The sequence below is a fragment of the Pan troglodytes genome, chromosome 10, assembly GCF_028858775.2.
Source record: "Pan troglodytes isolate AG18354 chromosome 10, NHGRI_mPanTro3-v2.0_pri, whole genome shotgun sequence".
Lineage (NCBI taxonomy): Eukaryota > Metazoa > Chordata > Mammalia > Primates > Hominidae > Pan > Pan troglodytes.
Window position 1 is genome coordinate 30,034,671 of NC_072408.2, and position 288,358 is coordinate 30,323,028.

A 288,358-nucleotide genomic window follows, 5' to 3' on the forward strand; every position below is an offset into this window, starting at 1 on the left:
CGTGAAAGTGCTGCTTGTTCTGATTTGGAGGCTACACACAAATCTTAGCAAGTAGGCAAATTTGCAAATGTGGAATCTCCAAATAATAAATATTGACTGTTAAGTAGTTATTAAATATATATTAAATATATGTTAAATATAACAACTTGCCATTATTAAAGAAAAAATACAGACTAAGAGAATAAAGAGTGTGGAGGAAAAGTTTTGCTACCCAACAGGAAGCCCAATCCAGCAATGAGTCTAAGCTTTGGGGGATGAGTTTCGGAGGAAGAGAAATGGGGTAGATCTTTTAATACCAAAAAAATTGATGTATTAATGAGAGTTCTCCAGAGAAGCAGCACCAACAGGGTATATATATCAAAAGAGATTTAGTATAAGAAATTGGCTCATGTGATTATGAAGGCTGGCAAGTCCCCAAATCTGCAGAACCAGTTAGCAAGCTGGAGACCCAGCAGAGCCAATGATGTCATTTCAGTTCAAAGGGCATCAGGGTGAAACTCAGAAAGAATTGGTGTTTCAGTTCAAGTGCAAAGGCAGGAAAAAGGTGATGGCCCTGTTCAAAGGCTGTTAAAAAGACTTTTACTTGGAGGAGGGTCAGCCTTTTTGTTCTATCCAAGCATTTGATTGATAAGATGAGGCCCACACACTTTATAAAGGGTAACCTGCTTTTCTCAAAGTCCACTGCTTTAAATGTGAATCTCATCCAAAAACACCTCACAGAGACACCCAAAATAATGTTTGATCAAATATCTGAGCATCTTGCAACCCAGTCAGTTTGACACATAAAATTAACCATCATAGCTGGGGACTGTTTCTGTCCCATATTAGGAAAGGCATGTCTCTGAGTGTGGCTGACAGGCTGGAGACAGGAGAATCTGGCTTGGCTGGAGGTGGCAAGCTGAGCCTGTAGGATACCTACCTAGGGCTCAGGTGCCAGCTGCTATGCATGGGGTGTGTCAAGATTTTGTTTTCAGTCATGCCTCCACTGTTCAGAGTCTAGGTAGCCAGGTCAGTGTCACCATATTTGCCTCAGATTTATTGCTTTAGGAATAAAATGTTATAGATTTGGAGGTACTCTCTTCCAATTTTCTTTCCTCCCTCATCCAAAAGTGCTCTAACCATGTTTCTATATTTTTACTACACATGTATATACCCACAAATAACGTTATTTTATATAATAAAAATTTTCACTGTTAAATCTATTATACATATCTTTTTCAGTTTCTTTAAAAACTCAATATTGTGTTTATGGGATTTATCTATATTTTATATGGTGATCTGGTTCATTTTATAAATTACATTATATATACATATGTATATATATTTTTTGAGATAGAGTCTTGCTCTGTTGCCCAGGCTGGAGTTCAGTGGCGGGATCTTGGCTCGCTGCAGGCTCTGCCTCCCAGGTTCCAGTGATTCTCCTGCCTCAGCCTCCTGGGTAGCTGGGATTACAGGCGCATGCCACTACGCCTGGCCAATTTTTATATTTTTAGTAGACACCGGGTTTTGCCATGTTGGCCAGGCTGGCTTCAAACTCATGACCTCAGGTGATCCACCGTCCTTGGCTTCCCAAAGTGTTGGGATTATAGGCGTGAGCCACTGCATCTGGCCTACTTTATATTTTTACTAATCGACATAAAATTTTTTTCTCCCAATTGTTCTACTACTATTACAAAATGCTACAGTGAATATTCTTATGCATGTATGCAAACACCTCTAGCATTCAGCAAGAGAAGTGCTGAGTACAAGCATTTTCACTTTTAGCAGAAATTATTTCCCAAATGGTTGTACAAATGTACACTGCCACTATCAGTGAACACTGCTTTCTGTTGTTTCACTTCCTCATTAACACAAATGTCGTGAGACTTCTTAGATTTGCCAAATTGCTTGGTATAAAGTGTTATCTCATTTTTGTCTAATTTGTATTTTCCTAATCACTAGGGAAGTTGAAAACTTTTCCATGTGGTTATTGGCCATTCACCTTCCTTTTGTTGTAAATTGCCTGTTCATGTCATTTACCAATTTTTCTATCTGATTTTTTTATATTTATTTATAGATTTTTAAAATGTATACCTTGTATAGTAATATTTTCTTGGGGATTTCGTCTACATCTTCTTCCAATAGTGTGCCTTTAAATTTTGTTCAGACAGTCTTTGCCATCTAAAAATGTTTAATTGCTTTAATAAGGTAAATTTTATGTTTTATTTAGGAAATTCTTCCCTACTTCAAGATCATAAAGATTTTCCTCTGTTTATATCCTCAATATTGTTATCTCATAATAAGAAACATTTGCATTTCATACTTAGGGCCTTAATTAACCAGGAATTCTTTTTCATATAAAGGTTTCGTAGGATTTTTTTTTTAAACCATAAGTATAGCCAGTGTTCTCAGCCTCATTTATTAGATAGCTCATTCTTTTCCCACTATTTATTTTGCCTCTTTCAAGGGCCCCCGACACCAGAACTACATGTACCACATTCTCTAAATGTGAATGTTTGTTTCTGTTGCATGAGTCCATCTGTTTATCCTCAAGATAGTATCACATTGTTTTAAACACTAAAACTCTATAACAAATCCTGATATTTGAGAGGGCAAGGTGTCTCCCTTCTTTTTTTTATTTTTCAAAGTTTTCTTGATGACTCTTGATCTTTTATTCTTCTATGTGAATTTTAGGATTAGCTTGTCAAGTTCAGCAAAAATCCTGTTGAACTTTAATTAGATTTATAGGTTAATTTGGGAAAAATTATCATGTTTACGGCATTGAGTCTTTCTAACTATTAGCATTCTATAATTTTTCATTTATTTGTTGTTTAAGTATTTTAATACATATTTATATTTTTATTACAATGTTGTACATCTTTTTAAAAATTTATATGTTCCTTTTTTTGCCGTCATTGTGAATGGGAGCTTTTCTTTAGTTTCATTTTCTAAATGAATGTTTATTAGGTATAGCAAAGCTATTGTTTTTGTATATTGCTTTTCTATCCAGAAACTTTGAGGAGCCATCATTACTTTGATTAATCCAATTGTGGAATATCTTCAATTTTTTATGTAGACAACAATATCACCAGCTAATATTGAACATATTGTTTCACTTTTTCAGTTCTTATCACTCTCTTATTTTTTTCTGTTTCTGTATTTTTGTCCTGAATAGAAGCAGTAATAGTTTCTTTACTATGTTCCTAACTTTAAAGGTAACGCTTTTGATTTTCACGTTTAGTATGACATCTGCTTTAGGTTGTTGACAGGTACTTATATCAGATTAAGAAAATGTCTTTTTATTGCAAATTTATTAAATATTTTTTCTTGCTTGCTTTTTTCCTTCTTTCTCTTTTTATCTTTCTCTCTCTCTCTTTTTCTCTCTTCTTCTCCCTCTCTTTTGCTTCCTTACTTTCTTTGGTTAAAAAGTAACAGATATTAGGTGTTATGAAAAGTTTGTGTACCTATGTTCATAGCTATGTCTATTATACGTTTTTTCTCATACTATACTGCCCTTATGCACTTTTAATATCAAAGTTTTTCTAGCTTCATAAAAAGGATATGGAGAGCATCTCCCTTTTATAGTTTCTATAACTGTTGTGTAAAATAAGTTATCTGTTCTTTGAGGGCTTGGTATACTCTATGAATCTGTTCCTTGTTTTGCAGATAGATTATTGACAATGATCTATCTACGAAATTTTTAAATGTGTATTAGTATTTTTTAGCTTAATATTTCTCTTGGAGTCAAGTTTAGTAATTTATATTTGACTCAGGATATTTAACATGCAAATAATATTGCACCCCATCAGAAACTGATTTGAGCAATACTGGTAGTTAGTATGTCAGATATTAAGAAGTCTAGAGTGAGGAATTCTGCAAAGTTGGATGATTGAGAGACTCAACAGTGTCATCAAGGACATAAGTTCTTTCAACACCTCCTCTTCAAGGAGTCTTCAAGGGGTTGACTCTCATATCCAGACATAGCAATGGTCAGAAGATGGACAGGGGTCTCTTTTCCTGTTCTGTCTTTTTAGGAAACTGTAGCAGACACCTCATCATACTTGGTTGGCCTGAAATAGCTCATGTTGTCACTTCTAAATCTGTCTCTGAGCAAAAAGACTTAGACCAGGATTCACAAGCACTTTCTATAAAAAGCTAAACAATAAATATTTTATGTTTTGTGGACCATATCATATGTTGCAACTACTCAACTCTGCTGATGTAGTGCAAAAACTGCCATAGGTAATGTGTACATGAAAGAGCATGACTGTGTTCCAATAAAACTTTATTTTCAAAAACAAGTGGCAGACTGGATTTGGCCCAAGGGCCATAGTTTGCCAACATCTGGCTTAGACACTTACCTTGATATAGGGATGGAGTCAGCCATCACTCAGATACATGGCTATGTAGATAAGGTTAGACACGTAGAAAAAAACTGGAATGGTGGAATTCTTGGGAAGCTGGGAACAGGAGAAAGAGGCCTGATTCTCAGAGATGCTATGCATTGGACTTTGTATTCTGGGGAGTGGGGAAGCACCTTTAAGCAAGAGAAGACTTCGTAGGCAGCATGAAGACTTCTCTGCAGGGGGTGAAATATTTGATCCAATATCTTTAATATCTCCCTTTTACCACAGAGTTGAGGCAGCAGCTGCATTACAGCTACTCAGGTAATGGCTCTAGTTTTCCACCTGAAGACCTCTTGAGCTTGTCTGCCGTCTCTGGGAATTAAACACACACACACACACACACACACACACACACACACACACACAAAACAAAAACCAAAAAAACAAAAAAAAAAAACCAAAAAAACAAAAAAAAACCTCCCTGGAGATCTTACTATACAATCAAGGTTGAGAGACACAGGCCTAGACTTCTGACTGATTCTCAGAGAAACTCTCTCCCTGGCTTCTCTTGTCTCTCCAGTGGTCACTGGGGTGACCTGAAAATTACCTAACTTTGGGATTAGGACCTTATTTCCAACATTGGGAGCAAGGGGCCTCTATCTGAAAACAGGTTTTACACTTTTGTAGTTGATTCCTACCCGTTCGCAATGGTCTCTGAATAAACCTCACTCATAACTAAAATTAAAGGGAAGTTAGTTCTGGTTTTAATAAACCAATGTGATGCAATATCATAAGCCATTAATCTATGCCAAAATAAGAAAATAGAGGAGATATCAAGCATCCAGTTGTCTACCATTTGGAGGCTTCATGCAGATGTTTTTAGGCCACTATGAAGGCTTCAAACATAAGAGACCTGACCTGTGTGGGGTTGGTCAATCCTTTGGTTCCCTTTGTGAGATCTGGGACTAACCATGACATCTCTGATGTGCTTGGGTGCTCTTTCTTCTAGCCAGTGATCTGAGCACTCCTTTTATTAAAAATACCTTCTAGATATGAAGCCACCATGGACAGCACAAGCTTAAAATCCTCATGTTGGATCCTCTTTTCATCAACGAAAGAGTACTAAGCTTAATCAGGCCAGAGAAAAGAAAGGCTACTTTATCTTTCATTTTCATTTGTGAGCTTAATTTTCCCTTCACTTTCACCTTTATTCCCTGAAAGCAGTATTGCCTAGAAATTCTTCCTACCACTATCATACTGCTTTCCCAGGAACTCTGGAGCTGGCAGCAAGAAGTGTTCCAGCCCTGGGCCCCTGCATGCCACCATCCTTACTCACAGCTCCTGTGGGTTTTTCCAGGACAAAAAGATTCAAAACATACTCTTTGAGGCAAAATGGCCCTAGGAGGAGATTCATGCTGACATAACAGAGTCTGACAAGGATCTCATTCTGTCTCCTCACCCATATCAGAATGCATATTTGGGAAGAATTGCCAAGTATTTTTTTAAAAAACCACAACTTCATTCTTGTGGTTTCCATACCCCTATTTCAGACAGGCTTGGACAAATTCTACAAACTCTATTCCTATGTGGGGGCTCTGAAGGCATTTCCAGCAACTCAAGGTAGAAAGGCACCAGGGTGGGTGGAGATAAAGAAAGGTAAGTAAGGTAAGTTTGATGGGCCCTGGTGGGACCACCCAAACTGCTATAGGAAGCTGCTGCCACTCACCTTTCAAACCTTTTGAAACTTTGCTTTATGTTGAGTCAGCTTGGGGGAGAATTGGAGAAAGCTCTGCTATTTTCTTAAGCCAGTGCACAGTGAAGAAGACAGAAGGTGAAGCAACATGAGGGCAGTTCAGTTCTGCAGTCCTGTGTGAAGCAGCTGTTGTATACAGCAGTGTGCAATGCCCAACTACTGGACTGCAAATAGGACCTCGGCTCTGGAAGTGGTCCAGGTACCAGGATTGATCCAAGCAGGCCCCAGGTGGTATGTTTTGGGTGTCCAGTGCAAAGCCTGAGGGTGGAAATGTGGAAGGGTTGAAAATATTAAGTCCAAAGCATTTAACAGAGAATAAAACCAAAAGTTAGAAGCAAAGCATGGGCAACAGGTTTGGGAGACAACAGGTTTGGAGGCAAGGTCTGGAAACTCAGAGGGTGCTTTTGAAGGAGACATCACAATCACCCCATGGTGGAGGAAGAACTGTACAGGCCCTGCCCCTGATAACAGAAGTGAATCACACGTTTCCATTCTCAAAGAACATACACACTGGAAGAGGAGCAGCCACGTAAACAGGTAATGTATACTAGGTCATACGTGCAGCCATGGATGTAGTCTTTAAAATGCTAAGGTAAAGGAGAGGGGAACCTCATTGGATCAGTGTCACAGGAAGTTTTGCAAAGGAGGCCATCATGAAACAGGGTTTTGAGTGATGCTGGCAGATAAGGATCTGGAGAGGCCAAGGGAATGAGTGCAAAGACACGAAGGTATGAAACAAAGTGATGTGTAGGAAGCTGAAGGAGTGAGAGAATTCTGGAGATGAGGAAGAAAGAGTGATGGTGAGGTCAAGACTGGAGAGGGGGACTTGTAGGTTTTCATAGGAAGAGTCTCGCATTCCGGGCTAAATAGTTGGGTTTGTTTTGTTTTTCATTAGGGAGTGTGGAGCCATGGATGTGTTATAACCGGGGCTGTGTAACTTGATCAGTTTTGAGTTATTAAAGGATTCATTCCTGAAGGCAGTGGCTGTAATAGATTAGATTCATTTGAGGGCTCTAAGAATGAAAGGACTTGGTCAGTTAGAGAGCTACTGCAATGGTTCAGGTAAAGGCTAATAAGCCTGGAACCAAAGTGGTGGCTGTGGGGCTGACAAGGGCAGGGCAGAGGGAAGAGATCAAAGAGATCATTAGGATTTGATGATGAGTTAGACATAAACGATGAGGTAGTGATAAGCATCAAAGATGACCAGCTCAAATGCTGTTCATCTACTGTCATCTCACACGCCTCTGACTTCGCGTCACACTTGATCTTAACATATACCACATGCAGACCATAAAGCCCTCCTCTGTTATGCCCACCAACCTTTCCAAATTCATTTCCTACCACTCTCCTCCATTCACATTGTGCTTTGGCCACACTGGTCTCATCACACATTGCAAGCACGCTCCTGTCTCAGGACATTTGTGCTTGCCTATTTATCTGCCTGAGATGTTCTTCAGCCAGAAATCCTCGTGGCTGGCACTCTGATTTCTTTCAGATCTCTGCCCAAATATTAATTTATCAGAGAGGACCTCCCTAACCACCCTATTTGATATAGGAACCACTTCCTCTCACCCCATTCCTTTATATCCTTAACCCTGCTTGGTTTTTCTGCAGAGTACTTAGCCAACCCATCTTCTCAGAAAAGATCTATGTTGTGGGTAACTGATAATCCTCAAATGTGAGTGGCTAAAAAAGCAAACATTTGTCTTGCTCACACTACATGTCTACTGCAGGTCAGCAGGAGCCTCTGATCATGGTAATGGCCCAGGGTTGAAGAGTGACGAGGCATCATTTAACACGTGTTTCTGCAATTACCGCAGCAGTGGTGATGGGATATGTGGTGGGTTGTGCACTGACTCTTAAAGCCTCTGCCTGCAAGTGATATATGTGATTTCTGCTCCTGTGTCATCGGTCATAACAAGTCACACCTAACTTCAAAAAGGGAAGGGAAGTGATGTCACCATGTGCCCAGCAAGGGGGAGAGCCAGAATTATTTGGTGAACAGCACTAAGTTGGTACTATAATATCAGGCACATTATAGTTATTTCTTTACTGTTTGTCTCCTTCTTCCAGAGTATGAGCCACATGATAGCAATGTCTTTGCTTTGTTCCCGATACTGAGAACATGCTTGGCATGTAGTAAGCCAAGTAAGCATTTAATAAATGTTTGTGGGTGATTAAATATACATCTAAGCTCTTCCTCTAGACTGAAATGCCGTGAAGGCACATGCAACATTCATTTATCTTTGCATCTCCTTTCATTTCGTGTCTTGAGCCTACCAAACATTCATTCAACATTTTCCCAATGAAAATCAACCTATGGCTTGGAGACCATGCCTCTCTGTTTTCAGAACTCAAAAATAAAATTTCCCAGCTGGTGAAATACTGGAAACAGAATGGAATCGTGAAGGGGCAAAGAGAAACAGGAACAGGGCAGAAACCTTTTGACTAAATATTTTTATGGTGCAAAACTGACAATGATCATGATGGTCAGTTGAGTCCAGATTTCTTAAATAAATGATATTCATCACTTGCCTTTTATTCTAACTTCCTGTCCCCACAATCTTCAGCACAAAGCTTAACAGTTTGTGCTGATTTGGGTTGGAAAATTTTAAAACTCAGAAAAGTGCATGGCTCTCTGGGTGCAGATCCAATCAGCAGACAGTGACACCCTCCTCTTGTTTTCATTACTATTTCTTTTCCTTATTTTTATTTTTTCTTTTCATCGTCTTCAAGCATAGGATATTGCTGCTTTCTTTATCAGTAAGTTTTGAGTGTATCAGTTAGTTAGAAGCCTTGTTTATGTGGGGAACTCTGCAGCTGTGGCATTCCAGGGACAAGCCTTAGCGGGAAAGTGAACGAACAAATGACTGAGCCACCTAAGGTTGGGGTTGAGAGAAAAATGACAGTTGTGATCGAAGGAATTGACTCAGGTTGCAACTTGTGCGCCCCTGGAAATCTGGTGTGAACCCCTCTGAAATGTAGAATGAGTAGATGAACGAATATTCAGTCTTGTTCAGAAGTTGAGCATTCAGATTAACACATCTGTCCTCGCTTCCTCATTTATGAATCGAAACGTTGTCAATGTGCCCACAAAGAAACATGTCTGGACCAAGGATTTATACAGATCTTTGAGGCTTTTGCAAAAATGAAAACTATGAACATTCCCTCCTATCTTTACCTGTCCAAGAACAAGCTGGATACACACGTAGCGGTGAGTATCGTGGTTGCAGAGCAGCTTGTTGGGTTTTGTTTGTTTGTTTTCTTTTCAGTCTCCTACGAGGGGAAAAGGGCAGTATGTTTACAAACAAAAAACAGTGCTCCTGAAAACACATCACCTAGAACTGAGCCCCAGTGTAGAGCCTAGTGAAGAAAACAGAGCTACATCACTGCCCTGAGCACCTTACCATGTAGGGCCCCATGGGGCAGAGTGGCATAGATAGCTGGCTCCAGATGACTCCAGCAAGAATGCTTCCTTAGAGTCCTTAGAGAGCAGGCTTCTAGGGAACAAAGGCAGGATTTCTGAAAAGAGAAAAACAGGCCTATAATCCCAGCACTTTGGGAGGCCGAGGCAGGTGGATCACTTCAGGTCAGGAGTTCAAGACCAGCCTGGCCAACATGGTGAAACCCCTTCTCTACTAAAAATACAAAAAATTAGCTGGACGTGATGGCACGTGCCTAGTGTCTCAGCTACTTGGGAGGCTGAGGCAGGAGAATCACTTGAACCCAGGAGGCAGAGGTTGCAGTGAGCTGAGATGGTGCCACTGCACTCCAGCCTGTGTAACAGAGCGAGACTCCATCTCAAAGAAAACAAAACAAAACAACAACAAAAAACAGTGCTCAAAGGTAAGGCCCTTTGCAAGATCTCCTTCCTTGTATAAAGGCTATGGCTTGATTCTGGCCCTCAATTTGTACCTGTGCATTGGAATGCTGGGAGTATCCACTTGTGTCTCCTGTCCCTCTCTTTGGGGGAACTGTGACCGGAACACTTTAATAATAATGTTTACGTGCTAGTGCAGTGTCAGGATGCATGCATTACCTCATTTAATCTTTAGAACAACTCTGTAAGTTTATGAAGTCATGTTTACAGAAAATAAACACTTAAGAAACTTGCCTGAAGGCCGAGCACGGTGGTTCATGCCTGTAATCCCAGCACTTTGGGAGGACAAGGAGGGTGGATCACTAGAGGTCAGGAGTTTGAAACCAGCCTGGCCCACATGGCGAAACCCCATCTCTACTGAAAATACAAAAATTAGCCAGGTGTGTTGGTGTGCACATGTAGTCCCAGCTACTTGAGAGGCTGAGGCAGGAGAATCGCTTCAACCCGGGAGGCAGAGGTTGCAGTGAACTGAGATCACGCCACTGCACTCCAGTCTGCACTCCAGACAGAGTGAGACTCTGTCTTGAGAAACCAACCAACAAACAAACAAACAAAGAAACTTGCCTGAAGAAGCAGTGCTGATAAGTGGATGGGTGGGGGTTTAAACCACCTCTGCCTGACTCTAGTGCGATGTTGTCCAAGTGAAATGCAGTTGACCCTCAAACAACGTGGGGGTTAGGGGCACCAAGGTACCCCCACCCTGCAGAGTTGAAAACCATATGTAACTTCTGACCCCCCAAAACCTAATTACTAATAGCCTACTGTTGACCAGAAGCCTTATAATAATAAAAACAGTTGATTGACACATATTTTGTATGTTATATGTATTATGTACTGTATTCTTAGGGTAAAGTAAGCTAGAGAAAAGAAAATGTCATTAAAAAAATCATAAGGAAAAGAAAATATATTTACTATTCATTAAGTGGAAGTGGATCACCATAAAGGTCTTCATCTTCATTGTCTTCACACTGAGTAACCTGAGGAGGAGGAGGAGGGGGAGGAGGAGGAGGGATTGGTCTTGCTGTCTGAGGGGCGGCAGAGGTGGAAGAAAATCTATGCATGAGTGAGCTGGAGTAACTCAAACTTGTGTTGTTTAAAGGTCAACTGTATAATGTAAGCCAAATAGAGAATTTCAAAATTTCTAATAGCTGCATTTAAAAAGTAAAAAGATGTGAAATTAATTTTAATAATGTTTAATCTAATATATAAAAATATTTCATTTTAACATGTAATCAAATTATTAATGAATACTTTTTATTCTTTTTTCATATAAAGTCTTTAAAATCTGGTGTGTATTTTACATTTTACATACGTGGTGTGTATTTTATATGTCAATTTGCAACAGCCACATTCCAACTGTTCAAAAGCCACACGTGACTAGTGGCTACTGAACTTGGTAGTGCACTGCTAGAGGCTACTACTCTATATAGTCTCTCAAATGCTCCAAGTCGTGGTGGAGATTTGGAAGACTGAGGAGGAATGCATAATGTCACCACTGGCACCCTTAAAGAGGAGGCACTGTAGGGCTGGGCTGCCACTAGTACATTTGGTGAATATATACATATTCAAGCAAAGTTTCCCTTCTCCTGGGCAGATGAAACCCTGCACCAGTGTGGATGAGTTGGCAAGCAGAGTGCTTGCTGGGTTTTGGTCTCACTTGCTATTCCAGCCAGGTACCCTTGTGCAGTGAACAACCTGCAAAACCATAGCTGGTGGCCCAGCTCCCTCATCTTTCTTCAGCAAACTCTCCTATCATCTGGCTCCAAGTAACTGAGATTCACCTGTAAGGAAATCTCTTCATCAAATTTTTGTATACCATGAAGTAATTATTTCCCTTCTCTTAATAGTTACCTTCTTCTAAACATTTCTAATAGATTCCAGTACTTCCAGTTTGGGGGAAAAGGTGTCTCTCAACTGATCCCTTGATAGGGCAAATAGATTCTTACTGACAGCACTTAGGAATCCTGCAAAAGGAAACCCTTGTCCCCTAGCTCTGTCAGTTGAATATCTGTGTTCTCTTATTGGCTGGCGAGTCCCTTCACCTCCCACAGAAACCCCAGCACCAATCCATTGTGTGTTTCACCGATGGAAACAGTGCATGCTCCATCTGTTTATCATATAGATGTGGCCATTGTGCAAACCTTGTAAAGTTGCCAGGAGAAAAAAAAAAACCCACAAAGTGGTGCATTTTGAGGGCAATTACAATCCTTTGAACTATTTTAAAAGCACTGCCTGTTCCTTGTGGGGAGGGAGTGGGAGGAGGGGGGACACCTTCCAAATCTTTCTAGATCCAAGCCAACCTGAGTTTAGACTTCTGGTCTGTCACTTATTAGCTGTATCAGGGCAGGTGAATTCATCTCACTGTCCCTTGATAGCCCATCTATATCAGCATTCATGTGAGAATTAAGAGATATTTCATGTATTTGTGATTATTTTATTAGCTGGGAAAAAAAAGAAAGATAATTCATCTAGAGCATGTAATATACTGATCATCATGTGCTAGTTTATTGACAAGGCTGTTATTAATATTATTGGTGATAATCATAATTTATTATGTTAATTTTAATTAATATTTTATTGTTTGCAAGGCTTCAACTATCTCATAGCATTTCTAACAAGTAGCCTTAAGAATAAATTCGGCTGGGCGTGGTGGCTCACGCCTATAATCCCAGCACTTTGGGAGGCCAAGGTGGGCAGATCACCTGAGGTTGGGAGTTCAAGACCAGCCTGACCAACATGGAGAAACTCCGTCTCTACTAAAAATACAAAATTAGCCGGGCGTGGTGGCGCATGCCTGTAATCCCAGCTACCTGGGAGGCTGAAGCAGAAGAATTGCTTGAACCCAGGAGGCGGAGGTTGCAGTGAGCCAAGGTCATGCCATTGCACTCCAACCTGGGCAACAAGAATGAAACTCCGTCTCAAAAAAAAAAAAGAATAAATTCAAATATCTAATTTGTTTCACTTCAATTCAGCAAATATTCCAAGAATTTACTTGGTTTAAGATCCTGGGCTATGGAAAACGGAGGTTGCAGTGAGCAGAAATCATGCCACTGCACTCCAGCCTGGGCAACAGAGCAAGACCCTGTCTCAAAAAATACACAAAACGAAAGATCCTAGGCTGGGTAGAATAGCAAAGATCTGTATCAGGATCTGTCACTCAAAGTATTTCCTAAGATATGCACCATGACTGCCACCAGACTCCTTTCAAACTCCTGGAGAGCAAAAGATGTCTTTCTCTGAGTCATATTTCTAGCTCCATGCCCAACCATTCCCCTAGCCCCACATAACTTTATATCCAACTAGGTCAAACGTACTGCATTTCACAGAACATGGCCACCCAGCTTTGCATGTGCTGTTCTTGTGCTCTGAATGCCCTTCTTCCATTGTCTGATGGAGAGCTCACCCACTGATGAGCTCCTAACTGCCCTTCATGACCCTATCCTCGGTGAAGCTTTCTCTGAACCTCCAGACTGACAGCACCTCCTGAGTGAAGCTTTCTCTGACCCTCCAGACAGAGTTAATCACAGTCTTCTCTGTGAACAACGAAGCTGTCTGGAATATTTATAGGGTCTAGGCAAGAGCACCAATACCCAAATACCAAATGTTTAAGAAGTTATAAATCAAGCTAACCCTGGTCAAATAAAAGATGTTCTCTCCTACTTCCTTGTCAAAAATACTATTATAATATCAGACAGAATAAAAATATGAGTAAATGCATTGCTTTCATTGGCAAAATAACAAAGATTATTAAATGGAATTGAACAAGTATTATTAAACATTATTTAACTTACAGGTTGAAAATAATATATATATATATAATTCATACATTGTTATATGTTAGTATGTACATTTTTATATAGTCATTCTATAAAATAGATTTTTCTTGACTTTGCAAAATCATTTGTTATGTTATAATGAGTTTTTCATCGAATGTGTGTTACATTGCCATTAATGATCTAAAGAATTAATAAAATATATTTAGTGGATATAAAATTGAATGTATCTTATAAAAATATATTAAAGTAAATGTCAAAATTATAAAATTAAAATTATTTTGGTGTGTTTTCAAAAAAGTTATTTCTTCTATTTAAAATAACCTACAAAATTGAAAGGCAAAATATAAATACATGTGATTATAATAACAAAATATATAACAAAATTTTAAAATTATTTAAATAAAACTTGTCCCTCTCCAAAAACATTCACACCAGTGGATTGATGCCCAGGTGTCTGAGGTAGGCTGATTCCCTACCAGTAAGAAAATGCAACTGATCCCTTAACAGAGCTCGTGTTCAAAACTTCATTCTGCATGACTCTGCCTTCATCTCCTAATTTTCATGTATTTAAATTTAGTTTTTTGAAAAGTTAATCACATTTATCAAATATTTTATAGAAGTAAAGCTTTTTGCAAATCTAATGTTCAGTGTTCATCTTATTATCAGTGTTAAGAATCAATATTACATTTCACACATTAGTTAGACTGAGACCTACATATATAAATTTAAAAGTAATGTGATTTTTTTAAGTTACAAATTGTTTTCTTCAGAAGCCATATGCTTTTTGAATTGTTATCTCATTGAATTATTCAGTCGAATAGTTATATCATTATCTCGAATAGCTCATTGGTAAGCATCTCCAAGGTCACAAATTGGAACATCATGAGAAGCAAGAAACTTGATGCTCAGTACTACTGGGAAATGATGTCATTTATGTAGAAAAAAGGTGTGACATGCTCATTTGGTTTTCTGTCTCACCCAAGTGTTTCTACTGCTCAAATCGTCTTCTTACTCAAAGCAGTGTTAATCTCCAGTGTTGGCAATGGTGCAACCTGTACCAGGGTGTCCAATCTTTTGGCTTCCCTGGGCCACATTAGAAGAAGAATTATCTTGGGTCACATATAAAATACATGAAACACTAACAATAGCTGATAAGGTAAAAAAAATCACAAAAAATTTCATAATATTTCAGGAAAGTTTATGAATTTGTGTTGGGCTGCATTCAAAACCATCCTGGGCTACTTGTGGCCCATGGGCTGCAGGTTGGACATGACAGTCAGAAACTTACAAGGATATGGGGCAAGTGATATAGAGAAGTGTTCCCTGGGAGCTGGAAGGATGATGTTAGCCTTTAGAGCAGAAGGATCCTAAGTTAACAGAATTCATGAACTCCTTAATAAAATATGTGTGGGTTGCAACATGCTGCTATTACATATTGTTACCTAAATGGAAACTTCTCCTTCTTCCTGTGACATAAAACCTTGACATTATCCTGGACTCCTTTCTTTCTACCACAGCCTGTATCAAACCCATCTCCTAATCCTATTGGCATTAACTTCAAAACTAATTATTGAATCTGACCATGTATTCACCTTCTCCCACTACCATTGTAGTCCAAGCCACTGTTACCTTTCATCTCTTGTTGCTGCACTGTGCCTCCTGATTCATCTGTTTCTTCTCTTCCCCCAACTCCCTGCTTCCTCCTAAAGTCATAACAGTGACAGTCATCCTCTTAAAATATAAGTAGTATCATGTTGATCCTGTGCTCAAATCTTTTCAATACCTTTATGTCACATTTAGAATAAAATCCATGGTCTTTGCAGTGGTCACAAGGCTGTCTCTGACTAGTCTCCTGGCTACCTCTCTTTCTTCATCTCTGACAGTTTACTCCTGGCTTACTGTATTCTAGCCACCTGACAGTTCCCTCTCAAAAATCTAAGGCTCTGTTCTCTTTTGCATGGCATTATCTGACGTTTTTGACTTTGGGGGGTATCAGAAATTACTTTGCATTGTAAGAGAGGTTTGGTATATAGTAACTAGGTTGGAAATATACTTTTGGGAATAGCTAATGGCGATTATGGGGAGATACTTAGCTCTGCATGTTTGGATAAGAGAAGCATGCTCTTGGCCACCTAGAAATTATGGAAATGTCCCACCCCCAACTGAGAGATAAGAATCCCATGGGAGATGAGCTGATCCCCTCTTTTTGGGATCCAGGATCTGTTATAAAAATGGGAATGGGACCCTTACTTTCTGGAGATCTGATTTGCCTTCCAGCTGTGTCTGTTTATTATATTGGGCTGTAGAAACTGCATGCTTTCCTGGCCCTGTCTCTCCAAGGACTCCACCCTAAAGCCAGTAATCCAGTTAAAAAACTTAAAAACTGGCAAAGGAAAAATCTTACAACTACTGGATCTTCTTCTACCTGTCTATCTGTATAGTTATATATATGTTGTATGTGTGATGTTTATATAAAAGAGCTCTAACGAATTGGCTTAAAGAACAATAAGCATTTAAAGAAAATTTTTTGAAAGAAAAATAAAAATTTTAAGGCTTTTTAGTTCATGTAACCTTAGTAATCTTTCGGAAATAAAAAGTTTAAAAGATTATTGGTAAAATAAAGACATTTGTTCTAAATTAGGCAGGTCAGATATTAGGTTTGCTAAATGCTTTAAGGTCATAAACTGCTTTGACTTTTGAAAATTGTTCAATTTACCTACCTTGGAGACATTAGATTCTAGATAAGTCCTGGGAACATGTGGAATTAGCCATGTCCCTTAGCTATGCAAAGAAGATTATAAAGAAAAGAAATTTTATGAAAGAAAGGATCTTGTATGGTAAATTCTTGTCCTAAAGTAAAATAACTAGTTTAAAAAAGGGATGTTTAGGACAAGTGAGAAAGTCCAAGGATGTTGTAGATGATCTGTGCAAGTCATGAAAAGACTTGTGAAAGGAAATTTATGCACCAAAAATAAAAGTTGCTAAGAGTTACCATTATCACATGTAATTGAGATACTGAAAAAACAATTTTATATTCAAGGTGTGTAAGGAAAGTGAAATATGCTTTTGGTAAAAAAAAATTATAAGAAGGCATAGGAATGTAAATTTTTACCCAGTTTAGAGGGTTAAAAGATTGTTTTAAATTAAATAAGACAAAGCTAAAGGTTTGGACCAGGTGCGGTGGCTCATGCCTATAATCCTAGCACTTTAAGAAGCCAAGGCATGCAGATCACTTGAGGTCAGGAATTCAAGACCAGTCTGGCCAACATGGTGAAACCCCATCTCTACTAAAAATACAAAAAATTAGCTGGGTATGGTGGCATACACCTGCTATTGTGGAGGCTGAGGTGGGAGAATTGCTGGAACCTGGGAGGCAGAGGTTGCAGTGAGCCAAAATTGTGCCATTGCACTTCAGCCTGGGTAACAGAGTGAAACTCTGCCTCAAAAAAAAAAAAAAAAAAAAAAGCTAAAGCTTTGAGCAAGTTGTGGAAGGTGTGTAAAATTAATTGTAAAACATTCTGTTTGTAACCATATTGGCTAAAGTTAAAGGGGGTATTATCCAGTTTTTCTGTAAATTGAACATTAAAATAAAAGCATAACAGGTTTTTCTTAGAGTACTGATCTGGTCTTTAACAAAAATTGTAAAGGGTTATAAAGGTTTATGAGAATCTCACCTTTTGGCCAAACTGATTAAATTGATAAATTTGTCTATAAGTATTATTAAAAATTGGGGTTGACATTAATAGTAGATTAATGGAAGTGTGAAGTTTGGTTCCCTCTCAAACAAAATTTTCAGGTAATATCAAAGGATAATGAAAGACTTTTGTTTGCCCTTTGAATAAGGCAAACAAATAAACTACTGAATAACTACTGAATAAACTACTGAAAAAAGAAGGGAAAGACAAGGGACAGATTATTTGGAAAGCTAAATCTTCCCTCTATCAATATGTAAAGGTTTTTGCCTTAAAAATTTTTTTAAACTCATTATTTTGGCTAAATGAATGTCTTGTGGTGACCTGCAATTCTATCTCATAATATCAAGTGTTTTAAAGTTTTAACATATTGAAAGCCTTCCCAAAATCAAATTTCAGCTGCAAAATTGTCTTTTCTGACCTCTAACTTTGGGATGCTACATAGGGCCCCTGAAGCAACTGAAAAAGAGGTAAACAGGATTATTTGGTATGTTAAGTTACATGGGAAGTATTGTCAAAATAAGAAATAATGTTTATAGGTTTTAGGTTATACATCTTTAGGTTACATTCTAGTGTATATCATCAATATGTTCCAAAATTGCATGGGATTTCTAAAATTCTAATATGTCTATATGCTATCAATTATAATTATGGTTATTATGTTGTTATTGTAGACCACAGAAAGAACCAAATTTCCTTGTCAATTGTATTTTTAACTATGACTATTTAAAGTTATTTCCAGTTAATTGGTTAATGCTGGTGCAGTTTCTGAAAACTTCATAAGCATACAAAATCCTAGAATATGCTGATGTTTTTTAGGAGGTTCACGAAAGGATAGAAAGAACCCTGAAAAGCACTCCTGAATACAGGTTTCTGATAACTTTAGAATCATATCATTTGGACTGGGTAAAAATTCCTGGAATGTTACAGAAAAGACTGACTGGGTTATAAAACTACTAACCCACGTAGAACAAAAATTAATTAAATACCAAGAAAATACTTTGCCAGATTTTCATCCTAAATCAGCCAATACTGAAATTGTTTATATATGCAATTTGAATGAGCTCTGTGGTCTAAGTCAAATTACCTGTGGTAACCTATCAGTTATCAGTGCTATGCACCTAAATTGGAAAAACAACTGGTGTTCAAGAGAACATTAGTCCAATGTTAAGGATGGATTCTTGGAGGACCAGGACAGCTGCCTTTTCCTTCCTGAGCCCTTAAAGCTTTTGTTATTAAAAGTCCTGCATTCCATAACTCATCATGGAAAAGATAAAATAATCAAAATTAAATATATTGGTGTGGTAACTTATAAATTGATAAATAGTGTATAACCAGTGTTTGGTTTGTCAAACTCATATTCCTGGGAAAACAATCAAAGCTTTAGGTACATTTGGTTACCTGATGGTCCATTTAAACATTTTATAAAGTGATTTCATTCAATTGTCATTTTCAATGCATGTTTTCTGGTTATAGAAAAGTTCTCTCATGCAAGAGGGCTGATGTTGTAACAGTACGTTATTATGCTACATTGTAATTTCACCAGCTAAAGAAAGCTGTTTATGTTTTACTGAGGACAGTCAACTCCTTCACAAACTAGAACCTGAAAACGCGACCTTCTGAAAATATCAGGGAAAGACTGCCCTTGCCATTTACACTACAACAAGACTTTGGACACTTGAACTTTGGGTTCATAATGTCACAACTGAGAAGGGTCCCTCCACACTCTTGGAACTGTACACCCGCTGGAATCCTTAAGGTAAAGCTAACCAGGAAAGTTTCTCTCCAGAAGATGGCATCCTTGATGTGAGCAGCTTTTCCCGAGATAATGGATCAAGACTTCTCTACTCTCATGAGACTCTTATCTTTGAATATTTTTTCCTTGTTTATGTGTCTATGAACAATAGAAATGAAAAGGGGGTCTGTTGTGTGCACTTATGGGTTATACTTTTATTTGTGAAGGGTTTTGCAACCAGCCGTATACATGGATAAACTTTTACTTTGATAGATAAAAAAAATGAAGGCCTGGCTGGGGGCAATGGCTCACGCCTGTAATCCCAGCAGTTTGGGGGCCAAGGTGGGTAAATCACAAGGTCAGGGGATCGAGACCATCCTGGCCAACATGGTGAAACTCCATCTCTACTAAAAATACAAAAATTAGCTGGGTGTGGTGGTGCAACTGTAGTCCCAGCTACTTGGGAGGCTGAGGCAGGAGAATCACTTGAACCCGGGAGGCAGAGGCCGCAGTGAGCCGAGATTGCACCAGTGCACTCCAGCCTGGGCAACAGAGTAAGACTGTATCTCAAAAAAAAAAGAAAAAAAAAAGTCCTAATGTAGATAAGAAACTTTAGTTGTACATATGTTGCCTCATAATCACTCAAAAACAGAACATTGGTTCACTCTTCTTAACCCACATCATGGGTTAAAGAGAACATTGCCAGGAGGCCTTCACTCTTCAAGAGAGGCATCATTTGTTAGGTTCTTTTTTCATGGCTTGGAGTAAAACAGACAATGATTAGAAATGTATCCCTCATGATAGGCTCTGTAGCAGATTCTACTATAAAGGCTAAGGTTACACAACAGACTTAAATTCTCTTCTGAAAGTTACGCTAAATAATAGAATTGCTCTAGATTATTTAGTGGCTGAACAGAAAAGTATCTGTGCAGCTGCTGGCCCTCGTGGCCTATGGAGAAATACATCAAATGTAGATTATAGAGATTCACTTGTAGGGGATTAACGAAGAGACTGCTTAGTTAAGTGAGTAGACTCTTTGTCTAGCTCATTCTCTAATCTATTTGATTTTAGGTGGTTTGGTTTGTGGGGACCCTAGTAAGGAGCATACTCCAAATTCTTGGTATTATCCTCCCCAAAGTCATAATAACAGTCTCCCTGGCATACTGTATTCTCTCAAAGGTTTTAAATGTTTGCATGCAGCCATCTCTAGAATGTCAAATGGTCTGTCTTCACTGCAATGACAAGGGCTGAAAGAAGTGTTCAACCGTAAGGACACTGTAACCTATGAATGACATGCTGAGACTGGAAACCCAAAATGATGGTAACTGAGTGTGGCACTAAGACCCTAAGTTTTGGTCACACTCTCACCTAAGTGAGAACCTGACCCGAAAAGGGAGATTTTTTAAAGCAAAATTACGGGAGGCCATTGTTTTGGACTGAGTTCATGCACTAGGCCCCAGCAGACCAAAGCAAACAAAAATGGAGTCGCTCATGCTACATGTGATATAATCAAACTAAGATTTTAAGCAAACACATACATCTTAGAATAGACCAGGTTTCATTTTTCTCCTGTAAACAGAATGTTCCAGCATAAGGAGGTAACTTGTACTCAAGCCCTTGTTCCTACCTTTGCAAAACTCACTGTTCTACTGTTTCCTAGTGGGTTTCAAGACCAAATAAGCACATTTACAATGGTGATAGTGACATCAATGACTAATGTTTTGGTTAATGCCTCAAAATTGAGAAAAATGACCAAAAGTGGGGATTTGTTAAAGCAAACTAAATATTGCCTGAGAAGGACTCTGTACTTCTTTATTTAAGTCCTTGTGGGTGAACTGCAACCTAACTTAATAGGCCGACAAGATTGAAAACCTAACTTAGGAATATGCCCTGAAACTATAGCTGAGACTTGGCCAATCCCAGCAGCCATACTTCAACCACTTGTACACTGCCGAGTGTTCAAACTGTGTTCAAATAAGGCAAACAGCAATCTGTAACCAATCCAGCAGTTTCTGTACCTCACCTCTGATTTCTGTACATCACTTCCTTTTTTTTTGTCTATATATTTGTTCTGACCATAGGCATTCCTGGACTATCTGTGAATCTGCTGTGATCTTGGGGGCTGCCCGATTCATGAATTGTTCATTGCTCAATTAGACTCCTTTAAATTTAATTCAGCGGAAGTTTTTCTTTTAACATAGGTAGTCAATAAATAGGTCTTAAATTCATGAAAGAAGACTGCCATGGTTGTATACATGGATTCATCCCTCATGAATTTGGTAATTGGCTTGGTTTATATACATATTACTAAACAGAAATGGATTGAAGTCTTTACTTTGGGGCTAGTTCTTGTTTTTCCAGAAATTGCCAATTAAGATAGAAATACAGACAAAGAAGGAAAATAGGTTAGCCCTTAATCATCCATTAAAATAGCATCAGGAAAAAAAAAGATCAGTTCCCATATTGACCAGAAGAGGGCAGAGTCCCAGTGGTAATGTGACATAGGACAGGTGTTTTGATGCTGCAGGAAGGTTTCAGAACATATGACACTGCCTAGGGAAGGTAAGCATAAGTGTCAAAGATAGCCACGTGGAAGAAAGAGAAAGAAATAATCTCCAGGAGGGGATGGGATAGGAGATCTTAATAAATCTTAATAAATTCTATTTCCTTTACTGAAATTCATCTTCCTTCCTCAAACATTATTGAGCACCTACTATGTGTCGGGCAATGTGCCTGGGACTCACAATACAGAGACAGATATACTTCATGTGGTGTCTGCCCCAGGAGCTTACATACTAGTAAGGGTTACAGAAAATTTTTTTTTCCTTACGTGTTAGACTTCTTTTATCTTTTCTTTTTTTTTTTTTTTTTGCCACATTTTCTTTTTATATACATATATATATATATTTTAAATTATACTTTAAGTTTTAGGGTACACGTGCACAACGTGCAAGTTTGTTACATATGTATACATGTGCCATGTTGGTGTGCTGCACCCATTAACTTGTCATTTAACATTAGGTATATCTCCTAATGCTATCCCTCCCCACTCCCCCCACCCCACAACAGGCCCCGGTAGGTGATGTTCCCCTTCCTGTGTCCATGTGTTCTCATTGTTCAATTCCCACCTATGAGTGAGAACATGCAGTGTTTGGTTTTTTTGTCCTTGCAATAGTTTGCTCAGAATGATGGTTTCCAGCTTCATCCATGTCCCTGCAAAGGACATGAACTCATCCTTTTTCATGGCTGCATAGTATTCCATGGTGTATATGTGCCACATTTTCTTAATCCAATCTATCATTGATGGACAGTTGGGTTGGTTCCAAGTCTTTGCTATTGTGAATAGTGCTGCAAGAAACATATGTGTGCATGTGTCTTTATAGCAGCATGATTTATAATCCTTTGGGTATATACCCAGTAATGGGATGGCTGGGTCAAATGGTATTTCTAGTTCTAGATCCTTGAGGAATCGCCACACTGTCTTCCACAATGGTTGAACTAGTTTACAGTCCCACCAACAGTGTAAAAGTGTTCCTATTTCTCCACATCCTTTCCAGCACCTGTTGTTTCCTGACTTTTTAATGATCGCCATTCTAACTGGTGTGAGGTGATATCTCATTGTGGTTTTGATTTGCATGTCTCTGATGGCCAGTGATGATGAGCATTTTTTCATGTGTCTGTTGGCTGCATAAATGTCTTCTTTTGAGAAGTTTCTGTTCATATCCTTTGCCCACTTTTTGATGGGGTTGTTTGTTTCTTTCTTGTGAATTTGTGTGTGTTCTTTGTAGATTCTGGATATTAGCCCTTTGTCAGATGAGTAGATTGCAAAAATTTTCTCCCATTCTGTAGGTTGGCTGTTCACTCTGATGGTAGTTTCTTTTGCTGTGCAGAAGCTCTTTAGTTTAATTAGATCCAATTTGTTAATTTTGGCTTTGGTTGTCTTTGCTTTTGGTGTTTTAGACACGAAGTCCTTGCCCATGCCTATGTCCTGAATGGTATTGCCTAGGTTTTCTTCTAGGGTTTTTATTGTTTTAGGTCTAACATTTACGTCTTTAATCCATCTTGAATTAATTTTTGTATAAGGTGTAAGGAAGGGATCCAGTTTCAGCTTTCTATATATGGCTAGCTAGTTTTCCCAGCACCATTTGTTAAAAAGGGAATCCTTTCCCCATTGCTTGTTTTTGTCAGGTTTGTCAAAGATCAGATGGTTGTAGATATGTGGTATTATTTCTGAGGGCCCTGTTCTGTTCCATTGGTCCATATCTCTGTTTTGGTACCAGTACCATGCTGTTTTGGTTACTGTAGCCTTGTAGTATAGTTTGAAGTCAGGTAGCGTGATGCCTCCAGCTTTGTTCTTTTGGCTTACGATTCTCTTGGCAATGCAGGCTCTTTTTTGGTTCCATGTGAACTTTAAAGTAGTTTTTTCCAATTCTGTGAAGAAAGTCATTGGTAGCTTGATGAGGATGGCATTGAATCTATAAATTACCTTGGGCAGTATGGCCATTTCCACGATATTGATTCTTCCTATCCATGACCATGGAATGTTCTTCCATTTGTTTGTGTCCTCTTTTATGTCGTTGAGCAGTAGTTTGTAGTTCTCCTTGAAGAGGTCCTTCACATCCCTTGTAAGTTGGATTCCTAGGTATTTTATTCTCTTTGAAGCAATTGTGAATGGGAGTTCACTCATGATTTGGCACTCTGTTTGTCTGTTATTGGTGTATAAGAATGCTTGTGATTTTTGCACATTGATTTTGTATCCTGAGACTTTGCTAAAGTTGCTTATCAGCTTAGGAGATTTTGGGCTGAGACGACGGGGTTTTCTAGATATACAATCCTGTCATCTGCAAACAGGGACAATTTGACTTCCTCTTTTCCTAATTGAATACCCTTTATTTCTTTCCCCTGCCTGATTGCCCTGGCCAGAACTTCCAACACTGTTTTGAATAGGAGTGGTGAGAGAGGGCATCCCTGTCTTGTGCCAGTTTTTAAAGAGAATGCTTCCAGTTTTTGCCCATTCAGTATGATATTGGCTGTGGGTTTGTCATAAATAGCTCTTGTTATTTTGAGATACGTCCCATCAATATCTAATTTATTGAGAGTTTTTAGCATGAAGGGCTGTTGAATTTTGTCAAAGGCCTTTTCTGCGTCTATTGAGATAACCATGTGGTTTTTGTCTTTGGTTCTGTTTATATGCTGGATTACGTTTATTGATTTGCATATGTTGAACCAGCCTTGCATCCCAGGGATAAAGCCCACTTGATCATGGTGGATAAGGTTTTTGATGTGCTACTGGATTCAGTTTGCCAGTATTTTATTGAGGATTTTTGCATTGATGTTCATCAGGGATATTGGTCTAAAATTTTTTTGTTGTTGTGTCTCTGTCAGGCTTTGGTATCAGGATGATGCTGGCCTCCTAAAATGAGTTAGGGAAGATTCCCTTTTATTCTGTTGATTGGAATAGTTTCAGAAGGAATGGAACCAGCTCTTCCTTGTACCTCTGGCAGAATTCGGCTGTGAATCCATCTGGTCCTGGACTTTTTTTGGTTGCTAAGCTATTAATTATTGCCTCAATTTCAGAGCCTGTTATTGGTCTATTTGGAGATTCAACTTTTTCCTGGTTTAGTCTTGGGAGGGTATATGTGTCAAGGAATTTATCCATTTCTTCTAGATTTTGTAGTTTATTTGCATAGAGGTGTTTATAGTATTCTCTGATGGTAGTTTGTATTTCTGTGGGATCGGTGGTGATATCCCCTTTATCATTTTTTATTGCATCTATTTGATTCTTCTCTCTTTTCTTCTTTATTAATCTTGCTAGCGGTCTATCAATTTTTTTGATCTTTTCAAAGAACCAGCTCCTGGATTCATTGATTTTTTGAACAGTTTTTTGTGTGTCTATCTCCTTCAGTTCTGCTCTGATCTTAGTTATTTTTTGCCTTCTGCTAGCTTTTGAATGTGTTTGTTCTTCCTTCTCTAGTTCTTTTAATTGTGATGTTAGGGTGTCAATTTTAGATCTGTCCTGCTTTCTCTTGTGGGCATTTAGTGCTATAAATTTCCCTCTACACGCTGCTTTAAATGTGTCCCAGAGATTCTGGTATGTTGTGTCTTTGTTCTCATTGGTTTCAAAGACACCTTTATTTCTGCCTTCATTTCGTTATGTACCCAGTAGTCATTCAGGAGCAGGTTGTTCAGTTTCCATGTAGTTGAGTGGTTTTGAGTGAATTTCTTAATCCTGAGTTCTAGTTTGATTCTACTGTGGTCTGAGAGACAGTTTGTTATAATTTCTGTTCTTTTACATTTGCTGAGGAGTGCTTTGCTTCCAACTATGTGGTCAGTTTTGGAATAGGTGCAATGTGGTGCTGAGAAGAAGGTATATTCTGTTGATTTGGGGTGGAGAGTTCTGTAGATGTCTATTAGGTCCACTTGGTGCAGAGCTGAATTCAATTCCTGGATATCCTTGTTAACTTTCTGTCTCGTTGATCTGTCTAATGTTGACAGTGGGGTGTTAAAGTCTCCCATTATTATTGTGTGGGAGTCTAAGTCTCTTTGTAGGTCTCTAAGGACTTGCTTTATGAATCTGGGTGCTCCTGTATTGGGTGCATATATATTTAGGATAGTTAGCTCTTCTTGTTGAATTGATCCCTTTACCATTATGTAATGACCTTCTTTGTCTCTTTTGATCTTTGTTGATTTAACGTGGTTTTTTTTTTATCAGAGACTAGGATTGCGACCCCTGCCTTTTTTTGTTTTCCATTTGCTTGGTAGATCTTCCTCCATCCCTTTATTTTGAGCCTATGTGTGTCTCTGCACATGAGATGGTCTCCTGAATACAGCACACTGATGGGTCTTGACTCTTTATCCAATTTGCCAGTCTGTGTCTTTTAATTGGAGCATTTAGCCCATTTACATTTAGGGTTAATATTGTTATGTGTGAATTTGATCCTGTCATTATGATGTTAGCTGGTTATTTTGCTTGTTAGTTGATGCAATTTCTTCGTAGCATCGATGGTCTTCTCAATTTGGCATATTTTTGCAGTGGCTGGTACTGGTTGTTCCTTTCCATATTTAGTGCTTCCTTCTGGAGCTCTTTTAGGGCAGGCCTGGTGGTGACAAAATCTCTCAGCATTTGCTTGTCTGTAAAGGATTTTATTTCTCCTTCACTTATGAAGTTTAGTTTGGCTGGATATGAAATTCTGGGTTGAAAATTCTTGTCTTTAAGAATGTTGATTATTGGCCCTCACTCTCTTCTGGCTTGTATAGTTTCTGCCAAGAGATCAGCTGTTAGTCTGATGGGCTTCCCTTTGTGGTAACCCGACCTTTCTCTCTGGCTGCCCTTAACATTTTTTCCTTCATTTCAACTTTGGTGAATCTGACAATTATGTTTCTTGGAGTTGCTCTTCTCGAGGAGTATCTTTGTGGCGTTCTCTGTATTTACTGAATTTGAATGTTGGCCTGCCTTGCTAGGTTGGGGAAGTTCTCCTGGATAATATCCTGCAGAGTGTTTTCCAACTTGGTTCCATTCTCCCCATCACTTTCAGGTACACCAATCAGACGTAGATTTGGTCTTTTCACATAGTCCCATATTTCTTGGAGGCTTTGTTCATTTCTTTTTATTCTATTTTCTCTAAACTTCATTTCTCACTTCATTTCATTTATTCGATCTTCCATCACTGATACCCTTTCTTCCAGTTGATTGAATTGGCTACTGAAGCTTGTGTATTCATCACGTAGTTCTCGTGCCTTGGTTTTCAGCTCCATCAGGTCCTTTAAGGACTTCTCTGCCTTGGTTATTCTAGTTAGCCATTTGTCTAATCTTTTTTCAAGGTTTTTAACTTCTTTGCAGTGGGTTCAAACTTCCTCCTTTAGCTCGGAGAAGTTTGATCGTCTGAAGCCTTCTTCTCTCAACTCATCAAAGTCATTCTCCGTCCAGCTTTGTTACGTTGCTGGTGAGGAGCTGCGTTCCTTTGGAGGAGGAGAGGCGCTCTGATTTTTAGAATTTTCAGCTTTTCTGCTCTGTTTTTTTTCCCATCTTTGTGGTTTTATCTACCTTTAGTCTTTGATGATGGTGACATACATATGGGGTTTTGGTGTGGATGTCCTTTCTGTTTGTTAGTTTTCCTTCTAACAGTCAGGACCCTCAGCTGCAGGTATGTTGGAGTTTGCTGGAGGTCCACTCCAGACCCTGTTTGCCTGGGTATCAGCAGTGGAGGCTGCAGAGCAGCAAATATTGCTGAACAGCAAATATTGCTGAACAGCAAATGTTGCTGTCTGATCTTTCCTCTGGAAGTTTCGTCTCAGAAGGGCACCCTGCTGTGTGAGGTGTCAGTCTGCCCCTACTGGGGGGTGCCTTACAGATAGGCTACTCGGGGGTCAGGGACCCACTTGAGGAGGCAGTCTGTCTGTTCTCAGATCTCAAACTCCATGCTAGGAGAACCACTACTCTCTTCCAAGCTGTCAGACAGGGACATTGAAGTCTGCAGAGGTTTCTGCTGCCTTTTGTTTGGCTATGTCCTGCCCCCAGAGGTGGAGTCTACAGAGGCAGGCAGGCCTCCTTGAGCTGCAGTGGGCTCCACCCTGTTCGAGCTTCCTAGCTGCTTTGTTTACCTACTCAAGCCTCAGCAATGACAGGTGCCCCTCCCCCAGCCTCGCTGCACATTGCAATTTGATCACAGACTGCTGTGCTAGCAATGAGCGAGGTTCTGTGGGCGTGGGACCCTCCAAGCCATGCATGGGATATAATCTCCTGGTGTGCCGTTTGCTAAGACCATTGGAAAAGCTCAGTATTAGGGTGGGAGTGACCCGATTTTCCAGGTGCCATCTGTCACAGCTTTGCTTGGCTATGAAAGGGAATTCCCTGACCCTTTGTGCTTCCCGGGTGAGGCGATGTCTTGCCCTTCTTCAGCTCAAGCTTGGTGTCCTGCACCCACTGTCCTGCACCCACTGTCCAACAAGCCCCAGTGAGATGAACCCAGTACCTCAGTTGGAAATGCAGAAGTCACCCGTCTTCTGCGTCACTCACACTAGGAGCTGTAGACTGGAGCTCTTCCTATTCGCTATCTTGGAACCACCCAGGTTACAGAAATTAAGTGTAAATATTGTTATAGATTTTGATAAGAACTATGAAAAAAAAATAACAGGTTATAAGAATTACTTGCCAGGGGAGATCTGTCTAACAAATGAAGTCTGAAGGATGAAAAGTCACTTGGAAAGTTGGGAGAAATATGTTCCAAGCAGAGGGAATAGTTTGTATGAAGGCCTGGAGGTCAGAAGGAAGTTGGAATGCTCAGGTCACTCTGGCTGCAGTGTGGAGAATGAATTGGAAAGGAGCACTGGGGGTAACAAGGATATTAGGAGGCTGTCGCAGTCACTCAGGGAGGAGATGAGGATAGCTCAGACTAAAGTGATGATGACAAACAGAGAGAGATAGAGAGTAGATTAGAGATGTATCTGAAGGCAGGCTTGACAAGACTTGGTAATTGCATGTAGAGGAAAGGTGTCAACTGTTTTTGACTAATTTCTTTCATAAGAAATTGGGGACATCTAGGGAAAGGCAGCCTAGGGATGTGAGGCCGGAGGTTGGGTATAGAAAATCAAGAGTTCCATTTTGGACACATTATGCTTGAGATCCCAGTGAATATCCACATGGAGATATTCTGGAATGGAGCTCTGAAAGGAGGGCTAAGTGAGAGATACAGACGTGTGAATCATCCATACACATACAGTATCTAAACATACACAGACAGTATCTAAAGCCATGAGTGTGGGTGAAGCTCCAGGGACAGAAAGAAGGGGAAAGGGGTAAGAAGATGTCCCAGGACTGTATTCTGAGGAACCGTAACAAAGGCAGGGATCACAAACATTTAATATTGTTTGTGTTAATAATAGAAGCAGTTAATATTGCTTCTGTGGGCTTGTGGGAAGGAAGACCTTTCAGAAATTAGTCCAGTTGGTGCCCACCTAGCCTTTCTCCTTGTAAAGTAAATTAAGTATGAACAGTATCAGTGTCCAATTGCTGCTGTAACAAATTACCATAAACTCAGTGGCTTCAAACAACACAAATTCATTCTCTTGAGTTTCTGGAGTCAGAAATCAAAAATGTTAACAAGTCTCACTGAGCTAAAATCATGGCATCAGTGGAACTGCGTTCCTTCTGAAGGCGTTAGGGGAGAATCTGTTTCCTTGCATCCTGTGGCTTCTAGAGGCTGCCCACACTGCTTGGCTCATGACCTACTTCCCTCTTCAAAGCCAGCAATAATGGGTTGAGTCTTTCTCTTGCTGCATCACTCTGATACTGAGTCTCCTCCCTCCCTCTTTCATTTTCATAAGACCTCTTGTGATTACATTGCCCCACCTGGATAATCCATGACACTCTCCCCATCCCAAGGTCTGCTGAGTAGCAAACGTAGTTCCATCTGAAGTATTAATTCCCTCTTGCTATGTACTGTCACATATTCACAGGCTCTGTACATTAGGACATGGACATCTTTGACAGCCATTATTCTGCTTACCATGCCGTACAAGTATTTGTATATTCCTTGTTGGAAAAGCGTAGATGAACACATACTATTCCTCAATCCCTAGTAAAAAAAAAGTCCTTTCTGATGGTGCAAAAGAATAACAATTGCCAAAATAGTGAGATTTAGGTTTTTGTGTGTTTGTGCACTCATATGTATATTTAAGTTATATGCCCAACTGGATAAGAAAGAAAAACAACTAGCAAAATTATTGATTAGGGACTGTTTACACTTCCCCTGTCAATTAGAATGGCTGTTTGTTTGAACAGGGATCCTTAGGTTATTATCATTACAAATATCTCTAGTGAAACACAATGTTACTTAACATCAATTAGAATGGCTAAAAAAAAAAAAAAACAACAAAAAAAAAAATCATGATAATACCGAGTGCTTGTAAGAATTAGAGGAACCAGAACTCTCACACATCGCTGGTGGGAATGCAAATGTGACAGTCTGATGGTTCTTTGAAAGTTGTATCATAGAGCAATTCTACTTCTAGGTATTTACCCAAGAGACATGAAAATTTATGTTCATGGGAAAACTTTTGTGCACATGTTTACAGTGGCTTTATTTGTAATCACCAAAATCTGGAAACAATCCAAGTATCTCTTAATGGGAGAATGTATGTGGAGAAATAGGAACACTTTTACACCGTTGGTGGGACTGTAAACTAGTTCAACCATTGTGGAAGACAGTGTGGCGATTCCTCAAGGATCTAGAACTAGAAATACCATTTGACCCAGCCATCCCATTACTGGCTATATACCCAGAGGATTATAAATCATGCTGCTATAAAGACACATGCACACATATGTTTCTTGCGGCACTATTCACAATAGCAAAGACTTGGAACCAACCCAACTGTCCATCAATGATAGACTGGATTAAGAAAACGTGGCACATATACACCATGGCATACTATGCAGCCATAAAAAAGGATGAGTTCATGTCCTTTGCAGGGACATGGATGAAGCTGGGAACCATCATTCTGAGCAAACTATCGCGAGGACAGAAAACCAAACACCTCATTTTCTCACTCATAGGTGGGAATTGAACAATGAGAACACTTGGACACAGGAAGGGGAACATCACACACCGGGGCCTGTTGTGGGATGGGGGGAGGGAGGAGGCATAGCATTAGGAGATATACCTAATGTAAATGATTAGTTAATGGGTGCAGCACACCAACATGGCACATATATACATATGTAACAAACCTGCACGTTGAAGTATAATTTAAAAAAATAAAAAATAAAATAAAATAAACAAATGGTGGTACATTCATCTGATGGAATACTACTCAGGAATCAAAATGGACAGACCATAAGTGAATTCAACAACATGGATGAATTTCTAGTGCACAATGCTAAGCCAGACTCAAAATCAAAAGCCAACATACTGTATGCCATTTTGTGACTTTCTGGAGAAGAACAAACTATAGGGACAGAAAACAGATCAGTGATTGCCAGTAACTGGGGTTAAGGGAAGAAGCTAACTACAGAGTGATACAGAGGCATTTGTGGGGTGATGGAGCTGCTCTGTTTGGGTTGTCATGATGCTCACACGACTGCAGTTGTCTGTCAACACTTACAAAATTGTATACTAGAAAGGGTTAGTTTTCATGTAAATTATAAATTAATTTTTTAGAAAAAGAATGTGCCAAATTTTACAGGTCTTTTTGTTCTAAGGGAGCTCTTCGTCCACATTTTTATAGAGTATTGCTTTTTCTACTGTCTTAAAAGATAAGTAAGTGAATCTGGGTCCTACTTAAGCTGCTTAGAACCAAAGTTCCCTTACAGGAGATCTCTAAGTAGCACTCCTACTGAGACATATCATAGGAAGAACGATGCTTGGGGGAGTTGGGAAACCAGGTTCCAAAACCAGACAGTCACTAACTAGCTTTGCAATTTTAGACAAAGCACTTAAGCTCTCTGGGACTTAGCTGCCCTATTGTAAAATGAGAATAAGGCCTGATCAAACCTACCAGCTATGAATATCAAAAACCAAGTGAAAAATGTACACTGAAATGCTTGTCAAAATTAAAAGTTCCCTTCTACCATAAAGTATTATTCCTTTTCTAGTTCCAGTACCTACTGTGTAGTGATTGTTGCCACTTCTAGGCAGCAGGGTGAGTGCTCCATATACAGTGACTGGTATTCATCACAATGCTCATCTATGGCTGGTATCCAGGCTCCAGCATCTACAATTTACAGAGAAAGAAAGTGGAGTGTTCAGAGGTTACAGATGTGCCCAAGTTGCCCAGCTAATACAAGGTAAAGTGGAGATAGAATTCAGTGCTGTCTGAACGTGGGGCCCCTGTTCTTATTCATCCTTCAACTCTTGCTTCTCTCAGAGCTGTTTTCTATTTAGAGATAACTTGAACAAGTAGAACTTTATTATACACAGACACACGCACAGAGAATCCTATTGCATTACATACAGATATTATATATACATAATATATATGAGAAAGCCAAATATCTACCAATCCACCATAGTTTTATTCAATACAAATATAAAAAAGACAAAAAAGTCTGGGTGTCATGGCTCACACCTATAATCCCAACACTTTGGGAGGCTAAAGTGGGAAAATTGCTTGAGCCAAGAAGTTCAAGACCAGCCTGGGCAACTTGGCGAGACCCTATCTGTACAAAAAATTTAAAAATTAGCCAAGGATGGTGGTGCATGTCTGTAGTCCCTGCTACTTGGGAGGCTGAGGCAGGAGGATTGCTTGAACCAGGAGGTCAAGGCTAAATTGAGCCATGATCGCACCACTACACTCCAGCATGGATGAGAGAGTGAGACCCTATTTCAAAAATAAATAAATAAATAAATGGAAAGAAAAAGACAAAAAGGACAGAGTAAATGAAATTAGCATTTTTATTACTTGGCTGAAATAAATTTTACTTGGGGCAAAAAAGAGTTTATTTGTTTACCCAGTAATGTTTTGTATATATGAAAAATGTCAAGGTCTTACATTGGGATCTAGTCTCCTTCAATGACTTAATGTATTTTCTTAAAGTAAATTCTTGCTTGTTTTCAGTATCCCTTTAAAGAAACATTTGAAGTTATAAATTAATGTCTAAGGACCACTTTAGCCATACCCCATACATTTCAATATGTAGGGCTTTTATGGTTGTTTAGGTCTAAATATGTTGTAATTTCCATTGTCATTTCCTCTTTAACCCATGAATTATTTGGAGGTGCATTTAATCAAAATATATCTTCCTTTCTATATTGTTATTGCTGGTGTCTAATTTAGGGATAATGTGCTTTACTAATGTAATCTCTATGAGATTACATTTTTGAAAAATTTTGAGCTGTCCTTTGTGACCTGGTTATGTGGTCAATTTTGATAAATGTTTTATGTGTACTTGGAAAGAATGTGTATTTTCAATTGGAAAAGTACAGAATTTTATATAGCTGTAATTAGTATCTTCAATCTATGATGCATGGGTTGTAACAAAAATACAATTTTGAATTTATTCAATGGGAGTAAACTTTTTCTGTCCCTGGATGCAAATTCTGGAAAATGTGGTGTTTTTTCTGTGGACTCTTAAGTAATAGACAGTCCCATTCTCACTTTGTCCCCAAATCACTCTCTCTAGTCAGTGTCCTGCAGGAGATATGAATCAGTGCTTCAATCTACATTCAGAGGAGATTGCTCTTCCCTTCACAGGGAGGTCTGTAGTTGGCTGTGGCCTTAGCATGTGTAGTTGGCTTCTGATCTCTTCCCTCTCCCCACATCAGCTTCTTCTTAATCCAGTTTTTCTATCCTTCCTGTCTTGGTGAATGGCACCAGAACCTGTCTGCCTAAGTCAGAACCAGGAATCATCCTGGGGTCCTCTTTCCACTCCCACCCCCACTTCTAACAAACACCAAGACTCATCAACTCTATTTCCCAAATATCTCTCAGATTGACCCCGCGCTCTCCATCTCTACTGTCATTGCAATCACCTTCTAACTGATCCTCATCTCTGTTTTGCCCCCTACTAAATTCTTTCTGCTGTAGTCAGTGAATTTTCTAAAATATAAATCTGATTATAGTATTCTCTGTTCAACTCATTCAGTGGTTCTCAACAGATCATAGAATAAATTTCAAACGGCTTAACTTTGCTTATATGGTCTTTCAGGGTCAGTCTCCATTAAAAAAATTTCTCTCCAGCATCTTCTGTAATCAGTTTCTTCTCCCTAAATCAAATCTATACTCCAGCCATTTTGCGGGTCCTAACATGTACCATGACCTTTCACTTTGAAACATAGTTACAGAACTTTATGTATTTGAGATTAATGATATTTCTTGAGTTTACATATCTTACCTGCAAAAGAGTGGAATGATGGAAAAAAGATTATACACACACACTTGCACACACACATACACATAATACACACACACACACATATATATATATAACATATATAATATGTATATTGGATAAATATGTGGGGAAATGTACATATACATGTGTATATGATGGAAATTATAGCAATCAACAATTGCTTTTTAAAATTGTACATGGACATCCAATAATAGAGAGCAGATGAACCAATACATTAATTTTCCCTTTTTTCCCTAAACCTCATTACAATTATAGCAAAGGCATATAAAAAATACAGATTCATGAGGACAAAAATATTCCCATTAAAATGTGGGCAAAGGGCAGGCATAGTGGCTCACTCCTATAATCCCCACACTTTGGGAGGCCAAGGCAGGTGGATAACTTGAGGTCAGGAGTTCGAGACCTGGACAAAGTGGCAAAACTCCCCTTCTCTACTAAAAATATAAAAATTAAAAAAAAGAAAAAAGTGGGCAAAGGACATAAATAGCCTTTTTATTTTTTCAAGAGAAGACATACAAATGGCCAACAGGCATGCGAAAAAATACTTAACATCACTAATCATCACAGAAATGCAAATTAAAACCACAATTAAATATCATCCTACACCAGTCGGAATGGCTATTATTAAAATGACAAAAAATAACATGTTGGTGTGGATGCAGAGAGATGGAAACTCACATACACTGTAGGTAAGAATGTAAATTAATACAACCTCTGTGAAAAACAGTTTGGAGATTTCTCAAATCACTAGAGAAAACAATTTGATCCAGCAATCCCACTACTGGGTATCTACTCATTATATTTCACATATTGATAACAAGAAACCGTTATATCAAAAAGATACCTGCACCCATATGTTTATCACAGCACTATTCACAATAGCAAAGATATGGAATCAACCTAATTTCCCATCAACAGATGATTGGATAAAGAAAATGTGGTGTACATACACAATGGAATACTATTCAGCCATCAAAAGAATGAAATCATGTCTTCTGCAGCAACATGAATGGAACTTGAGGCCATTATTGCAAGTGAAACAACATAGACACAGAAAGACAAATACTGCGTATTCTCACTTATAAATGGAAGCTAAATAATGTGTACACATGGACATAGGATGTGGAATGATAGACACTGGAGACTCAGAAAGATGAAGGCCTGGGAGGGAGGTGGATGATAAGAAATTACCTGATGGTGGCTGGGCACAGTGACTCACCCCTGCAATCCCAGCACTTCAGGAGGCTGATGTGGGCAGATCATTTGAGGCCAGGATTTTGAGACCAGCGTGGCCAACATGGTGAAACCCTGTCTCTACTGAAAATACAAAAATTAGCCAGGAATGGTGGCATGTGCCTGTAATCCCAGCTACTCGGGAGGCTGAGGTGGGAGAATTGCTTGAACCCGGGAGGCGGAGGTTGCAGTGAGTTGAGATTTTGCCACTGCACTCCAGCCTGGGCAACAGAGCAAGACTCCGTCCAAAACAAAAACAAAAACAAAAAACAAACAAACAAACAAAAATTACCTAATGGGTAAATGTACGTTATTCAGATGGGAGATACCCTAAAAGCCTTGAGTTCACTAGTACTCAATCTATGCATGTAACACAATTACACTTTGTATTAGTCTGTTCTCACGCTGCTAATAAAGACATACAAGAGACTGGCAGTTTATAAAGAAAACAGGTTTAATTGACTCACAGTTCCACATGGCTGGGGAAGCCTCAAAATCATGGCAGAAGGCAAAGGAGGAGCAAAGTCACATCTTGCATGGAGGCAGACAAGAAAGCTTGTGCAGGGGAACTTTAATTTATAAAACCATGAGATCTCATGCGACTTATTCACTACCACAAGAACAGGATGGGGGAAACTGCCCCAATGATTCCATTATTTCCACCTGGCCCTGTCCTTGACATGTAGGGATGATTACAATTCAAGGTGAGATTTGGGTGGGGACACAGCCAAACCATATCACACTTGTACTCCATATATTTATAGAAAAAGAAGAGAATAGTATAGGAGTCCATAGCAGATAAGAATTTTCCACACATTTCTGAAGCACAGAGTTAGCAGACCAAAGGAGGCAGCCTCTTTGCCCACAGATGAAGATAAAGAAAAAGTAAATCAATCAGATTCATCCAGAGGAATACCAGGAAGATTTAGGATTCTGGAATTCCAGGTACAGTAGTGGATGGGATTTGGGTTTAGGTCTGAAAACAGAGGGATTACATGGATCACTTGACTTCCGTCTATTTCTTTGGGCATAAAAAGTCAACATCCTGGTTTCTGTCCCAAGCCTGGAATTCAGAGGTGACTTTCCAGGACAACTGAAGAGTCTCAAGTAAAAAGACCTCCACATAACTTGTTGTATGAAGAGTTAAAAACAGAAAATCAAGAAAATCTCCCAGAGAATAGAACAAAAACTCAAAGACAGAGAAAGATAGAAAAGAAAATCCAAGCATTGTAGATGATGAAACCAGCAAGTTCAACATTTGATTAATAGGGTATCCAAAAAAGTAGAAGAGAGAAAATGAAGGTAAAGAAATTATCAAAGAAACAACATCAGAAAATTCCCAAAGTTAGAGTCTTGTCAAATATCAGCTTCTCAGAGAGGCATTTCATGACCAAAGTATTTAAACTGTAGTCCTCTCTAGCCAGTGCTCCATATCCTCCTCACCAACTAAATTTTTCTCCATTGAACATGTAACCCTCTGACATGTTTAATGTCTCTCTTCCCCACTAGAATGTAAACTTCTTGCAGGCAATGAGTTTTTGTCAGTTTTGTTCACTGCTGTATCCTCAGTGCCTAGATAAGTGCTTGGCACTCTAGGTGTTCAATAATTATTTGTTGACTTGGCCAGGCATAGTGGATCATGCCTGTAATTCTAGCACTTTGGGAGGCCAAGGTGGGCAGATCTTTTGAGCTCAGGTGTTTGAGACTAGCCTGGGCAACATAGTGAGACCCCATCTCTACAAAAAATACAAAAAATTAGCCTGGTGTAGTTGCGTGTTCCTGTATAGTCCCAGCTACTTGGGAGGCTGAGGTGGGAGATTGGCTTGAGCCCAGGAGGTGGAGGTTGCAGTGAGCCAAGATTGATCATGCCATTGCACCACAGCCACAGAGAGAGACCGTGTCTCAAAATAATAATATTAGCTATTATTATTTCTTGAGTGAATGACTAAAGGAAATGATGTAAGAGACCTAAATCCTCATCTTCCATGGAAAGCTGTCAATTGATAATGCCTGGAATGAGTTAATCAATAAAAAGATATATGTCTATAATTTAAAAATAGGAAAGCAAACACCTGATGGAACAGCTGAAAAAGTGAAAGGCAATTATTTGTGTCTGAGGAATAAGAAGAGAGGCTGTGGGCAGGAGGAAGCAAGTCACCATTGTTTTTCATTATAAGATTTTGTGAACTACTTGCTTTTTTCATCATGTGCTTGTATTGTTGATTTTAAAAGAGTGTACATGTCTCAGAAAACATTTTCTGTTTATTTTCTGTAAAGAGGTCATATCGACAATAATAATAGCTAACATTTATTGAGCATTGAACACTTCTTACATGCCAGGCATTGTGCTAAGCTTTATGTGGATTATTGAAGGATGTATTACATCTCTGTTGTCATCTTGCATGGATTGAAAACATCTGGATTTAGCCTAAAAATAGAGAAAAACTCAATCCAAAAATATAAATATTTAGTAACATAAACTCATTTGGATAAATTCTGCTTATCAGTCTTCATAACAGGTATGAATTTGATATGCCTATTCATGTCCTTAAAATGCAAGGAAAAAGCATCATACAATACTTTTAAGAATATCATTTGTATTTACTAGGGCATTCTTGTAGAACTGCAGCAGTGCTTTTCAACAGGATTTGTTGCAACAGGAACTATAGAAAGTGAAGGAAAAGTTGTGTATACACTCTTTTGGAAACATCTGTTGGTGTCCTCTGCTTGCTTTCCCACCACCCTTCTTCGTACATTTATCTTCCTGTCTGTTCATCTGGAGTATAAATGACCTGTTTCAGGAAATTCATGAGATTTTCACAACATGAAATGGCTTCTGACAGTCATTTCTGAGCCTCAGCTCTGATCCGCGTCGCTCTGTCTGTGCCCGGAGTTGTGCTGGCACATTGTCATCCGCCAGTTAGTTGTTCAAGAGCACACGGAACCAGATACCATGCCAACTCATTCTTCAGTCATTTCAGTGATGTAATTTAAACATGGATAGTTGTTTTAAAAAATCTTTTTAGCACAATTCTTTTGTTTGCATGGTGCTGGTGTGTAGACTATATTATGGATCTATTGGGAACATCCTCCACTTCCCTTTTCCTTTTTGCTTGGCTAACTCCTTCTCATCTTTCAGGTTCAGTTTAGCTGTGCCTTCCTTAGAGATGCCATTCTCAACAATGACGCCACCTAAATGGGGGATGCTGTACCTCCCACAGTTCTGGGTGCATCCCTCTGGCATTTTCCTTCGTATACTCTATTATCACTGCTGTTTGTTTTCTTTAAATTTTTTTATTTTGAATTTTTGTGGGTACATAGTAGGTGTATACATTTACAGCGTACATGAGATACTTTGTTACAGGCATGCAATGTGAAAGAATCACTTTATGGAGATGGAGTATCTATTCCCTCAACCATGACATTTGTTTTCAGCTTCTCCTGCTGGACTTTATTCTTCATGGGTGCAGAGATCGGACTATTTCTCTTGGTAGTTCCAATACATGGCATAGTGCCTGGAACATAGTAGGTGCTCAGTAAACATGTTGAATGAATGAAAGAAAGCCACTGTCACTGTGTACAGTTCCACTTTAGTTTGCACACACTGATTATGTGAAAAATGACAACCTAAACAACCCTCAGATGTGTTAAACAACTGCTCAGTTAAAGGCTAATGAGTTAAAAAATATTGGCCTAAACCCAAAAGTTAAGGGAAAGAGATAGAGAGAAGGTTATGCAGATTTCCTGTGTTCCATAGGAAATGAATATTTCCTAAGCTTTTTTCCTCCAGCCATTTCCTAAGTAAATTGAGAATGCACCATATAATTTTACAGCCCCATGAAAGAAGAAAGTAAGATGCTTTCAGAATGGTTGGTGCCACATGCTATAACCTAGCCTCTTATTTATGGCTTGACAAATAGGTGAGGGAAAGTTGTTATATTTTCCTATTTCTTCAGAGCCTTTGAATAATAGTTAACAAAGACCACATTGAAAAGTTAACTTGCCTTGTCACTCATGAGATCAGGTTCTGGATTATGTGAAGCAAAAATGTTTTCAATACAGTTCCTTCTCCCTGCCGTCCACTACCCTCTCCACTGGGGCAGGAGAGGCCATAGGAAGCACCATAGCTTCTCCACGCCTTTTATTTGTTTGTTTTTTTGAGACAGAGTCTCGTTCTGTCACCCAGGCTGGAGTGCAATGGCATGACCTCGGCTCACTGCAACCTCCGCCTCCCAAGTTCAAGCGATTCTCCTGCCTCAGCCTCCCGAGTAGCTGGGATTACAGGCATGCACCACCAGGCCTGGCTAATTTTTATATTTTTAGTAGAGATAGGGTTTCGCCATGTTGGCCAGCCTGGTCTCAAACTCCTGACCTCAGGTGATCCGCCTGCCTCGACCTCCCAAATTGCTAGGATTACAGGCATGAGCCACCGTGCCCAGCCTCCTCCATGCTTAGTTCCTATCTCTCTTCATTGGACCAGAGCTAATATGCACTGAATGCCCTCACAAATGATATTAAAAACTTTAAAGGAAATTTTATTATTATTATTATTATACTTCAAGTTCTGGGATACATTTGCAGAACATGCAGGTCCGTTACATAAGTATACATGTAATTCTAATGCTATCCCTCCCCTAGCCTCCACCCACTGACAGGCCCCAGTGTGTGATGTTCCCCTCCCTGCGTCCATGTGTTCTCATTGTTCAACTCCCACTTAGGAGTGAGAATATGCAGTGTTTGGTTTTCTGTTCCTGTGTTAGTTTGCTGAGAATGATGGTTTCCAGCTTCATCCATGTCCCTGCAAAGGACATGAACTCATCCTCTTTTATGGCTGCATAGTATTCCATGGTGTATATGTGCCACATTTTCTTTATCCAGTCTATCATTGATTGGCATTTTGGTTGGTTCCAAGTCTTTGCTATTGTGAACAGTGCTACAACAAACATACGTGTGCATGTGTCTTTATAGTAGAATGATTTATAATCCTTTGGGTATGTACCCAGTAATGGTATTGCTGAGTCAAATGGTATTTCTGGCTCTAGATCCTTGAGGAATCGCCACACTGTCTTCCATAATGGTTGAACTAATTTACATTTCCACCAACAGTGTAAAAGCGTTCCTATTTCTCCACATCCTCTCCAGCATCTGTTGTTTCCTGACTTTTTAATGATAGCCATCCTAACTGTCATGAGATGATATCTCATTGTGGTTTTCATTTGCATTTCTCTAATGACCAGTGATGATGAGCTTTTTTTCATATGTTTGTTGGCTGCGTAAGTATCTTCTTTTGAGAAGTGTCTGTTCCTATCCTTTGCTCACTTGTTGATGGGGTTGTTTGTTTCTTGTAAATTTGTTTTAGTTCCTTGTAGATTCTGGATATTAGCCCTTTGTCAGATGGATAGATTGCAAAAATTTTCTCCCATTCTGTAGGTTGCCTGTTCACTCTGATGATAGTTTCTTTTGCTGTACATAAGCTCTTTAGTTTAATTAGATCCCATTTGTCAGTTTTGGCTTTTGTTGCCATTGCTTCTGGTGTTTTATGACATGATGACATGATTGTATATTTAGAAAACCCCATCATCTCAGCCCAAAATCTCCTTAAGCTGATAAGCAAATTCAGTAAAGTCTCAGGATACAAAATCAATGCGCAAAGATCACAAGCATTCCTATACACCAATAACAGACAAACAGAGAGCCAAATCATGAGTGAACACCCATTCACAATTGCTACAAAGAGAATAAAATACCTAGGAATACAACTTATAAGGGATGTGAAGGACCTCTTCAAGGAGAACTGCAAACTACTGCTCAAGGAAATAAGACACAAACAAATGGAAAAACATTCCATGCTCATAGATAGGAAGAACCAATATCGTGAAAATGGCCATACTGCCCAAAGTAATTTGTAGATTCAATGCTATCCCTATCAAGCTACCATTGACTTTCTTCACAGAATTAGAAAAAACTACTTTAAATTTCATATGGAACCAAAAAAGAGCCCATATAGACAAGACAATCCTAACCAAAAAGAACAAAGCTGGAGGCATCATGCTACCTGACTTCAAACTATACTACAAGGCTACAGTAACCAAAACAGCATGGTACTGGTACCAAAACAGATATACAGAACAATGGAACAGAACAGAGGACTCAGATATAATGCCATACAACTACAATCATCTGATCTTTGGCAAACATAAGAAAAACAAGCAATGGGGAAAGGATTCCCTATTTAACAAATGGTTTTGGGAAAACTGGCTAGCCATATGCAGAAAACTGAAACTGGACCCTTTCCTTACACCTTATACAAAAATTAACACAAGATGAATTAAATACCTAAAACAATAAAAACCCTGGAAGAAAACCTAGGCAATACCATTCAGGACATTGGCATGAAAAGAAATTTTAAAGGTGGTTCTAAAATTTTAATCTGAGGCTAGTTGAAAGACAATTGTTTAAGGAGGTGTGATTGTCTGTGATCATTGAGAAATTGGGCAAGATTTCATTTTTTAATTTCAAGTTATGTGACAGGCTCAGAAACAACAAATCAAATAGAAAAGAATTCCTTGGAATGGCCTCAAGGATATACAAATGAATAGTAAGAAGAAATAGAGAATGATTCTAGTTTGATGGTTTTATGTGTGAAGCTAGATTTTCAGTTAACATAGCTCTAATGGAAAATGCATAAATCAGGATGCTATTAATCATGATTGTAGGAGGATTTTCATTGAATGATGTAAGATTAGACTCTGGCTCGATGCCCATTTCCATATGGCAGTTGTTCCTTCTGTAGGAAGAATACTTCTATGCAGAATGTCCTTTTGATTCAAATGGAGCTCCAGAGAAATATTTAGTTAAAAGCTGAAACCATGTCAGTTACAAATCTGTATCTTGTTTTCCATTATGACCAGAATAATAGCACATTTTCTTACACTGATCCATGTGCCATGATACCTGATGTTTCATTTACTTTCTTCACTAGCTCTACTTTCTTTACTAGCCTCTGGCTAGGATTTTTAATTGTTATCACTGTTATTATTATTATTACTATATATGGTTAATTATGAATGACTTTATATTATCTTAAATTTAAGAAAAGACATATCCTGCATATATGTAACTTAAAGTAATATTATACATATATATGGATATATGCATATATACACATATACATGTGTATATGTGTGTGTATGTATATGTGTGTATATATACACACACACACACACACACACATACTGAAATAAACAAGCTGTCTCATGAAACTCCACTGCTGCCTATGGGGTTGCTATTTTGTTATTTGTGGGTTTCAAACTTCAGTAGGTTCTGTTATCAGCCCAGGAGTTTCCTCATTTCTCTAACTTGGAAATATACTAGGAAGCTGTGCACATGTGAGATATGGCAGACCCTGAAAGGTCCCTCGATTCAGTACTCTTTCCTCTACAGGCTCTTAATCTAAATTCTCACCTCTGTGAACTAGTTCTGTTGTGTTTGAGCTTTGTGGACATCTTAGTATTACAGAATTATAGAATTTTAAATCTAGAAACAATATTAAAGGTCAGTCTATAGATAAGGAGATAAAGGTCAACCACCAAGCTCAGTCTATAGGTAAGGAGATGGGAACTCAGAGTTTGTCCAAGATCTCAGCCTCTGAGAGTTGTAGAACCATGGCTAGAATAGGGTCTTCTGAAGGTCATTTTTATCGACTTTCACTGCGTTCTTGTATTTATTGATGCTTTAGTTTACGGCGTCATCAGGATTCTTCTGGGTGAAAGTGAGAGAAACCCAAATCTGACAAACTTCAAGAAAAGAAGGAACTTTATTAGCTCGTGTAACTGAAAACCTCCAGGCACAAAGAAATCTGGTGGCTTAAATAATGTCTTCAACACTTGGTCTGTCTCCAAATTTTGTCTCTGCTTTCCTCTGTGCTGGATTCATTGTCTGACAAGCTCATCCAATGCTGTGGCCACAGGCCTTCCTCCTCACCACCCTTCCTTCAGAAGCTACAGGCATGCAGTCTACCAGCTTCAAGTCTACCAGTGTGAGAAGGGCTGAATTTCCTACCAGTCCCAGAAAAGTGTGACATTAAACATCATGGGCTTGCCTTGGGTTGTGTGCCTCTGCTTGAACCAATCAGAGGGTCAAAATATATCCACTGGTCTGAACTAAGTCACATACCCTCCCCTGCCACCAGGGATTGGATGTCAGCTCCAGCTGAATCTTACAGGCTGGGAGTGAAGAGAGAAATCTCCTGAAGAAAAAAAAGTTCTGTTAGCAGAGGTAAAATAGATGCCGAGTAGTTCAGAGAAACAACTCTCTGTTCCCAGGGCACACTATATCTGAGACACTGTGTTAGGTGTTTGTCTATGGAGCATCTGTTGTCAATTCATTTGTTTAGCAGATACTTTTTCAGGGTGAACATGCTGGTAGAAAGTTGAACTCATACAAATGGGGCAGAGGAGGGATTACATTGGCTGTGTTGAAGAAGTGATGGGGCGGCAACAGAGAGAGGCTTGGAGTGCAGAGCTTTGCACAGGGGAGGGAAAGTAAGTTCTGAGTGAAGGTTAGTAGGGTGTTGAAGGACAGGAGGGCTCTAGGAAAAGGCCAGGTGAGAGGATGCTAGAAAGAATCTGTCTGCTAAGTGCAGAGGAAACTGGGTATGGTTCATTTCATTCAAGCAGTTTTGGAAGAGCAACTGTGTTCCACCACTGTGCCAGGTGCTAGAAAGACAAAGGTGGCAAGACAGACCAGCTCTCATGCTCCACAGGGGCACATCACACAATTGGTTAATGAAAACTGCAGTAATTGCTACCAGGGAGAAGTCTAGGGTGTTACAAGAGAATATATTCAATATATTTTTGAATATATTCAGTATTCAACAATAGCAAAAATGGGATCAACTGAAGCATCTATCAACAGATGATTAAAGAAAATGCAGTGTATATATACAACCATAAAAAAGAATGAAATCATGTCTTTTGCACTAACATGAATGGAGCTTGAGGCCATTATTTTAAGTGAAACAACTCAGAAATAGGAAGTCAAATACCACATATTCTCACTTATAAGTGGGAGCTAAATAATGTGTACACGTGAACATAGAGTGTGGAATGATAGGCATAGGAGACTATAAACGGTGGGGGGTGGATGATGAGAAACTACCTAATGGGTAAAATGTACATTATTCAGGTGAGGGCTACACTAAAAGCTCAGACTTCACCACTATGCAATAGATCCATGTAACAAAATTGCACTTGTACCTCTTAAATTATACAAATGAAAAAAGAGAGAATATACGCTAGGGCAGGGTCTCCAAACTTTTTGGCACTAGGAACTGGTTTCATGGAAGACAACTTTTCCACGGACCGGGATGAGTGAGGGATGGTTTCTGGATGAAACTCTTCCATCTTAGATTCTCATAAGGAACGCACAACCTAGATCCCTTGCATGCATAGTTCATGATAGGGTTTGTGCTCCTGTGAGAATCTAATGCCACCGCTGATCTGACAGGAGGCGAAGCATGGGTGGAAGTGCTCCCTTGCCTGCCGCTCGCCTCCTGCTGTGCAGACCAGTTCTTAACAGGCCACAAACTACAAACTGGCAAAGGTTTGTTAATGGGGTCCGGCGACCCTTGCACTAGAGGACCCCACTGTATGTCAGAGTTGGGAGTAAGAAGGCAGAGAGGCTACCCTAGAGGGAGCAACATTTCAACTGAGATCTGAAGACTGAGGAGGAGGTTGGCCAGAGTGGAAGAGAGGCTGAGTAGGAAAAGAATTCCAAACAGGGGATACTAGAGCCTGGGAAAAAGTGCTCAAGTTTATTGGAAAGAGAAAGGTATATTCCAAGCCACTGTAAGGCAAGTGAGCACAAAGGAAGACTGAGAGAGCTCGGGCTCAAAAAGGAAGAAGGAGCCAGACTGTGTCAGGCCATTTGGGCCATAGGAAAGATTTTGAATTTTACTGAGACCATTAATTTTGTGATTGGATTTCTGTTGTTCAAAAGATGACACTGGCTGTGGATAGAGAAAAAATTGAAGTGGGTAAGAGCACACGGAGCATAAAAATGCAGTGGTGCTTGAACTGTAGTAGTGGCAATGGTGACGAAGAGAAAGCGGACACATTCACGAGATATTTGAAGACCTTTTCTTGTAAAGATGACTTCTGTAATAGTTGGACGGGCAGTACAATATATCTTATGGATTTAGATAAGTTTCACATTTTCATTAGCTGGTTGAAATATAGGTTTTATTTTTCATGATGTGATTAAGTTGGCTGGGATTAGGCTAAACATAATTGTTTTATGGCTAAATGTATCCCGTTGTAATAAATAATTACCATGTATCAGCCCACCTAATGCCTGATTTCAGAGACGAGGCCACAGGAAACTTCAACAAGCCTACAGATCTGGGGACTAGACTAAAGATAGAGGAATGGGACCTTAAACGTTACTGGTTTTGCAGAATGTTCTGAGTCTTACAGCCAGCTTATTTGCTGCAATTTCGAGAATCCCCTAAACACGATAGAGCTCATAGTCTCTTGATGTGTATTCTTAGATTGCTAAATGGGATGAATAGCTAGGTTAAGGTGTTCCACAGTGCAACAGAATCATTCCAACTGAAGAGTACTGAAGACTTGGAGACTGAGTGTGCTGCTATTTCAGTGTTCCCTTTGAAAATATAACTTTGGAAAATCTGACTGAAGCTTGGGAAGCTAGGATTAACTATGTTCGGGATATGTACCCAAGAGAAGGTTCATCCTGAGCAGCAATTGCATGCAATACTCTGTGGATGTACACCAGTATAGAGGAGAGTGTGGGATCTGAGATTACATCATGGCTTTGCCATTTACTAGCTGTCTTCCCAAGTCAGTCACTTATGCTCTCTGAGCCTCAGTTAACCCATCTGTAAAATAAATAATAATAATACTGCTATATTACTCACCATGGTGCTGAAGATGAAAAGAAAGAAAATTTGTGAAAGTGGTTTGTAAGCAAAAAACTGATGATGCAAAAAGAGTTGTCATTACTTGTCCCAGTCAAGATAGGCTAAATTGTTTCATGGTAAGAAACAGCAAACTCTCAGTGGCTCTAAATGAGGTATCTTTATCTTCCTGCAAAGTCCACTGCCAGACCAACAATTCTCAGGGTATTTTATTTCCATTCACATTCATGGTAAAGTCTGTGACATTCTTCAGCCTTGCTCACATTTGTCTCACCTCAGTTTCCGGGTGTTCAGTGAGAGTTGTTGGCTGTGCCATTGTAACAGGCAGCTGCTATCCTTCCTGTCTCCTGTATCTGTTTTCTCTTCTCCTGGATGTGGGCTTGGGCTTGTCTTTGGGGAGTCTCTCATTTCATATTTCACTTGGGGCTGGGCCTCCTCTCTTCCCTCCCTCTCACTTACTGAGGTCCGCCTTTATGGACTGGCTCTGGGGACAGACATGTGACCCACATCTGATCTAACCAATCACTGTTTTCTCCCCACTCCCACCCACTTCTGGCCAGAATTATTTTATAGTGATTGGCCTGAGATCCAAATTGGCCCAACAGTATTCAACTCCAAGATTTTGTTAGAAATATTGGAAAAAAATAAGGATCTTTCTTCAGAGTTTGCTAGACCAAGACGATGTGGGTCTGGGGCTTCCAGCAGCTACCCTGTCATCACTAGAAGATAACCTATCCAAGAATGAAGGCAAGATAGAGAAAAGCTGAACTATAGGTTATACACAGACTATAGTTCTGGCCACATCCTTGGGTCCCTGGATCAAGCCATACCTAAAGATCCACATCCTGGACTTCCTAGTTTATCAGCTACTACATATTTTGTTTTGTTTTGTTTTGTTTTGTTTGGCTTAAGCCATTCTGCATTGGGTTTATGTCTTGTGCAACTGAAGGGATCCTGGCTAACACAGCCATTCATTTCTAGGGCAGGAGCTGCTAGCCTGCACTAGACTAAACTATCTGCATTTTAATATCAACTTTGTCTTTGTTTCATTGCATCCCTTGGAGCATTGCCACTTAAATGGCAGCTCCTGTTCCTTAGGTTCCTCTAAAACCTGGCCAATGTGCCCAGCGGAACAGCAGACATCAGTCAGAGATCTGAGTTAGGAGGACATTGACGCTTTTGAGATCTCCAGGATTTGGGGAGAACATGGCAGTGTGTTAAAGCGCTCCTCTTTTCTCCAACCTCTCTAGATTCTCAGCAGCAGCACACTACTAGAGCTAGATCTGTGTCTACCATTTTCCTCACATAGCAAGTTTCTTTCAAGGTAGATACCCCACAGTCTGGGTTCTGGCAGTGCAGCATTCTCAAATGTTGCTATTTCACATCCTCAAGAATGTATGCTTAAACTAGGACTAAGGAAGCCACAGGACAAGCAATTTCCAAGAGTGAGAAAATAGGTAATTGAATAGAAGAAAGGGAGATGGAACTAACAGGTCACAAGGGGTCAACCTTAGGGTTGGTGGCAGTACAGGGGAAGAATTTAGGGCCCTGGGAAGGCTGAGATGGGCTTACTCATGGAGTGGAGGCAGATCATCAAGGTGTTGAGTTAGGCTCAAAGGCAAAAACAAGAACCTAACTATCACAAACTAGGTACAAAGTGGAGTATTGCTCACTGACGTGAGGCATTTTCCCATGGGCCGCAACTGGGTCTTGGTATGAGAGTGGAACCAAGGCATGACTGGCTTAGCTTGGGTGGAGTCCCAAATACAGAGGCTGAGGATGGAGGAGAGAGGGTCATATCTGCAGCCATTTCCCTCCTACTTCAGAAGAAAAATTGCCAAGTTTTACAGATGGCTGAACTCAGACCAGGGGTGTAGACCCCTGTTGTTGCCTTTTGACGCCCCTCCCCGGTTGTTGTCTATCTGAATTATGTATTTCAAAAAAATTTTCATTCTTTTCAACTTTTCATCCACTTTTAGGCCAGAATTCCTAGATCTGAAGAGTAATTGCTCAAGAATGACCTTACCTAACTCTAGAAATTAGTCTTGCTCAATAAAAAGTCATTTCACAGAAATAAAACTAACTTGAAAAGAAGAGCATCAAATCTGCCGTCTTCTCTCTGCTCTTGGGCATTTTTTTTTTTTAATTTGAGAAACAGAGTTTTGCTGTGTTGCTCAGACTGAAGTGCAGTGGCTATTCAGAGGTGTGATCACAGTGTACTGCAGCCTCCAACTCCTGGACTCAAGTGACCCTCCTGCTTTAGCCTCCTGAGTAGCTGAAACTATAGGAGTGCGCCACTGTGCTGGTCTTGGGCTTCTTATGTTTCACTTCTCTGAAGTTTTGTTACAGTTGGAGTTTGCATCATATGCCTCCTAGCTGGATGGTATTCATTCCTAAATTCTATTTTTATTTCTGCCTAGACTCGTAAACCACTTACTATTCCTGAATTCACCAGAGAGTTGAGCATCCTCAGCCCATTAAAAGATACATACCCTCCCCACACTCCCATGTGAAATGCTACATTGGTTGAAACTCATTCTCCCTCTCTGATGGTGACCATAAAGGCTTTTTGTGAGAGGGCCTGTGATTTGTCCTTCGTATTGGCAGGGGCTTCAGGATGCAACCACTTTTCAGGACAACTCAGTAAGGTACTCACAGAATATTGGCTATGAGAATAAGTGAATGAATTCAGGAATGAAATAATACGTTTAACAAATTTCCTGACAGTAGATGTCTTAAAATTGGCAAGCTTTTCCTAGAAACAAATTTCTCCTTCTACGAAGCTAAATGAAAAATTTGAGTAACAACGGTGATAGTAAAAACCAAAAGTTTTAGCTTTTTAAAAATCCTGGATTTATTCATAATTAGCAACTTAAGTGTCAAGTTGACCTTGAACTTGGTAGAATCATTCTGACTCTGCTAGTAGTTTTTAGAGTTAAAAGGCTCCTATCTAGGAGACTCTTCGTGGCTTTCATTTCTTATTCATCAATCTTCCGGATCTCTTTCCAATGTTACTTCAAAGACGACTAGTGCATTAGTTACTTCCCTTACAAACTTTGTAGATGCTAGCCTGAAGTAAAAATTCTGTAGTTTGGAGCTACAGTTTGTTCTTCATGTTTCTTCTAAGATTGTCTCTGTAGAAGTAAATGTCAAAATCTGAAAGGCGAGCTCAGGGCAGTTGATTGAAGGAGTATGATATGTAAAACACACTTTATGTACATGTGTGCCAAGATGTGTGCAAGGGGTGCAACAAAATGACTTGTGAGTGTCTCCCTCCTTGATCTGTTTTGACCAAACTTTATTACTCATTTAATGGAACTGTAACAAAAAGCAGGAATCAAAACACATGGGGATCACAGAGGCTGTTATGTTTATTGTGCAGAACAGACAGTGATAATCCACTAGAGAAATATTTTCAACAAGCAAGCGATTCAAAGTACAATCATAGACAGCAATTCTACAAAAAGAACAAAGAATAAAGTTAGAAGACACTCAAAGGAACAGGGAGAAAGTCAACTGCAGTTAAACGTCTTGATACTTTTCTCCTGCAAACATACCTAACTTGCAGAAATGGTAGAAAAGTTAAATGTCCAGTCTTATTTAGCTGCGACCAACAACAGCAAAGAACAGTCCTATAAAATTTATCTCCCACAAAAATAAACTATATATATAAAAATTTTATGATGTTCTTACTGTTCCATTGGCCACAAGCTTTTTTTTTCAGTATGAAAAATGAGGTATACTGGGACTTAAGAGGTAGTAGTGTGTTTTGATTGTACAACATACAGGAAATAAAAGTGTAACTTTACCAGAGATGGAAATCAGTCGGTGCACCATGTTTGGCCAACATGAGCAATTGCTTCAGTTTTATGAGCTGGCCAATGAGGTTTCTAAAAGGCCCATCCAAAGATATGGAATGCGACTTTTATTTTTATGAGCCACTGTTTATTTGCTTATTTAATGCACAGTTAACAGTAATGTTGAGTTTTAATTCTCTCCATAGCTCCTTTGGTGATTCACAACAGTGAGCGATCTGCCAGTCTCAGAGAGGTATGTGGCCTTTGAAACTACCTCCCTGAAGCAGCTGGAAGAGAGATGGTTTTGAGTTTCATTTGGCTTCAGTACTAAAAGCCATACTGACAAAAGTCGTCATGAGAAACTACCTCCTGGCCCAGTTGATAATACCATGTTAAAAAGTCAGCACACTCACTAGGAGAGAAAGGCATAAAAACTCTACATAAGAAGCGTTTAAAATAAATCTGGTTGAGACATATTACAAAAATCACATTTGTGTAAAATACATGAAAATATTTGTCAAGCATTTTCTTATATTCAACTAATCTTAAAAACACATATTTTTGATTGCATTATGCAAAAGCAGGGCTTGTTGCATCTCACCTACAAAGCTTCAAGTTTCTTTGAAGGTTGGCTTTTATTTTATTTATTATTTACTTATTTTGCAAAAGTATGTAAAAACATGTTCCTTTCTATCAAATGTCTTTTACAAAAATAGTTTTGACTAGGGATAGCTGCAGTTTGAACTATTTCAAACATTGAAAAAACAAATGAATGCTGCAAGTAACAAGTTCATTCCTTTTGAAGTCTGGAGGTAGGTCTTTGCAAGTCAATTAGTCCATTTCCTTAAACAATTCATTTGAGGTACAGACTTGGAGGGTAATATTTAAATATTACAGTCAAATCTTGTGTGATGTGTAGTGTGATTGAGGACAATTATCCTTAAGAACCTAGGAGCGACTTGGTTAAAAAATTTTCAAGTTAATGTAGAAATCTAGCAGAGAAGCTGAAACAAGTATTTTAAAAATTTTTAATTAAAAAAACATAGAAAAATTCATAGTCATGCTGAAACACAGTAAGGAGATTGCTTCTTTAACTGTAATTAAGTGTACAAAAAGAACTGCAGATGATTAGAATCACCTACCCAGTAAGTTTTTTTCTTGCATTGCTTGTGTATAGCAGCATGTAATAAGTACTAGACTGTAAATTCGTTGTAACATTCAGAGGTAGTATTGAGTAGTGGGGATATATTGCATCTCTGGCTAAAAGTGCAGTTTGAATGAAGAGATGGTGAACTCAAGCCGAAGAAAAGCACCTCGGTCAACCATCTTATGTCAAAACGTATTACTTGAAGTAACACATATGCTTAATTTGAGGTAAGTGGTATTCAGGTCTTTCATGGAAACTGATACACAATGAAAAGAGAGAGGGAGAGGAAGAGAGAGAGAGAAAGACACAGAGAGAGATTGCCCCCTTTTTTTTTTTTTTTTTTTTTTTTGCTTTTTAAATTGATGTATAACTATAGCAAAAGAAATTTAGATTTCGCTCCTCCCACCTCATAATTAGGTGAGTTCATCATGCATTATTCTGTTGTACCTTTTCATTAAATTACAAAGAGGATAATTTTACTTGTCTAGTTTCCTTAAATGCTCTGAGGCTGACAAGTGTTATTTATTGCTAAATGGCATTTTGGCTCTGTAGGAAGTAGATTTCCTGAAAATGAAGTGTTGTCCTGAAAACAAGTGCTGTGAGTAAATTTATTACTCCTGCTGATATGTGTGATATCCATAAATAGAAGTTGGCAATATTTGTTTGCTTACTTCCCTTTTTGAAAAATGAACATAACCTTTTCTAGTTTGTTAGCTGAATGAAAGGATACATCAGCATTTCGTCTCATTTAGAAATAAAAAGTTAAAAATCATCAAGTAAGTGTCTACAAGATTATACGAAAAAGAGAAAGTAGTATCTAGTCCTTATCTTTGGTGTTCTAAACAGAGGATTCACTACAGGGAGTGGGTTGGGGTGGTATTTGAGGTGTACACAGTGTTACACACCGCGTTCTTCCTATATGAATGCCCGACGTCACAAGTGTGACACGTTTCTTGTTTGCATGCAGTGCAGTGATTGACTAAACCCAATTCGGTTTTTCTCACCCGCCCACTCTTGCTTATCAGATCAACAAACTATTAGTAGGTTAAGAAAAAAGAAAACAGTAATTAAAAGTTGCATTGTTAAGCTGTGTCCCCTGTGTTTACAGCAGTTTTTCACTAAACCTGGGACTGTGAAGGGATTACAAAGAAGGTGATTAATATAGTCCTTTTTAAGGTTATGTGATTTCTCCCCACCCCACCCCCACCCTCCCCCACCCCACCCCACCCCACCCCAGATGAAAGTGGAAAGACCATGGCAATACAGAATAAGTGGTCACTGCAGTGTCTTCTCCCTTCAAAAGATCCAACTGCTGCTGAGGTAGAAATCGAACGTTGGCGCCCCCTAGTCCTCTTCGGCAGACTCTTGTGAGGATGTCTCTTCAGTTTCCTCCTGGAACACACAAAGGGCACAGCCATGACGCTCAATCGTTATACTGTGTGGGCTGCTCTTGCCAACAGTGCAGAGGTAACCTGTTTCCACAGCACATTATGCTTGCCTCAAAAGAGGATGACGATGACTGGCGAGCCCTCATTCCCAGGGCTTCTTAAACCGTAATTGAGGAATCAAGGTGTTGTTTTTTCCCAGAGCGGTCATTAGCCACTGTTGACTTAAGGCTTGACATCATGGCGGCTGGTCAGCAAATTCAATTGTTTGCTGTCCAGAGAATGTCAGGGCAATGCACGCTTACTCACCAATTAGAAAAAAAATAGGAATGGATAAATTTTTCCCGACAGCATGCCATTCATCAGTTTTAAAAACCGGCACACAAGAAAAATAGAGTTAGGGGGATCCTTTCTTAAGGTATAAATGAACCCACCCTCCAGATACTGGTAATAATAGCTGGTATTTTTAGAGTGCTTACCAGATGCTTAGGCACCTTCTGTTAATATTCCTGTTTTACATCTGAGAAAACCAAGGCACAGACAAGTAATGTGCCCAAAATTACAGGGTGTGTGGGACCAGGATTTGGGTCGGGTTGGTACTGGTGCCAACACCTGTGTGTGACCCCTACACCACTATGCAGAGGCAGTGTGAGAGCAGGGGCAGAGCTGACAACGAGCCTTCCCAAATCCATTTCCTCCCCCCTTGTATTTATTAAAGCACATTTTGAGACAGTGACCCAAGTTCGGCGTAACTGCTCAATCTCAATACTAATCTGCATCGACCAAACATTTGATGGTGGGCTAGCCAAGCAGAGAAAATCTAATATATATGTTTTTGCAAGGCCCCCTCTTCATATAAATCTAACTTCTCCTTCCCTTTTCCTTTTTCTGATTCCTTATGGCTCTGGAATTTGTTGGGGTTTCTGCGAGCCGGCTTGAGCCGCAAAGTTCTCTTTCCTTTTGCTTATTTAACAAATGTGCAGTACCTTTCAGGACATGGGTGGTAAAGCGGAGACAATAAACATTTCCGATAAAAGCGTCGTTAGTGAGAGGATGATTTTTATCAAATGCTGCACATTGTCTCATAAGACGGCATGTGAAAAAGATCTGGGGGAAGAGGTAAACATTTACTCCTGCAGCAGACCGAGCCCCTTTAAGAATGGCCAGCTTAAAACAGCTTATAACAGTCTTCATACTTTAATAGATTTGATTTTCCACATGGCTTCATTTTGTCTGGGTGGCTAACCGACACAATTTATACCTCTCTTCCTTTCCCAGGTCACTACAGTACACCATTCAGTAAAGCATGCCTTAAAGCTTGTCTGCATTATATGACCAAACTTCCATTCATTAGTGTTTGAAACACTTCAGCTGTGAAGGGGCTCCTAAATGCTACCATGTGTGACGCTTTTGCGTAAAAGCAGCAAATGGGAGAAAAAAACCCCACATGAACGGGCACTCACACATTCACATGAATGCACACACACACACACATACACACACACACACACACACACACTCTATCCTGGGCTTTAATCACAGGCCACTGCATACTTCAAACCCTTTGCAAAAGGTTTCAAATATTCTCTTTCCCCGCGAAGACTGAGCGAGCTGTAAATCCTGGGAATAAACACACATACAAATGAATGGATTACAGCTTGAAAAATATAACCACGGCAGCATCAAGTCATGAGATTTCACACCGGTTTTGTTTAGTCTGCTTTGGGTTTTGTGGGAAAAGTGGAACGTATGAGGCTACCTCCCCTTTAACTCCCAACCCCCAAACTGTGGGCTTCACATATTTAAGCAGCAGGTTTATACCTCTTGACTAGGCAACAGGCCATGACCCTGAGATTCTCTGTGGAGCCCTGGCCACAAAGGAGGATGTAGCATGATCAAAGCCATGGGCAGACGAAAGAGAGACGAGCCAAAGATCAGCTGCCCTGTGACCCTGTCCTTTCACTTAATATTTAAATTCCAGAAAGTCACTAAGCTGTTAGGCAGATACACACCTCGTTTGTCCCCAGATGATTCACTTCTCATTCTGACATGAGGTGTGGACTTAGGTGACTACTCTGAAACAGACCACGGCATAAAAGCCAGCAAGTATATTTTATTCCTTCTTACGGTTAAAAAATTAATAGAACTCAGTCAAGCTGGCAAACCTCCTGGATTGAGCTGTAATTATTCAATTTCTAACTGTTTGATTTTTCTATACTATCCGGAAACCAAGGTACTTTCAAATCCGGAAGGAAACAGAATTTTCAGGCCATGAACTTAACAAAGACCTTGTACTAGATGGAATGTGATCAGCTTTTCAAAACATTCCCAGAAACTTTGCTTGATGTGAGCTGCTGAAACTCCTGAATTCCAACCCTTTAGACAATTCAGATGAAAATGGTGGTAGGTCATATTGTTTCCTTAACTGTCCTTAAGACAATGTGGATAAGACAATGTGGATAGTTGTTTTATTAATGTATCTTTCTGCTGACCTTGGAATTCTACTAGTAACTATCAGTTAGTACTGGGAACATGACTAGGATGTCAGAGGGTGGAAGTCTCACTTCATTAAAGGTTTGGAGGCAATGTGGCTCTCACATGCTCAGAATGATGGTTTTCTCAAATGTTTAGTTAGTGGAGAGCTCTCTCTTCTTGGCATAGCCCTGGCTGGCCACCCTTCAAAGGAAGGAATGGTTCCCAAAGGGTTGATATGGTGGGGCAGGTGGCTCTTCCTACCTCTGCAAACCTCAGCTCTCACCTTCCCAGTGACTTGGTCTTTGGTTACATGTGCGGATTCTGTACGACAAGTGTGCATTCAATGAAGAGAAGAAAAATCCTCCCTGTCAGGAATGAGGTTGGAAAACCCATTCTCAGCTCCCCTAAGTGTCATGGTTCGGCCAGACTTAACACAGGGTGCTTCTGTGGTGAAAAGAGGGAACAGAAACAGGTGACATGGAGAATAAGCAGCTGGCTCCGACATCCCCAAAGAGTCCTGTTTCTGTAACTGAGGAGTTGGTAGGGACCCCTGAACTTCGATCATCTTTAATAACTTAAAAGACATGGATGGGGCCAGGTATGGTGGCTTACGCCTGTAATCCCAGCACTCTGGGAGGCCTAGGCAGGTGGATCACGAGGTCAGGAGATCGAGACCATCCTGGCTAACACGGTGAAACCCCATCTCTACTAAAAATACAAAAAATTAGCCAGGCGTGGTGGCGGGCACCTGCAGTCCCAGCTACTTGGGAGGCTGCGGCAGGAGAATGCTGTGAACCCGGGAAGCAGAGCTTGCAGTGAGCTGAGATGGTGCCACTGCACTCCAGCCTGGGCGACAGAGCAAGACTCCGTCTCAAATAAAAAGAAAAAAAAAGAAAAAAAGACATGGCCGTGTGTTATAGACAATAGCTTTTACCTTGACATGTTTTTAAAAAATTGCTTCTCATTTGTCACCTAATGGTCAAAGGACCTTTGAGCTTGTGTAGCTCCCAAGAGGAGCCTTGAAGTAATAAGGAGATGAAAACTGTAGCCAAGAATTGCACACATCTCATTAGGGTCTAGTGGCAGGGTGGGAAGGCTAAACAGCCACTCTTTGGTCAAGAAGGCTTACCCGTTGGAATGGGGCTTCGGGAATGTTCAGATGAAAGGACTTTTCAAAGTGCAAGTGCACGGTGACATTTTTATGAGCACCAGCCACTAAGGCCTCTAAACACCGAAAAGCTCCCAGCCATCATGCAGCTACTTTACAAAGACAAGTGAGGTACCGGGCCGAAACGTGAGCTTTCTTGGCAGAAAACTGATGAGTGGGGAACAGGGATGGGCAGAGTTGGAAAACTATATTTTTATTATAACTACTGGAAAAGTGCACTTACTTTGCCTTAGTTTTTCTTTTGTTCATGAAAAAAGGAATTTGATAAATGTAACTCATTGTTTTAGCTAAGTTTGGAAAAAAACTCCACTAAAACCCAGAAATATAGTTTGCACATATCACTGTTCTTTTAATTTGGTTCAACATGATGCATGTGGTATATATACCTTTGGGTACACTTCTTCTAATAGATTAAAAAGGAGGAGGAAGATAGCCCAATATCCAAACTTAACTCCTAAGGCTGATGGAATTTTAAAATGTCTTGAGTTTAATCAGACTTACTATACAGGCATGGATGAGGGTGTGTGCTGGAAGAAAGTTCAATATTTAATGCTAAGAGCTGAAGCTCTGGGTTTAATTTCCAGATGCAGACTAAACAGCAGGTCTGCAGTAGAAGAGGCCAGTGAATTCTAAATGGAACCAAGAAATACAAACACAGGGGTGGTGTCACCACGATGCCCTCCTTTGTGTGTGGTACAGAGTGCAAAAATCACAGTCCATGTCAGCTTTAATAAGTCCTTATCTTTTTTTTTTCTTAACTGCAAAGAATTCTGCAACTCTTCTATTATATGATGTTACAGGCCAGAAATACATACGTAATTTAAGCTATCTTGCCAATAAACCTACAAATACTTGGTAATCTAGAAAGGGTAGTTATGACTAAATGGCATTCTTTTTTGTCATCTGTGTATGTTCAACTTCTCAGGAACTCAGAACGACACACTTAGGAGTTTTCCACGTTCATGAGTATCTTGAGTCAGTCCTGTCACAACAGAAATAAAGGGCTCTCTTCAGCAGCAATGACCAGGAACCAGTTTTTCAAGTTCCATCTGTAGCTAAGTGACCGGCAAGACCACAAGGCTGAGTTTTTCTCTTTCTCTGTCAGATATTTTCATTTAAAATTTATCGGGACTGTTTAACTTAATGGAAAGTGATTATTTCCTCCAACTAGGAAAACTCTACAGCAGATTTTTTAAAAACATGTTAAATGGAACATATATAAACCATATAACCTGGCAAGAGCAAGGGATTCTGGTGGAAATGCTAGGCGGGAATTATGTTTTTCAAAAGGAGACAATAAGTTGAGATATTGACAGCAATTGTACCTGATCTTGTCTTTATTTTTGCATTATGTATATAAAAACATAGAATTGTTAGGACTTCTTTGTGTGCGTTAGCATCAGCTTAATAAAGTTGGGTTGAAGGTCTTGCTAGGGCATGTTTAATGTAAAGAAGGTTGATCTTGGACCTCACTAATCATAGATGCCAACCACAGCACTAGCAGGTCTCAGTCCCACCGTGTCAGCCCCAGTAATGACTATACATGTCTATCTACACTGCAGGGTTGTGTGAGAAATGTGACCACCACTTGGGGAAACCCTGAAAAACAGTAAAAATCCAGTAAGACTATAGTGTGAAGCTGTGATTATTAATGTCAGTTACTCATTCTGTGATTATTTCTTTACCTAAGATTCAAGGATAGGTTCTTAAGAAAGAAAAAAACTATTAAAGAAGGTCCCCAGAGTAAAGTAAAATAAAAAATCTTAGATTCCTAAAATGCTCTCCTGCTTTTCTTGTCTGTAGCCTCAGCAGAGTTCCATCACTGAAAATACTGCAACAGAAGTAACGCTGGTCTCTGGGATACAATGAATTTCTCCTTTCTGGGATAAAGGGCCATTTTTTAAAAATCCGGAAATGGTAGGCACATTTTTCAAATAGGGAAATCATTTTAGGTATAAACTAATTGCAAGTTTCAGGAGTGATGATTTCTGAGGACTACCGGTTTGATCAGTTTTCCATGCCAGGTTCAATTCTTACTGCAGGAACACTGCATTTAAAATAGCTAAAGAAAGCAAAAGGATTTTTGCATAAACAAAGTATTCAAAAGAAGGTAATTTTTTTTTTTTTTTTAAATAGAGATGGGGTCTCACTATGTTGCTCAGGCTGGTCTCAAACTCCTGGGCTCAAGGAATACTTCTGCCTGGGCCTCCCAAAGTGCTGGGATAACAGGCACGAGCCACCGTGCCCGGCCCAGAAGAAGAAAATTTATTTCAATGTTTCCACAGCTGTTGTGGAATGTTCTTATTTTTATGCAAAGTAGCTTTAAATTATGATTAAAGACTGCTTAAGGGTTATATTCCAGATGTGCTTATTAATGGCATAGACTAGGAAAAACCTTTTCCCTTTGTTTTGTAGATGTGTAAAATTTTGCATAGGTGTTGTATTTGCGGCCAGGGAACAGAACATTTGTGGATTTTAATCATTATTGCACCATTTTTCATTATCCTGAGTTATGACTTTTGAGTAAGATTATAAAAATATCAATAACAGTAAGTTAACAATTTCTCTGTAGACATCTGAGTGTCCAGCAAACATTTCCTGAATGTAAGTGTCTGAGGCAATGCAACATATTTCTATGCAACCATTAAGGATTTTCTTAGAAAGACCAGGTTTTAAAGCCAATTGCTATTTGTTCCACATTAATTTGGGTCAGCAAGTTTGGAGAGTAAGAAGAAAGATTATATATTGAGTAAATAATTGGTTTTTATCCAGTACACATCAAAATGTAGAGGAAAATTCTGCAATATGAAGAGGAAATGCAGGCAGCCACTGCCATTTTGTTTTGAGCCTAATCCACAGACTTCCCCACACAGAAACAGTCATACTTAAAAAAAAAACTCTCACAGCAAATTTGTCAAGTCCAGAAACACTAAATTTTGCTTTTTGGAGTTTTATAAGTTGCCCTAAATTGAGTGATGTTCTTTCACTTCTGTTAGAAGTTGTCATCTCTATAAAACATTTCCTGCCAAGAACCGCTGACTTCATCTTGCCAATATTCCTGTATTACAACTGTTAGCTAAGCTAATTACTTCATCTGTTTACAGTTAATAATCATTTTGATACGCTTCCTCTGCCCTCCAATTTCCCTGTGCTTCTATGTCCTTGAGCTACTTTATTAAGGGTTAAACCTTGGTTTCTACTTTGCTCTCTCCTTTTCCCTTGACCTTGGTGATGTCAGAGGTCAGAGGTTAAGTCAAAAAGTATTTCCTATACAACAAAACAGTGCAACTTAGGGCAACCTTTGATATGATTCTTCATGTTTTGCCAGTTGGTACTAAACATTTACTGGCCCACAAGATGTTTTACTAGCTTGAAAGTGCATAAGCAAGAAAATAAATACATCGGTAATCTTTGTGACTTAGGCAGTATAAATCATTATGCTCCTTGAGTGAGTAGACGAGTGAGTATTTGTAAGTCTGATTTATTATGAACTATTTACTGCACTGGCCAAGGTACCATGTAAAAGACGAGTGTTAAGAGTGAGAATGCTTTCCCCTTTCCTCCTTCCCTCTTTGTATGTCTAGACTAAAAGCCCCCAGTAAAAATGCCTTCTTTGAGAACGAGATGCTGACTGCAATTCATCAACTTGCTTGTCCCAAAATGAAATCTCTCATTTTGCTCCAAACAATGTTTAGGTTGTCTGAAATATAAACATCCTTAAAACTGCCCTTGAAGTCTCTGTAAAAACATTCAACATTTTATTTTGAGGGGGAAGAAATCCCGTGATAATCAAGGCTTACTGAGATTTCTTTGCCCGGGTGCACACCACCCACAGAAGATGTTACTCGCAAGTAAAAACTCTTTTTTTGAAACAGAAAGCTTTGTTTCCAGTCTTTTAGAAACTGAAAACTTTGCAATCCTCTCATTGGGAAATTGAAAAGGAGCAGGTTTATACCTGTCCTAATTGCCAGAGGCATCGTTTGCCAGGGCTGTACAACAATGGGGAAAGTAGATTGAAAGGGTGGAGAGCTGTTAGGATTTTAAAAACCTGTTTTCCCTTTGGGTAGAAGAAAGGTCAGAGAAAAATGTATGAATTACATTTAGGGAGTCCCTTCAAGTCTCAGATTAAAGCCTTAAAAGGGAAATAGCAATAAACGATCAAATACCTGATAAACTAGCGAAACTTTTTTAGACATCTCAGTTGGAGAGAGACTTATTTTTATCAAAGTAAAAACTTGAGTAACAAAGCACCCTCTAATAATAATAATAATCTGGTACTTTTATGGTGTTTCTTCTTTTAAAAAAAGAAAAAGAAAAACCTACCACCATTTCCTACTGAAGAATGTAATTCATATGACTGAGAATTCAACTGCTCAAATTGCTAAAAAACGAGCTGCTTTCTATTTCTTTCTTTCTTTCTTTTGAGATGGAGTCTCGCTGTCACCCAGGCTGGGGTGCAGTGGCACAATCTCTGCTCACGGCAACCCTCCCCCGCCAACCAGGTTCAAGTGATTCTCCTGCCTCAGCCCCCCGAGTAGCTGGGATTATAGATGGCCGCCGCCACGCCCGGCTAATTTTTGTGTATTTAGTAGAGACGGGGCTTCACCATGTTGGCCAGGCTGGTCTCGAACTCCTGACCTCCCAAAGTGTTGGGATTACAGGCGTGAGCCACTGCACCCAGCCTCATTTCTATTTATTTGTAATTAGCTGATTTCAATTTATTGTTTATCACTTGAAGTGGAAACATAGTAAAGTTATTTTGTAAGCTGTTTTCATTGGTTTTGGAATTTTAGAAAAAAGTTAACGTACATATTACAGATTTTCCCCTTTAGATTTTTAAGAGACTATTAACTCTCCCATTAGGATTATGGGACACACTTGATGTTTGCAGCTGATGACACCTGGTGGATTTCGCAAACACAAACCTCTGCAACAGGTTGGTCCTTCACTTTTCATTTCTCTCTAGATGCATGTACTTGTATACACAAACACAAGTGCGTATGCAGGTGCTGAGATTTATCATAATTCTGAATTTGTCTCCTCAGAATAAACTCTGCTGCTTTGTACCCCAGGTTCAACAAGGGCCATTCTTGAAGTTCTGAGGAGACTTCAGCATTGGGCAGTATGAGGATACTTCACCACAGAGCCTTTGTAATTCTGTATACGTGTGACATAAATGCTAGGAAGATGATTTTGAATGCTTTAGCCCTAACGGTAGGATGGAGCAATTACTAGAAAATTTCCTCCAGCTAAAAAATTCCTGCCTTAAAAAACATTCAGTGAAAACACTTGACGTCAAAGAGGAAGTACTTTGGAATAAATCAGGATTCTAGAATTTTTGAGACTATAAATCTCTGGAAATGAAAAACTTAACAGTCAAAAATAAGTCAGAATGTAATAATGCTACCTGGAATTTATATAATTATGAATCTCTTGTAATGTTCTTGGGAGTAAGGGAAAAGGCATTATTATTATCCCATTTCCTAGATGGATAAATAGAGCAAAGAGAAATTAATTAGCCCAGTGATGGGGCCAGAAAGAAAAACGTAGGTCTGTTTACACACTGCCGAGCCCTTTTCTTTAGATGTAAAATATTTAGTTGTGCTAAAATTTTTACCACCTCAAAAGCGATTCTGAATGTAACCCCTCAAAGTGCTGTTGAAGGAAGGATATGAGGCTGAGTTAATCCAGATTGCCTCATGGGAAAGCCATCTGGGAGGGTATTTTGAAAGAAACAGATGGAAAAGGAAGAGATTCTTTTGAATGTAGTGTAAAATTTACATTATCCTCCACGAACTTTCACGTAGTTTTCATGTTTATATAATTCATCACTGTGTCATTACACAATATAAATTAGGTAGCCCAATGAGCTCATGTTCTTTTTTATAATTCTGAGTCTGAACTCTCCTATAAAGGGCAAATCTGGAACAGGGTCTGTAAGATAGCCAGATTGATCCTTGAAGATCAACTCAATCCACTTGTGGCTTCTTTGAGATTCTGAATTCTCTTGGGAAAAAAAACTGTGATTTCACTTATATTATTTCTTGATGTATTAATAATGTCCAACTTGCAATCAGTTCTAGCCATATTAATAATCTCCACCTATGATGTATTTGTTCTTGCCTCTCTACCTTTCTATATGCCATTCATCTCATCTGTAATTTCTTTCCCTTAATTTATGTTTCAATTTTCCCTTCTGCAACTCAACCACAACAAAATCAAACAAAACAAGAAAATTCCAGTCTTATCATCCCCTTGATAACCTGAGGCATTCCACTCATTCATCTGTATCCCCCGTGTGTCCCATACACATTGACATTCTGTGGTCATTTGCTCAACAAATGTTCAGACATCTTCTCATGTGTTTTCATGGAGTGTCTTCATCTCTAGTTGCATATTAAACTCACTTAGGGAGTTCATAAAAAATATGATGGATCTCCAGACCAAATAAACAGAATCGTTGAAGGGTGGGGCCATGCTGGGGAGGTAAATGTTTAACTACTTGCTCCTCAGGAAAAAAAAAAGTCCTGATTTGTAGTATTTGTCACTTTCCATGGTGTAAATACTCCCACCATAGTGGATTTCAAGCTACCTACTTGACATCACTGAACACAGAATTCAGAAGAGATGTTCACTATTTGCTCACAAGGGCTGGTTCCAGCATACCACTGGATAGGACACAGGCATATACATATAAATACATTTCTCAGATGCAGTGACTGTTTTTCTTTGTTTGACTCATCTTCCCTATGACACTAAGCACAGGGGCTGAATCAATATTAACAAACCACATAAAGTGATTAATCTATAGTTCACAGCCTGTGATGCAAATGTGAACTCTGCCTCATCCTTTGACTCAAATGCACAGAATTATCAATTTACTTTCTCTTGATTTTTGTACAGTTAAAGGATGAGAGGCTAAATATATTTGGGTTCTCCTAATTAAAATGTCAAGTTTTTGTTTATATGTATATATTTTTAAATATTGCTTAAAGACGCACAAACACTGGGTCTTTTTAGCACCCCTCTCCCACTCTTAGCTTTTAGGTATGGGAGCAGCAATGAAAATGATTTTTTTCATGCTAACTCTGTTTTTATTCCACTTAAAGCTCATATGTAATTGTTTGAAGACACTTTCCTTGGATCCTTTCATGTGTTTGGAAGTTTCAATTCTCTTCTAAGTGGCATTTTTAGAGAACAGTAGATATATAAGCTTGCCCGGGTGGTCCTTCCCAGGCAAGGCAACATTGACCTAAGAAAACAGGATGCAAGGTAGATTTGTAAAGACTTCTAGGGAAAAAAATTTCATGGATACTTAAAATTACATGAAAGAGTTCTACTTAATTTGATAGCTCATGACACTGCTTACTACTTATTTTAGCAGGTTCAGCATGATACCACCTGGATCTCCAATGACTATTTACATACAGAAGGGAAGAGAACAGCAGGACGTTCTTATACTTTAATACTGGCTCACATTATTAGCAATCCTGGTTAATTTATACTTCAGTTTTGTTTTCTTCAAGATATGCTTCCTCAATAAATATGTTTTTTTAATGTTTCTATGTACAGTTTATAGTGAGGACAAGGTGCCCCAGGAATATGGGGCAAGAGACGTAGAGCTATTTTCCAATTTGATGTTGCCAAAAACTTCAGAGACTGTGATTCAGTTATTTAAATAAGATCTAAGAATGCATCAGTCTGCACGTTAGTATAACTTAATTTCCAAGTATTCTAGCATTCTTTGGAGTGTTTTGGGATCATCAAATATTATGAAATTGTTCAATGAAGAAATATGTTTCCAGTCATGAATCATTAAATATAAGTCTGGTGTCAACAGAATATAGACAGTCAGTTGGAAGGACAAAATTTGATGTTTAAGAATTGGTAAAATATAGGATAAGATTAAATATTTGTTTTACATATGAGGCAATGTAATAAAATAGTTTTATTTCTAAAAGAATTTATATTTGCTTTGTACACTTAAGACCTTACATTTTGGGAGGTTTTCATGGTACAATTGCAGACTATATATTCCTGACTTTGAAGGCTACAACACATTTTCAGGAATACTGCAGGAAGATAACCAAAAGTAAGAAAATGCGAAATAAGGTTTAGTTTGGGGACATTTTTCAGTACATATTTCACTTTTTATATTAATTGGGAGAAAAAAATTAATGACTATGTCTTACCTGAGCAGGCTTCTTCTGAACAACTTGTTGTGGCTAAGGAGAAAAAGAAAAAGATATATTTTAAAAGAAAATATACATTATAGAAAAAATTAGGTGTACATATTTTAAATACAGATACTTGTCTGCAAAGGAAAGAGGAAAGTATAAAGTTCAACTGGTATATCCAATGTTAAAAGTGTTTATACTTGGCCAGGCATGGTGGCTCACGCTTATAATCCCAGCACTTTGGGAGGCAGAGGCGGACGGATGGCTTGAGCCCAGGAGTTCTAGACCAGGCTGGGCAACATGGTGAAACCCTCTCTCTACAAACATACAAAAATTAACAGGGTGTGGTGGCGTTGCAACTGTAGTCCCAGCTACTCAGAGGCCTAAATGGAAGGATCACCTGGGCCAAGAAAGGTCAAGGCTGCAGTGAGCCGTGATCATGCCACTGCACTCCAGCCTGGGTGACAGAGCAACACCCTATCTCAAAAAAAACAAAAATGTTTATTCATGATCTCTCTATATTAAGGAAATACAACATAGGTTATCTCAGTGAAAACAATTCCAATTCCCAATTAAATTCTGGCATACAAGCCAACTAGCTTGAAAGAAACTTAACTGTTTGATTCACTTTGTTTTTAGCCTATATATCACAAAACTGAGGAGTGAAGGTACCTAATTTGTTAATATTTTATTTTTTTAAAACACCTTCACTGAGACATAATTTACATACCACACAATTCACTCATTTAAAGTATATTTTAGTATATTCAGAGGGTTGTGCAACCATCACCACAGTCTAATTTAGAACACTTTCATCTCCTCTAAAAGAAATCTTGTACCCATTAGTGGTTACTCCCCACTACCCTCCACGTCCCTAGCCACCTCCCATGCCTAAGTGACCATGAATCTACTTTCTGTCTCTATGAATTTACCTATCTTGACATTTCATGTAAGTGGAATCATACTATATATGTAGAGTCTTTTGTGTGTGGCTTCTTTCACTGGCCTAGGGTTTTCTAGGGTCATCCATGTGGTAGCATCAGCAGTTCATTCCTTTTTATGCTAAATAATATTCCCTTGTATGGATATACCACATTTTACCTATCCATTCATTAGTTGGTGGACATCTGGGGTGTTTCCACCCTTTGGCTATTATGAATAATGCTACTATGAACATTTATATACACGTTTTCGTGCGAACATGTTTTCATTCTTGGGTATATACCTGGGAGTGGAATCGCTGGTTCATATTGTAATTCTTTGTTTCACTTTTTGAGGAGCTGCCAGACAGCTTTCTAAAGCAGCTGTACCATTTTACAGTCCGTCCCACCAGCAATGAATCTGGAGTTCCAATTGCTCCGTATACATGCCAATGCTTGTTATTGCCTGTCTTTTTGCTTATAGACATCCAAGTGGGTGTGAAGTTAAACATCATTGCTGTTTCAATTTGAACTTCTCTCACAACTAATGATGTTGAGCATCTTTTCATGTGCTTATTGGCCATTTATATGTCTCCTGGGAAGAAATGTTTATTTAAATCCTTTGCCCATTTAAAAAAAATTTGCTATCTCTTCATAACAAAGTTGTAAGAGTTCTTTTAATGTTTTGCATTCAAGTCCCTTATGATTTGCAAATAATTCTGTGAGTTTGTTCAGTTTCTTCATGGTATCATGGGAAGAATATTGTGTTATATTGTGTTATATCTATATCTATTGTATGTGTAGAGCAAAACTCTCCTCTTTTGAGTGAAACATCCGAGGGAATGTTTTTCTGCCTGCCTAACTTTCCAATCGAGTATTAGAGAATACTTGTTATTTCTTTGGCATTATAAAAGATGGATTTGAAGCCTGAGCTTTTCGATGGATTATTTGCTTCCAGTCCTCACTCTCATGTCTGAATATAGGCATGTATTATTCTATCTACACATCACTGAGATTTGTGAGTACACCTGAGGTACTCTGATGTGTACAGCGACATGCTTTCTTGCAACAGTTCTCCCAAATAACAGCACTTAGGATACGTTCACTATTCACTAGCCCCTGTTCATTCATTCTGAGAGCCCCTTCCTCTCAGAGTTCCTCTCAGTGGTACAGTGGTTTATTGCTGGTACATTAAAAATTCCATATAAAAATCATTAGAGCTTTTTTTTTTTTAGATGGACAGAATAAAAATAAAATAAATGGCAAGGTACTTTTGCTCAAAGGAAAAGACGTTCTTCCATTTGACTTTAAATCACAGTAAAGATGACGTCATCACAAAAGCCCAAGTTTTGAGATGATGTTTTCTCCAGGGAAAATCGAACCAAGAACGATAAGGACTTCTTGCCTCTTAGGACACAAAAGCGTGGGCTAATAGAGGATTCATTTCCAAAGGGTCATTTGGAAGAAGAGAGCACTCATCTTCCTCCCCTTTTTCCCTGTCGATTACACCTGTACACATGTTTACTCCCAAACCGTTTCAAATCCACATACATTCTTGCAGGCTGACTGGTTCCTACTGCTCAGAAATCCCCCTCCTTTTTTGGCAGAGGCTCCCGCATTCATGTGACTCCTGCACACTGCAGCTCAATGAAATCCTCTGAAAGAGCTGCCAGCTCACCCAATTTTCCATGAATTAGGTCCTGACACTTCAATGAGGGGAAAGACAATGTCTGAATCTCTGCCAGCCCTGGCTCCCGGCCTAGTCCGTGTCACGGAACTTCTACCAGCTACCCTCAGACACAGCACTTCATACTTTTCAGACCACCAAACAAACAGACCCTTGAATACTTTCAATGTTGGTTGGGGTTATGGCTGCCAGGATGTTTTCCCAGCCTCTGGCACCCAATGGCTCCAGACTGTGCCGAGAAAGTTTTTGTTGTTGTTATTTTGTTTTGTTTTTATTTTTATGAATGGCTTTGGTAGAAAACGCAGACTGAAGCATAATACTACCACCATTCATAAAAAGGGAAAGGAAACAAACTGCTGTCTGGAAAGCTTTTTGGACGCCAAACAAACTGTAAGTCTCTTATCTTCCTTGGGGCATCTCTCGGCTCAGAACTAAGTGTTGATTCTTAGAAACCAGTTGCTCCTCGGGGTTCTTGGCATTAAAAACACGACTGGCCACTAGAGTTTTATAAGACCTGAATAACATCAATGAAACATATTAGTCTTCTGTGTTGTTAACAGTAAATTTTCATGCACCTTAATAAATGAGTAATATTTTGCACATGCATTTCCTATATGAAAGCTAGAATCCTTTATATTTTTAACATCTGCCCCTTTGTTACTGGGAGGGTCCAGGCCTTACTGTTTTCATTTTCTCACAGGGAAACCAAGACATAGGGAATTTAAATAATCGTCTGAGATCTTTTTCTAAAACCAAAACAACCCGAGTCTACTGATTCTCTTAATCCCTGATATAATGCTCTGAAGAAACCCAGTCTGTTCCTTGAAAAAAAGAAAAAAGAAAAAAGTCAAATCGAGATCCAATCCAGGAGAAGCTGTACTTCCCGGCTTTGATTTTCATCTCCAGATTGTTCAGCAGGGCCTAGTTCTGATTCCTCCAGGTTGCTGATGAAAAGTGAATCCCAGGGGACAAGAGTCAGACCTGCAAAGTCCAGCTGCCTCACCTCACTTGGAGATTCTTCCTTCATTATCAGTTGTGGAGGGGCTGAGTCCCTCTTAAAGGTGTGTACATCATAATGACTGTTCAGTGAACAGATAGCAAAGCCTTTCAAGTTGTTTAGACAAATCTGATGATCCAATTCTAATTGTGCACATAGGGAGTTTATACAATTTAGGCACTTGGTCAACTTGGCATGCAAACCCTTCAATGCACTGAGATTTTGAGTTCATTATGTTGAGACTATTGCACCTTTCAAAAAGCTTGTAATGAAAATCCTCATTCCATGGTTGCATTGAAACTTCTAAAATACAATGGGGTGAAAGAGAGCTTCCTCCCAGAACAAAACATCAATAGCAGCATTGACAAAATCACCAAAGGACTTTGAAGAAATGTTTTGGATTAACAGATGTTAAAACGAAACTGTGGCCGGGTGTGGTGGCTCATGCCGGTAATCTCAGCACTTTGAGAGGATTGTTTGAGCTCACGAGTTCGAGACCAGCTTGGGCAACCTAGCAAGACTTCATCTCTATTAAAAATAATTAGCCAGGTATAGTGGCGCATGCCTGTACTCCCAGCTACTTGGGAGACTGAGGTGGGAGGATTGCTTGAGCCTAGGAGGTTATGGCTGCAGTAAGCTATGATCACACCATTGCACTCCCGCCTGGGTGATGGAGCAAGACTCTGCCTCAAAAAAAAAAAAAAAAAGGTGGTGAGAATTCAAAGACCCCATGAGTTGAACATACCATGTGAAGCTTAAAAGGGCTCTTTCTAACCACATGGATTTCAGTGAGTAGTTCTCTGCAGTCTAGCCCTTAGAATGGACTAGCTCAGCCACAATTGAAAGTATAATGCTTAAGCAAATAAATATCATTGTTAAAGTATATACAAATAGCTTAGGGTACAACATGCTAAGAAACTGTGGAAGATAAGCAAAAGGAAAGGACATATTTTTGGATTTCTGAGGTCATACAGCAAACGAACATTTCTCCAAATGGAAGAAAAAAAGTTACTGAATTTTTAAAATCCACAGAGTATTTGGATTTTTAAGATTTTGTAGAAAGACACTTGTGTAGGAAATGGTCTGCCATTCCACCTATTTCAGAATAATTAAGAAGTTCCTCAGCCCTCCTAAGAATACAATCTATGGTTCCAGGAAGTCTAGGTGTTTTAAAGCTGATACTCAGACAGCTAAGCCACTCCTTCTGGTAGGTATTGAAAGAAAATCCTTGCTAACAAAGGACCCAGACATTAGTAGTTCATTTTAGTACTAATCTAAACATTAAATAAAAAGAGGCTTGAATTGAGCTTACAAACTTAATTTTTTAAAAAAAATTAGGCACAATGTATGGTAAAGCAAGCATGATTATTATGTAAAGGGTCTTAAGTTGACCTTAGAAAGAAAGAAGCCCTTCACATGGCTGTCTGTGCAGATGAGTCTCTGGGTTTAATGTAAGCAGCAGAATTTTAATATAATTAGATCCTTTGCTTCTTGCCAGGCAGTAGTAGGTGATTTTGCCCACTTTGTTTTAAAATCATATGATTTTGTTTTAAAATCATATGACCATTGTTCAACCAATAGGTACTTCTGTGCCATAGCATAATCTTTTCTCATGTAGATTGTTTTCCATTCTCATAGCAATATAGTATAAGACAGATCTTCTGGCTATTTACTAATAAAGAATGTAAAAACCCTAATTTCTATAAAAATTCCTCAATGAGAGTTACATTTTGGGGGCCTTTCACACCTCACAAAATAGCATCTCACAGGATCATCTGTTATTTAAAATTTTAAGTTAAATATGGTGTCATATTAAAAATGTTTACGCAAAAGATATTTGCTTTTCAACTTCCAAAAGAGTCCTTTAGATGTAAGCCAGCTCATTGAACTAGTGAGGTTTATGATCATGTTTGTATCCACACAAGTGTAGCCAGTTTTATCTGCCTGAACTGACAGATGAATATATCCCTACCATATAGACAACATTTCAATAAATACATAGACCTATTACTTAATCACTTCACTGATTTCTAGACAAAATTGACCGGTTATTTATAGAAAAAATGTTCCAAAATATTGAATAAGTAGACACAGCTCAAATTCTAGACAAGTAATCATCAAATCTCTCTGCAAACACTCCAAATGGCCATGAACCATCAAGGCCAGCAGCAGCCTCGACTTGTGTGGTTGGGCACATTGATGGGAGTAGCTTTTGACTTGTGGTGTGAACAATATCCTTCTTCACCCTTTGTCCAAAGTTATTTAAAGGTTCAAAACACAACCTTTCTCTCCGTATAGAACATTCACCGAGATCCACTTTCATTTATGTGCTGCGAAATATGCTCTTATCCTCAGAAATTTCACAGTGCTGTCCTGAATATATTTTCTTTGAATTTGACATTTACCTGGCTGAAGGAGGATGACCATTATCAAGAATTTGCCTTTCACGAAATTATGTGATCGACATACTTGTTCATGTCCCTCCGGATTTAGTTTTAAAACTTCAATATTCCAGAATGTCAAGATTTGTGTTTGGGTCACTTTTCAAAAAATGAACTTCAGGCTTTGGATGCTTTGAATTACTTTTTTTTTTTTTAAAGCATAAGAACCTCCCCCACACCTTTTATGTTAGATCTTATGTGGAACCCTACAACAGAAAGCAGACAAAATGGTATTTCTGAGACTCATTCACGTGGCCTCCACTCCAATCCATCTCTGCCCTCCCAGGATGCCCCTGAGGCCCCTCAACCAAAAACTGGAGCTCCAGGGGAGGTTAAGTAAAAAAAAAAAAAAAATCTTAGGGCTAAGCATGTTGGCACATGCTTTTAGTCCCAGCTACTTGGGAGACTGAGGCAAGAGGACTCGAGTCCAGAAGTTCGAGGCTGCAGTGTGCTATGATCGCACCTGTGAGTAGTCACTGCATTCCAATATGGGCAACATAGCAAGACTCTGACTCTTAAAAAACAAAAATCTCTGATTTCTAGATGCAAACCCTCCTGCAGACCTGTATCACCAGGATAGGTGGAGGCAGAGCGTCTTCATAGCATTCACCCCGTGTGACTCATACTATCAGTTTGAGCTAGCTGAACTGGCATTTTTGTAGGTCAAAACCAATCAATTATCAGCAATTTTATATGGTTTAATCCCATACAATCAAGATAAGGTCTTTCTAATTCAGTAAGGGTAATTTTTGTGACTTGTCATTAGGCTGTATTAGCCAACAGATTTTTGTACCTTCTGCGTAGCTTTTTGTACCTTCTGAGATCCTGTACTCAATTTTTCTGCTCACTCCTCTCCAGCCTGGATCCTTCCCCTTACACTTATTTTACCAAAGACTGCCAGATTGTGGTGAAAAGAGGGATTGGCCTATACCAGGTGTGGTGTTCCAGTTTCTTGCTTATGCTGTGGTTGTTCTTCCAGAGCACCAGGACTGTCTTTGTGGCCATCTGGCTAGATTCTCATACCCACTCCAAATCCACCTGAACTCTACCTCTTCATTGAAACTGGATGACTGAAATAATTTGTACATAACACTTCTCTGTGGCTATCCAAGGAAGGTCTAGAATGAAAACTGTCACTTTGAATTAAATTTAAAATTAATGGTCAACTCAGGTATTGATCAGATATAGGGGAGTTCAGTTCGAGGTATTCTACAATAGTAAGTGATCAAAAAGTTTTAATGTACCTAAGGAATGTATTTTGATAATTAGATAGGAATATGATATATCTGAAGTTTGAAGGATTTATTTCAGATCAAATGTTGATGCAACATTGTGAGGATGAGACTCAGCTATAGCTAGCTATACAAATCACACCTCTAGGTACCACTTTTCTGGGGTTGAAAGCTTTTCTGTTTTAGTGCTTCCTAAGTTGGGAATGAACCTGCCCCCTAGTGATGGGAGGCTTTGGTAAAGAGGAGAAACCATCTACCAGGAGTAGCTAGTCAGGGTTTTCTCTGAACCTAGAAAAAGCCTAGGTTAGGTTTTAACTTCCATTCATTGTGCCTCCTGTGTGCATTTAGAGATGACTGTGAAATGTGTGTACACATGTAGCTATGGGTGGTTACAATTCAACAGTAACATCTGGCCCTTATGGTGCAAAGGAGATTTTGTAGTTCTCTGTACAAAGTCTCCTAAGAAGTGATAAATCTATGGGGGAGTTTTGGCAAAATCTCTGGAATTTCTGCTTGGTATTGTGGAAGAGGGGAAGTGTTCTTTATTTTCTATTCTACTTGGCTTTGCGCTTAGACTTTAATGCAAAAGACAAAAGTAAGCATCATTTCAAAAGTATTTATTGGATTATTATAGCAAAGTGCCCTCACTGCTGCTGGCCTTGTTTCATCTGCTCAAGGATGAGAATAGCCACAAGCTGCTCTAGTTAGTGTTGATTAACATCAGACTGTGTATGTGTGGCAATGAGCCATAGCAGCTCTCATAAGAACAGACTGGGGGGCTGATACTTTGGAGTTTTTGCCTTCCCTCTGGTGCCTTTCAGACACCTTTGGAATGGAGTGAAAAGATCAATGGGAAGCCCTTTAAAAATCACAGTGTCATGATTAGTTTCAAAATGTATCCTTCTGGATTCTGACCTGATGAAGTGGTTCATTGGCTCATCAAATACTAATTGATATTTGAACTATATGACAGGCAGGAACTGGGTGTAGAAAACAAAGAAGAAATCTTTCAAGAAGCCTAGAGTCTAATGGGGGAGACAAATGAAAAACAGATATTAGAGTACAATGTACAATTTTAGATTAATATTTTTTTCCTACAATGTTTTCTTAAGTATGGGGAGGCGTGCTCATCAAATATGGAAAAGATAAACGTATGAAAGAAGAGATGACTATTTTCTTTATAATAGGGAAAATGAAAAAGTAGAGATAAGGTCACTGAAAAAAAATTCCAGAAGAAATTTGAAGACGAAGTAGAAGAAAAGTATCACTTTTTCCCTATCACAAAGAAATACATTAAGAAAATTTCTTTGCCTTCACTTTGGAAAGTCAAAGATTACAATTAAGCTTAACAAATTAGAAAGCAAAAGATGTGGTTTGGGGATAGTGTTGTCAAACCATGGTTAGTGTTAAGGGGATGCTCTGGTGTGCTCCCGAGTTATAGCAGTTTAATAGGCATTTTTGTTTTACAGGAGATGGTTGTGCTCTGAGGAACATAAAGCAGTCTGAAGCAAACAGTCGCACACAGGTGGGGTAAAGGAATACACAGTCTCAGAAGTTGACTTTTCATCTCATTTTTTATGATTCTCTAAGATTTTAGGGGAAAAATCCACCCTTAGTCAAAAAGTGGAGTGAAAATCGTGAGATTAATGTTACTTCATAGAAAATAATGAATGTTTCAGTCCTATTTCCTTATGCTACAAGTTTTCAAAAAAGGAACTCTATACATATATATGTATACACACACACACATATATACATATTTTTTAAGGCTCAAATTATTTATTCTATATGTATTTCTTTTTCTCTGTGTATGACCATTCACAAAGCTAGGTCACTTTGCATATGCACATGTGCTTAAGAGCCAGCACAGGAAAATGAATAAATATTTGAACTGCCATGCTGCTGGGTTTTCACAAATCAAACATGTATGCACAGATGCTATAGCCTAAGTTCAAACTTTAGCTAATGTTAACTCCAGCCAAATAAAGACTAATTAATGCTCAATATTAGATGAAAAGGAGGCATCTATGATATAATGGAAATGAAATTAGATGCTATTGGAGATTACCAAGAATTAATATCCAAATTTGTTGTTAATACTCCAATCACGTTGGCAATATACTTGAAAGTCCCTTTAAGATATGCATCTTCTTGACATTTGGCCAATTATTCAGATAGAGATTATATGAAATCGGATCAGGACTTGAACTAGATACACACAATTTGACATGTAACATGTATATCTTTTCTTGTATGCTTGCCCATAAGCTTATAGAAAAATATGATTTTTAAAACAGTTCTTAGTACTTTCATTCTGACTAAAGAGATTTAGAATCAATACTCAGAAAATTTATTTGGTTCCAAGAACATTTGCCCAATCTTAGACTAAACATTTGAAAATGGTTTTACAAAATGATTTGACTATCAAGTATTTCCCAGCAGCTATAACAGTTACACATGGAAACTGAATTTAAAAAGCTGAATCATGATTTTAGGCATTTCTTTTCCTTAAGGAAAGAGTCAGTACATTTATTTGTAATCTCTTATGTTCTCAAGGACTACAAATGGATAGTTTATGGGTTGAGCGCTCTATGATACTTAACTGAGTCATATCTCTCCTAGAAGCCTAATTTAGCACTATTTTCTTGGCACTAGTTTAGGGCTGACTTTAGGAGTTGAGTTGTTTTCCTTGGAGGAAGCTTAATATTCACTCTGAGAAACATTAACTATTCCCGAACATTAGCTTATATCCTTAACGTTTTTAAACAGTTGTGAAGTGAGTTCTTTCTGCTACATGCCCACACTTCCACAGTGGCCCTGACACCCTGGCCTTTCCAGAGGATACCTTCTTCCTGGACCTTCCTTCACGGTCTTCTCTGGGTTGATGACCTTTCTTCAGAAGCTGTAAATTAAAATGTCTCCATTCCCTTTTTTAGAAAATCAAATACTTCATTCGTCTTGTCTTCCGAATCTACTCCATCTCAAACCTAAGTGGAGCTTCAGGCAACTGTCTTGAACTACCTTACTCAGCTCAACTTCCCTAAAATGGATGATTCTGGGTTCAGCATTCTGTTAACTTAAAAACTGCTTATCTTTGTTTAGCATTGTATAGAATATTCCAGAAATGTCTCTCTGAACTCGGCTTCACGATCACATTCATGGAATCAAACATTCTTTCATTTCAAGATGAGATGACATGAGTTTTCATTTTGTTGATATCGATCATATGATGATAATGACATAATTTGTATGTGTCACATAACAGTGACACATAGTTTGTAACGTGATTTAAAAGTGCACTGACTGATTTTAACCCTTACAACAACCATGTACAGAAGTATAGCCATTCAGATTCATGCATGCAGAAGCTAAATCCAAAAGACAGTAATTGACTTGCAAAACATTGCAAGGCCAGCATATAATGAAACTATAACACCCACCCAGGTTGTATAGCTCCACATCTTTTTCCCTTCTCACTATTCTACACTGCCCCAGAAAAGAATTTTGGGCAATTATTCAGCATATTCTGTGCTTCTTATTTTTTTTTTACGAAGAAAATCAGTGTTATAGGCAACCATCCTCTTTTATCTATAAAAATAGCATCTGTTTTTAAAAACATAATAAAAATCTAGCTTCCTTGGACTATGATTTCACTAAGAAGAAAAATGACCAAATAAGGAGAAAAACTGCATTTTAATATAACAATTTAAAAGATCTTAGTTCAAAAGAATGTTTCTAATATATTTAAAGGACAAATCAGCACTAGAATCCTATTTTTATAATAACAGCTTTGCTCTGAAAAAAGTTTTCTCATCAAAAAGTTCAAGATGTTTTAGAAATATAAAGAGCATCTTGTTTCTCACTAGATTTCTATAAAAGTAGAAATCCTATCCTGCTATTCTTATTTATAGCTATATCTATCTATCTATACTTTCTTTAATCTTTTATTTATATTATTCCTCTTGAAAACTCTATAGAAAAGAAATCCAGTTAAGGCTATGAAGGCTAAAATATCCGTGATAAATGTTAATGACTTATTTTTGGTTTTTTTTCTCTCTTGTTTATCACCTGCTATAATATTTGATTATGTTACAAATGTTAGCTATAAATTCTGTGGTATCTATGATATAGAAAATATACAGGCACAGTTCCTGTACCTCTGGACTTTACAATCTCATGTATTATGTGTTATTGTCTGTGACCAAAATATGGAGAAGAATAAAAATGCTTGTTCCCCATACAGATGCCATACGAGTCTTTCCCATAATGATGTAGGCCCATCTACATAATCACATCTCTCCCCTTCCCATCCACATGGCTTTCTACTGAAGAAATCTCCACATCTCTTGCCTTTAATCCCTTGTCCAGTATGGTCTCTGTGTTCCCTGGCTGGTGCTCCCGTGCATGTGTTCATTTCTGTAGAATGTTACCATCCATGACATTATTTTTTACTTATGATACATAAATACAGAGGAAGTCATTTAAAAGACTTCATTTAAAGCTTGTATGTGGCCGGGCGTGGTGGCTCACACCTATAATCCCAGCACTTTGGGAGGCCAAGGCAGGTGGATCACCTGAGGTCAGGAGTTCAAGACCAGCCTGGCCAACATGGTGAAACCCCGTCTCTACTAAAAGTACAAAAATTAGCCAGATGTGGTGGCGGGTGCCTGTATTCACAGCTGCTCAGGAGGCTGAGGCAAAAGAATAGCTTGACTCTGGGAAGTGGAGGTTGCAGTGAGCCGAGATCACGCCACTGTGCTCTAGCCTGGGTGACAGAGCGAGACTCGGTCTCAAAAAGAAAAAAAAAAAAAGCTTGTATGTGTGCATGTGTGTGTGTACATATAATATTTATACATATTTACATTAAGACACATTACTAGTCGAAGCTACCAACACACTGCTTCATGCTCCAGTATCAGAGAAGCTGTGTTTACAAACATTGAGCAGAGCATAACACCAATGGAAAATTTCAGGGAGAATCTTCCCAAAGCAGGGAAATTGGCCATCTACCTGACTCACTCAGTCCCTACTATGTTTCTAGTCTTCTGGGAGAAGTAAATATTCAAAAAAGGTTTCCAACTAATTTCTAAGCCTCTCATTGCCTGGAAGAAGTCCTCTTCCTCTTGTAGCTCTTCTTCCTCAAGGGCTAAGTCATACCTTCCATATATCTCATAAAAGAGTGCTTGTTAGAAATGCTGATTCCTGGACATGACTCTTAGATTTGGGGGGCCCAGTGACTTGCTTGGGAGGATGAGGTGAGAGGATGGCTTGAACCTAGGAGTTCGAGGCCGGCATGGGCAACGTGGCAAAACTCTATCTCTAAAAAAAAGTACAAAAATCAGCCGGGTGTGATGGTACATGCTACCCATTTGATAGTAGTAGTCTCAACTACTCAGGAGCCTGAGGTAGTAGGATCACCTGAGCCTGGGGAGGTCGAGGCTGCCATGAGCTGTAATCGTGCCACTGCACTCCAGCCTGGGTGACAAAGTGAGACCCTGTCTCTAAATAAATAAATAATTTAAAAAAACGTTGTCATGGGAAAACAATGCTTACACACCTACAATTCTTTTCTCTAATAAGGGAGTTGTTAGCATGAGAGAGTTACTTTTTTGGAGTTCCAAAAGTGGATAGAAGAAAATGAGTGTATTTTAAAAGACATATTAAATATAATTTGATCTCCCTATATTTCCTGCTGATCAGTGTATGTAAGGAGGTAATGGAAATCCAACCAATTTGTAAGACTGTAGATAAAGAATTCTGATGAGTCTCAAATAGCCCACCAAAGATAATTCCTACTGTATGCTTTTGGGTATAACAGTGAACCCCAACTCAAACTGATTTAATAATAAGGATATTATTTACTTAACATAACAAAAAGCCTGGAGATGATGCACATTTAAAGTTGGTAAATTCAGTAGGTCAAGAAATGTCGGAGCTTCAGATTCTTTCTTTCTGCTCTTCCAGTTGACATTTATTCTCAGTCTATTTCCTTCAGAGTCAAAAAATGGGTACAGCCATTTGCAGTGTCCATTCATAGTGGCACTTCCAGAAATGTCAAGGTCCAGCAGAAGGAGAGTCTCTTCCGAAAGTCCCTGCAGATTTCATGGCCCTTTATAACAGGCCAGACCTGCTTTGCAAGGGGAATGGGACCAGCATCACCACCATGGACAAATCAGATTTACCCCAGGGCCATGGAGAGGGTCACTTTCTGTGAACAAAGGAAGTTGGGGAATGGATAGAGAGTAGCAACCGGTTTGGCTTTGCATATTTTACTATTCTCTGTGCTGGTTTGTCTTTGAGGGTTGGTAAGAGGCGCCCTCTTGACCCTGAAATCAGCTGCACAAGATTTTTCTTTGCATTGTTTGTCCAGGGCTAGTGCATAAAGTGTTTGCCTTTGTCAAATTGTTGCTGAGGAGGTAGAAGAACAGCCCTCTTGTAGAACGTATATGTTTCAGTTTTACAGTTATTATGGAGATGGTGTCAGTGGTTTTTGCTTTCCTGGTCTGTTTGGAATTTTCCTCTGGCAAATCCAGATTTGTGGACCAAAGGGTGTAGCTGTTCCTGACAGCTAGTTAATGAGTGTGCCATACTGCCTAAAGACCAGCTGTAACTCATTGGTCATGTCCAAAAGGAATTCCAGAGATGGGTAGTAAATAACTAACATGAGCTTCTGCCCACATTCTGGAAGCCGACTAAATGTCTACTGACTTTTAATGGGAGTCAACTGCAGTTCTGCTTGGTTAAGTTGAAGAAGAGCAGAACCTGGGGTTGTGCTTGGGGCCGTCTGCTGCCCAGTCATAACTATTCTCTTTGTTCAATGCCGCTCTTCCGGCTCCCTGTCAGTTCAGCAGGGGAGTATCCCACTCTAGGAACAAGTTGTCTATTGAAATGAGATGCTTGTCTCTCTGCAGATGCAGTGGTATTCAAGTCCCTGGCTCTAGATAATACACAGTTTGGTATGTCTGGGCTTATTGCCAGATGTGCAGGTATCTCTGATCTTGGGAAGAACTGTTGGTGGTGGTAGCTTTTAAAAAAAAATTAATTTTTTTAAATAAAAGAAGGATGTTTGTAAGGTGCTATCTTTGATTGTAGTTGCTCTTTCCAGGATATGGAAGTTACTTTGGAGTATTACACGGGCAGCTTTTTGGCCTTGGGAAAAATTCTCCTCCAAATAACTCACTGGGCTTTGTAAGGGTTAGGAGGTGACATCTTGGTACCTGGTGAGTTCCATTCCCTTCACATACAGGTAAAGGAAGTTCAAGATAGTGGGGGAAGAACAGGGCTTTGGGGCCAGAAAGACCTCTGAGATCAAGTATGAGACCAGGTATGCGTAAGCTGTGTGACCTGGTAGCAATTTAAACTTCAATTTCCTTAATTCTATAAAGTGGATTCCTCATTGGGTTGCTGGGATGATTAAATATGATGAATGACACTAAAGTACATAGCACAGTTGCTGGCTGAAAGAACTTAATAAGCATTATTCAATAGCACTAGGGAGGGTGGCGGTGATGGCAGTAGTAGTCACCGTAGCAGCAGTGGTCATGTAATCCTTATTGTTTATGATTTGCAGTGCTCAGTATCAATAAATGTAGTACCACTGTGATGAATGATTACAGGTCTCTCTGTATTATCAATGTAAAACCTGCACTCTCTGATTTGCAAGTTAGTCACTTAAGCCTGGCCGTTTCTGTGGCCTTTGGAATTCTAGTTTCAGCTGCACAGGAATATGTATGGCAACCAGAACAGGATTTTTTATGTGCTTTGTTCACCTAACTTGTGCAGGACAATGGCAATTTCCTTTGTATTGTGTGACGCAGAGTTCATAGGCATACATTTCACAAAGATGTTATCTAGACTGATTTCCTTCATTCAGCTCTAGCCTGGCTATTTAAAGTACTTGATTTGTGGATAGGGATATCCTCCCCCCACATTCTTGTAAGGCCAAAAAAAAAAAAAAAAAAAATGAATGGAACAAAAGATTTACAGAGAGAGCAAAGAACACACGCATTCATAATATTAACAAGGAACCATTACTTAATAGTAAAAGGAAAACAGCTTAATAATAGTGGCTTGCAAACTACATCTGACCCACAGATTCCATTTGTGAATGGGTCCAGCCATGTGAACATTAAAGCTATATGTATTAGACATGTATGAGAATTCCCTGTAGCTTTTTTTCATAATATTACTGTAACAGGACGCTGCATCAAGAATGCAGTGCCTTAAGCACTTAACTGCTACCCTGCAAGACTTTACAGCTTAAAGTACTTCCCTTGTTCTCCTATCTTCAAAACACCCTGGGCTGCTGGGAAAGAGATCCAGACTTTAAAATGTACTATTGTTTGAGATTGCTTTTGAAAGGAACATCTATTTTATAAAATTTAATTAATGACTACCAATTACATTTCAGGATTTAAAAGAAAAAAAAAGCTTCTTTTTCTTCAAAAGTTACCACTCTCTAAAAATAACTCTCAGCAAGTTACAAAATTAGAATTTCATTAAAAGCAAACTTAATTTTTCCATGTTCAAAGTTATGTGTTGCTTACAAACTACCTTTAGTATGCTTAGGCTGTTAAAGAGTTGACAGATACACTTTTCTCCAAGATCATAACAGTAAGTATTCACACTATGATGTCTGCATGTGTGTTATGCAGACAGAAAAAAAAAAGAAAAATCCAAATTCAAACAGACGTGTAGTTAGGCTATAACGAGCATGTATAACACACTGCAATTATGCAGATATTTCTGTCAAAGAGATGTCATTTACTCAACAAATTTTCAAATAGCTGCTTTGTGCTTAGATGACTAATGGATTATTCTCGAGCAAATGTTAAGCAGCCATCTAATAGATCACATTCAACTATAAGTTCACTGTTTAACAAGTTATAATGGTGCTAATAATTGATAAAATTCCCTACATACATATAAGCTTAGAATTAAGCTAATTTTTCAACCTATTGTTTGACATCAAATGGAACACAAAGCTAATATGGAAGAGCTTGAATGTTGGAACAATCTAATTTTCTTGATGCTTCCCCAACAGACGCAACAACTACAGTATCTTCAGGATGCAAAGCCATACAGGCGCTGTCAGTTCCCTTCTACTGGGGGGCAAGAAAACCTCCCTTTGAGCTGTGGTGACAGGGTTACATAGGAGGGTTTGGTTGCTCTTCAGTTCAGAAGCCATCACTGCCAGCACCTGCAACTTGCTGCTCTGCACCTTCTGCTCTGACCACTGGTGACAGAAGTCACTCCTTCCTTCTCTTGCTCTTAAGATCCCTCTTAAGTGCTGCAGGGTAACACCTGCTTGGCTGCCACAGAGGTGTCTGGGTCTCCTGGTGCCTTTATGGATACTCACCACTCATGCAGGGTCTTCAGGGAGAAGATGAAGAAATCAACAGCCAGCAGCATGAAGAATGCCAGCCTCTAGGTTGAGTGATTTCATTCACAGTTCCTCAACCTATGTGCAAATCACTTTCAAGTAAGGAACTTCTATTCATGTGAACAAATGTAAGCATCAGAACAAAAGTGCCTCAGTTCTGCTCATCACAAACAGATGACATTTGAGGGTGTACCAACAGCCTTTATAGAGAAAATGGAGGTATGATTTGGTAGAAAACATAGAGGCCAAGGCTCTCAGGAAGACAGATTTTGCATTCTCTGGTTATAGCCACAACATATTAGATAGTAAAATCACAGGAATGTCGTTGAACAAGTGGGCTGGGGTATAAAAGGAACCATTCTACAGCATGAATTCCAGTATTCTCCTAAGGAAAAGGAAAAAGACCGAAGCATAAAAGTATGCTGATGTTATTAGAGAATATGGTCATTGCTACACAACTGGAAAAAGTGAGCATGGGGAAATGTCATTGGATCCACGCAATACTAGTTTTATCCCGCCACCCCCCTGTATTTTATCAATGGTTACACAGTGCCACTGTTGAAAATCTGTATAAATTCACAATTACTCCAATTATATGGAATAATATCTCGCAATGTAGCCATTTAAATCTGAATTAAAACACTTAGAATGTATTTTCTTTAAGTGGCTCTTTTTGAAAAGATGTGAGAATTCCCTATTCTTTGAGGGCTACTGTTCAGTGAATATACAAACACATGTAAACTTTTTCTGCTACTGCAAGCTGAGGCAGAAGAGGAGGTAGGATATAATTGATATAGGAGTTTACAGAAGAGTTCTGTGGCTTTTTCTGAGAACTCATATCTGGGCATACTCTGTCCCAGGACAGTTCTATATTAGTGATAAAGTTGGTCTACGTTGGCATTGTTTTCTTCACTCTATTATGGTGTTTGTTCATGGCCCCATGGGTTCAAACAAATTAAGGACAGGTTAACTCTTCTTACAAATGGTTAATAATCATTTAGTGATTAGGGAAAAATTGTCACTTTTGCTTACTCCTTATAGAGTGCATACCAGTGTTTAAAAAGATAAAGACATTTTTGATGGATACCTCCCACTATCTTTTATATTTATTCTTTCAGTCAACCATAATTTCAGAATAACAGACTTACCTAGGCATAGCTACTGAGGAAGCAAGGTATAGTTTGGTAAATTTTTAAAATAATCTTTTTATCCTTTAGCATTAATTACCTCATTCATTGAATGCATCATTCTGTATACAAAATGTTACTACAAAATGGATTTCATAAGAAATGCCATCTATTTTGCAGACTATAGTGATTGTTTACACAGGATAAATTAAAGGGGTGCTTTGCAACATCGCTTACGCTTAAAGGACAAAATATTAAGGAGGTTTAAAGAAAACTTACAGCTTAGTTTTGTGTCTGGTCAGGTATATGTAATTTTTGGTACAATAATAAAAAACAAACTTTCATGGAGTTCTGCAAAGGTCTTTCCTGTATATCAGCATGTATATGAAGAGACCATGTTTACGAAGCATGGAATCGTCCCCAGGTTACTCTTGGCAGCTGATAATGAATGAAGGAAACATTTCAAACCTATGCTAGTCTACCTCCAAAGGCCCTACTTTACCTTCACATTATACTAGATAGGAGTGTAATCATGATAAAGAATTCATAAGAATGCAATTCATCCCCTAAATATCCTAGCTGAACTTCTCAAAGTGATAAGGAATGCTCCTCTGTCACAGCCCAAGAATAAACTTAGCATATATGGGACAGAGGTGTGGGAAAGAAAAAACAAGTTGGTGTCTGTGGTATGTGCCCAAGATGCCAAAATCACTGATGTTTTGAATGGCAGTGGCAAGAACAACCTCATTGGCTATAGTCATTGCAACAATTGTTTTTTATAAAGTGAGGACATCCTTTTGTAAGATGGCTGCTTTAGATTTTGCCTTGAACACAAATTTTGTAGACAGTAGACCTGTCACAATGCCCAGAGAGTCCTGTTGCTGCACAGTTTCCCTCCGATTTCTAGAGCAAGTGGCCAATGATTAAAAATTTTAAAAAGCACTCTCATATCTGTAGTACTATTCAAGGAGGGACAGGGCATTACTGCCTGGTGGTAAATACATTCCACGCTATTTATCACCAAATAGCTCTATATGTCATGGTACTGTGACTGGTCCTACACCCAAATTAAGGTTTATAGAATTGAAACTATCCTTTTAACTATCCATTGAACTTGTTTATTCATTTATTTTTTTCATTTATTCAACATACATTCATTGAGTGCCTTCTATACACCAAGCACCAGGGTGAGTACATAGTTCCTGGCATATAGCTAGCATTCAAGAAATGAGAAAGGAAGAAAGAATGAAAGAATATGATCTTTGCCACTTGACAAGTCTAGTGATGCTTATGTTAACAATCAAACGTTATCAAGAGAAACATAAAATTACAGTGAATTCATAAATGTAGTTTGAGACACACATACCATGCACATTGGCTGAATTTGCATATACAACCACATTAACAAAATTTGAAGTTAAAATTTGAAGGCAATAACTCAACTATCTGGAAAATTAATATCCTCTGAGATTCCAAGATTAGATGAGCATTTACAGTACCCAGTTTTGACTCCAGCTCTCACTTCCCTCTTCCTTCTGGGAAGAAGAGGTGCAATGACAATTAATGTTAACCTTACATGAAGTATAACTATCTTGTTTTATACTTCTTAGAATGAAAATGCAAATTTCTTGTGCTCGAAAACCTGGACATAGAAGCCAAATATATGCTATGGAAAAATTAAAGAATGAAGCTAACCGGATTATCCAAGTTTACATAGCTTACACTACTCAAATTTATTTTATTTTTTTGAGAGACAGGGTCTTGCTCTATCGCCCAGGCTGGAGTGCAGGGGCATGATCATAGAGCTCCCTGTAGCCTCGAACTTCTAGGCTCAAGTGATCCTCTTGTCTCAGCCTCCTGTCAAGTTTAAACTATTCAAACAAACCTTCATTTCTTGGGTTTGGTAAATATTTCAGTCCTCCATTGAGTGTGTCGTTCTGGCGCCCATCCACTAATAGATCCATGCACTTAGAGGTTTTAGAGGAGAAAGGGACATAGATGCCTAATCAGCAATTTGTATGCTAAGAATACCGTGTACATTTGGACACATCTGGACATATTGATACACACACACACACACACACACACACACAAACATCTATAAACTTAGTTAGCTCCTGGGTTCCATTCTTGTTGCCCTTGATAAGTAGAGCAGTTATAAGCATATAAAGGATATTTATGGGTGTGAAAATCTCTTAAGTCTTTCAACATTTGATTGCTTTACATAGTTGTGAGACGATGGTTTCGGGAGGGGGTAAAGAAGGAAGTTCCAAAATGTGAATGGTATTTAAATCTCTTAAATTTTTTTCTTCAAAGGAAGAGAAAAAGAATGAAATTATGTTTTCCCTCTTCAACAAGATGGCTTGCAGAAGGGCTGTGAGCAGAAAAATAACTTAAAAGAATATAAAGACCCAGTGACTTGAGTCCCTTTCATGAAATATGTGGGTTAAAAAAATCCAATAACCATAAAACAACCTTTTCTTTGATGCTGAACAAAAAACAAGCTTGAAATTTAGTGCTGCTGAGCAAATGAATGAAAAATACAGATGTCTTTTACCTTCAGCTCAACGCAGATTTGCCATCTGAACAGCTCCATGCTTAATTTAACTCTTTGTATGACTGATCATATCAAAGCATTTAGTTAACAGCAAAGGTTTAAATTGAAACTTAAAAATATACATTTTTTCCTGTCTTAGTGAATTAGAAAGTTCAGCTGCACCATATCCCTTTTCTTGTCCTCCGTGAATTACAAAACTTTAACACATAAAAGCAAAATATGTATGTCTTTTCCTGGTATCGTAATCTAGTCTGATTTTAAAAATTAAGATATTGATTGTTTTATTTAAAATGTAGGACCTTGATGCTATTTTAATTTTCCAAAGTCAGCTTGTAATACCAATTTCCCCAAAGGTCAAAAACAATATATTAAGGAAATACCACCTGCTACTTAGAGCTTGCACAGGAAATTTGCATTTCCACTTTGTAATGCATTATTTAGGGGGAGGAAATGACAGCCTGCTTCATTATCCCAAGGCGCAGAATCCCAATAGCTGCAAAGCAGCAGACAAAAAGGAAAAGAGGCCGGTGTCCATTTTCCCACCAAATATCATGGAAATTACAAATTCAGTAGGAGAAGCCAAAAAGCATGTGTTGAAAAATGCCAAGCTCACCGCAAACTCTCTCTTCTGTCCCTATGAAAGCCAGGCTTGCCTGCCAGCCCACTTGAGTTGGGCTAGTTCCACAGAGGGGCAGGTACGGGCCCTGGGCACATTTTTCAATCTTTTGTAAATAGTCCCTGAAGGATTAAGGTGGTGGTCATGGCCGTACCCTTTAACCTGCCTCAAAGAGTGAGGGAGAGCTCATGGAGCTTGCCTGTCCAAAGTTCAACAGACCCTTTCTAAAGTTTTATTTACACACCAAACAAGGTTGAAGATAGATTACTTCCTACTGTCTAGCTCACAGGAAAGAAGCATTCTGTTCAGATATAATATATACATTAAGAAACAAAGGAGTTGCTAAAAGCTTCTCCTCTTGTAAGCATTCAACTATACTGGGGCTTACAATATATTCTACTCCGAAATAGGCAGCTTTTCTTGAGTGTATCATCTCTGTCCTCTTTCTTCTCATCTTTTTCCATCTTTCATGGTTTCCCCCTCTACAGTTCTTACTTCTGTATATAAAAACCTCTATTCCTCGCCACATATCCCATACTTAATGTGTGTGACTATTAAAGCCACCTGTCTTGACACATTACAAAAATGCATTCAACTTATCAGTGATTTTATCTCGCTAAGGGCAAACAACCAGTTTATCCAATTGTTTTTCCCCAGTGAGTCAACTGAATATCCTCTTTAAAATGAGGTATTTTCAGTTGAATTTAGTTTAAAATTGAGTAGAAATGAGCATTCACCAAAGTGCTTCGTGTAAGGTGCTTCATGTGCTTGAAGAGTTGGTGTAAGGTTTTGTCATCTACCTGTGTAAATTAGCTCCTTAAATATACATCTCTTTATAGATGAGATCACCTCTCAAGAGCCCTTCTAGCTTAAGAATTCTGGGATTCGGGGTTTAGGGATAGGTCTTCTGCAATCTAAACACTCCCTTTTTAAATTTGCAGATTTCTAAAATATATATATGATATATATTACATACATACATGTGTATGTATATAAATATCTAATACATATATACATAGGTCTCTTTAGACATATCAAGTCGATACTTTTTTTTCAATTTTTTAAAACGAGTAAGTGTTTAAAATTAGGATTACTTCCTTTTATCTTCAAAGAGGAAAGGTATTTACATTTTATAGTCATAATGCAGTAAGAACAAACAAAACAAAACTCCGCTTTAAAAATCAAGTATGGGAAGGCTGCAACACTGAACTATAGAGTGTGGAAAATACGAGGAAGTCTTGTTACTCAGAGAAATGGTTTGACAAACTTTGGCCAGAGAACAGTCCTCAGTATTTATGTAGGAAGGAGTTTTGAGAACAGAGAAATGTAGAACTTGTCTGCACAGTATCCAAACACCTATACAAAAACTTGGCCACTTCTCTGAATATTTTAATTGCAATTCTAAAAGTTTGCTGTGCATAGACCAATTCTTAAAATGGTAAGAAGGTTAGAAAAAAGGAAATCCCAAAGTAAGATACATACCTACATACATACATGCATATATACAGTACACTACATATATAAATATATATGTACTCTTTGTCTTTGCATCCTTTATATATGTGTAATCTTTATACAGATATAAATACAGCCATGCACCACATAATGACGTTTCACTCAACAATGAACCGCATATATGGTGGTGGTCCCAGAAGATTATAATGGAGTTGAAAAATTCCTATTGCCTACTGACATTTTGATCATCCACACCCTATGTGTGCCTAGGCAAATGTGTGTGCTATGTCTTAGTTGTTAGCCAAAAAGTTTGAAAATTAAAAAAAATTAAAATTTTCAAAATAGAAAAAAGCTTATAAAGATATAAAGAAAAATATTTCTGTACAGCTACATAATGTGTTTGTGTTTTAAGTGAAGTTTTATTACAAAGAGTAAAAAAGTTAAAAAAATTTAAAGTTTATAAAGTAAAAAAGTTACAGTAAGCTAAGGTTAATTTATTATTGAAGAAAGAAAAATATTTTTTATAAATTTAGTGTAGCCCAAGTGTACTGTGTTTACAAAGTCTGCATAGTGTACAGTAATGTTCTAGGCTGTCACATTCACTCACCACTCACTCACTGACTCACCCAGAGCAACCACAACTTCCAGTCTGGCAATTTCCATCCATGGTAAGTGCCCTATACAGGTGTACCATTTTAAAATCTTTTATGCTGTATTTTTACTGTACCTTTTCTATGTTTAGATATGTTTCGATACACAAATACTTACTATTGTGTTACAATTGCCTACAGTTTCAGTACAGTAACATGCTGTACAGGTTTGTAGCTTAGGAGCAATGGGATGCACCATTTAGCCTAGATGTGCAGTAGGCTGTACTATCTAGGTTTGTGTAAATACACTCTTTGATGTTAACACAACAATGAAATTGCCTAAAGATGCATTTCTCAGAATGTACCCCTATTGTTAAGCAATGTATGATTGAATATATATCTTTATAAAATATATAATATATACACACATATATACATACATACATACATATATATATACTCACATACATATTTTGGGTGACAGAAATATGTATGTATATATACATATATACATACATATTGTATATATACATACATATATAAAAAATATATATATACACACACACACACACACATATACAAAGAGAGAGAGAGACAGAGAGAAAGAGACAGACCAATAAGCCTTTATTTTCTATGAGGACAGGTATTTGTATTACCTGAGGACAAGAGAAGTTTGTATTAATCCAGTAAAGATGTTTGGATAGCCGAAAATACAATTAGCTGTAAGTCAGGGTTCTGGTTTCTAACCCATTTCCTGCTTCTAATAATTAGCTACAAGATCTTGGGCAAGTCTCTGGAACTTGCTAGGTTTCCATTTCTCCATCTCAAATGGAGATCACTGTCATAATTTGTGATTTTATAAAACGTAAAGAAGAGTTTGTCCCTGTCTTCCTCAAAACTGAACTAATTACCAATTTTCTATCACACAGCCACTTAAAAGTGAAGAACTGTCTTTTCCAGTGTGGTTTTTATATTTGGCAGCAAAACCAAACATCTAGTGGAGGCAGAATATGGAATCAAAAGGCACACGTAGCCTTTGTTAAAGCAGCAGTTCATCTCTTCAGAAAGTTGTGATCCCTTCCTGGAGCCTGGTATGGCCGTGGATGGTAGCTCACAGGATTAAGTTTCAGAAAATAGGCTTGGTTTTTCTACCATGAAGGGAATAAATTCAGTTCCTATAAGTGTAGCAATTAATGGGCACCCATGGCCATCCCACTGTGAGGGGAAAGGGGCCATTTTGTAAAAAAAACAATCCAGGGCTGGAACTCAGTTTGAAAATGGTGTTAAGCTGTGCATTTAAAATGAGTGATAAAACTCCCGTGTGTTGAAAGAAGGCCATGAAACACTGCAACTCCTCCTTGCTTTGCAAAAGAGTAACATCCATGCCATTCACCTAGGAGTCTCCAATGATATACCCTCCTCCCATTACACTTAAATGGCAAAAAGACCCCTGATTACTGCATGGTAACAGTGATCAACATGGTCATGCAGAAAAGCACTTTTTTTTCCCTTTCCTGGAATGAACAGGGTGCTGCTTCTGGAACTGGAGGCTGCATTTCTGTCACCCAAACCTCTCTCAAAGCTGTGTGTGTTGTGAGACAGCTGAATGTCTCACTGAATGTTTCCTGTGACAATGAGGGTGCTTCAGAGCTTCCCACTGCTGCCACAACCTTTCCTTTGTGATCTTCATGGTTAATGAGACTGTAAACCTGCATCCAAATCAGCATTTGCTGATTGAAAGCAGGTTTAAAGGGCGAAAGAAAATGGTAGTGGTTTAATGATTAAACAACTTTTTACTGCTAAACATTTAAGTTGTTTTAATGTCTAAATCAATACACTTGCAGGATGCAAACTGCAATTAGGTGGAAACAGAACTTCACACTCTTGCAGTTAGAGAAAAAATTGCTACTATCACTTTAAATGTCAAACCTGTGAACTGGCCTTGAAAGCCTCTGCTCTGCCTCCCTCTCCCCACCTCCCAGGCATTAATTCTATAGAGACGAAGTTAAACACTTAATTTGTAAAACTACTGAGAAGTAAATTTCTTGTTCCAAGGTAACTGGAGTAATTGCCAAATGCAGATAAATCTTCCCCCTGAGTAGGAAGCCCCACACTGTTTTGAAAACAATTCCTAGACTTTGCCCCTGTTGAAGCTGATTGAACGCTCAACCACAAGACTCCACTGTTGTTAGCTCTCGCTTACTGCTTTTAGGGGCGGAGTTAACACTTTTCAAAAATCCGAGCTTCCCTAATAAATACAGTGATTTAGTGAAGATTTTGATTGTCTGGGGTTGGCATTCCTGAGGACAGAATAATTTATTTTGCTCTAAGCAGGTGTGTTATGAGAACAGAGGCTATGTTGATAAGAGATCCCTGGGAGCTGGTAATATATTATCTTCTGTAATTTCTTCCAAAAATAGACTTAATGGAAAGAGGATGCATAATATACCCCCTCTCAAAGGAAGCGTTCCCCAATACAACAGAAGCAGTCATTCTAAAAACAGCTTTATGGCTCTGCAGTCAATAGCTCTATTTTCTCCCCTTTCACAACTTCCTTCCTTCTGCTATGTAAGAACTTATGTGAGGGCACACACACATTCACGTGTCAGTGCACACTACTGAAAATGCCCCGAGATCCGCATTCTCTCAAAGATCTGCAAGATCATCGAAAACTTAATGATCGCTTGACATGACTTAACCTGAGTAATTGATAGTGCTTTTCATTTTATTTCATTTTTTACTCCAACTCTGATCATGTACAACCATGAATTAACCTTGCATTTAATTCAGTTCAGGTAGCAATTTCCAAATGCCTACTATGTTTGAAGTGCCGTATTAGACACAAAGATATACAGGAAACGATGTTCACAAAATATAGGCTGTAAGCAGAACACTTCCCCAAAGAAAAAGATGGCACCAAGAGCAGAATCGGAACTCTGGTGTCCAAATTGCTCCTAATTAAATGCCTAAGCTGCAAGTCAGGTTACTTGGTCAGGCTAAGTTCTTGGAACTAAAAATTGCCTAAGATGTTTTCCTTAGCTACTTCACAAACTAGAAGTTCCTCCTGCTCAGGACCACCCAAATGCTTATTAGAAATTGTCCAAAAGTCAATTTTTTTCAAATTTGGGACACGTTTGAGCGAACAAAAGATATGAAGAATAGTTAGAGTCACACCTGGTGGCAAAAACTTATAACCTAAAATGTAGCATCTTTACTTTAGAAATTGTAGAAAAGATACTTTTGAGCTACTCAAAATTAATTGAGTTTTTTATTTATAAAAATATTTTAACAATTCAGAAAGGAATTTCACATTTGAGGAATACCAGGGTTTAATAAAAGACAGTAGATGGAAACTTTTAAGGAGGGTCTGCTTGGAAGCTTCTGGGCATTTTCAAGGGCTGGAAATTAATGGCATTCTTTCTTTATTCTGTTAAATTTTACCTCAGAACATATGGTTTCTCTCTTCTCTGATAGTTTTATTGCCAGCCCCACTCTAGAAATATGACAGAACGGCAGAAGAGGGATGGAAGAAAATAGGAAGGCCTGTTCTGAAAGGCTGGGAGAGAGTTGGAAGGCCTCAGGAAGTTGCCAAAGACTTCACAATTACTTTTTTTGTTTTTTGGAGACAGAGTCTTGCTCTACTGCCAGGCTGGAGTGCAGTGGCAGGATCTCGGCTCACTGCAACCGGTGCCTCCCGGGTTCAAGTGATTCTCCTGTCTCAGCCTCCTGAGTAGATGGGACTACAGGCACGCCCCACAACGCCCAGCTAGTTTTTGTGTTTTTAGTAGAGATGGGTTTTCACCATGTTGGCCAGGATAGTCTCGATCTCTTGACCTCAAGCCATCCACCTGCCTCAGTCTCCCAAAGTGCTGGGATTACAGGCGTGAGCCACCGTGCCTGGCCAACTTCATAATTACTGATATTTAGAGTGACTTCAGGGATGTGTGTGTCTGTGTGTGTGTGTGTGTGTGTGTGTGTAGGGAGGTCTTGCGGTAGGCTGAGGCAACACAGAGGCAGAGGACAATTGGTGATTTGTAACCCCACAGCATTTACAAAATTTGAGTCCCTCTTCCATATTCATTTTACAGCCCAGAAATTAATAACATATTTGAGAAGTTGGGACTATCTTCAGATACAGCAAAAAGAACAATGGGATTAGAAGTCAGATGAAGAAATATTAAAATAATTTTATATTCTAAGTTGGTTCATTTTAACTGGGCTTCAATAACATGAAGAAGAGTAGGAAGTGGGTAAAGCTTCCACTGCCCTGAATAAGCCAAGACAAGATGGACCTTCCCTACCCTAAGAGGAATTTAAGTTACTATTAAATAGTATCCTTCCCAAGGTGGGCTGGGGGTGGGTCAGAGAATGACTTTCCTGGTTTTTTTGTTTGTTCTTTTGTTTTGTTTTGTTTTTTTGAGATGGGGTTTTGCTCTTGTTGCCCAGGCTGGAGTGCAATGGCGTGCTCTTGGCTCACTGCAACCTCCGCCCCGTCAGGTGCAAGCGATTCTCCTACCTCAGCCTCCCGAGTAGCTGGGATTACAGGCATGTGCCACCACACCCAGCTAATTTTGTATTTTTTAGTAGAGACGGGGTTTCTCCATGTCGGTCAGGCTGGTCTCGAGCTCCCGACCTCAGGTGATCCACTCGCCTCTGCCTCCCAAAGTGCTGGGATTACAGGCATGAGCTGCCGCACCCGGCGAGAATGACTTTCTTACGGGTGGTAAAGTCTGGCATCTCCAATCAGAGCCCTAGAGCTCCCATTTGAAGCCAGAAAATGGCCCTTATGTTGCTGTCCTACCATACTCTTCTAGGTTCCCACAGGGTACAGGAGCCTACAGGAGCTTCCGTTATTCACTAAGTTGTTTGATCTTCAGCCTCAAAATATATTTTGTTGGACTGGTCCAGTGCTGTAGCTGGCAAGGGGAGCTCACTACTGTACCAGCTTAGTCCCTGAAAGCCCAGGAACTGACAATAGTCTGAATGTAACACAGGGAAGCCCCTAGTGGGTGGTGAGTGTTCCTTCATCAAAGAAACATTCCACTTCCTCATTCTCTCCCCTAACCCCCAGTCTTCAGAACATCATTTTATATAAATCATAAAAATGGAGCTGCTCTCCTTTGGGAGTGGAAAAGGACCCAGAACCATGTTCTTTTATTTCTTGAGGGGTCTTCTTTAAGAATAGCCATAGGGATTTTTTTTTTCTTCTTTTTGTACTTGATTGGGCCCAAGTTTACCAACTAAATTAGCAGGAGGACCACGCTGCCCTTCTTTGGGGCACAACAATTGGTGGGGATGAGCAGCTTCCTCTCGTTTCCAATTGAAGAAACTAGGGAAATGGTCAGGCAATGAAGTTTCCCAAGGTTGGTGTATTAGTCCATTTTCATGCTGCTGATAAAGACATACCCAAGACTGGGAAGAAAAATGTTTAGTTGGACTTACAGTTCCACATGGCTGGGGAGGCCTCAGAATAATGGTGGTAGGCGAAAGACACTTCTTACATGGTGGCGGCAAGAGAAAATGAGGAAGAGGCAAAAGCGGAAACTCCTGAAAAACCTATCAGATCTCATAAGACTTATTCACTATCATGAGAATAGCACAGGAAAGACCGGCCCCCATGATTCAATTATCTCCCCTGGGTCCTTCTCACAACACATGGAAATTCTAGGAGCTACGATTTGAGTTGACATTGGGTGGGGACACAGCCAAACCATATCATACTGCCCCTGGCCCCTCCAAATCTCATATCTACACATTTCAAAACCAATCATGCCTTCCCAACAGTCCCCCAAAGTCTTAACTCATTTCAGCATTAACCCAAAAATTCACAGTCCAAAGTCTAATCTGAGACAAGGCAAGTCCCTTCTGTGTATGAGCCTGTAAAATTAAAAGCAAGCTAGTTACTTCCTAGATACAATGGGGGTACAGGTATTGTGTAAATACAGCCATTCCAAATGGGAGAAATTGGCCAAAATAAAGGGGTTACAGGGCCCATGGAAGTCCGAAATCCTGTGGGGCAGTCACATTTTAAAGCTCCAAAGCGATCTCCTTTGACTCCAGGTCTCACATCCAGGTCATACTGATGTAAGAGGTTGGTTCCTACGGTCTTAGGCAGCTCCGCCCCTGTGGCTTTGCTGGGTACAGCCTCCCTCCCGGCTGCTTTCATGGGCTGGTGTTGAGTGTCTGTGGCTTTTCCAGACACATAGTGAAAGCTGTCAGTAGATCTACCATTCTGGGGCCTGGGGGATGGTGACCCTCTTCTCACAGCTCCACTAGGCAGTGTCCCAGTTGGGACTCTGTGTGGGGGCTCCGACCCCACATTTCCCTTCCCCATGGCCCTACCAGAGGTTCTTCACGAGAGCCCTTCCCCTGCAGCAAACTTCTGCCTGGGCATCCAGGTGTTTTCATACATCTTCTGAAATCTAGGTGGAGGTTGGCAAACCTCAATTCTTAACTTCCGTGCACCCACAGATTCAACACCACGTGGAAGCTGCCAAGGCTTGGGTTTTCCACTCTCCAAAGCCACAGCCCAAGCTGTACGTTGGTTCCTTGCAGCCACAGCTGGAGCTGCTGGGACACAGGGCACCAAGTCCGTAGGCTGCACACAGCATGGGGACCCTGGGCCTGGCCCACAAAACCACTTTTTCTCCTGGATCTCCAGGCCTGTGATGGGAGGGGCTGCCGTGAAGGTCTCTGACATGGTCTGGAGACATTTCCCCCATGGTCTTGGGGATTAACATTAGGCTCCTTGCTACTTATGCAAATTTCTGCAGCTGGCTTGAATTTCTCCTCAGAAAATGAGATTTTTTTCTTTTCTATCACATAGTCAGGCTGCAAATCTTCCAAACTTTTATGCTCTGCTTCCCTTATAAAACTTAATGCCTGCCGGGCGCAGTGGCTCACGCCTGTAATCCCAGCACTTTGGGAGGCCAAGGCGGGCGGGTCATGAGGTCAGGAGATCGAGACCATCCTGGCTAACACGGTGAAACCCCGTCTCTACTAAAAATAAAAAAATTAGCCAGGCGTGGTGACGGGCACCTGTAGTCCCAGGCTGAGGCAGGAGAATGGCGTGAACCCGGGAGGCGGAGCTTGCAGTGAGCCGAGATCCTGCCACTGCACTCCAGCCTGGGTGACAGAGCAAGACTCCGTCTCAAAAAACAAAAACAAAAACAAAAACTGAATGCCTTTAACAGTACCCAAGTCACCTCTTGAATGCTTTGCTGCTTAGAAATTTCTTCTGCAAGATACTCTAAATCATCTCTCTCAAGTTCAAAGTTCCACAAATCTCTAGGGCAGTGGCAAAATGCCACCAGTCTCTTTGCTAAAAATATAACAAAAGTCACCTTTGCACCAGTTCCCAACAAGGTCCTCATCTCCATCTGAGACCACCTCAACCTGGATTTTATTGTCCATATCACTATCAGCACTTTGGGCAAAGCTATTCAACAAGTCTCTAGGAAGTTCCAAACATTCCCACATTTTCCTGTCTTCTTGTGAGCCCTTCAAACTGTTCCAATCTCTGCTTGTTGCCCAGTTCCAAAGTCGCTTCCACATTTTCAGGTATCTTTTCAGCAATGCCCCACTCTCCTGGTACCAATTTACTGTATTAGTTAGTCTGTTTTCACGCTGCTGATAAAGACATACCTGAGACTGGGAAGAAAAAGAGGTTTAATTGGACTTACAGTTCCACATGGCTTGGGAGGCCCCAGAATCATAGCGGGAGGCGAACGGCACTTCTTACATGGCAGTGGCAAGAGAAAATGAGGAAGAAGCAAAAGTGGAAACCCCTGATAAACCCATCAGATCTTGTGAGACTTATTCACTATCATGAGAATAGCATGGGAAAGACTGGCCCCCATGATTCAGTTACCTCCCGCTGAGTCCCTCCCATAACACATGGGAATTCTGGGAGATACAAATCGAGTTGACATTTGGGTGGGGACACAGGCAAACCATATCAGTTGGTAATAGGAGAATTGCACCTAAAATACGCATTCTAAACAAATCTACATGTTCCTTGTCTTTTTCTCTTTTTTTTTCTAGATTTTCTATTATATTTTAGTAGGCCCTTGATGTTTTTGAGGACTTGGCAAGCCCCCAGATTCACAGTCTCTAAACTTAAGAATCCAGGAAATAGTTCACTCAGGTTTGGAGATCTCTCCTGAAACTGTATTACTATCTAGAGGCAAGCGTTTCCTGTGCACATCCTCAGACTGCAAGTTAACTCCTTTTCCAGCTTCTACCCCGGACTCATCTCTCACTTCACGGCTATTTTCACAAAGAACTCCCCCACCACTAAAAAATGGTTTTGTTTCTTTAAAAGAGTTACTATGTAAACTCAAATTAGGAAACAAACAAGTCATATTGGGACTACCAGCTATGTATTGGCTCACTTCATCCACAACTAAATGATTTTCTCCCAAACATCAGCTTCCCAGAGCCAGAATTCAACTTTGTGCACAAGAAAAGTGACAAATTACTAAATGTCATGGACTTCAGAGTCCATCTTTCGTCATTAAAAACTGGTTGCCTGAGGCCCAAGGTGTTCTTTGTAAGAAGCTTTGAATCCTTTGTGGATTGAGGAAAAGCAGGATAATATTAAATAAGCCACAAATAAACAGCAAATCTGAACACCATCTGGTGAAAAGATTTGTTATATTATGTGATTCATATAGCTATTCTGCCACCTATTTGATTCCACTGCATGTCCTTCAGTGGTATTGATGGATTCACAGACATTGTAATTCTTATCAATTTAATGGCAAGTAATAGAACATGCTATATCTTCTCACGTGGTTCTCTTTATCTGTCTTCCAGAGTGAGAAAATGGCAGATTTACATAAATGTTTGAGAATTATTGGATTAGCCTTTGAAATAACATTACATGAATTTAACATTTTTCTTAAATTCTTATTTCATTGGCAAAAATCTGCCCTGGCATCACCTGCACTTACTACTAAAGCATCTCTGCATTCACCCACTGTTATGAAAATCAGGCAAGAGCAGAATAGGAAAGTGGGTCCAATGGGACTACTACCATTTTTTTTTAAAGTAGATATTTTGCTTAATTTACTTTTGCTTTCTTTTGAGCCAAGGGCTCATGGACTACTGCTGTATTTTCATTAGTGATACGGTTTTATGTATCATTTAACAAGTACACCAAAATGCCAAACGTATATGTTAGGGTGAGTAATAAAGACTGGTTTCTCAGGGCGCCAGTCCATATTTTTTATAGTGCTTTCTGTCTTCCATTTTCAGGACTTAGCAAGTCTATGCTGTGCAATGTTCCCAAAGGGATATGGCTGTAAAATGTGTGAGGTCTGATAAACGTTCTTATCTGATGTTTGCCCATCTTCTGTGGGAAAATTCTATTAGATGAAACAAGACCGTCTAGACCTCCCTTTTCTTTTTCATCCTGCTGAGAGATTTATCAGAACCGTACCCCTTCCCTCCTACAGAAACATTTTTTTACATCTCAAGGTGCTTTGAAAATCGTAGTCAGCCCACTGGTATCTCCAGCTCTACAACATCATTCACCTCACTCCTAATAATAGGAAATACTGCCAGGAAATGGATGCAAACAATTCTTACGTATTTAATAAAATAAGTAACATTGTTACCTTTTCCAGCTATTTCTCTGTTGCCCTTATGGGAGCATCTGTGGTAGAGCATTAAAAAGTTACATACAGATGTCATCCATAAGACTATTTTCAGACTCTCCAGCCTCCTGAAATTTGTCAACACCATTCATCTTGATCTTTACCAAAATCTGAGTTTTGTTTCTTTTCTTAAAAGTTTGAGAAAAGTGCATTCAGGTGTTTTTAAAGCATAAGAAGGTGAAAATTACATTTTTGATGTTTTCAAGGCCATTTTTCTTATTTATGTCATCACTGCATACAAAGTGTCTGAAAATAAAAAAGTTGAAATTTTCCAAGCATTCAGCATAAAAAAACTTACAGATTAACTATAGAACTATTTCCCAGTTTCAAAATTAATTAAACGCCACCACCAAGTTTTCTCACCAGCCCTGCTTACATTTCCCATGTGCACATCTCCCCTTTCTAACCAAGCTCCACTTCTCTTTATAAGTCCTTCCATCACAAAATTAAAGGAACATGTGATTTCCCTCCAGAACGACACTGCCTTTAATTCATCTGCAAATGCTGACAGGTACTCTTACGAAAATGAAACCAAAAAGAGGTGAAGGAAGAGACAGAGAAGCATATTTCAAATCATTTTGACCCATTTCTTCATTTTGCTAAGATTAGGAAGGACATTTTGTGGAGCTAACTCAAAAGGCCATTTCACAAGCACTTCACAAGGGCATTTCACAAGAGGGTCTTTGAGAGAGAGGGCTTTGAGTAAATTACTTAGAAAATCCAAGTTTAAAAGCCTCCTCTGAGTGAAGAATGGATGTTTTAGTTTGACTTATCAAAACTGGATGTTTTCACTGACTACATTTCTAGATAATTCTTCACTTTTATAAATTACTGAAAACCTGCTTTCTTTCCCTCCACCTGTTATCAAGAATAAAGTAAATGCTTGTAGAATTGTATTAGGTACTAAAGAGATACACAATAGTAGTTCTTGTCTTTACTAAGAAACTTAAAGTTTCATCACAGACACAAGATGAATGTCAAAGAAACAACTAGAGATACGAGCAAAGTAAGAGCCAAACCCACAGATCTAGGGCTCCACAACTGCACACTCCAGGAAACCCCAGCCTTTTTCAGTTCTTACTGCTCTTTCCTTCCCCCTTCTGTCTCTTCCTTGTCCTTCTTTTTCTCAATTCCTTTTCTCCCTTCTGCCTGTTTTATGTGTTTGGCCTGTCAGTGATGCTCACAGGCACTGTTGAGTACTCTGCTTTATGAAAACGCCCATGTTTCTATATCTGCTTACTTGCTTGATTCAGTCATTCCCTCATTCCCTCCCTCATTCGTTAAACTAACACTATCTTATAAAGCTGTGTGCTAGAGAGCATGGAGGAAACAATCCAGACCAGATCCAGATTCGGCCCTGGTTTCACCTCTCTGCAGTCCTAGCTTTTGTCATTTGCTTTTATGGAAGCTGTCAAACACCATGGCTTCTTACTTAACTTCTTAGCGGCTCCCCCGTTCCAGGGATCTGTGCTGCCTTCTCAACATTCTCACGGCCTCAGTGGCAGGGACCTTAGGCCCTGGGACTCCTCAGATATTTCTGTCTGCTTTTTCTTCCTTCTTTTAACTTCTCCCCCTCCCTCCATGCATTACCACTTAGTGCCCCTGGGGTTCAGCCAGGGGCTCCTAGCCCATCTTTTCCTTCTCTACTTATTCCCTTAGTGCAGCCATAAGGATTCAATTACCACCTATACTCAGATGAGCCCCAGATTTCCATCTTCAGCCCTGACACCTCTTCCTCTTTTCAGTCCCTTATTTCTCAGTGTCTACAAAATATATAGGCTAGACATTTCATTGCCATCTAAAACAAACATGTCAAAACCAGATTTTATTCTCTCTCCACCCAAAGGTGCCTCTGCGGGCTACCTCACATAAGCGGCCCAAGTGCCGCTGCCCCAGCTGCCAAAGTCTACCTTCACCAGCTTCCTCTTTCTATTTATTGTCCGCTTTTCCCTGCATCCTTCCCTCAATTCCTCTACTAAGCCCTAGTAACTCTTTCTCTCTATTATTTTCCCAGACCCAAGCCTTCAAGGCTATTTCCATAGCCAAAGAACTCTTCTGGATATTAACTATCTCAAAGTCAAAAAACATATATTCATACACTCAAAAAAGTAGTAAACAGGAAAAGCTTCTTGGGGCATCCTGCACATCCTAAGACTGATCAGGAATAGTTCCTGTCACGTGTTTTCTAGTGATTTATAAAGCATTAAAAAATGCTTCAAGCTGGAGTTATATGCGTATTGTTTAAGCTTTTCTATTTACTTAATAGTTGTTTTTATATTATGGTCCCAGAGAGGTACTGGCCTAGCAGACACATTAGAAATAAATGCGGAAAAATGCAGACAAGATAAATGTAACAATGGAATTGCAAGCATATCCATCAAAAGACCTATCTGCAGTCCAGTACATCATGCTGTCAGGAAATTTTGCCTCTGGCTTATCTTCAAGTTTCCCACTTCTTAATCTTCATCCCTTTTTACACACTTTTTTATATTAAAGTATTCTTCTACCTCCTTGAGATGAATATAAGAATACCTATCAGTTACTGAACATGGAACCAGCTGCCTCAGACTTGCAGCTTCATTGATCACCAGAACCAATTTGGTTGAGCCCTGGAAAATGTAATGGTCAACTGCACTCCCTTACTGTTCTGTGGGGGACTTGTCCAAAGTTGTGGGCCTAGTATAAAAGGATCTTCTTTTCTGGCAAGGATGACAGCACGGTACTCCTCTTAGAACGACTGGACTCTCACCTCCTAGGAAGGTTATTAGTGTGTAGATTATTTAAGACTGATGGTCACCCATTCCCCCTTTCCCTCCAGTACCCTGGGTTAGGTCATTTGGATGCTCAGTTAAGTCATCTCTAGAGGCGTGGTAGAGAAGAGGGGGAAGCAACGTTAATATGAATTAACTATCTCGATTTTGCCAATTTGCTATTACTAAGAATCTGTTAATAGAATGTGGAAATTTTAAGCAAAATCTATTTGGGTTAATACCCAAATGTCCAAAATTTAAACCCAAAGAGTAACTCCACAAAACAAAAAAATGTAAGTCAAGGTAGGTATTCAAAGGTGCATCCAAAGAAATAGCTGGAACTGGCAGAAGTCATGGCAGCCCATCTGAAGCTGGGAATGAAATGTTACTGACAAACTGCACAGAGGATAAAAGACACAGGAAAATACCAATGGAATGAGAAAGGAAAGTCATGTGATATTACATGGCACTGAAGAGACAGAGACAGTGAATACTTTTTAAGCATCTGTTTTATGAAATCAAACCACACCATAGCCACACTGTGATTCCTGCAAAAAGGTGGATCCCTGTACGAGAGTAACTGGAGTTCAGCCCACCCTCTACTCTAAGCTGTCCCCGCAGGCATGGCTCTGCATGTGCCTAGAGTGAGTACTTTTTTCAAATTCGTACAAGGGTGCCATATGGGGTAGCAGTGAAACTACATCTTGGGATGCAGACTTCAGTTGGAAACATAAGAAAGAATAAGCCAGTGTTTTGAAGTGATCTGAAAGACACCTGATAGGTTTCTATATCGGAGAAAGCCACACATAAGGCTCATAGATGTAATGGACAATTCCTCAAGGTGAAAATAACATGAAGAGCTATCCTGGACTCCTCCAATGACAATTCAGTGACTCCTTTTGGTACTGTTTCCCAGAGATGTTTTCTTCTTGGAGCTGGTTCTTGGTAGTAGATTGTCCTGTGGATATGACATCAGGATGGAGCATATGGCATGAATACCTCAGAAGAGATCTAGTGATAGAACACTAATAGACATTTTTTAGACTAGGCACGATGGCTCACGCCTGTATTCCCAGCACTTTGAGAGGCCAAGGTGGGTGGCTCACCTGAGGTCAGGAGTTCGAGACCAGCCTGGCCAAAATGGTGAAACCCCGTCTCTACTAAAAATACAAAAATTAGCTGGGTGTGGTGGTGGGTGCCTGTAATCCCAGCTACTCAGGAGCCTGAGGCAGGAGAATTGCTTGAACCTGGGAGGTGGTGGTTGCAATGAGCCAAGATTGCACCACTGCACTCCAGCCTGAGCAACAAAAACAAGACTCCGTCTCAAAAACAACAACAATAACAACAACAAACAACCAAAACATTTTTTAAAAAGCATGTTGCAGGGGGATGAATAAAGACAATTATTTCAAATTCTCAACATTGTGTTCAACCCTAGGCTCCATAAGTGCCAGGAAATAGTGACCTGATGTAGAGGAGAGTATAACGAAAGGGAAGAGCAAGGGTAACCAACACTTCTTAGAGCACTGATGTCACATCAGGAACACTACACACATCAGCTGTGATGGGGACTCTGAGAGACAGGTCCCATGAACCCCACCTGACAGATGAGGGAACTTACGTTCAGAGAAGTCATGAGCTCTGAGTGGGGTCAAACAGCTAGTGAGTAACACGGCCCAGATTCAAACCTAGGTCTAACTACACAGTCCATATTCTTTCAATTACACCCTGCTGCTTATTAAAAGGCTGAATAATACGCCTTATGAGAAAAGGTTAAAGGAAGTTCTATAACTCATGCTTGATAAAAACGACTGAAAAGTGATATAATGTTTTTGAAGTACTGTCTAGGAAGGACTAACCTAAAGGATGGTAACCAGCTGTTTTGAAATGGGCTCTGAAGAAATAAGAATAGAAAATGGGCTTCAACTGCAACAAGAAGGCAAGTTTCCTTACCAGAAGGATTGCACTTGTTGGACTCAGTGGCTGAGGAAGACTGGGGGATCTTCTTCCTGTGCAGAAGTCAAGATGACTGACCCCGGAGAAAAGCGGAGAAGTGAAGTTTGTTTAAAATGGGGAAGACCACTGAAGGAGCTGACCAGAGAAAAGGAAGGAGAGGCAAACTGCCGCTGAATGGTACAAAATGGCAGAAGGAAAAAATAGCACAAAATGGTGGAAGGAATGGAGGAACAGAAGAACTGTTGTATGGAGAACTACACAGAAAACAAGAGACTCATGATTATAAGTAATTAATTAAAACCTTTTTGTTTTAATAACGTCTAGTGTAACTGTGCTTGTGAAGCAAATTCCTACCACATCTCCTCTGAAGGTATTTTCAAACAATAGAGATTTTTTATCTGAATGGAAGAATTTAAGAGTGGTCCTGCCTCAGAGCAGGGGCACAGAAGTGCTAAAGGACTGCTTTGAGAGTTTTTATCATCCCTAAAACAGCTTCTATTTTAACTTTATATTTATATAGATGAATAACGTTCTCATTTTAGAAACTAAAATGCCCCATTTGGCATGATCATCCTATGACAATCCACATTTTAGACTTGTGAAAACTGTGGGCCAGAGAGGAAGAGGGACTCATCCAGTAAATAGCTGATGGAGCTATGGCTTGACCTTAAATCCAGGAATAGATTCCAAATCCAGGATTCTTTCCGGAATCAAAACCTATGCTTTCAATCATATTCTGAGGGTTGGCTGTCTGTGAACAATACCTCCTCAGGTTGTTCCTTTAACTTCAATGTGAATCACTTATAACTGCTAAATAAAACTGATAATTCAGCATGAACAGGACAATGTAAAGGACCCAAGTATCTAAGACTCCCCTGCCACTCTACAGATTGGAGGAAATGATTTTCAGAAGGGTTCTAGACAGAGCAGGAAGCAAGGTCTAGAAGCTTTTGTTCTTTGCTTTGCTGAGGCCCACCATGAAGAGTGCTCCCAGGGGACATTCTTTCTTTCATTTGCATATTCATTCATTTATTTAAATTTAAAATAGATGAGGTCACACTTTTTGGCCTACTTTTGCAGCACTGAAAATTTTTAAAGCTGTGCACTTAATGGAGAAATAAATGACAGAATATAAAAATATATCAAGTTCACTTTAACACAAAAAATTTGATTAGCTTACCAAAATAATATGCATAAATTTAAAAATTTAATATTTATCATTTACCTGAAGAATCATTCTGTGAAGTATGGTAAGGGTTGCAAACTATTGGGTGTTTGGGGATTGTAAAGAGAACATAAACAGAAAGACTAGTGGAAAGATATAGTTAATACAGTATCTAAATCAGGGATCACCAGCCTGAAGCTCTGACACTAGAACTTCCATACAACGTATTATCTATAAGTGTAGATATGGCCAGATCCATGGAGAGTAGACTTTTAGTATAGAGATGCCACTATCATAGTTTCATTTCTGTTTGGCCATGCTTGTAACATAACTTTTAGAATGGAATTGTTAATAAACATACAGTTAAATGTGGTGAACCCCACATCTTGGAGATTCAACAATACTGACCATTTACCATGGTAAGTTCTTATCTCTACACGGATGCTCTGGTTCTGTGTGTGCATAAGGGGCACTTAGAGAATAAAGGATCTCATCATCTCAGGTATGACAAGAAAGACCAAAAGGGGCCCCAAATGTAATTCCGTTTGGTATTGATGAAAATTCTAATGACCGAATGCTCATTAGGAGGATTGGCTTTCGGAATAAGCCGTGTTTGTGGAATCCAACATGCTAAGAGAATAGAAGGAATGGACAACTTAGAGCATATGACCCGGCTTTGCTTCCTGGATCTTAATCTTGCTGTCATCACACAGCTTTCCCTGGAGTCCTGCCAAGCAATGTGCCAGCAGAGAAGCTGCTCTGTTGAGCAGAGGATGTGGATGCTAATTACCCTATCACCTGTTTCCAGGGAAGACTGAAAGCATATTAAGGTTTTTAGAAGGCTGATCCTCTCAACAACCAGCCCATTATTAAGCTACCTTCTTATCTAAAAACTAACTTTAAAGTCAAGTGGTAGAGATGGTTCATCTGTTATCCCAACCTTTGAATATCTGTTTTTCTAACAACAAAGACCAGCTGCTCCCTACCTCCAACACTTGAGTCTAGAGGCATCTTCTAAAATTTGCTTGTACCTTAAATGCTAATGTAAGTCATCAAAGTATACCAATTGAGTTGGATACACGGAGTGTCGTTTTGAAATAAATAGTTCTATTGTTCGATATCAGCTTTTAAGCTTAGAAAATGTCCTCTGCATATCTGAAGGCTTATTTCTTAATATTGTTCCTCTCAAAGATCTTGCCCATTGCTGCAGAATCTGTGGGGGCTCTAGTGCTGAAAGGATAAAGGTGAATAGAGAATGGGGTGGAAGGAAGCTAAACACCACCTCTCTTAACCACTGGCATTCAGCGACTACTAATTGCTACTAACTGGTCTATACAGTTCAAAAACTTGAGTTGAATTTGCGCCTTTGAATTCAGTCAACGCTTGGAACAAAGGGTATTTAGCCCCCTTTTTTTAATAAGTCAAAAGGACACATATAAGAAACCAAAAGAAAACTATGGATATGTGCATTTCAGTTTCAGTTGGACAGTACTCCAAGAACTAATAAGATGTTTTAAAAAGAAAAAAAGGAGAAAACTGTAAAAAGTGTCTGAGGACCTAGTACCCCAAGTTCCTACCAGAAGATGTCATGAAAACTCAGGGACCACAGACACTGAACAGAGAGAAATGCATGCAGGAGCAAAGGAAAAACAGCAAAATCTTATGTAGAATTATCAACTACATGCGTTCATATTCATGGCTAAAGATACAGAACATCTTACTCAATAATCTATAACATTGGGACAACAGAACCTATGTGGTAGGTGTGAGGAGTGAGTACGGTGTAAAGATTTTTAAGTGAGATATAAAAGATTTAATGCAGTACCTCGGTCAGCAGTGACTATTGTTCATGACTGCAATATTAGTCTTTGAGAGAATACTTGGATTATTGAACAAAAAAGAAAAAGACCTGGAGAAGGTATCTGCTCTTGGTGATGGGGACCTGTTTCATGAGAATGGTTAGGCAATGACTGAATTAAGAGACTGAGCAGAGGCCCCTTCCCCTGACTAAGGGCAGAGAAAGGAGCATGTTTTCAGCTGTGGCTGAGTAAAAATGAGTGTAAGAACCACCTGGAACACAAAGAGGGGAGGTGGACAGGAGCCTCGTCTTCATTGCTTTGGTCTTTAGCTCCTCTAGTTTTCTTCTCTAGTGTATGCTCTCTCTCCTTCCTTCCTCTCTACCTCTTTTCAATATATCCTCTTTTGTGCTGTTAGCTTTATTTGCCCTTTTTACTGGTCCTAGTGAAAGTATTCTGTACATTCAACATCCAAGACGATGTGCATGCAGCAATCTCCTAAGAGAGGACTACGTGAGCCAAATAGGTCACCGAGGGTGTGAATGTGGAAGCCAGAGGTCTCCACCTGAACAGCTGGGTTTGCATGTGTTTACCCCTACAGGCTTAAAATGTAACATCTTGGTCCTCTAAGCAGGGTATAAAACTATGTTCAATGGATTTACGGAGATGAGGTTATATCTCCATATTCATGCCCATGGATGTGCTACTCCTACATTCACGTCTATATAGGCAAAAAAGAGGCAAAGACATCAGGTTTGAGGCTTGATGGTTTTTGGTTAAATTAGGTCAAAGTTCCCTATTTTTCTTCATCATCCCTTTTTTTTCTTTGTTGGTTGGTTGGTTTCTAAATAGACTCCTTCAGATAATGACATCTCTTTCCCACTTCACCCTTAGCTTTAGATATTTTTCATTCTCAAGTTAGCCTGAGAGAATAATAGCATTTCTAACTTTGTCTTCCCTATGACTGAAAAATTCAAAATATGCCTGTAAAAAGATTAAATGGAAATTAGGGATGCTAAATATTCCACATTACAGGAATAAATCAGAGATTAAAAAAAAAAGAAGGCAATCCATAGTTTAAATTTCCTGCCTGCAGGGCACACTACACCTTATATCCTTTTAAATTCCACAGGTAATATAATTTATATTAAATAGGGCAGGTCCCAGCAGAAATTTATGCTGGCGCCAGACAAAACAATTACTTTGATGTGCACTTTTGAAAGTATTGTGGCTCCCAGGTATGGGACTTACATACAAACAGTAGAGATTTAGATGTACTTTCTGTTATTAAAATTATTACATTGCTAATGTGTGATTATTGAGCATAATAAGCAAATTAAAGGTAATCTATTTACTTTAAAAAATTAGATCAACAGTTAGAAAGTAAGAAAAATTAAAGTCAGACAGTCTCATAGTTTGCTAAGCTACAATTTCCTAGAAAAGAAAGCAAAACAAATCTTCTGCCAGCGGATGTGTTCAGAAGTAAGCCTTTTTAAGATGATGGTAGGATATATGTTGTAAAGGTAATTATAGTGGAATTCAGGTCGGGCCAAAGTAGATCAAGATTAGAGTTTTGTAACAAAAAAAGCCTTTTGCTGTAGTTGACCACATTGCAGAAACTCCTCAGTCTATATGGGAGTTGGGTTGCAAAAGTCTGTTTGTGAATTGACTATCAGGAGAGCAGAATAAACGTTCTTACTAGAATTACAATGGTTAAAAACATAGGTATCTATTAAGTCCCCATTAGATGCCAAGGAAGACGTTAAAGATGAAAGTTCCTTCAAGGAAGAAATAGATGCATAAACAAATAATTTTAACACTGTGCACTAAAATAGCTGTGGATGAACGAAGAGAGGACCATCTAACTCTACTTCCCAGCAACAACTGGAGACATATGAAACTCATTTTGAAAATGTAGAAAGGGTAATAACAAAGAGAAAGGCAAAGGAAAAAAAAGAAAGGATGTGAAGGGAAATATCTGGAAGACAACTGAATGAGACTTTGAAGAGATTAGGAAAAATCTAGAGATGTTGGAATGTATGAGTAAGAAATCACACTGAGTAGAACAGACAGACTGGAGAATAGAACTACAATATGTGTGTGAGATATGCCGAGCTAAGGAGAACAACTCATGCCAACAGTTCCCCGTACCTGTTCCCAAGCAGGAAGGGGAAACCCAGCCTGTATACAGGCTGCCCTTCGCATGTAATGGCTGTTTGACAGTCAGGTACGAGTAAAGTAAAGTGTGCTTTTCATGCAATACCATAACTCACCATGAAAATAAGTTAATCTTCAACAAAATTATACCAAACTTAGGCAAATTCTTGGTACCCTTGATTGTCTAATTTGGCCTTCTTTTCTCCACAAAGAGTGTGTGGTTTCCTCTAAATGCTTAATTGGCAGACTCTATGGATATCTCAATTTTATTTAAAGGACAAAGATTTGAGTAATTAAGTGTAAAGAGAGAGTCAAGCTACCTTTGTAATGGTTGAAAAGCAATGGTACAGCTGAAATGGACTGCCAAAATGAAACTTAGGTCACACAGTCGTTGAAACCACCCAGAAGCAGTAGAAGGACTGGAAATTATGTTGGAAACCCAATTACATCATTACTATCCAGTGCAGCTGCTTAATCCCATGTCTACCACTTCCCAGAACCATGCGGCCACAACAGGATTGTTACCTAGAAACATCCTTACTTGAAAAATTAAGCACTTGTCCAATAATTTCCTGTTAATCACCAATTTCCCTAAACGTTGGCTTGTGTGCCTTGTAAGTGGCCACCCTATCTTTCGGTTCCCTATTCTCAAATCGCTGCCATTGATGAAGAACTCCCCAAAGAATAGGCCTCCTAGGTCCCTCCAAAGAGGGGCATAGACTCCTCTCTGAATTGCTCTTTTATGCTAGTTAATTGATTGTTGAGTGATCCCCTAACTTTGCACAAACGCTGAGAGGCCCAGAACTCTCAGCATATGACTATCAGAGCACTTTACCCCCCACCTTTTTTTTTTTTTTTTTTTTTGAGACGGAATCTCTCACTCTGTTGTCCAGGCTGGAGTGTAGTGGCATGATCTCGGTTCGCTGCAACCTCTGCCTCCCTGGTTCAAGCTATTCTCCTGCCTCAGCCTCCTGAGTAGCTGGGATTACAGGCGTGCGTCACCACACCTGGCTCATTTTTGTATTTTTTGTTTGTTTGTTTTTAGTAGAGATGGGTTTTCACCATGTTGGCCAGGCTGGTCTTGAACTCCTGACCTCGTGATCTGCCTGCCTCGGCCTCCCAAAGTGCTGGGATTACAGGTGTGAGCCACCGCGCCCGGCAACCCCTTTTTATTGAAGTTAACAGTTCACATGCTTGGCTCCAACTCGTTTTCAGGTACAGGGAATGCCCATACACCTTTGGAGTCAAATGCTAGCCTTGCACAGGTCCTGGCACACTGGAGGTGATCAGTAATTGGAAAAGAAACCCATTTCCACAGGGTCTTGATCTTTAATGTTTGTAGCAATTAGAACACTATATTTGACGTTGAACCTCCAGAATAACTATTAGACAATAACATCAGCTCCTAGACTTGTAATATCTTATAAGCATGGTTTCTGCCCTCAAAGAATGTACAATCTAAACAAAGAATAATAAAAAAACTTAAAATCCTTACTCTACAGAACTTAATGTTTAGCATAATTTGTTATTTTTAACCTTTTTCTTTATGATCTTCCTCTCTAATGCCCTGTTTCTTTCCCCCTCTACCCTTCTAGTGGGTACCACCAGCCCTAATCAGCATCAAACAAAAATATCCCCAAGAATATTCTATGAGTTGAACTAACTCACCACCCGGATTCTAAATGCTGATGATAGGGGAGACTAGAGAGTCACCTTCTTGCTGAAGTATGGGAAGTGAAACAACATACTAACAAGACACTTGTGCTTAGCTTTTTCCTTCTAAAGCTACAGAGCCCATGAATAAACACAAAGATGTACCTACACACTTATTAATGAATGTTGCCGGGCTACTGTGGACCCATTTCTGTAGAAATCAACCTTCAAGAGCTCACATAAAATGGCAACAAATCTGTATGCCCATAAGATGCTATCATCGGAGGCACTGACCCCCCAAGTGACCCGACCGTCCCCTCACCTCTCCCACAAGACTTCCAAAGGAACGCCCCTCCAAGCCATTGTTATGTGTGACCTCATGGCAACTTCCCGACATGAGTTTAGCTGCAGGCTGATGTCTAAAAGTTCACGCACTATAAAAACTGGTTTATTGGATGCAAAAGAGAATTAGGACTTCAAAGACTCTTACTCTGTCAAATTAAATTAACATATGGAACAGCAACTAAGCTATGATTGGTATTCATAGCATCAGCTCTTTGGTAAGGCTCTGGCTGGTTTTTAATGCAGCTTGTTCGCTGTTTTAAGTGAACTATTGCTGATCTAATCTGGTTACTCAGAAGAATATTTAATGACTTGGGAAACAATATCATGTGAAGTGTAAAGAATACAAAATTACACAAGGTATAATCCATATTTTCTAAATGAGACTCTATATTTAGCTTTTAAAATTGTTTACTTCATAGATAAAAAATTTACACTAAAATATTAACTCTGATTTCTTCTGAGTAGTAAGACTCAACAATTTTATTTTATTCCTTCAGCTTTTATGAGTCATCTAAAATTTCTAAAGAGAATGTATTAGTTTAAGAATATATGTGTTTTTAAGGAAAGTATTTTTTAAAGAAAAATATTCCTTATGTAAGTAGAAGCGTGCAAAGAGTACTGTGTATATACAGGGCAGGCATTGTCATGCACACTGTGTGGCTATTCTCAGAAGAAGTGGAGTTGAGTGATGACATGTCTGTGCCGTGGAGTTAGTGTCCACACACAGGTTTGGACATGAGGTATTTTATTTGTCTTCTGCTTTTTCTTTCTATTCCTCAACCTATAAAACTGTAATAATGAACAATCAAAATATTTGAATATTGGTAATTTTTTTTTCCATTTTCTTTTTCTTCTGGAAGAGAGCTTGGTTTCAAAATACAATGGAATCCCATACAAGAAGCCTGATAAACACGTAAACAAAATTAAGCAGAATAAAGCATGAGAAATAGACGATATTCAATTTTTTTACCTACAAAAACGGCAATTTCATTTGGTTTAACTGACTATATCAATATTGTTAATTATACAGAAAAATGCCCATTTTAGTATTTATCCTTATTTTCTATTATGTGTGTGTGTGTGTGTGTGTGTGTGTGTGTGACAAAGTCAATTCATTATAACCTACTCCCAAAATAATCAGAAAGCCATGCCTCTAAGAAATAAAAATTAGGACATGCATTTCAAAGACTGATAAAAATGACTTTCTATTTATCTGCAATTAAAATAAACTTTTTTTTTTTGAGATGGAGTCTTGCTCTGTTGCCCTGGCTGGAGTGCAGTGGTGCGATCTCAACTCACTGCAACCTCTGCCTCTCAGGTTCAAGCAATTCTCGTGCCTCAGCCTCCCAAGTAGCTGGGATTACAGGCACCCGCCACCATGCCCAGCTAAATTTTGTATTTTTAGTAGAGATGGGGTTTCACCATGTTGGCCAGGCTGCTTTTGAACGCCTGACCTCAGGTGATCTTCCCATCTCGGCCTCCCAAAGTGAAAAAAATTTTCACTCTATACAGTTTCACTCTATAATTTACCTAACCAAAAGCTGACTTGGCTGTAGAGTTATATATATGTAAGATGTTTAAGAGTTTTAAAATAAGTAATTAGTATCATCAAACTAGCCAGAAATTTAATCTTCAAAATGTCAAAAACAATTATTTGAATCAATTAATAAACACATCATTCAGAATCATCAAATCAACCAGTTGTGCATATCAGAACCATTCTCTTGCACCTTGTTTTATTCATTTATAAAACAGTAATTCTTTAGTTGTAAAGTTGCAGCAAAAAATTAGTTAAAGAACAATTGCTAAGGAACTGGAGAAGGTGGCTTGCACTGTCTTGATTCTGAATGCTTTCTACTGTGGAAAAACAAGATAGGTCCCAATTCTATGTGGAAAGGGCATACTGATAATTGTGTAGTGCTTCATATTAGAAGTCATTTAAAAATGAATTGCTCTGCAGCTTCAATTGTTAGATGAGTCTATAATCTAGAGGTAGACTGGGTGACTGCAGTGCTTTGGTCACTCAACGAGCCAAGGAACACACTGGGTGGAAGCAGTATGCCCAGATTCTAGGCCCAGCCTCTCAACCCATGAGTTAATTCTATGACGTTGAACAGATCTGTCAGACGTCCCTGGCCCAGGGCCTCTGGAAAATGAAGCTAATGATCTAAAGTTCTCTCTGATTAACTAGTGCTTTACAAATTACTGTACAAATTCAAGATATTATCATTACTGCTCATGGATCACTACGCGATGTGTTTGGTTTTGTTATTTACTACTATATACTGACAAATATAACCCCACTTCCCCCAAATAAAACATTACCTCTTTATCTCCACTAGGAAATCAAGTGGCTCTAGGCCATTATCATGAATGTAAATTTGCCAGTGTTGGGTCTTATTTCATTCCAGCAACAAAAATGGATGTTATCTGTTATCTGCTAGTTATTCACAGAAGCCTACTTCTCACCAATCAAAAAGCCAAAAGACGTGACATAACTCTGAGTTCAGAAATTCTGTGATCAAATCCCTATTCTTCCTCAGAATGAAGAAGCACTCCTCTTGGAACACAAACAGCCTCTGTAGGTCCACGGATACAGTGTTTGACAGGCCTGTCAGAAGCATTTTGCTAACATTTAACCTAAAAAAAAATACTCACTGTGATTTCTCGAACCTTTTACCTTGGATCCTTCTCACAGTGGCTCCTGTTTACCAGAGACCCTTGCTCTGCCCCCACCTCCCCGGCGATGTCTCAGTATGTTCATTCTGCTCTTGTGACTACAGTCTTTTTGGCTTTCCCTAGAAGGTAATTTTTTCCCCACTCAGATCCTTTTACTGTGAGCCTATGCATTTCTCCAAAGTTTCCTAATAGTCTGCAATTTATGTTACTCAAACTGATGGCTGAAAAATCAATTGATTTAAAATCCTACATGTCCCTTTATTTTCTAGCATACATTGGCCATATATACATTTAACTTTATGGCATTTGTTTTTAGGAAATGCTTTAGTGAAGTGACACAAGTTTCAGTCTTTTCAATCAGCAAAGCCATTAGTTCCAAATTGTATATTTGGTGGAGAATATATTTATGTGTATATAAACACATTCTAGACCAAGAGACAATGAAATATAAAGCAGCTGAAGGGAAATGGTATTCCCAGTGACATCTCATATCCTGGTGCTTGTTCCTTTAAAAAAACAAACCAAAACAAACAAACAAACAAACTAGGGCAACATTTAGACCAATATATACGAATAATGTATTCTCTTTCTTCTTTTAGATCCTACTTCAGCTTGCTCTATTTTCTTTCTAATACTACTACTTGGTTTATATAACTATCTCACTCTACAAAATTTAGATATAAAATTTTGAATTAGTACTGGTAAGTACTAATTAGTACGTTGATATTTTGTATGGGACAAGAGGAGAGTGAGGAAGTTGGAATTATCTTAGGCCACACCGTGAGTTTCACAATTAAATCCTGTAGTATCAGCAGGTCAAAAATTTGGTTGTATCAGAGATGACTAATGACATCAGAATATAGTTCTCTACTTTCTTCTGAATGTAAAAAGATACCAAAACATACTGTCTGTTCCATTTCCTCATTTCTGGGCAGCTGTTTTCTCAGACTCTGCTATCTACTGCAGAAAATGGATCTGGCCATCCAGCTGTCACTTAGTTTTATTCTCACACTTGATGAAAGCATTTCCCCAGGCTCAGTGTGTGTTCAGTAATTTAAAGGAATATAATTTTTGGTTGTTTTCTTTTTCAAGGGCTCTTGGGGTAAAACATTTTTTCAGAAAAGACAGAGAATTTTTGAGTCAGAAAAACCTGAACTCAAATCTCATCTTCATCATTTATTACCAGTATAATGTCTCATTTTTGTGTAAAATGAAGATATTATAACTGAGCTCACAGAGATTTTCAAAAGATTAGTTTTGAGGAATGTGCCTGGTATAGAATGTAGCACATAACAGGTGTTCGATATTGTTTGTTTATTACTATCTATGGAAGACAAATTAAGATGATCAACGGTCTTCACAAATTCACGTCAGTTCTCTCAAGAAACTGAAAATGGCTCTTTAGCTATTTATTTGGAAAGAAAAAAAAAACTCTTAAAAGTAGGATGATCCATATTAGAGCAAACATTTAAGCTCAACCTGGGAAACAGGCACCAAGTCCTCCTTATATTGGTGCAGAGCCCAGGACAAAGTTTGCTACATAGTTGTTTCTCAGAGAATAAACTAAGGAAAGTCTTTACAAAGTAAGTTAATCAACACCATCCATTTTTATTATATTTGAAAAACATTTCTATGGTTCTCACATAAAACACTTCGTTTTCACATACTTCAGAATATTAAGTTGGTGGAGATCATGTTTCTTAGGTTTGTGTGTGTGTGTTTTATTTTGTTTGAAAAGTTCTGCTTGTGTCCTTCGAATAACAAGGATCTAAAAATAGGACTCAACAGAAAATTGTGGGGGATTTATGGATTCATGTCACAGGGCATCCATTGTCTTCCATTATCTAGTAAAGGTTTAACGTCAGGATCTCTGGGAGAAAAAACAATGTGTGCATATATACATATTCATAAGTGTATTATAAAATTAGTGATTTAAGGAATGTTTAGTAAATAATTGACAAGTGATAATAAAATATGTAATACTCTGTTTTCAAATTCCATACACCTGTAATTTGTTTCACTTGCTATTTCTTGCAAAATTCAGTATCAGTTTTTGTAATTCTATCACCAACAACAGTGTCACAAAACCAGACAACAAATAAACGCTTGGTGACTATTCATTTCAGCAAAGAAACAGCTCATGTCATTAACAAATAAGTGCAGTTTCAACATGAACATTGGTTGATATTTTTCTTTATATCAATAAGTAAAACCAAAGTGAAACAGTGAAGTCAGAGGTTTACTCATTCATCAATAATGTGAGTGACTTCTTTGCTAAACCGGATGATAGTTTTTGAATATCCAAAGAATATTTCCTTAAAGGTTTTATGCTATTTATAATGTAAAGGCTGCAGAAATTATTGTTTAACCCGCATTATTAAAATGTTCTCAATAATTTTTTAAAGTCTAGTTAATAATCAAAACAACCTGTCAAGTCCTGCTTGTAGCATTTGCCAATTTCTGTGGTGTAAATGCTCCTACCATGGTCAATTTCAGCTGCCAACGTGTCATCACTAAACACAGAGCTGGAAAGAAATGGGAGGTGGCATACCACACATAATATGTGGAGTATTTCTCCACATAGATACAACAAACATAAATAACATCAAGAGCATAAATAATAGTAAAGTCCAGAAGAATAACTTGGAAATGATGAGCTTTACACATTGCCTGTTTTTAAACATAATTTATTTAATTATACATTTATATATGTTAATTTTTAGTAAGGGCTATGTTTAACAACCAGCTCTCAAACTTCCTAAAAATGTAACAGTTGGCTCCAACGTGCCTCCAGCACACCACAAAATCTCCCTTCAAAACAATGGCCAGTTTGGATATATTTAGCTTTATTAACCGAATTGAGTGAGTGTTCAGTAATTACCAGCGCTTGTACTACAAAAATTGGGCTCATTTTGTTCCTAGTGGTCTTTTAGAAAACAAGAAAAAATAAAATTCTCCCTGTGGTCTCCATACCCCGCTCTATGCATTCACTGCAGTCCACAGTGCTGGTCAGTCTCCTTTGATATACTTGGTCCTTGGCTAGAGGCTGCTGTGAGCTTGCTGTGGCTACTAAGAGGAAAACTTAATGACACTTGTCTGGTTTCTACCTGAACCAGGTTCAAGATTTGGGTCTGGTTAAGTTCTGCTCTCTGGCATTCAGCTATGCTGTGACCTAGGAACAGATTCTACTTTGCTTGAAAACACCCTGGAAAGGAGTCCAGGGGAGAAGTAAAACTAAAAACAAGCTCCTTGGAATAGTAGCGTGCCATTTAGTCATGTAAGATCTAGTATTTTCTTAACAAAATCTTCATGTACAAATTTAGAGTGCATTAAGGCCCTCCTAGAGAATGCAGAGAGGCTGATAATTAGTGGCCTTTCTCTCTAATAGAGAGGTAGTTATGACTGAAATAATCCAAGGAGACCTCAATTCGAACAAATCGTTTTCACTGACTACAGAGTAAACATGACCTAATTTGCTTACAGCAGTTAGAAGAGTAATGTAAATTACATATACAAGATAATCTAAAATAATGAAGTCGTTATAAGTATTAAAATATTACCCTATCTGTAAAGATTTTAAAACTACAAAGTATTCAGATGATTGAGATGAAAGGTTTCCCTCCTCTTTTGATTTTATTATTTGCTTAAATTCCCTGCATAGTTGCCTTAGTGTCTAACTTGAGTAGTAGAAAAACCCCAAGTGTCAGGAAACTACTCAGGTAGCAAAAGTGCCAGCAGGTAAAATGTGATCCAGTAGTTTGGAACTAAAAATATCAGCTTTCCTAAGATGCAGTGGGATATCTATAAATTAAAATGAAAACTATCCAGAGATAAAAGACCTTCAATTATCTTCATAAAAATAACACTACCTGGGAAATAATCACTTTCTTCCTCAGAATATAAGATCCTAAAGGGTGCAGACCATGATAAAATGTCTAGAATGCAGAGCACAGTCTAGAGTGAGTTAGGCTTTTCCTTAACCAGCATTCGGAAAGCTGGTCAGAACGTTTCCAGTTCCTTTCCCAGGCCCAAATTCCTCTCATCCAGAGATAAACTTGATTCAAACCCTCATCCCCCTCTACTCCAACCTTCTGCAATTCAGAAAACATCCTGCAATTATCATATCACAAGGCAGATTTTTCCAAAGTGCGTGTGTCCTGTGACAGATAATAAGGAAGAGAGCCAGTGAAGTAATGGAGTGAATACTGAATCAGGGAGAAGTAGGATCGGAAGTCATTATGGGAGAAAAAAGTTAAATGTAGGTACTATAGAGAATAAATAAACATTGGAAAGGACTTGCTCCCAAATGTGTCATAAACTACAAGCTATGAAATATAAGGATATTTGGAAACATTTGGATATTCAACTAAACTTTTAAGTTTTCATCTGTTCGGAAGCACAAGTTATAAACTGACCAGAAGGCAAAATAGGATGAACACAGTCAGTGCCACTTGCTAGGCATCGTTGGAAATTGACTCCATTGTCTTTTAACACTAGAACCTCCCTAAGCCCCAGTTTCCTCATCTTTTTTTTTTTTTTGAGACGGAGTCTCGCTCTGTTGCCCAGGCTGGAGTGCCGTGGCATGATCTCCGCTTACTGCAAGCTCAGCCTCCCGGGTTCACGCCATTCTTCTGCCTCAGCCTCTCGAGTAGCTGGGACTACAGGCGCCCGCCACCACGCCCGGCTAATTTTTTGTATTTTTAGTAGAGATGGAGTTTCACCGTGTTAGCCAGGATGGTCTTGATCTCCTGACCTTGTGATCTGCCTGCCTCGGCCTCCCAAAGTGCTGGGATTAAAGGCGTGAGCCACTGCGCCCAGCCTCCTCATCTTTAAAATGGTAATAATCGTAACATGATTTGGCAGGGAGGCTAGGAGGATTAAGGATAATGTGAATCAAGCGCTGGACATAGTAGGTGCTCATTGTATAGTGGCTACCACCAGGATTATAGTACATACAAAGGATATTTAAGCCCTTAAGGGCTGTTGAATATGTACTATAACCATATGTATGAAACATGTGAATATCAGATAACACCGATATTTTAAAATGCATGATGTTTTCTTTGTTGGGAAAAAAAAAGATGCCTCGTTAGCACCTTTCCAGGACTGGGTAATGGGGCCCTGTGGGAAACACTAGCCACTGCAGATTTCTGTTGAGGCTGGGAAGCTCCACCTTTCAAGTTGCAAAAGCCTCTGAAAGATCTGAACCCTGAGTTTATGATTTACAATATGTTATACTGAACAGATGATAACAAAAAGCGTTAATCAAAAAGCAAAACCTGAAAAAAAAATGAATAAAGTGCTGCTCTACCGAAGGTAATGACTTTCTCTCAAACTTTTTCCCATCCGACTTACAGCACCTGGATATTTTAAAATGTATTGAGGTAGGGATTTGGGGGCTGTTAAAGAGCATCACGACACCTTGGCTAGACAGAAGCCTGGTGTCCTGTCTGTTATTTAGTTGGAGGCTGAAACTCATATTAAAATACCTACACTTAGCCAGGAAGTCAAGGCAAAATTAAAATGAAGAATTAGCATCAGTGGCTGGTGGAAATACGAGGGCACTGTGCTATCCCTTCTGATGGATGAATCATTTAACTTTTTTTTTTTTTTTTTTTTTGAGATGGAGTTTTGCTGTTGTCACCCAGGCTGGAGTGCAACGGCGCGATCTCAGCTCACCGCGATCTCAGCTCACCGCAACCTCCACATCCCGGGTTCAAGTGATTTCTCCTGCCTCAGCCTCTCAAGTAGCTGGGATTAAAACAGGGGCGTGCCACCATGCCCAGCTAATTTTTGTAATTTTAGTAGAGCCAGGGTTTTACCACGTTGGCCGGGGTGGTCTCAAACTCCTGACCTCAGGTGATCTGCCTGCCTTGGCCTCCCACAGTGCTGGGATTACAGGCGTGAGCCACCACGCCCGGCCTTTCTTATTGCTTTAGGACAAATAATAAGCATTGTTTTTCACCCATCCTCCCTTAACCTAACATTCCTTTTGACTTTTAAATCGCTGCTCTGCATGCTTGCTCTCTCTGTGCTCTCCCTGACCACTCCTTTTTGTCCTTTTGCCTGAGCCCCAGTATTCAGATGGAACATAAGAAAATGCATGGCAAGTAAGTAGAATTACCTCTATCAGGATGCCTAATGTACTATTTATTTCCAAATTACATCAGAGATTTCCATTTAAAATAAGAAACTTTTTCCTTAATTTTCTCAGAAACTTAAAAATAATGCCGTTAATATGATCACAAGTTCTCTAGTTTGTACTGTCAGTTTCTTTTCATCAAAAAAACAGTGTTATGCAACAGGGTGACTATGGTCAATAATAATTTAAGTGTACATTAAAAAATAACTAAGAGTGTAACTGAATTGTTTGCAACACAAAGGATAAATGCTTGAGGTGATGAATACCTCATTTACCCCGATGTGATTATTAAGCATTGTATGCCCGCATCAAAATCTCTCACATACACCACAAATATGCACACCTACATACCCACAAAAATAAAACTTTTTAAAAAATAGTGTTCATCACCTAAAATAATTCTAATTTCACTTCTTCACTATTGCAGGAATCAGGTTTCAACTAACCATTTTTGCATTCTTTTGAGAAGCAAATAGGATACAACAACAGTGACAAGTTACCCCATTCAGTCTGGCATTGATAACACAGCCAGGGATATACCACCACAGCAGCCACATGAAGTTGAATTCTTGTGTTAAGTATTTATTCCCCCAGACTCATTCATCTCAACTACCAGATACTTTCAGTAATTAAATGCCAGCATGTAAGAAAGATCTCAAAATCAGATTCTTCATGCAGTATTCTTCCAATGTTTAATCAATTAAGAAAACACAGACCTCCCCGCAGGCTGTGAAGCTACTGTAGATCAGATCAGTTTATAGAATCATCTTATGTTCAACAAAGGCCTTGCCATTGGCCATTGACTTACGAGTAGCCGCAAAGGTCAGAAGATCTGCTTCTAGAAATGGCCATGCTGCACACGCACACAAATGTGCGTTCATAAAAAGAACAGGGAGAAGAGGAGGAAGAAGGAAAAAGCAGAGAGAGAAAGAGAAAGAGAGAGAAAGCACCACACTCCCCCTACAACAGCAGCTTTGTGATCCCTCTGGTAATGTTACCCAGTTTTGTTTATCATGAAAAGATCCCATTAATGCCTCAGCCCCATCAAACAGCAGACCAAGTCCATGAATGGCACCTATCAGAGCCCAGGGCAAATCCAATGATTAGAGGGAATTCGCCAAAGGGCCTTTGTAGCTGAGAAAAATGCCTACTCCAGAGAGGAATGCAGAAAATTCCTGGGAGCACAGGCCCTTCTTTGTTGGCAGTTGGGCGGTATTCTGGAGCAAATAAAGGGACAAAAATGGGATCTCAGATGCAATGAACATTTGAAGAAAATGGTTTTCAAAGACCTCCTTGAAACATTCCTTTTCAAAAACCCCAAAACCATTAGTCTGATAAGGATGAACTACAGAACTTCTACTCAAACCACCATTTTATAGTATTGCGTAACCTTGGAGATTCTCAACAGGAATATAGTTTTATTTAGATCTCCTTTGTCCTGCTGAGTTTCCTGGTTAAACAGTAAGCCAAAGTTCAAACTTTACAGATAAGAAAACACACACATGCACACGCACTCCTCACTCACTCTCCTCAACTTTACTGACAGAATAAACTGAGATTTAGCATAACACAGAAGCATCAGGCAAGGAAATAGGAAAGCATATAACACTGAATCGAGTGTACTAGCTGTCCTCAGAGCGGAACAAAGCATAAAGAATATGCTGAGCTATCACCATTATCCAAATATGCATACAACCAACCAGAAAGAAGTCTGCTAGGCAGACTATGTAGGACAAAGAAGGTAAGTTAAGGCATAGGGACCCTAGACATCAGTAAGCTTTGCTTTCATCTACTTCTGTGCACAAGGAGGTATTTGTTTGCTGAAACCCCCTAACTAACATATGGCAAATATAACATGCCTATATTGTTTTTATTATACAAGAGCTGGGGTCTACCAGAGCATGCAAAAGGAATGCCAGGTCTACTATACTTCTTTAAGTATGTTTCCTAGAGAAACAAAATCTTTCAGTTTTGTCTGGTAGGAAAAAGTTGCCACAATAGAGAATGAATCAGAACCTTTAGGTACAAAGGCTTTTAAAAACCTAAAGCCTTAGGTAATCATAAGGAAGGCATTTTGATACATCTGAGTTTCTCATTTTTCTCAAAAGGTTTTTTTTTCCCCCTTCTTAAGGCCCAAACAATTTTAATGACTTTTCTGCACAATGTGCCCCTAAGTGTAATACCTTTCCTCATAAATCTTGTTATAGACTTGCTTTATGTTCCATTTTAATGTTTGCTGGGTTGAGGGAGGAGCAAAGCAATAATCATGTAATTCTAGTTGAAGGTTTTCCTCCCCTTTCTCCTAGGCTGAAATCTAATAAAATATTATTTATTTGCATCTTTGGAGAGCTATTCACTAACATTTTTCAAAACTGTAGTAAAGTGATTGCAAAGGTGGTGTCTTTATTGCTTTGCAAATGTTGTTCATTTTACAATTTGTTTTAAATGCCGTTTTACTGGTACCGGTGGATTTACATTATAAAGCTGTATTAGGATGCTATTTGGGATATACACAACAAATGCAAACCTTTGGACCGTGCTTCTCCACACTCACTTTTTATTTGCCCATGTAATCATATAAAACACTTCTCCCAGACTTCCCTTCCAAATAATTGAGCATACATAATTGTGGGGTTATTGCATCACTGTTTATGGCCAACTTTGCCCTTTCTAAGAGTTACTCCAATAAGTCTCTACCTTGGGGTGTACTTCCATAAAGTTTGTACATCTGTGCACCAAAAGGGAGAGGTCAGCTTTACTTTTGCACCATTAAATGTAGTTCTGCAAACACTAATGAATGCAATACTTTCTCAAATACAAGATGGCTTGAAAAACAATTGCCATACTTTCCTGATGCATTTTGCAAATTTCCACCTATGTCTGGACTGAAAAAGCTTTATTATTAGAATTCTTATGAATAAAATGCTTAGATGTGACCATGTAAAAATGATCCATTTGAAAGAAATGTCCAGAGCAGAAATAAATTTAAGCGCAAAACAAAATAAATGCTCTCAATGACCCTGATTCAGGATTCCCTATAAATGGAGTGTACATCTCCACCACTATAGAGTTCTCTGAAATCTTGCCAGATGCATAAATCCTTGAAACATCTTCTAAAAGATAAGAATGAGCTTGGAAAATAGATCATCAAAGAAATATGCAGTGCCTATAAAATAAACCACACACATACACACACAATTTTCATTTACCAGATCCTCTTTCACAAATCTAGCAGATGGTAGAGTTTTAAAACTAAGTTTTTCAAACTGCAATCTGATTTTCTATTTAAAACAGAATCCTTAACACGTTAGAAAAAAATGCGGTGAATATCATACAAACACCAGAGGCATACAACCAGGCTCACGATAAGTTGGCCAACGGAAGAAATGTATATAATTTAATCAGAACTGTGCATTCAAAACCATAATACCAATTGTTAGCTAGACAAGTTTTTACTCCCCTCTATGTATCATTTCTTTATAGTACTAAAATCTACAAAAAAAGTGAATTAAAAAATATCATCACAAGCACTCTTCTTCAGCCAGTGACATTTTCAAGTGCTCTGAACCATACCAAACACAAGAAGGAACAGCTACCCCACGAAGGCTATACTCTAAATACAGTGGGAAAGTCAAATATCAGTTTTGCCTTTTCTCCTCTTAGAGGATTGAAACTATCCTAACATCCTTCCCTTTCCATCCTTATCTCCCAAAATTAGACCAATTAAACTTTGCAACTTCATGGCTTAACTCTTGGAATAAAGCTCATTTTGACCTCTTTACCAGTAGCCATTCACCCCCTGAAATGCAGGACAGCTCTAAACCTCGAAGGCTGCAGTCAAACACAAGAGGGTTCTCACCAGCCGCTACCTCTGAAACCCTACAATGTTCGCGAAGGATGAAAAATCTCTAACAAGGAGGTGGTTTCAAAAACCAGTCCTGTTCTGCATCCATTTGCAAATACTAATAGAAAGGTGGATTCAAATGCTACCTTAAAAAATTTCCACATTTGAAACTTGTACCCTCAGGAAGAAAAAGAAAACCACTTTGAAGAAACAAAAACTATAACAAATGAGGTGGTTTGTTCTTTTCGCATGTATCCATTTGGACTTGTTGAATTCTGGAGTACCCTGTCATGGCATATCTTGTCATGAAACTAAATGCCTTAGGTTTTAGCTGTGACCACACTGTGGTGAGGAGACAGTAGATGTTGCTATGAACAAAATGGGTCTTGCTGCAGCCCTTAAAGGTCCTCCTGTACTAACAGCAATTCGAGAGTTGAGCTGTAATTTCACCCTCCTTCATGCAGGACCTTGTCTCCCCTTCCACAGGAAATGGGGGCTGAGTCAGTGGGGCATGACTATAATAGGAGCCTGTGACCGGGGTGCAGTGTAGCCATCAGTATAAATCTGTCATAGACACACTCGCAGAGGAAGAGGGACTTCCATACACTGCCGTCTTTACACTTTTTGATGCAGATACAGATTTATGACACACGGGAAGCAGAGAGTCTTTGAGCCAGAGGGGCCCTGTGAATCAAGGCCATTTTGTAGGTTTCCGCCGCTTGAAAGAGCTACACATTTATAATTGTGCTTGAAGTCAGCCCCCTTCCAGCCCCAGGAGGCAGCACCATTTGGTTGAAATAAAACTGAGGACTTTTCTCAACAGCTGGCCAGCTCTAGTTTTAAGTTTTAACAACAGGATGAATGGATTGAGGACGGCTGAAGGCATCAAAAAGAGTTATGCCAGACTTTTAGGGACCGTTTTCCTGACCACCCCGTTCCCATGGATCAGATTCTCTCGGAGATGACAAACTCTACTTTGAAGGGTCCCCTCGCTTTGGTCACCCAACACAGATGACTCTTTCACCAGGATACTTAAAAGCGATCCAACTGAGACCTTACAAAAATGTCTAACAAGTTTCAGGCAAAAAAAGAAAAGACAAAAAAGAGTCAGCTAGGAGTAAATGAAAAACCTGCCCAGAGTTGGTGTTAATTAATTAAAAACACAATTTCAAAGCATCCCTAATAGAAGACTTCCTCCATGCAGCCAGTATCTGATTCAGGGAGTGACTCAAGCAATAAAATCACAGTTGGGACGACTCTCGTGGTGCTGGCAGGCCAAGTTCAATATTTTCCCTGTGAGGCATGCCCGTACTATAAAAAGAATGTGATGTTTGAAAATGAGTGTCTCTGCTCTGTGTGCTGGCATTAAAAGTCTCTCCTAGCCCTCCTGCCACATTTTGAGAGTACAGTATGAATCACAATCATGTGACGAGCACCTCCTTGCCAAATTCTTTCATGCTGCTACCACGGTATGTTCCCTCTTAGGTTTTTGCCAGCAGCCTCTGTCCTCCAGCCAAGACCATCAGAGTGAGTGTCGGCGCAGAGGCAGAGCACTCCGGTCCAGATTCACCAGCGAGAAGACAAGGCAGCGCATTATTGTACAAACTGTAATCTCTGAATTGACTAAGTGAGCAGGAAGGGACAAAAGTCAGCTGAGAGATGCAGCAAACAGGCTGCCAAGAGAGGATGAAACACACAGAAAAAGGGACTGACCTTTGGAGGGTAGCCTCCGTTGTGCTGGGCACCGGACTGGGCTCTTTAAACTCATGCTATTTAATACTCCTGAGAAATGATCATTAATACTATGAGTGAGGAAACTGAGACCCACAGTTATTAGATAAGTCACTTGCTGCAGCCACGCAGCACAGGGCAGCAGAGTTGGGGCTGGAACCCAAGCTAGTGTCCTGTCTCTTCTCTCTCTATTCTACTGCTTCTGATTCTGCAGCTCAAACTTGGAGAAGCCAGGAAAACTGCTCTTCTCCCATCTTGGGCATTTTATTATTTACGCGACTCTTAACCAGCACTGTGCATCATGTCACTTTCAACAATGCATGTTGATGAAACATTTGTCAGCCAGATTAACAGCCGTAGGACCAATCTTCCACAGCCATGACCACAGAACGCACCCCCAAGCCTAACTGTCTTCCCTAAATGCTGCTCCAGTGTCACAATGGGAACTGGGAGAGTGTGTGGAGGAAAATATTATTGTAGTTCAACATCATGAATCACTACTGATGGAACCACTCAAAGTTTATCCCCTACTTACATCTGCATTTCCTTTGTGTTCATTTATTGCTGTGGTTAACTACAGATTAATCGACTTGCCAGTTTTCTGGCTGAGTCTCCTGTAAGCCTAGCACTGTCTGGCCCCTAAGAAGCAGAAATGGATCATGAAACCAGAAAGCTCCCTGGAGTTACAATGCTTATTTATCCCAGTCTTCCTAAATGGCCTGGTAGGTACAAGGGTTTGGAATCAAAACAGGGTCAGAGCGGCTGAGTTTCTATACTTTACATTAAAAAGTCAACTGGTTCCAATGGATGGAAGAGGAGGTAAAGGAAGAAATGGAAGGCTCAATTCACATATACGAATATATTGAAGAAGTCGGCTGGGCGCTATGGCTCATGCCTATAATCCCAGCACTTTGGGAGGCCGAGGCAGGCAGATCACTTGAGGTCAGGAGTTCGAGATCAGCCTGGCCAACATGGTGACACGGTGAAACCCCGTCTCTACAAAAAATGCAAAAAAAGCCGGGCACGGTGATGCACACCAGGGATCCCAGCTACTCAGGAGGCTGAGGCAGGAGAATCGCTTGTACTGGGAGGCAGAGGTTGCAGTGAGCCAAGATCGCGCCCCTGCACTTCAGCCTGGGTGACAGAGTGAGACTCCATCTCAAAAAAAAAAAAAAAAAGAATATACTGAAGAAGCGGTAAAATAGTCCTCTCAATCTCAGCTTAATCCAAGAAGGACTTCCCTTTCATGGAGTTCAGGTCTATCTGAAAGCTGAGTACACGTGCATGGGGGTTGTGAGGGAGAACAATGCTGATTTTCATGGTATATGTAGCTTGCTTGAGTCAATTGTGTAGTATAGCTTCCAAAACAACAAAACAAAAGATATATACCTTAGGCAACATTATAGAAATATATTAAATAGTATTCAGGATAATGCTAGATGATGATCTTGCTCTTCTTTGCATTGATCAAATCACAAGAATATATTAATGAATAAGTAAGCATGATTTTGAAAAAACTAAAAGCTAACACCTATTAATTTATTCAGTCCATCATTCATCCAACAAGCATAAATTGTTGAGGAATATGCCTCAGGTGCTGTACTAAGGGCTGGACGTGCAAAGAGACATAAAACATGGTCTCTGTACTATTGAGTTGAGTATATGAGGATAACACAATGTTTTAAATAGTGGCTTATTTAAATGACTATACTTAAATAGTGGGCTGAACTTGGTAACCACTAACTTTGTGGCATAATGATTTTCAGGACTTGGGCAACTCTCATTTTGCTGAGTGTTTTGCTGATAAAATTAGCCCAGAGGAATTTGTAAGGTTCTTTGCTTTTTTTCTACTCTGTGAGTTGACGGTGTTGTTGTTGTATAGGACCATTTTGTAGCAATTATAGAAGAAATACAAGTGGGTAAGAATTAGGAGGAAGACGGCTGGATTGTCTTTAGGGAATAAGACAGAAGAATTTTTCAGAGTGATTTCCATGTGAGTGGGGCTAGGATGTAGGGAGAAATAGGAAGCAAAACAGTACAATTCTGAAGCCAGTCTGCCCTGCCTGGCTCTTTCATTCATCAGCTATTGAGTCCTACAGCAGATGCCTTTACCTCATTGTGCCTTGGTTTGTTCATCAGTGAAATGAGGATGATAACAGAGTCTACCGCACTGAGTTACTGTGAGAAAGAAAGAAGATAATCCTCGCAACAGCCCTGATACGTACTTTCCCATGACATAAACCACTTTCAAACAGGTTTGTCAGCAACTCCTCACCTACATACCTCTTTAAAGTCAAAGCCCAATTCACTCACCATTCTGCAAAGCTGGAATATTCTATCCTATTCCTTGTTGGCCTTTTGTGTACTGTGTTTTCAATGAGCATTCTTGGAATGGAAACTCTGTAGAATATTCACTTTTTAAAAATCTGTGGGTATATATACATATACACGTATATTTACCTATTAGATATGTATTTACAATATATTTACTACAAAGGGTCCTCTGTGCACATCTACATCTAAGCATTCCTGATTCAGTGCTAAGGTCACTTTGTTGGAAAAGACAAGGAACAAATAGCAAATAACACTGGCAGCTCGTGGTATGCTGAAGTTTGATTTGTAGGAAAAAGTCCCTTTTTCTTTTCTGGGACTTGAGGAGAACAAACAGTGATCCTGTATTAATTCCAAAAATGAGTCTTACCAAAAGCCAAATGAAAGAAATCTTAAATATCTAGTTGAACATTGGACAAGGGTCATAAAGTTCAGGAGATTAAAATGGGCACAACTAATATTTCTTTTAAGAAACATTTAAGACTTTGGGTATTTTTTGTGGGTAAGAGTAGGGTGATGATGAAATTCAACAGTATAATAAAACAAGATATCAAGCATATATCCTTCCTCCTAGTGTGGACACAGAAGGCAGCTGATTATTGGTGGAAAGAGCAGGCTCGAAGTTAGACGGGCTGAGCATGGTGCATCTCAACGGGAGGGTGGTCCCTGGGTCCCTATGTCATTATTGTCATAAGAGTTAGCACACCACGGGGCCGGGCGCGGTGGCTCACACCTGTAATCCCAGCACTTTGGAAGGCCGAGGCGGGCGGATCACGAGGTCAGGAGGTCGAGACCATCCTGGCTAACATGGTGAAACCCCGTCTCTACTAAAAATACAAAAAGTTAGCCGGGTGTGGTGGCGGGCGCCTGTAGTCCCAGCTACTCAGGAGGCTGAGGCAGGAGAATGGCATGAACCCGGGAGGCGGAGCTTGCAGTGAGCAGAGATCGCGCCACTGCACTCCACCCTGAGCGACAGAGTGAGACTCTGTCTCAAAAAAAAAAAAAAAAAAAAAGAGCACACCACGGGCACTCTATTCCTATTGGATGAATGAGTCTATGAGTCAAAGGTAGTTTTATTCTAAGGTTTCTTTTCTTTTCTTTCTTTTTTTGGGGGGGACTGAGTCTCACTCTGCCGCCCAGGCTGGAGCGCAGTGGCGCCATCTTGGCTAGCTGCAACCTCCACCTACCGGGTTCAAGCAATTCTCGTGCCTCAGCCTCCGAGTAGCTGGGATTATAGGCGCACACCACTGCGCCCGGCTAACTTTTATATTTTTAGTAGAGACAGGGTTTCACCGTGTTGGCCAGGCTGGTCTCAGACTCCTGACCTCAAGTGATCCACCCGCCTCGGCCTCCTAAAGTGCTGGGATTACAGGCGTGTGCCACTGCACTCAGTCGGTTTGAAGGTTTCGTTTTAAGAACATATTTGTGCCTCCCTAACTCATAAACTATATCCTATGTTCCCAAACCGCTATGGAAAGGGGATTCATAACCTCAGGAACACCAATGGCTAGGGGGTTTGTGTGTGTCTGTGTGTGTGAGTGTGTGTGTATGAGAGAGATGGAGAGGAAATTCTAATAGAAAACTTAATGCAATCATCTAAAAGACACATTAATGCCTTGGAGTGATGGCAAGGAAGGGGCAATTAGATTAACAAACTCAAATGTTGTTGTCATTGCTTTTTTTTTTTTAATTTGCCTGTGGCAGGCTAATATTGGCTAGTAAAATATCTTACTGTAAAGCTCCTAATGACGCAACTCCAAAGAATCCTTAATATTTAATTATTTTAATTATAGAAGGTAAGATTTAACTATTGTTCTTTAAGATTTTTAGAATTTTACAAATCCTAACTGTAAATTTTTTTTTTTTTTTTTGAGATGGAGTGCAAAGGCGTGATCTCGGCTCACTGCAATCTCTGCCTCCTGGGTTCAAGTGATTCTCCTGCCTCAGCCTCCTGAGTTGCTGGGACTACAGGCTCGCACCACCACGCCCAGCCAATTTTTGTATATTTTTAGTAGAGATGGAGTTTCACTATGTTGGCCAGGCTGGTCTCGAACTCCTGACCTCAAGTGATCCACCGGCCTCAGCCTCCCAAAGTACTGGGATTACAGGTACACGCCACCACACCAGGCTAATTTTCATATTTTTAGTAGAGATGGGGTTTTGCCATGTTGCCAGGCTGGTTTTGAACTCCTGACCTCAGGTGATCGACCCATCTCAGCCTCCCAAAGTGCTGGGATTACAGGGATGAAGCACTGTGCCTAGCCTAAGTATAAAATATTTTTCTTAATCCTCTTCCATATGGTGACTCATTGGAATGCCAACTTGAAAAAGAATAGCCAAGATAAGGTTTTCATTGCCTTCATTGAACTGGCCTCAAACCAAGTCATCAAACTCTTTTGTCTTTGAAACGCCTCACTAAAATATCATCCATTTTATGAGGGGAGGAGTCAGCGTTTGTGTAATGAACTCTTTATAGAAAACGCATCATTTAAATTGTCAAATAGATAGGAGTTAGGTAATTGGCTTTCTATATTTTTGGGCCATGGGGAACATGCATTTCTTTCTAAATTAGCTCAGTCATTAATCCCAAGAATTTCATAACCTGTAGTTCAAGTCTTGCTTACTTATTAAGGGAAACTGAGGAAGGCAATGAATAAAACAGAAAATGTGGAATTCTATAGACTGTGCCTTGAAAAAGCAAGAGTATGTTCAAGATAAGATAGAGTGAAAGTGACCGCTGTGGGTTGGGTCTTGGCTGGTGGGTTGAGAAGCTTTGTCTGGAAATTTCTCTGGAACTCAATGGTCTGGCCTGGTTGGATTCACACCTCCTTCCTCGAACACCTCTGTGTTGTCTTTTAGCTCACGTCCTTCTCAGTAATTCCCTGCAAGAATGATGAATCAAAAGAAGCTCCCCGCCGGGCGTCGTGGCTCACGCCTGTAATCCCAGCACTTTGGGAGGCCGAGGCGGGCAGATCACATGGTCAGGAGTTCGAGACCAGCCTGGCCAATATGGTGAAACTCCATCTCTACCAAAACTACAAATATTAGCCAGGCATGGGGAGGACGCCTGTAGTCCCAGCTACTCGGGAGGCTGAGGCAGGAGAATCGCTTGAACCTGGGAGGTAGAGGTTGCAGTGAGCAGAGATTGTGCCACTGCACTCCAGCCTGGGCGATAGAGGGAGACTCGGTCTCAAAAAAAAAAAAAAAAAAAAAAAGAGAAAAAGAAAGAAGCTCCCCGCGAGGAGGAAACAGGGACTAAGGGTGACAGGGAGTCCCTACCCTTAAGTGAAATGTGAGCTTGAAAGCAGTTTAAGAACAGTCTGGTCTAAATTCCACTCAGTCTCTTAACCTCTTAAATCTGTGTATCATTTAGTCAATGAACAGTTTTTAAGAATGGTGAAAATAAACCAACATATATAGTATATATGTAAACCAAGTTTTCAAAGTCTGATCTTTTTCTTGATTCAGTTTAACCTAGTAATTTTTTTGTAAGTGAGTAAGTTTATTAGGAAAGTAAAGGAATACAAGAATGGCTACTCCATAGGCAGAACAGCAGCTTGGGCTGCTGGACTAAGGATACCTAAAGTTATTTCTTGATTATATGCTAAACAAGAGGGTGGCTTATTCATGTGTTTTCCAGGAAAGGGGTGGGCAGTTCCCGGAACTGAGGGTTCCTCCTCATTTAACTGAGTAATTTCCCTCAAAACAAAACAAAATTTCACGGCATAGTTGATATCATCAGCTCAAATATTAAAATAATTTTGAAAATCTGACTCTCAAAGTCATTGGTTATAAAAATCTTTTCTTATCATTGTTGTTATTATTATTATTTGGACAAAAATTTGGGGAGAGGCAGCCTATCTTAAAATTACTTTTACCAAAGGCAAATGGCTTGAGATACGTGGCATGTGCTGTCAGGTGCATGAGCGATCCTGCTGCCACCAAGTAAACCATTTTCCAACATGTTATTTGTTCCCAGGGACTGCACACATTCCAGATGCTATCACCAGGGCTGCTAGTGCACAAGAAAATAAGCAAATGAGACACACATTGGCTCATGTGGCAAATCACCGGGTTTGCCAAATGGAAAAGAACAAAAACTTAGAGGGAAAACATTTTGTTTTTAATCTACAAGGATATTAATAAAACTCAAACCCAGCATTTTGTGGCTACATTTCCCAGGAAGACGAGTGTCTTCTGGCCAAAAGAACATAACAACAATCCTTTGTATCTGAGAAATATGTATCTCGTGATGTCATTTAAAAAACCCACTATTTATCATGATCGGGGCTGAAAACATGTTTCTCTAAGACTTGGGCACCAGAAAAAAAAAGAAAGATAAATTCTACCTAAAATAATCTGTAATTCAGAGAAAATAAATTCAATGACTGTAATTTCATCTGTTATATGTCACAGCTTAATATCAAAAGCTTCTCTAGATAAAGTTCTAAGGAATAAATAAACAGTTAGAAACTACTTACTACAGAGCTAAAGAGAGGGTGAAGTACAAGAATGAAAATTTCTTAGAAGAGAAGACTTTCTATACAAATTTAATTTGTATACATGAGAGATGAAGGAAGCAAATTATATTATAGAATATCAATTAAAATAGAATCAATTGGAAGTCACAAGTGATTAATACAATTAATTAACACATACAGCACTATGTGCCAGGTGCAATTTGAAGCACTTTACATAATTAGCTCATTTAATATTCTCAACAACCATTATAATATGATGATACCATTTTCATTCCCAATTTGCAGCTGAGGCAACTAAGGCCCAGATAGATTAAGAAACTCGTCCAAGTTCATACAGGTAATGATTCTAGTACATATTAATCTAGATGAGTCTAATTCACAAAATTTCAACAATATTAATAAATATTGAGAATTTAGAAGCATAATTCCATTAGGATATGAAAAATCTTAATAGAGAAATTTCACTTAGTAAATAATGCTGACTATTTGGACTTTTTACCTTGAGGATACAAATTACATGCATAAATGTACAAGTTTCCTTAGAGATAAAGACTAGTGCAAGTAAAGTTTAAATTTTGCCCTTGACAGCAAAAGTAGATATACTTGTGCATTAATATTGATCAGTCATTATCAATTGACCAGGCACAATTTGGTGAATATGTTAATTTTTCCCAACAGCCATGAGCATGCAAATACAGGCTGAGTGTCTGAAATGCTTGAGACCAGAACTGTTTTGCATTTCTGATTTTCTTCAGATTTTGGAATATTTGTCTTATACTTACCTTTTCAGCATCTCTAATCTGGAAATCTGAAATCCAAAATGTTCTTATGAGCAGTTCATTCAAATGTCATGTAACTGCTCAAAAAGTTTTGGATTTTGGAACATTCCAGATTTCAGGTTTTCAAATTAGGGATATTCAATCTGTATATAAAAAATATGAGAGCCAGGTATGGTGGCTCACACCTGTAATCCCAGCACTTTGGGAGGCCGAGGTGGGTGGATCACTTGAGGTCAGGAGTTCAAGACCAACCTGGCCAACATGGCAAAATCTCATCTCTACTAAAAACACAAAAATTAGCTGGGCGTGGTGGTGCGCGCCTGTAATCCCAGTTACCCGGGAGGCTGAGGCAAGAGAATTGCTTGAACCTGGGAGGTTGGAGGTTGCAGTGAGCTGCGAATGGGCCACCGAACTCTAGCCTGGGCGACAGAGTGAGACTACGTCTCAAACTAACAAACCGAACCACGAGATTATTTTTCCCAGTTTTCAATTGTGTCCTGAACTCTCTATCTTAAACAATGCATAGGTATGAAAATAACAACTGGTACATTGATTTTAATAGGGGAGAATTTATTTGGAAAGCAAGAATGTTTATTGTAAACTGTGCCTCTTTCTGGAAATATTTACAATTTTCAAAGAAGTGGCCTTAGCAAAACTGTTAGTACAGCCCTTGATTTGCAGGTGAAAAAAAGCAGTGCATAGACATTAACCTAAATTCAAGTTAGGATTAAGGTCAACATTAAGGGGTAAGCAGGACATAGCACAGTGACTAAGTGCATAGGAGCATTTATTAGCTGAGTGATCTTGAACAAGTTATTTAACTTCTCTCTAAGTCTCACTTTCCTCATCACAAAAGGAAGAAATATTTCATAAAGTTGTTGTGGAAACTGAGGTAATACATAGACAGTACTTTGCACAATACCAGACACCCAGTAAGGGCTCAAGAAATGGTATTGTTGTTATCCTTATCTTTAACAAGTGATTCACAACCAGTTAGTGTCAGAACAGGATGCAAAGCACTTTTGGAGTATCTGTTGTTATAAACCGAGTTCCTTATCCTTTGCATCTATCTGGGTCTAAGGAGGCAAGATCACATAGCATTAACATTTTCCACAAATGTGGTGTGATCCATCGCCTTTCCTCTTCTTTCACCCCTAGAGTAAGCCTTCAGCCTCTTAGGAAGTGTTTTCCATCAGAATGTAACTTTGAAGTTGAACATTTTAAACTCTGTTGGGAAGGTTCAGACGCACATTGACAAAGAAGATAAACAAAGATTCAGGAAATCTAAACGGGGAAGATGCCATGGCTCACATTACCTGCTTCCTCCTAGTTGGAGTTGAGCTCTTCCTGGAAGCGGGGCAGAGTCTGCCATTTGATTAAACATTTCAACATCAAAGCTGAACAAAAACATATAATCAATCTGATCTTAATTCAAGTGTGCCTACCCCTCCTTGTGAAAAGCAGCCTTGTTTTAAAAAATATTTCCCTAGCAGATCAGGTATTTTTGAACAACTCCCTATCGTTTCTGCTTCACTTCCATCTCAAGTTCTGGTTCACATAACTAGCCAACATTTACTGAGGGCCCATTAAGTGGCCAGGCATTGTGCCAAGTGCTTTGTTTATGCTTTCTCATTTAATTGTCACAACAACCCTTAGAGGTATTTTCTCATCCCCATTTTACAGATGAGATGGAGGCTGGGGAGAGTAAGTCACTTGTCCAGGGTTACACTATTAAGAGCTGAGCGATTAAAACCAAACAGCAGTGGGGACAGGCCCTCAGGAGACATTTCTACTCCTGGCTTGGTCACTGCTCAGATACGTCACATGTCTTCTAGGCCTCAGTTTCCCGGCTTGGAGAGGATGCAGCCTCTCTAGAAGTTCCCTTCCACAGCCTGCGGCAGCTTCCCAGGGCGGGCGGGCTGCTTTGTTTCCACACTCAGCTGCTCTGGCTGGGGCCTCCCTGGGCTCTGCCCTGTTTTGTTTTTGCTGCTGGACCTGCTACAGACGCAACCCTGGCAGCGCAGCCCGGAGCACAGCCGAGGCTTCCTCTTTCTCTCAGTTCCTGGCTGCTTCAGTATGAACAGAAAAGGTGGGCAGGGGCCAACTGGCAGGAGCCTCCGAAATAGCAGCACATGATCCTCCTACCAGCAGCAGAAAGGCCAGCCCGCAAGACCTCGCCGCCTGCCCAGCTCTGTCATTGACTAAGGTTGCTTTTGTCAGTACAGCCGCCAGGGGTTTCCACGCTCATTCCCCTCCGGACAAGGTGGACAGCTTTGGTGATAGACAACTGGGAGGTAAAACTCCACAGAGCCATGCCAGCGACTGACCGCCCAGGGACAGGAGATGGAGACGTTCAGCTGCAAAGGCTACGGAGGAACCCCCGCAATTGGAATCTCTCCATGCCTTCTGCAGCATGGAACATACTCCGGGACCTACCGGGGCTCTCTCGGGCCACCTCTGAGTGCAAGGGAAAAGAGTGCAGTTCAAGGAAGGGAATGTGTCTGTCATCCCACCACTTGCGCGCAAGGCCAGTTCCGGGATCAGCAGGCTTCCTTCACCAGCACGGGCTCTTCATTAGCAACCACTGGGAGGGAATGTGTGCGGAGTCAGTGAGTGAAGCTCTCCTTCAGCAATTTCTCTCCTCCTCTCATATTTCTCCTCTCTCTCTCTTTCTCCCTCCCTCCCTCCCTCCCTCCTTCGCTCCCTCTGGGTCCAGGACAATACTCAGGCCAGGACAGTTCCAGTCATAACTGGATCTTTCCATTACTTGGTAGCACACAGGAGGATTTGTTGGAGTGGTTTTTTGTTTTGTTTTGTTCTGCTACTATTAAGCAAGATTGCTTCATAATCCTTTAAGGGTTTTTTTAGCCAAGTCTTATTTACATATCCTGGCCAGCAAGCACGTGATTAACCCAAGGATGTTGGAGGGAAGGCAGATGCTACATCTGAAAAAAATCTGATTATGTTTCATTCTGGAGACACAAACAGCCGAGCTGTCAAAAGGACAACAGTCTCTTGGGCCAACATGACACCAAACTCTCAAACTCTGGAGACCCTCAGAGACAAGGAGGAGGAGCTGCTGAGGTAGGGGCACAGATGCGAGGAGTTCTTCTCCCTCTCTCCTTCTCTTTCACTATCTCCACTTTGGGGGCAAAGTGTCAGGATAGCCAGAGGTACACATAATCTAATACATGGAAATGGTGGTAAACTGCCTGTCAATTCACCGCACCACCATAATATGTCTAAGATGTGGTGCCTGTCTACAACTTACATGCCACCCAGAAAACAAGCTGCACTGGCATTTCTGCATTGACAGAAAGGACATTTGAAAATTTTCCCTGCAGGCATTATTTCAACTGATATTTACGAGTGGTTTTATGGGATAGAATCATGCCAGTCATATCAAGGAACTTTTCATATCTTTCAACCCATGCTAAGGATAAATAGAGCCAGTTACGATTATTCTCATTTCTTGAAAGGTACCTAATGATCCACCAGAAAGTTAAATGAATCCTCACTTATCAGAGGAATTTTTTTTTTAAGTGAAAGAAACCTAAACCCCAAGACCTAGACTCCTGGAATAAGAATCTCTTTACCAGTGAAAATTCTTAAACATTAAATAAGCATTTACCGGGAGATATCGATGAGGTCTTAACTGTACATTGTCTGATTCTGAGGCAAAACATACAAATACAAACACTGAACTAGTACTTCTAACTCATCCTTCCATGCTACCTGCTGTGTGACCTTAAGCAAGTCATTTATCTTCCCTAAGTATACATTTTGTTATCTTTAATATACAGGGACTGTGTTTGAGGTCTCTAATTTCCCATATAGCTCTAAAATGAAATATTTGTTTAATGAAAGAATCTATTAACATTGTCAACAGCAGTTTTTATTTTAATCTTTAAATACAAAGGGCAACACGTGTTTCATGGCACAAAAATCCTTCATTGCCATAACCTCTGAGAGAAATATTTTTGCAAAGTTTTCTTGCTCTTCTTGGGAAAAAACAATCATGCCATTAGGTTCTGTGAGTGAGGAGATGCCAGTGATACAGGATGAGGGATAGAGGTTTTATTTATTTGCTTTGACCTGAAATGCTTTCAAAGTGCTAGGATTTTCCCCGTGAAAAATGCTTTGCTTCTAATATTATCTCCAGTGATCAAGAGTCAGTGTCAAAGGTTTGTGAATGGATTTCAGAATGTGCAAGTGGCACCTCCCATCGTTAGCTGTCTACATTTTTTTATAACCACTTGCATACTTTTGGTCAACCACTGTAAAATAAACAGTCCTTCTCAACTGTTTTTGTTTTCTTTGACAGCACAGCAATAATTCACTTGGAATGCTGCAGAATAGAATAGCACTTTAATGCTGTTGTAAGGATGGCTTTTATGATTTCTATTCATCGAGTTGTTTTTAAGTTAAAAGATACCAGACTGAAAAGAACATAAATCCCTGTGGAGATATGTTATGCTTAGATCTTTGCTCCCTGTTCCCACCCAAGGATATATACATAGAATATATGTATAAACACACATCCACATATGCATAAATATATGTGTACATATACGCTCAATATAGACATTTAACACAACATTCACCTAAAGTGTTTACTGTTTTTGTTTTTGTACTTTTGTTTTAAATTTGAGAAGTATAGCATCTAGATTATAGTAGAGTTTTGTGTTCATGCAAATGAAGATGTAAATTAATGTTTATTCCTACCTAGAAAAGTTTCAGGAAAAAAATGTCATAACACACTTTTGCTTACTTGGTAAATACTCTTGTTCTCTTTTTTCTGGCCATGCACATACTAAATATGAAGTTTAGAAGAAAAAAAACTATATATAGTTTGTTTCAAATTTGATATATTTTAGTTAAAAGTGCTTTATTGCCAGGCATGGTGGCTCACACCTGTAATCCCAGCACTTTGGGGGGCCAAGGTGGGTGGATTGCTTGAGCCCAGGAATTCGAGACCAGCCTGGGCAACATGGCGAAGCCCCATCACTACCAAAAAAAAAAAAAAAAAAAAAAATTAGCTGGGTATGGTGGCACATGCCTGTAGTCCCAGCTACTTGGGAGGCTGAGAAGGGAGGACCACCAGAGCCTGGGAAATCAAGGCAGCAGTGAGCCGTGATCATGCCACTGCACTCCCGCCTGGGCGACAGAGCTAGACACTGTCTCAAAAATAAAAAAAGGTCTTTATTTTTTTTCTTTCAGGGGAATGGTTGATTGCTGTCTCAGATGTACATACCAGAATTAAGTTTCTACCTATGTGTCAAAAATGGAAGGATGAAAATTGACTTGAGAAACTGCACAGTTTCTGTGCAACATTATATAGGATATCTTTACAAAGGACAACATTCAAAGCAAGAAATTGGAGCTTAGGCAGTATTACACTTTCTATCTTACCTATACTACTCTCTGAGAAACCCATTTCTAGCCTGTACAGCATAGCTTGTAAACTGTGATCTTCGACTAGTATGAATAAGTCTTGTGTTGAGTTTAATTTCAGAGGCCGGGAGTTTATCAGCTGAGCCATCTCACCTGCATTCCTTGCAAGTCATTAGAGCCTTAGATGCCTGGCTTGGCTTTGGGCTTCTCCAGCAGAGAGCAGTGAAACACTGTCAATAAACCTAATTCTGGAAACCAGAGTAGATTCCAAGTTGGGAAAAAAGCAAAGGCAGAACTAGCAGGCTCATCAGAGTTATAAAGAAACTGGGCTTGTAGATTTTTAAAAACAGATATGTGTTGAAACTTTGATGTCAATATTAATGGCAATACATATATTTAGATATTTAAATGTTATTCAAAATATCACTTCATAGCAAGGTAGATGACCCAAAAGAAAAAGTGTGCACTTTCCAAAATTTGCTTCTTATTTTAATCCTGCAATTGCTATACAGTTACACGTTTATTAGCTTTACTATTACACATGTATTAGGTCATTTCCATTTGCATTCAGTGTTAGAACAACGTCAGCTCTTCAATCCCAATCTCTGGCTACCTAGCTTGGCAGTTCTTCAAGCATCCCTTGTTTACAGGGACCACTTGGAAAGTCAAGTATGTTATAACAAGTTTATGCATCCTCATTCTACAAGAAACATTGTTGCAGAGAACCATTTTAAGAAGCTTAAAAACAGTTTTCTATGGCTCCAGTTCAAAATGGGGTTCATAGTGGGGATGTGTGAATGGCGCTTCCAGGTAAAATGATTTATTATTACATTACACATGAACTTGTTAACAGTATAACACAAAAGTGTGAACACTCCCCAGGACACCTCACCCTTGGCTGGGGTGCAAGTAGGTTCTTCTCCTTTCAATCAACAGTAGCATGATGACAGAGAATATTAGTGAATGCAGTACGTTCATGCTTGGCTGCTCTTAAAGAAAAAATTTTCACAAAAGGAAATATGAGCGTTTACAATCCCATGATATGGAACATAGGATCTGACCTGTTTACTTCTCTTGGATGACAAATAATTTAATCTATTAATTTTTTTTTTGAAGCAAAGACGAAAGGGAAGAGGCCTAAAAAAAAAAACCAGGCAGGTCATCCATTGCTCCATTGACGTGGGAGATAATACCCTATGTATAGCCAGTGACTTGAAGAGTTCTCATTCTGAAACTTTTTTGCTCTCTTCAAAGCACTGGGCTCAAATGCCAGCCTCTGTGTGCAGGCTGCCAAAATACTAAGTGAAGCATGGGGCACTACACATTAAAGGGGAAAGGTCAGCATGGCACCATGCCCAAAATGCATGCTGTACAGCGGGATGAACTTTGGAGAGACCAGCTCACATCAAGTCACTGTGTGTTTTACATTCTCCCAGTGACCGGGGTCATTTTACCTCCCATTGGAATCTCCTCTCAGCCATTATGTCTCCCAGTTCTCAAAGGAAAACCTCTCTCCTTGACCCCTCCTAAGGCCTCTCTGCACAGTACCATTCTAGCAAAAAGGAACAGCTCCAAGCCAGGAAACTACTTCCACAGGGCAAATAAAGCTTCCGCCAGAACTCCTAAAGGCAAAGCTTCCCTGCTGCTGCAGCAGCCAGCAGACGCAGGGCTGCATTGCTTGGGAAAGTGCAGCCTGCCGCTCCACGTCAACATTCCACCCCCTTAGCTTTTCCCAAGGTCTCAGTGAGAAAACCTTTCTTTTTTCTTTCTTCATTTTTTTTGGTTCTTATCAGTTCAAACAAGAACAATGAATTCCTCAAGCCCAAGCAAGAATGTGACAAGGTGTCAACAAAGCCAACCAGGAAGGTGATGTATGGCCCATAAATCACTTCACAAACCAGGGCTGCAAAGAAAGCACCCAGCAACCCAGAGCCCCGAGTGTGAGTTTTTTCTACTCCTAAACCTTCACACCCCCCACATCCACCCTCCTCCAGCACCTCACTGACTGCTCACCTGTCACTCCTCCACTGACCAATTGGCCTACTCATGGGGTAAGACAAGTTCTGTTCCTTCTGTGGCAAATACTGGGCATCTATGGTAGAGCACCACATAATATAATGTGCTTTAGGGATATGTGTTGCTATGGTTTCCGGAGGCTGTCTGGAAAGCTCTACTCAAAACCTTAATTTGAAAGGTTTATAAATGGTGAAAGTATTTGTTCTTAGAGTAAAAATTTGATTTAGAAAGTTTGGGCTTAAGTGGTGAAATGATTTTATGGTTTTCAAAAATCAGAGGCCAGAAATTGTTTTGCGTGCTTTATAAATGATATAAAGAGAAATGGAGAACAACCAAATTAGAATCTCTTTCTGGGGTTGTAGGATTTGGTTTTCTTGAAAGAAATATTGAATGTATAGTTGTGTACATATTAAGATTAGGAAGAGAAAGAGTATTCACAATTGCCTTATGCAAAGTAACTTATTGGCTAATAGAAAATTACCAAATATTTTCTTTCACTGTTTTAATAGATGTGACTAATTATACTTTTTATGCCATGGTTTCAGAGTGAGTATATGGTGTAAATTCCTAATGCAAAAACTCCTGAAAAGATTTAAATTCAAATGACTGACTAATTTTCAGCAACTCAGTATCCATTCTGTGAGCTTCTATTTTTTTTTCTATATATACATTTTTTTTTTTGAAAAAACAGGCCTTAAATACATATTTAACTAACAGGCTGGAACAGCTAAGTAAATCATTTATAAACACACATTTATATAATGGAATGACCTGTACCTACTACATTCCTATATAACCAGTTTAGGAGAAAAAGCAAAAACTTCCAAAGAAGCAATTTTGTTGAAAACTGAAGACATCAACAAAGAGAAAACCTCACCAATCCCCATGATAATGGTGACCAAGTTCAGTCTAGTTGAATGCAGTTTCATTTCTTTCCTCCAACCACTTTTTTAAAAAATCAGATTCTAAAAATAGCTGAAGAAGCAGAGATGAGCTCATTCTCTACTAAGTAACCTTGCACATTCTCTAATGATAGTAAAAATAATTCAAAGAAAAAAAGCAAATAAAAAAAGAAAAACATCCACCAAGTTGGTAGTTCAAACTCACAGAAAGTTGACTAATGGCATACGTAGGCCTACTATTAAAAAACCAGACAAGTCCGGGCACAGTGGCTCACGCCTATAATCCCAGCCCCTTGGAAGGCCGAGTCAGGCGGATCACCTGAAGTAAGGAGTTCAAGGCCAGCCTGGCCAACTTGGTGAAACCTTGTCTTTACTAAAAAAAAAAAAAAAAAAAAAAAAAATAGCCGGGCATGGTGGCATATGCCCGCAATCCCAACTACTTGGGAGGCTGAGGCAGGAGAATGGCTTGAACCCGTGAGGTGGAGGTTGCAGTGAGCTGAGATCACACCACTGCACTCCAGCCTGGGCAACAGAGAAATACTTTGTCTCAAAACAAACAAACAAACAGACAAAACTGAATATATGAAAATCTGAATAAAATATTTCTTTGCAACACAGTATAGTCTTTGAAATAATAAACTAACAGTTGTCATAAACTGCAAGCTCTAGTGTATGTAAATAGATCACCTTAGAATAGTATCATTTACTCACTCAGGAACACAGCTATTCAATTAAATAAAATACATCTGGTATTATTGCCAGTAAGACAAGCAAAGCAAGCAGGTACTGAGCCACTGTCAGTATATTTTCTCATATGAGAATAGGGGAGTAAAAATTAATTTGGGACTACTTTGGGACAATTACTTGTATTAACTCTATTTAAATATAAGCATTTCTTTTTATTTTTACATCTGTCATTAAACAAAACAAGACAAAACCCATTATGGCCATAGCATCAAGCTACATGATAATTCTAAAAGAGTATTACTGGGGGGGCGGGGAACCTTTCTGGTTGAATAAAGGGAGATGAGAAGATAAAATAAGTACTGCAGATGTGTGAGATCCCAATTTTCTTGCTCTGGAAAAATCTGTAGAAAGAGCTACATCTGTCTCAAAATGTGACTCTCTTTTTCTGAGATGGAGCACCAAACTGGAAAAGGGAGAGATGAGCCCACTGGGGCAAATCTTTAAACTCTTCTACTATTTTTAAGCGTACTTGTGAAAATGTTTACCTGTATGTATACATACAGAAAAACAAATGAGTTTGAACTATGATTATCCATTGCTTTATTTTTTTTAAAAAGATATCTTGCCAAGTCTTAAGGTGGTTCTGTGGGTAAATCAGGGTAGCGAGCTGCTTATTATAAAGCAGCTTGAAGAACAAGTACATAGAGGTCACCTGCACTCACTTCAACAACCCTAGAGAGGCACCTGGAGTCACACTACACCTCCTTCTGAAAAGATTCTAAACAATTTCTAAAGGGCACCACATCTTCAAATGGTTTCTCTCCTGCTGGAAACCTAGGCTTTGTTGTATGAGCGTAATTCGTTACCACTGAAAAGAAGATGATTAAAATTTCTTGAGTATTCACCTAACATCATTAAAGGTTTTTATATATATTTTCACTCAATGTGTCTCAGCAAGACTGACAAAGTCTTCAACTAAGTAGTAGACTTTATATAGCTTTAAATTCTGTGTATTACATATATCTATTATTTATATAGCTTTATTATTTATATATTTATTAATTTACATTTTAAGTTTATAAAACAAAAATAAGTTTTCTTTTCTTGTAGATGATAAATGAGATCTATGAAACTGTAAAGGATAAATTCTTACTCTTATTCCCAACAAGCTGGTGTCAACAATAATGCATACAAGGAAGAAAACATAATTGAAAAATTAGTACAAATTTGCTTCTGTTTTATTGTCCACTCATTCAGCAGATGTTTATCCAGTGTGTGCAAAGTGCAATAGTAGGCTATAGAGAGATAAAAAACAAAATCTCACTAACTGTGTGCCATTAATTGGCATACCTCAAACTGCCCTATATTGTTACCTACCTTTTTTGGCGTCTGATTTTTGAATTCCATAAGGACAGCAACCATATGTTAAACCTCCATGGGTGCCTGCTCTTTTCAGTCATCTAATAAATGATTCTGCCATTATTGTTACTGTTGTGCAAGCACGGGCAAATACCACAAGCAAGACTTAAAAACAAATCCTCAGTTCCCTGTCTTTATTACTGGAGGTAAAACAATGAATTTTGTGAGGATGAATATAATAAAATATAACAGAGTAATGTGATAATGGTCACATTTAAATATATGTATGTATCTACATACATATATGTATACACATCATAAAACACATGTAGACATGCTTTATATATCTTACTTTCTACCAAGCTCTTTTCATATTTATAAGGGAAATTAAAGTATAATATATGTGGTTCACTAATAGTGACACTGGACATCTCTCCTCTTTTCCTTCTTTCTTTTTTTCTAAAATAAATACTATCCTCCAATCCCACTGGTGCATTTGACTTCATGAATGACTATCTATAGCCATCTACACTTAGCCTAGATTCAGTACGACAAAAATATTGAGAAAAGGAAATAAGCCATTTCTGCTGATGGCTGCCGTATTTGGTGCTGAAAGCATTATTTATTTGTAACACACCAGACAACAGAACCTAGAGGGCTCATGGTACAGGTGCAGACACATGGCTTGGACACATTCATTCTTTGGATACTTTTTATAAGACACACACTATGCTCTGTATTGAAAATACAAAGATAGATGAGACATAGTTTCATGCATGCAAAACATGTAAACAAATAATTATAGTAGACGGGTAAAAGTCCTTTCCTCAGGTGTGTGCAAATTCCCATGAGGCAAACAGGAAGGAGATAATTTCAAGAGAGGTTGGCGGGGGCACCGTATTTGAACTGGGTCTTGGGAGATGTGTTGAGATTGGTCCAAATGGAAGTAAAGGTAAAGACTATACCAATCAGAGCACAGATGTGAAAGACCTAATGGAAGTTTCAGAAAAACGGGTCTTTCTGTCCTAAGGAAGTGAAGATTTCAACTGGTGGGTAGTAGGAGGCAAGATTAGAAACTAGGCCCAATGCTATAATCAACATAAGAAGTTCAGACTTTATCCCTTGGGTGAATGGTAGTCATTGAAAATGTTTGGCAGGAGAGTGATAAAGTGTCTGTTCTGAAGAAAACACTTGCAGTGATAATGGAGGTAAGCTGGACAAAGAAAAGTAGAGGCGGCAGGAAAACTAGTAGGAGGCTGGTGCAAATAGTTTAAGTGATTGATGATAAAGACTTGTACAAAGAATGGGCAGTGGGAATGGAGGAAAAGAAAACTCAAAACATATAGCTCCAGGCACCTTTAGGAGTAATAAATGGCAGAACTTTGCAAATGTTGAAAATGGAGACTGACGAGTCAAGGATGACCGGGTGTATGATGGCACTCAGATAAGCTACGAATACAGTTAGTCAATGCAGGCAGTGACTGAAACACAGATACCACAGAGCTAACTCAGAATGAACACATGGAATGAAAAATAGAGGACCTCAGATATAACCCTGGAGACGAGCGACGTGCAGAGGGCAGGTAGAGAAAGAAGAGCCTCCTGGGTGCAAGGAACTTATTGACAAGAGAAGAAACACAGGACAGGTTTACCTTCAGGCATCCAAGGAGGGCAAGTGTGAAATAAGGAGGCACGGCTGATGTGTCAGATATTTCAGAAGAGACATCAGGACGGGGACTGAGAAGTGTCCCCTGGATTTGGCAGTTAAGAGGTTACTGGCAACCTTATTTAGAGGATTTTGTGTAGGGGGACCCTAGGAAGGATGAAGGGGGCAGAAGCCAAGTCACACTAGGCTCCGGACTGGATGAAAGATCTGGAGCATATGTTTCATTTGGCTGGCATCCTGTTGCCTCCCTGCCACTTCAGACTGGCTTCAGTCTAACAAGGACAGGCTGTCACACCTTTTGCTATGCCCACAGACCCCTAAACCCAAGAAAGTGATGATGCAGTGGAGCACAAAGCTACAAAGCACATAAGGCAATTGGTTATTTTCTGTGGCATCAGCATATCAAATAGGAAAATTAAATATATTGTTGGTAATCAAAGATTATTCTGCTATTGCCAAGCCTTTCTGAGGAAAACTAACAGAGTAAAGTATGGGCAGAAGTCAAACTGGAAGTGATTTTTAAGAGGTCTTAAGAAGCCCATGTGACATTGTTCTGTGCATCTGACAGCCTGAGTGTGAACTAAAATGGAATCTGCCTAGGAAAGGAATGTAGTTCTCTCACCTAGAGGGAAAACTGCACCTTCAGAATCCCCATAGGAAGGGGATATAGTAATGGAGAAAACATTTTCTGCTTCATTATTCTTTAGCCTCGAGAATCTAGATATAGAACATTCAAAATTCTCATGAGAAGGAAAACAAATAATACCTGGAGGCCAAGCTAAAGGTTTCTTGCTTCTACTAATGAACTTAAATTCATTTTCCATTCACACACAAAAGGAAGAAACCTATATAAATGGATTAAGAGGGCCAGAAAGACGCAATAGAGCAGGAGTCAGCAACCTTCTTCTCTTAAGGGTTGGAGAGTAAATAATTCAGGCTTTGTTGGGCAGACGGTCTCTGTGGCAGGTACTCAGCTCTGCCACTGTAGTAGGAAAGCAGGTATAGACAATACATGAACCAATAGGTGCGGCTGTGCCCAGGAATACTTTATTTGTTGATACTGAAATTTGAATCTTACATAATAAATATTATTATTCTTTGTTTCAACCATGTAAAACTGTATAAATCTGTATTATAAACACATATCTTAAAAGCTGACTTCTAAAGAAGAAAATTAGTGTAGCAAATAATTATGATGCATTGGTCATTAGACTATGGCTTCTGACTGAGCCTACATTTTTTCTAAATCATGTCGGATTTGACCTGTCATTCTCTTGCTTAGAAATCTTTAATAGCTTCCCATTTCCTGTAACATCCAATCTCCTTAAGCATGTATGCACGGCCCCTGTGACCTGCTACCACAAAGCATTTAGGTTCACTGTCCACATCCACCCCCTCACCCATGGTATGTCTCTAATGTACACTATCCAATCCAAACTAGCTGCTCTTACCTAAATACACCCTACATTTCCCTGCCTCCATTGATTTACTCCTACTTTTCACATGACATGGAAGTCCCTGTCCCAGGGATGTCCTCTTCCAGCTGTTTTGTTTTGTTTTGTTTTTAGATGGAGTCTCCCCCTGCCCAGGCTAGAGTGCAGTGGCACGATCTCGGCTCACTGAAACCTCAACCTCGTGGGTTCAAGTGATTCTCCTGCCTCAGCCTCCAAGTAGCTGGGATTACAGGCATGTGCCACCACGCCTGGCTAATTTTTGTATTTTTAGTAGAGACGGGCTTTTGCATGGTGGCCAGGCTGGTCTCGAACTCCTGACCTAAGGTGATCTGCCTGCCTCGGCCTCCCAAAGTGCTGGGATTACAGGTGTGAGCCACCACGCCTGCCCCCAGCTGTTCTATTAGAATCCTATTCATTCTTTAGGGCTCAGCTGAAGTGTCATTCATCTCCTTTGTAAAGCCTTCCTTATTTTACCTAGTTGGAATAATGGCTTCACATATTGTTTTTTACTATTTACATTTTGGCAAAAATATTTCGAAAACCACTACCTTACAAGGCTCGTACAAGGATTAAATAATAAATCAAGACAATGTTCATAATGTGCTCAGCCTAACACCTGACACATAGTTGAAATTCAAAAATAAACAGAAGTTGTATGCACATGCATATCTACCCCTAGACTGAAAGGTCTTAAAGCTAAGGACCATATTGTGTTTACTTATACACAGACCTGTAACAATGACCTGTATATACATACGTTGTATTCAACAAATGTTTATTGAATATAGCTGGAATATTGTGCACTACTTTTTTTTTTTTGCAAATCATGACCAATACTTTTAATCCTAAAGCTAAATGTGAGAAGAGCTGAAAAACTGTTAAGATTTTTTATAACCTTTCTAACTGGGTTGGCCACATGGAGCAGAAAATCATGGACTTTAGAGTCTGACAAACCTGGGTTCACAATTCAGTTTTATTACTTTCTAGCTTGTGTATCTGTGCAAGTCACTTTAATTTTCTGAGACTTGTTTTCTTCATTTATACAACTGTCAATAAAATATGTTTTTAAAGGTGTATTTTGAGGTCTCTAGAACAATGCCAGGCTTGGTAGGCATTTAATAAGTACTGGCTAAGAATATTAAACAGGATTGTGTTTAAATACTCCCATTCATATTACCTACATTGTGAAACACTGTCAAAATGGTATACACCAGAATAAAATGTGAATTGTATTTTTTGACCATTCTTTCTTAAATACGTAAGGAGAGCTGCTATCTCTAGCCCATTTTGTGGGAAAGAGTCAGTGCAATGGAGGGTGGTTCACTATGATCCCTAAGAATTGACCCCACTGACAGCACCCTCTTTGACTTTTCCCTGCTAACTTCAGCAGGTAGCAAGAGGGGAGCATGGGCTATGGTGTCAGATTACTTGAGGCTCCATCAACCACCCAGATGGAATTTTAGGAGCTTGGTAATTCCTATCTGCTGGGTAGGGTTCCTGAAATACAACCATGGTGTTTCATTTCCTAGTTGTTGCTGTCATCTTTCTGAGTTGCTCCGTGATCCACCATATTCCTTCTCTAATCTTGCTTTGATTTATGAATGTACATGATGCTGGTGATGGTAATATCCTAATTTAAATGATAAATACTCGAACTAACTTGGCCCAGAGAACCCTACAAAAAAAAGGAATCAATGAGTCAGATCCTTAGAAAACAGTTCCTAGAGTCATTCTAGCTAATCTTTTCATCAGTTGAGAGTTTTGCAAAGGGGTTTCTGCCTCATTGACCAAGAAAGTGTAGCGGCTTACCAATGCCAACCTCTTAAAGCATAAGTAGAGGAACTCAACGGTAACCTGCTAAACTCAGTTCTATGCAATGCATTGGCAGTTTGGGACAGCTTTAATGTTTATAATATGACCTTGTCTACATTTGGGGTTTGGCACAAATTTTTACTTTACTTCTCAACTTCAAAATTTGATGATTCCATTATTTTGTCAAAAATAACCAATAAATACCACTAATCACTTAGTTGACAACTTATTAAAATTGATGCTAACAGTTCCTATAGATTCTAGTGAGAGTTTAAATGAAAGAGTTAGGTAGAAACAGGCAAGACTGATAGTACCTGGATTTTTCTGCTATATCATGATTCCATAAACCATCCTTTAAGATGCACTGAATTGGATAAGAACCATGGAGAAAATGGTGATTATGTACAAATGGTGATTATGTATAAAAAGAAACTCTTGCTTCAAATTTTCTCCATATTCAACGTAGGTGGTGCTTTGGGCCCAAGTGAGGTGACTCATTGCCTCAGTTCTCCCTTTCCTGTTTCACAAGCAGACACAGCAAAGCCCGGAGAGTAATCTGACTCCTCCATGATCGTAGTGGACTGCATCCGGGATGATATTTAGTTTTCCTTCTCTGTGGGCTCTGTAAAACCACCTACTGCTCAAAGAAGCTCTTTGACATGTTCTGAACTCTAAGAACAAATGAAAATGGCATTTTGGGAAAAAAAAATGAAGCCAGAACAAAGAAGTCAGAAACGTGATACTGCAAGATCAGGCACTTATCTGCACTGCAAATGAAAAAAGTTTCAGACTCAAAGAATTAACAATTTAACCACTAGTTTCCCCCTGAGACGTTACTGTCACAAGAGATCCTTACATTTCCAGTGGCATTCAACAGATTCTCCTCTTTAGTGAGGACAGCTGCAGAAAGTTACTGAATATTTGCTCCCTCTCAGATGCATAAAGATTATTTTGTAAGCAATGTTGGAGAAAGAAAGAGCTCAAAAGGAGGGTGAACATCAGAAGAAAAAAGGGACAGATCTACAAGGTGCTTGTGACATCTGTTTTCACTTTGTGCTGTGGCCAGTGGCAGAGTGGAAGACCAACCTTTAATCAACTTAGCAACATGGTGTCCATGTCCAGTTATTCAAGTGCTTAGTAAATACTGTTACAGAGAGCCCAATGAGGAATGTGGGTCTTCTGGGAATGTGTAAGAAAGAAAAGGCACGTTCTTACCCTCGAGATGCTTATAGTCCTGTTCAGATGACAAGCTTTATGTGTTAATACGTTAATTCAGATCTTTTCCTCACTTCCTTCAAAACTCCATCCAAAGTTCTTCTCCTGCAGGCAGCCTTACGGCTCTGACTAATAGCTCATGCCTCAACTCTGTGTCCCCACAAGACTCATATCCTCCACTTTTACACAACTTGAACTTGGCAGAAGTGTTCTTCAGTTGATTCATGTGTGCTCAGTCCAACTGATTTGTCAGTATCATGAGGATACGGTTTTGGTCTTCTCATTCCTTTATGTCTTTTCACAGTAATTAGTTCTGTAGCTTAAACATAATAAACACTCATTAAGGGAAAACTGGCCAGCCAATTCTGACTCCTCCTGCTCAGATGACACTCCAAGTGTGCTGGTTCCTGGCTTTCCCACTAACAGATTAAGTTCCTAGAAGTTCCCCTTCCTGAGAAGGCCTCCAGATTTTCATGCTGCCTTTGTATCCAAAAGCAAAGATGTTCTCAACAGAGCAAAAAGTTAGAAAAGAACTCAATGTCTCAGTGGGCTAGATTTCTGCTCATTGCAAAAACAGGACAAGGGCCTGTTTCTACGTAGCTTGTGCCATTAGCTACATTCAGGGATACCAGTTAACAAAAATGGCAGGCCCTCAATTTAGTGTCAATGTTTTTTTGTCATTATGTGAGCTAGTTATTTAACTCCCTGCTAAGTTATCTCATGTACCTCTTGCCATTTCTTTCCTCACACACTCTCCTCTTTCTTCTCTACTTTGTTCTTCTGCAGTGTTTAGAAACTAGAAAATCAGAACTGATTTCTCCCCCTTCAATCTCTCAATCTCTCTCTCTACCAGTGTCAAGATGGGAAGGCACATGTTCCCATCTTGACAGCAGCAGAAAGAAAAATGGCAGCAGAAGGAAAACAGCAGCAGAAAGAAAAATTTGACTCAGATGGGTTGAGAGGGCAATGGCAAGCAATCTTGGTACATGTCAGCTGCATCTCAGGTAAGTGTTAGTGATTTTTTTTTTAAAGTTGGCACTGCTGAAAAGAAGAATGACTATTCACATTAATAACTGCCTTCTTAAATTTGTAATGAAGAATGAGAAGCGGGCTAAGGTAGAAGAGGTAATGTTTATTTCACTTTGAAGCTTATAGGTAGTTACATGGGTATCACAAAAAGAACAGATATAATGAATCATCTTGCCTTTTACCTGACTCTTAAGACACCTGCAACATATCCCTTGGATGTTCCGCCTTGTCACACTCATAACCGAGGGGAAAAAGAAGACAAAGGTGAATGCTCAGTTAGCCCCTAACCCTCTCGCCCTATCTGCTGTTAATGTTGCCCACAGGTCTACCAGCTGCAAGGCTATCCATGACCTCCTCCATCAAGTCCACCCAGACTCTCTGATCTAAAGCAGCCTCGCCTACTCCAATACTCTCCATTACATTAACTTGGTTCACTTTTCTTCTTTGCTCTTATAAGGCTTGAAATCATCATCTTTATTTTTTTAATAACTACGCCGTCATTTATAATCCCTCTCTAGAATGTAAGAGCCACAAGACTAGGGACCTTAAGTTTTCTCCAGTGTCTCTCCAAATATCTAGCACAGTGCCTAGCATTAGCAGAGTGGGCTAAATGTTTGCTGAGTGAGTGAACAGATGTTTCCTTAGGAGTCAGTCTCAATTTCCATTTTTTCCCCAACGTTTGTAAATCTTCTCTCTAATATAGAGGTCCACCCTCCTTAGACACAAAGGAATTATAGTTATACACTTGCTATGATTCCCAGAGTTCACAAATTCTGATGCTCCATCATTTTAGCCAGCAACTCTAGCTTGAATATTAGTGAAAAATAGATGGGGATGGCTAGGCGTGGTGGCTCATGCCTGTAATCCCAGCACATTGGGAGGCCGAGATGGGCAGATCACGAGGTCAGGAGATCGACACCATCCTGGCTAACATGATGAAACCCCGTTTCTACTAAAAATACCAAAAAAAAAATTAGCCGGGCGTGGTGGCAGGTGCCTGTAGTCCCAGCTACTCGGGAGGCTGAGGCAGGAGAATGGCGTGAACCTGGGAGACGGAGTTTGCAGTGAGCTGAGATCGAGCCACTGCACTCCAGCCTGGGCGACAGAGCGAGACTCTGTCTCAAAAAAAAAAAAAAAAAGAAAAATAGATGGAGATACAGACGCTTAGAATGTATGCCTTCCCATCTTGACACTGGAGAAATGGAGAAATGTTATTCCAGCGCATTCTGAATCGCATTCCAGTTCAAATTTGAAAACCTTAAAAAGCCTGAAGACTAACTTAGGTTTCAATTTAATACAATTATTTTAAAACAACAGCTATAATATTTTTACTGTACATATGTTCAATTATTACTAAGTACTTTCATTTCTATCTGTAAAAGTATAGTATAAAAAGTTCATCCTCATGAAATCAGACAAAAATACAATTGACCCTTGAACAATGCAGGGGTTGGGGCACTGACTCCCTGTGAAGTCAGAAATCCAACAAAAATCCACGCAAAACTTTTGACTCCACAAAACTTAACTGCTAATAGCCTACTGTTGACTGCAAGCCTTACTGATAACACAGTCGATTAACAAATATTTTGTATGTGATATTATTATATACTGCATCCTTACAAACTACATGTAAAGTACAAAAAATAAGACAAGCAAGAGAGAAAATTTGTTCACTACTCATTAAGTAGAAATGGATCATCATAAAGGTTTTCATCTTTACTGTCTTCATGTTGAGGAGGCTGAGGATGAGGAGGGGTTGGTCTTGCTGTTTCAGGGGTAACAGAGGCAGAAGAGGGAGAAGAGGTGGAAGAGGAGGCAGGAGAGGCAGAAGCACTCAGTGTAACTTTCACTGAAAGAAATCTGCATATAAGTGGACCCGTCCAGCTCAAACCTGTATTGTTCAAGGGTCAAGTGTGCACTAATATGAAAAAGAGCTGAAGTGAAAAAATGGATCAAAATATTTCTAATCATAGTTAAATAATCTAAAAAATGTAGGCCACTGACAATTTTACGCTTCTGTTCAATGGCACTGCACATACAATCCAGAAGAAAAGCTACTATGTGTGTTAAATGGAAACACTATAAAATCATTTGTAGTGTGTCCTAAGAAAACAGGAGTATATGAACATTACAATATTAATGTTAATGAATTTAAACCTTTTTTTCCTAGTATGTTAAATATTTCCCTGTATTACAAAAATTGTGAGCATTCATAGCAAAGCTGGTGTTCTCTGCCAAATGCAAGGTGAATGTGTGCTGTCTACAAAATAGTCAACAGTGGAGTGAGTAACATAACAGGGGATTTCAAGGAGATGCAAGACAACACTATTATTTTCCTAATGCTCATAATTCTGTTTCTGGCTATGTAATTTTGTCTTTATAACACTACTCAATTAAATTTATATTTGGGCCAAAAAATTATCATCTTGGCTGCCATATAGCACTCTTCAAATCTCTTAAAATCACTTGCTTAAGTTTGCTTTTTCTGAAAAGCACTTACCCACCTCTCTGGGGTGTTTTTTTATGAATTAGGAATCCTGGAGCCCTCAGAGTCTAAGCATGGTTGGCAGGTTGGAAGCAAATAAGCACGATGGAAATGGGCCCTACTTAGTTACTATGGATACCTCAGATATAAAGGATTCCTATTTGTAGTGCTCATCAACAACTACTAGCACAAAATCCCTCATGCTGCTTGGACCTAAATAAGGTCATAAATGTTTACTGCACGTACATAATATTCATGGAACCCTTCTAAGATTGCAGAGCCACAGTGCGGGAAATGATATTTCTTTCCTTTGGTGGATTTTCATATCCCATTTTCCATCTGGAGAAATGAAGATATTGTTTTGCAATTACCTTTACAGAACAGAGCATTTTTGCTGGACTACTAAAATCGCTTAGCCAAAGTTGGGCATAAATGCAATTCCTGTGCCAAGCCAAATTACCTGGAAACATCACACCCTTCAAAAGGTTTGAATACTTCATGTTTTGGGGTGAGGGTTGCGACTTCTGTAGTCTAAAGACAACATTCCCTAGTCAGTGAGACTGAGCTGGGCACAGGATTTGGTATTCCTAACCTCCAAGATCCTGTCCATGGGAAAACCATTCAGGACTTTTCTTGTGAATGAATCCCAAATTACAATTTAGTTTCTCATCATCTGGTCCATGCAAACGATATTGTTGTGATTTTTTTTCCTTTGAAATCTAATGATCCTTGAAAACAAGGCAGTCAGTGTAAACACACCAGGGACACTGTACTCCTCTTTACAGATGTTCACCTCATACTGCAGAAAGGAAGGTGCAGTCAATTTCGGGAACCAGGACTTGCACTTGTGCCCTGTTTTGGCTTAACAGTTTTAGTTTGAGGCCAAGGCAGTCAGTTTAAACACACCCGGGACATTGCACTCTTCTTTACAGATGTTCACCTTGTACTGCAGAAAGGAAGGTACAGCCAACTTCTGGAGCCAGGACTTGCACTTGTGCCCTATTTTGGCTTAACAGTTTTAGTAAACCAACAGAAATGCTCCATTCTGTAAAGCTAATTGCACAACAAAACCTTAACTTTTCCAGAGGCAAAATGGGGTGTCACTAGATATGAGTTAATGATCTGGCCCCAAAAGAATTCTAGTTTCATTCCCCAGCTCTACTTAAGTGCTGATAGTGTCGTCAGGATTTAGGGTTCACTGCTGTTGTTGATTATCCCAGTGGTAAGCTCAGTCTAGTGACCTAATAGATATGAAACAGCCATGCCAATTACCATGAGCTGAGCATGGGTGGGGTAGAGCAAGGGAAGCATGCGTAAGTTCGTGTGGACGTTGGGACAGCTGGAGAAGGATGTGGTAAAGACCACTGGTCCACATACTGCCGTTGGCAGTTGACAACCTATATTATCTCCTTTGTGTGCAGTGGTCCCCATATTCCCTTTCTTCTCCACTTTCTATATCACGTTTCATTTTCCACATTCTCTTGGGATCTTTATCCACAGCCATGGCTTCATCTACTGTGACCCATGGCTCCATCAGCTCAGCTCCCTCTCCTCAACTTCACACACACTAAGTACATGAGTGTTTCATCTCTATCTTGAATTCTAAATCCACTCTTCCTCTTCTTGAGTTGCATGGTCATCCACCAAGTGACACATACTTCTAGTACAGGTCTAATCCTTGATGCTTAACACTTTTTTAATTTTTGTAGTATAAGAGATTTCTAACAACTGGCTTTCATTTTGTACACCCAAGTAGATTAATTGTTCTAAAGTAGTATTTTAAATGCACTTTCAAAAATATTTAGTTTTTCCTCAATTACTGTGTAATATAAAAATGTAGAACTACCTAAGACATTTAGGCTTATTTGCAGAAAATTGATAATACTATAATAAAAGCAAACTGTAGTAGTGGTGGTGGTACTGATTGTGGGACACAGAGACAGACAGAATCCCATTTTCTGTTGTTTGAAGTTATGGAATGTGTGTGTGTGTGTGTGTGTGTGTGTGTGTGTGTGTGTGTATGGTGCGTTTTGGTAAATTTGTTATAACATTTGAAAAAAGGTAAGTATATCCAATGCTTATTCTCTTGTTAACTCTCTTAAAACAGTATGACTCTCTGAAGTCATACTGTTCACTTAGAAACATGTTGCACAGCCAGGCGTGGTGGCTCACGCCTGTAATCCCAGCACTTTGGGAGGCCGAGGCAGGTGGATCACCTGAGGTCAGAAGACTAAGACCAGCCTGATCAACATGGTGAAACCCCGTCTCTACTAAATAAACGAAAATTAGCCGGGCGTGGTAGCGGGCACCTGTAATCCCAGATACTCAGGAAGCTGAGGCAGGAGAATAGCTTGAACCGGGGAGGCAGAGGTTGCAGTGAGCTGAGATCGCGCCATTGCGCTCCAGCCTGGGCAACAAGAGCAAAACTTCATTCCAAAAAAAAAAAAAAAAATGTTGCACAAAAACGGATTTTTTTTTCAAAAATATGTTGGTATATTAAATTTTAAAGCATATCTTTAAAGCCAGTTCACAGAGAGAAAAAAAATTTAAGTATAATCTATATTTACTCAATTTACTCTTAAAATTTTATCAGTTTGTTTTCCATGGAACTACAAGGTGCTTAAATTAAATATATATAGTATCTAGTTTTTTTTTTTTTTTACCAATTTAGGATAAATCAATATTACCTAAAACGAGATGAAACTACCAATGCAATATTTTGAAAAAGAAAAGTAATTTATTTTCTGAACTCAGTGTTCCATAGTGACCCACATATATAAAACGATGATTAAAAAATAAGAAATACGTTTACATACAGGTTTTGTCACATGGAACGCTCTGTTTTATCCATCCAATACAATAGCATGTATTGTTTTTTTAAATTACCTTGTTTTGTTTTGTTTTGTTTTGTTTTGTTTTGTTTTGTTTTGAGACGGAGTCTTGCTCTGTTGCCAGGCTGGAGGTGCGGTGGCACGATCTGGGCTCACTGCAACCTCCACCTCCCAGGTTCAAGCGATTCTCCTGCCTCAGCCTCCCAAGTAGCTGGGACCACAGGCATGTATCACCATGCCCGCTCATTTTTTGTATTTTCAGTAGAGACAGAGTTTCACCATGTTGGCCAGGATGGTCTCGAACTCCAGACCTCGTGATCCACCCGCCTTGGCCTCTCAAAGTGCTGGGATTACAGGCATGAGCCACCGCACCCGGCCTAAATTATCTTTTTTAAAATCAATCATAGACACGTTTTTTTCTTAATTTTGAAGAAAATGCCCCAAAGTAGACACATCTTTTTCCAGTTCTGCAGAAAAGTGTGCCATGAAGTCAAACACCATGTGTGGCAGCTTCAGCTTAGCCTATGTCCCTGAACCAGGCCTAGTAAGATATTCTACATTTTGTTATCTTTGAGGATATTTTCCAACATCTGCTTCTACGTCTACTTTCTATTTTGTAATCTCATTGAACAGTAGCAGTGCTAATGTCACTTATATTTATGTCTCTAAGTACTGAATCCAAGAGATTAGCAGCAGCAGTAATTCCTCAGGGTACAGTAATTAATGACATAATACTGTGGACATACTTTTTTGAAAAAACAAAAACTTCCAATTACACAGTTTAAAGAAATCATTTTGTGGGAATGACCTGAGTAGCCTAGCCACGTATTTTTTGTTCTTCATTTAACAAATATTGTATTAAGCAGTTACTGTATACCACAGTCCTAGGTTTTGAAGAAAATGCAAAACTGTTCTCAAGGAGTTTACAAAACTGGTAAAGATAACTGTTCAAAAATTACCAGTACAAGAGAAAATGGAGAATGCTATAATGAAAGCAAGGCATTCATACAGACAGTCCCTGACCTATGATGGCCTGACTGGAATTTTCTGGCTTTACGATGGCGTGAAAGTGATACACGTTCAGTAGAAATTGTACTTCAAATATCCATACAACCATTCTGTTTTTCACTTTCAGTACAGTATTCAGTAAGTTACATGAGATATTCAACACTTTCTTATAAAACAGGCTTTGTGTAAGATGACTGTAGGCCAATGTAAGTGCTCCGAGCATATTTAATGTAAATATTCTCAGACTGTAGGCAGTGTAACTGTTCTGAGCATATTTAAGGTAGGCTAGGCGAAGCTAGCATGTTCAGTAGGTGAGATGTCTTAAATGCCCTTTTTCCTTTTCTCTTTTCTTTTCTTTTCTTTTCTTTTCAGACAGAGTCTTGCTCTGTTGCCCAGGCTGGAGTGCAGTAGCACAGTCATGGCTCACTGAAGGCTAGACATGCCCGGCTCAAGCATTTTCCCACCTCAGCCTCCCGAGTAGCTGGGACTATAGGTGTGTGCCACCACACACCTGGCTAATTTTTAATTTTTTTTTTTTTTTTTTAGAGATGGGGCATTACTATATTGCCCAGGCTGGTCTCAAACTCCTGGGCTCAAGCAATCCTCCCACCTCAGGCTCCCAAAATGCTGGGACTACAAGAGTAAGCCACTGCACACGGCCTAAATGCATTTTTGACTGATGATATTTTCAACTTCCAATGAGTGTATCAGGACATAACCCCAGGGCAAGTTGAGAAGCATCTGCAACGCGTGTTTACCCTCCTACAAGGATGAGACAGCCCACTTCTGACTAGGGCAGTAAGGAGCTAATTCATAAAAGGTGCTGTCTAAACTGGACTTTGAAGATTAAAGAAGATTTTAAGCAGCTGAAAATGGAAGAAGGAAATTGCAGGTAAAAGTGAAGGTGAGAAAGTGTTCGTCCTGTTCATGGAATAGGATGTTTTCTCTTAGTTATTTCCATATTGGAAATAGAGCTTTCGGCTACATGTATATAAGAAAAATGGTATTATTTAACCACAAATGAAGACCCAGTGAGCAGTTTCTGAGCAAAGCAATGACATGCTGGAGTAATGACAGAGGAAGAACAATCTGGAAGCGGCCTCAGGACACACATGTAGCAAGAGCAGGGGAGAGACAAAGTGTGCATTGGAAAACAGGCAGACTGTAGGTAGGGTGATCATACAACTTACTCTCCAAATTAGGACACTTTGGGGAGTGAAAGGGGTGCTACTGATAGTTACACTACTTGGAGGCTATAAGTGAATTTGGTAGAGGAAGGAAAGTAGTGGGACAGGAACCTGATGACCTAGCAGGACAGGAAATCTTAGATTGATTCCTATTTCTTCCAGTGCAGAACTGTGTCTTGTAATTGTTTCAGTCCCTCACCAAGTCTGGCTCATAGCCAGTGCTCAATAAACATGGAGTCACCAACTGATGACAGATAAACACGATCCCTAGGTGTCATGCCTGGGAGATGCTGTCTACATTTCTCCAAAAGGTCAAGGGTGGCAATATCCCAGAACTGTCAAGATTTTCCCTTTTATGACTTTTAAGAATGTTTCTTCAAAAACCTTGTTAGCAATCTACATAAAAATAATGCAACAGTCCAGTTGATTAGAATAAAAAGTAGAAATACTGTACAAGAAGAGCTGCCTTTTAAAAATAATCAGAAAGAAGCACAGTGAGCGAGATTTAGACTCTTTGGCTTTATTTTTAGGAGGTTTTTTGTGGTTTTATGTTAAAGCATTCACCATTACTGCAATATTTAATATACATTTTTTAAAACCCCTGGAATGTCAAATAACTAGGCTGTGCATAACTCTCTCATGAATTCAATATGTAAAGGTACAAATATAAGGTACCCGTTAAACAAAAACAGAGAAAAATCAAAGAAGCACAGCAAAATCGTTACAGAGTGGTTTTTTTAATTTTTCATTTCTTGCAACACTTCATTCTAAAAGAAAAATTATCACAGGATTGAAAAACAAACTTGTTTTCCCTTTAGATCATACATAAAACTTGACTATTATTTGAAGTTGATAACAGAAACTGGTGTTTCCAAAGATGTCACTGAATACAATACTTTTAGGAATTGCTGAATCAAATTTTCTTTTCTTTCTTTTTTTTTTTGTAAATGAGAAAGGTAGAGAGAACTGTAAAATCAGTCACAAAACATATGGAATACTGAGGGATGAGTCTAACAATCTGACTTACTCTTGTATGTATACACATTCATTTTCTCAAATTAGTACATACCATTGGAAACTGCATCAACCCATAAAAATAACTCATATGCCTATTATGTTTTTCCATTTTAAGCTTATAATAGCAGTAACGACCTCAGCAAAAGACATTTCCTTAGAATTAATGGCTGGCTGGGAGGCAGAGCCAAGGGCCACTGGTTCCTCCCAGCTGGTCATTAATCCTCAGGAAATGCCTGCATCTCCATCATTATTGCTAAAACACCATTATAGAAAATTCTCACAGTTCCAATATATGGAAATTTGAGGCCATTTTGCAAGCCCATGGTATTCATGTGAGTTAATAGGCCACCACTGAGCACAGAGGACGTAATTATCAAAACGACAGAAGGGAAAATATTGTTCTCCTAGGTCTGTAAGATTATAGGAAATGGGGACTAGCCTTATGGGAAGAGGTATATTTGAAGCTAAAAGACATTAATTTAAAGGGAGGTTTGGAATCACATATATAAAAGTCAGTAAAAGAGCAATCCATTCCCATGACTTCGTTTAAAACTATTTTTTTTAACGTGCAAATAAAGGTTATTTGGAAATTTCCTCCCAAATCGATAAATGAATATTAAAGAGAATGCAGTCAGGAAGACTGTTTATACACACAAATTATTATATTCAACCAGTGAAGTCTGGGGGAATGAATACATTTGACAGTGCTGAATGAGAATGGGATTTCTTTCTTTTAAATTTTGGTTTAAAAATTGAATACACACCATTAAATATTATAGAGCAAACATTTTATTCTAGACTTTATTACTGCTAAAACAAACAAAAACCCTAAAGTTCTGTCTTTTTGTCTTAGCTAGAGGCTTAACACATCAAACAAGCATTAATAAAACTGAAGGCCAAAATGATAACAAATACAGTGCTGGTGCTCTGTGACACAGTTTCAGTTCTCTGCAAAAGCTTTTGCTAGCTTCCAGGCTAAATTGAAAATAAAAATTAGGTGTTTTCAGGTCTATTCATTCCTTCCTTAAAATAAACTAAACCCAACAAATGTCTTCAAAAGAGGGAATTAATCCAAAAATCACACCAAAAGCAGTCTATAAATCTTTTGAATGTGTTATTGTAACAAACTACAAATGTTGGATATGATGCTTTACACTTAATGAAATTCACTGCAGTTTCTCATTATGCATTACAAATACCAGCCTGGTTCTAACAGGTTTAAAGTTATAAAGAACTGTTATGGGTTGAATTGTGTCCCCTAAAAAGATATAGTGAAGCCCTAACCCACCTTGTCTCTATGAATGTGACTTTATTTGGAAATAAGGTCTTGGCAGATATAATCAAGGTAAGATGAAGTCAGTGGGGTGGGCCCTAATCAAATATGGCTGGTGTCCTTATAAGAGGAAAAGAGACACAGACACACAGGAACTGCTGTTACCACCATGTGGCAACCAAGGCAGAGAATGGAGCAATGCATCTAAAAGCCAAGGAGCATCAAGGATTACCAACAGCACCAGAAGTGAAGGGAAAGAGATGGAACAGATTCTTCCCTAGAGCCTTCAGGGAGAGCACAGCCCTGCCAACACCATGATGTCAGACTTCCAGTTTCCAGACTGTGAAAGAGCAAATTTCTGTTATGGTAAAGCACCCAAGTTTGTGGCACTTTGTTATGGCAGCCCTGAAGAAACTAACACAGGACCTAAAGGAAGAGATTTATCAGAACTGTGGTCAACATTCCCAATGGAAATCCAAGGAAGATCGGGTGAGGCAAGAGGAAGCGGCTCGCTACAGGGAAAAGCAATGGACTAGAAGTCAGGAAACCTGGCTCTTGTCAGAGCTAACAAGGTTGTGTGGCCTTGAACTGGACACAATTGCTCTGGGTTTTCATTTTGTCACCTGTAGAATATAAGAGGATTTAACTATATAATCTCTACACCAAGTCTAGCTTTATAGATGGGAAGACCAAGGACCACACAGACCAACATTTTAATACTTTCAAATTCACTGTTCTGGCATTGCTTGGACCTCAGGGACAGAAAGCAGGACACAGGAAACAGAACTGCAGTCTTCCATTTGCCTCGAGCCATGCTTACTGCAGCAATGTGGCCACATTTATTTTGGTTGAGTAAGGCCCAGAGGAGTTTGCTATGGAAGCAACAGCAACATATGCTGATATTCTATAATTATTTTCTTTCAAATATAACTTTTTCTGCACTTCCAAGATTGTCAAAAATGTCTACAGCTGATTCAAAAGCATGATTTTTGTTTAAATAAGATAATAGTTACCACCAAAAATAAAGAATATCACTTGTAATTCGTAGATATTTGAAGTGCCAATAGTCAAAAAGCATTAGTCCAAAAAAAAAAGAAAAAACAGCTCTTTGTATGCCACAGCATAGCTGGGATTTAGGATCCGACAGGGCTTTTGGTCCAAATATACTAAATGTATTCTCCAAAAGAATCCCATAATGATCACATTGATAGTGTTTTACTCTTCAGTTATTATGATCAATCATTATCATCATCATCATCATCATCATCTGTGTTCTGGTTACCTAAACAAACACTCAGATTCTAAGAGTGACTAGTGGAATGCAATAGACCTTGGCCATTCTTAAATGTTAATATTCACAGTTTGAACTGTTTGCAAATCCATTTTTTCTCAGACTAGAGTGCAGGCCTGAGACATTTAGCCTGGAGGGGCAACTTGGCCATCTGCCTAGTGTTTGCATCTTAGCACAGCTTTGCTCTGTGTGTGTGTGTGTGTGTGTGTGTGTGTGTGTGTAAGAGAGAGAGAGAGAAAGAGGAAGAGAGGGAGAGAGAAAGGAAAGAGAGAGACATGGTTGTAATATGAAATTTTTATTTGGGGAACCTAAACATTACAGTGGCATTCTCAAATGTGGATCTTCCTAAATGTGTCAAGATGACATGGTTCTACTATAATTGTTCTAGAGACTGGGCCAGATAGCCAAAGTACAATTAACAGGACAGTTTCCTCAGTGAATATCTGCCCGCAAGGACATTTAAAATCTATGTGAAACAAGGAATTTCCAGGGGATGAAGGTATTCATCCACAACTTCAGGACGAAACAGGCATGTGTTTCAATATATCCCAAAGGGCAAGCAGGTACTCAAATACGCCTGTTGTATGTGCCTTCAGGAAAAGCAGGTGTGTTACACTCGCAGGCCAATCCTTTCTTTCTTTCCTGGCCTCTGAAGTTGGCAGAACTCTGAATGCAGTACAAAAGTGTAAGTTACTTCAGGCAAGCAGTTAGCTGTGTGCCAAGCTCACCTATGATTTTGCCAGGGCCAGCCAGACCTTTATAATGAGGGAATGTGAAAGAATAACTGCACAGCCAAAGACAGGAACCATGGGCCAGAATTCTTCTCCCCACATTCCTACAGTCATGCAAAGTTCTTGTGTACTTAGAGAAGGCAAATTTAGTGTGTGTCATCATGGGATGTGCCACAAACTCCTGAGCAACTGACAGTCTTAAAAGAATACCGGAGTGGGGAGGGAGAGCATCAGGAAGAATAGCTAATGCATGTTGGGCTTAATACCTAGCTGATGGGTTGATAGATGCAGCAAACCACCATGGCACACATTTACCTATGTAACAAACCTGCACATCCTGCACATGCACCCTGGAACTTAAAAAATAATAATACCTCCGGTAGTGAATACATGAACCTACATGTGATAAAGTTGTATATAACTTGATGCTCACACATACACACACACAAATAAGTACATGCGAAACTGGGGAAATCTAATCGCGATGAATGGATTGTGTGAATGTCAACATCCTAATTGAGATCTTGTTCTACAGTTTTACAAAATGCCAGCATTAGGGGAAAACTGGGCAAAGCCCACAAGGCACGTCTCTGAAAGAAAAGAGGGCTAATTTTTCTCTCTACCAGAGAAAGGGCACGAAAGAAAGTTTTATTTAAAGAATTTTTTTATTTTGAAAAACATAAATGTGTAAGGCTATCAAAATGTTCCTTTCCATATTGATGTTTCTCTTATCTAGCAATCTACAGAAAATGTGGAGGGACTTCCTTCTGACCTTTTTGTAAAAGGAACAGAAGATGTCAACAAGATAACAAACAACGTAGGTGGAACACAGGATATCTCGAAATGTGTACCTCCATCAGCCATTTTTCATGACAAACACTTTGAAATGTCCCAGCATTACACATAGTTTAAAAATTCTGCATTAAGTTAAAACTCATTAATCCTGTAAGAGTTCTTATGATTCATGAGCATGGGAAGCCTTGTTGTAAATACAGTGCGATCATCTCTCCTAGATTAACTACAGTGTCTGGAACTGCATTCCCACACATCTGCCTCAGCTTTTACTATGGACTTTAATTAGGGAACTTAATGCTTTGGTGGCATTCTCAAATTTGGATATTTCTATTTGAGATCCAGAGAGAGACGGGAAAAGCAACTGAATTTATTGAGCACTCACGATGCGCCAAGCACTGTGCATTGAGCTGCCTAGACCAGGAAGGGTGGGACCCCTGTGCGGCGAGGATGCAGGCTCATGCCCCAGACATGACATCACATTACCACTCTGCCCGCTCAGAATCACTGACTTAGGAGGCCAAAAACGATTAAGCGATTCAATGGCTAAGGTCACAGACAGCCATAGAGAAAAGGGCCTCGGGAAAACAGCATCTACAAATCCCATATGGATCACTGCAGCTGATTTTATTAGAATACTGAAACACATAAAGTAATCTGCAGGGATATTTAACCACATTCCACTCTAGACTACTCAAACTTATGTACTTTCAGCCCCATAATTAAATATGAAACAAAACTGAATTGAGGCAAGGAAACCAAAAGATTAATACAGTACAAATATGGGGGGAAGTTCCTTGCTTCTATAAACTTGAACAGTATATTCAACAGATTTAAACTTGAACAGTATATTCAACAGATTTTAAATCTGTTGATAATTACAGTATCACATGTAAGTATTCATTTAAGCATTACCATGTCCATGCTACTTTCTTTTCTCCCCAGTTTCAGTGCTCTTAGACAGTCCTCATGGTTCAGCTGTCACAGCCAGGACAATCAATTTTCCAACTGGTCTTCTCCAGTGCCACACTCCCAGTTCCCCACACGTCAGTCAGCAACCTTCCCCCTCAGACTGTACCACTGCAGACACGGCCATTGTCCTCTCCTGCCTGGGATCACTGCAACCTTCCAGGTCACTTCCACTCCAAGCCATCCTCAATGTTCCAAAGTTTCCTTCTCATTTAGATATGTTTTGTCCATGATGTTCTGTTGGAACTTGGCAGTGAATGTCTTAAGAGACGAATTCTAAAATCCTCCTCTTCAATGTCTACTACTGGAGAGGTCTCTTCTGCTCATCTCTCTCTCCTGGGCACTTCACCTATTTATTACCACATAGATCATGTGGCACTCTCTTAACCTCACCCAACCCTGCTTATTTATTCACTACTTCTGCACATGAACCCAATACCTTTCATGTTGGAATTCTTTTGATATGTCTCTGTGATACATCTGAAAGTTGTCAGTTTTAGCCTTTCAACCATAAGAGCAGATGGAAATGGAAAAAGAGTAAATGCCTCATAAACCATTAGATAAGACAAGGGAAAAGCTGAAGATAGCAAGCTAAGTGTTAGAAGTTATATAAATAACAGGAACAATTTCATTCACCCTATTGTAGTATATGAAATTTTAATTATTATTATTATTATTTTTTTTGAAACAGAGTCTCACTCTGTCACCCAGGCCAGAGTACAGTGGTGCAATCTCAGCTCACTGCAACCTCCACCTCCCGAGTTCAAGCGATTCTTTGGCCTCAGCCTCCCGAGTAGCTGGGATTACAGCAGCGCACCACCATGCTCAGCTAATTTTTGTATTTTTTTCTTTAGTAGAGATGGGGTTTCACCATGTTGGCCAGGCAGGTCTCGAACTCCTGACCTCAGGTGATCCACCTGCCTTGGCCTCCCCAGGTGCTGGGATTGTAGGCGTGAGCCCCCGCATCCAGCTAGTGTATGAAATTTTAATTGCTGATACTTACTGCTGTTACCTTATGATTGCAAGGTGCTTTATTTGTACAAATTATTTGTACAAATTATTATTTGCACAAATTGTACTTTGTACAAATTTGTACAAAGTACAAATTACTTTCAAATTATTTGTACAAATTATTATTTGTACAAATTGTACTTTGTACAAATTTGTACAAAGTACAAATTACTTTCTTATATTATTCTGACCACAACCCAGACAGGAAGACAAAGAAGATATGACAATTATTATCCCACTTTTACATAAGAGCAAGCAGGTTCAAGGATAAGTCACCTGTCCAAGGTCACAAAGCTAGAAATTCATTAAGTCAGAATGCAAGTCAGAAAGGCCTTTCATCACGAACGTAGTGTTCCATCTACCATATCATTTGAAGTCTCATTCAGAACCATGATTAGTGGGTTAGAAAAACAGGACATAGTGAGAAAGACTTGGGAATGTTATTGTGGAAAATGGAAAGCTGACAACATATTTTCACAGGGTTTAAAACTAATGATTTTTTGTTGTTGTTGTTGTTTTGAGACAGAGTCTCGCTTTGTTGCCCAGGCAGTGGCATGATCTTGGCTCACTCCAAACTCCACCTCCTGAGTTCAAGCAATTCTCCTGCCTCAGCCTCCCGAGCAGCTGGAATTACAGATGCCTGCCACCACAGCTGTCTAATTTCTTGGTTTTTGTTTTTGTTTTTGAGATGGAGTTTCGCTCTTGTCACCCAGGCTGGAGTGCCATGGTGCAATCTCAGCTCACTGCAACCTCTGCCTCCCAGGTTCAAGTGATTCTCAGGCTTCAGCCTCCCAAGTAGCTAGGATTACAGGCGTGCGCCACCACACCTGGCTAATTTTTTGTATTTTTAGTAGAGATGGGGTTTCACCTTGTTGGCCAGGCTGGTCTCGAACTCCTGACCTCAAGTGATTGACCTGCCTCGGCCTCCGAAAGTGCTGGAATTACAGGCCTGAGCCACTGTGCCAGGCCAAAATAATGGTATTTTGAGCATTTACTAGGTACTGGATACTTTAGCTGAAACTACAATGGAGATATTACCAGCCTCATTTCACAAAAGAAGAAATTTAGTCTCAGAGAGGTAACAAAGGCCTAAGGTTAGTAAGTGATAAGGTTCAGACTCAAATGCAGATATGTTAAGACCCAAAGTACGTACACTTTACAGTACCCCAAGTAGGAAGATATGTTTTGAAGAGGAACATAGCAGATGTTCTCTGTCACCATTAAGAACAAGACAAGAGGAAATGGACTAAGAACCGTAAAAGGAGAAATTCTAGGTTGAATACATGAAGACCCTCCTGTCACAGGAAAGACGATTAAACTTGTACACCACTGTCAAGGATGCTCATGAAATCTCCTTTCTAAATTGCTTTTTTCATACACATAAGGATGTTTTTCTACCAAAGATAACTTCAAGACTGCAAGTGAATTAATCTAAACTTTTTCTTGGACGCAAAAATATCTCAGACTCAAAAATAAAAAAATAAATAAAAGCACAGGATAAAACACCCAAATTTTCATACAAATTGGGAAATTTTGTGTTTGCCTTATGGATATAAAATGTCAGCTTCTCTAAATGTTTATTGTAATATATTTGTTTCAAAGATAGCAAATAGTAAGTCTGAATACTTACCACATTATTACAATCCCAGCAGAAAAGTCTTTTTTTTAGTAAAAAAAAAAAAAAAATTTGGTCTCTTCATACTGTGACTATGTAAGGCCAAGCTCTCTCACACTACACAATCTAAGTGCATTGATCATTCTATTAAAGCAATAATATACATAACCCATTTGCTTTATCATAGCAGGAAACAATGCAGTACAAGTGAGTTTAGTGTGAATTAGTTTCCTGTAAATACTGTGGCTCCCTAAGAACTTCCAACAGTGCAAATAGGGTCATAGCTGTAACAGCTTTGTTCCCATAGGTCTTAACAGTTGAAAAGGATCCCAACTGATCTCCACTAAGATGAGTGATTTAATAGCGAGGGGGACTATATGTTAGAAAAAATTACCTATTTATTGCTTATAAAATTATGGATTTTAAATGGTTTTATGTAGCTCATCAATTGTCTAAACAGGATGGAAGGCACAAAACTTTAAGCCTGGCTGATTTGATGACAAATTTTAATATCCACAAAAATTTCAACCACCAATAGAGGAAGGGCAATACTAAATAAAAAATAGAGGCTAGGCACAGTGGCTCACGCCTGTAATCCCAGCACTATGGGAGGCTGAAGCAGGCGGACCATTTGAGGTCAGGAGTTTGAGACCAGCCTGGCCAACATGGTGAAACCCTGTCTCTACTAAAAATACAAAAATTAGCCAGGCGTGGTGGCAGGCACCTGTAATCCCAGCTACTCGGGAGGCCGCGGCTTAAGAATCGCCTGAACCCGGGAGGCAGAGGTTGCAGTGAGCCAGGATCGCGCCACTGCACTCCAGCCTCAAAAAAAAAAAAAAAAAAAAAAAAAAAATACAGAGCCTACCATTGTCTTGGTTTGGTAGTCTGGAGATGACCACTCTCATTTAGGAAAATCTCAATAGCAAATCCAAACAATGTCATTAAGCTCTACCACATTGCTATGTAAGAAATTATAATAAGGAGAATTAGGACTGGGAATGAGATATTTTTCACCAAATATATATGGAAAATATGTAGTCCAAAGATATGAAAGGGGAATAAGGGATTTATTTATTGATTTGTAAATCAAACTGTACTTTCTCTTAAAAGAGAAATTTTAGATTTAGTAATAGCACAGAATGAACATGTTATAAGATGGACAGCATTATCACTCATTGCCTTTTCATCCTTTCCTTAAAACTTATAAGGTGTGCATCCAGTGCCAAGAATGTCCATCTCTCAAGAGAATGAGGGGACACAGAGATGGCCATGTTCATACATTCTAACTCCACCCCTAGGAGAGTGGGCCCAGGCATGCAAATGCCTCATCAAGTTTCCACTAGAGAATTTAAGGAATACTGAAGTTGGACTACCTGAGAGAATAATGGCAGGAAAGAAAATGTAGGGACAGAGACCCTGTAATAAGGAAATTACACTCGAGGATCAGCTTCTGACACAAACTGCGTAGGATGTATCTTTTCTGACATCAGAATCATTCTGAACAGGAAATAATAAGGGACCGCAAAACAAACAGTGCTTTCTAGAACATTACCAACCATAATCGTATGAGTCCATGTTCCTCCATGCACATACAGTTATTATCTCACCTTCTTGGGATTTAGTGCTTCCTGCACTGGGGAACTGCCTTAATATTGAAGATATTTGGGTTTTCTGGGAACTTGGTAAACCTGCACTTCTGTTATTGGTAATGCTTAAACTTTTAAGTTATGTAACATTGCTAGCTATTATTCTAACTGAAGTACTTACTCCCATGTTGACGTAAGCCTAGGATTTCAGGCTGTTGTCCCCAGTAAATCTTTAGTTGTACACCCTACTGCCTTAATGTATCACTTTAAGTGCTTTCAAATGCCCTTGAAAGAAACAAATAGAGTAATTGACTTTTTACTTTTCTTTATTCTCATGTTAGTACTAAAAATTAACAGAAAGAAAATGGGACACAAATAGGCCATTAAAATAAGTTTTTGTAAAAAGAGAGAGAGAAAGAGAAACTACCTTAGAAAATTAGTTCATGAGGTTTGGCCAATAAAGCTGTCTTCTGTTTTTCTGATGATCCAAAATTGTGACAAAAATCCTTCTAAGGTACAGCATAAGAGTCTATTTTGGAAAGCAGAATGCTATTTCCAGGAGTGAGGGAATGGAAACATTAATATAGGGCAAGACATTCGAAGTTTCTATTGGGCCTGGGTGATAGTGGCTAGCAGCTTACTTCTTTAGTGGAGAGGCATAAGATGGAATTCAAAATTATTACAAATACTGCTTTGATGCCTATAGGTTGTGCTTTTTAAAAAAAAACCTACTGTAGCCTCTTTGGAAATACAAATCATTAGTTTGGATTTTTTTAAGTCAAAGAATGTAATTCAAATCCACATTCATTACTGGAAAACAAAAATTCAAAGGCCATGCTTTATACACACTAAAGAAAAACTGTCATCCTACTCACCGAACATTTAGTAAGCACCATTATGGGCCTGGGACTGTACTAACATCAACAATTATGACCTATTGAGAGCTTGACACATGCTGAATAAAGTTTTTTTGATGGCTTCTCATTTAATTCTTATGAAACAATCCTACCAGACAAAAACTATGATTACCCTTTGTTTTACACACAGGGAAACTGGGGCTGGGATGATCAACAACTTGCCTTGATTAAGCTGATACCTGAACCCAGGCAGTCTGAGCTCTTAATCACTTTGCTGAATTCCCTCCTATGTCCTAGGTGCTGAGGGTAAAAAGATAAACAGGAGATATGCACCCAACCCTCAAAGAGCTCATTTTAAAACACAAAGGGCTGCACTATTCAGAAATATTAAAGTATATAATTAAGTTGCTATAAGACCTGGTGATTTAAAAATTATTTGTTAAGCATAAATTATATTGAGTATGCACAAACAGGAAAAATAAGGTCACCATATGTTAAATGACTCAACAGAATTTTCCTGTTTTTTTCTGATTCCCTTTTTCTCCCTCTTTTTGGAGCCTGTACCTGACGATTTAACACCCATCTTTTTAACCCAATACTAACTAGATGAAATTTGACTACTTTGATAAATCAAATCTGTACATATTTTGTATTAGCTTATATATTTGCTGTGATGATAATGAGAGAATGTAACCCCAGGCACACAGCACATAGCACAACCAATTCATATATCATATATAAGTGTGTGTGTGTATATATATAGTATGTATGTATACATATACATGAACATTCAAATTATGGTGTTAATATAGGTAAATTCAAATAGTGTGTCATTAGGATTTGGAAAGCAATATAATTACTTCTATAGAAGGACTTAAATTCTAAAGAGTTCAAAATACTTGAAAACTGTAATTTAATTTAGCTTCCTAACATCTGAAGCATAGAATAATAATCTACCTGGCAGGTATCAGGTTATCTCTTTAGAGCTCCCCAGACTATAAATTCCCCAAAGGCAGCCCCACCTATCTTGTCAGCCTTGACATCCCTAGGACCCAGCACAGACTTGATTTATAATCGTGTCAGAAGGCTTTGGCAAAATGTTTAGACAAATGGGAAAATCACAAAATCAAAGGGTCTCAGAACTGGAACTCTAGGGTTTAAATGATCCAGCCAAGAAAGAGACAAGCAACCAAATAGGTGAACAACAACAACAAAAAAAGTGTTTCAGTAGCCTCTGTCTCTATCTCTGTCCTGTACATGCTGTTCCTTCTGCACAACATCACGTTTAAACAGGCACTCGAGGTGCATTTTCTGAGTTAATGCACTGAAATTACAGTACAATGTGATAACACAGGCTTTCCTTGGTCATATAGTTAGGGTTAGCCCTGTGGCCTCTTAACACCCAAACAGGACTCTTTCAGCATCATAAGACAAATTCACTAAACCTGAATTGAAAGAACTACGTTCCACAACCTGAGTCTAATGTAAGCATAGATTTGATGCCATTCTTCTGAATCTGAACAGAGGCTAAAGACTTGCCAGAACAAGCTTGACTGGCAGCCATTCATCGTTTACTAAGGAAATGCTCAAAAGGGACTCTTGTTTACTACGGCATCCTGAAAAAGACTTTTTAACTAACGTATAAAACCACGTTTATTGTAAGAATGAAAAAATAATGAATGAAAAACAAATTTCAGTGTCATGGCTGCATTCAGTGATTCCTGAGGACAGGGTTGGGGGCGAGCCTGGATGTAGATAATCTGAAAACCTTATGTTGGCTGTTACTCTCAGCCTCCTTCTTACCAAGCCTTTTACCAGAGCTGACCCCCTGTTCCTGACCCTGCCCCCCATCTGGTGGAGGCGCTAATGAGCAGTGAAATGGCCAAAGGGCAGGCAGCAGGGGGGAGCAGAGAAAACAAGGCAAAGAAGGGGACAAGAGGCTGGATCATCACAAACTCAATAATCAGTCCCTGGATGATAGAGCTGGCTGGAGCAATAAAGGTTTTTGTGTTTTACAACCATAATGCTTGACAGCCATTAGTTATGGACAGAATGTTCCTGTCAGGCACTTAAACATGAGAAAAGGCATGGATAAATTAAGCAACCTGCCCAAAGGTATTCAGCCCATCAAAATGCAGAGGTCCTTTTTTCAATCTGGAATACAAGGAGTAGGCTTGATTTCATCCCATCTTTTGTCAAAAATGTTTAAATGTTTGTGTCAAGTATTGAAGAGTTTAGAATCAGGAATTCCTTGATTTTTAAAAAAAATCTTAAAGGCCGTGAGTGGTGACTCACGCCTGTAATCCCAACACTTTTGGAGGCTGAGGTGGGAGGATCACCTGAAGTCAGGAGTTCGAGACCAGCCTGGCCAACATGGCGAAACTGCGTCTCTACTAAAAAGACAAAAATTAGCCAGGCATGGTGGCGTGGGACTATAGTCCCAGCTACTCAGGAGGCTGAGATAGGAGAATCACTTGAACCCGGGAGGCAGAAACTGCAATGAGCTGAGATTGTGCCACTGCACTCCAACCTGGGTGACAGAGCGAAACTGTCTCGAAAACAAAACAAAACAAAACAAAAACAAAAACGCTTATAAAAGCAGCCTCCACCTTTAAAAACACAACAAAAAATGTTCTCCTGGAATATAATCATTTTACTTGTTTACCTAGTTAAAAAAACGTGGCATATTAATTTTATTAATATACAGCATGGGGATTTCCAACCTTTTAGAAATATTTACTACCATCCATAAATACTTACAGTAAGGTGAATGTAGGTAAATATGTGTATGGGAGTAGGGATAGTACACTGTGTAAGGAAAGTCTTACATACATTTGTTGTCATACAAAATGGTCACTGATTCTACATTTGTCATTTTATTAGAATTAAAAATTGAGATTACTGTCTTGGCCAGGACTCTATTGATCTGATGATAGCATATGGAGAAATAAGATATTTTTATGAACTACCTCCTGTCTAGAATTTGCCACTCCACACAAGTGAGAAAAGTCTCTTCTTCCTTGGTGATAGTCGATGCTATTTTGGCACAGCAGCAAAGCCACTGGAGCTTCAGACTCTGCAGTCAATGTTTTTATAATCCTAAATGGTTAGGGTCTGGTAGAGGTTGGCCATGCTAAACTGGATGAACTGGCTGACCAAGTAGGGCAGATTATCAATCTCTTTTTTTGAAAGTCTTCATTTAACAGAATAATTAAGAATAGCACTTACATATTAAAACAAATGAAAAAGATGTTAGTATTGAATCAAAACATGAATGATCAAATTCAATTCTTCACTTTTAGATATGACTTATTAGTGTTTTCATATTTAATCTTTTAATTTTAAATAATCTTTTTAGTGAATTTTGTGGTAAACTATTAAAATAAGATTAAGCTACTTTGCCCCATAGGGAAAACATTTGAAAAGTACTCTATTTTTATCATAAAATATTGCAAGGAAAAGATAGTTTCAGAAAATATTACTTACCAACTTTGAATGCATTATATGCATCAGCAATTTTATATTTAATTACTAAGCATGTATTTTTAAAATGCAGTTGCTTTAAAAAGAGCATCTCCTGTTTTTTAAAGCATGTGATAATGGCAAGGGTCTAAGGGAAAATGATTTCACCTTCACACATTCCATTAGCAGACAGTTTTTGATGCCATATCAAAGTTATTTCTTCCCCTCCGACTCCAGTACAAAGTTGCAATTATCTTCAATCTGCATTATTGGATATCCCTTTCTAAACATTGCAGTTATATATTTCATTTTTTTTTTTGAGATGGAGTCTTGCTCTGTTGTCCAGGCTGTAGTGCAGTGGCATGATCGCCAAGCTCACTGCAACCTCTGCCTCCCAGGTTCAAGCAATTCTCCTACCTCAGCCTCCTGAATAGCTGGGAATACAGGCATGGGCCACCACACTCAGGTAGTTTTTGTATTATTGATAGACATGGGGTTTCACCATGTTGGCCAGGCTGGTCTCGAACTCCTGGCCTCAAGTGATCTGCCCGCCTCGGCCTCCCAAAGTGCTGGGATTACAGGCATGAGCCACCATGCCCGGCCACTTTCAACAAGGAAAGTCTTAAATTACAAACAGCTAAAAGTTTTTGTTTTGTGTGTGGGTGTGTGCTTGTGTGTGTGTGTGTGTGTGTGTGTGTGTGTTTAAGTAGCAAACCTCTCTGGAGGGAAACAGTAATGGACATGTAAAACTTAATGTTTTAGCTTCAAAATCAGATTTCCAGGTTCTTCAATACATTAATGCTTGGGATCTTTAGAATAAAGCCAAAGAATTCCAAAACCAAAGAATGTGTGTAGTAGATTTTATTTTGATTCAGTTCTCCCTTCTCGATCCTCAAATCATCACTTAAATTTCTAGATTTCTACAAACTAGGGGAAAAAAACCCTTGCTGTCTTATCTAGAATCCTCACGTTTGACTAATATATAAAATTACATCACTTTCCTGTGTATCACAAGCTCTTTAATAAGAGAAAGACAACTGCCCCCCTTCAAAAGCAATGGAATGGAAATGCATATTTTTTAATCAACGTACTGCACACACCCCATTACCAAATAAAGGGAATCAGCAGCCTGAGAAACCAGCTGGGGATTGCTGGGATCTTTCTAGTGACCAATTGAAGTGAACTTTAAGCATCTGGTCCTTGGATCAATTTCTAGGTCAATCTTAGTATCTCCAGAAAGATATTTTTCTTTTAAAAACCATTAATTCATATAGGGAAATATTTTTCTTCTGTTGTTAGTTTACTTTCTTTTAAAATATTCTGAGAACAAAACACCTAAAAGTATCACTTGTTCCCATTGATGTAGTCTTCATTATTTGGTTCTTGCTTCTTTTCCTCCAGAAGCACTAGCTGCATCACTAAGCAACATCTGGATGGAGGATTTTATACATGAGGTTAACAACTTTATTACTTCATTGTATTCTTGAGCCTGAGCCCCACTCTCTAAAACTTTCTCCAAATACTTTCCATCACTAAACTAGGTATGTGACGAGCTCATTTCCTAGGCAAGAATAGAAAAATGCAAATAATTAAATGCCAAATTTCAATTGGCAGGACTGGCTAATGGAATTCTATAGAAGTTCTGAGAATCAGCACATCTCTGTATGTACATCTTGAGGCAAACAGCAGAAATACTTCTTTTCAAACTGATGAACACCACATGACACCAAATCTCTGCTATTGGAAGAAAGGCTTCTAAGCTGCAATGTAAAACTCCTCCTTAATAGCAAAGAGAATTAAAATGTTCTTTAGTATTATTTATAAGCAGTTCTTAAACTTGATTAATATTCAGCATAAATATATTGAGGACATAATGATACTGTCAAGGGTACTTGGTTAGTCTGACATATAACTCTGTTACTTCATTCTATGTGTAACTACTGGTGGCTGTAAGTAATTAAGGTTTAGCCTACAGCTAATGTCAAAATGAAAGTGTACAGTGAAATTAATCATAATTTCCAACATTTACTGAGCACTACCTATGTGCCATGCTCTTTATTAAGCCCTTTGCATGCATTATCTCATTTAATCCTTACAATTCTATGAGAAATATACCTTTTGCAGATGAGGAAACTGGACCTTTAAAGGTCATGTGATTTTCTTAAGACTCCAGTTAGCTAAGTGACGGACCAGAATTTGAACCCAAGCCATCTGAATCCAGAGCCTGAGCTCTTAACTATAAAAAGCCAGGAAAAAACGAGACCCAATTTACCTCTAGCCTCTTCTACACACACACACACACACACACACATGAAAATCAGACCACCTCATAAAAACAATAGATCTGAAATCCAGTTCAAACTAGGGGGATAAAAAAAAAAAAGATGAAGGGAATTAAAGTAAACAATAGAAGTGTTCTTAAGCAAATCTAGTTAACACACTCGTTAGATCACTGAATTGGCCAATGCTTCATCCCCTCTGAAAGCAAGACTGATGCAAGTTTCTCTCCCACACCTACCCATATGGATCCCAATTACATCAGATCAGAGGATTCCTCGGTAGGTATCTTTTCCCAGGCCTCTTACATGAGTCTATAATATCTACTGGAACAAGTTTTAGAAGCACAAGAACTTTAAAACAAAGCAAAATATCCCACAAGAATAAAAGGGGAACAATTTGGCTTCTAACCCATATACCTAATGAATCCAGTCGGTTCAAAAATATATCTCTAACTCAAGGAAATCGGTGAATGACACTGTTGGAAAGAATTGAACTTGCTATAAAGTATAAGCCCATTTCCTATGGAAAATGCAATGATTTATTTCTTCAGCACAAGCTTTCCAGCAAAGAATGCCATTGAACGGAATGCCTTGCTGTGACTGGCTGCATACTCTACCCAACAGAAGATATACAAGCAAAGAGGAAACACACTGTCTAGAAAAAATATACAATTTCCTTTTATTTCCTCTTCTCAGTAGAACAACTCTTCTTTGGGGACCAAATCAGGGACTTGTAACAATTCACCACATAATATTTTCCATTCTCACAGCCAGTAAAAATTAGAAACCAGGAGAGTCAAAGAAAATGGCCCAGCTATTCTCAGAAAGGCAAGGATTTCTGTGGTGGGGGCCTCACATGTGCTTCTTACCCAGCAGGAAGATCTGATGCCTGAAATCCAGATCCCCCCTAAATTAGCAAGAATCCGTTAAGAAAAATATATATATATCCTTTAATTGCTCTATAGTTTACTCCTGCTTGGCTGAATCATCAACTGTTTAAGGATGTGTGGTGAGAAAGAAAACTGTAAAGAAAGGTAGATGTAAACTGAATGACTAGCTGGCCAGATGTGGAGCCATAGGAAGGTTCTGAGAAGACAGGACTCTAACCTATGGAGGTGAATTGGTGACCATTATAGGACAGCCCAAAGGCAGAAGAGATGAAAGGCTGAGAGAGTTAAGAGGACCCATATGATGGAGGTTAGTTTGCTGGTTAACTGCCACTGTATTTGCTTGCAATTTATTTTAGTTCATTTTAGCCACATTAATCCCATGGCTTCAAAGAACTCATCTATTTTCTATTATGTTGCCTATTAGAAAGATTATAAACGTCTTTCTTATTAATTAGTTCCGTGGTATGGGATGTCCTTTCAGAGTTCTGATGCTTAGAAAACAGCAGATCTCTATTTGATATGTATGCCAGTATCAACTTAGTCAACAATGTGCTCATTAGAGTATAATGGAAGCAGCAGTTTTTGACTTCCGAGACTAAGGCAAAAAAGGCCTTGCAGCTTCCTCCTCAGTTACCAGAAAATTCCCAGAGGTAGCCCTGAGTGCATGTAAGAAGCCTGATTATCCTGGGGAGGCCATGTATGGGTGATCCAGTGCACGCACTCCCAGATCCGCCCAGATTTCCAGCCAATCTTGATAAAGCACCAGATTTGTAAGTGAAACAGCTCCAGATTCTGGATCCCAAGTATAAAAGTCATCCCCTGATGCTTGAGTCTTCCCAGTGGAGGCCCCAGACATCATGGAGCAGAGACAAGACTTTCTGCTCTACCCTGCCTATCCTTGACCCAAAGAATCCATATGCATAATAAAATAGTTTTTTTACACTATTAAGTTTTAGAGTGGTTAACTAAGCAGCAATCGATAACTGGAACCATATGTACAACAAGGAAGGTGATAAACCCACTGTTTATGGAACCCACACCTGAAATATGATATTTAGTTCTAGGTGACATCTTTCAAAAGATTAACGAACAAACATGTTCAGAAAAGAATAACAAGAATGTTCCTTTATGGGGAAAAAATGAGAAAACTGGAGTATGTGTTACATACAAACACAGATACATACAAACAGTATGTGTTAATTGCCTTCAACCATTTGCAGGGCTATCATGAGCGAAAGTGAAAACAATTACTCTATATATTCCCAGAAGGATGACCTAGAGACAGTGGACGGAAGTTACAGGTAGTCAGATGGAATAATTTTCTAATGTGCAGAGCTTTCCTAGAAGAAAGAGGCAGCCTTGAGAGGTAGCAAGTTCCCTAACTTTAAAGGTAATCAAGCACGCTAGATGATCACCACTTGATAAGTAGGTTTGGAGAGAACTAATTTAATGAACAGAAGGTTGAATGAAATATCCTTACTTTAAGGTCACACTTTAACACTGAGATGTTTTTCATCTAAAGATCATCCCATTTCCTTATGCTAAGAAATCTAATCCCAACACATGTTGAGCAGAGGAAAAATATAAGATGAATAAATTAAAAGAAAGGCAATACCAAAGTATAAATAGAAAGTGATGCAGAACTCTAGAGGAGAAAGGAATGGCAAACAGGAACATATAATCCAGCATAACAGAAAAAAAACTTTTTAAAATTTGAAGCATGAAGAAAGAATTGAGGAAGAGGAAAAAGGAAAGCCAAAGAACCCATCATATGCAACACTGGGTATAAAGGATGCCCTCATCCTTCTTGAGAAACGATTTCATTCATTTTTAGGACTTCTTTTCTCCGTCAGTGGGAAAGACAGACCAGAAGAACATGGGTAACACAGCAACCAAGGGAACAAAGTTCAAGCAGTAAAATTAGCAAAGCTCTTCAGTGACCACTGAATTTCTGGCCTCAAAAGATACAGGATCTGTGTGCCTATAGGATCAAGTGCACTTGTATGGATACAGCTATCTCTAATGTTTGCATGTGGAGAATGACTACTAAGGGAAGCAAGAAAAACTCAAAATAAACCCTTGCTTCCTAACAAAGCCATGTGAAAAAGAAAACACAAACCACCTAGAAAATGAGATGTGTCCCAAAAAAAGCCATGGAGAAAACCAAAAAAAAAAAAAAAGAAGAAACATTAAAAAGTTATCACATACACATTGTGTATGAATTTTAACACCATTTGTAATCAACTTCCAAGGTTTCATAATACCCTTTAACTTTAGTTACTCAATCTACTGAACAAATCATCTCATTGTTACCCTATTTGAAGGAAGAGTGGAGCCTCTTTTGATGTTGATAAGAGATAGAAAAATGGGTCCACCTTCAGGAAAGAAAAGTGTTCTATGTAAACACCTGGAGCCTAGTGGTAGGAAGTGATGATAATTTGTCTCTTGACTTAACCCTTTCAAAGATTCATCAAACCAGAAGTTGGAAATTCATGTAATCGACGAAATAAAACTTTTCTCATTTAATACAACAGAAATTTTTCTTTACAAAAAAAGAAGAAAAATTATATCTTATTACTCACCCATTTCCTAGGTCTGCCTCTTGGCCGTTTTTCTCCAGTGGCTTCTGCTTTCTGCAAATGAAAAAGGAAGTCATTATAGTTTTCTACCTGACATCGTTTATAAGTACTGCACCAAGGGACACATTTGAAGTAAGAATGTTCTGCTTTGCAGATGACGTATCGGTTTTTTTTTTTTTTTTTTTTTAACAAACTTCGTCTCCTTTAAGGTTAATCTTTTTCCACATTTCTGAGTAGATTCTTCTTCATTGCATGATGTAAAGAGGTATCTATGCAACCCCTCGCCCTAAAAGACTCCCCCTGTAGTGATCTCTTCTGAAATACATGAAAATGCTTTTTCAAAAGCTATTTTGCTTTTATTTCTGTCCATATTAAAAACATTATCCCCACATTCTGTAACTACATAAGTTAGTATTTTAGAAAATTAATATTTCTTAAGATGATCAAGATTCTTTCCATGTCACAACTAAAGTTGCAAAAATTAATATTGACATATTACTTTACAATTTACAAAGCTCTTCTACCTATATTGGTAGTCAAAAGCAAGTATAAATGTGAAAAAGAATACACGAGCATTCTAATTCAAAATAACAAACATTTGCACACTTCTACATGTTTAATTTAATGTTCCTTGCCTGAAACAATCACCTGTCAATCAGTTCACCTAAAGCAGAGGAAAAAAAAGCAGGCAGAAATCATCAGTTTGTCCCAGTGATTAAAACTATATGTGCCTAGAAATAATGATTAATTAAAAATGTACTTTATTAACCATAATCCCACACTTAACATGAATACATTTCTATCTTGAGAGTTTATTTCATTGCTTTACTTCACAGAAGATTTTTCTGATATCACAGTTGTTAACATTATTTATAAAGCAATTAGTTTTTCCGTTTTTGTCAGCCCTAGTCCAATCTTCATACACAACAACACACCAATACACACACATATCACATACATCTATAAAAACGTGTTCCTGCTTTTTAGGATAAAGAAAACTTAGTACATATTGTTTCATGTATAAGAATCATCCATGGCTATATTAACACACAAATACAGGTAACTTGAACCAGGATACCTTGTTCCACATTCTACTTTTGTTATCTGAGTTAGCAGCCGGTGGGGGTACTTGGTACAGTGATATTGACTGTAGCAGCCAGTGGCGGTACTTGGTACAGTGATACTGACTGTCTACACTGCCAAATGAAACTTTCCTCTTTTTCTCTTCAATCTGCCTGGTAAAAACAAATAGCTTTACATGATAGTTGGCAAACAGATAGATGGATAGGCAGATAGACAGACAGGTAGATGAGAGATAAAATAAGCCACAACATTTCTCACCAAATAGTATCTCCCTGATCTGGCATTACTATCCAACAGGTCCCATGAATTAACACAAACTCTATATGACTGTAATGTTAACTCACAAATATTGAGCATTTAAAATATCCCAGGCACTCGATTGTCAGTCACATGTGTTACGTTAATCCTTACAGCAGCCTTATAAAGTGGGTATTATTATTTCTCTTATTTTGTAGATGAACAACTAAGTCTTAGATAGGTTAGGTATACAACTGGCTCAAGGTCACAAACAAAGCAGGTAAGTGGCAGACCTGGGATTTGAACCCAGTTTTGTCTAACTGTAAAGACTGTGCTCCTAGCCTCTTAACGATGCTACTACCCAGTAGTATACAAGCATTTGCTACCATAAAAAAATACTTTAGGAAACTAAAATTGTCACTGATTCAGTTAATTTCCCAGGACAAAAGAAAACCTGGTAGCCTTTAGGGGTTCTATCTAACCATCTGATTTGGACACTCTGAATCATTGTTTATCACTTTTGAATGGCTCCACAAAGGAATCATTTGTTGTCAGAGGTTAGTGGCATTGTCTTACCTTCAGTCCCAAGGGCATGAATTTAGCGAAAGCCCAGAGTGTCAAGCAAATCATACCCTCTTCAGAGCATTGCCTCATGGAGAGGGAGGTGCCCTGAGAAGATCACAGACTCTACCTTGGAACGCTTAGATTCCAATTCCTGCTCTTCCATTTTAGCTTTATGACTTTGGGCAGGTCCTTGAAGACCTCAATTTGGTTTCATCTGTGCAATGGAGATGACTCCTCCTGTGAGACGTCATTCCTAGAAGTACTTAGAAGTTCCTGCCTCCCATGAGGTGCTCCATAAGTGTTCTTTCACTCCTAACTAGATGGAACCCTTAAAGGGAGTTTTTCTTTTTTCTTTTTTTCTTTTTGAGACGGAGTCTCGCTCTGTCGCCCAGGCTGGAGTGCAGTGACGCGGTCTCTGCTCACTGCAAGCTGCGCCTCCCGGGTTCACTCCATTCTCCTGCCTCAGCCTCTCAAGTAGCTGGGACTACAGGCGCCTGCCACCACACCCGGCTAATTTTTTGTATTTTTAGTAGAGACGGGGTTTCACCGTGTTAGCCAGGATGGTCTCGATCTCCTGACCTCGTAATCCGCCCGCCTCGGCCTCCCAGAAAGGGAGTTTTTCTTCAAGTTAGTTTCCTCTCACAGAAGCCTTGGTCAATGCAAGTATTCCTTCACACCCATCTGTCACCTTTGGAATGAGGCTTTTAAGGATCCCTTTGGCTATTGCATAGTGAGTTATACATGAGTGTGGAGTTCTCTAGCACAGAAGCAGCATCTGACTTAATCTTTGGAAGCAACTGTAAGATTGCACAGTTAACCCAGTAGTAAATTACACAAACATGGAAAATAGAAATCCTTTTTATTGAAAAGGGGGTGTGAAGTCAGGGTGGGAGAAGGAGCCTATTGACCTTAGAAGTTAACAGTGCTACACCAGGCTTTTTCTGCACGGTTGTTATGTTTCAGGGGCCATGATGTGATCTGGGTGTATCTAAAATCTATTGAAGAGAGAGGTTTTTTTTCTGAAAGAGTTTCACTGTATTTCAAAATCAGAGAAAGCAAATCTCTCAAAAACAGAAAAAGCCCTGCAAATAAGATGACTTTTAAATGAGCATCTCATTTACAAAAAGCCTATTGAGAAATAAAATTTGCACCATTAACTAAAGGGCAAAATATCACGATTATCACTCGGACTTGTTAAAAGCAAACTTGCTCCTTGGTCGTTCAGGCCAGTGTTACATGTAAACTGAAACCCTCTTCTGAGACTACATCTAGAAGAAACACATTAGCTGTGCTGTGTGGCGTCAATCTGGGAGGTTTTCATTGTTCTTTAAAACCCACATTATTTAATCATTCTAATCAAACTCCACAAAGGCTGCAAAACAAGTTAGGGTTTTAGTTTGTAAACCAGCTTAGATCCAGGATTTTTACATATTGGAAAACATCAGCTTTAATATTGTTTTCCTGTGTTTAATGCTCTTCAGGATATTATTTTTCAAAAAAGACAAACAAAACATTCAGGAGGCTTGTTTTGTTTTAACATATGCAATACTGTAGAAGTGTATATTTGGTTTTCCTTTGCCAGAATAGAATTTGGCTTTATACTACAAACCCATGTATAACAGAGACATAACTAATTCTCACTATTTATTGCTCACGTCAAGAGAGAAAAGGGAGATATGGTCGGAATTCTCATTGGTAAGAACTGAAATTTCAGACTGTTACCAGCACTATTATGCGAATATTTACAACAATCATATCTCATTAAAAGTGTCATTTCTCCCTTGTTTGCCCTCATTAATATTTTTATGTTTTAAACTTCAGATTCAAAACTGTACACTTAATTTTATGATATATTTAGAAGCAAGTCCATGAAGATTAGGAGAAATGTTAAATGGGAAATATAATTATTTCTTTCTCTAAGAAGTTCTGTACTCCAGGCTCTTCAATGTACTGCATATTTTAAAAACTAATTAGGAAAGAAATTCACTAGCAAATACATCTCTTGAGCTTGAAAACAGTGCTTAGCACTAGTGCCTCGTGTACAGGAGGTGTTCACTATATACTTGTTGAAGGAGGGGAGGGAGGGAGGCAAAGAGGGAGGGAGGCAAAGAGAGAGGAAGGGAGGAACGGAGGGAGGGAGGGAGGAACGGAGGGAGGGAGGGAGGAAGGGAGCAAGGGAGGGAGTGAGGGAGGGAAGGAAAGAAGGAAGGAAGGAAGGAAGGAAAAAAGGAAGGAGGAAGAAGGGAGGGAGGGAGGGCAAGAGGAAAGGAAGGAAAAAAGGGAGGAAAAGTGTTTATATGTGTGTCTTATTTCCCTCTTATCATCAGAATTCTAGAGTTCAGTAAAACTAGAGATAATTTCACCTAGCCCTCTCATTTAGCAAAGAAGAAAACTTCTGGATGTGTTACAATTCCCAAAGACATAGCCCCATGATATTATTTGGGAACCAGAAGTCTTGTGGGTATCAGTCGCAGAAGGCATACATTTCCAATCCCTTTATAACCTTTGGAGTGGCCCTTCAAAAGTTTCCCAAAGCGTAATTTCCAACCTGCATTTCAGGTTACTGGAGATAACAGAAATCTACCTTGTAACAAATATTTTACAGAACATTCAGCACATGGTAGTGGAAAGAGTATAAGCTTTAGAATTAAAGTGAATTCAAACCCAGGTGCTACCATTTACCAGAGTTGAATATCAGATATGTCCTGTTTACATCTTTGAATCACAGTTTTCTCATTTGTGGAATGAAGACCACAATGCCTAAATCGGAGGATTAAAGGAGCTAACATATATATAAAGTGCCTGACAAAAGCTATGGCATTTAGCACTTAGTCAAATGTAATTTCTTTTCCCTCCCCTTATTTTAAAATGCTACCCACAAATATAAGACTTACCAATTTTCTTAGTTTCCAAAGTGACTTTCCAAGCATTATCTTACTTCAGTAGGGCAGGGCAGGTGTTACTTCCCGTTTTACAAATGGGAGATTAAGCAACCTGCCCATGTTCACAGGTAGTAGAACTGAGACCCAATCTGATTTCAATGCAGTGAAGTGTCTGTTCTTTGGAGAGCTATTCCCATATAAAATAAAACTGCCATTCGAAAATTTAAAAAATAAAAGATAACCTTCTAGGGTGAAAATCAAATTAGTTAAAAGTAATGTATTTCCAAATTTCCTATAAACACATGGACAAGAGCAGAGGTTGGAAACTAAGAAAAATTCAATTCTGACTTCAGGGTCAGGTTTGGGTGGCTATTAATTTTTTGCTATTACAAGTTCTCTCATCATATTTTTTTATGTACTATGATATAGCCAGAAATCCCCCACTACAAATCCATCAGTGCATCTGTACCAAAAAAAAAAAAAAACTAGAAAAATATTTGGGTGTGATGGTGCCCTGTCTTGTTTGCATGTATCTTGATTTGCATGAAGCCCACTATCCAAAGCCTAGAAAGCACATTTTATTTCCTTCAGTTGCTATTTTTAAAAATATAAACAGTATAAATCAATGTACACTGATATCAAAATCAACTCTACGAATCAATCCCACTAAGTACTGAGGAAATTCTCATTTTACCTTTTTGATAATCCAGTTCTGTAAGTTTCCTAATTTTACATGCAACACTTTTAGCCTTGAAGAGACATTACAATTTGCTATCACAATATATTTTCCAATAGAAAATATAAGTAATTTCCATCACCCATTGTAGTTCCTGCCTATTACCCAAGTTAGCCCTTACTGTCAACTCTGGTGTCCTTATTTTGCACATGCTTATCTTCATGTATACAAACACTAAATTAAAACCAAAGCCAAATGACAGGTAAAGTTATCATTTTCAAAGTTTAAGATTCTTCTCCTCCAAATCTTCTCTCTACTTCTTTGTAATCATAAAAATCAATAGCAATGATACAAGAGATCAGGAGTTACCTTCTGAGCAAGCATTATCCTAGACAAAAGAGAATGCCTGCACTACTCTTCCCTAATTTAAATAGAATATGCCATTCAAAATTGCTCAGTGTATTAAAACAATATGAAATAATGCAATGCCCTAACAAATAACAGTTCTCTATTTCCCCTTTTCTCTTGGTTGGCAGAACAAAGATTCATAACTAAAACCTTCAGAATCAGTGAAATTAATTCAGTTTCCACTTTGTGCCTTCTGCTCTGTAAACTGCAGAAAGTCAACTAACAAGACAAGACATGTTTGAATGATTTAACTGACATAAAATCCTCTTCAGCACCCATCTATTCTCAAGAAAGAACTGAAATGCAATAGAATACCAATCTGGTATATTCTATCTCCTTAGCAAAATGATCTGTTGAGAACTTGAGATAAAAATGAGCCAGGAATGTAGGTCAGCCAGAGAAATGAGGAGACTTCAAGTTCAGAAGAGTTCAGAAGGATGAGAGCTTCCAGAGAAGTAGAACTATAGGTCCCTTGAAATAAAATTACTTCAGAAGATAATTCAAATGTATTTCAATCTCCCATATTTGGATCATAATCTGTGATGATTAAAAGCATTACCAGATAGAATGTGCTGGTGCATTAAGTAAGGCTTTGTCTTCCCTGGCAAAGTGAAAGAAAAAAAATTAGTCAATTGTTTAGGTAAGTCAGCCTAAATATCAAGATAATGGAACAACAGTTGGACTTTACTTAATTTCACCTGCTGAATTCATTTGTATCCTCAGATAGGGCCCTGAATCCGCCTGAATTCATTTGTATCCTCAGATAGGGCCCTGAATCCCACAATAAAACTTACCTGCCCATTGAAACACAGAGGAATTAAACTAAATCATAGTAGTTTAATTTAGAAACCATAGGCCAGAATTATATGATAACTTCCAAAGTCACCTTTCCTTAACTCACCAATAATAATGTCTTTGGTTTCTCCTTTTAATTAGGCCTACTACATTCTGAAGAAAATTCTGTCCTCACTCAGCATTTATGCTGAATGATTTTTCTGAAATGGTGACTAAAACTATCTTCTCTCTTCTTAAAATATCTGTGATTGGTGTGGGTAATGATTATGAAAAGCAAACCACATTTCTAGAAATGCAAATGATTAGAAGGAGCATGAAGTAGTCTTTACAGTATCTAATTAATTCAGGCCTTCTTTTTATAGCAAATCAAACATAGAGATTAAACATTTACTCTGAACACATTATTTTAACTATAACTACTTTATCTAGATATTTTCATTCTGCACTTTGCTCCCTAGATCTGTCCATTACACCTAAAGTCAAAAGGGTGGTGAACAAATATATGACATGATGAAGTAGGGTTATCTCACACCTGAGATTTTTTTTTTTATTTTCATTTTCCTTCCAATAAAATTTAATTCAACCTCAGAAAAAAAACTTGCTAAAATATGTGAATGAGAATTGGCTTAAAACTTAAAGGTGAATTTGACCTGAGACCTTCAACACTGTAGAATTAGTGACAACCCCTCCAGTATTCTGTCATGATTAAAAAAGTACAACAAAACCCTAAACTAAAGGAGATTATAACTTCTTTCTCTCTAACCATCTGGGAACTGTAAAAATGCAAAGATTTCCATCCAGCACAACCAGGAAAGGAAAGCAAAGCAAAACAAAACAAAAAAGGAAGTTAAGACATAACTGGTCATACGTGTACCTCAGACTAAAAAATAAATAAAAGGGTAAAGATATGCTCACACAGACGTATACACACATGGACAAATGAATTATTCAGGAAAACTTTAACTTCTGATTTCTTTTATTCAGGTAACTGTATGAAACTGATTCAGGGACAAATTTTGAGCACTCAGATTGGAGTTCTGAGGAATGACTAGAATCATTACACAATGGTCATGCATAGTAATTAGTTTTAATGGAATATTAAGTAGATTGAAGAATAATTATCTTCTCTTCCAAAAGTTCCAAGCATAGGAAATTGTGTTCTTATAAATGTCTTTGTTTTACATATTATATAAATCAATTTTCTACTGAATATGGTTTGAAATTAAAGTGATGGCTAATTTAGTAGTCATTCACTTGGTCTTGCAACATTCTGCATGCATTGTCCAGTTTCACACTGTTAATTTTCTAATCAACAGCTTTGTTTTCAAATGTCCCAAGGCCAATTACTGAATCCAAATATAAACTTTGTAAGTCAAGAAACTCCAAGCAGCAAGAAATTTTAAGTATATAACCATCAGGATTTCAGTGTGCATTGCAGCTCCTCTAATTTTAGGCTTCTTTCTTCTCATATACTTACCAGTCTTTGCAATGTATTTTGCATTGTGATGGGTCTCAGTTTACAGGAAAACACTCACTTTGTTACTTATAGAAGACTTCTCATATCTATTCTGGTCAGTCTCACAGGGTATGTTTATCTTACATGTTATGAACAATATAACTTTTTCTAAAAAGATTTGCATTGCAAAATCCTGACGAACATATATGTTTTGTTAGAACACAATATATGCTTAATAAACAAATGTTTGAAAATCATATTTATATAGAATAGTAACATACTCAACAAATTCTGATTTGAAAGTGAAAATACCTTAAGTTTACACATGCCATGAACGATTCATCAATGTCATTCATTATTTTGCAAGGTATTCTCTTCTCCAGATGAAGCGTAATTTATAAAACTGAAGAAAAATAAGTCATGTTATGGGCAAATGTATTTATTCATTTTTATTACAAGAGGGACTTTTATAACACCATTGTAGGAAATAATTGTGTCTGAAAGAATGAAAGATTCTGGAGAAGGAATCTTTAGAAAAAAGAAAGCCGACTTCTGTTTTGGAAATTGGAATAATGTATGCATACACATGAAGAATTTTCAGAAAGATGAGCGGCTTAGGGGGGTCATTTACAAATGCCTGTCACTAGAGTCACTAAAAATAAATCAACCCTTACTTAGGAATAGATCAACTTTAAAAATTTTGCTTTAGGTGGTAAACTAGGCACTAGCTTCAGCTTCCCTTTTCTCAATACAAATTTTGTTAGTCAGTGGTAAGCTTTTTAAAATGAAGAGGAGGCGATGGGAGCGTTTCTATCTATTCATCCAAAAAACATGAAATATAGTAAAATATGGGAGACAATTCATTTTCCTTTTTAGTATTAAATTTCAAATTACTTATTTATGGTGAAATTTAAAGATTTCTTCCTAGGAGATATTATCATGATGTGTTTTTCAGACGAATTACACCACAGCTTAAATGCGTGTTAGCTATCTAACAAGATATTCATTTGTGCATCTCCTTAGAATAAAAGTAAATTAGGTAAACTCCACACTTACACAACATAGAAAAACTCCTTGGTAAAATCAGTCCATTTTAGTTAATTTATAAATGAGATAAAATGAAACAAATGTAAAGTATTCATATTAAAAATACCAGATTATATATTGCCATTTTTAAATAACAAGGTTACTTAGAGCTATTTTAAAGTTTATTGATTAAATAAGAAACAATTAAATCTAAACTCTAAGAAGCAATTAAATTTAAATATATTAAAAATATGCTCCTCAACTCTGTTCAAAACTGTTAAAACAGACAAGAACTCAGAGTAACTTCCTAAATAACTTTATATGTACCATTAGTTGCTATGGCAGTTTACATACATTACAGTTAGTACCCACAGTCACAAAGAAAACCACACAAAACATTAATCCCCAAACGATGAGCATATAGTCCTTTCTAACAAATACTGTACATGGAGTACCCAAAACCGGTGAAAAGGTATATCCAAATTTAGTTCTGATTTTTGAAACTTTGTTCTCAATTACTACACAAACCTACAAATAAAACGCAGAAACTTTTTTTTCCAATTTATTTATAAAGTCAAAAAAGTGACTGGTACTTCTCTATACATGCATTAACCCTGACATAGTTCCTCTTTGCTAGCTTAAACACAGCCAACCTGAAGTTATCTTAAACTGCAAGTTTAAATTTATTAAGATAAACACTGAATATTACACTTAACTGGGTTCCATTCTGCCCAAAAAGAGATATTAAATGAGCCAAATATTTGTTTTAAAAAGTCTCATTGTCCAATTCAGACATTTCTATGTCACTTGATGAAAAGGCATTTTGAGATTATGATATACTATACTGCAGGTTTATTGTAAAACAAACAGTATACTTTATTATCACAATTAAAGCTGCAAAATTCATGGAATTTTTCCACTATCCCACAACTAGATTTACTTCTAATTATCATCTATTTGGCAAAGTACTTTAATAGGGGGATTTGGTTTGCAGTAGCCATGTAATAAGCACAAAGTAAATCAATCTTTATCATTTTTCATAGGAAATTGCAAAAACTTTACCACCAGGCAAAATCTATAGTTTTGATTTGTTTTTAACTATTTACAACTGGTGCAAATATTAATTGTGTCATTTTCATCCCGCCCCCACCCCCACCCCTTCCTTCCTCACTTCTACCCGTTTTAAGGTTCAAATTATTTGGTGGCTGTTTGTTTAAAAACAACACTGTTAAGTATCTTCATAAACTTTTTATGCTGAGCATCTGCTTACAAAAAAGGTTAACTCGCATCTAACTAATGTTAAATGTAAGAAATGAGTCTTGTGTTACCCAGTTGGGACAAATTCCTGGCTGCGGAGTTAGAATGGGAAAGTTACAGGCAGGCTCCTGTAGTCAGTCATTGATGAAGTTAGGAGAGCTTGACTTGAGAAATCTCACCTTTTGAGCTGCTTTAGAGGGACTCTTGTTTTTGCTGCCTTTAGGTCTTCCCCTGGGTCTCTTAGGAGAGGGCTCACCGGTTGGTTCCTAATTGTGAGGGGAAAAAAAATGCTGTTGTGGCAAGAATGTCTGAAAGAAATTGACCCTGACTCTTTAGCTATATTTTCTGCATGTGCTGCTCAAAAGAGCTGTTGGAACACGTTCAGTTCAAGCATAAATGGATGATGATGGTACAGAGTTTACAGAAAGGGGAAATAACTATACTTTTAATGCAAGGGTTCAAAGAGGAAACTCTATTTTGTATATGAAAACTAGATTCTACTTCAAACCTAAAATGGTAACAAAGACTGAAGAGGCATGTTCTAGAAAGAAAGTCATATACTTTTAAGGTGTAAAGTTTACAGGGCTATGCATTTGGCAACTCATAGGAATAATAGGCATTTTAAACGAACACCACTCTCCATTATACTAGCATTTCAAACAACAGAAATACGAAGCTACCATCATAGATATTTCAACAATCTTCCATATTGAAAAGGTGGCTTTTAATCATCTTTGTATACCTGCCTTCTAGGTGGATTATGATTCAACTGACACATTTTGAGTGAAATACTGGAGCAATTATTCAAGTTCTTCAGTTCAAAATAACTCCATTCCCCCTAAAATTTCCAAATAATTATAGTAAATCTATGGTGGGAGGTTTTGCTTGAATCATCTAGTTAATTGCTTCAATTCTCCACTTCCTTTTGGAGATGCAGGCATGGCCTCCAGTCTAAATTTAAATATCTTTTGATAAAAATAAACATATTTTCTTCAAAACTTTCTTTTGAGAAAACTCTTATGGGGGTGGAGTGGAGAAAACTAAAAGGAGGTAAAAGCGAGGAGGAATGGAGTGTCTGGGAATGAGAAATGGAAGCAATCACTAGGTTTAGCAAAACTTTAAATGGCTCCTATGCCAAGTAGTAAATACTCAAGTGGTTAAGAGAATGCGATGATTAATATTCCAGATCCCAAATATTTATCCAGTGAATCATCTATTCACATTTCATTCAGATTCGGTGATTAAGTGAGACTAATTAACTTAAAACCCATGAACGTCCTCAATGAAAATTCGCATCCCATTTAGAGAATTCGGGAAGGTTCCCTGCAAGCTTCTGTGGGACCACTAGCACCAGTGGGCACATCGAGAGCAAACACATCGGAGACAAATTTTTCTTTCTTTGTGAACTCTGCCTTAACTCAAAGGTAAAGTATCCAATCACCTCCAGACCCCATTGTAATTTCTTTTGGATTTTTTTTTTTGGAGGGGGGGCAATTAGTGAGTTAGAGCTGGGTGGCGGGTGGGAAACAAGTGGGGGAGGGCAGAGACTTCCTGGGAGGTGTAAAACAGGATTCAAATGCGGTGTAAAGTGTCGCTTGGGCAGAGCGGGAAAACTCAGGGGCCTCTAGATCGGCTTGTTTCCTTTGATGATTTCAAAAAGGTACAACTCTAAATTTTTCTAAAATGCACTGGAAAGCAAACATTGTTCAGTTTCCCCACCTTGCTCTCGGACAACTTTGGGACTCTAGGATTATTTTCCAATCGGCGTGTTTGCCATGAAGGAAGCGATTTAAGACTAAGCAGAGAGCAAGTTTTAAAGCCCGAGAAAGTGGAGTTTAAATGTTCTCAATAGACATATCCCGCTCCAACTCTGCCCGCCGCGGCTTGGAAATTACAGCGAACAAAACCCCCAGCCCTGCGCGCTGAGCGCAGCTCTGCAAGCGCCGGCTGCACGCTTAATTGGTTGCATCCGCAGACAAAACCCTCCACTCCGCAGGGTCCCGGGCGCCCCTCGATCGTCCCCTACTCAACCCCCGGCCACTGGCCTTGGAGAAGAGCATTTAATGGCTGCAGCTCTGAGGCGCGAGATCCAGGGGCAAAAGGGGGACCGGGCCCCTGACAAGGAAGCGACCCTGGCTACCCTGCACTCTCTTGGACACTCCTTTCAACGCGCCCTTAGCTGGGCGAGTTAACCCCGTCCTGCGGGGAACCAGGCTCCCCGTAGCCCCTGCCCCGGGCTCCCTCCGGCGGCCGCCGCATATTTAAAGAGCCCAAAGAGGACCAGGCAGCCGGGTCTCCATGCGTTCTTTGTCGGGAGGGCGCGAGTCTTGGGCCACCGAGAGCTTGGAGGAGGGCGCCAAGGGGGCGGCTGCGGCGCGCCAGCCCCCGACCCGCGAGCAGCCCCGGGAGGCGGGAGAAAGAGCCTCCGGCCCCCAAGACTCTAGCCCCTTCAGCCCAGATCGGCCGAAGCGCCCGGGTCCCCGGCACCTCCTTCCTCCCGGGCAGTTGCAAAAGCAGCTCGGAAAGCGCCTGCGAGCCCGGGTTTGTCGGATCCCGGTCGCTTCCAGTCACTGGGCGACACCGCGCCACTCGGGGCCGTGCACAATAGCGAAAGTCCGAGGACGCGCTTCGCCCGACCCCACCTCCCGCCTTCCCCGGGCCGCCCGCCGCGGCTCCCCACCTCCCCGCCCGGAGGGTTGCTGGCGCCCCGGGGCCGCGCGGCGCACTCGTGGGGTCTGCGCCGCTCCCCCGGGCCGGCCGGCGGGCAGTGTGCGACGGCCGCGGCGACTGGGCTCCCGCACTCCGGCCGCCCCGCGCGTGTCTGGGCCCCGGCAGTGGGGACGGGGTGGGCTGGTGCCCCCACCGCGCCCTCGTACTGACTTGCTGCTGCTTCCTGGGGCGGCCGCGTCCTCTCTTCTGAGGCGCTGGGGCGGCAGGTTGTCCCTGGGCTGAAGTGGACGGCTGCCCCGCGCCCTCACCGCGTGCGCTCATCCTGCCTCCCGCCGCCGCTACCGCCGCTGCAGCCGCTTCGCCTCGACCGCCCCGGAGCTGCCCAGCACCTTTCGGGAGATGAGGTGATAGGGCTGGGGACGCCGGCGGGGCGAGCGCGAGCTGGCGGGCTGCGAGGGCTGCTGTTGCTTAGGCTGCCGCCGCTGCCACCATCAACACCGGACGTCCAGCGGCTGCCAAAAAGAGAAGAGGGGAGGAGGAGGAGGAGAGGAGGAGGCGCTGCCGGTGGCGGCGGCGGCGGTGGGTGGGTGCCGGAGGTGGAGGTGGCGGTGGAGGTGGAGGTAGCAAGAGGAGGAGGGAAGCGAGGGAGAAGGAAGAGAGGCTTTGAGGTCGCAGAGGCTCCTCTCGCGGGTTGGGATCAGGAGTTGCGGGCACCGGGAGCACTTCGGAAGCGGCTTGGAAAGGGAAGAGACTTGGAGTGAATTGTGTCCCTTGAAATGTTAGGCGGGGAAAGAATTCCTCCTCCTCTTCCCCCCACCCTGCGAGAGAGAGAGAGAGAGAGAGACAGAGAGAGAGAGAGAAGAGATTGAGATTGAAAGTGCCTTGGGCAGTCGGAAAGCAAAGGAGGATGGGGAGATTCCGCCGGGATAGGGTCGGGCACCGAGCACAGGCAGAGGACAGAGTAGTGGGTGGCACCGCGCCTCCTCGGGTGGCGGGAGCAGGCGGCGGCGGCACCGGAGAGTCGGAGGGGGACGGGCTGCTAGCTCCTGAGTCTTGCACCAAGCGCGCGCTGCCCGGGCTGGAAGTTTTCTGAGTTCCTGCCCCAAGATTCAAGTGGGATGAGTGTGTGTGAGTGTGTGTGAGTGTGAGTGTGTGTGGTGTGTGTGCGTGCGCGCGCTTGCGCTTGGGGAGGGGGTGGGGGGGGAGTGCCCACCTCTAATCGTGGGCGGATAAAGGGGAGGGGGTTGCGCAGGAAGAAAAGTATGAGGAGGAGGGAGGCCAGGCGGACCGCCGAGCCAAGGCGCCTGGCTGCTAGCCAGAGGCAGCGTTCGAAATACAACTGCCTCGGCGGCGGCGGCGCCCGGGTGCCACCCGGAGCCCCGCTCACGTGCTCCCGCCCGGCGGCGGGGTTAAAGGGACAGGCCGGGGATCCCGGGCTGGCTCGCCGTGGGCCTAGCTCCACCCGCCTCTCGAGGTCACCCCTGGGCAGTTGTCCTGGAAAGGCGCGGGAACGTGACTGTCCCGGAGCCACGTTTCGGGGCTTGGCCTTTACCTGCGCCTCTACCGTGCCGAGCCAACACTTTGCAGGAAGCGTCTAGGCTGCACCTCAGGCAGCGCACCGGTTCACTGTGAGTGGGAAGGGACTGCAGAGGAGTGGGAGAGGGCCCCTGACAGCCGTACTCCGCCTCGGAATGCCCTCACCACAGAGCCTGCGGGCGGGCGAGCGCGCACATACACGGAGACATGCATGCAGATACACACGAACACGCGTGTAAGCACATGCACGCAGATACACGTGGACACGGGGGCATTCATGCGCTGGTAAACACCCGCATTTACACACACACACATACACACAGGCACGCAGATAGCCATGCACATTCGCAGACACATGCAAACAATGTGCACACACACAGCGCCCCAGCTTCTTCATTGAACTTTTTTCTCCAGGAAAGACTAGAGGCAACCGAAGTTCCCTCCCCATCCCCCTCCCCGGGAATCCGACGTTCCCAGGGTAAAGGGCACCTTGTAGATTCCTAACACCACAATTGCACTCACTGCCCAACTCTCCCTTCAGTTTACCTCGATTTAACCTTCTGCCTGAGAACTCTCTTTCTGCCAAGTCCTAATTTTATGGCCTGGGCTGTTCTGAGTTATGTGAACACCATAATGGCCACAGTCCGTTTTTAAAAGGTGGAGTACATTTTTAAATGTACCTCTTTTCATCCTTGAATAACACAAAACTCTGAAAAAATTAGGTTCAGATTTTCACACATCACACCAAAATTATTTTGGACTAATTCCAAAATAAAAACTTTCACCTGGGGAAGAATTTATTTTTTTCAAAGATACAGACCACCGTGGAATAAAAACGCCTACTTTGCAGCCCTAAGCAGGAGTTAGGCACCGCCAGGTTCCGCTGTGCATGTGGAGGAGGCGCGTGTGAATGTCTGCTTTGGCGCGGCAGCGCTGATTGGTCCGCGTTGCCATTTTAAATCCATTTCCAGCTGCCCTTTGCAGAGCTGGGACACTTTGCTGCACGTTGAGTGCTCAGCAGGAACCCAGGGTTTCTCCTGGGTCTGGGAACGCTTAGCTGTAATGGAGAGAGAGAGCCTCCATCCCTCCGGATGGAGCCTGGCAGCTGACTGGGGAGGGAGGGGTCTAACAGGAACCAAAGGTTTTCTGTCAGGGCTTGGCTCAAAGATGGTATCTTCATCAAAGGGATTGAAGTTTCACCTAACGATTACAGTGACATTTCCTAACTGCCAATCGTGCACATTTAAAAACTATGATCACATATTTGCACTGTGGTGTGCACATTTCACATACACGTACAAAATAGGTTTTTGGGTTTGTGTTGTTTGCTCACTTTTTGCCAGGAGTAGAGAGAAATTCTGAAGGTGAATGCAGGGGAGTCACTGAGGAGTTCAGCCAGCCAGTTTTGTGCTGTATACCTCATTATATCCTAGGATTTTTTTTTTTTTTTTGGTAACGTGTACAGAGGTCAGCAAAGAGCGGATTCCAAAATTTTGTTTTTGCATTAATCTTTGAATATAAGAGAAGCACAGAAAAATTGGGGGTGGGGGAATATACAGCCACTTGTTTTCAGGCTGCTATCATTTTGCTATTAGACTATTTGACCCCTTTTGAATTTATAACAAGGTATAAAACAAATGTTGTATCAAGTTCTATTTAAATCAATTTTATATATTTTCATTCTTTGGAAGCTGTATTTAATTTTTCAGAATTCTGTATACTTTCTGTAGGTGAAACATTAAAATTTGTTGTAATCTTTGAAATTATTGAGACTTTTACTATTCAAAAAAGTATTCTTATATATTTTTAAAATAATGTTAAATGGTTAGATTTTATTTTTAAGGAAAGGAATTTTTTTTTTACATTTACATCTGAGGGTTTTTCCCCCAGTTTAAGTTTCTCAACCGTTCACTGCCTCTTCTTTATCACACCATATTTTACCCATGTATTCAAGGCTCAATTCTTCTTTCCAATTTGAAAACTTTCCAGGTAGTTTCTGTCCATATTCAATTGTGTCTTTTCTTCTTCTGCACCCACTATAGAATTGAGCAATTAGCACCTTGGTTGTATATGTTAACAAGGTTTTTAATTATCTGTGACACATGATGTAGATTAGTGTTTAGATCAGGTCAGCCCATTAGTGGGTGGTAAAATTAATTTAGCAAACCCATAACATCATTTAAAAAACAAGTAGACTAGGATTGAGAATATCACATGTAAAATTTCTGTCTTAGATATATAGTACATATGTATGAAAACTATTAAGATATATTGTATTTTCATCTTTAGCATCTTGGAATTTGGGATGTATCTTAGAATTCAAGGTGTCTTAGCACTATGTTGTCACATACTAGGTAGTGTCTTTTCTATTTTGGTGGTATACATGCTGCTATGGTTTGGCTCTGTCTCCACCCAAAACTCATCTTGAATTGTAGTTCCCATAATCCCTACGTATGGTGGGAGGGACACGGTGGGAGGTCATTGAGTCATGGGGGTGGTTCTCCCATGCTATTCTCATGATAGTGAGTAAGTGTTCACAAGATCTGATGGTTTTATAATGGGCTCCCCTCTTTACTCAGCTCTCATACTTCTCCTTCCTACTGCTTTGTGAAGAAGGTGTCTTGCTTCCTTTTTGCCTACTGCCATGATTGTAAGTTTCCTGAGGCCTCCCCAGCCATGCAGAACTGTGAATCAATTAAACCTCTTTCCTTTCTAAATTACCCAATCTCGGGTATTTCTTCATAGCACTGTGAGAATAGACTAATACACATGCTTATATGTAAATTTTATGTATATTCCCAGAAGACAGGTAGCATTTCAAGCACCTCTTTTTTTTTTTTTTTTTTTTTTTTTTGCACTAGTCTTGTCTAGGTAGTGTTCTGTTCATGATAGACTTCTGGTAGTTATTAATTTATTACAACAACGAAGGTACCTATAATAAATTTACTATTTTAAAGAACATGCCATACAGGATGAGAAAAGCGTTAGATATACTAAAATACCTTTGGCATTCTTTTAACGAAAGAAAGATGCATCTGTGACAAGGAGATTTAAGTTCTCATATTGCACTTTATCAATGACATTGACACCTTAATACACTCACAAATTAAAAAGAATTATTTAAGGATTTACTCAGATTATAACTGATTAATCATGAATATATTTCATGTGTAATTAAATGCAGATTTATTATAATCAGGTATTTTGGAATTTAATCTATATAAGGTCACAGAAAAAAATTATAACTAATATTGATTGAACAGAATGCATAGCACTCGTGTGTGTGTATGTAAATAGAAGTTTAGTAAAGTACAATGTAAACACATAGGCTAGGCGAAGTGGCTCATGCCTGTAATCCTAGCACTCTGGGAGGCCGAGATGGGAGGATCACTTGAAGCCAGGAGTTCGAGACCAGCCTGGGCAACATAGTGGGACCCTGTTTCTTCAAAAAATAAAAAAATTAGCCAGGCATGGTGATGTGCACCTATAGTCTCAGCTACTCGAGAGGCTAAGGTGAGAGGATCACTTGAGCCCGAGAGGTCGCAACTACAGTGAGCAATGATGGTACCACTGTACTTCAGCCTGGGTGACAGAGTGAGACCCTGTCTCAAAACACACACACACACACACACACACACAACAAAACAAAGCAAAATAAACACATAATCTGGCCTTCAGAGCTTTGCATTCTACTTTGGCTGAAAAACATTTCATGTGTTTTAATATAAGGTCATTTGCACTGCTCAAACCCACAATTTAGAAATTATGTCTTTAATAATTTATTATTTAATCATAATTGTGGGCCAGGCGCGGTGGCTCACGCCTGTAATCCCAGCACTTCGGGAGGCCGAGGCGGGTGGATCACGAGGTCAGGAGATCGAGACCATCCTGTCTAACACGGTGAAACCCTGTCTCTACTAAAAATACAAAAACGTGGTGGGCACCTGTAGTCCCAGCTAGTTCGGAGACTGAGGCAGGAGAACGGTGTGAACCCGGGAGGTGGAGTTTGCAGTAAGCCGAGATCGCGCCACTGCACTCTAGCCTGGGTGACAGAGCAAGACTCCATCTCAAAAATACTACTACTAATAATAATAATTGTGTCTTTAATGCTTAATAGTTAATGAAATGTAGGAGAGATTATCTCTAAGAGTTTCCCTACAGTATCATCAAGAACAAATATATGCTGCTAAATTAGTTTTGGGGTTTTAAATTCTTTCAGATAGGCTTCCTAGTCCTGTAGTCAGAGGATCACCAAACAAAATAAATTTGTTCACTCATTCATTCAAGAAACATATATTGAGTTGAGTTGATTTTGCAGAAATCTCACCTGTTATTCTCTCAGGACTCAGAAATGTAATTCATCTAAAACTAGAGAGAATCTCTATTAACACAATTAGGTCTTCATTTAAAATCTATTTACTTATCACATTAAGTCTTCCAGTACTCTCCTCTGTCCAATCCATCATTCATTCAGCCCTATTTATTGAGCACTTAATACATGCTGGGATTCACAGAACATTCCTTTCAACAAAAGTCATGGAACCAGAACAGAAGTGGAAGAGTTTCATGTCTGCCTTTCATCTATTGACATTGTATTGTCAGCCCCAAGCAATCTCGGTCTCCATATATTATCAAGCAGCTTTGGGTAGCAGGAAGAACATGGGCTTTGAAATCAGATTTAGGGACAGGAGGTGTAGTAGGCAGAATGGCATCCAAGATCTTCTGCCTCGAGGTGTACATGAGCACATAATCACTGGCTGGGCTTCACTCCTGTGACTAGGTTGTATTACCTGACATACTGACCTTAAGACAGGGAAATTATCCAGAGGAGTCATACCAAATGTGTGTTTAAAGCAGAGAGTTTCCTCTGGCTCAAGAAGGATTTGACTCATACCATAGCTTTTTGAAGATGGAGGACATGGGTGGCAAGGAATGTGAGTGGTTTCTAGGAGCTGATGGCAGCCCAGACCAACATCTAACAAAGAAATAAGGACCTCTGTTCTCCAATCACAAGGAACTGAATTCTACCAACAACAAGAACAAGCTTGAAAGTGGAGTCTTCCCCAGAGCCTTCGGACAATAGCACAGGCAGGCCGACACCTTGATTTCAGCCTTATGATCCCTGAGTAGGAACCCCAGATACCCCATACCTGGCTTCTGACTCACAAAACTGTGAGCTATTAAATGGGTATTTTAACCATATTTTAAGTCATTAAGTTTGTGGTAATTTGTTATGCAGCCATTGAAAACTAATACAGGAGGGAATCTAGTTGAATAAACTTCCTCTCCTTTCACCATCCGTGAAATGTCACCAAGCTCCAAAGCACAATGACTTTATCTAGAATTTATCTGGAAATGCCCCACGTGGTTGCATCACTCCTACCAAGCCACCTGCCCTGTCTCTTTGCAGTAATTGGGTAGTAGTGACCAGCATCATCTTGAATTGCTTTCCATCCTTCCCTGCCTTTTTTTCGTTTTTCCTTACTTTCACTGCCTTGAGTGTGTACTTCTCAAATAAAGCATAAGGATTAATCCTTACCCAAGACTCTTGTTTGCTCAGGAACCAGACTAAGGCACCCAGAAATTCAAACTCAGTGTCTGTAAAACTGAATTGATCATCTGTGGTGGTTTAAGAACATGTTTGTAAATTCTTCAACATTCTTCCCACAAAGGGTGAAATCTAATTTCCACTCTTCTTAAACGTGGGTCAATTTTACTAACATGCTTGTAATAAATAAAAGGCAGTAGAAATCATGCTGCATCATTTTGGAGACTAGATACCACAAGGCTACAAACATGGATAATACAATTGCTGCCTTGATCTCAATCTCTCCCCGTGCCTCCTCCTGCCACCTTGGAATTCCTGAATGTGAGAAGCTTAGCTGCCTTGAAGCCACCATGCTGGAGAGACCTTCCGCAGAGGCCACACAGAGATAGAAATGCCAAGGAGCCCTTGCTGTGACAGGTCTCAAACATTTATCTTCCCATCAGCTGCCTGATAAGTGAGTGCACGAACATTCAGATAATTCCAGGCCCCCACCCCCAACTGCCTTTAAGCCACCCCAAGCAGATGTGGAGCAGAACAAAGAGGAGAGACCCCTGCTGAGCTCTGACCCAAGTGCAGATTTAGGAGTAAAACACATGTTGTGTTAGTTCTTCATTCACTAGGTTTTTGGGTGAATTGTTACATAGCCATAGAAACTGGCCCATAATTTTTTCCCCAAAACGATTTTCTTTTCTTACCAATCATTCTTATCCAGGAATCGCACTTAGCTAGGAATCAATCTAGATCCTTCTCTTTCCACATCAAATGATCACCAAGTCCCTCTAATTCTGCCTTCTAAATATTTCTTGACTCTACTTCCCACCCCACTGTCACTGCCTTAGTTAGGGCTCCCTCCCCTTCTCATTTGGATTACTTCACTATCTTTCTCCATGGTCTCCTAGTTTTCAGTCTTACATTGTAAAAATCCATTCTTCACTGCTTTTAGAAGGATTTCTTTCTTTTTCTGATCAGTTATTGTTATTGTTCTTTTTCTCTTATCACAACTGTAATAGAAAATGCATTGTTGAAAATGCACGCGACAGAAAAGTAAAGAAAAAAATTCCCCAATTATCACACCACTGAGAGAAAACTCTAAAACTATTTTAATGCTTCCGGACTTTAAGTGAACAAATACAGGTTCATACTGCACATTAGAATTTATGACTTATTTTTGTTGTTGTTGTTTGTTTTGTTTTGTTTTGTTTTGTTTTGAGACGGGGTTTCACTCTTGTTGCCCAGGCTGGAGTGCAATGGTGTGATCTCAGCTCACTGCAACCTCCGCCTCCTGGTTCAAGCCATTCTCTGTCATGAACAGTCAAACGTAATTCTTAATTGATAAAATATTCAATCCATGCATGATTGGCAAAAGTTATAATGTGACTGGCTTTTTAGAAAAATCAATGCATTTTATTTTTACAGCACTTTTAGGTTCACAGCAAAATAGAGTGGCAAGTACAGAGAGTTCCCATATATTCTGTGTCTCCACATACATACAACCTCCCAAGCTATATATATATATACATTGACACCATTTATTACAATCCATGAACCTACACTGACATATCATTATTGCCCAAGGTCCATAGTTTACAGTAGGGTTCACTCTTGTTGATGTACATCCCGTGAGTTTTGACAAATGTAGAATGACACGTGTCCACCATTGTAGTCACATACAGAATAATAGTTTTACTGCCCTAAAAATCCCTATGCATTGCTCGTCATCTCCCCTCCCACCTAATCTCTGTCAGCCACTGATATTTTTACTGTTTCAATAGTTTTGCCTTTTCTAGATTTCATAAAGTTGGAATCACACCATATGTATCCTTTTCAGATATGCTTCTTTCAGTTAGTAATATGCATTTAAGTTTTCTCCATGCCTTGTCATGGCTTGAGAGCTAATTTCTTTTTAGCACCAAATAACATTTTATTGTTTGGATGTACTACAGTTTATCCACTCACAAAGTGAAGGATATCTTGGTTGCTTGCAAATTTTGACAATTATGAATAAATCTGCTATAAACATCCATGTGCCAGTTTTTGTGTGTGTGTGTGAACATAAGTTTTCAATTCTTTTGGGTAAAGAACATGGAGCACAATTGCTGGATTGGTAAGAGTATGTTTAGCTCTGTAAAAAACTGCCAAACTGTCTTCCAAAGCAGCTATACCATTACCATTTTGCATTCCCACAAGCAAAGAATGAGAGTCCCTGTTGCTCCATCCACATCCTTGCCAGCTTTTGGTGTTACGAGTTTTGGATTTTGGCCATTCTAATAGGTGTGTAGCAGTATCTGACTGTGGTTTCAATTTGCAATTCCCTAATGACACATGATGTTGAACATCTTTTCATATGCTTATTTGCCATCTGTATATCTTCTTTTGTGGTCAGGTCTTTTGCCTATTTTTTAAAATAGGGTTTTTTTTATTTTCTTATTTTTGAGTTTGAAGAGTTCTTTGTATATTTTCAATAAGAGTTCTTTATCAGAAGTGACTTTTGCAAATATTTTCTCCCAGTTTGTGACTTGTTTTCTCATTTTCTCGACATAGTCTTTTGCAGCACAAAAGTTTTTAATTTTTGTAAAGCCCGGATTATTCATTATTTCTTTCATGGATCACGCCTGTGGCATTGTATCTAAAAAATCATTGCCATACTCAAAGTCATCTAGGTTTTCTCCTATGCTATCTTCTAGGAGTTTTATAATTTTGCATTTTACATTTATTAATAAATCATAGATTTATTTTAGTTAATTTTTGTGAAAAATATAGGGTCTGTATCTAGATTTATTGTGTGTGTGTGTGTGTGTGTGTGTGTGTTTAATTTCAATAGTTTTTGGGGAACAGGTGGTGTTTGGTTGCATGGAAAAGTTCTTTAGTGGTGATTTCTGAGATTTTGTTGCACCCGTCACCTAAGCAGTGTACACTGCACCCAATGTATTGTCTTTTATCCTTTAACCCTTCCCTCCTCCCCGCCTATCCCCAAAGTACATGATATTATTGTTATGCCTTTGCATCCTCATAGCTTAGCTCCCACTTGTAAGCGAGAACATATAATGGTTTTCCATTCCTGAGTTACTTCGCTTAGAATAATGGTCTCCAACTGCATCCAGGTTGCGGCTTATGCCACTATTTCATTCTTTTTCATGGCTGAGTAGTATTCTATGGTGTGTGTCTGTGCATATATATATATATATCACATTTTCTTTATCCACTCGTTGGTTGATGGGCATTTAGACTGGTTCCATACATTTGCAATTGCTAATTGTGCTGCTATAAACGTGTGTGCACATGTTTTTTTGCATATAATGACTTCTTTTCCTCTGGATGGATACATAGTAGTGGGATTGCTGGATCAAATGGTAGTTCTACTTTTAGTTCTTTAAGGAATCACCATACTGTTTTCCATAGTGGTTGTACTAATTTACATTCCCACCAGCAGTAAAAGTGTTCCCTTTTCAGAGCAGTCCCACTGGATTCTTTTTTTTTTTTTTTTGGCAGGGGGAGGGATTTGGACATCCAGTTTTTCCTGCACCATTTGTTGGAAAGATTATCGTTGCTTCATTGTACTGCCTTTGCTTCTTTGTCAAAGATCAGTTGGCTCTATTTATGTAGGTCTATTTCTTGACTCTATTCTGTTCCATTGTCTTTTTTTTTTTTTTTTTTTTTTGAGACGGAGTCTCGCTCTGTCACCCAGGCTGGAGTGCAGTGGCGCGAACTCGGCTCAGTGCAAGCTCCGCCTCCCGGCTTCACGCCCTTTTCCTGCCTCAGCCTCTGGAGTAGCTGGGACTACAGGCGCAGGCCACCACGCCCGGCTAACTTTTTTTGTGTTTTTTAGTAGAGACGGTGTTTCACCGTGTTAGCCAGTATGGTCTCGATCTCCTGACCTCATGATCCGCCCGCCTCAGCCTCCCAAAGTGCTGGGATTACAGGCGTGAGCCACGGTGCCCGGCCTATCTGTCTATTCTTTAACCAATATCACACTGCTCTGATTACTGTAGATTTATATAAAATAGGATTATATCAAACTAAAATGCTTCTGCAGAGCAAAGGAAACAATCAAGAGTGAAAAGACAACCTACAGAATGGGCGAAAATATCTGCAAACTCTCCGTCTGAAGGGATTAATAACCGGAATATATAAGGAATTCAAACAATGCAACAGCAATAAAACAAATTATCCAATTTTAAAATGGGCAAATGATCTGAATATACATTTCTCAAAAGAAGATATACAAATGGCCAACAGATGTATGAAAAAATACTCCACTAATCATCAGGGAAACGCAAGTCAAAACCACAATGAGATATCATCTCACACCACTTAAAATGCCTGTTATCAAAAAGACAAAAAATAACAGATGCTTATGAGGATGAAGAGAAAGGGTAACTCTTGCACATGGTTGGTGGGAAAGTAAATTAGTACAGCCATTATGGAAAACAGTGTAGAAGTTCCTCAGAAAACAAAGCAATTCTATCTGTTTTTGCCTCATGTATTTTGATGCTCTGTTGTTGGGCACATATACATTAAGAATTGTTATGCATTCTAGGAGAATTGACCTATTTGTTGTTACATAATGCTCCCTTTTAAAAGATAACTTTCCTTGCTCTGAAGTCTGCTGTGTCTGAAATTAATATAGTTACTTCCTCTTTCTTGTGATTAGTGTTAGTGTGGTGTATCTTTCTCCATCCCTTTACTTTTAATCTATGTTTTTTTATATGTAAAGTGGGTTTCTTGTAGATAACATATACTTAGGTCTGTCTTATTTTTTGATCCACTTTGAACTTTTAATCAGTGCATTTAGACTATTGCTGTTCAAAGTGATTACTGATGATATAGTTGGATTAATATCTATGATATTTGTTTTTTTATTTGTTGCCCTTCTTTGTTCCTATTTGGTCTTCCACTCTTTTTCTGCCTTTCATGGTTTAATTGAGTATTCTATATGAATCTATTTTGTCTCTTTTCATAGCATATAAATTGTACTTTTTTTTTTTTTTTTTTTTTGGAGACGGAGTCTCGCTCTGTCACCCAGGCTAGAGTGCAGTGGCGTGATCTTGGCTCACTGCAAGCTCTGCCCCCCCCCGGGTTCACGCCATTCTCCTGCCTCAGCCTCCCGAGCAGCTGGGACTACAGGCGCCCGCCACCACGCCCAGCTAATATTTTTGTGTTTTAGTAGAGACGGGGTTTCACGGTGTTAGCCAGGATGCTCTTGATCTCCTGACCTCGTGATCCACCCACCTCGGCCTCCCAAAGTGCTGGGATTACAGGTATGAGCCACTGCGCCTGGCCCATAAATTGTACTTTTTAAACTTTTTCTTACTTGCAATATACATTTACAATAAATTCAAGTCCACTTTCAAGTAACACTATACCACTTTATGGGTAGTGCAAGTACCTTACTATAACAAAACGTCCCTAATTCCTTCCTCCCTTCCTTTTATTGTCTCCTACTGTTATTTGCTTTATTTACACATAAGAATATATGTGTGTAAATATATATATGCAAATACACAGTTGTTTGCTATTTTGAAGAAACTGTTATCTGTTACATCAACTAAAAATAAGAAAAATAAACGTTTTTATTTTACTTTCACTTATTCCTTCTCTGATGTGCTTCCTTCCTTTATGTAGATCTGAGATTCTGAGCTCTATCACTTTCTTTCTCCCTGAAGAGATCTTTAACATTTCTTGTAAGGCAGTTCTACTGGCAACAAATTCCCTCAGTTTTAGTCTGTCTATGAGTATTTATTTCTCTTTCACTTTTGAAGAATAATTTTACAAGGTGCAGAATTCTAGGTTGACAGATTTTTTTTTTCTTTCAGTGCTCTAAATATTTAATTCCACTTTCTTCTTGCTTGCATGGTTTCTGAGAAGTCTGATGTAATTATATCTTTGCTCTTCTATGGGTAAAATGTTTGTTTCCTCTGTCTTCTTTCAAGACTTTTTCTTTATCTCTCATTTTCTGATGTTTGAATATATTATAGCCAGGTGTAGTTTTTGTTGTTTGTTTGTTTTGAGTTTGGGTGGGTTTTTTTGTGTTTGTCCTTGGTGTTCACTGAGCTTCCTGGATTTGTGGTTTGGTGTCTGACAGTACTTTAGGGAAATTCCCAGTCACTATTGCTTCAAATATTACTTCTGTTTCTTTCTTTTTTTGCTATTCCTATTATGTGTTATGTTACACCTTTTATAGTTGTCCCACAATTCATGGATATTCTGTTCTGGTTTTTTTGAATCTTTTTTCTCTTTGCTTTTCTGTTTTGGAAGTTTCTAATGTTACATCCTTAAGTTCTGAGATTGTTTCCTCAGTCATGTCTAGTCTACTAATGAGCTCACCAAAAGCATTTTTTATTTCTGTTACAGTATTTTGATCTCTAGCATTTCCTTTTTTATTCTTTTTTTAGAATTTCCATCTTTCTGCTTACATTATAATCTGTTCTTGTATACTCTCTACTTTTTTCATTAGAGACCTCTACATACTTATCATAGTTTTTAAGAATTTTTCATTTGATAATTCCAACATTCCTCCCATTTCTGACTCTGGCTCTGATGCTTGTTCAGTCACTCAGACTGTGTTTTTTTGTCTTTTAGTGTGCATTGCCATTTTTGTTGAAAGGTGGACATGCTGTACTGGGTGCAAAGAACTGAGGTGACTAGACCTTCAGTAATGTAATCCTAAGGTGTGAAGGGGAGAGAGTCTTCTATAGTCCTATGATCAGGTTGCACTTTTTGGTGAGCCTGTGCCCCTGAACTGAGTGCTTCTCACTTCTTTCCCCTGCCTGTTAGGTGGAGCAGGATGGCTATAGGAGGCTGGGGTTATTTTCCTTCCTTCAAGTAGGTTAGGCTCTAGTAAGACCCCAATAGATTGGATTCCAGTTAATAGTTTCTCCTGAGAGCAGGCCTTGTTAGGGACAGAATGCTGTTGCAAGTTTCAAAATGGGTTATTTTCCTCTTCCCTTGCCAGAAGCATGAGAAGATTTTTCTCAGATAATCACTGTGAAGACCTGGTAGAGATCCTTTACATAAAACTCACAGAAGTGTGGACAACCCCATGGCTGGAACCCCATGGAGTTTTTTAACTCTTAGGCTAGCATACTCTGAGCCTCCAGCAGTTCATCAATTATAGTTCATGTTTTCCCACCCTGGCACTGGTTCCCATTATCTCCCTATTCCCACTCTTGGAAATAATCCCTAGAACTTCCTAGAGCAGAGGTGAAAAACACTGGGTTAGGAAATAACTTTATACCTCTGATTCTAACTTATAATGGTAGATAACCCTCAGTTACAGATGAATATTGGCTTATACATTTTTTTTTCTATGATACCCAATAAAAGTGTTGGGAGAAAACCAGATTTATCACCTGAAAATACTAAAATAAAAATAAAATCACTTATCATATTTGTATCATAGATGAATGATTATTGTATATTTTAAGTGCAACAAATGCATTGTCACCAAAAGGAAAATTTTAGTCTGTTCCATCATTTTCTATTTTTTGATAAAGTGTTCACTGTAACTGGTATCTCTTGTAGTACTAATAAGAAGCAGTAATAAGTAGTAAGTAGTAATAAGTAGTAATACAAATGAATGAGACAGTACCCATTTGGTGCCAAGCTTTTGGGAGAGAGAAGCAAAGTTTGGGAAGAAGCAAAAAGAAGAAAAACAAAAACAAAAACAAATCAGACCTGGATGTGAGTTCAGACTTCAAAGTGTTTACCAACTGGCCAGAGTTGCATGTACATAAGTCACTGTAATTTAAACCAGAAAAATATAATTACTATCAAGTATGTGCTGAGTGAGTTCAAGGAAAAAGAGATTTCCCATGTTGTGGGGATTAAGGAAGGCTACTTGGGAGGAGTGGTGTTTTGAGAAGGCCTTGAAGGACAACTAGACACAGAGATGGGAGGACAGGGATTTCAAGCAAAGGGAGGATTATGAGAAAAGTTGCTGAAATACAAGCCCAAATGCATGTGCCAGGAGAGGTTTTACTGTATTAGTCAGATGCCAGCTGGAAATAATTCACTGCAGATGGTTCTTGTGAAGGCACTAGAATTCAAGGACCATGTATAGAGATCGGACAGGGTTATAAGAATAAAATAGAGATGTTAGGGCACCTAGATATTGGCAGCAGTGGAGAGCCATTATCACTCTAGGGCTTAAGGGGTAAGGGGAAGAAATCATGTTGAAGACCCAGTGAGATTTGAAGCCCTGGAGGAGGAGCTACCTGGTAGTAGCTCAGGTCAGGAAGCAAGTGGCCATTGCCAGAAGGGAAGCACCAAAGCAGGGCAGTGGGAAGAAATATCCTGAAATTTTTCTCTTCCCACTCTTGCTTCCTTATGCCAGTGCATCCCATTGGCCAAACTTAACAAGCAGCTAACAAGCAAGGGGTCCTGGGTAACTTGGGCTACCAGCATCACCCTCTAAGTAGGGCACAGAGCAGGGCAGAGAAGGATGAAGAATAGATCTTGGGTGGCCAGTTAGTGGTAAATCAAAGAATAATCATGAGATGAAAGATTAGAAGTTTAGAGACAGCTTTGGAACATCTTAATTACCACACTAAGGAGTTTGTAAATTACTTGATAGTTGGTGCAAAGGTACTGATGCTTTATCAACAAGATAGTGACACAACAAAAACTCCAGAAGTGAGTATGCCAGCTGAGTCAGAGTTCCATGTGTTATCAGTGTTCATGTGCCTTCTTCCATTCTATGTCCCAATTCTTTGCATCTGGTTTTCCTTGCTGTGATCACCTTATGGTTAAAGTATGGTCACTCCACCTCTAGTTTCATATCCATGACCTAGACAAAGCAATACGAAGAAAATGACAAGGACATTGAATTATCTTCAATGTCAGGGACAATGATGAGGAAACCAAATTTTTCCAGAAGTCTACAACAGAGTTTCACCACAGGGTCAACCCCAGCTGCAAGTAAGGGAGGCTGGGAAAAAGAACATTACCAGAAAAAAATCACCTGTTTTTCTTTTGTTTTGTTTTTGTTTTTGTTTTGAAAAAAAACATTATTGCATAGCAGCTAGCAGCATTTGATACAAAAGAGGAGTAGGCTTGATGGGAGAAAGACACTGTAATTCTTAATCATTTGGTCTTTTAATAATTCTAAATTTGGGTGTTGTTGCCTCAAATGGAGAAGTTGGGAAATGAGTTCTTAGGGGAATTAAGAGAGTTTCTGAGATTTGAGAGACATGGAATTTTGGATGACATCAATTTATAATAATAACATAATGGCTAAGCAGTGCTGGAAACTGAGAAAGAGGATGGAACTGGGGACAGAGAATTGAGTGGTAAAGTAGACTGGATTACTGTTTCCACTCTTCCTTACTTAATACAATTATACACTCTTGCCCTTTGCCACTGTGAGCCACTGTTTACTTACTGGCTTCATTGAAGTTGGGTTTGGCAACATGAACTTTTTGGACAAAGGTTTGACAGCAGAAATAACAAGTGCCAGTCCCAGGCCACACAGTATTTCTGCTTGCTGCTTGAGGTTCTGAGATCCCCTGTGAGAAGAGCATGCCTGGTCCTAGGTTGAAGACACATGAAACAGATCAGAACTACTGCCAAGCCAAGCCCAGTAGAACCACAGTCAACTTGCAAACCCATAAGGAAGAAATATATGCTTATGGTTCAAGCCAGAGAATTTTGAGATTGTTTATAGGCAATACTATTGGAGCAGAAGCCTAATTCATACAAGTGGTCATTCTAAAGAACACAATAATATATACAGCAGCTCCCCACCAACTAGGATGACTATGATTAAAAAGGGAGATGAAATAAGTGCTGGTGAAGATATGGAGAAATTGGAACATTCATAAATTGCTGGTGGGAATGTAAAATGATGTCGCCACTTTGGAAAACAGTCTGGCAGTTCCTTAAAATGTTAAAAGTGGAATCACCATATGACCCAGCAATTCCACTCCTGGACATACCACCAAGAGAAATTAAAACATACATCCACGTAAAAGCTTATGCATGAATGCTTATAGTGGTACTACTCATAATAGCCAAAAAATGGAAATAGCACAAGTGTCCACCAATTGATGAATGAATAAACTCAATGTGATGTTTCCATACAATGGAATATTACCCAGCAATAAAAAAGGAATGAAGTACTGACACATGCTACAACGTGAATGACATTATGCTAACTGATATAAGCTAGACCCAAAAGGCCACATGCTATATTATTCCATTTATATGAAATGTCCAAAGTAGGCAAATCTATTGATACAGAAAGTAAATTTGTGGCTTGGGGATAATAGGAGGAGGGATGAGGAGTGATTGTTAATAAGTGAAGGATTTCTTTTTGGAGTGATGAAAATGTTCTAAATTGATTTTGGTAATGGTTTCACAACTGTGAGTATACTAAAAACCAGTGAATTGTATACGGTAAATGGGTTAAGTGTATGATATATCTCAATAAAGCCATTTAAAATGAAGAACAAAGGATGAAGCTACAAACCTACCAACAAAACACATGCTGTGACCTGGGGGGCCGGCAATTAACCAGTCAAACCCTCTCACTTGATCTTGATTGTGACAGGTGCCATGTGTGGTTGCAAAAGCTTGCTGGGGTTATATGGGGTGCAGCCTTTGTCAGACAAAGAGATTTTCTCTATGAGGTACCAACCTGCCTATATAGGGAAAAGGCATATATTCATGGCCTCATTAGCACCAGGCTTTAACTCAGTGGTTTCCAAACTCTTGGAAAAAAATATTTATTTAATAATGTACACAAGTTCTACTTGAATGAATTCTCATCTTAGAACATTCAAAAATTGAGAAATAGTTGGAGTAAAATGTAAAAGTACCTCTTTACCAGCCTCCCAAGTCTACATATTATCCTCCCCAGAGGTAATGACTGGAAACAGTTCATGTATACCCTTCTAGTTCTTTATTCCAAGCACTTACATGTATATAATAGGCAGATATACAGCTTTCTTTTACATAAATGGGACCATACTCTTCACATTGTATTGAAAAATGCTCTTAAAAAACTTAACATGTCCAAAAGATCTTTCCATGAATTTTTATCAGCTGTATAGTATTTCATAGTATAGCTTGCGTAACTATGCCCCTATTGAAGAATATTAGATTGTTTCCAATTTATTGTCATTACAAAACAATGATAAAGGAGCTCTTGATACATACATCTCTGAGCATGTGTGCAAATATTTCTGCAGAATGGTTTCTAAAAGTTACATTTCTGAGTTGAAGAGAGTGCACATCTCAAATTTAAAGTATTTATTATGTTTATCAGCAGAAACCTTTTCCACACAAACTTTTACATGGAAGCGCAATGCATAGAAAGTTGAGAGGAAAGTCACTGAGCTGGGGCAGGGAAGCAGAGCTCTAAAGCTTCAACCCCTTAGCCTCTCTCTTAAACTCTGCCTCTCACTGTCCTAAGAGGCCTCTGCAGAGCCCTAGGGTTCCATGGAATACAGATTGAAAACATTGCTTTAACCAACTGAATTGACATGTTTTATTTCAGAATGTAAAGATGGATTTAAAACATGATTTACATAACAAGTTAATTCCAAATGAAAGAGTTTTAACTACCTTAAGAGTAGCAGGCCAGGCATGGTGGCTCATGAAGCCCAGCATTTTGGGAGGCCAAGGTAGAAGGATAACTTGGGCCCAGCAGTTCAAGACCAGCCTAGGCAACATACAGAGATTCTCTCTGTACCAAAAATTAATAAAAAAAATGATTAGCTGGGCGTGATAGTGCAAACCTGTGGTTCCAGCTACTTGGGAGGCTGAGGTTGGAGGATTGCTTGAACCCAGGAGTTCAAGGCTGCAGTGAGTGGTGATCATGCCAGTGCACTCCGATCTGGGTGACAGAGCAAGACCCTGTCAAAAAAAAAAAAAAAAAAAAAAAAAAGACTAGCACATTCTTTTAGTTCAGCCGGTTTTAAAGCAGTAGTAGCTCCAGAGTATCTAGAGAGGAGGCATCAGGGGAGATAAGCTGATTGCTAGAAGGGGCTGGATTCATCCCGCTGCTGCATTCACACAGCCAGCTCCTTGCCTAAGGTGGCTTTGGGGGGACTGAGAGTGATTGTTGAGGGTGGGATAAAGCATCCTCCTTCAAGCTACCACTTGGCTTGACCATATCATAAATGTTCCATAAATCAATACTAGATGTCAGGAAGACAGAATATTTCAGTGCTAGATTTATTTATTTATTATTATTATTTTTTAATTAATTTATTTTATTTTATTTTATTTACTTTTTGAGACAGAGTCTCACCCTGTCGCCCAGGCTAGAATGCAGTGGCCCGATCTTGGCTCATTGCAAGCTCCGCCTCCCGGGTCCACGCCATTCTCCTGCCTCAGCCTCCAGAGTAGCTGGGACTACAGGCGCCCGCCACCACACCTGGCAAATTTTTTTGTATTTTTAGTAGAGATGGGGTTTCACCATGTTAACCAGGATGGTCTCGATCTCCTGATCTCGTGATCCGCCCAACTCGGCCTCCCAAAGTCCTGGCGTGAGCCACCGCGCCCAGCCAATTTTTTTAAATTTATTTTTTAAGATGAAGTCTTGCTCTGCAGCCCAGGCTGGAGTGCAGTGGCACGATCTTGGCTCACTGCAACTGCTGCCTTCCGGGTTCTAGCGATTTTCCTGACTCAGCCTCCTTGGTAGCTGGGATTACAGGTGCCCACCACCATGCCTGGCTAATTTTTGTATTTTTAGTAGAGATGGGGTTTCACCGTGTTGGCCAGGCTGGTCTTGAACTCCTGATCTCAGGTGATCCACCCACCTCGACCTCCCAAAGTGCTGGGATTACAGGCATGAGCCACCGCATCCGGACTCCGTGCTAGATTTTTATACATCTTTATTACCTATGGTTTTGTATTAAATCCAAGGCTTTGAAATTAGAACTTTTAGAATGCTTATATTACTATCAGCAAAAGGAGCACATCTGGCTAGCAATAAGTCTTTTGCAAACCAACACAAAACATAAGGTGATGTCACCTAATTCTAATGAAATCTTTAAATGAAGTTAAATTGAATTCTTGAATGAAGTTCAAGAGCATAAAATACTTCCACAGAAGTTCAAGAGCATGAAATACTTCCACAGTAACTCATTTCAAAGACCCCACCAACATCATTTAGCTTGGAAATCATTGTGAAGATGTACAACTTATATTTCCTAATTCCACTTAATAGGAAAAAACGTAAGTAAATCTAGTTAAAGCTGTATAGTAGAGGGTACTTACTATCTGAAGTAAAAGGTTCACCAATATGTAAGAAAATAACACAAAACCCAAGACATTCAAAGACATTTCTCATCATAACATTAATTCCCTCCTTGAGAACAGAGGCTCTGTCTTTCATCTTTCTATCCCTTGGGCCTTGCATACAATCAATAAATCTTTGATAAATGAATGAAAAAATGAATGGTAACCACCGCCACCAAATCTGAGTGGCCTCCCTTCCTGAAAGCAGAGGGTACATAATTTAATTAAAACGTTCCAGCCTCTTTTTAAAAGCAGTTCTAAAGAAAGAGACAGTTCTTCTTAAAAAGTAAACCAGTTCTTTGAAATCAAAAAAAGAAACATATGTCGCTTATAAAATTCTTAAATACTACCAAAACATATAAAATGAGAAGTAAGAATCTTCTCTCACCCACTCCTGAAACTATAGCTCTGGTTCCACTCCCCAGAGGTAATTTCTGATGGCAATTTCTTATTAATTCTAAATGGATTTTTTTTTTTTTTTTTGAGGTGGAGTCTTACTGTCGCCTAGGCTGGAGTGCAGTGGCATGATCTCTGCTCACTGCAAGCTCCTCCTCCTGGGTTCATGCCATTCTCCTGCCTCAGCCTCCTAAGTAGCTGGGACTACAGGCGCCCGCCACCACACCTGGCTATTTTTTTGTATTTTTAGTAGAGACGGGATTTCACTGTGTTAGCCAGGATGACCTCGATCTCCTGACCTCATGATCTGCCCGTCTTGGCCTCCCCAAGTGCTGGGATTACAGGCATGAGCCACTGCGCCCGGCCCAATTCTAAATGTTTTATATGCATTTATGTGTGGAGTGAATACCTCTTACTTTTTTTTTTTTTTTCTACACAACATCATCATCTTCTCCCCGTGTTTTGGGAATTCCCACCTAATATTTAATGAGGTGGATCTTGCCTCTTGATATGACAGCTAAAAATGCTAGATATTCCCTTTTCTGGCATTTCTTGCAGCTGATGTATAAACACACCCTGGCTGCCATCACTGAGCACCCTAAACTTTGTTTTATTTTATTTTTTGTTTTTTGTAATTTCAACTTATTTTAGATTCAGGGGGTACATGTGCAGGTTTGTTACATGAGTACATTACATGATATTGAAGTTCGGGGTATGAATGATACTGTCACCCATGTCCTGAGCATAGTAACCAACAGTTAGTTTTTCAACTTTTGTTCCTTTCCCTCCTTCCCCCCTCCAGTATTCCCCAGTGTCTATTGTTCCTATTTTTACGTCCATGAGTAACCAGTGTTTAGCTGTCACTTGTAAGTGAGAACATACGGTATTTGGTTTTCTGTTAATTTCACTAAGGATAATGGCCTTCGCCTGCATCCATGTTGGTACAAAAGATATGATTTCATTATTTTGTGTGGCTGTGTAGTATTCCATAAATGCTAGACTTTAGAAGTTAGAGATTCCAAGAGCAGGTTACAGGCAGAATCCATGGGAGTGAGGATGGGGCAATGACTGCAGTCAGCAATTAGATGCAGCAGTGGGTAGTGGTGCTGGCAGGGCACCAGCAGCATCAGAGATTTCCCTGATGGTGCATGGGACAGCTGCAGGGTGTGGTTTGGAGCATTGTTACTGCTTGTGTAAATTGAAAGCTGATTGTCTCAAAGTGGTGCATTGCATTTGTGCATTGCCCAGGTCTCACTGGATCCTTTTTTGCTATTTTCTGTGTGTTCCTTCTCCCCAGCATTTGAGGTGCTATTTCAAAAGCCAGTGCCTAAATCTTTCTCTCAAGGGCTGTCCTCTGGCTTGTGGAGCTAGCTTTTGCCAGAATGCATAGAAAGCTGGAAATCCTAGGAATTTGCCTTCCAAGGAGCACTCTTAACCAATGATTCAGAGATGTGGAATAAGAAAGCCCAGCTTCTGTGCCTTGAGTTGGGGCAAGACAGCCATAACTTCTGCTATACAGTTCCCCTGTGGGATCAGGCTGAAACTACCTTTGCATAGGATAGCACCCTTGATGGGTGTGGGCTTTCTCCCATTCCCTGCCTTACTTCCCCACTCTCTAGTTGGCTTCTCCTGGCATCATTTAATAAATCACTAAGACATAAATTCTCCAGGGTCTGCTTCTTGGCAATCTACCTAAGACACTCAACTTTCGGGAGATTCTGTACCAGTCAAAATCCCTTTTAAAAAATCTCCCTTTCTGTCTAAATTAGCATACATTGGTTTCTCTTGCTTGTACCTCAGTATAGATACATGCATGTATATATATACACATATGAAAATATAGACATACTATTAACAGTATTACAAAAATATTTTAGATTTTTATTCTTTGCTTTTTTTACGTTTAGCCGTCTACTTTTATGTTCATTTTCACCAGTCTATTATTATGAGGATTCTCTTCTTGCCCTCTTTCTAAGGGTTCCTTGAATTTTTCATCAATCCAGTTTGGATAGAATTGGTCCCACTTGGCTTCAGGGGTGATCTATATAATTGGCTTAAAACAACCATCAATTCCCACATTCCTCAAAGTAGGATTGGTTCATGGGATTGATCACAAGAGCAAATCTGCCCAATCAGGGCAACAAATTCCAGGACTTTTATTTAACCTTTATTTCTACCCACCTCCACTCCCACCAAAGAGCCTGATGGATTTGAGACCTTAAAGAGGCCCATGTGATGGAAGTGTAGAGTGCAAGTGGTACAATGGGCCTGAGAGGAAGTTGAAGAGATAAGCAAATTTTTTTCTGTTGGACGATCTTGAAATTTTTGCATATTTTTTCCAAGCACAATAGAAATTTCCATTTTAATTGAACAGGAAATATGTACCTAGCTCATAGCTGTAGGCAACCATTTTGGGACTAGGAGTGGGGAGCTTGCTAGGATCTGGAGTCAATATAGCACCAGTTGAGGAAAAGAAATGGAAAAAGGGATACACTATGTAAGCCTTGAATAAATCCCAGCCTGAAGGATGCCTCTGTTCTAGACCCAACCTATTTCCTTTTTTGTTTTGTTTGACACTGTTTGGGTCAGGCTTTCTGTGACTTTCACTCAGTAGGTGTGCCATGAGCTTCAATGATTTAATATATGTAAAATGCTTAGAACCATGCCTGGCACATGGCATCCACTAGATTGTAGTAGCAGGAGTAGCAGGTGTAGAACATCACACATGACACAAACATCTTCAATTCACCTTGTTTGTCTCTGGTGCTTATAGCAGGTTTTATTCCCTTCCCCATTTCTTTGTGATTCTAACCACTCCTGAGCATCCTCCCTCCAGCTTCCTTATCCCACTTTCTTCCCATTTTCCTGTCCTCTCCCCCATCACTTCATTTTTCTCATCTTCTCTACCCTTGAAGCTTGAAGTTGTGTGAGGATGCAGAGTTTAGGATCAGGGAGAGAAACTCTGGAAGGAGATGATAATGCTTTTGTGTCCTTTTTTTTTTTAATGGGCTAGATCTTTTTTTGTCTTGTATTCTCTTGCTTTTTGATGCTTAGAGCCATGATACTCCAAAGCCTTTGTTATTAACAAGGAAATAATTATCAAAAGTTGAAATCACGTCTTTCCACACTTTCTATGAAAGCATACAGCTCCTTGGTTATTCACTGAATATGCATCTTGTAGAAAAGCAGATTGCTCTTCCTTTTGATTAAATCTTTTAGCAAGGATTCTGTACTATTTTACGCTTTTTTAGTATTTTCCTTTTCAGATAAAAATGCCCATCAAATCTTTATAACATATAAATTTTCCTCTTGTGTTCAGATGAGCAATCATGCAGTACAAGGAAAAAATTCCTTGAGGTGTTTGGATGACTTCACAGTATGAACAACTGAATTTTTAGTGGCTTGGCAACAGAACCTCAAGATAGAATTTCTTTTGTAATACAGTCTTAAAATGTGCATTTCTCCAAATTCATTTACAGGAAATAGCATAAAATTAACATTAATACTGACATGACATAATAATTTACCAACCTGACTTCTCTTGCAACATAAATATACACAGAATTTTATTATTTTTTTTTAGAGACATGGTCTAACTCTGTCACCCAAGCTGAATTGCAGTGAGTGGCATCATCATAGCTCACCTCAGCCTCAAACTCCTGGGCTCAAGTGATCCTCCCACTTCAGCCTCCCGAGTAGCTGGGAGTAGCACACAGTAGCTCCCGAGTAGCACACCTGACTAATTAATTTTTTTTTTTTTTGTAGAGATAGAGTCTCTATGTTGTCTAGGCTGGTCTCAAACTCCTGGCCTCAAAGCAATCTTCCCATTTTAGCCTTTCAAACTGCTGGGATTACTGATGTAAGCCACCAAGCCTGACCCATACACAGACATTTTAAGTGGGAGAACTCCAGCTTAATAATTGTAACACAGAGTAACAATATAAAATGATTCAAAGTATAGTATTTTTCTCATGAATTATGAATGATGTGATTTAGATTTATTTTCCTCATTTATATCTTTCCAAGCCAGGATTTAAATTATTTGACATTCATCTTTCAGCTTTTAATCTACTTATCATTTATTTGTTCATATTTGCAGTCAGCAAATAACTATGGAGTGTCTGTTGTACACAGAGCACTGTGCTAGGTGCTAATAAAGAGGGAGAGGGAATAAAAGTGAATAAGTCCCTTCACCTAAGAGCTTACAGTTGAGTAGGAGCAAGACCCAACACACAAATAACACTCAAAATAATGTAAAGGCATGACATATAAGGCAGGGAGAGAGAAGAAAAAATAAGGTCAGGCAAGTGAATGGTTAATCAAAGGGGAAGAAGTAAAGCCTGATACATATGTGTGTCTTAAATTATTCCATCTGGAAGAGTGTATGAAAGGGAGCAGCAAAAGGTAAGAGCAGACAGCTAGCATAGGCCAGACCATGGAGGGCCATGAGGCCAGTCTAAGCATTTCATGGTCGGCAGAAGCCCAAGGTTACTTGTAGGGACTCCAAGGATTAAATCTGGCCTTTAGGAATGTTGATCTGTCAGAATTGTACAGAATAGAATGCAAATGGATACAAACTAGAGATGTTGTGGTTGATGTTGTGCCAAATATTTCATTTTCCTTAGACATGTACAGCTCTCGCCAACATTGGTGTGCCATTAAATGACACTTTTCCATAAATATTGGGGCTATGGAGAATAAAGAGATGAGACCTGGAGCCCAAGTCCATAGCTGAAAATAGAGTTATGCTGTGGAATCCAGAGAGTCTGAAAGATTTGCTGAGAATGCTTAAAATGACTCCACAAGGAGCAGGTTTTCACGACTCCTGGGACATTGTGGATGGAGATGGCAAATTGGATCCACTATTCTTTTAATTCCATGAAGTTGCACCATATGTTTATAAATAGTGCTTTTGTGATGACCCTAATTTAGGGAGATTGAGTGCTATAACTGGCCTGTTTCTGACTCTCTATTGTCTAAGATCTTGCATTCTTTTAAAAGTTGAAACAGAAAACTAGAGTAAATTACACATATCTGCTACCCAAAGGATTTATATTTTCCTTTTGTTTGCTCTTAAATACCATCATTCCTTTCATCTGGTGACTGTTCAGTTGCAGGACAGAGTGTCATAAAGCCAGATATCCTGTCCTGTGAATTCCCCTCCACTTCGTGAAATTAACAGGGAAGAGGGGCATGGAAGGAGGAAAGGAAAAAGGCAGAGGAAGTTCTGTTGCACTAAAGACCTAACCCCCAAATAAAAGAAAAATATGTTAGCACACAGAAAATTTCTGATTAGCCACAAGCTTCAGTGTTGTCACTGGTGCTGGTTTACTTACTCCATCTGATGAGAAATGGAGACAGCATGAATTTCAACAGCGTGCTGAAATGGGCTGTGATGGCACTCAGGCTAAGTGCCGACAGAAGGGGCCCACCTGCCTTGCTATGCAGATGAGATCTGAGTGTGTGAGGACTTCAGCTGCCCTTAAGAGGTGGCTGCTGGCCTCCCTCATCCCAGCTCTCCTCCAGGCCCTTCCATCTTGCACTGGTCAATTGTGCCAATGAATTTACCTTTCTGTGGTCAATGAAGAAGATAGACAAGGTTTGATTGAACAATACATTCAAATATTCTATGAGCATTGCCCAGCAAGCAATTTGATTTTAATGCTAATGTGGTACATTCCACATTTCAGATGTGAATAGGGCTTTTCCTTCCTCTTTTTCTCTCTCTCTCTCTGCTTTCCTGTCTTTCCTCATCATCCCATTCTTCTTTCGTCTCTTCCTTCCTGCCCCCTTTCTCTCCTTCTTTCTTTCCTTTCTTCCTTTGTTCTTCTTTTGGGGGAGCAGTAAGTAACTTTCATGTTATGCAAATTCAGAGAAATTAAAAGAGGATTCGTACTATGCTCAGGAAAAAAATTGCTGCCTTCAGGAAATGGGAGGTGTTGTCTTCTGACTTACATTGTCACAGAAAACATGGGTTTGTCTTAAGTTAGGTTTGTAACTATGGGTAGTTGGTGTGGGCATTTCTGGTCAAGGAAATCTGCACTTTGCGTAGGAGTAATCAGACTGTTTATCCACAACACTGATATTTGCAAGCACACCATGGGCTTTTATCCTGGCCACACACTTCCACCAACTAAGGCCAACAAATGGTTGTGTGAGTACCGATCTCTGTGATAGAAGCAGCTGATGGTGAAGCATCAGTTGTTCTGCCTTCTGTGGCTGTACCTGTAACATTCTGACAGCCTCTTGAACAAAAGAATTGTCCCTAGAGCCACACAGGAGACTTACATTATATATCAGTTTCCTAGGGCTGACATAAAAAATTACTACCAATTGTGTGTAACAGAAATCTGTTCTAAAAGCCGGAAGTCTACTTCTAAAAGCCAGAAGCCTGCAATCAAGACACCAGCAGGGTTGGTTTCTTCCAGAGACTCTAAGGGAGAATCTTCTATGCCTCTCTTCCAGCTTCTGGTGACAGCTGGCAACCCTTGGTTTGTAGGTTTACCACTCTAGGCTTTGCTTCCGTCTCCATGTCGCTTTCCTCTCTGCATGTCTGTGTCTCAAATCTCCTTCTCCTTTCTCTTATAAAGACACCAGCCATTATCGTTAGGGCCCATCCTGCATCCAGGATGATCTCATCTTGAGATCCTCAACTTAATTACATCTGCAGTGACCCTACTTCCAGAAAGGTCACATTCACAGAATCAGGGGTTACAACTTGTACATACATTTTTGTGGGATACAATGCAACCCACCACACACTGCTGCCTTAAAACAGAAAAGTCAGAGACAAAAATCTGTAAAGCTTTGGCCGGGCGTGGTGGCTCACACCTGTGATCCCAGCACTCTGGGAGGTCGAGGTGGGCAGATTGCTTGAGTCCAGGAGTTTGAGACCAGCCTTGGCAACCTGGTGAGACCCCGTCTCTACCAAAAAAAAAAAAAAAAAATACAAAAAACATTAGCCAGGAGGGGTGGCATGCTCCTGTAGTCCCAACCATTCAGGAGGCTGAGGCAGGAGGATCACCTGAGCCCAGGGGGTTGAGGCTGCAGTGAGCCAAAATCGTGCCACTGCACTCCAGCCTGGGCAACAGAGAAGACCTTGTCACAAAAAAAATCAATCAATCAATCTGTAAAATGAAATCAACATTTAAGCCAATGGGAAAGGATTATTGAGCTCCAGGATTAATCTGGGACTTGTCATCAAACAAATAGAACACAGGCTCCATTTGCTCATAATCTTTTTGTCTAGAATGATTTCTTTTGAGTTTTGTAAAGGAAGCTCTTCTTAAACACTGATGTCACATTTCCAGTCATTTCAGAAACCCAACAGAGGAAAAACAAGACTGCTAAGTTGCTTCCACAATGTTTTGCTAAAAAATTAAAAATGACTGCAAGGGAAAAAAACATGCAGATGGCTTCACTGAAGATTATCTTGGGGTTAAGAAGCATGATCTATTAGCTAAGGCTTGATCTCTCAGGAGACAGAATCCAGAGGAAAGTTAAGGGTAGTTTTGGTTAAATCAGTTTAGCAGTTTTAATACACTCAAGTCAAATGGTCAGTTTGAAAAAAAGAAACCTGTCAACCTCATTGTTTTAATTCTAAACTAAAATCAAATGGTAAGTTTCATTTAACCATCAGAAAGTCTCTGATGGACCATAACTTTTTCATGCTTCTACTATTATAATCATGCTATTCCCCTGCCTCAGGGTGGGAAAAAAATGAGTGAGTTGCTCTAATAGATTAGTGTTTTCTGTGAGCAGACCAGCCAGCACAATTTTATGATTGCTGACAACTCCTTTTTATACACTTACCTATTTTGTTGATATCTCTATACATTCGCTCAATGGAACGCATTTGGTGTTTTCTGAAGTGAGAACTTGCATTTATTTACCTACATATTTTTTGACATCTCAACTGCTGATTTTGTATGCAGGGAAGTCCTTTGAAAAGCTGATACTTAAGGAAGATAATTCAGTGAGCACACCTAGTTATTGGTCTGAAAGCTGGAGACACTGGGTAACTACCTCATGTTCCTGGGTCAAGTAATATTAATAAGACCTTAACCTGGAATTCAATTCTTAGTGCCCATATTAAAAAATGACTGCAACAATGCATGCCACTAACGTTCTTTGCACACCGCCATTCCAGATGACCTGTACCTCTGAGTCCCTCCAACACTTGTGAACCATCAAGAATGGACTTTCTATCTTTGCACTTCTCTTGTGGGACATTACAACCTATAACCATTAGCCAGAAAATGGTTAAAATTGATACTATAATGATAATTCTGATGTTAAGGTAACTTAAGGCAATGCTCAGATTTTGACAATAATTGCACAAGAAGATATGATAGTTTGGCATGTTGATAATATTTCAATAAGAAAAACAGCATTGTAATTACTGGCTGCACAGACATTTGGAGTCACATATATGCACTATCAGAAGCACAGAGTGGGACCCTCTTATAGAGCCATGTGATTCTCTTGGTTGTATTTATGGACCTAGGCACTAACACCTGGGAAAATACTATGAAATATAAACCTTAATTGAAAGATGCTCATCATGCTTAATTGGAGCATGCTCCCGGGAAAGTAGAGGAGGTTTCTGCCTATGTTAAAAATTGCAAAATAGGGCCCAAAGGTAACACAATTTTCTTCTTTTAGTAGAGTTTTTTATTTAACAAAACTATAACAAAGCTGTAAGACAAATATCTAATGTGCTTGGCTCATTAACAATACTTATTTTTCTCATCAGAATTAATATTCTACCATATTTTCTTTGGAAATAGCAATATTGATATTTATATGAAATGCAAACAAATGATGCAATGTTCCATATTTTACAGTTTTTTACTGTGATATATTCATTCTTTAAAATTTTATGTTAGCTCAACTACCAAAAAATGCTTACACAGTACTTTTCAAGATAATATATTGCTCCATTATAGCAAATGCAGTATGACTTGGGCTTAGGAATTGGAAGCTAAAAAGCAATCTTTGTACATGTGTTCATTATGTCTCAAACAAGGCTCTTTTGGTAGGTCTTGGACCACTGATAAGTTATTTCAAGGCACAATTTCCAAGCATGTGGCAAAACTGTTTAAATATACAGTATAGATGTAGATATAGACATACATATGGATATATTTCAGGGCACTATTAAAATATCTTTAAAGGGAACATCCTTGGCAGCAAAGAGAAAATATTAAACCTGTAATTCTAAAAAATTAAATGGGCCAGGCAAGGCAGCTCACATCTGTGATCCCAGCACTTTGGGAGGCCACGGCAGGAGGATCACTCAAGCCCAGGAGTTTGAGACCAGCCTGGGCAACATAGAGAGACCCTGTTCCTACAAAAATGAAAAAAATTAGCCAGATATGGTGGTGCATGCCTGTAATCCCAGGTACTTGGAAGACTGAGATGGGAGGATCGCTTGGGCCCAGGAGGTCAAGACTGCAATGAGCCATGATCACACCACTGCACTCCAGTCTGGGAGACAGAGCAAGACCCTGTCTCAAAAAAGAAAACAACAATAACAACAAAATTAAATGAACTTCACAAGAAAAAGGAAAGTTGATTTTGACTTTTCATATTTTGGTGGTTCTGTGAATTATAGATCTTACTCGGTAAAATCACAAATCTCTAAACTCCATCTATTTACTTTGCCATGAAAGCACATTAAAATATGTTTTGTTGTTGTTGCTGTTGTTGTTGTTGTTTTTTAAGACGGAGTCTCGCTGTCGCCCATCTCGGCTCACTGCAGGCTCCGCCCCCCAGGGTTCACGCCATTCTCCTGCCTCAGCCTCCCAAGTAGCTGGGACTACAGGCGCCCCCCACCTCGCCCGGCTAATTTTTTGTATTTTCAGTAGAGACAGGGTTTCACTGTGTTAGCCAGGATGGTCTCGATCTCCTGACCTCGTGATCCACCCGCCTCGGCCTCCCAAAGTGCTGGGATTACAGGCGTGAGCCACCGTGCCCGGCCTAAAATATGTTTTTATGTGTAATTGTATATAACATTTTGTGAATATTTTAAAAATTAAAGTAATATTAGCTTAAAACTAAGCATACTTACATAAATTCATTAATCCTCATGACAATCCTTTGAAGTAGGTATCTTGCACTCATTATGTGTTTCATTAGTATCACCTGCATTTTTAAATATTCTATTTCTTTTTTTCTTTTTTTTTTTGAGACGGAGTTAAGCTCTTTTTGCCCAGGCTTGAGTGCAATGGCATGATCTTGGCTCACTGTAACATCTGCCTCCTGGGTTCAAGCAATTCTCCTGCCTCAGCCTCCCAAGTAGCGGGGATTACAGGCATGGGCCACCACGCCTGGCTAATTTTGTATGTTTATTAGAGACAGGGTTTCGCCATGTTGGTGAGGCTCACCTGGAACTCCTGACCTCAAGTGGTCCCCCTGCTTTGGCCTCCCAAAGTGCTGGGATTACAGGCGTGAGCCACGGCACCTGGCCTCTACATTGTATTTTTATATTGAAATGAACTAAATCATTTTCTCTCTTGTTTAAACAGAAAAAACTGTAGGGAAAAAATGAGAACTTTAGCTTGTTAAAATATTTGAGCAATGTACACTAGAGCCAAGTACTAAATAGCAAGGATGACATTATTCGTATTTTCTTAGGAATAAGATCTTTCTAGGAGATCATAAATATTTAAGCATAAACACACCATACAGTGGCAACCAGGGCAATTCTTGATTCAACATGGAATTTTTTTCAACCTTTAGACTGCTAACTATACAATCTGAATTTACTCATTAATTGCCAAGTATCAACTTTGGTTTAGAATGTGCAGATACAACTTTTAAGCCAGATCTTAACTTTTAAGATGTTTAAGCTTAAAGACCTTGAGAAGATCTTGTGAGAGTGATGCACAAAAGGAAATGTTCCACAATAATTGATTTTTATGTTCTTGTTCCATCTAATTCAAATATCTCAGTCTTTACCAGGTTTTCTCCTGCTCCACCTATTTTGTAATTGCTGTAACTTTATACAATTTTATTGTATTCATTAATCATATGCGGGGCTGAAATTTAGTTTTGCCTCAAATATCCATTCTTCCTCAACAAGGTAAACCCCTGAGTTTTAGCTGCACATATGGCCTTCAAGAATAAAGACATTTCTGGCCAGTTGTGGTGGCTCACGCCTGTACTACCAGCACTTTGGGAGGCCAAGGCAGGTGGATTACTTGAGGTCAGAAGGTTGAGACCAGGTTGGCCAACATGGCAATACCCTATCTCTACTAAAAATACAAAAAAAAAAAAAAAAAATTCTGCGGGTCATGGTGGCAGCCGCCTGTAATCCTAGCTACTTGGGAGGCTGAAGCAGGGCAATCGCTTAAACCCAGGAGGTGGAGGTTGCAGTGAGCCAAGATTGCACCACTGCATCCCAGCCTGGGCGACAGAGCAAGCAAGACTCCCTCAGAAAAAAAAAAAAAAAGAATAAAGATGACATTTCTTAACTTTCCTTACAGCCAGGTGAAGCCATCTGAGTAATTTTAGCAAATGGAATGTAAATGGAAATCATGATACAATGCATGCCCTTTTTAGCATCTTCCTCACGTAGACTGAAACAGAGATGTGATGTCTGGAGCCTCAGCAGCCATCTTTGAACATGAAGTGATCTTGAAAAGCAGGCTTCACACAACAAGACAACCACCTGGAAGGAGGCAAACTTTTGCCATTTGGGAAAACCATTCCAGCCAGGATCAACTGCCTTCAGACTTCTTAAACTTAAGACAGATATTTGCAGCTTATTTAATATGCTTTTTATTTTTTTGTGACTTGCAATCAAATCACTTTCTCCAAAACAATATCTAATTTACTATCACGTTTGATCTTTATTGCTTATAAAGTGTCTCAACAGTGTCCAGCACAAGCTAGTGTTAGAGTTCTGTTGCCAGGCATAAACATATGCTCAGATGATCAGAACATTGCTGACTTAATGTTTTATGAATTTATTTGCTGGTTAATATTTCTTATATTTTACATGGTACAAAATGACTTTTCTTCTTTCTGAATAATATCTAACAATGTGTAGTTCAACAGATTTTGCAGGTGAAATATTCCTTGAAATAGTGAAGTCTATTGTGTGCCTACATTATAACGTTTTCTGGCACTGTACTTGTGTGAACAACATGAGGATAAATTCAGATGCAAAAAGTCAAGCGTTCTGTATTCTCAGGTTAGGAAGGATGCGGGGGTGGAGATATTCAGTTGTTCAGCCTTAAGGCTGAAGAAGACCTTGGCATCTGTAGATCCTAGGGAGCTGCTAAGTTCAACTTAAGGAAGATTTCCTTTAACAAAGGCAAATCATTAAAGGCATAGAGACGAACAACAAGACAGCTTTGTCAGCTTTGCTACAGGCCTTAATGTCGTTTGAACAGAAAGGCCCGTGAGGTTTTATCTTGACTCCATGACAGGTTATGTGGATAAATCACTGTGAATTAAACCTTAATCAAGTGTTTAGTCAAGTTCAATCCAACTATAGCTCTATAAAGCCAGTCTTGCTTTTACTCCAATTTTTCAATATGGTAAGCAATTTATTGAACTCTGGAAAATTCTAGATGAGTTTCCTAATTTCTCATATGCTATAACAAGAAGAACAATAATTAAATGCTACCTAATTTTACATAAAATTTTAATTATTTAACAATTTGCATTTTGAGGTATTTATACTTAAAAGCCTTTGAAAAAAGTGACTGAATAACTATTTTCTTCTTAGATGAAAAAACAAATTTTCCTTTTACTAAAAAAAAAAAAAAAAAAAAAAAATCACATTTGGAAGGCAGTCACCACGGACAGTTTCACTTGGAAAGAAATTTTTTGAGAAAGTTCCAAGTGACTGAGAAAAGAGAATTATAATGGAATTTGTGCCACAACTTTTATTCTGACAGAGGGGCTATTCATCCTATGGAATTCTTTTAAAATCACTGACCTGAACAATATGCTTCTCAGAATGTTTTCCTGCTTAGCTTATAAAGATATTATTATGTATCTATGATATAATCACTAGAAAATGCTCCCTCTGGGGCATTTGTTGTCCCCCTAATTATCATAGTTGATTGTAGAATTGATATACCTGATATACTTCAAGCTACAACAGGAAAGCAGATAAAATCTTTTAAGCAAATGGCAACTTCTGTCTTCATACTGAAATCTGTTGTTATATATAGTACTTCTACCAATTAAAGGATAGCCTATAAGGAGAACTTTTTAGTTTAAATGGGCAAACATTATGGTAATAGGGTTAAAATAATGATTCCTCTAGTTATTTGTGATTTTGATATCAAGACAAATCTATTTCCAATAATAATCATTAGTTATAATCTCTGATACAAATTACTCCTCAGGGACTCAGTTTCCTTTCTGGAAAATGGAGCTAGAAATACTTCCCATCTTTAAGGACTGATTTGCACATAAAGAGAGGTAATGTATGTAAGGAGTCTAACACTGTGCTTAACTAATTTCTATTAGTGTTTATTTTAGAATTCGTGCAATTCTGAAGCCCAGAGCCATAAATTTTATTATACCAATTTTTCTTATTTTGGCTGTGATACTGAAGAATAGTAACTCAATAAAGTTAACCAACTATAAGGAAATCACAGGCTTCATCTGTCACTTAGGTCTTCATGATTATTCAAACTATTTGGGAAGATTAGGTTAATGTAAAACAGCCGTGAAACTTAAATTTCTTTACATTTGGCTTTGGAATGTGTTTGAGTCTTCCATTTGAAAATTGGTGTGTCTGGGGGTCTGGTATTCACTTCAAAGAAAATGATGAAGATGGATTGAGAAGCTGTGGCTCAGGCACAGAGAAAGATGCCCGGTTCCTCCCATCCTGCTTCTCTGTCCAGCTCTTCCCTGAACCCACGCAATGGTTAAAAAACAAACAAACAAACAAACAACAACAAAAAAGTCTGCTTTCCTTTAACTGATGAAAAATCTGTGCACTCTCCAAACTTCCTTAGAGTAAGGAGGTGGCTAAGTATTTGAGCTTCAAAGGACTTCTCTGCATGCAAACTCAGTAGAGGAAATTGGAATGTCTAAAACGCTATAATTAAACAAATGCAATACTAACTGCATTGAACTTGAAAGCTAGCTTGTTATGGTATAACCTCAAATTCTGATAAACCACCCAAGGAAAATACTGATTAACAGCAGTGTGCTTTGAATATTTATAGACATAGATCTGAATATACCAAAACAAAGCCTGCACCACTGATTCTATTATTTATTTAGAGATATAAACTTATTTTTAAGTGAGTTTTTAAAGAGCTGATGTAGCAATAACATTAGGCTGGAAAGATTTTCCTTTTGAGGGAAAAGAATCACTTTCAGGAAATTCTCAAATTCTTTCATTTTAGATAAAATATTTAATGCTTAATTTGAATGTGATAGAAATTAATTTAAATGAGGCACATTAAAATGCACCTAAATAATAAAACCTGCTACATATTTTAAAACCACACATGAATCTCTGGTTAACAAAGGTGAAATTATTCTTAAAGGAGAAGGTGGTATTTAAGTAGAACAAAGATGTCAAATCTGATATTTAGAAAGCATAGAGGTTATAGTATGACAGTGTTTTCATATTTTAAGATATCAAGTATAGAATGATTTTTTAAATGGTTATTTCTAAAAGATTTAAAACAGAGCTTCAGGGAAACTTGATAAAATTTAATTATATAGTGATTTTCAACATTCTAACAAAAGAATGGGCTACAGTATTAATAGGTATAATGTGGGATCAGTGTCCTGGGTCAAACATTGAACTATATAAAGTTAAACATGTTTCATTATACATTCGTTATCTATTGCTACATAAAAATTCCTCCCAAATTTAGCATCTTAACTGGATGGTTCTGGCTGGAAGACTCTCATGAGGTTGTAGTCAAGATGCCTTACAAGACCACAGTCATCTGAAGGCTTGAGTGGTGTTCAACCAAATTAAACTTAAAGGAGTTTAATTGAGTAATGAATGATTTGGGAATCAGGCAGCCCCCAGAATCACAGCAGATTCAGAGAAACTCCAGGGATGCCTCATGGTCAGAACAAATTTATAGACAAAAAAAGTCAAGTAACGTACAGAAATCGGAAGTGAGGTGCAGAAACAGCTGAACTGGTTACAGGTCAGCATTTGCCTTATTTGAACACAGTTTGAACACTCAGTGGTGATGAGTGGTTGAAGTACGGCTGCTGGGATTGACGAAGACTCAGCTATTGTTACAGGCACATACTCCTAACTTAAGTTCTCAATCTTCTGTTTTCCTATTGAGTTAGGTTATGGTTCATTCACAAGGACTCAAATATAGACGTAAGGAGTCCTCAGGCCATATTTACTTCACTTTACAGTGGGTATGGATGATCCACTTCCAGGATAGTGCACTCTTGTGGCTGTTGGCAGAGGCATTCATTCTTTGCCATGTGGGCTTCTCTTTGAGACATAGCAACTGGCTTCTCCCAGAGTGAGGGACCAAGAGAGAGCAAGGAGGGGGCTGCCATGCCTTTTATAACCTAGTCTTGGGAGTCACACACTGTCATTTCTATCACAATCTATTCACTAGAATTCGGTCACTAAGTTTAGCCTATATGCAATGGGAAGGGAAATAAACTCCAATTATTGGAGGAAGAAATGTCAAAGAATTTGTGAGTATATATTAAAACCACCACATATCTCGAGAACTTTGTAGACACCTTAATATGCTAATGTGAATCCAGTAGTATGCGTACCATTTCCCAAGCATATTTGACCACTGAATTCATTTTTGTGGATAATTTTGCAGAACCAGTGTTCCATTGAAGACACTTTGGGAAACACTGGTTTAACACTGCCATCACAAAGAAAAACATATGTAAATTTCTTCAAGGCTACAACATATCACATTATTAGCTTATTATCCTGGTGCTAGATTTGTAGATCTTAAATAAATACCGACTTTACTCAGTGAATGTTTATTGATATCTTCTCTGTGCCAGTCACTGTGCTAATAATTGGCTGTTTAAGGCCAAATAAGAAATTGTCCTTGCTCCTGACCAGCCAACTAATGAGGTCCAAGGTATAACAGTTACAGTGAGGCAATAGCAAAGATGTGTAGCATACCTTATGTGCATTGCACAGTTTAAAGTGGTTTTCTCATTTTAACTCATTTAATCCCCACAATAACACTAATGAGATAGATCCCTCTTTTACAGATGAGAAAACTGAGGCTGGGATAAGGTAACTAACTTACTCGAGGTTCCATAACTCCAAAACGTCAGAAGTAAGATTTCAATCAAGGTGAAGTCTAGCTGTGAAGTTTAGCTCATAGTGTTAAGAATATGCCCTGCTAAGTCCTATACTATCAGATGCTTGTAGGAACAAAAGGAAAGTTGCAAACAGCTGTAATCGGGGACTAGATGAAAGTGTCACAGTGGAGGTAACATTTGAGGCAGGCATTAAAAGGCAACCAGGAGTTAGCCAGAAGGAAAAGGAAGAAAGGCAATTTCAGCCTTAGGACCTGGTGTTCCCAAAGACACAGAGTCCTGTCCCTGAGTTGTGGGTTTAGAGAACACTGGTGTGAATAGGGAACACCAAGAATGACAGAGGGTCCTGGGAGATGAAGTCTAAAGTTTACCTGGGGAGTAAAATCCAGGACCGCAGTATTATTTAGCTATCATCTGCAAATGTTTAATGTTAATATTCACCTTTGCAGAAAGTGATTCACCAAGCCAGGAATATCTGGCTAAGAGAGCCTTGAATACAGGGTGTGGTGAACACTGGGATGCACCACCCAGAACCCCTTTCAGGGATGAAGGACATACTCTCCTAGCTGCTGGGAGCACTGCCAGCACAGAGCCCTCAGCTGTCAGCTCTCTATGGGGATTGTGTTGGCTGAAGACAGCTGCCTCACCCAAGGTCATGCCCCTTTTCCAAGATGCTTGCATCCAATGACTGATCAGTGTTGGTGTAGAAAGGCCAACCTCTCACCCCAGCTCAGGACAACACAGCTACAGAGGTCATCCCAGCTTCAGAGATCCCTGTAGAGTCAGCTGCAGTGTTGGTTGAGACTGCATCACAGCTTGATTCTCCCTTTGCGCAATCCTGCTTTTGCCTCTTCTCTTCTGCAGGTAGAGATCCTTAGAGGCTTCATAATAAACTTGACCTCTAATTTCCATTTCATAGGCTGCCTCCTGGGGAACTCAACCAGTGACAATCGGCATCAGGAATGGTTAAGAAGGCAGATCCTGGGGTGGAATTTGGAGGTCTTGACTGGCAATTCAAATCCTGTCACTGGGGTAGGTGGTGGCCAGGCAACCTCTAGTACAAAGTAGCAATGCAATGGTTAACACTTCTGCCAGTGGTGAACTAGGATGATGTACTTACTGGTGACCCATGGAAGTGAAAGTATTACCTGGTGTGGAGTTTGAGAAAGGTGTGGGAAAAAGTAACTAGAGGCTGATGGAATTGGTTTGCCATTTCTAAGCATGATTAATGCTCTGAAAAAAAAAATTATGACAAAAAACCAAAAGTAACTAGCTGACGAAAAAGCTAAAATTGACTAAAAGCTAAATGTGAAAGCCAGAAAGAGTGTCTTTGGTAGCACAGAGAGGCTCTCACCTTGTGGAGTGAAGGCAGAGAAAGCTGAGGTTCAGATGCAGGACTTTGTCCCTGTAGTAGCAGAGCTCAAAAGGTTAAGCTCTCAAGCACAGCAGATCCCTTATGCCAAGGTCAGGGCCCTGACTGGGTGGGAGCAGGGGAGTGACTCTGGCAATGGATGGGACATCTGGATTAGTGTGCATGAGAATCAAGAATTCACAGACTGCTGGGTGCAGTGGCTCATGCCTGTAAATCCCAGAACTTTGGGAGGTCAAGATGGGAGAATCACTTGAACCCAGGTGTTCGAGACGAGGCTGGACAACATAATAAGACCTCATCCCTACAAAAAATAAACAAAATTAGGCAGGCATGGTGGCACGCAACTATGGTCCCAGCTACTGGGAGGCTGAAGTGGGAAGATCACTTAAGTCCATGAGGTTGAGGCTGTGGTGAGCTGTGATCGCATTTCTGCGCGTTAGCCTAGGTGACCTGGCAAAACTCTGTGTCCAAAAAAACAAAAACAAAAGGAAAGAAAGAACAAAGGAAAGAATTAAAGAAAAATGAAAAGAAGGAAGGAAGGAAGGAAGTGAATTCGCAGACCTCCCTGAACCTACTGAGCCTGAACAAGGGGCATACTCTTCCCAGTTAAGGACTAGCACATTTCCTTGCTCCTTGCTGGGCCCATAGCTAGGATTCCCTCCCTTTCACCCAGCTGAGGATGTGTTGAACCTGACATGAGAGGAAAGGGACTAGACTCCAAAGAGCTGGCAAACTGGCAGGAGCCAGATGAGGGTCCACAGGTCTGGATTCTGTGAATGCTTGATCAACAGTGGTGAAATGTAAAGTTAGAAAGGGAGAATTTACCCAGGATATAGAATTAAACACCTTGGCAAGGACCCTGGGAATGGTACAAATACACTATAAGATGACTCCTAGAAAAAGTAACAGAGCACTAAGCAGACATGTGTATACCTGCCAGAATTGCCATGATAGATGGCATGAGAAGGGGTTTCAAAGCTCAAGGAAATTGACATGTTGGAGTGAGTATACTGTGTAAGGCCAGAAAACCACCAGAGGCCCTTGATCCACAGGAGGCTTAGGAGGAAGTGAAGCACTATTTGCCAAGCAACGAGGGTTTTGCTATTAAGAGGGGCATCAGCATCCCTAGGAAGTTCAGTGGTGGCTGTGCCCTGTAGGTTAGGGCTGATGGTAGGAGATGCCATCCCTCATAGCAATGGAGGTGATAAGACCACGAGGTGGACATGATGATCCAATCAGGGGCAATGTCATAAAGGCAGTGAGAGGCATTCTTGTCTCTGACAAGAATGTTATGGAATTGTTAGTAGAATACAGTGTCCCTGAGGGCAAAATAGATGGGCAGCCAGCAAGGGTACTGCTCAATCCATAAAATCAAAAGAACTGAAGGATGAATGGTCAGGAGGCTGAGGGCAGTCACCCCAGCAAAATGTTTCTGAACCTAAGCCAGTTTTTCAACCTGGTACTCAGTGACTGAAGAAGCAAAGTCCCCAGGAGGGAGGACCTTCCAATAGCTTAGCAAATGAACACAATAATGACTCCCCTTTACTTCCCTGAAGATGCTGGTGGCCATTTACTAAGAAAGGGGACATTGAGGTGCAGAGACCCAAAGCAGTGCCTTGTCTCTTGGTTAGCATGTGGTCACATGGGGGCCAAGTATGAAATGGGGTCCTGGTTTGGGTCCACTGGGACAGCAGACCACCCCTCCTCCAGTGGTCCTTTCTCTGGCCCCCAAATATACAATTGAAATCGATATAGTTGGCCATGAAATTTACATTGGACTCTTGGTTAATATGATGTTATGTCTTTGTCTGAATTAAAAGAGTTAATACATGTGAAGAACTTAGTTCCAGGCACTAGTAAGCATTATAAAAGAATCTGAACAATATTGAATTATTATTATTATTAATATTGGATGAAAAATACTTTAGTCACATACCATAGCTCATACAGCACCCATGTTTGAGTTAGTCAACACAGTGTTTTCAATTTTTAAAATTAGTTGGCAACATTTAAAAAACCAGGGCGTTACAAAACTTGGATGACCGTAGCTGCTGGATTCACTTTGTCACTTGGCACAGTCAGCAAGCACTGACTGCGGCATCGTCTACAGTTCACCGCACTCCTCCTCGCTCTCTGTTGCTCCCTGTTGCTCCCTGACACTGACGGAGTGCCAAAAGCTATTTACCGCAGTGTTTGTGTTGTAGTCTTTTCTCATAACTGCCTGCTTTCCTTTTTCTTTTCTTCAATTTTCCCAGTCCCCATGGGCATTCCAGTCTGCATGTCCATCACAGAACACAGGATTTGCAAATTGAAAGGGACCTAACAGTGTTGTATCATTTTTCCTATGTCCTCTTTTTTGCTTCTTTTGCTGTATGACTGTTAAAAGAAAACTGCTTCTTTCTTTAGACAATATGGTCTGAGTAGAGGCTGCAGCCTGGTAAGCTACCCCTCTTGGGAAGAGAGTGTGTGGCCTCCTTGCCTAGTAACCTCATTGACTTTTCTGGTCTTAATCATTGTTGCGCATATAATTTCTAGTAGTAAATTGGAACAGACGTAAAGCTGTTTCATGGAACTTGAGAGTTTTTCCACTTACTCCCAGCCCATCCCCCAAAATAACCCACCACTCTACAATTACTTTTACATTCATGAATTTGAGTAGGTAAAAGTTGAAATACCTTTTAAAAAGAATTTGGTGGCTGTGCACTTTGTACAGTTCCGAACAAAAAGTAAGTTTGGTAATTTAGAAGAAAGCAGTTGTTTGGTGCTCTGTAGTTGAAAATTATTATGTAAATAATTATCAAAATAATTTTTAGCTCCTTACTATGTTAGTATTTAGACAGCCTATGGGAAGTGATATTCACTCTAACGTTCGTAAGGCAGCTTATCTTTTCTATTATCTTTTTGGGAAGATTTATGAATTGGAATTAAAGAGGACAAGTTTGGCACCCAATCACAAGATTCCTTGTGAAATATTTATATTTAATTCCAAAAAATGTTTCTAAGTTCTTATTGTAGTTTTCACTTGAAAAGGCCCTATGACTTATCTTCATCTTTCATTTAAGTAGCAATTGGTTAGGGTTTTTTTCTCTTTTGTTTCTTTTCTTTTCTTTCTTTCTTTCTTTCTTTCTTTTTTTTAAGATGCAGGGTCTTGCTATGTTGCCCAGGCTGGTCTTGACCTCCTGGCCTCAAGCTGTCTTCCAGCCCTGGTTTCCCAAAGTGTCGAGATTACAGGCATGAGCCACCGTACCTGGCCAGGTAAGGGTTTTAAAGTACTTAATGCATTCAGAAAATCTTCCAAAAATACAGTTGTATTTGTTTATTGACTGATTTTGCATCAATAGGTTATAAGGAGAATCCAAACTTCTACCTTTGTTTTTACACTGTTCTGCAAATTTGATTTCTGGATTGCTTCCCTCCCCTCCCCCAGATGAAATATTGGGCAATTTCTCTAGTTTTTCCCATTGTTCTTGGGTAATAAACAAATAGTTCCTTCATTTGGGCATTTAAAATGATCCAGTGTAATCATCACAAAGTCCAGCACACTGTAACCAAACTTTATTCAATTTAGAGCTTTCCATGTAAACTTTAGTGGGTCATGGGCATTGCTATTTTATTCCCCTTCTTCACTTCCTTTCTCCCCTCCTCTTCGTTCTAGCTGGTGTTTCTGACCCTTGGAGGGTACATCAAGTTATAGAGGAGATGAAAGGAGGAGCTGCAACATGGCATTGGTGGCCCCTGGGAAGGTAGGTACTCCAAAGTTGGTTCTTTCTCCCAGGCAAGGCTATTGCTGGCTCGTTAGTGATCCTTGGCCAGTGGTCTCTGACTGCCACCACCTTGACATAGCTGTCCGATTAACATTGTCTCTTTGGAGGACTTTTGGGTGCTTACTTCATTGTTAGGGTCCCATTGTTCTGCTAGAGCACTTAGCCTCTTGGGTAGGATCCCTTTTAAGGCAGCCCCATGGTGGCTCCCTTTGACCTGAGCTTCCTTTGCTCATTATCAATGAAGGTGAAGTTTGCTCCCACTGCAGGCTTCCTTATTTTGTGACCAGACACAGTGCTGTGGTCACAGCCATAGACTTTACCCTTACTGTTCTTACTGGGTCTCAGATCCAGTCCATATGTTCCTACACTCCAAGTGGTACATATAATTTTCTTAGAGGTCCTCTTGAAGTTCCTGTTACTTGTATTGAAGTACAATCCAACAATTTTTTCCCATGGAAATTCTCTCCCTACCTCTTCCAACTCAACTGGAAGATGATGCTGACCAACTTGGTCATCGCCTTTGCAAGTCCCACTCAGGTGGCCTAGCATTCCACATTTTAATAAGGGGTACTTGGTATGTCTTGCCTTATTCTTGGATTTTTGGTGTCTCCATCAAAAATAAAGCAGAATGACTTCAGTGTTATTATCATCCAGCAACATTAATTAATCCTCTCGACTCAGGCTCAGTGGTGTACTGGAGCTGGTTGTTAACCATGGCCATTATTGAAGTTTAAATGAGACAAAATTACAATTAAATAAATTATATTACAAAGGAAGGCAACAAATTGTCAAAGATCATCACTTCCTAATTATTTCACTCCATTTTACTGTTACCTTTACTCCTGGGATTATGTATGTCTATTGTATCTGTATGGTAAAAAAAATATTATATGATGGTGTACCACTGCACATTTATTCCCAACTCTACATTCAGTGACCTAACTTTGATAGCTTGAAATTGGTTATGGTAGGAGTATTTACACCAAGGAAATTGGCAAATGCAACAAATCAGGGTTCTCCCTACCACCAAGCCTGTTGTTAAACATTTACCAATTCACCACTGCTCAGGATCCACTCTTCAAAGATGTTAAGAACTAGCAAGATAACAGATGCTATCCAAGGTAAAGCAGTTCGTTTCAATATAAAAGGGCTATTTTGTAACAACTAACACTTCCTGGGAACAATAGAGTCAGCATGTTCAAACAAGGTGTGTCTCACTCTCCAATGGGCGCAATACTTGGGAGATCAAATTGATTCCTCTTCACAGGTATCCACCCTTAATACATTTTCAAGTAAAAGTCCGAGATTAGAGAAAGAAGCTCCTGCAGCTGCACATTCCTTGGCAGCCCACATCATAAATGCTTTTGCAAAAATGCCTCACCCAATTTTTTAAACTGTTCTGGGCTACATTTAATAGATGATGAAAATAATGACTTTTAAATATGCCACTGCACAATTAGGCTACTAAAGCAACTGAGACACTTTGGGCAGCTTGAGCCTAGGAAACAATACAAAAATACCTGCAGGGAAAAAAAGCAAAATATCTGCAGGAAAAAGGTAGATGTTGAAGGTCAAAATTTGCATCTACACAGTCAAATTGAATCCATGTGAATGACACTTCAAAAGAAACAACCTCTCATTTCTCATTCAATAGTATACATTTCAGCATTAAATAATCTCTCTATTTTGTTTTTCTTGAGCAGACTCAGGGAAGAGCTAATGGTACCATTTTTTCTCAGAATTGGGGAGAGCATAAACATTTAGAACACATTCTCTAAAAGTGGAGTATTTTTCACAAATTTTAGAAGGATATGTTGATGTGATGTTTGTTGAAAATATGAGAGAATTTAAAGAAAATAGGTGTGAAGGCAAAACTTTGAGACATACAGAGGAGAATGTTGATGGAGGAGCTTCCTTTATAAACTTGACCTCCCCCTGGCCTGACCACACCCCAGGCTTTCATACATCAATATTTGAACCTGGAACTATCTTTTACATCTGCCCTACAAGAAATATTTCCAGGTAATCGATGTGACCATATCCTTTCTGATCAGTTGCCCCTCGCACTAAACTGGTTGTTTAACATTTTGAGTATCACTGATATGCTTGTCTCTGTGTCCCCACATAAATATCATGTTGAATTGTAATTCCCAATGCTGGGGGAGGAACCTGGTGGGAGGTGATTGGATCCTGGGGATGGATTTCCCCATGCTGTTCTCCTGATAGTGAGTGAGTCCTCACAAGATCTGATGGTTTAAAAGTGCGTGGCACTTCCCCCCTCGTTCTTTCTCTCTCTCCTTCTCCACCATGGTAACATGTGCCTGCTTCCCCTTCACCTTCGGCCATGATTGTAAGTTTCCTGAGGCCTCCCCAGCCATCCTTCCTGTACAGCCTGCAGAACTGTGAGTGAATCACCCGTCTTTTCTTCATGAAGTTCCCAGTCTCAAGTAGTTCTTTACAGCAGTGTGAGAATGGACTAATACAATCACCGTCGTATAGCACTTTGTATTCCATAGGAACATTTGTGTTCACCATTTCAGATGAACTTCCCAGCTACTCTTTCAGGTAGGAAAGGCAAGCATTATTAGTTCCTCTTTAAAAAGGTATTGCCCCAGCATTCTGGGCCAGTATCTGATGGATGAGCATACAGAAGCTGAATTAGCTGTCACCTGAGTATGGGTGCAGCAAAGCCTGGTAGAAAGGGCACGTATTAGTTTTCTTTTGCAGTGTAACAAATTCCCACACACTCAGCAGCTTGCAACATCCATTTATTATTTCACACTTCCTGTAGGTCAGAAATCTTGGCATGGCAATCCCAGGTTCTCTGCTCAGGGTCTCACAAGACTGAAATCAAGATGTTAGCCATGCTGTGGCTCTCAGCTGGAGCTCAGGGTCCTCTTCCAAAGTTCATTCACAATGTTGGTAGAATTCAGTAACTTGTGGTTGTAGGACTGAGGCCCCAGGTTCATGCTAGCTGTAGGCAGGGATCACTGTCAGCTCCCAGAGATCGCCCTCAGGCCCTAGCCACCTGGTCCTCTCAAGGCAGCTGTTTTCTTCAAAGCCAGCAGGAGAATCTTCCTAACTTCTGCCAGAATGTAATGACAGGACTGGTTATCCCATCATATTCAAAAGTCCCACCCACACTTAAGGGAATTGGATCACACAGGACGCAGACACTGAGGAGTGAGAATCTTGGGATCTGTCTTAGAATTCCACTTCCACAGGACACAAGCCTCCTGCACACAGAGAATCAACTCTCAGCTGGCCATGGATTAGCTTTGTGACTTAAACCTCTCTGTGCCTCATGTTCCTCCAGATTAGGGCAATACTGCTCCCTCAGAGATGTTCTGAAAAAAATAAAAGTACTAACATCTGGACAGTCTTTGGCACATGAAATTCATTCAATAAATGCTTTCTCTCGTTCTTGCCACCCAATGTATGCCTCACAACATGCAGGTACCCCTGGTCAGTTCAGTGTTTCTTATAGGTTTCAGAACAGCGTGTTACAAACTATGATATTCAACTTCATGCATTAACAATGAAATACAGAAAATTAAAAAAGATGAACTAATCTTACTTATTCGATCCTGAATGAGGATTTCCTATATCAGATGCATCTCATGTTATCCCCTTAACCCTAAAAATCCTGCTAAATTATCCCCATTTAGCAGGTGAGGAAACCGAGACTCACAAAGGTTTCCAATGTACTCAAATGCACACAGTGAATAAGTGGTCTAGCTCATGACTGGGAGTCTTAGCTTGTAACAGAACATCCCACCAAAGAGCCACTGATAAATCAAGGAGTGTGTGTGTGTGTGTCTGTGTGTGTGTGTCTGTGTGTGTGTCTCTCTGTGTGTGTGTGTGTGTGTGTGTGTGTGTGTGTGTGCATGTCTGATTCATCAGGAAGGAATGCAAAGAATTTCCTTTTCCCTCAGGGAGAAGGCTGGGCCCCTTTACCTTCAAGGAGAGTGCACAGATTTTAAAATGTTGCAAAGGACCATCAATTTCCATTGAGAGAGAAAAGAAGCTGAAATAATATTTTGTGAATAAGGATTCAAGAAAGCTGGAGCTGGAATTAGTGATGATGATCTATTTCTCTCACTATTTGATGCTAGTTTTAAGTTCAAAAATAATCCTTTGTTGTTGTTGTTGCAATGTCATTATTTCCACATTTTTAAAAAAGCTTGAAGAAGGGAAGAACACACTGTGGGACCTATCAGAGGGTGGAGTGGGAGAGGAGGAAGAGGATCAGGAAAAATAACTAATGGGTACTAGGTTTGATGCCTGGGTGATGAAATAATCTGCACCAACAAACCCTCATGACACAAGTTTACCTATGTAACAAACCTGCACTTGTACCCCGAACTTAAAATAAAAGTTAAAGAAAAAAAAAGCTTGAAATCAGAAACAAGGTCAATGGCACAATGACTCAATTCTCAATTAAAAAAAAATGCTGAACAAATCTTCCCACCCAGATGATTATATGCCCAACTAAAATCTCCAATGGAAAAAAAAAGGTATATTTATTTAAAAAGATTACTCCACAGCTCTCAAAAAGGGGAGAGGACTTGATAATTGACAAGGCAAAGTTGATGCTGCAGAAATAATTCTTCTGTTATTTTTAAAGTTTCTTTTGTTTTGGTTTTATTTGTCTTGTAAGAATCACTCAATTATGTGTAATGAGTCAGAGAGGCAATCAGGCTGATACAAAAGGTTTGGCAAGAAAAAAATGTTAAACAAAGTGGTTTTCTTTTTTTTTTTTTTCAAAATTTTGATGAAACATTATTAAAGTATTAGTCAAAGAAAACTAGTCACAGTTTTGTATCTTATGCCAATTTTCTGATGTAAAGAATTGGTATTATGCTTCTTACATTATGTTTAGAACTTTTTTTGGTCAAAATTCTTTAAAAGTTTTATCTTTTATATACCTATTTAATTTTATTTATGGAGTACAGGGTGATGTTTTGATATAGGTATACATCATGGAATGATTCTTAATTTAGGTAAAAGATTTTCTAAAAAAGGAGAAAAGGAATGTAGGTAGCACTTTAATAACATAACTATACTTAATAAAATGAAAGAAAGGGAAGATGAACTGGAAATTTTTTGTTTTGTTTTTTTTCTTTCTTCTTTTTTTTTTCTTTTTGCAATAAAAACTGCATCTCCACTTGAGCCCTGGAGATCTAGGCTGCAGTAAGCTATGATAGCACCACTGCATTCCAACCTGGGTGACAGAGCCAGACCCCATCTCTAAAAAAAAGGATGACAATAACAACAACAACAACAAAAACCCCTGCATCTCTCTAGCAATAGATGTCCCTGCAAAAATAAAAAGCAAAAGTTGTTCAAACAGATCTCAAAGTTATGAAATAAGAGATGGAAATCTTTGAAGCTGAAGGCATCAGAGGAAAATATTTGGAAATGGGATTATTACCATCTCTTCATCACCTCACCAACTGGTATAAAGTCAGAAACAACTTTTTAGCAGCTGGCTCACTTAAATCACATGTATAGGTGATTTAGCTGCAAAGAATAATGAACATGTTGGATTTTAAAATATGTTCATAGGCTGCAGTCGGAACTCAATGGTAATAAGACAAAATTGAGTTCTTTGCTTGGGTGCAAATATTAATAGCTAACTGTATGAACCAAGAGATAGAGACATGAGTTAGCAATAATATGCAGTAGACAGAAATTGTGTTGCTTTTAGATTTTCACTTTCCCTTCTTCCTTGATGATAAAATCTGGATTTTATTTGGAGCAGCAATGTGTTGGAACTGTATTTGCCAGCATCCCATGAAGAAAGGTTTGGCCATGAGATTTAAATGGAATTTTTTGCACGTAAGTTTAAAGATAGCTATTTAAAGGGTATTTACTCATCTGGGAGGTGTGTCTCTTTTGCTCTTGCCCCTCCCATTCTTCCTGCCTGGAACACAGATGTAATGGCTGGAGCTCTAGCAGCCACATTGTGTCATTGATGATGGACATGAATAAGGGTGGCAGAGGAGGAAGGCAAGGGAGCAGTGAGTCCCTGATGACATTCTGAAGCTTCTGTTCCAACTCTGGACTGGACTACCACAGGAATTTCTTTATATGAAAAAATAAGCTCTTAACTAGTTATGCCTCTAGTTGAATATCTGTTACTAGCAGAGGAGCTCAATTCCTGATACTGGTCAGCAATATAACATGATTATGAAAATGATCCACCTGATTTGAGACTGCATTAATAAATGAATTATACCAGGGTTAGAGTAAACAAAACAAGACACAAACATGAAACAGCAACCACAAAAACTGACGGATGCCAGGATCTCCTTCTACCACAGTACTCCAAAAAAGGGCAAAAATTATTTTCTTTAAGTCTTCTGAGGGGAAATGATGTTGGGCTGATCCAGAATTGGAGAAATCAAAGAATATGCTTGGAGGGTAAAGACAGAAAAGGCTGGTCCTGGGAAGGGGGAGATTCTGCAAACCTGAGAAGGGAATGGAGGGATCTTTGCTTTATAGCACCCTGGGGAAGTCACAGGATCCTGGAAAGAAATGACTGTACAGTGCACTGAAGAAGGCTGGGCACCCAGCGTCAAGGGTTTCATTTTAGCTTTGGCAAAGACCCTAAAGCCCAAGCCTGGAGTGAAAAGAGCAGGGTCTCCTGTCTTCACATGGACCATACAGGACTTGGACAATGAAACTCTCATGGGGGATTATGATGGCCTGAAGATAAAAGCCACATTCCTCAATTTCCAGGACCCACATAATGCCTACTCAACCTCAATCCTACTTTCATGTGACCCTAAAGAGGCAATACTGGATAAAGGACATTGAATTTTTCATTAGCATGGTGAGACAAGGTACACGGTTAGATTTAATTTGATTTAGAAAAGTACAAGGACTTTTCTACATCTGTATATGATGAAATAAAATTGCTATTTTTGCAGTGTGATATCTTTCATTTAAAAAAAAGGCAGTGACATATTGGCCACGGCACTTCATGAGAGACCAAAGAGCACAAGGAGAGAGTGTGGTAAGTAAAGCTGATTGCCTTCAGTATGCATGTCCCTTTCTTCTAAAGCAACAGTACCTCCAAGTTTTAGGAAGGCCTATGGCTCCCTAGAACACATTTCATTTCCCAATTTCCCTTCCATGTGGGTGCAGGCATGTAGCTAAGATCAATGAAACAGAAGCAAAGTGGCCGCTTCTGGACACACTTCCTAAGGGACCGCATGCATCCATCCACTGTTTTGCCCTTCTTTTTTCCCCTTCCTCTACCCTGCTGCTTAGAACTTGGGTGCTACCACTTGGATCCTGAGATGCAAGTCAAGTAGGGGAGAGCAACGAGCTGGCCAGAGCCTGGGTCTGTGGTATTATGGAGCACCACACTGGAGGTAAATCACTTACCTGAAATTTTACACAGAGAAATATACTCCTATATTGTTTAAACCACTTGATGTTAGGTTTTTGGTCATTTGTTGCAAAATCTAGCTACAGAGGTTAGTTATCTAAGTACAGAGGTTTGAGGGAATTCACAGTTATGTCAGGCCAGGTATGATGGCTCACATCTGTAATCCCAGGACTTTAGGAGGCTGAGGTGGGAGGATCACTTAAGCCCAGGAGTTCAGATCATCTTGGGCAACATAGTGAGATACCTTGGTTCTATAAAATACAAAATAAAAAATGTAGCCAGGCATGGTGGTGTGTGCCTGTGTCCCCAGCTACTCAGGAGGCCGATGAAGAAAGATCACTCAAGCCTGGGAGGCGGAGGCTGCAATGAGCTATGATCTCACCACTGCACTCCAGCCTGAGTGACAAAGTGAGAGAGACTCTGTCTCCAAAAAAATTCAATTATGTCAGAGTGTTGAAGGAGCAGGGTCTACTTGGCCTTAAAGGACAGATCACTCAGAGGGAGAAGGTGGCTGTTTTTTAAAACCTGAAACATCTTGCAGAGCACAGATAAGCATTATTCTGTGTGGCTCCAAGGGGTAAATCCAGCACTATGGAAAAAACATTCTAGGAAGATAAATGTGGGCAAAATATAGGATGAATATCACTTTTGATACCTTTTTGATACTCTTATCAGTATCACTTTTAATTGGGGCCAGTTTCTGATCTGGACACTGTAATTGGCTCTATTCCCAGATATGACTGGTTATTTTCATAAAACATCCCTTGGATTGTAAGCTCAGTGGGGGGAGGGACAGCATCTCCCTCACTTACCATAGTGCCCAACCCTTAGCCAGCGCTAGATAAAGATTTGTTATGTGGGATAAAGGACAAAGCATAACTGGAAGGCGGAGTGGCAAGTGAAGAGATCTTTGAGGACAGTCCTTCTCATAGTAGCAAGCAGAATTTCATTGCTATTTAAATTCAGCTCTTTTTCTTGTTTGGTAAAGTCAAAGCAAAATCTACATAAATAAATGAATCCAAGAACGAGTGGCCATTTTCGTATAACAAGTATGGGATGGAAATGATTCTAGGGAAGAAAAAGAGAAGTTCATTTGCTTTCCCCAATATATGTGTACATATGTGGAAATACCTAAAGAGAAACACACCAGGAAATATGGTATAAGAACTTCATCACCATTGCTTTCAGGTATGTAGACATTTCAGCCACATTTCAAACTATGCCATCTTGATCCCATTCAGAAAATTTGAACTTTGCAACTAAAACTATATCAGATGTTTTGCTCACAATCAATTTTCTTTGCCTTCCTTTTATCTCAAAAGCTAATTCAGGTGTGCCCTGCTTTAAGAGAGCCAAATACAGTATACTACAACCCAAACTTGACAACATATAAATTAGGAGAATTTACATTACGAAAAGATTCTGAATGGTAACTTCTCAGGAGATAGGCAAACATTGAAACTAAAGTCATTTTATTAGAATAAAATCAAAATATCTCTGAAATTATGATGTAAACCAATGAGAAAACACTATTTATTTATTTATTTGAGAGAAGATCTCATTCTGTCACCCAGGCTGGAGTGCAGTGGCACGATCATGGTTCACTGCAGCCTCAATCTCCCTGGGCTCAAGTGATCCTCCCACCTCAGCCTCCCAACTAGCTGAGAGGAAAACACTATTTTAAGGACACCCATCCACTTGAGACATCCTTAATAGACCAATCAGTGCCAATAGAAGTGACTAGATGTCTTTGGAGTCTGGCAAGAAAGAAAAATCTATGACATGCATGGCTATTGTCTAAAGGGAATCCTCCCTGTGTTATATTGGAGGAAATTATTATTTTACATAAAATTGACTTATAGAAAACAATCATGGTAACAACACTTTTCCATGGTGCTTTTATATAAAGAGTCTTTTGAATCAATTATTTGGCCTTTGGTCATTCATTCATTCATTGGTAAACATTACTTAAAGCCCAGTGTCCCTGAGCCTAGGTTGGGTGCTGGGCATTCAAAGAATAAGTTATGGAGATACTTTTGAAAAGTCCATTCACAAACAAGTGATCATACTAGCTTGGGATGAGTGTCATAGAGTACAAACAGTCCTATGATGAGTGCTCGAGACTACAGATGGTTGCAGATGGTTTGAAGTATGATTTTTCTACTTTATGATGGTACCCATGCAACCATTCTGTTTTTCACTTTCAGTACAATATTCCATAAATTACATGAGATATTTAACACTTTATCATAAAATAGGCTCTATGTTAGAGGATTTTTACCGAATTGTAGGCTAATGTAAGTATTCTGAGCATGTTTAAAATAGGCTAGGCTAAATTACGATGTTCAATGTTTGTCAGGTTAGGTATACGAAATGCCTCTTCACATCAGCGTCAGCAGATGGGTCTTGGAATAACAATCACTGTCCCTAAGAGTTTTCATTGTATCCTGTAGCAGCCATATTGACTGTGGACTATGAGAAAGTTTTTGCCTTTGGATCATGCTTGGCTTCAGCAGAGAATCTGGAAAGAAATAAGAAATATATTTTTAAAACTTAGATGTATCATCCTAAGATGGGAGAAGATAGACTAATCCAAAGACAAGGCTGACCTGAAGACTAGAAAATGAGAATATAAAACTTGAGAAGTGAAACTTTTCTACCATTAGGTTGGATATGGGAGATGGAAACCAATATTTCTTGATTATCTCCTGTGTTTTGGGCATTGTCCCAGGAATACTTATAAAAGATGTTCTGCATGGTAGCCATGATATGAATACACTCCATTCTCAAAGATACCAAATCTTAAGTTAAACCAAGTGTACTAGATGTGAGAGCAAGAAGATAGCAGAACCAGATTGGGAACTAAAGTATGTTTCGTGCCAAAGCCTGTGCCCTTTTCCTGAAGCTGAAAGTAGACTTTCTCTTTCTAACACTATAGAAAAAGACTACTTTCTTCTCCATAATTCTAGAAGTCAGAGCTGAGTGGGGGGACTCTATATGTCTTTTCACATGTTCCCTGTCAAGAGAGTATTTCTCTAGAGTAAGAGCTTCAGACTGAGACCCAAGTGATACAAAGGGCATACAGGTAATTGGGACAGATAGATTAAACCTTTGTCTATGGAAGAGTAGAAAGGAGAGTTGGAGCATCTGCCACCCTGCACTGGGGTGGCTTCATGCAGGGAGCGGGAACTGGACATGTGGGGGTTGTTGTCTGGGGGTGAAGCAAGGGGAGGGCAGGCAAGCTTTGGCCTGGATGGAGTGGGGAAGGCAAGGAGTGAACTAAGCAGGGGCCTCAGCCAGGAAAAATAATGACTTGGTCTGACTGATGGGTTTGGAAAGAAACTGGGCGTGCATTGACCAGCCCTTCCTCTTCATTTTATTTTTGGGAGCTGCTGATTTATGAGAAGACAGCATATTGCCTTACTTTTTCATGTTACAAGTTTTGCAGGGACAGACCTCTTCTCCGGGGAGAATTTACGGTTGCCAAATGCAGCCTCTGACTGAGTTGGTCAGTCTGTCTCATTCTGCAAGCCAACTTGCTGATAGGGGAAACATTGGCCAACATCAGCATCATCAGTACAAATATATTTTGTATTCCTCTCTGCCTTACTCTTTTGTCTTATTTCTTACTTGGTCCAGAATTTAAGTGGGAGAAAACAGTGTGTTATTAACTGGGCTGCCTCAAATTTCAATAATGTGAATAGGAGGAAGAAGCAGGGTTTGGGAGATATAGTGGATTAGGTGCCACAGGCAGGAAAAATTTGGATTCACTACTGGGCTGTGATGCGGAGAAAAGACATTGCAGTAGGAGGAGCTGAGAGGTATACAAGCTGCATCATCTGCACTCTTCTCTTTTGGAGAGGTTGATTCTGCATGAAGGATCTCCCCTAAGACAGGCAAGCAGAAATTAGGCTCAGCTTAGGCAAAAATGGGAGCAGAGAGTTTCAGATTAACGAAGTTTTGCTCCAAGCCTAAGGAGATATGTTCTTTTCTCTTCAAATTCATTTTAATCTGCTATTTGCCATCAGAAGTCCAAGTAGAAGGAGACAATTCAATTCATTTCTATCCTAGGTTATTAGCTACAAAACTCAAATCTGTTTGGCTCACACAGGGGCCAGTTCACCAGGGCAGTTCATTACAAAGGGATTTGAGATCACAAAGGGTCTAGTATTTGGACAAAACAAAGTGTCATAAGAGAGGGTGGCTGGTCCAACAATTCGGGATCTAGTTCTCTCCTCTGGGGTAAGTAGGCAAGGGAAGAAAAAATTCCTGCCTTAGCTTCAGACTAACCAAATGTTTTTTTCACAACCATCCTCAAATACATGTGTACGTGTGCACACACACACACGATTGTTTTAGCTATATAAATAACATATGCCATTGTCGAAAAATGGTAAGTTGACAGAAGAAGGAGAAAAATCCAAAAGTATCTATTAGGATCATGTTTGGCTGCTACGATAAGTCTACAGGAAATAATATGAAGATGGTGCAGCAGCTCCACGATGCCTTCAGGTCCGACCCTCCATCCCTCCCTCCCTCCCTCCCTCCCTTCCTTCCTTCCTTCGTCTTGCTCCGTTGCCCAGGCTGGAGTGCAATGGTGTGATTTCAGCTCACTGCAACCTCCACCTCCTGGGTTCAAGCAATTCTTCTGCCTCAGCCTCCCAAGTAGCTGGGATTACAGGCTCCCACCATAATGCCCAGTTAATTTTTTTTTTTTTTGTATTTTTGAAGAGACGGGGTTTCACCCTGTTGGCCAGGCTAGTCTCAAACTCCTGACCTTAGGTGATCTGCCTGCCTCAGCCTCCCAAAGTACTGGGATTACAGGCATGAGCCACTGTGCCCAGCCATAGGATGCAGGCTCTTTCTTTTTTTTTTTTTCTTTCGAGACAGAGCCTCACTCTGTCTCCGGGGGAAGTGCAGTGGTGCGATCTCGATTCACTGCAACCTCTGCCTCCCAGGTTCAAGCGATTTTCCTGCCTCAGCCTCCCCAGTAGCTGGGAGTACAGGCGCCCGCCACGCCCAGCTAATTTTCTGTATTTTTAGTAAGGGTTTCACCATGTTGGCCAGGCTTGTCTCAAACTCCTGACCTCGTGATTCGCCCACCTTGGCCTCCCAAAGTGCTGGGATTACAGGTGTGAGCCACCATGCCTGGTGCTCCATTTCACCATTCTTATCATGAAAGCCTCTGCCTCACAGCTGGTGCCTCTTTGTCACAAGATGGCTACTGCAGCTCCAGGCCTCATATCTTTCTGTGGCAGGAAGGAGAGAAGCAGTGCCCCCCTCAGTAATTGAGAGAGAAGAACAGATCACAGAATGGCATGGAGAGTTGATACATATGCTCTGAAAAAAGTGTAATAGTTTCAACTGGGTGCATAACTAGAAAAGAGAAGGTTCTCATTTTGTCAGCTGGGTGTAAAATTGGAGGAAGCCTTGGTGCTTTAACCTGGGTGACGGAACAGCACACGGGTTACTAAAAGAATGGAACAAAAAGTTTCAAAGGAACTTTCTGAGGAAAGGGTAGTGCCTTTATCAGAAAAGTTAAAGCTTTTTTTGAAACTTTTGCTTTAATTCTCATAAGCCAGCACTTTTCGCATGGTCTCCTAGCTGCAAGGAGTTCAGGAAAGCGAGTATTTTTGGCTGGGCCCCTCGCTCCTCTCAATGACATCAGGATTTTGTTGGTAAGGGCAAGGAGGAAATGACCACTGGGTAGGAGAGTTAGTGCTGCCTCTGCTTCTGGCTCAGCCTGTGTTCTGCCTCCCCTTCCCATTCCTGCGTCACCCACAACCTGTTCCATTCTCTCAGTAACCCTGTGCTGTTCTGCCACACAGGTGGGAGCACCAACGCTTCCTCCAATTTTACACCCAGCTGACAAAATGAGGACCTTTCTCATTTCTAGTTATGCATCCAGTCAAGACTATTATACTTTTTTCAAAGCATATGTATAAACTCTCCATACTATTCTGTAACCTGTTCTTTTCTCTTAATGACGTATTGTTAGTGGCTTTGACAGAAGTTAAAATCCATTGCATCTCAGCTGCACAGCATGCTTCCTTGACTCATATTTACCATATGCCATACAGTACTAGAGATGCCAGGGACAGACCCCGAACAAGACCACACAGTCTCAGCTCTCATGGAGCTGATATTCTAGTGGGAGAAGACAATGAATAAATAAATAAGTGAATACATGATACAGCAGATGGTGAGAGGCGTTAAGGAGAAAAATTAAGCAGGGCAAGCGAGATAGAGCATGTTAGGAATGGGAGGAGTCTCATGTCGTATGTGCAATGGTCAAGGAAGGCTACATTGATAAGCAGAACCCCAAAGAAGAAAGAGGGCACGTTGTGTGCATTTCTTGAAATTTTCCAGGCAGGGGAAACAGCAGAGGCAAAGGGAGCATGCCTGGTACGCTAGAGGAACAGTACCAGAGCTTTTATAACTGGATCAGGGTTAGCAGGTGAGAGTGTTCAGAGGTGAGGCAAAGAGATAGCAATGGCTGCTCCAGATATAGTCAGTGCAGCATTTTTTAATCAGTTGCATTGTATTTAGTTATTTCGTTGGACATTCTATTTCTTTCCAGTTTTTCATATTTACATAGATTTTTAAAGGTTTAGGTCATTGGTGCCTACATGAAAATAAGAATCGATTAATCTAGTTTTCTGAGAGGAAATTTTAAGTACAACTCACTTCATTTTAAAATAATGAATGATGAGGCTTCAGTGAGCTATGATCACACCACTCACTGTACTCCAGCCCAAGCAACAGAGCGGGAAGCTGTCTTTAAATAAATAATGAAATAAGATAGTATACAAGTAGTGGGGTGGGCAGGGGAGCATACCAAAACTCATCTCATTTGCAAACAAAACAAATTTTAAATTATGCTTAATTATCTTAGCATGATGAGTAGAGAAAAATAGCAATAAATAGAGGAAGAAAAAGGAAAATAGGAACAACAAAGTAGAGAAACACAAGGAATAAAAGGAATAAAGTTTCCTGAAGTAAAAGAAAAGTTGTTAGTTCTACCTTTTGCTGCGTAAACCCTTGCCCCCCTCACCCCCTTAAAACCATTTTGTTAAGCTCATGGTTCTATGAATCAGGAGTTCAAGGAGGACGTAGTACAGACGGCTGGTTTCTGCTTCACAATACCTGAGGCTTCAGTTGAGGTGATTTGGACGGTTGGAAATAACAGGGCCAGATCAACTGGGGCCATATAGCTGGGCTCTCTGTTCTGGATATTGTCTGGGTTCTTTTGTTCCCCTTCATATGGCATCTTCTGGGGCTGGAATGTCCAAGATGGCTTCTTTATTTACTTGTCTGGAATCCATACTAGGATGCCAGGGTGGCTAGAAGAGCTTTCTCCCTACTCTCCCCCTAGCTCTCCTCCCCACCCCCACCACCACCCACTTCACTCTCTCCAGATGACTAGCTTGGGCTTCCACACAACATGGGAGTCTTAGGGTAGTTCAACTTGTTACATGGTGGATGGCTTTCAAGTGGCCAGGGTGGAAGTTACTGGTCCTCTGAAGAATAGGCCTGGAGTTGGTATAGCATTACTTCTGTCATACTCTCTTGCTTAGCCCAGCTTTTGCCCATGCAAGGTCCATGGCTGTGGTTCCATAGGCAGATGACAAACAAGACCAGACTCAGGGTCATTCTGGCTCACAGTCCTGAATTGTCCGCCTTGAACCTCTCAGCCACATCTCCTATTTGGTTATCCATTTATTTATTTATTTTTAGACAAAGTCTCGCTCTGTCACCCGGGCTTGAGCGCAGTGGTGCGATCTCAGCTCACCGCAACCTCTGCCTCCCGGGTTCAACGATTCTCCTGCCTCAGCCTCCCAGGTAGCTGGTATTACAGGTGTCCACCAACACACCCAGCTAATTGTTGTATTTTTGGTAGAGACGGGGTTTCACCCTGTTGGCCAGGCTGGTCTCAAACTTCTGACCTCAAGTTGTCTGCCCACCATGGCCTCCCAAAGTGCTGGGAGTACAGGTGTGAGCCACTGCATCTGGCCTGGTTACCCTTTTTCAGATCTCAAAGGTACTCTTAGTCGATAACAAATTACAGACTATCTCTATAATCTTTAGAAAATACTAATTCTTTTTGTTTGTTTGTTTGTTTGCTCTTTCTTGGTGATATGCTATTTTTTTTTTTTTTTTTTTTTTTTTTTGCTTTGCTTTTAGAGTAAGTTCATACGTGCAGCCTTGTAAATGGTAACTTGTCCAAGGTAACAGTTGCTGCCAGGAGAGTCAAAGGGAATGTTGATTGTATTTATTTTACTATCTGTGTACTTCCTGAAAGAAGGGCAGTTTGATAAAATATAGTGAAGCTGCTCTGTTTGGGGCACTTATTTGCAAGTCTGCATTAGCTAATTCCCTCCAGACTTTTGGATTCATGTCATCTGGACCCACTGTTTTGTGTATGTTCAGATTTTTCAAGTATTCCTTTACCTGCATTGACAGAGCATGTATTTGACAGAATAATATTAAAAAATATAAGATGGCAAGCAGATGGTCAGAGTCTTGACTGGAAAGAGATCTTGTTGAAAATGGTTTGTGAATGCAGACCATACTTTTGTTTACAGGAATGTCCTTTTAAATATTTAGTTTGATCAGCAATGGAGGTCTTGAAAGAAAGAGCTCAATGCCTGAAAGAATATGTTAGTTGATATCCTCTACCTGAAATAATGGCTTCCTTAAAAAAAGTAAAAAAGGTAAAGAAGATTTTTATACTTCTTGCTGCCAGATGTCTGTATTGCTACCAAAATCATGGAGGTGAAAAAACCTTTTCCTGATCTCCATGCCTGATGCAGCTCTGTTTTTTCAAAGAAGAAAGGCATGGAGTTCAATCTAGTGAAAACAAGAGGAGGAAAAAGAAAAATAAAATGGAAAGACAAAGACTCATACCAAGCAGAATTTCCAAGGACCTCAAGTTTAGTTTCTTTGTGTTGGGAAAACAGGTTGGAGAGAAATCTGGGCTCTGCACTGATACTTGAAATAAGAACACTAAGAACTGTTCTTTAAATAAGAACAGTTTCTTATTTGAAGAATAGAAAGACCAATTTAAAACTCTGGGCACATTGCACAAGTTGCAAAGAGAAACTTGGTAGAATAATACTAGAGTTTTTTTCTACAAAGACTATTTTTTTTTTCCATGGATGCCAGTGTCCTGATAACAGAAAAGAATGTAGATCAGTATTTTGGCAGTGACCCCTAGTACCTTTCATTATTCACACAGTCAATTCTAGTACCCTCTTGCCATTAATCTCTGGCTGTCACCACTGAAAACACAAGTGGAGAGGAGTTTGTCCAATGCCATTAGAATGTCAGACCCAATACCCTGCTTTCCAGTCCTTGAATCCCCATTCCAATTGCTAAGACATAGGGATAGGGTGATATCAACAGAGCAAGCCTGGAAATTACTTATATCTATTAGCCACTATATGATGCTGAATATTTTGAAAAGGTTGAATATTTTGGGAGAGTGGACCTTCTATCTTTAAGATGCACATACACTTAACCTTCTTTGTCTCATACCAGGATACACACCCATGTACATAAGCACCTACCAGACTCCAATAGCCCTATGCCATTTTGTGTCTTCAGACATCTTTCTTCTATTTCTTACAGCCTATGGTATTTTCACTCATTTTTCTACACTTACTCTTCTTCTCTCTCCCTTTCTTTTATACACAGCCAAGTTCTTTCTTTTACATTCTAGGCCATACCTCTGTTAGGAGTTATGGCTAAGCCATTTCAGTGGTTAAAATGAAATCTTGTTTTTAATGTTATCACATTGAAATGTTCAATAACTAATTCTCAAAAAAGACACCTTAAAAGATTGTTTTTCTTTACATGGAATAAAACAATTTATCATTATAAAGCTATGGGGGCTGGGAAATATGGCAGCAGCTTCATATACCTGCTTCCAGATAAGGCTGGTTTTGGCCTCCGGATAAGTGGGTGTCTAATGGAGAAGGAAGATTATTTCATAAGAGATAGACCAGTGTGAAGAAAATTAGTCAAGTAGTAAGTGATTGACTACAGATTCATTAAAAAACCAATTTGCCAACAAAACAATTTTCAACATTATTGATTCACCAAGAACTTGTTGCTTTGTAGTTCTTGGCACAACCACTTGAAAAATTCCAAGCTTAAAACCATTGAGTATCTTCACACTCCCATTTATATCAGTTCATGACTCACAGTCACAGGCATACAAGCCTCTCCTTATCCATGTATAAAAATATTCCTAGTCCATACTTGTAATGCAACTCTTTTCTCTCCCTGTCAAGAAAGAAAATCTGTAAATTGTAGGAGGCAGGAAAAGCAAGAGATTGGTTTCACTTCACTAAACTATTTAAAATTCACTATACTATTTAAAAAATTCATTGAGATGGATGATATGCCTGATATCTGAATTTTTTTAAACCCAAGAAATTGTCTTCCTCCAAAGTAAGCTATATATTGAGCAGCCTTACTGAAACACGCATTCCTGTTACTTTATTACTTGTCAGAACAAAATTATGAATCATTAAATGGGCAAATGAGTCATAGGGCCAATTCATCTATTGACAAATTGCTATCACCTGAAATCAACTTTGATGAATTCATCTAGAACCATTTTAAAGGTTGTCTTTTAAGCAATTCTGGAATGTATGCAGTTTTTCTCTCCAGAATTTTTAAGTTCATTCTTTTTTTTTTTTTTTTGAGACGGAGTCTTGCTGTGTCCCCAGGCTGAAGTGCAGTGGCCAATCTCTGCTCACTGCAAGCTCCGCCTCCCGGGTTCATGCCATTCTCCTGCTTAGCCTCCCAAGTAGCTGGGACTACAGGCGCCCGCCACCGTGCTCGGCTAATTTTTTTGTATTTTTAGTAGAGACGAGGTTTCACCGTGTTAGCCAGGATGGTCTCGATCTCCTGACCTCGTGATCTGCCTGCCTCGGCCTCCCAAAGTGCTGGGATTACAGGCGTGAGCCACCACGCCCAGCTCCCCTTTTTTTTTAATCAGTAGACATGCCAACGAGCTGATTTAAACAGTGAAGTTATTCATCAATAAATACTTATTAGGTACCTAAGATAAAATATTTTGTTAGACACTTACAGGTGAAGAAAAGAAAGGAAATACTAATGAAATAGGTGATGAAAATTCTTCTCTTTGCTGACTCAGAAGACAAAATATTCATATACTGGCTGACTTGAGAACAATTACAAAACATTCTATCAACAAGTTCACAATGGTGCCACACAATGTGATGTGCCGACAGCTCCGACCTCCTGCTGGGTCATGCCCATAATCCATTCCCAATGTCTACGCATGAAACTCATCCTTTTTCCTCGAGCATGATGTCTTTTTTTCCTTCCAAGATAAAACTTCTTTCCCATTTTCAAATCATAAGATATTCTTCTCCCCAGGCAAATCATTTTAAACCATACAGGTATTTTTACAGTTTTTGTTGTTTGACTCACATATGTCTGTTTTGATTTTAAATTCAACAGGAAAAAAATCTGAATGTAGTATATTTCCTAACATAGAAAATACTTAAAAAATACCAAGTTAATATTTTTAAAAATATATTTATGTATATACATGTGTAGATGATGATTTTAAGCAATACATCAGGGATCAGATGTCTTTAAACATCTACTTTTGAAATCCTTCTGGTATTCAGAGAAAGCTTGGCCCAAGTTAAAAGACCAGGTGACTAACCAGTCAGCCAAATAAGATCTACAGAGAATACAGGAGGCTTAAAAAAAAAAAAAAAGAAAAAAAAAGCCTGTCGTTTCAAAAGATGAGTTTTCTAATTTAAATGCAGCCAAAGTTCCCAAGGATGCAAAAAGAAATCCAGCCGGTGTCAGATCCCAAGGTTTTGGGCCTCTGACATTATACATAATTTTTCAGACATGCACCTTAATTACTAGGAAATACTTTAAAAAATAACCAAAACATTACAACAGGTCCTGAGGCATGGGAAGAGAGTCCAAGAACTGAGCAGCACAGTTCTCCAGGGTAGTGACCACATTTCCTCTATTGTTTCATATAGCAGTGTGCATAAGGTTGATGGGCAACAAATAAATTAATAAAACATTCATGACTGGAGGGAGTTTTCATAGAAGACACAAAAAATATTTTACAAATACCGACAAGCAAAATGGTACAATTATGTATTTCGATTCCTTTCAAATACTCGTTGATGTCAGTATAACCAGACATGGCCCACTTCCACGTATTCAGCCTTAGCTGCCTTTAGAGACTATTCAAAATTTAACTAATGCACTGGATTCATAGTTTGCTATATTTGAGCGTCAGCATACTAAGAATTAACAAAACAGATATGTCTGTTTTTCACATACCTACTGCACTCCAAGATTTGTTACAAGTCCACATCTGCTATCCGGGTCCTACCTCATATACTTTATATATGAGAAAAAAACATATATAATGCTGAATTTTTAAATCCTTGAAATGCAGAGTTGGAAGAGCCTTTAAAGATGTTCTAGTCCTGCCATCCAAGTCCAAATTCCTCCTCATTCAAGTCTAGACACAGAGATTCATAGCTGAACTGCAGCATCCATACATCTTTGGTCTGCCTAAAGCAAGGGTTGGCAAGCTGTTTCTGTAAAGGGTCAGAAAGTAAATATTTTAGACTGTGTAGACCATACAGTCTTAGTTGCAACTACTTCTGTCTGCCTTTGTAGTATAAAAACAACCACAAACAACATGTAAACAAGTGAGCGTGCCTGTGTTCCATTAAAACTCTATTTACAAAGACAGTGGGCAAAATTCAGCCAACCTCTGGTCTAAAGAATTTGCTGTCAAGCATGGAGCATCAAGATGGGTGGAAAAAATAGCCTAAATAATGCAAATAAAATACTCATGATGAATTTCAGCAAAAGCTGTCCCTGGCTTTTCAGTCCAAAGGACTCAGATTTTTTAAATAAATTGAGCTTCTTACTAAATACTTTTGTTGGGCCTTATTAAGTAAAGTTCACCTTCCTCTACTCCACCCCTCTAGCCAACCCAAAGATAAAATAGAGAAGCTGCCAGGCATGTTGGCTCATGCCTGTCATTCCTGCACTTTGGGAGGCCAAGGCGGGTGGATCACTTGAGGTCAGGAACTCGAGACCAGCCTGGCCAACATGGTGAAACCCCATATCTACTAAAAATACAAAAATTAGCTGAGCATGGTGGTGCATGCTACTCAGGAGGCTGAGGCATGAGAATCATTGAAACCGGGAGGCACAGGTTTCAGTGAGCCGAGATCGCGCCACTGCACTCCAGCCTGGGTGAGAGTGAGACTCTGTCTCAAGACAAAAAAAAAAAAAAGAGAGAGAGAGAGAAGCTAACACATCCAAGCAATCATTTACATGCATATTCTGGATATTCTTAAGCGTGATGTTATTTTAAAACAAAATTAAATACACTCTGGTTGATAAGAAAAGAATGTTATAACTTTGTCCTAAGTGGATGACACCCAATCATATGCAGATAATAGAGGTGATCTATGAACACTGGATCTGGAAGTAAAGGCAGTGCTCAGCTCCACATGGAAGATCACATGGGGAAGCTGATGTTGAAATGAGGGACAGCACGGCCTATTACAAAGCCCATGAGCTGTCGCATCAGAACCATCTGGATTTGGATTGTTTCTGCAATTTAGTGATTCTGAAACACTGGATATGTTTCTTAATTTTCTTGAGCCTAGAGTACCCATATATAAAATGGAGATAATAATATTTATTTCTCAGGATTGTTAGGAGGGCCACATCACGTAAGTCCTGCAAAGTACCTAGCACAGTGCCTGGCACACAAGAAACACTGACATTCTATACAGAGAGAATAATGACTGCTCTGTTATAAAACTTAGCCAACTCATCACCATTTGGAAAAATCTGCAACCTGGGACAAAACAAACAAACAAACAAACAAACAAACAAAAAAACACCTAACTTTTAAGGAAATGACTTGCTTCTATATTTCCTGAGGAAAATGTCAATGCTTTCACCTTGCTAAGTAATAGTTACGATCAAGAGCTTAGAGAAAGGCATTGAACTTAGCACAGAAGTTACCTGTTTCTCTCACTTCTACCTTTCCTACAACTCTTTGGCTATTCAATGAGGTTTGGAATTAGCCAGAGTTAGCCATTTAAGTTTCCTTTCAGGTGAGAACTCATGACTCAGTAAATAGAGATTCCAGAATGTTGTATGCGAACGAGGTCTTCAAGTGATCAGCAATGAGAGGAAAGTCTTACTTGTTTTCCTTTGAAGGCAGCCCTAAGACCACCCAGGAGCTTGTGACGCTCAAGAAAGTAACAGCATGTTTATGTAGGAATGTGAGCTGCATAGAACATGGAACACCTGTACTCTGTGGTCTTCACAGACCCAATTAGCTTCTGGAAAGAATTCAGGGTAGAAATCCTTAATGGGATGCCCCAGAAAGTGCCTCAATTCTGAACACCGAAATAATTTCTCCAGCTCTGCCTGCTGTGTATAAAACATATTCACTAAAAACTACTTAGTTACCCAAGGAATACCACATAAGAATCTTTGACATTCAGAAAAGAGACTTGACTTATTTATAATGAGAACTTACAGTGTTGTTATAGGAAACCTATTCGGGGCTTAATTGGAGACTTTCAAAATCCAGAGCCATTCAAATAGAGAATTGGCTGTCCTGTTAGGTAGCAAATTCTCCATGATGGAAGTGATGATCTATCAGAGATATTGTGGAAAGTATCCCAGTAATGGAAGGAAGAAAGATTTGGCTAAATTGTTTTATTCTTGTATATTTATTTAACAAGCATTTTTGAGCATCTAATATGATCTGGTACTTTTGAAGTTCTGGCACATTGATAAGGGTTAAGAATATAAAGGAAAACATAATGATATTTTTTCCCTTAAAGGACTTAAATATGAGATGGGAAGATAGACAGGATAGCCAATGAAGACTGTAGAGCAGAGGTGCTACCCTAAAGAAATGCAAAGGTAGAGTACCTCACCTAGCAGATAATGATCAGGGAAGGGTTCCTGGAACAGCTGACACTGAACCTCAAGGGGTTAAGTAATGTAAGTTGGTCAGATGGAAGAAGGAAGCAAGAAGCCATTCCAGGAGAAAGAAATGACATAAACAAAGGCACAAGAAGGTCACAGAGATGAAATAATGCTTCAGCCAGTTTAGAGGATGTCATTAGTGGCGGATCCCGGGGCTCTGTCATCAACCTGTCCCATTCATTTTTGTTAAAAAAAACTTGTGTGTACAGGGTCCCTAATGAAAACTGTGAATATGAGTCTGAGATAATACACAACGCATTTAAATAGCAAAATCAAGACCCCAAATAGGACACAGTAGGAATTTAAGAAATAATGCTGAATCCATAACTCTTGGCAGGGTGATTAGATGGGTGCAGAAATACAGTATACGGGAGAACCGGGCAAAGAAAAGCACATGTAAAGAAAGATTTAGTAATCCGAGGTAAATAAGGCAAAGCTGTTAACATGTTAATCTTGGTGATGAGTTCGTGGATGCCTGCTATATCATTTTCTGCACGTTTAAATAGTTCATAACTTTTAAAAGCACTTGGGATTTTGGTAACTATAATACAACAATAGGATTTAGTTGCCAAAATTCAAATGCAATTTTTGGCTGGTGTAAGGGAAGTCAGAATTCAGAAGGAAAGACGTGTCCATCTCCTCTATTCCATGCTGACCTGATCCCATGTGCACAGTCTGAACAGTCCAGGAATTTATACTTAGGGGCACATGTTCAGCTCTGTTCTGAGGAGAAATACAAGTGAGTAGGGGCTCGAAACGATGTTCTATGAGAAACATTTGAAGGAATGATGGTGCTTCGTGTGGAGCTGTCTCAAGAATTCTAATCACTGTCTTCAAAACGCTTTCCTGGAGACGACATGAGACTTGCTGTATGTAGCTTTAAAGGACAGGCCTACAGTGGTATATGTCGTAAGTGTGTTTAATGGACACGCATTCAATCAGATGAGCTCTGCAAAAATAATCTTATTTTTAGAGAAAAATACAAGTAAGTAGTGTGGGTGGCTCCTTCAGCCATTCTGCTTAATGAGTGTATATGTGCCCCAGAATGAGCAGGAAGCAGAAAGTATGAACTCTCCCATCTCAGGTCCATTTTGCCTCTCTTAGCATAAGTATCTCCCCAGTATGAGTGTAATTCTAGCTTTGTAAAATTCATATTTTTTAAAATGCCTCCATCACCATTATGCAAACCAACTACATTTTCTGCTTTTCAACCAAAGAAACAGTAATCAGTTCCAACATGGGCAGGAATGCTGGCTAACAACTCATAGGCTAATAATGGTTGGGTTGCTTTCCTGAGGAACTTTCAAGACCATGTTTGGCCATATTCAATTGCTGCCTCATGTGGCTTTAGAACCAAACCTCTTGCAAAAGATACAACTTCACAATAAAACCAAATGTTAAAATTGAAGGGAGAATGGTTTTAGCTTAACCTAAGGAAGAATCCTTTAACACCTAAATTCTTTGAGAAATTAAGAGGATTCTCTCTGACATCAGAGATATTTAAACAGAAACTAGATGATAGCTTTTCTTTGCAGATGGGACTCAGGGATTTGACAAGAGAGGTTAATCAGACCCAAACTAGCTGATCTCTTACAATCTTGAGGTTCTAAAATTCTGTGAGGCAGTGTTTCTGCACTACCTACAGTGGGGTCCATACGGCGTTGTTCTTAATTTCAGATTCCTGTCATGACTTAAAGAGAAACTTTCACAATGTCTGGAGCCCTTGATGTCCTGCAAACGAAGGAGGAGGATGTCCTTAAACTCCTTGCAGTGGGAACCCAATTAGGTGGCACCAAATTGACTTCCAAATGGAACAGTACATCTATAAAAGGAAAGTGATGGCATCTACAGCATAAATCTGAAGAGGACCTGGGAGAAGCTTCTGCTGGCAGGTCATGCCATTGTTGTCATTGAAAACTCTGCTGATGTCAGTGTCATATCCTCCAGGAATACTGGCCAGAAGGCTATGCTGAAGTTTGCTGCTGCCACTGGAGCCACTCCAATTGCTGGCCACTTCACTCCTGGAACCTTCCTAACCAGATCCAGGCAGCCTACTGGGAGCCACGGCTTCTTGTGGTTTGTGACCCCAGGGCTCACCACCAGTCTCTCACAGAGGCATCTTGTGTTAACCCACCTGCCATTGCTTTATGCAACACAGATTCTCCTCTGTGCCATTGGACATTGCCATCACATGCAACAACAAGGGAGCTCCCTCAGTGGGTCAGATGTGGTAGATGCTGGCCTGGGAAGTTCTGCACATGCGTGGCACCATTTCCTGCAACACCCATGGGAGGTAATGTCTAATCTCTACTTCTACAGAGATCCTGAAGAGACTGAAAAAGAAGAGCAGGCTGCTGCTGAAAAGGCTGTGACCAAGAAGGAATTTCAGGGTAAATGGACTGTTTCAGCTCCTGAGTTCACTGTTACTCAGCCTGAAGTTGCAGACTGGTCTGAAGGCATGCAGGTGCCCTCTGTGCCTATTCAGCAGTTTCTACTGAAGACTGGAATGCTCAGCCTGCCATGGAAGACTGGTCCACAGCTCCACTGCTCAGGCCACTGAATGGGTAGGAGCAACCACTGAATGGTCTTAAGCTGTTCTTGCACGGACTCTTAAGCAACATGAAAATAAGGTTGACAGAAAATAAACATCAGTTTCTAAAAAATAAAAAATAAAATTCTGTGATGCAAAGACCAGAGTCATCCTAAGTCCATGGCATAGCTCATATCACATTGTTGCTCTTTCCATCCTTCTTTCTTTAGATTTCTCGTTTTCTGATCTTTTGAAAACAACTTGCTCTGTCAAGAAGCATTTTCCAATTTATCTCAGCTCTAATGTAATAGATGATAGAGTACTGTTGGTACCCAGGAATGGTAACTGTTCCTGAATTATTAATGATAGCTCCATTAGATCTTAACTTCTTTTTTCTTAGTTCACAGCACTCATTTTGCAGGGAATTTTTACTTTTTCTTGTGGCTAAATCTTAGGAACTCCAGATCCCAGTTTAGATGGTTTCTTTAAAAGTGGATGTTTAAACATATGAAATTATTAGGACCAACAGCAAACTCCCAGTAGAAGGGGAGAACTCAGGGTTGGAATTACCTATTGGTGAATAAGAAAAATCCAAAACTTAGTGGCTTATGATAAATCTTTTTCTCTATCACACAGATCTGCAATTTGGGCAAGGCTCAGCAGGGACAGCTCAGCTCAGATGCTGAGGATGACTTCTGGAGCCTAGAGTCATTTGATGGTTACTCACACACAGTAACCTTCAGATGACTCCAGGCTCCAGGAGTGGTAAGTGATATCAGCTGACCAGAGGGACCACAGCTGGGGTGGTCAGCTGGAACACCTACATGTGGTCTCTCTCTGTGGTTGCTTGGCTTCCTCACAGCATGGTGACAGGGTCCTTAGAGCAACTGTCTTAAGACAGCCAGGTTGAAACTAGATCTTTCTTTATGGCCTAGCCTTAGAAGTCACATAGTGTCACTTCCACTGTAGTCAAAGGCCCTCTCAGGTTTATGAGAAGAGTGTCAACATCAAGTTGTAAGAAGAGTATGTATGATAAGAGATCTACTGCAGCCACCTTGGGAAGTACAATCAACCATGAAATGGATGATTCATTTGGAAACAAGAAGACTGAGAACCTTCTCAGTTTGACTGTTTGCATTCTGTGTTTAGAAAAAAAGTGCATGTGTTTCATCTCCTTTGATCTGACATTAATCTTGAATGTAGGGTTTCAAAAGTCTATGGATTTTTTCAGGTGACTTGGCTACTTGACTAAAATAGATGTAGGGAAGGTAAAACAAGTGCCTGAATTTAAGGTAAAGAAAGCCATGTGCAGACATAAATTTGATGAATAGTTTGCTATGGCTACATTAATTAACAGCATTGCTGTCAACACTAGTCACGTAAAAGACCTCCTTTCTCCCACTTGTGCAGACAGTTGGACATATGCTGGGGTTCTGTACTCAGAGCAGAGCAAACATGCCACAATCACAAAATGTAAGAATTAGCACAAGGGCCTAGAGAAAGGAAGATTCTGGCTAGTTTGCCCTCACCTCTCTGCTCCGTTTCTTAAACTTCTGTCACCACCGCACCCCGAACTACCTAGCCAACAAAATAAGAGATCCAACACAAACCAAAAATTTGCTATCTAATTAAAGCATCTAAACATTGTTTTAAATCCCAGTATAGTTTTAAGTGATGAGTGGGCTCGTTGCAATGTGCACATGCGTGTATGTATGCATGTAAATGGCCAGTTGTTCTGAAACTTTGCAAGGATCTGCCAAGGACTAAATTTTTTTAAATTCTACATTTGGAGGCTTCCAGATGAATGGTTTCCCCTGGTTCACTCAAGCAAAAGAAAGGAAGGGAAGAGAAGAAGGAGGAAGGGAAGGAGGGAGGAATGAATAAGAGGACATAGAGGGAAGCCTTCCCTAGGGATTTTGACATTGAATTCTCCCTACGCAGATACATTGCTACTGTTCATTTCCAGTGTTTCTCCAAATAAAAGTCATAAATGTGGTGAATGTCATGACATGCATGTGATTCTGTAGCATCATAAAGGCCAGAAAAACTAACTTATAATATGTTCATACGACTTTTTCTTTGGAAGCCATCCTGAATCTTACAAACTACAGCGACCAACAATAACAAGAAACACATAACTCCTGCTTATTCTTCAAAAATGGTGGAGAAATAAGCCCAATGAAACGATGACAGCTGAAACAGCATCTCTAAAGCAAAGGTTGTGCTAGTAGGCTATTCTAGAACTGTTTTTCCTCTCCTTCCCTTCGTTTCTTACCACAAGAGAACAAAACACTCCTTGACCTTCCTTTATCCCCAAGCCCATCTTTCTTCACCACTGCTGAATAATTTGCTCTTCTGAGTGCCTGCTGTGGAACTCAGGTGGTGAGTTCAGTGGGCTTGGCAATGAGACAGGATTTACTGAACTCATCCATGCCTGAGTTGCGTAAATCCATTGGTTGAATCACCCACGTTGAGATTTATTGATTTAAAATTCCCTAAAAATACACTGCAAAACATTCCTAATCTCTAAGATGGCATCTATACTCTCTTTTGGAGCTCAAAGGTTCAAGAGAAGTTTGTGGATGATAAGAGAGCATTAAGTTCCCCCTCAGAAATGTTTGGGAAGATAGATAGATTTTTTTTTTTTCAGGCTAGATTAAGGGTCAGGAGAATGCCTACATTTAGTATAAAAAGGGAGGGAGTTTCCTCTCAACGATAGTGTTGTGGCTCAAAATCCCAGTGGTCAGCTGGAGCCAGACCAAACACACACCTTGGGAAACAGGGATATTAATCTGTCTGGCTTGTGGGTGTGAGATGATTCTTTGGAGGTCAAGGGACAATGAGGTAACCAGGAACGAAAAGGAATGAAAGGGATTTGAGAACAGTGAGGGAGAATCGATAAAATGAGTAAGAACTATGGGTTTCTGTCTGCTTAGAATAAACAAGGGGTTTCTGGTGAGACAGAGTCAAGCACAGAATAACCTGAAAGATCAGGTGACATATAAGACCAGATAGGAAAGGCTGGACTTACCTTTGTTATAATGTAAGGATTTACTTTATAAGGTGCTAGGTCTGATACCAGGGAGTTGAGGAATTCTCAACAGGACATTCCACTGTGAGCTGCATCCGTCTAGGGAGATTTGCTATCAGTACCAGCAAGTATCCCCCAAAATAAACATAACCCAGGGTGGTCTCTGGGCACCCGCCCCCTTCTCCCTCCTGAGAGTTGGGGGCGTCTGATAGCTGGCATGCCTCCCAGCTAAGAATCATGTGTCCCTGCCACCCTGGCAAATTTACAAGTGAGCTGTGGCAAATTTACAAATTTACAAGAGTGCTGCAGAGCTGGGAAAACACTGGCCTAGTGGGATGGCTGAAAGTTCTCCTGTTTCTTCCCTAGAAAGAGCATGTCCTTTCTCTTTTTGAGGGTCCACTTATTTTTCAATTCTGCTCAGACACTTAAAACAGCCCCCTTTCCCTAAGCCCGCTCAAAACTAACCAGTTCTAGCAAAACTTGTGTTTTCAAAATAAAGTTGTGGTACAAATTCTGAAAATGAGCTCCTTTGACAGTTGGTTCTCATTAAAAGTCTTACCTTAAGGATTTAAAAGCTGGTCTCACAGCACACACACACCCACCCACCACCAAAGCATTGCAGAAATCTACTAAAGCCTCGGATGCCTGACATCATTTTACATAAAGACGAATACTTTGTGTTTTACATAAGCCCTGAAAGTGAGAAGTTTGCCTGTGTAAGAAAGTGATGATTAAGATCTTCAATAAAGCATAGGTTATATATGTATTAGGGAGAAGAGGGACATTGCCACAGCTTGTCTCTGGAAATCCAGCTGTTAAAGTAGATTCAAGCCATTACAGAAAGCACAAAGAGTTCATAAACATATCAAACCCTCCAAATCAAAATCACAGCAGCTGTGACATGCCCAAAAGGAGGGGCAGTTTAGATGTTTCACAGCAAAATAAAAGTTCCATGCCAACCAGCTTTCAAGGGGAAGCGTGGTGTTGCCATCTCAGATGTAGGGTGGTCTGCAGAAAGTGTTTTTGTTTCTCAATAACTCTGCCACTATATCTCTCACACATGTGTTGGGTTCATCTGCACTTGATGCTGAAAGGGTGAGGACAGAATTCCTGGGACAGCACTACCTAGAGATGTTTCTATCCAAACACTATAGAGAAGGTAAGATGGCCAGATCTCCTAAGTGCTAAGAGAAAAAAGAAGAGAATTAGCAAATGAGTGTGGTTCCAACACCAGTCTGGCTCATCTCAGTGGTGCTCCCCCATGATGATATGATCCAAATGGCATCATTTAGACTTTTGGGTCCAACTAATCCCAGGTGATGCCTTGAGAATGAGAGGAGAACTAATTTTGCCAAGGCATCAACAAAGCAAAGTCCTGTGGCCAGATGTCAGAAAATTTCAGTCTACAATCCGAGAATTGGATTCAATTCAATTCTTGATAACCCAGATAATACATTCAACTCTTGATAATGCAGAATTTTTTCAGGTAGTGTGTTTCACCAGAACTTTGTTGGATTGGCTTTTTCTTTTTTCTACATGATGTGGATGCATTTTAGTCAAAAGTATTCCATCTATTTAGTTTCAAGGCTAAGAAAAACAGCAGCCCTGACTAGGTCATTACACCTATTGGAAGTATTTGTTTGTTAGCCACTTCTTTTCTCCTGTACCTGACAAAAATTTCAGAGCCAACAGTTCTGCTGGAGGAGGCTTGAAAGACATTGGTAAAAGATTTCCCCTAGATTGAACTCTGAGTGGTGAGGTGTATTTATTTGTAAAATGCACCTTGTCTGTCTTCCAAGTCTTATGGAAATTGATGATTTGATGTTGGTTTCCTTTATTTCCTTTGTCTCCAACCATTACACCAAATAAGTATAAAACTTAGTTCTTATTTACATGGCCTCAGAAATAGAATCAGTCCTCAAAACCTTGGAATGACTTAAATGCCCATTCAGCTAATAGAATGACAGGGGGAGTAAGTTAAACTTTTAGGTCCCAAAATTTTCTATTCACTCCAGACTTCATGAAGTCCCAGAATCTCATCTTTCCCAAATATGTAGACATTTTAATTTACCTTTCATGTTGTGAATTTACCTTTCATGTAATTTACCTTTCATGTCAGTTGTGGCACTTCCAGAATGTACCCAAAATTCTGGTATTTCCTGACCATGAATTTCTATGTAGAAGGATAAATATGTGGAAAAGAGGTAAAAACAGTCGGGCGTATTGGCTCATGCCTGTAATCCCAGCACTTTGGGAGGTTGAGGTGGATGGATCACAAGGTCAGGAGTTCGAGACCAGCCTAGGCAACATGGTGAAACCCCATCTCTACTAAAAATACAAAAATTAGCTGGATGTGGTGGCACGTGCCTGTAGTCCCAGCTACTTGGGAGGCTGAGGCAGAAGAATCGCTTGAACCCGGGAGGTGGAAATTGCCTTGAGCCGAGATCACATCACTGCACTCCAGCCTGGGCAACAGAGAGAGACTCTGTCTCAAAAAAAAAAATAAATAAATAAAAGAGGTAAAAACGCCTTGTAGCTGGATGGATTTCCATCGACTGGACATATGTAGCAGCTCAAAAGTCAAAAGTACAAGCTAATCTTTCTATTAATATAATATGGCGATCACTTGAGAGACAAGCGCTCTTCCCTGGTTCAAGTTCTTCTTTGGATGGTGGATGTCATGGATTTTAGCATAGAGATCTTTGCTAAAATCATCCGTTAAGTTCATCCAGAAGGACACTGCTTTGGAGAGACTACTACTAACAATGCGGAGCTTGAAGATGAGTGAATCCTGCAATTGTGAGGGGTAGAAAGTCCTTTGAACTTTCACATGAAGCCTATGATTAGAAAATATTTATTCAAGGGGGGATATTTGTTGTCTCCCAAAAAAGTGTATGAAATTGGGCTGGTGCCATGGCTCATGCCTGTATCCCAGCACTTTGGAAGGCCAAGGCAGGCATATCATTTGAGATCAGGAGTTCGAGACCAGGCCGGCCAACATGGCGAAATCCGTCTCTACTAAAAAATACAAAAATTAGCCGGGTGTGGTGGCACATGCCTGTAATCCCAGCTACTTGGGAGGCTGAGGCAGAAGAATCACTTGATTCCGGGAGGCAGAGGTTGCAGTGAGCCGAGATCGCACCACTGCACACTCCAGCCGGGGGACAGAGACTCTATCTAAAAAAAAAAAAAGAGTATATGAAACTTGAGCCACTTTTCTTCTTCTGTACTGACTATGGCTCTGTGAGGAAAACAGCAATTTCTTATAGCGGTTGGTAAATCAAGAGGTACCGTGATTTTCTTTTTCTTTTTTTTTGAGACGGAGTCTCGCTGTCGCCCAGGCTGGAGTGCAATGGGGAAATCTCATCTCCCTGCAACCTCCACCTCCCAGGTGCAAGCGAGTCTTCTGCCTCAGCCTCCCAAGTAGCTGGGACTACAAGTGCACACCACCACACCTGGCTAATTTTTTTGTACTTTTCGTAGGGACAGGGTTTAGCCACATTGGCCAGGCTGGTCTCAAACTCCTGACCTCAGGTGATCCACCTGCCTCGGCCTCCCAAGGTGCTGGGATTAGAGGTGTGAGCCACCCGCACCCAGCCTGATTTTAGTTTTCAAGTCTTCATTTGAGACTGTGCACAATGGTTCCCACCTATAATCCCAACACTTTGTGAGGCCAAGGTGGGAGGATTGCTTGAGCCCAGGAGTTTGAGACCAGCCTGGGCAATAGAGGGAGATAATATCTCTACAAAAAATTTTAAAAAGTAGCTGGGTGTGGTGGCACATAACTGTGCTCCTAGCTACTCCAGAGGCTGAAGCAGGAGGATCCCTTGAGCTCAAGAGGCCCAGGCTGCACTGAGCTGTGATGGTGCCATTGCAATCCAGTCTGGTTGACAGTGCAAGACCCCATCTCCTAAATAAATAAATGTCTTATTTGCACAGACTGTGAGAGTTTATTTTTTTCCTTAGAGGTGACTCTGCTAAGCAATAAATCTGGGCTTATATAGGCATATTTCAGATGATGTTAAAAAATCACATGACCTGGTTGCAGACAAGTTTAAGGCCTCCCTTCTTTAAGGATTTTCTCTCCTGAAATCAGCACATTCAACCTTCTCCTCCAATGAAATGTTGTTGCTTTGCATGTCTCATTTACACCATCCGAAGACAACTGATGACAGGTGACAAGACTACTTCAGATGTAGCTTCCTTTTTTGTGGGTTGACTTTCCTATATCACAGGTGACTTAAATGTATTTTTGCCCTTCTTTGAAACAACCACTTTGCTTCAGCTGATACCACCAATCCCTCCAATAATAAGTCAACAAATATTTATTGAGAACCCAATTTAAAAATAACAGCAAATGTTCAGTATACTGAACATTTACTATATTCCAGACATGGTTCTAAGAGTGTTACATACATTTTTTATATCCAATTCTCACTACACCTCTATGACACAGTTTTATTACCTATTTACAAGTAAAGAAACTGAAAAACTCCAGAGGTTAAGTAACTTCTTCCAGCAGCTTGCTAGTAAATGGCCAAGAGAGGCTTTGAACCCAGGCAACCTGACTTCAGAGCAGCAACATTTAATCCGGATCCTATATTACCTACAGCCCCACACAGATAATCCATAAAGATATAGAAGAAAATAAGGGGCCGGGTGCAGTGGCCCATGCCTGTAATCCCAGCACTTTAGGAGGCCAAGGTGGGCGGATCACTTGAGGTCAGGGGTTCAAGACCAGCCTGGCCAACATGGTGAAAACCCATCTCTACCAAAAATAGAAAAATTAGCTGGCCATGGTGGCGTGCATCCTTGTAGTCCCAGCTACTTAGGAGGCTGAAGTGAGAGGATCCCTTGAACTAGGGAGGGGAAGGTTGCAGTGGGCCGAGATCGTGCCACTGCACTCCAGCCTGGGCAATGGAGTGAGACTCCATCTCAATTAAAGAAAAAAAAAAAAGTCATGATCGTCCCTACCCTTTTCACTGCCTCCTACCTGCCCACTTCCATGTGGGTCAGGTTCCTGATAATATTATGCCCATTCTGCCACCTTTGCTAGTGCTGGTCCCCTGTTCTGGTGTGTCACCTCTATGCAGATCTGATTCCTCTTCAAGCATACTTTTATCTCTCCTCCAACCTATCTCCCTTTCAGCTTTCCCTATGGAAGCCTCCAGCTTATCTCTGTCCCTTCTTTCTTTGATCTTATTACACCTAATCAAACACTATAGTGACACTGTAAGATCCTTGAGGTAGGGTTTCATATGTGATACTTCATTTATATTCTCTAGGTTAGACAGAGCCACCACGTTGCTTCTACAAGGCACCCTCAAATCCACTTCCAGGATCTTAGAAGTTTGCTTCCTGTTTTGTTGCCCACCATTGTTCTTATTTTCTTCCTTTTCCTCACTCATTTCCTCTATTCTCCACTTTATAAAAGTAATCTCTACTCATTTTCAGCCTCCATTGTATCTGATGAGAGGTCAGCCATGGTTTGTATCATCATTCTCCTGTGTATAATTTTTCTTTTTTCCTCTGTTTACGGACTTTTCTCTTTATCTTTGGTTTTTAGCAGTTTGACTATGATGTGCTAAAATGTGGTTTTGCTGGTATTTATCTTGTTTGTGGTTTGCAGACCTTTTTGGATTTTTTAGTCAATTTTAGAGGTTTGCTTTCATGTTTTTTTTAACCAAATTTGGGAAAATCTGGGTTATTATTTTTCTCAAATATTTTTTTCTGCTCCATTCTTTTTCTTTTCTCTTTCTGACACTCCAACATATATGTTATGCTGCTTGGCATTTTGCTAGTACTCATAGAACCCTTGTTCATTTTTAAAAAAATTGTTGTTTCTTTTCGTATTACAGAATAAATAACTTCTATTGATCTGGACCTCTGTTCTGTAGTCTCCAATTTGCTGTTAAGCCCATCCAATGAATGTTTCATTTCAGATATTACAGTTTTCAGTTCTAGAACTTCCATTTGTTTCTTTACTTATTACCAATTCTCTGTTGAAAATTCCCATCTATTCACTCATTACGTCTATCATTTCCTGAAGTCCTTGAATGTATTTTTAATAGCTGCTACAAAGTCACTGTCATCTAATTCTAACATCTGTGTCATCTCAATATTTACTTCTATTGACTACTTATTTTTCTTTGATTATGGGTCACACTTTCCTTCTTTGTATACTTTGAATGCTTAGTAATTTTTTTTTTTTTTTTTTTTGAGATGGAGTTTCACTCTTGTTGCCCAGGCTGGAGTGCAGCAGCGCAATCTCAGCTCACTGCAACCTCTGCCTCCTGGGTTCAAAGCAATTCTCCTGCTTCAGCCTCCTGAGTAACTGGGATTACAGGCACCTGCCACCTTGCCCAGCTAATTTTTTGTATTTTTTTTAGTAGAGACAGGGTTTCACCATGTTGGCCAGGCTTGTCTTGAACTCCTTTACATGGGAGACAATTTGCATGATCAGTTGTAGGGAGACTGGAACAAGTCGTCTTCCTTTAAAGTTGACTATATGCTTATTCTAAAGTACATTTGAGAGGTGGGAGGATCACTTAAGCCCAGAAGTTTGAGAACTGCCTGGGCAACAAAGGGAGGAAAAATATCTATCTCAAAAATAAATAAATAAATAAATAAATAACATACAATTGAAAATATGGAGGGAAAGTAATTATCAATTCATTCATAAGCAAATGTAGCCATTTTTTTTAAAATCCCTATTTATTTTAGTCAATCGGGGCTGCTATAACAAAAATACCATAGACTGGGTGGCTTAAACAACAAATATTTACTTCTCACAGTTCTAGAGGCTGGAAGTTCAAGATCAGGGTGCTTCATGGTTGGGTTCTTGGTGAGTCCCTTCTTCCTGGTTTGCAGACAGACGTATTTTTGCTGTGTCCTCACATGGCAGAGATTGCAAGTGCTAGTCTGTTTCTCTCCTTATAAGTATACTAATCCTATTATGAGGACTCCACCTTCATGATCTCATTTAAACCTAATTACCTGCCAAAGACACCATGTCTTACTACCATTCCTCTGGGGGCTAAAGTTTCAACATATGAATTTTGGGAGATTACAAACATGCAGTCCGTAACACTATTTACAGCAGACAGTGTCCTCCATTCTTCCAAATTCACTCTCCAGAGTTGGTTTGTTTATGGTGCTAGGAACTTGCTCAAATGGAACTTGAGTTACTTGTTAAAAGATGAATGAACAAATGAGTTGTAGTAGTAAATTGCAGAGACTTAAAAAGGAGATAAAATTTGGAGAAACTGAAAAGGTAGGAAGTTCACGTGAGGCATATGGGACATATATACAACAAGTGGTTCATATCTTCTTGGAAATTATCAAGAAATAATGTTCTTATTTTATCCCTTTTCATTATCCTAAAATTGTATTACCTTGCCAGCACTGTCAGCAACATACAAAAAGGATATAGTGTATTTATAATCTACCTTTCATACATTTCTCTCCACTTTAGTCATCTAAGCTGCTGCCAGTTAATGCCTTATTTACTCCAGGATCTGACCCAAATATTTTGCATTCGGGGATCCAGTCACGGCACTTGAAATAAATAGATAGTTCGATGGTGAACCCTGATGTTTACCCTTCAGCCTAATTCCATGTTCCTCCTGCCCTGCTGCAGCATTGCTGTCTGTCTCCTTGATTTGTGTGCACTGTGATGTCTTAGAAAGGTAAACGCTGAATGTCCAGTTCTGTGAGCAGTGGGTCACAGTAAGAAGGACCCAATTCAAGCAATCTGAAGTAGCAGCCCTGGTATAGAGGCAACTTCTTGAATCCAATTTTATAATTCCTCCTTTTCACTATGCCTATTTTTAGTTCCCCCACCCCCTATTTTTTTTTTTTTCTTCTTATTAAAGGGAAACAGGGTCTGCAAGTCAAAAGCCCGAAAGTCCTATAGTACATCTTGGGACATTTTAAGTCTTCAGGCCTCTATGCCTTCTGGGAGGTGGAATGGGAGTGGCTAAAACATGAGATTAGACCAGATATTTGGTTTTAACGTTTTAAATGCTGGGTCATGTTTTATGGAAGATGCTTTGCTAACTATCCACTATTAGCCTTTCTTCCTCACTAACAAAACCCTCTTTGCCTTGTGCTGGCAATGCGTCCCATTCATTGGCTCATAACTGTGAAGGTCATCTGTACCTCCTTGGATGCTAGGAGTGGCCATTTACCCAATTCTGGCCAATAAAATTATAAGAAGTCTGCTGTAATGGGGTGTTGTGGGAACATTTTTGCTTTCATAAGGGATAGTCAAGCTGGCATTGTTCCTTCTTTCTCCTCTTCATTCAATATGGATCTGTCAGGAGCAGCAGCAGCTCTGTGACAGGAAGGAAAAGGTCAGAGCTTAGCAGAGATGCCACAGTCTGTCCCAGTTGCAGTCTCCTCAGGCTTCTTATGAATTGGAAAAAAAAAATGTTTGTTTAAGCTACTGGTCATCAGGTTTTACGTGCTTGTTCTTTTGATTTTGTTTCTCTGCTTCTTGTAGCTGAAGCATTCTTCAGTGACAGGTTTTGGGAAAGTTTTTCTTTGTTAACTAGGAGGAATAATACTAACCCATAATAAATTAAAAGGTCAGTGGAAAAGAATACAGTTTAATATAAGAATTACCTATTTTGAATTACCTATAGCCTATGGTTGATAGAAGGCTGTTGTTTTAGAGTTATTTACTGTATTCTATATTTTTCTCCTTCAGCCAGTTTTTTTGGTAGTACACTTCGCTCACTCATGGATTCATGCACGCGTTCAACAAATATTGCACCCCAGCTATTTTGCTTGCACCAGGGTGGATACTAGGGATACAAAAATGAATAAGAAAAGTCTTTCATCCCCATGAAGCTCATTCTGGTAGAGGAGGCATGCTAGGAAAGAAGCATGAGTAGCAAGTGAGGGAAGAAAAAATGCAAACCAAGGAGAGAGGCCTGCAAGTACAAGGTTCAGAGAGCTGGGATATGGTGTTTTTTGAGTAAGAAGTTCAGCACAGAGCATGTGGGATTCAGAGCCTGGAGATAAAGGTGGAAATACAGAGCAGAGCTGGATATAAAACCCTTGTGGTCCAAGCTTTATAATTTGGTGCAGCCTGTAGGCAATAAATAAACCACAGATAATCTAAACTTTTTCCAGTTTTGTCACATTTTAAAGTTTAGTTGACATGATCAGATTTCCTTTGTAGGAAAATTGATGGCAGTTTAGAGGACTCACTAAAGTGGAAAGAAACCCATTAAAGGGAGAACATTTCCACCCTGGCAAGAAAGTTCTATTGAACAATACTGGTTTAGAGAATTTTAAAAGCCTTGAATAAGCAAAATTCAGGGAAAAGGTAAAATTCTAGGATAGAGTAAATTACAGTTATGTACCATCCACTTCATATTCATGAAACTGGGGGAAAATGGGAAAGTCGGCTAATACTGTGTCCGGAATTGGTGGGTTTTTCGTCTCACTGACTTCAAGAATGAAGCCGCGGACCCTCGCGGTGAGTGTTACAGCTCTTAAGGTGGCGCGTCTGGAGTTTGTTCCTTCTGATGTTCGGATGTGTTCGGAGTTTCTTCCTTCTGGTGGGTTCGTGGTCTCGCTAGCTCAGGAGTGAAGCTGCGGACCTTTGCCGTGAGTGTTACAGCTCTTAAGGCCGCGCGTGTGGAGTTGTTCATTTCTCCCGGTGGGTTCGTGGTCTCGCTGGCTTCAGGAGTGAAGCTGCAGACCTTCGCAGTGAGTATTACAGCTCATAAAGGCAATGTGGACCTACAGAGTGAGCAACAGCAAGAGTTATGGCAAAGAGCGAAAGAACAAAGCTTCCACAGTGTTGAACGGGACACCAGCGGGTTGCCACTGCCGGCTGGGGCAGCCTGCTTTTATTTTCTTATCTGGCCCCACCCACATCCTGTTGATTGGTCCATTTTACAGAGAGCGGAGCGGTCTGTTTTGACAAGGTGCTGATTGGTGCGTTTACAATCCCTGAGCTAGACACAAAGGTTCTCCACATCCCCACTAGATTAGCTAGATACAGAGTGTCAACACGAAGGTTCTCCAAGTCCCCACCAGAGTAGCTAGATACAGAGTGTGGATTGGTGCATTCACAAACCCTGAGCTAGACACAGGGTGCTGACTGGTGTGTTTACAAACCTTGAGCTAGATACAGAATGCTGATTGGTGTATTCACAATCCCTTAGCTAGACATAAAGATTCTCCAAGTCCCCACCAGAGTAGCTAGATACAGTGTCGATTGGTGCATTCACAAACCCTGAGCTAGACACAGGGTTCTGATTGGTGTGTTTACAAACCTTAAACTAGATACAAAGTGCTGATTGGTGTATTCACAATCCCTTAGCTAGACATAAAGGTTCTCTAAGTCCCCACCAGAGTAGCTAGATAGAGTGTCCATTGGTGCATTCGCAAACCCTGAGCTAGACACAGGGTGCTGATTGGTGTGTTTACAAACCTTGAGCTAGAAACAGAGTGCCAATTGGTGTATTTACAATCTCTTAGCTAGACATAAAGGTTCTCCAAGTCCCCACCAGACTCAGGAGCCCAGCTGGCTTCACCCAGTGGATCCCGCACAGGGCCACAAGTGGAGCTGCCTGCCAATCCCGCACGGTGCACCCACACTCCTCAGCCTTTGGGTGGTCGATGGGACTGGGCGCCGTAGGGCAGGGGGCAGCACTTGCTGGGGAGGCTCGGGCTGCACAGGAGCCCACGGAGGTGGGGGAGGCTCAGGCATGGCGGGCTGCAGGTCCTAAGTCCTGCCCCGCAGGAAGGCAGCTAAGGCCCGGCGAGACATTGAGCACAGCAGCTGCTGGCCCAGGTGCTAAGCCCCTCACTACCCGGGGCCTGCGGGGCCAGCCAGCTGCTCCCAGTGCGGGGCCCATGAGCCCACGCCCACCCGGAACTCGTGCTGGCCCGCAAGCATCGTGCACAGCCCCGGTTGCCCCCTGCGCCTCTCCCTCCACACCTCCCCGCAAGCTGAGGGAGCTGGCTCCGGCCTTGGCCAGCCCAGAAAGGGGCTCCCACAGTGCAGTGGCGGGCTGAAGGGCTCCTCAAGTGCAGCCAAAGTGGGAGCCCAGGCAGAGGAGCTGCCGAGAGCGAGCGAGGGTTGTGTGGACTGCCAGCACGCTGTCACCTCTCAATGCCAAGTATTGCTGGGGATGAGGGGAAAGCAGGTGGCTGACATACTGCTAAGAGAATAAACTGTTACAACCACTTGGAAGAATAGTTTGGTGATTGATATCTAGTAAAGATGAAAGTATGTAACCCTACAACCCAGCAATTTCATTTCTAGGGACAAAAGTAAGAGAAAACACTTTCATCTGCAAACAAGGGGACCACCACCACAAAGATGTCACTACATTATTTTGAGTAGAAAAAAAAAAGGCCTACTAAATGTCCCTATGGGAGAATGAATAAATACATTCTGCTATATTCATTCAATGGTATATCCCTACACGTCTCAAAATGGATGTGTCTCAAAAATGTATTGTTGGATGAAAACATTTGTCTACATTGCAGATGATCTACAGAAGGATATTAATGCTCATTGATGTCCCGCCACGGGTTACTCTGGAGGCACTTTACTGAATCCTCCATACTGCCACCAATTTTTCTAAACAGTTAATATGGTTATGCTAACTCCTTCCTTTCCTTTAAATGGGATAAAAGCTCGCTAACAGATAAAAATCTTAAGTTGCCAATTTCTAGATTTGAACAATCTGTGTCCAGTCTAGCCTTGTGTTCATAGCTCAAGACACGACAGAAAAAGTAATAAGGACAATTTAAAGTTAGAGACTTACATTAAGAGAAGCTGGCATTGTTAGCCAGGAAAACACTATGAACTTGAGATGATGTTTAATATTGGTTTTAGGGCTTCTGTGTTCTCAGATATGCAGATCTGTCTGGTTTAGCTTTGAGATTTAAATCTAACCTCTTTCTTTCAAAGGATCTGAAATGATTCTGGGATTCCTTCTTGCATCCTCCCTTTCTTTTTCTCCTTCTGTTTTCCTTCCTTCTTGGAAAGCTTTACATAACATTTTTAAGTATGATAAAGTGTTTGGAAAGCTCCATGCAAAAAGCTGGTTCATTTGAATTCAACATAATTGATTGCACAGCTACAATTTATTTGCCATGCCCTATGCTAGAATCTGCGGCCTGCGAACTATGCTCAAAAAATTCATAGTCTAGTTGAATATAGATAAATATCATTCAGTGACTATGCCCCACATCAGTGCCAAAATAGAATACTTAAACCTTCTTTAACTCTTCTAAGCAAAAGAACCTTTATAAAGTTAAGGATTATAAATAGCTGTAAAGGAATCACTCGGTTACGGCGACCACCCAGGTGGTGCCAGAAGTTGGAAGTAGCCCTCCTCCCTCAGCCCGCCATCAGTGCAGCTCAGAACGAATTGGCTTTGCAGGAACGCTGAGAGAAAAGGAAAAGCCGGCCAAATCTTCCAGGCAGAAGTAGTTCCGATCCGAGGATTAGAGCCTGTCAATTAGGGGTGTCCGAATGGGAAGGAGGAAAGGAGGCGAAGGAAATATGGCTTAAGCTCCAGGGGAGACTCATTTTCTTTAGGAGAGAGGGTCAGGCACCAGGACTAGCGCGTTCCCATTCTCCTCGGAAAGGAGTCCATCCTTATCCGGATTTCCCTTGCCATGAAAATGAGGCACCCCCCCTCCCGCTGGCGCGTGCTCGCTGGGCTGGTAGAAGCTCCCGGGTGGCCCGCGCGTGGCCCGGCCGCGGCGGGGGTGGCCCCGCGGTCAGCTCTGGAGTCCGCCGCCGCCGCACTAAGGACGGAGCCGGCCCCAGACGCGCCCTGGCCCGGCCTCCCCCGCCGGGGAGCGCCCCCGGCCCATACCCAGGCTGCGTTGGGGTTTGGCAGGCCCGGCCGGAGGAGGCGCCTTTGAAGTCTCGGCTGGCCGACGGGGAGGGAGATGGATGACCGGGCAGGGGCAGGGACGCTGGGGCCCCGCCTGGTTCCCACGATCAGGCCAGCGCAAGGGGCCACCGTGCGGCGCGGGCGGGCTCCGGGGCAGAAGGGGACGAGCGTGCGCCGGCGCGACCGAGGGAGAACTGGCGGCCGCTCAACACGAAACTGGAGTGGGTGTGAGACAGGAGATGGTGGGAGTCAGAGAACAGTGTGTGTGCGACAGGGGGTGTGACAGAAGACGCAGTGTGAGTGTGAGGGGGCCGGGATGCGTGCGTGCGCCCTGCGTTAAGTGCGCGGGGGTAAAGAAGACACGGGCTGCGCGTGGGGTGGGGGTGTTGGCGGGGCGCGCGCCACAGCGACGTGGAGAGGTCTAAGCCCGGGCCGTCTGCCTGGGGTGCTGGGGTCTCTAACCCCGAGCGTGGGCGAGGGGTGGGGGCTGCTCGCCGGAACCAGCCGGGAGCACCTAGCGCCCAGTCCCGCGCAGCGCCCGTCCCGGCAGCCTCCGGCGGGTCTGTGGAAGGAGACTCGCGGCGGGAAGGAGATACAACTTAACTTTAGAGCGCGGCGAGAGCTATTAACTTGTCACGGGCATCCGCTCATTCTTTATTTAAAAAAAAGTCACGAGCCCAGAAACCCCCCCAAAGGAGGGAGCGCGCGGGGAGCTGCAGTCACCCCCACAGCGCTCGGGAGATTGGGGTGTGCGCCCCCGCCGCCCGGCCCCACCCCGCCCCTCCCCTCCCCTCCCCTCCCCTCCCCTCCCCTCCTCTCTCCGCAGTTCCCCGCACCGCCTGGCCACGCCCCGCCGCCCGGCCACGCCCCCCCAGACTGCATGGCGTCGGCCCGTGAGCCAATGGGAAGCTCCCGGGCTCCGGCCGCCGCGGCAGGTCGCGGCAGGAAGCGATGGGCTAGCGGTGGCCCCCAGCAAGATCGATCACCTTTCCCCCTACGCAGCCGGGCCAGAGACCCCGAGGGGAACCGGGCCATGTTCTTCTCGCCCTGCCCTGGGCTTGGAGAAGGCTAAGGCCGGTGGTCCCGGACACCCAGGAGGTTTGCTTCTTAGCCTCTTCTCCAGACTTGCAGACACGGATAATAACTCGCCCGGTTTGAGGCCCAGAGAGAGGCTCATTAACTAGAGATTATACAATAAAGGCTCTCCTGGAGAGGAAGGTCGCCTTCCCCCTTCACCCCAAATTATTTCCGATGGGGTCATTGCATACATCTACAGGCCACATCTGTTCAAAAGGACCTGTTAAAATATTTGTTGACCTAGAAGTGAGAGAAGGGAGCGGACTGGGAATGTTGGGGCTCCGGGCGCGGGCGGTGGGGCAGCCGGATGTGGTGAGCGCTGGCGCTCAAAATGCGCCCAGTGGGAGGATATGAAGGGGATGTTAAAAGTCACGCAAGTCGCCTCCTTCCCCATATTGTGTTTGAATGTTCTCCATGTTCAAGGTGGAACCTCAGGCTGCAAGGTGTTTGCTACTCTTAAACTGAGTGGTGAAGAGCCAAGATTTGAAATGGAGGAGATATTTCACAAAACCATTTTGAACTGCAGAAAGAAAAAGGTGGAGCCAGTGGTGGAAGTACAGAAAACAGATGATAAAGGATAGTTGCAAAAATGTCATCAGCATTCTTCAAACCCAACAGGCATTTCTAGAGACCTCTGCTCTCTCTTCTGAGTCAAAACTCAAATCTGGGCCCTTAGAGAGCTGCAAGTAAAGGTGCTTGGTTTGTGCTATGGTGAGGCCCCACAGGCTGCAAGGTTTGCTGCCTTGTTGGCGGAGGGCAGGCCCCCTCTTTTAGGTCTTTTTTTCTTTTAATTTCAAATTTGAGCTGGAAGACGGTTTATATATCCTCTTTCTTCTCACTCACCTACATCTACGTTCTGAAAATGGGAACATCGGCTACACAACAGAAGCTGCCTTGCTCCTCTTGATGAGGCGCAGTGTTTACTTGTCACTATTTTATTTTATTGGCAACTTAAAACCTCTGCCCTTGAAGGCAGTTGCTCATCCTGGAGTTTCTTTCAGAACATCTTTTTCTTTCTTTCTTTCTTTCTTTTTTTTTTTGAGACGCAGTCTTGCTGTGTCGCCCAGGCCGGAGTGCAGTGGGGCGATCTCGGCCCACTGCAAGCTCCGCCTCCCAGGTTCACGCCATTCTCCTGCCTCAGCCTTCCAAGTAGCTGGGACTACAGGCGCCCACCACCACGCCCGGCTAGTTTTTTGTTTTGTTTTGTTTTGTTTTTTTGTATTTTTAGTAGAGACGGGGTTTCACTGTGTTAGCCAGGATGGTCTCGATCTCCTGACCTCGTGATCCGCCCGCCTTGGCCTCCCAAAGTGCTGGGATTACAGGCGTGAGTCACCGTGCCTGGCCAAGAACATCTTTATTTAATGAAAAATGGTTGACTTGCAGCAAGTATATCTTAACAAAATTGTAATTATAAATGCATTGTATTGTAGCAAACTGATATTAAAACCAAAAAGGAACCATGTAAACAATGTTTATGACATCATAATTCTTGACTACTTGAAATTAAACTACCTACTCATTTTAAAAAATCGGTCAAAAGCTTTCCACTTTCTTTGTTTTTTGAGATTTTCTTTTTGCATTTGGTAAATTTAGAGACAGACAAAAGGGGGAAGGGGTGTTGTATCTTACTCAACAAATAATTGGGTTAATAACAAACATTCCTATAGCCTGTATGAGGCATGAGACTCTCAGTAAAAATATATCAGTGCAAAGCAGAAGTAAGTTGAAAGGTTATACAGAGAAATTCTACCATGGTGTCAAAATATATACCATAGATATATATATAACAAAATATATACCCTAACAAACTATCTCAAAAATCTATATTGTTAAACTGTTAGTAAACAAACAAACACACCAAACAATGTGGTTGACATCCTCTTTTTTCTCAGCATTAGTGCTGAAATTTACCAGGGCTTTCTCTTCTTTCTCTTTCATCTATCCCAAGGTGATCTTACACATTCTTACGGATTTTACTTACATGTTGATGGTTCCAAAACTTTTACCCCCAGGGCAGATATCTCCCCTGAGCTCAATCCCACTCTCTTCGAAGGCTCCCCAAGCATTTCAAACCTGACAGGTCCAAAATTGAACTCCTGATTTCACATCTCCAAAATATATCTCCCTCGGTCTTTTCAATAAAAAGAAATAATCCGGCTGGGCGCGGTGGCTCACGCCTGTAATCCTAGCACTTTGGGAGGCTGAGGCGGGCAGATCACCTGAGCTCAGCAGTTCGAGAACAGCCTGGGCAAAACGGTGAAACCCCGTCACTAGTAAAATCAAAAAAAAAAAAAAAAAAAAAAAAAGCTGGGCGTGGCGGTGTGCGCCTGTAGTCCCAGCTACTCAAGAGGCTGAGAGGCAGGAGGATTGCTTGAACCCGGGAGGCAGAGGTTGCAGTGAGGCAAGATCGCGCCACTGCACTCCAGCCTGGGCGACAGAGCGAGACTCTGTCTCTTAAAAAAAAGAAAGAGGGAGGCCGAGGCGGGCGGATCACGAGGTCAGGAGATCGAGACCATACTGACTAACAAGGTGAAACCCTGTCTCTACTAAAAATACAAAAACTTAGCCGGGCGTGGTGGCGGGCGCCTGTAGTCCCAGATACTCAGGAGGCTGAGGCAGGAGAATGGGGTGAACCTGGGGGGTGGAGCTTGCAGTGAGCCGAGATGGCGCCACTGCACTCAAGCCTGGGCAACAGAGCAAGAGATCGAGAGAGAGCGAGAGAGAGCGAGAGAGAGAGAGAGAGAGAATCCTACCAAACACCCAACTGATCAAGGCAGAAACCTTGGAGTCACTTTTTTTATTATGTGTTCATTACTCTCCACACCTAATCCATCACCAAATTCTATTTATTCTACATCCAAAGCCTATCTAGGAACGTTCTAGTTCTATTTTCGCTGTCCTACTGTACCCCAAGCCCTATCTCTCACCAGGATGGCTGCAATAGCCTTGTTTACTGGTTTTCTTAGCTTCTATTGCCTCCTTCTAATCTCTCCTTCCCACACCCCCCCACATCTCTCCATCCATCACCACCCCTCCACCCCACAAGCGGATTTTAACATTTTTATTATTTTAATTTAATTTTTTTTTGATGGAGTATTGCTGTCGCCCAGGCTGGAGTGCAGTGGCATGATCTCTGCTCACTGCATCCTTCACCTCCTGGATTCAAGTGATTCTCGTGCCTCAGCCTCCCAAGTAGCTGGGATTACAGACGACACACCTGGCTAATTTTTTTGTATTTTTAGTAGAGACAGGGTTTCATCATGTTGACCAGGCCAGCCCCAAACTCCTGACTTCAAGTGATCCGCCGACCCCGGGGGTCTTCCCAAAGTGCTGGGATTACAAGCATGAGCCACTGTGCCCGGCCTGATTTTTTAAAACCACAAATTGGATTGTGTCACTGCCATTCTTTACGATTTTCAAACTTTTTTGTGCCATGGCCTGCTAGACCTGCATGATCCAGTCTCTGCGTACTTCTCCACAGTCACCCTGGGCCCCTCCCCCTTAGCTCAGCATGACTTCTTTGGCTTTCTCTTCCCCACACTCTGCATGGATGGCTTCATCTTATCTTTTAGGTTTCAGCTTAAATGTGACCTCAGAAAGGCCTTCTTTAAGACATTCTATACTCTTTTAGCACTGTGTGTTTTTGTTGTTGTTGTTGTTTGTTTTTTTTGAGACAGAGTCTCACTCTGTCTCCAGGCTTGAGTGCAGTGGTGGGATCTTGGCTCACTGCAACCTCCGCCTCCTGGGTTCAAGAGATTCTCCTGCCTCAGCCTCCCGAGTAGCTGACTACAGGCGCGTGCCACCACACCCGGCTAATTTTTTTGTATTTTTAGTAGAGACAGTGTTTCACCACGTTAGCCAGGATGGTCTCGATCTCCTGATGTCATGATCTGCCCTCCTCAGCCTCCCAAAGTGCTGGGATTACAGATGTGAGCCCCCGCACCTGGCCCATTTTGTTGTTTACTTGTTTTTTGTCTGTCTCGTCCACCTGACTGTAAGCTTCATGTGGGCAGGGGCTGTGTCTGTTTTATACTACCCAGGGTCTAGCATAACATATTTGGCTTTCAGTAAATATTAGTTGAATGAATGAATGAGTGAATAACCCAACACTGAAAATGAATATCTCAATAAAGTGCTAACAACCTGTATATCTGGGCCGCATCTCCTTTCTGAACTCCATATCTGTATATCCAAACTTCAACAAAGCATCTCCACCAGAATTTCGATCAGCACACCAGACTGAACAGGTCCCAAACTGACTGCATGGTGTGCTGGTTTTCCTGCATTCTCTCTCTATCAGTGACACCACTTGTGCATTTGCTTAGTCCAGAAATCTGGCAGTCATGCAAGGTTCCTTTCCTTTCCACTCCCCATATTCAACTGGCCATCAAGCCCTATCCATCTGCCTTTAAAAATAGCAAGCTCCTTATCTTCCTCTGTTTCCCACTCCTCTCTAGTAGGTCAGAGCCTCCCAATTTCCCTTTTTAATCACCACACTGGTCTTCTACCACTGTATTGTGGGCAAACTGATCTTCTCCCTGCTCCCTAAAATGTTAAGCATGTTCTTCCCTTAGGATGGTACACTTGTTCTTTCTTCCTGGTATCTTCTCCCCTAGGTATCTGCACAGCTCACTATTTATTTCAGTTCTTTACTCAAACATCTCCTTTCAAAGACACTTTTTCTTTTTCATTTGTACAAATTTAAGGTGTAAAAGTGCTGTTTTCTTACATGGATGTATTGCCTAGTGGTAAAATCTGGGCTTTTAGTGTAACCATCACCTGAATGATGTACATGGTACCCACTAAGTTATTTCTCATCCCTCTCCCACACCCCCACTCTTCCAAGTCTTCACTGCCTATTATTTCATACTCTGTGTCCATGAAGTTTTCTTGATTGACCTACATAAAATAGTAACCTGAAACCCTTCATTATCTTAATTTTTTTCTTAGTGCTTACGTTATCTATGTATGTCCTTATTTGTTTAATATCTGTTTTCCCTAATAAAATATAAACTCCACAAAGGTGAGGATTTTGTCTGTTTGTTCATTGCTGAATTCTCAGTGCCTCACTGTGTGCACATAGAGGGCACCCAATAGATGTTTGTTGAATGAAGAGTCTTCTAATTTGTCCTCTGACCTCAATGTACCCTCTTTCATTTATCCTCTAAGCTGCAGTCATAGTGATTTTCAAAAACCCAAATACGCTTGTTTTCCTTTTAGGAACAGCCTCAACTTACATCATAAGGTCCAGTCTCCTCAGCATATGTTAAAAAGCTATTGACCAAGGCCACCCAGCTACCAAGGAGCAGAGCTGGGATTCAAATCTGGTTTAACTCAAACTCTTCAAAACTACATTTCCCTGCATCTTTAACTCAGAAAAAACCAGACTCTTAGGACTTACAATACACTGGACTATTCATACCTCTGTGCTTTGGCATATGCTGTTCCATCTACCAGGAATGTTCTTCCACTTCTTTTTTCATTCACCTTCAAAGCTCCCATTATCTTTCAAGATCCAACCCAAATGTCACAACTTCTGTGAAACTTCACTGATCGATCCAACCTAAATGAATCATTTCATTAGCTGTTCAACCATGGTACTTTACACATCACATATTTCTATTTTGCATTATCACTTAGTATTACAATTATTTTTTAACTTGTCTTTCATCTGCATAGTGAGTACTCAATCAATGACTATTGAATGATACTTTAGATACTTGAGTCTATTTTTGCTTAATGCTACACTTGGATGAATACTACATTGAAAATGTTCGTTTCTTTTTTTTTTTTTTTTTTTTTTTGAGACCGAGTCTCGCTCTGTTGCCCAGGCTGTAATGCAGTGGCGTAATCTCAGCTCACTACAACCTCTGCCTCTCCGGTTCAAGTGATTCTCCTGCCTCAGCTTCTGGAGTAGTTGGGACTATAGGAGCCTGCCACCACGCCTGGGTAGTTTTCGTATTTTTAGTGGAGATGGGGTTTCACCATATTGGCCAGGCTGGTCTCGAACTCCAGACCTCAAGTGATCTGCCCCCCTTGGCCTCCCAAAGTGCTGGGATTACAGGTGTGAGCCACTGCGCCTGGCCTGAAAATGATTGTTTCTTTATCATCCTAATCTTGAGCTTTGCTGCTCCCATCTCTCTGTACTCATAACTTAATTGTCTAGTTAGAAAATTTGGGAAGGATAGCATTTAGGAATTGCTTTCAGATGCTAATAACAGAGATCTGAAATAAATGTGGCTTAAACAAGACAGAACTTTTTTTCTCTCTTGCAAAGGTAATCCATGACTGGTATGGTGGGTTCACAGTCATCAATTACTCCTTTTACCTTTCCTCTTTGACCATTGTATTGTATGGTTTCCATTCTCAAGATTGCCTCATGGTCCACGATGGATGCTGGACTGCAGCCATCACATTGCTTTAAAAGACAGGAAGGAGGAGAAAGGGGCATTAGAATCACAGAATAACTATATGAAATTTTGTAGATCTTTGACACCTCTTGAGCTAGGTCCTACAAGCTCCTCTGCCACAGAACAATTGATTAACATATTATAATTCTGGGTTAAAGCATATTGCTACTTGTAATGGTTATTTTAAAAATTGATGTAAGTCCTTGGATATTCTTCCTGCTAAGAGAAGATGCCTGCTCCATGCAAATCTGGGTAACTTTGTTTCAACACGTAGAGTATGGCAGACATGATGCTGTATGACTTCCCAAGCTAGATCATGAAAGGCCATGGACACCATCCCCCCTTGCCCCTCTCCCTGACCCTCTTGGGATGCTCACACTAGGGTAAGCCAGCTGCTATGTAAGAAGTCAGTATCTTGAGACCGCTATGCTTAAGAGGCCACATGTAGTCACTCTATTGACAGTCCCATCTGAGCTCCCAACCAATAGCCAGCATCATCTACCCAGCCATGTAATCTTTAGATGATGGCAACTTCAGCAAATATCTTAGTACAACCACATGAGTAACCCCAGAAGAGAACTGCTCAGCTGAGCTATCCCCAGATTTCTGACCCACAAAATTGTGAGCAAAGTAAAACGGCTGTTTTAAGGTATTGGACTTGGGGGATATCTGTTCATAGCAATGGATAATTATAACACTACCAGAGATGACTTATGGCCTGTTGTGATTGATATGTGCTAGTTTTACCAAATTATTTATTTCAAACCACCTGTCTGCTAGGACCTTGTCTGTTTACACTCATAATGATCTACCAGCAACTCTCTTCATCTCACAAATTATAAGACCAACAGTTAAAAAAATAAAAATTTAGAGACAGGGTCTCACTCTGTTGCCCAGGCTGAAATGCAGTGACTCACTACAGCCTCGACCTCTCAGACTCAAGAGATCCTCCCATCTCAGCCTCCTAAGTAGCTGGGACTACAGGCATGCACCACCACACCTGGCTAATTTTTTATTTTTTATAGAGACAGGGTCTCACTGTGTTGCCCAGGCTGGTCTCGAACTCCTGTGCTCAAGCATTCCTCCTGTCTCAGCCTCCCAAAGTTCTGGGATTACAGGCTTGAGCAACCATGCCTGGACCCAACAATTATTTTTTCATAATTAATCTAAGACTTTTTCCAGTTTTCTGTATGTCTGAGGCTTTTGGCTTGACATTTGCACAAGGAGCAAGTAGGCTATATATGTAGCTACTCTTTTTTTTTTTTTTTTTGACAGGGTCTCACTTCATTGTCCAGGCTGGAGTGCAGTGGTGTGATCATGACTCACTGCAGCCTCAGCATTTGGGCTGAAGAGATCCTCCCATTTCAGTCTCCTGAGTAGCTGGGACTACCATACCGCACACTACCATACCCAGCTACTTTTTTGTATTTTTGTATTTTTAGGTAGAGATGGGATTTCACCCTGTTGCCCAGGCTGGTCTCGAACTCCTTAACTCAAATAATTCGCCTGCTTCTGCCTCCCAATATGCTGGGATTACAGGCTTGAGCCACTGTGACTGGCCTGCCCTCTCTTAATGTTCAGTGATGATACATCCCCCATCACCTTGTGGAGCTGTCTGCCGAGAATAATGTAAGATGGTCTACAAGTTTCACTGACTCTTAATTTTGTGGATAGAAATTGGTTATAAGTCACATTGCATGGTTTTAACGTAGATTACTAGTTAATAATGTTCTTATAAAAAATTCTCTTTGAAGATATTATGCTAAGTGAAATAAGCCAGTCACAAAAGGACAAATAATGTGTGACTGCAGTTACAGGAGGTACCTAGAATATAGGTACCTAGAATATAGGAGGTACCTAGAATATAGACAGAAAGTAGAATAGTAGTTGCCAGGGGCTGGAGAAGGGAGAAATGGGAGAATTCATGTTTATTGTATGCAGAATTTCAACTGGGACAGATGAAAAAGTTCTAGAAGTGGATGGTGGTGATAGTTGCACAACATTGTGAATGTACTTAATGCCACAAAACTGTACACTTAAAAATGATTAAAATGATCAAGTTTATGTTATGCATTATTATTAGTTTTTTTTTTTTTTTGAGATGGAGTCTCGCTCTTTTTGCCCTGGCTGGAGTGCAGTGGTGTGATATTGGCTCGCTGCAATCTCTGCCTCTCAGGTTCAAGCGATTCTCCTGCCTCAGCCTCCTAAGTAGCTGGGATTACAGGCGCACGCCAACAAGCTCAGCTAATTTTTGTATTTTTAGTAGAGACAGGGTTTCACCATGTTTGTCAGGCTGTCCTTGAACTCCTGACCTCATGACCCACGTGCCTTGGCCTCCCAAAATGCTGGGATTACAGGCGTGAACCACCGCACCCGGCCAACTATTTTTTACAATAAAAAAAATTCAAAAAAAAGTTTCTACTCCAACACCCTTTATTAGAATCAAGAAAAGAAGGAACAGATCAGATAATAATCCTTTGAGGAGTATGAAATAGAATGATCTCCCTTCTCTTTTCAAAGTTCCCCTACCATAACAAATAGGAAGATAGATATCCTCTTCTGGTCTGATCATAGTATCTTATTATCATGAACCAGAAATTGCCTCACAAAAGGTAGTTGCAGTATCTAATGCCTGCTAAAAATAATGGCTAACCAATGATAATGAAATTAAAACTCATCGTTTGTGGGAGCTATTGTCAACTCATTCAATGACATTTTGCAATGCACTCATCCTGGAGTTCCATTGGAAAGCCACGTTGTTCAGTCAGAGGTGCCATGGGAGTCCTGATGTTTTCCGCCAGCCACTGTCAGTGATTAGGAAACACCAGCTTTGAAAATTTTCTATGCCCAAACGGTGTATATCTCTAGGGACTCAATTAAGCATTTGTTCAAGCACTGGAGCACACTCAAAGCAACTTCCTAAGGAAAATTTTGGCTCAATCTTGAGGTGTCCCTGCAGCTTACCTTGGAGGAAAACTGGGGTGGTCTTCATCAGTGAGAAAACACTGATTTGCTTCTGCAACTTTTGTAGGATGGCAAATTTAGTATTTGCTCAGTTGTTTTCCAGACCCTGTGAAGGTGTCTTCTATGATCCAAAAGAAATACTAAAACACTGGGCTCTTGCCAGAGAGAAAAATCTTAACTTTTTCAATTATTTGATTCTTATCAAGATCCCAGCTGAGAGAAGTAATACATGGGGAAGACTGCAGAGTGGATATGTTATTTAGTGTTCAAGGCGAATCCCCAAATACAGAATTATACTAGCTTAGTCTGACAGGACTCACCTTCACTGAAGTCTTGGTTTTCATGGGAGGTTATTATAAGAAACAGGGCTGCAATATCCTCTTTTGCTTTTCCGTAAAAATACTGCTAAGACAGTGCCTGTTACATCCCTCAGAGCCCTTTGTGGCACTCCATATAGTAAACTCCTTCTGTAATTTCATTTCATTTGAAAACAGGCATTCTTTGCTTTTTTCAACAGCAAGATTGATGTCACTTACGTTTTTTTCTCTCTTTACCTTGGCTACTAAGAAGCTCAGACCCAAATCTGAAGCACAATCTCAGTAATCATGTTAACTCTTAGGGTTGGCTTGTTTCAAGTTTCCTTTTTCTTTTTTTTTCTCCTGGTTTTCTATTTTGATTTTACCAACTCATTTTAAATGGGGCATTTTCCGTCATAGACCACCCAGATTCTTTCTGGAAAGAAGTAATACGTAAAACATACTTAGCTCATAACTTTTGACTCCCTTTGATTGTGTCATCTCAGCTCAGCCTCAATTTACAGAAATTGGCTCACAAAATGACTGCTTAACAAACTTAAGGAAGAAAGTGACAACTTAAAGTTGATAGAAAGAAACATACTGAAGGCTCTAGAAGAGGTAGTACACTAAATTCTTATCAGAGACGCATCTAATAGAGAAACAACCTTCAGTGAACTCTTTCACTTACATGGAGCCCAAGACAGGCTGAAGTTTGGCCAGACTCAGTTTACAATTGGACAATCCTTCAGCTGACAGTAATCTCCCCTCCATGGAATTCCCCATGAGTTTATTGAGATCCTACCTTGAGGGATTTACCACTTTTCTACCCTTTGGTATCTTTTTTTTTTTTTTGACAGAGTCTCACTCTGTCACCCAGGCTGAAGTGCAGTGGCGCGATGTGGCTCACTACAACCTTCGTCTCCTGGGTTCAAGCAATTCTCCTCCCTCAGCCTTCCGAGTAGCTGGGATTACAGGCGCCAGCCACTATGCCTAGCTAATTTTTTGTATTTTTAGTAGAGACGGGTTTTCACCGTGTTAGCCAGGATGGTCTCAATCTCCTGACCTCGTGATCCACCGGCCTCAGCCCCCCAAACTGCTGGGATTACAGGCATGAGCCACTGTGCCCCGCTATATTTTCTTTGTAAAATTTCTTCCTCTTTCCTATCACTAAACTGGATGATCTATGAGGGCAGGGGAGCTGTATCATTTATAGTCTATCCCTCAATTCCTTCTTACCCTTCCCAATAGAAGCAGTTGTTCAAATATTCACTCACTCACTAAATAAGTGATGTTCTTTCAAAGATTCCTGTGATATATTATTTACTCCTGGAAATCTGCTGCACAATGTTGTCCCTTTCTTTGTAGTGTCAAACACTGGATGATTGCCCAAACAAGATACCAAGATCTAAAAAGCATGTGACATTCCTGGGATTGCTTTGTTTTCTAATTAGGATCAGTCATAAAGTTTCTGATAAGTAAATAGATATGTCTCAATTGGTCCTTTCTATTCCTTTCCAAAATTATCTTGATCATTAATTTCACTTTCCAAATTACTATGCTTATTTGTCTTGCATGATGGGAACTGAAAGATTTTGGAGTGCATTCCTCAAAAAAGAGTCGGTTAAAATACCAATTTGTATGATTATGTCATTTGGGAATTTTCTGATTTGAAAAATCTGCGATAATTTTTTAAAAAAAATCCTAAGTAGCAATCTGCTACAAAAGATGTAAGTCAACTTCCATTCACAAACAGGAGATCACAACAAATTTAGTGGCTGCATCCTAATCACAACAAATCTAGTGACGCTGCAGAGAAAAAGGAATTTATGATGGCAAGTCTGTTAAGCTAACCGGTAAGCACGTACACATAATATTATGTTTGCGGGTGGGTGGAGGCTGCAGGTCATTAATATTCGTTGGGTGTCCAGCCTGGCGTTTGTGGTTCAAACAGCTTTTGTGTTTCGTGCTCCACCTCCCGCAGAGTCACAGACAGCAGTCTGCCCCTTTCCCCACCCAGTCTCAGTTCAGGCGGAGGTTCGAAACGCCACGCACGAGTCCTCATGCCGGCGGGCGCAGAGCGGGGCGCCAAGGGCTGCCCGCGGGGTGCACCTCTAGTCCACTAAGTCCTCTTTGCGGCGGGGATCGGGGCACGCCGGGGGAGCCGCCCTTCGCCCCCGAGGTCTGGGCGCGCAGGAGGTATAGGACTCTGGGATTTTTTGGCCAAAACTCCGGTTCGGGGTCCCCGCCGCCTGGAGCGGGAAAGTTGCGCATTGGAGAAACAAACGTTTCCGTCCCCAGGGCAGCGCGGGGAGCGCGCGGACAGGTCCTCGGGCAGCAGAGAGGGAGCGGTGCAGAGGACCGGGGACTGAGGAAGGAGGAGTGCAGGACCGCTCCCCGAAGGTGCCTCCTGCCGAGGCCACCAAGGCCGTCCTGGAGATGGCGTCGGCTCCTGAGTCTGCGGCGCCAAAGTGCTCCCAGGTGGCGCGGAGCGAAGGGGGTTTAAATTTCTCCCTCCTCGCAAACGTCCCCTTGCCTCGGGCCGGAGAGTATTGCGCCCAGACACCTCTCGAGGAAGGGAGATTGGACTTTCCCAGATTGGAGGGAAATTTAGAGCTGGCATTTACAGTTATTGTAAAAGAAAAAAAAAGTGTTTTGAGGAGAAGAGGTGAAGGGTAGGAGAGAAGTGTTAAAATTTCGACCAAACCACGAGAAACCTCACTTGTTTTAAGTTCGTGACAGTTTATTGGCTTTCCCTAAATGTCCTCAGATTAGCCTGACAGCTCCTTACCTAAAAATATCGAGTAAAAGCCCCCAAACCAGAAGCAGTTAAACGGTGTCACTGAATTCAATCTCAGAGCGATTATGGAGTTAATTCACATAATAAGCAAATCACAGAGTTGACAGATTATTATATGAACACGGACAAATTGTTACATAAAATATTTTGATACTGATTGTTTTATTAGTAATGTTAAGCCCCTTTATGTCTGTTTCTTTTTCCCGGGATTGACATGTTATACAATGCTCACTGCTAAATAAATAAACCAAAATGGTGTGAACTAATTGTCTCCCTCATTTAACTGTACCTTTTTATTAACATTATTAACATGATTATTCATAATTCCATTGGCTATTTACACTGGCAAAATTTTTCTGTTGTATTTGTTACCCACAGAGAAAAATATGTTAACATGAAGTGGACTTGAATAACATCCAGGTTTGAAAACTGACACTATCGATGTTTAAAAATATGTTAAGAGTTGTTCTATCCCTAGACTATTAGAAAATTTAAACTGCACGTGCCCCAGCTAATTAAAAACAATTTAAATTATTATTAAGAGAAAATACAAGGGATATAATCATTAGTCAAAACTTACTCATTTAAGTGTTGTCAAATGTAGTCAAAACTTACAAAAATACATTTTATTTAGCAAAGAAAAGATAAATGTAATTTATTTTTCATTTTATCAAAAAGGTATGGTACATTTTACTTAATTTTATGTAATTATGCTTTCTAGTTTTAATAGAGCCATGTGCATATACAATCAAAATGATTAATAGGTATTTTGTTGATAAAAGGAAAAACAGAAACTCAATTCTTTATATTTCTACTAAAGCTTCCTAAACAAGAAAATATTTTAGCTAATGAAAAATCTTGAATACCTTAAGTGGGGCGTTATAGATCACAGCAGAAATAGGTGAAAGGTGAAATTTAATTTAGCTGGCTTTATCCCTTCTCCTGGAAACTGAAATCTTACCTACAGGGTGAGGTGTACTGGGAGGAGAGGTGGAGAATTGGAAAAGAAAAAGGAAGAAACTGAAAGAATTTTAGTTTATAAAGAACAACATAAGTACATCAATAAATCACGTATTTTTCCTATAAAAATAAAGTACGATAGTACTTTATTGAGTAAAATAAATTTAAAAAAGTACTTTAATGAGTAAAATCATTAAAATTTCCTACAACACAGAGGAAGTAAGTGTTCAAGCAGTACCACCTATACCATCATATCATTCTCTGAGTGCCAATTTAACTAAAATTATGTCTTCTAGTAAGAGAAGTAAGAAAATTCAGAAAGATCACCAAATAAGTGGTGTTTTGGGGGAGGGCACGTGTAGTATTAATAGCATAGAAGATACTAACTATGGCACAGATTTTTTTTCTTTTTCTTTTCTTTTCTTTTTTTTTTGTTTTTTAAGATGGATTCTCACACTGTTGCCCAGACTGGAGTGCAATGGCTTGATCTCGGCTCACTGCAACCTCCACCTCCCGGGTTCAAGCCATTCTCCTGTCTCCACCTCCCAAGTAGCTGGGATCACAGGCACCCGCCACCACACTTGACTAATTTTTTGTATTTTTAGTAGAGGCAGAGTTTCACTATGTTGATCAGGCTGGTCTGGAACTCCTGACCTTGTGATCTGGCCACCTTGGCCTCCGAAAGTGCTGGAATTACAGGCATGAGCCACCATGCCCGGCCTCAATATGAGAATTTGAGGTATTTCAGAGAAAAGCATCACCAGGATTAGGAATTTAAGTTACATCAATTGAAAATATGAAAGGATTTAAGATTATGACCCTGAAAGAAAAGATTCAAGTTACTAGCCATCATATTCAGTTATTTAAGGGTTATCCTTAGAGCCCTGGAGTTGGGACATGCTGAAAGATTTAATAAGAAGAAAGGAGACTTTAATAGCATTGGGAGAAACTGACATTAGACCCTGAAGACTTTCTTGATTATAAAGTTATTGAATTGTAACAAGTCACTAAGCAAAGCATGCTTACAAAACTGTACCTCAACGACTTGCTTAATTTACCTTAATGTTTAGAATATTCTAGACCAACTGGCCAAGAAAACTGGATCTGAGATCCTTCTGGTTGTTTATTGTGAAGTTCTACATGGAAATAAAAAATATGCAATTGTATTCCATTAGGATATTGTTTTTGGTAGTAGATTCTTTTTTGTTTGTTTGTTTGTTTGTTTTTCTTCTGTATTTCTACAATTTATTTGAGGTTTAAAAAAATAGCCATCTACTAGTTTGGGCTGACGACATAAACTCTCTGAACCTCATTTTTTTCAATGGTTATAATAATTCCTGCATCATAAGTTGGCTTTATAATCAAATATGATAATGAAAGTAATGTTTTGAAAAAGATAATTGTTATTAAAATAAGCCTCCTACAAGTTTATATTATGGATTTCTATAGTTTTATTGCTCTATTGGGTTGCCTTTTTCCAAAGTGGCCAAAAGATGAAGAGCATGCTTGCTTTTTATTGTTAGTTTTTTTACTTGTACAGTCGACTCTTGAACAACCCAGGTTTAAACTGCTCATGTCCACTCATGTGCAGATTTTT

General features: G+C 39.9%; 1 protein-coding gene and 1 pseudogene across 2 annotated transcripts; one reads left to right on the top strand and one right to left on the bottom strand.

The window, feature by feature from the left end:
- Positions 1 to 49,534: 49,534 nt before the first annotated feature.
- HMGA2 (high mobility group AT-hook 2) lies at positions 49,535 to 190,615 on the bottom strand. Of its 2 annotated transcripts, XM_016923082.4 has the most exons (5): positions 189,464 to 190,594; positions 186,763 to 186,849; positions 176,203 to 176,253; positions 64,346 to 64,378; positions 49,535 to 52,517 (listed from the first exon to the last, which is right to left on the bottom strand). In XM_016923082.4, exons 1-5 carry the CDS (start codon positions 189,572 to 189,574, stop codon positions 52,470 to 52,472), a joined length of 330 nt encoding a protein of 109 aa, XP_016778571.1. In that variant the 5' UTR covers positions 189,575 to 190,594; the 3' UTR covers positions 49,535 to 52,469. The 2 variants fall into 2 exon arrangements, with proteins under 2 accessions (XP_016778571.1, XP_016778573.2); XM_016923084.4 differs by lacking the exons at positions 49,535 to 52,517; positions 64,346 to 64,378 and adding an exon at positions 171,284 to 172,230 and having other exon boundaries at positions 189,464 to 190,615.
- Positions 190,616 to 255,501: 64,886 nt separating this feature from the next.
- LOC129136629 (small ribosomal subunit protein uS2B-like) lies at positions 255,502 to 256,478 on the top strand (annotated as a pseudogene).
- Positions 256,479 to 288,358: the final 31,880 nt, after the last annotated feature.

Bases quoted from the DNA above. Each gene is read 5' to 3' on its own strand.
- HMGA2 (XM_016923082.4), bottom strand. From the start codon at position 189,574: ATGAGCGCACGCGGTGAGGGCGCGGGGCAGCCGTCCACTTCAGCCCAG. The intron at 186,850-189,463 runs GTCAGTACGAGG...CCTCACAATTAG, and splicing joins GCCCCAGGAAGCAGCAGCAA to GAACCAACCGGTGAGCCCTC. The intron at 64,379-176,202 runs GTGAGTAATAAG...TTTTCTCCTTAG, and splicing joins GAGGCAGACCTAGGAAATGG to CCACAACAAGTTGTTCAGAA.